At 32.9% G+C, this 288358-nt stretch overlaps 14 protein-coding genes and 2 long non-coding RNA genes across 17 annotated transcripts; 5 read left to right on the top strand and 11 right to left on the bottom strand.

Moving 5' to 3' along the window:
• Window positions 1–13647: 13647 nt before the first annotated feature.
• Window positions 13648–14533, bottom strand: LOC144852949 (uncharacterized). The gene is made up of 2 exons (XM_078711004.1): window positions 14508–14533; window positions 13648–14152 (listed from the first exon to the last, which is right to left on the bottom strand). The coding sequence occupies exons 1-2, from the start codon at window positions 14531–14533 to the stop codon at window positions 13648–13650; spliced, it is 531 nt and encodes a 176-aa protein (XP_078567130.1).
• Window positions 14534–21471: 6938 nt separating this feature from the next.
• Window positions 21472–22386, top strand: LOC144852948 (uncharacterized). Its single transcript, XM_078711003.1, has one exon. The coding sequence runs from the start codon at window positions 21472–21474 to the stop codon at window positions 22384–22386; it is 915 nt and encodes a 304-aa protein (XP_078567129.1).
• Window positions 22387–22588: 202 nt separating this feature from the next.
• LOC144852947 (uncharacterized) lies at window positions 22589–25558 on the top strand. The gene has a single exon (XM_078711002.1). It carries the CDS (start codon window positions 22589–22591, stop codon window positions 25556–25558), a length of 2970 nt encoding a protein of 989 aa, XP_078567128.1.
• Window positions 25559–71885: 46327 nt separating this feature from the next.
• LOC144852726 (D-aspartate oxidase-like) lies at window positions 71886–82155 on the top strand. Its single transcript, XM_078710685.1, has 10 exons — window positions 71886–72084; window positions 75742–75853; window positions 76312–76391; window positions 77580–77645; window positions 78712–78766; window positions 78936–79037; window positions 79524–79588; window positions 80294–80411; window positions 81204–81302; window positions 81976–82155. Exons 1-10 carry the CDS (start codon window positions 71891–71893, stop codon window positions 82093–82095), a joined length of 1011 nt encoding a protein of 336 aa, XP_078566811.1. The 5' UTR covers window positions 71886–71890; the 3' UTR covers window positions 82096–82155.
• Window positions 82156–101230: 19075 nt separating this feature from the next.
• LOC144851884 (uncharacterized) lies at window positions 101231–101888 on the bottom strand. The gene is made up of 2 exons (XR_013614240.1): window positions 101689–101888; window positions 101231–101355 (listed from the first exon to the last, which is right to left on the bottom strand). It is a non-coding gene; the product is annotated as an uncharacterized LOC144851884 (long non-coding RNA).
• Window positions 101889–122425: 20537 nt separating this feature from the next.
• Window positions 122426–141504, bottom strand: LOC144851890 (globin-like). Its single transcript, XM_078709542.1, has 3 exons — window positions 141303–141504; window positions 123607–123832; window positions 122426–123185 (listed from the first exon to the last, which is right to left on the bottom strand). Exons 1-3 carry the CDS (start codon window positions 141485–141487, stop codon window positions 123048–123050), a joined length of 549 nt encoding a protein of 182 aa, XP_078565668.1. The 5' UTR covers window positions 141488–141504; the 3' UTR covers window positions 122426–123047.
• Window positions 129522–132035, top strand: LOC144851891 (uncharacterized). The gene is made up of 2 exons (XM_078709543.1): window positions 129522–129866; window positions 131429–132035. The coding sequence occupies exons 1-2, from the start codon at window positions 129769–129771 to the stop codon at window positions 131775–131777; spliced, it is 447 nt and encodes a 148-aa protein (XP_078565669.1). The 5' UTR covers window positions 129522–129768; the 3' UTR covers window positions 131778–132035.
• Window positions 141505–141648: 144 nt separating the features above from the next.
• LOC144851695 (uncharacterized) lies at window positions 141649–150483 on the bottom strand. The gene is made up of 3 exons (XR_013614215.1): window positions 150434–150483; window positions 142430–142467; window positions 141649–141810 (listed from the first exon to the last, which is right to left on the bottom strand). It is a non-coding gene; the product is annotated as an uncharacterized LOC144851695 (long non-coding RNA).
• A 25630-nt stretch (window positions 150484–176113) lies between these two features.
• On the bottom strand, window positions 176114–179838 carry LOC144852946 (carbohydrate sulfotransferase 11-like). The gene is made up of 3 exons (XM_078711001.1): window positions 179714–179838; window positions 179538–179599; window positions 176114–176980 (listed from the first exon to the last, which is right to left on the bottom strand). Exons 1-3 carry the CDS (start codon window positions 179805–179807, stop codon window positions 176114–176116), a joined length of 1023 nt encoding a protein of 340 aa, XP_078567127.1. The 5' UTR covers window positions 179808–179838.
• A 7065-nt stretch (window positions 179839–186903) lies between these two features.
• LOC144852719 (uncharacterized) lies at window positions 186904–287551 on the top strand. Its single transcript, XM_078710674.1, has 15 exons — window positions 186904–187016; window positions 187419–187471; window positions 192174–192338; window positions 192527–192672; window positions 192995–193098; window positions 199692–199885; window positions 200411–200492; window positions 201430–201559; window positions 201975–202113; window positions 202819–202926; window positions 203891–203986; window positions 204776–204927; window positions 205356–205487; window positions 205964–207103; window positions 285647–287551. The coding sequence occupies exons 1-15, from the start codon at window positions 186998–187000 to the stop codon at window positions 285804–285806; spliced, it is 2820 nt and encodes a 939-aa protein (XP_078566800.1). The 5' UTR covers window positions 186904–186997; the 3' UTR covers window positions 285807–287551.
• LOC144852728 (ficolin-2-like) lies at window positions 210410–264154 on the bottom strand. 2 transcript variants are annotated; one of them, XM_078710687.1, is made up of 4 exons: window positions 263898–264154; window positions 214262–214398; window positions 213844–214105; window positions 210410–211731 (listed from the first exon to the last, which is right to left on the bottom strand). In XM_078710687.1, exons 1-4 carry the CDS (start codon window positions 264094–264096, stop codon window positions 211484–211486), a joined length of 846 nt encoding a protein of 281 aa, XP_078566813.1. In that variant the 5' UTR covers window positions 264097–264154; the 3' UTR covers window positions 210410–211483. The 2 variants fall into 2 exon arrangements, with proteins under 2 accessions (XP_078566813.1, XP_078566814.1); XM_078710688.1 differs by lacking the exon at window positions 263898–264154 and adding an exon at window positions 221506–221699.
• On the bottom strand, window positions 225598–227718 carry LOC144852735 (ficolin-2-like). The gene is made up of 3 exons (XM_078710698.1): window positions 227573–227718; window positions 227098–227359; window positions 225598–225879 (listed from the first exon to the last, which is right to left on the bottom strand). Exons 1-3 carry the CDS (start codon window positions 227645–227647, stop codon window positions 225632–225634), a joined length of 585 nt encoding a protein of 194 aa, XP_078566824.1. The 5' UTR covers window positions 227648–227718; the 3' UTR covers window positions 225598–225631.
• Window positions 236871–240713, bottom strand: LOC144852276 (ficolin-2-like). The gene is made up of 4 exons (XM_078710052.1): window positions 240578–240713; window positions 238812–238978; window positions 238249–238579; window positions 236871–237190 (listed from the first exon to the last, which is right to left on the bottom strand). The coding sequence occupies exons 1-4, from the start codon at window positions 240711–240713 to the stop codon at window positions 236943–236945; spliced, it is 882 nt and encodes a 293-aa protein (XP_078566178.1). The 3' UTR covers window positions 236871–236942.
• LOC144852275 (ficolin-2-like) lies at window positions 241648–247949 on the bottom strand. Its single transcript, XM_078710051.1, has 5 exons — window positions 247785–247949; window positions 247289–247570; window positions 245995–246253; window positions 242165–242334; window positions 241648–241935 (listed from the first exon to the last, which is right to left on the bottom strand). The coding sequence occupies exons 1-5, from the start codon at window positions 247857–247859 to the stop codon at window positions 241663–241665; spliced, it is 1059 nt and encodes a 352-aa protein (XP_078566177.1). The 5' UTR covers window positions 247860–247949; the 3' UTR covers window positions 241648–241662.
• Window positions 267451–275850, bottom strand: LOC144852732 (ficolin-2-like). Its single transcript, XM_078710694.1, has 4 exons — window positions 275742–275850; window positions 269953–270089; window positions 268725–268986; window positions 267451–268421 (listed from the first exon to the last, which is right to left on the bottom strand). Exons 1-4 carry the CDS (start codon window positions 275833–275835, stop codon window positions 268174–268176), a joined length of 741 nt encoding a protein of 246 aa, XP_078566820.1. The 5' UTR covers window positions 275836–275850; the 3' UTR covers window positions 267451–268173.
• Window positions 278874–282723, bottom strand: LOC144852731 (ficolin-2-like). The gene is made up of 4 exons (XM_078710693.1): window positions 282463–282723; window positions 281339–281475; window positions 280571–280832; window positions 278874–279872 (listed from the first exon to the last, which is right to left on the bottom strand). Exons 1-4 carry the CDS (start codon window positions 282626–282628, stop codon window positions 279619–279621), a joined length of 819 nt encoding a protein of 272 aa, XP_078566819.1. The 5' UTR covers window positions 282629–282723; the 3' UTR covers window positions 278874–279618.
• Window positions 287552–288358: the final 807 nt, after the last annotated feature.

The raw sequence follows: 288358 nt of genomic DNA, 5'->3' as shown, positions 1-288358 counted from the left end.
TCATACTGTAATATATATATAATATATATATATATATAAACAATTCAGGCAAAGAAACCATTAGACCACTGGGGCTTTCATGGTATTGTTCAAACTCGATTGGATACCGACTCTTTAACATTCTCGGCGTGGTACGGCGGAACAGCACTAGTCCTCAGTTGTACGCACGCGCACCACAGATCAAATTGATACGCCCTCATCTTTCAGTATTTTTATTCACGAGGCGGGATCTCCGAAGAGATACTTTTATATATATAAACAATTCAGGCAAAGAACATTAATTCTAAACCGCCCGGTGTTATAATGAAATTTAATTAAAGATGTATTGTCCCTTTGACTAATTCCAAAAAAATTAAAAATAACAGATTTCGAAAAAAGGTGGGTCATTTTGAAGTATCATAATAGTTATTAACTATCACCAAAAATTTGTCGAAAAAAAAATCATTTAACTGAAATACAGACGTTTTTTTGTTAAAAAAATAACTCTGACTTCCAGTCAAAGTTTTCGATCAAAACATACCCCATAATGAAACGCGCTTGTTTGGGTACTCTGTATGCATAATCATAAAACTTCCTCACGATCTATGTGAAAACACTTTCTCAACCGTGAGGAGAACGAATCCTAATTAGCATCATGCATAATGCATACTCGTGGTTTAAAATCTTTGTTTACTTTCGCTCGCGACGATTTTTCAGACGAAATGTAATGAAATTAATTTACTTGTTAATTACGTAAACTTATTGTTTTTGGCTCGAATTTTCGACTTAAAGTGAATAACTTTAATATTACTTTGACTTTAAATTTAGAATATTTTGACCTTCATTTTTTGTGTTTCAAGGGACAATACATCTCTAAGAAAGGGTTATTTAATATACTCACAGTATTTTCAATGCTGTCAAATCAGAAAATGCATTGGCTGGCAATGTAACTATTTCGTTTTCGCCCAAATGCCTTTAAAGAAAGAATACAAACGTAGAATACAATTATACATTATATTAATGTGATAAATATTTGCTACAAAATACAAATTACTACAAAAAATTACTTATTTCATTATATTATTTTCACTGAAAGACACAAAATCACAGAAAAACAGTTATTTTATGGAGATTTTAAAACGTATCTCACAAACTTTCTAATGCTGTCAAATTAGAAAATGCATTGGCTGGCAATGTACCTACTTGGTTATATCTCAAATCCCTTTAAAAAAGAATACAAAAGTAGAAATTACAAATTAGCGGTGGTACCAGGATCGTCCCGACAAGGGGGTATATACATGAGAAAGCAAGCATCATTTGGCTGGTGCATGTCAAGGGGCCAAGGTGGGACCAAAGGGCCGTTTTAATAATTTAAAAAAGGTTATTTAATATACTCACAGTATTTTCAATGCTGTCAAATCAGCAAATACATTGGCTGACAATGTAACTATTTGGTTACCGTACAAATACCTTAAAATAAAAAAAGAATGCAAAAGTAAAAATTACAAATTAGCGGTGGTACCAGGATCGTTCCAACAAGGGGTTGTAGGGTGGGATATGCAACAAGCGAAGCGAACATCATCACTTGGTTTGTGCTAGGGCCCCAGTTAGGGGTTCAGGGGAGAATGAAGTTTAGCGTATTTAATTTGAGGCCATTTTAATGAATACAATTTATAAGTTAATTTGATATACTTACAGTTCTTCCAATACTGTCAAATCAGCAAATGCATTGACTGGCAATGTACCTATTTGGTTATGGCTCAAATCCCTTTAAAGAAAGAATACAAACGTAGAATACAATTATACATTATAATAATGTGATAAATATTTGCTACAAAATACAAATTACTACAAAAAATTACTTATTTCATTATATTATTTTCACTGAAAGACACGAAATCACAGAAAAACAGTTAATTTATGGAGATTTTAAGACGTATCTCACAAACTTTCTAATGCTGTCAAATCAGAAAATGCATAGCTTTAAGAAATACTATTATGCTAATATAATTTCTAATTTGATACGATTTATCTTAAAAAGGAATGACTTTAATACGAGTTACAGGTACTGATCTATTATGATTTTTATTCGTTTTATCTTATATATATATAATATATATATATATATATATATAATGTATATAAATAAATTGTATAATCCGGGTTCTAAAATGAATACAAAAATGAAAATGAAAGTGTATAGAAAAATAAAAGAAAATTAATGAAAAAAGGAGGTAATACGGAATTCAAAAATGTAAGAATGTTACTGATGAATGGTAACATTTGGAATTAACAAAAAAATGTGTGATGATGATTGTATGTAATGACATGAGATAATATGAATGTGAATAAAAGTAGTGTTTGTGCCACAAAATAATAATAATAATAATAGTTCATTCTTAATATAGCGCATATAAGCAAGCTCTCAATGCGCTGAACATTATTACCCCAGTCATTTCCTGATCAAACACCTATGGAAACATACTCCCATATATGCAGCTAGTAATCAGCGAAAGTTGTGTCTTGATCTAACCGGGTTCCCAATTATTACACCTAGGTGGAGAGAGGCAAACGTAAGTAAAGTATCTTGCCTAAGGATACAAGGCAATGCGGCGAGAGTTGGATTCGAACCTCGGCGGTCTAACGATCAGTAGTCGAACGTCCAACACACAGCGCCACACGCCCTTACTACAAAAGAGAAAAAAAAATAGCGGTGGTACCAGGATCGTCCCGACAAGGCTGGGGATATGCATGAGAAAGCGAGCATCGCTTGGCTGGTGCATGTCAAGGGGCTCAGGTGGGACAAAGGGGCCGTTTTAATAATTAAAGATGTATTTTCCCTTTGGCTAATTTCAAAAATTTTTAAAAAAATACTATTTTGAAAAAAAGTAGGTAATTTTGAAGTATCATAATAGTTATTAACTTTCACCAAAAATTAGTCGAAAAAAAATCTTTTAACTGAAATACAGACGTTTTTTTTGTTCAAAAAATAACTTTGACTTCCAGTGAAAGTTTTCGATCAAAACATATCTCATACTGTAACGCGCTTGTTTGGCTACTCTGTATGCATAAGCATAACACTTCCTCGCGATCTGTGTGAAAACACCTTCTCAACCGTGAGGAGTACGAATCCTAATTAGCATCATGCATAATGCATACTCGTGGTTTAAAATCTTTGTTTACTTTCGCTCGCGACGATTTTCCAGACGAAATGTAATGACATTAATTTACTTGTTAATTACGTAAACTTATTGTTTTTGGCTCGAATTTTCGACTTAAAGTGAATATAACTTTATTATTATTATTATTTTGACCTTCATTTTTTGTGTTTCAAGCGACTAAACATCTCTAAGAAAGGGTTATTTAATATACTCACAGTATTTTCAATGCTGTCAAATCAGAAAATGCATTGGATGGCAATTTTTTGTTATCGTACAAATACCTTTAAAAAAAGAATGCAAATGCAAAAATTACAAATTAGCGGTGGTACCAGGATCGTCCCGACAATTTCAAAAAAAAAAAAAACTATTTCGAAAAAAAGTGTGTAATTTTGAAGTATCATAATAGTTATTAACTTTCACCAAAAATTAGTCGAATCATTTAACTGAAATACAGACGTTTTTTTCGATCGAAGCATATCTCATAATGTAACGCGCTTGTTTGGCTACTCTGTATGCATAATCATAAAACTTCCTCGCGATCTGTGTGAAAACACCTTCTCAACCGTGAGGAGTACGAATCCTAATTAGCATCATGCATAATGCATACTCGTGGTTTAAAATCTTTGTTTACTTTCGCTCGTGACGATTTTCCAGACGAAATGTAATGAAATTAATTTACTTGTTAATTACGTAAACTTATTGTTTTTGGCTCGAATTTTCGACTTAAAGTGAATAACTTTAATATTACTTTGACTTTAAATTTAGAATATTTTGATCTTTATTTTTTGTGTTTCAATGGACAATACATCTCTAAGAAAGGGTTATTTAATATACTCACAGTTTTTTCAATGCTGTCAAATCAGAAAATGCATTGGCTGGCAATGTAACTATTTCGTTTTCGCCCAAATTCCTTTAAAGAAAGAATACAAACGTAGAATACAATTATACATTATATTAATGTGATAAACATTTGCTACAAAATACAAATTACTACAAAAAATTACTTATTTCATTATATTATTTTCACTGAAAGACACGAAATCACAGAAAAACAGTTATTTTATGGAGATTTTAAAACGTATCTCACAAACTTTCTAATGCTGTCAAATCAGAGAATGCATTGGCTGGCAATGTACGTATTTGGTTATATCTCAAATCCCTTTAAAAAAGAATACAAAAGTAGAAATTACAAATTAGCGGTGGTACCAGGATCGTCCCGACAAGGGGGTGTGGGGTCGGATATGCAACAAGCGAAGCGAGCATCATCACTTGGTTGGTCCTAGGGGAAGAATGTCGTTCAGCGTATTTAATTTGAGGCCATTTTAATGAATAAAATAAGTTAACTTAATATACTAACAGTTCTTCCAATGTTGTCAAATCAGCAAATGCATTGGCTGGCAATGTAACAATTTGGTTAACGTCCAAATTCCTTTAAAGAAAGAATACAAACGTAGAATACAATTATACATTATATTAATGTGATAAATATTTGCTACAAAATACAAATTACTACAAAAAATTATTTATTTCATTATATTATTTTCACTGAAAGACACGAAATCACAGAACACAGTTATTTTATGGAGATTTTAAAACGTATCTCACAAACTTTCTAATGCTGTCAAATCAGAAAATGCATAACTTTAAGAAATACTATTATGCTAAAAATCTTAAAAAGGAATGACTTTAATACGAGTTACAGGTACTGATCTATTATGATTTTTATTCGTTTTATCTTATATATATATATATATTAATACTGTAAGATGAGGGCGTATCAATTTGATCTCTGTTGCGCGTGTGTACAACTGAGGACTAGTGCTGTTCCGCCGTACCACGCCGAGAATGTTAAAGAGTCGATGCAATCGAGTTTGAAAAATACCATGAAAGCCCCAGTGGTCTAATGGTTAGGGCAACTGCATATCAAGCAGACGGTCCGAGTTCGAGTCTCGGTTGGGGCGACTTTTTCTCATTCTCACAGATTTCCTCATCTTTATCGTTTCAAATTAATTAATTAAATTTCAGTATATCACCGGGCGGCTTAGAATTAATGTTCTTTGCCTACTGTGTTTATATATATAAAAGTATCTCTTCGGAGATCCCGCCACGTGAATAAAAATACTGTAGGATGAGGGCGTATCAATTTGATCTCTGTTGCGCGTGTGTACAACTGAGGACTAGTGCTGTTCCGCCGTACCACGCCGAGAATGTTAAAGAGTCGATGCAATCGAGTTTGAACAATACCATGAAAGCCCCAGTGGTCTAATGGTTAGGGCAACTGCATATCAAGCAGACGGTCCGAGTTCGAGTCTCGGTTGTGGCGACTTTTTCTCATTCTCACATATTTTTTCCTCATCTTTATCGTTTCAAATTAATTAATTAAATTTCAGTATATCACCGGGCGGTTTAGATTGAATGTTCTTTGCCTACTGTGTTTATATATATATATGAATATATATATATATAATGTATATAAATAAATTGTATAATCCAGGTTCTAAAATGAATACAAAAATGAAAATGAAAGTGTATAGAAATATAAAAGAAAATTAATGAAAAAAGGAGGTAATACGGAATTCAAAAATGTAAGAATGTTACTGATGAATAGTAACATTTGGAATTAACAATAAATGTGTTCGATAACATGATTTTATGTAATGACATGAGATAATATATATGTGAATAAAAGTAGTGTTTGTGCCACTAAATAATAATAATAATAATAGTTCATTCTTATATAGCGCATATACGCAAGCTCTCAATGCGCTGAACATTATTACCCCAGTCATTTCCTGATCAAACACCTATGGAAACATACTCCTATATATGCAGCTAGTAATCAGCGGAAAGTTGTGTCTTGATCCAACCGGGTTCCCAATTATACACCTGGGTGGAGAGAGGCAAACGTAAGTAAAGTATCTTGCCTAAGGATACAAGCAATGCGGAGAGAGTTGGATTCGAACCTCGGTCTAACGATCTGTAGTCGAACGTCCTAACACAGCGCCACACGCCCTTACTACAAAAGAGAAAAAAATAGCGGTGGTACCAGCATCATCCTGGGGATATGCATGAGAAAGCAAGCATCACTTGGCTGGTGCATGTCAAGGGGCTCAGGTGGGACCAAGGGGCCGTTTTAATAATTAAAGATGTATTGTCTCTTTGGCTAATTTCAAAAAAAAAAAAAAAAAAATACTATTTCGAAAAAAAGAGTGTAATTTTGAAGTATCATAATAGTTATTAACTTTCACCAAAAATTAGTCGAATCATTTAACTGAAATACAGACGATTTTTGTTAAAAAAATAACTTTGACTTCCAGTCAAAGTTTTCGATCGAAGCATATCTCATAATGTAACGCGCTTGTTTGGCTACTCTGTATGCATAATATGGGACTAAATGTGTTCTATGAAGGTAGTAACATTCCCAAATCTGTTGGTCAGTTAGTTTTAACTGACTTTAGTAAAGCATTCGATTGTGTTGACCACACAATAGCAGTTTCTAAATTAGTAACACTTGGCTGTAGACCTGAAATTGTACCGTGGTTAATTAGCTTTTTGTCAAACAGAACCCAACAAGTACGCTATAAATCTACATTATCAATGAGTGTTAATCTAACATGTGGCGTCCCTCAAGGCACACTCCTTGGGCCTATGATCTTTCTTGCTCTAATTAATGATGCCATGCAAGACTCGCCATGTAAAACTTGGAAATATGTAGATGATTTGTGCATAGGACAGATAGTAAAAAAGGATGAAATTTCCTCAATTCAGAATGATGTTGCTTTACTGAATGTATGGTCTAATGAAAACAAACTAAAACTTAACCCAACTAAATGTAAAACTATGTATTTTAACTTTCAAAGAAATCAATATGAACATGAACCCCTTTTGATTGGTAATGCTACAATTGAAATCGTTAATGAAACTAAGTTACTAGGTTTATGGATACAAGCCAACCTCAAATGGGACCGTAATGTTAAAGAAATTGTATCCAAAGCCAGCAGACGTCTGCATATATTGTGTAGATTAAGAAAGTTCAATCTTCCGAAATTTGATCTTGTAGATGTATTTAAGAGTTACATAAGACCAAGTGTTGAATATGCTGTCCCAGTATGGCATTCTAGTCTCACTAAGAAACAAAGTGATATGATAGAATCTGTCCAAAAAAGGGCTTGCAGAATAATATTGTGTAATGACTACATATGTTATGACCAAGCACTCAATGATCTTTCTTTAGACACTTTATCTGATAGAAGGCGTAATCTATGCTATAAGTTTGCTCTGAATTGTTCAAAAAGTATTCATTTTGGAAAATGGTTTCCAGTGAAGAATGTAAGTAACATGAAACTAAGACGTGTAAAGTATCAACAACCCAAATGCAGAGTTGAAAGATATAGAAAAAGTGCAATACCATACCTTATCTCGCTTCTAAATGAATAATCATTATATATCACCCAGTACAGCTATGCAATTCTTATTGGTCCTTTTTGGTGTTTTTTTTTTCTATTTTAATATTTTAATGCTAAACTTGTTGAATGTTCCTGTATTGTATTTCTTGTGTAAATTGCCTCCTTTTTTATATATAATTATCATTGGTTTTATACTTTTATACAAATTTTAATATTGAGAAAATGTAAATATCTTTGTAATTCAGCTAAGGCTGCGATGATGATAGTGAAATAAATGAAATGAAAATGAAAAATAATCATAAAACTTCCTCGCGATCTGTGTGAAAACACCTTCTCAACCGTGAGGAGTACGAATCCTAATTAGCATCATGCATAATGCATACTCGTGGTTTAAAATCTTTGTTTACTTTCGCTCGTGACGATTTTCCAGACGAAATGTAATGAAATTAGTTTACTTGTTACGTAAACTTATTGTTTTTGGCTCGAATTTTCGACTTAAAGTGAATAACTTTAATATTACTTTGACTTTAAATTTAGAATATTTTGACCTTCATTTTTTGTGTTTCAATGGACAATACATCTCTAAGAAAGGGTTATTTAATATACTCACAGTTTTTTCAATGCTGTCAAATCAGAAAATGCATTGGCTGGCAATGTAACTATTTCGTTTTCGCCCAAATTCCTTTAAAGAAAGAATACAAACGTAGAATACAATTATACATGATATCAATGTGATAAATATTTGCTACAAAATACAAATTACTACAAAAAATTACTTATTTCATTATATTATTTTCACTGAAAGACACGAAATCACAGAAAAACAGTTATTTTATGGAGATTTTAAAACGTATCTCACAAACTTTCTAATGCTGTCAAATCAGAGAATGCATTGGCTGGCAATGTACGTATTTGGTTATATCTCAAATCCCTTTAAAAAAGAATACAAAAGTAGAAATTACAAATTAGCGGTGGTACCAGGATCGTCCCGACAAGGGGGTATGCTTGAGACAGCTTTCATCATTTGGCTGGTGCATGTCAAGGGGCCAAGGTGGGACCAAGGAGCCGTTTTAATAATTTAAAAAAGGTTATTTAATATACTCACAGTATTTTCAATGCTGTCAAATCAGCAAATACATTGGCTGACAATGTAACTATTTGGTTATTGTACTAATACCGTTAAAAAAAGAATTCAAAAGTAACAATTAGGGTTGGTACCAGGATTGTCCCGACAAGGGGGATATGCAACAAGCGAAGCGAGCATCATCATTTGGTTGGTGCTAGGGCCACACTTGAGGGTCCAGGGATAGAATGACCTTCAGCATATATTTAACTTGAGGCCATTTTAATGAATAAAATAAGTTAACTTAATATACTCACAGTTCTTCCAATGCTGCCAAATTAGCAAATGCTTTGGCTGGCAATGTACCTATTTGGTTATAGCTCAAATACCTTTAAAGAAAGAATACAAACGTAGAATACAATTATACATTATATCAATGTGATAAATATTTACTACAAAATACAAAATTACTACAACAAATTACTTATTTCATTAGATTATTTCCGCTGAACGACACGAAATCACAGAACAACAGTTTATTTTATGGTGTTTTTTTTTTAATGTATCTCTGTGTTATTATTTGACCAATTTTTATTACTGTTTCGGTATTGTTATGCTTAATTAATTACCTACAAAATGGCATGTTATGTTAGTTTTTTTTTTCGTTTTTGAAACAGTAAAGTAAAGTGGTACGGCCCTGCATGGTTAATTAAGCACCACTCTCTTAAGCCTGTTTTCCAGCCGACGTTATTCGACGCTTTCATCGTTGATCGTTGAACTTAACTTAAGTGTAATAAACTCACAAACTTTCCAATGCCGTCAAATCTGTAAATGCATTGGCTGGCAATGTAACTATTTCGTTAGAAAAAGAATGCAAAAGTAAAAATTACAAATTAGCGGTGGTACAAGGATCGTCCCTTCAAGAGGGATATGCATGAGAAAGCGAACATCATTTGGCTGGTGCATGTCAAGGGGCCAAGGTGGGACCAAGGAGCCGTTTTAATAATTTAAAAAAGGTTATTTAATATACTCACAGTATTTTCAATGCTGTCAAATCAGCAAATACATTGGCTGACAATGTAACTATTTGGTTATCGTACAAATACCTTAAAATAAAAAAAGAATGCAAAAGTAAAAATTACAAATTAGCGGTGGTACCAGGATCGTTCCAACAAGGGGTTGTAGGATGGGATATGCAACAAGCGAAGCGAGCATCATCACTTGGTTTGTGCTAGGGCCCCAGTTAGGGGTTCAGGGGAAGAATGAAGTTTAGCGTATTTAATTTGAGGCCATTTTAATGAATACAATTTATAAGTTAATTTGATATACTCACAGTTCTTCCAATGCTGTAAAATCTGCAAATGCATTGGCTGGCAATGTACCTATTTGGTTATAGATCAAATTCCTTTAAAGAAAGAATACAAACGTAGAATACTAATAAAGAAGGAGAAAACATTGTTGTATACGTCCACATTTGAAAATTGCGACATTAAAACCATGTATCGGACTTTATATGGACTTTTAGGCAAACCATCTCACACTTTACCACGTTGAATATTTCTAACCATACTCTTTGTAACGAATTTGCCAAGTTTTTTAGTAGTAAGATTTCTAAGAACAGGACACGCATTGATGATCTATCCATGGATAATTTAGATGTTGTTCCTATCCTTAATATTAATAGATTTAATGATGACAATAATTGTTCCCCACTCGAAAGTCTTCCTCCAATTAATGAGGAGGATATCCGCTGTATTATTAGTACAATACCTTCCAAGTCCAGTCCTCTTGACACCCTCCCTACGTAGCTGATGAAAGAATGCGTTGATCCACTGGTTCCTTTAATTACCCATATTGCTAACTGCTCTTATGTGTCGAGAGTTTCCCTCTGATCTAAGAATGGCAGCAATCAATCCTATAATTAAGAAACCATCCCTCGACAGTAACCAACTTAGTAACTATAGACCCGTATCGAATTTGCCAACGTTGAGTAAGATCATTGAACGTCCAACTGCAGAAGAATAATTTAAATGAACCTCTCCAATCGGCGTACAAATTAGCACATAGTACCGAAACGTCTCTATTAAAAGTTAAGACTGATATTCTCAATGAATTTGATAAATCTCGCGTGGTTATTTTAGTTTTATTAGACATGTTTTCAGCGTTCGACACTATAGATCACGATACCCTTGTTGATAGATTGAAAAATGATTTTAATATTAAAGACAAAGCTTTAAACTGGTTCAAATCATATGTAGTGAAACGGTATTGCAAAGTTACCATACTGGGATCAGAATCAGAATGTACTCCTCTGGATCATGAAGTGCCGCAGGGATCGACCTTAAGTCCATCATTGTTCACTGCATATACTAAACCAATCTCTGACATAATGCAATCACATCGTGTATCATACCATCTATACGCGGATGATACCCAGATGTATGTCAGTTTTGATCTCAGAAAACCATGTGATTTGAACGCAGCAGTAAGCAGGCTGATTAAATGTATTGACGATGTAAGGAAATGGATGTGTGTTAACAAGTTAAAATTAAATGACTCTAAAACTGAATTAGTAATCTTATGCTCACCGAGGTGTAAGTTTGATAGGACAAATATTGAAATTAGGGTGGGTGAACTCATTATAAATTCCAACAAATCTGCTCGCAATCTCTGGGTTGTATTTGATGAAGGACTTAATATGACTGCCCATGTTAGTTCAATCTGCCGTAGTGTTAACAACTGTCTTCGAGGACTAGGGAAAATTCGCAAATACATTGATGTGAATACATGTGCCCATGCTGTCCGTTCTCTTGTATTGACCAGGCTTGACTATTGCAATTCTCTCCTTGGTGGCGTCACTAAAGATAACATTAATCGTTTACAGAAACTTCAGAATCGTTCGGCAAGATTGGTTTACAGTGTACCACGGCGTACTCATACTAGCCCGCTTCTGAAAGAATTGCATTGGTTGCCAGTTGAACAAAGGGTTAAGTTTAAAATTTTAGTTCAAGTTTATAATTGCGTAAATGGTCAAGCACCGGTTAACATGTGTGACTTAATTAGTAGGTATAATTGTCAAAGAGCAGGTCTTAGGTCAGAACACGATCCGACTAAACTCAATGTTCCTCTTGTTCACCGATCATCTGGTGAACATTCATTTTCAAAGCTAGGCCCAGACCTTTGGAATAACCTTTCAAGCACAATTCGTGACTCATCTTCAATTATAATTTTCAAAAAACTTTTGAAAACTCATCTTTTCCCGAAATAATTATGTTCACCAGATGATCGGTCATTGTAAAGCGCTTTGATCCTTGTAAAGGCGCTATATAAATTGAAATGTAATGTAATACAATTATACATTATATTAATGTTATAAATATAAAGGGTTATTTAATATAGGCCTACTCACAGTATTTTCAATGCTGTCAAATCAGAAAGTGCATTGGCTGGCAATGTAACTATTTGGTTATGGCTCAAATACCTTTAAAGAAAGGTTATTATTGCCATTTTGACATTTGTTTTCTCATGTTTTACTATTTTTTAACATTTATATATACCATTCATCATTATTACATTATTATAACCATTTGTAATTAGCGCGCCTACATAGGTGTCTAATGTTGGACAAATTGCTCTGCATACCAATATTCACAGCAAAATTTAAAATAATTATTTCGATAGTCAACACATCGCTGTCTGTCAATTAAATTACAAACTGTAATTGTGGTTTGTCTAACAGAATCTGTTACATATATTTCAAGGTAAGCCTTATAATATCAACAGTTTGATGGTTTGCATGGCGAAATCAACTGTTGATATAAATTTTGCGGTACACCACGTGTATTAGTTCTGAAAATAACTGATGAGTTTCTCGACGTTTCGATCAATATGCTTGATCGTCCTCAGGAGTGAGAATGCATGAAAGTCCAGGAAACTTGGAATATAAGTGGAAAGAGTGGGACTGGTGTGAAAGCCAGAAACAATGGCAAGTTCACACAATGGAAGGGATTGAAACTAGCTATAGAAGAGCATTGTTTCTCATGAACAATAGTGAATGGAAACTTGCTGTAGAAGAGCATTGTTTCAGCTAGGTGTGAAAAGCAAGGTGGGAAAATCTAAAAACAATAGCATTGTCTCAAAGTTGGGTGTGGACTGGCCAAACATAACCATGTGTCCAGACTGGGTTGTGAAATGTTAACTGGCCAGAAACTATGGCATGGTTTACTGTCGATGAAGATTCTTGTTGAATAAAGATAGCCAAATGTCACTAATAACCAATCCAATATCTTGATGAACAGTGTTGTGTTTGTAGATTTCAATAGCTTCCCTGGTTCGTCTGGAATGCCAAGAAGGAACGGTAGCAATTAGTTCAGCATCTTTCCAATTAACTCGGTGTTGTTTGTGAGAATGCCTAACGATTGATGATTTGTCTTGCTCTTCTCTTCTTGCATGGCCTTGATGTTCTTTGAGCCTGGTTTGAAGGTTGCGTCCAGTTTACCCAATGTATACCTTTCCACATTCACATGGTATACAGTATACACCGGGTTGGCTGTGTTTAGATGGTTTGTCCTTGTCCCTGTATGTTTGAAGACACTGTGACAACATGTTGACTGCACTATGAAATACTTATAATATGTCGGCGTTTTGTAGTACTCGCTGGATACGATGAGAAAGCTGTCCCAAATATGGTAAACATACAGACTTTCTGAACTCTACAGGATCGCTGTTGTTGGTTGACGATGACTTGAAGTCCTTTCTGTTGTAACCATTGCGTTCCAATGCTTTGCATGATGTATTTCTTGTCGGAGACAATTCTTGTCGCTGATGGTGTGCGATCTTTTGATAAGAAAACTGATTTCTTCGTTGACGAATGGAGGAAAGATCGCTTATGTAAATATCTGTCCGTGTGGGTGGGTTTGCGATATACTTTGTGGGTTCCTTTGTGACAAAAACGTCAAGAAATGCTAAACTGTGGTCGTTTTCCTCTTCCATTGTGAATGCAATGTTACGATGTTGAGAGTTGAGGTGTATTAGAAAACTATCTAAGTCCACCTTTGTTGTGCTGCCAAATGATAAAAGTGTCGTCTCCATATCGAAGCCAAAGTTGTGGTCGCTTGTTGGCGGAGTAGAGTGCTAGATGTTCGAGCTCCTCCAGAAAGATGTTGGCAATGATCGGGGATAAAGGAGATCTCATAGCCGTGCCTTCAGTTTGTTCAAAGAATTGATCACGCCACTTGAAGTTGGTAGATGTTAGACATAGTAGAAGTAACTCATGGATTTCTTCTGCAGAAAGTGCGGTCCTCTGTTGGAGTTCAGGATCAGCTTGCAGTCGATGTTTGACTATAGGGCAAGTTTCCCTAACTGGAATATTGGTAAATAAAGACTTGATGTCAAAGCTGATCAGCTTGTCTGTTGGTTCCAGGTAAACGTCCTCAATGATTTCCACGAAATGCTGGGAATTCTTCACATGATGACCTGTTAGTTCTACCAGTGGATACAGTTTCTTGGCTAGATGTTTTGCCAGGTTGTATGTTGGTGAGCCTCTTATAGAGCATATTGATCGAAACGTCGAGAAACTCAACAGTTCTTTTCAGAACCAATACACGTGATGTACCGCAAACTTTATATCAATATCAACAGTCATACTTACAAGTCTGTCACTGTATTATTTCTATTAAACTCAACGAGCTGTGCGTGTACGGTTGTATTCCATGTAGAACAAGCTATACACCAATCACGACAATAGGAGGTAGCATTATGGCAATAGCAATTTGTTGGGCATACACCTACGTTTAAAGAAAAATAGAAATAATACATTAGCAATTATGTTGCTGCAGATTGTCTGCCATGCGGTATGTCTACCAGGCGGAGTTTGTGTCCACCAACCGGTAGGCCTACCTTGTAAAATAGCACGGCGATTCCATTTTACAGTGGGTAATTATTGTAACTTGACGTCAATTACTCGTATAGTTATTACTTATACTGGTATGTGTGTAGTTTTTTTCTATTTTAAATTAATAGAAGACTTGTTACAATTGTTTATTACGTGATTTGTTACAATTTGAAAATATTTATGTATTTATAACATAAATTTAAAAAAAAGTTCTGAAGTGTCCACCGGGGAGAGAGAGAGAGAGAGATTAAGGGCCTCTTTACATAAATTTGTATTTAAATTTATATGGATCGATTATAAATTATATCAACAGGTACGTCAGATAACATCAGATAAGTCGTTGATTTCATCGCTCAAAACAGTTCGAAGGCCTATCAATTAATATTGTGTTTAACTGTGAAATGTCCTCCTGAGAGAGGCGGAGGGCCTCTTCACATCAATTTGTATTTAAATTTATATTGATCGATTATAGCATGGAGGTATAAAAATACTTCCATGATTATAGCAATAGTTACATTCTACATAAACATCAAATAGGCCGTTGAGCCAATATTTGTTATAACGCTGAAGGTAGGCCAATTGTCGGCTAGAGAGAATTTATGGGATTACGATATTCTGTCACTGAAAATAATATGATATACATTTAATTTTTAATATGTGATACTGCCAGACTGACGGATTATGTCTTGCCAATACCCCAGTTATACCAAACTATACCAAATTTGAATGTCCGTTTAAAAATAGAGGAATTCAGTTTTTTACAATGAAAATAGGCCTAATATGCAGTTTGTCCGCCAGAGAGAGTTTTTGGGCTTATGTTTTTTTGTTAACTAAACGATTTGTCAGGGTGGGGGTGTGTATATGAGGTGGGATGGGGAGGGGAGGGAGTTCAGGTTGGGTTGATGTGTTGAAGAAAGAGGGTATAGATGTTAATATACCCAGGGAAGATATATGAGGTGGGATGGGGAGGAGAGAGAGTTCAGGTTGGGGAGATGTGTTGATGGGAGAGGGTATAGAAGTTGATATACCCAGGGAAGATTGAAATTAATTGTAATTTCACTTTTCTCTGATATACCCAAATTAAATTCGTATTTATAAGCTCCGCCACAGAGAGATTAAGAGCTTCTTTACATACATTTGTATTTACATTTATTACATAATTACATTTACATAAACAATTATTATAATTTACAGAGCTTTGTATAATTTACAGGGCTTTCTATTTGAATACAGAAAACAAAGGAAAACAAAGGACATCGTTGCCATAGCAACTGTTATTAGAACAGACCGAAAACCATGATTGTTTCGACAAATTTAAAGGTAAATATTTTTATAATTCTGTACTGAATACGAAATAAACTGGAATAACTGTTTAAAGCAGATCTATCCTTTAACGTTAGAATATTTAATTTTTAATACCAAGTCAGTATAAAATTAATAAATATATACCCATAGTCTATACGGCGTCGATTTTAATTATCGATTCATGGAATACGGTTATAATTGCATACAGTAGAGAATTTAATTAATTTTTATAGTTTTTTTAGTTTTATTTTTATTTTGAAATTAATTATGAAGTGTTATTGTGAGATGATATCCGCACTGACAATTTGTATTTCAACTACGGGCAGATTTTTTGAACGTGTGTATTTATTATTATTTATATGGTTTAAGTTTAAATTAAAAATATAACTTAAATACAGATAAAAATACAGAAATACAATTCCAATAAAATCTAACTTCACATTTAAAACAAATTGGTGTCTACAGTGCTAGAGTTTCCATTAGTCGTTGAGATGCCTTGTTGCAGACGGACGAAAAGAGTTCCTTATCCTATGAAATGAAACTATTGTTTATTATCGATATAACTTAAACTGCACGTGTTGCTGTAGTTCAAGCCGAGTAGGTATGAGATCACTCCAATTTGCTTTCATGAGTTTCTGTGTTTGTTTTTTGTCTATGTGTTAGCAAGATTAAGTCAAAACTACTAGACGGTTTTCGACCAAATATTCACCATAGATACGTGATCTACGCGCGATATTCTAAAATAACGATTTTTGTTATAGGCCTATTGTAGATTAAATTAATCTTAAATCACACACAATGACATTTATCAAAACATTTTGAGTTAAGTCTACCAATACGCTTTGATTTTGTATGGGAAATGAAATTAAAACTACAGTATTCAAAGATCGATCGATCGGGTAACTTGTTTTAATAGATAAATTAATCTAAATCAGTTCTTGACTATCAATCAATGGATCGGAACTTGTTTTAATAGATAATCTAAATAAGCTTTTTGACTATCAATCAATCGATCGGGTAACTTGTTTTAATAGATAGTAAAAAATCAGTTCTTGACTATAAATCGATCGATTGGGTTGGTTTGTTTTAATAGATAACCTAAATCAGCTTTTTGACTATCAAACAATCGATCGATTGGGTTGGTTTGTTTTAATAGATAATCTCAATCAGTTCTTGACTATACTATCAATCAATCGATCGGATAACTTGTTTTAATAGGTTCTTGACTATAAACTTATATTATTATGATAAATTTAAGTCAGTCATACCTGAACAGCTAGAAACCGGCAAAATGGCCAATATCACAAGGATTTGAAAGATGAACATCTTTTTACACAATTCTGTATAAGCGCTAAACTCCGACAGTTCGTACTGTGTCTGGTTAATGTTAATATAGCATGTTTTGTTGGCTTTATAACATACCTGATTGTATTCTTGTAGTGTGATTGGTCAATTACTCATCACGTGTCATTTGAATTCAGCCCTGCCTCATATCTAACGAAAAAGTGATATCTAGTGGTGATAATTTACGCGCTCTAATGCATTTTGGGACGTTTTTGAGACGTTTTTGACTGATCGCGTTCGAACATCAACTTGTTGTGCATGCCGTCAATACGGCTCTACTCGCCTTCAACAACTATTGATATACATCACAATGCAACAGATTGAGGCTCCTCCTCTTTTTTCTATTTTTACTTAAAGATGTATTGTCCCCCAAAATCATGAAAAATAAAGATTTTTAAAATCGGACTTTGAATAGGCCATTTTGCAGTTTTAATGAAGTTGTTCACTTCCATAAGAAAAAAAACGAGGGAGAAAAATTATTTATTATAATAAACAGTTAAATTACCCAAAAACTCATTGTCTTCCAGACAATTTGACCATTTTTTGCTTTAAATTACATTTTTCTCAGGTAAATAAATTTTTTTCAGACCCAATTTTTTGTGAGAGTGAATAACTATTATGTGACATTAAAATAACATATTCAACAAAAAAATTTAAAAAAATATTTTTTTAGGGGGACAATACATCTTTAATAGAAGACTTTTTACAATTGTTTATTACGTGATTTGTTACAATTTGAAAATATTTATGTAATTATAACATAAATTAAAAAAAAGTTCTGAAGTGTCCGCCGGGAAAAGAGAGAGAGACAGAGATTAAGGGCCTCTTTACATAAATTTGTATTTAAATTTATATGGATCGATTATAAATTATATCAACAGGTACGTCAGATAACATCATATAAGTCGTTGATTTCATCGCTCAAAACAGTTCGAAGGCCTATCAATTAATATTATGTTTAACTGTGAAATGTCCTCCTGAGAGAGGCGGAGGGCCTCTTCACATCAATTTGTATTTACATTTATATTGATCGATTATAGCATAGAGGTATAAAAATACTTCCATGATTATAGCAACAGTTACATTCTACATAAACATCAAATAGGCCGTTGAGCCAATATTTGTTATAACGCTGAAGGTAGGCCAATTGTCGGCTAGAGAGAATTTATGGGATTACGATATTCTGTCACTGAAAATAATATGATATACATTTAATTTTTAATATGTGATACTGCCAGACTGACGGATTATGTTTTGCCAATACCCCAGTTATACCAAACTATACCAAATTTGAATGTCCGTTTAAAAATAGAGGAATTCAGTTTTTTACATAGAAAATAGGCCTAATATGCAGTTTGTCCGCCAGAGAGAGTTTTTGGGCTTATGTGTTTTTGTTAACTAAACGATTTGTCAGGGTGGGGGTGTGTATATGAGGTGGGATGGGGAGGGGAGGGAGTTCAGGTTAGGTCGATGTGTTGAAGAAAGAGGGTATAGATGTTAATATACCCAGGGAAGATATATGAGGTGGGATGGAATGGGGAGAGAGTTCAGGTTGGGGAGATGTGTTGATGGGAGAGGGTATAGAAGTTGATATACCCAGGGAAGATTGAAATTAATTGTAATTTCACTTTTCCCTGATATACCCAAATTATTATAATTTACAGGGCTTTGTATAATTTACAGAGCTTTCTATTTGAATACAGAACACAAAGGATGAACACGAAAATCGTTGCCATAGCAACTGTTATTAGAACAGACCGAAACCATGATTGTTTCGACAAATTTAAAGGTAAATATTTTTATAATTCTGTACTGAATACGAAATAAACTGGAATAACTGTTTAAAGCAGATCTATCCTTTAACTTTGGAATATTTAATTTTTAATACCAAGTCAGTAAAAATTAATGAACATATACCTATAGTCTATACGGCGTCGATTTTAATTATCGATTCATGGAATACGGTTATAATTGCATACAGTAGAGAATTTAATTAATTTTTATAGTTTTTTTAGTTTTATTTTTATTTTGAAATTAATTATGAAGTGTTATTGTGAGATGATATCCGCACTGACAATTTGTATTTCAACTACGGGCAGATTTTTTGAACGTGTGTATTTATTATTATTTATATGGTTTAAGTTTAAATTAAAAATATAACTTATATACAGATAAAAAATACAGAAATACAATTCCAATAAAATCTAACTTCACACTTAAAACAAATTGGTGTCTAAGTGCTAGAGTTTCCATTAGTCGTTGAGATGCCTTGTTTCAGACGGACGAAAAGAGTTCCTTATCCTATGAAATGAAACTATTGTTTATTATCGATATAACTTAAACTGCACGTGTTGCTGTAGTTCAAGCCGAGTAGGTATGAGATCACCCCAATTTGCATTCATGAGTTTCTGTGTTTGTTTTTTGTCTATGTGTTAGCAAGATACTAGACGGTTTTCGACCAAATATTCACTGTTACTGCAGAGTGCATGTATTTATTTTATATTACTTTAGTTCCTATTATAATAGAAGTTTCTGCCCTATGAATATTCATTTATTCTGTTACTTTCTTATTTGCATTCTCATTTACATATTATTTGCCAAGTGTGCACAGTGTGCTGTTTCTCCTTTGTTTTCCTTTGTCCTAATTTCTGTATGTTGTGAGAGCTGCGTACATTAAAACAAGGAATCAACAGCAGCTGACCTAATTAGTAGATCCAATTAAAGTAAAAGAAAAATAATTATATAGTAATAATTATGGAGAAAAGAGAGAGAACATTAACCGAGAAGGGTCTCGAATATAATCGTGATGTGAAGATTAGGGCCTTTACTAGTGAAAGGAAGCGGTTGCACAGACTTATAGACGCTGTGAGTGATGCCGTAGAACCAAATGAGGGTATCATAAGTGACATGGTAGACCAGGAGATAATACTGCGTGAAGTATACTCAGAGCTCTGTCCACTTTTGAATGTTGTTGAAAGAGAAGAATACACTAATATGTTGCAGTTGTCGCATAATGAAGTGACAAAAGACTGCCGAAGCTGAGAATCTAGGTGTAAATACATCTGGTAATGTACAAGCTAGTGTGAAACCATGTCGTTCAGTGAAAAGTAATTCCTCTAGGCACTCAACACAACATTCTTCACATCACTCTCATTCATCAAGACATTCGTTTCGGAAGTCAAAACATTCATCTAATGCTTCTTCTACTTCCCGGAGATCTTCGTCAAGTGCAAAAAGGAAAACACTTAAGAGTTCTCGAAGAAGCCAAAAGGGCAGAATTGAAAGCTGAATTAGAATTTAGTGGAATGGAACACAAACTTAAAGAACATAAACTTAAGGTTGAACGTGAAGCGGCAGAACATAAATTGAAGATGTTAGAAATTGAGTTTGAGACTACTTTGATTGAGCAACAGAAGGAGTTAGCAAAGATGGAAGCTAGAATAGATGTCTTGCGTGAGGAGGGTGTAGTGAGTGATGACTCACAGGCATTGCTAAGTGGCGATGACGATGATTACATTCCTCTTGGGTTGCAGAAATTCCTTGATGATCTACCGAAAGCGGTTGGTAAACCAACGGCAGTTGGGGCAAGATCTAAATCTATTTCAGAATCAGCTCAATTTACTATTCCTTCCTCAAATGTGTCTACAACCACGAGTGTGACTGTACGTACCTCTGCCACTTCTACTTATATTGCAAAGTCGGCAATAGACACTTCCACCCATATTATTTCCACTAACATTAACCTACCATTATCATTTGCAGATGTACGCAACACTACTGTTACCAAGGTCCCAAATATTAATGCTTCTAGTACAATGCCTGCAACTACTTTAATATTAATTCAACAGCTTCTCAGACGTACACAGTTCCTGCAAGTTCAATTTATGCTAATGTACCATCACTGTACGTTCCAATTTACACCTCTACCTACGTGCCTGTGTGTGCGACGTCAACTTACGTTACTAGTTCTACCTACGTGCCTGTGTGTGCGACGTCAACTTACGTTACTAGTGCGTCGTCAGTTGGTGTACCTGTGAATTACTTACCAGTTTGTACAGCATCAGTGAGTATACATCCCACGTCAAATTACGTTCCAATTTGTGCGTCGTCAGAAGTACCTAGTACTTACGTGCCATTTAGTGCAGCACCAGTGAATGTACCAATGACTTACCTTCCTGTTTCGATGTGTGACGCATCTATATACTTCATCAATTAACACAACTTCTATATCATCATCTAAGAGTGTACCTGTAGTATCTATTCAGTCGTCTACTGTAGGTGTGCCTGCAGTTGATGTGCGACCAGATCAAGTATCCATTTATGACACTAACTAACACTTTACGTCAACTTACCGATTCATTTAAGCTACCACCTGTTGTAGTGGAGAAATTTGATGGAAACCCACTGAAGTTTCCTACGTGGGAAGCAGCATTCTCTTCCTTGATAGAATGTAAGGCGGTCTCAGTTAATGAAAAATTGTATCTGCTGAGACAACATCTGGATGGTAAACCAAAGAGTTTGGTGGAGAACTACTTGCTGCTTGGAACGGAAAATGCCTACTTGAAGGCTAGGCAAGAGTTGCGCAATAGGTATGGTCACAGCTCCGTTTTAGCACATGCGTTCCTGAAGAAGTTGAATTCCTGGCCCAAGATTAATGGAAGAGATCACGTAGGGTTACGCGACTTTTCTGACTACATCAATGAAATTGTAACTGCTCAGGCCACAATCCCAGATTTAGGCATACTTAACTATTCTGCGGAGAATTGTAAGATTCTTAATAAGTTGCCAGTTTACATTGAGACCAAATGGAGAGGGATAGTGGCTTCATGTCAAAAAAATCAAATAAGTCCATCCTTTGCACAATTTGCTGTCTTTTTGACAAATAAGGCAGAAGAAGCTAATCTTCCTATGCTGGAAGCTACGAGGCAGATGAAGGATTCTTCTCGTTATGCGAAGGACCACAAACCAAGAAAATCCAGCCATTTGACTTTGAAGACAGATGTATCGACGGAAACTGAGAACATCAAAACAGACCAAAAGAAGAGTGAGGCACCTACTACATGTCCCTTTTGTAAGTCCTCGCATTCATTAGACAAATGTGATTCCTTTAAGGTTCAGCCAGTGCGTACAAAGAAGAAATTTATCTTTGCATCCAAATTATGCTTTAGGTGTGGTGCTGGTGGTCATTTTGCAGCGCACTGCAAGACTGAGGTGAAATGCCATCACTGTATATAGTAAAGGACATATATCCTGTCTTCACTTCGACAAGCTAGCGAGTGTGGATGGCAAATGCACTGTGGTATGCGGAGATGAAACCGTATGCAATGATAACTCTATGATTTTACCGGTATGGGTTAGAGGTAGAGGTAGTATATCCGAAAGACTGGTTTACTGTATCTTAGACTCTCAAAGCAATACCTGCTTTATTAAAGAAGATATGGTTGGTAAACTGGGTGTGAAATCTCATCCCGCACAACTTAAACTTTCTACCATGCATGCTTCATGTTCCTTAATAGATTGTATGAGGGTAACTGATCTCGAAATAGTAAGCTTTGACAGGAAAGAAGTAATACCTCTACCAGCCGTCTACACGAGAGACAGCATACCAGCTAAAAGGTCGCAGATACCGACACCAGAGGTAGCGAGCAAGTGGGATCACCTAAAACAAATTGCTGATAAAATTGTGCCTCATATGCAAGATTTTCCAGTTGCCTTGTTGATAGGAAATAATGCGCCCTGTGTACTACGACCTCGGAACATTATTGCTGGTGAAGAAAACCATCCATATGCTCAACAATCTATACTTGGCTGGGGAATAATTGGCACCATTTGTAAACCGGAGGATGTTACGTCTCATCGTTTGGTCTCCTACATTACTAACACGGTTAAACACAAAGAAATAATATCACCAATTCACATTAAAGAAATGATGGAAGTTGATTTTTCAGATAGAGGTGTTGGCGTTTCCATGTCAGTTGACGAAAGACGGTTTCTGAACATCGTAAGTGATAATATTCGTCAGAGAAGTGATGGACATTACGAGATGCCATTACCACTCCGTTCACCAAATGAAAATCTTCCTGATAATAAACCATTGGCTGTTAAACGATTCAACGGTCTGAGGAAACGATTTACAAAGCAACCAGAGTTCATGAGAGATTGTTTTGGTTTCATGAAGGATGTACTGACGGATGTAGCGGAAGAAGTTCCTAAAGACACAAAGCCTGTTATCGGAAGAATAAACTATGTACCACACACGGGAATATATCACCCAAAAAAACCTGGTCAAATAAGAGTGGTATTTGATTGTTCTGCCATATATCAAGGTACATCATTGAATGAACGTTTGTTGCCCGGTCCGAACCAAATTAACAGTCTACTTGGAATTTTGCTGAGGTTTAGACAGGAGAACGTCGCAATAATGGCTGACATCAAGAAGATGTTTCATCAATTCTTTGTTGCTAATGCGGATAGAGATCTGCTGCGGTTCCTGTGGTTTAAAGACAATAATTCAAACAATGAAATAATTGAATATAGAATGATGGTTCATCTGTTCGGAGCAACTAGCTCACCAGGTTGCTCTAATTTTGGTTTGAAGAGAGCAGCTGAAGATGGCGAAAAATTCTATGGAAAAGAAGCAGCAAACTTCATAAAGAATGACTTCTACGTCGATGATGGTTTAAAGTCCCTGTCTACAGCTGATGAAGCAATAAGCTTAATACAAAATAGTACAGGTATATGTGCTAAAGCCGGTTTGAGACTGCATAAATGGATCTCAAATGATAGGAAAGTTCTCAGCTGTATTCCAGAAGGACAACGAGGCAAGTCATTATATAACATCAATGTGAAGTCTGACACTCTACCTATTAAAAGAGTGTTAGGCGTATCGTGGTGCATCGAAAGTGATGAGTTCAAATTTAGGGTGCAACTAAATGATTATCTCCCTACCAGACGAAATGTTCTCAAGACCGTATGCTCCATTTACGATCCGTTAGGATTTATTGCTCCTGTCCTCATTGTTGCAAAGATGGTTCTGCAAAGTGTCTGTGCACAGAATCTTGATTGGGACGATCCTTTGGGTCCCGAAGAGCAGAGCAAATGGGAGAGATGGTGCGAAGACATTAGGAACTTAAATACACTAAGCATACCACGTTGTTATAAACCAATCAATTTTAAAGCAGTGACCGCAGAATGCCATCATTTTTCAGATGCAAGTGAAGCTCCGTACGGTCAATGCTCGTACTTGCGATTAATTGATGGAGATGGGAAGGCAGTTGTCTCCTTTTTGCTTGGCAAGGCCAGGGTAACTCCTGCTAATAAGAAGATTACGATACCTCGCCTTGAGTTGAACGCAGCAGTGGTATCAGCTCGAGTCAGTCATATCCTGAAGAATGAGATGGATATTAAAGTACCAATAAAGGATTACTTTTGGACCGATAGTAAAGTTGTACTAGGGTACATACAGAATGTAGCTACACGGTATCAAATGTTTGTTGGTAATCGAGTGCAACAAATTCATGACCAAACTAATGTTGATGATTGGCACTACATCAATTCTTTAGATAACCCAAGTGATGAGGCAAGCCGAGGGCTGACAACTCTCAAATTACTCACAACTTCAAAGTGGATCGGTGGACCGGATTTTCTGAAGCAGGATGGTGAATTAAAATGTTTGAGACAAAATGCCGTCGACGAGGAAACAACAAAACTTGTTTCCACAGAATTTAAACGCTCTTTTGCTGTCACAGCTGTAATTACAAGTCAGAATGATATGATTGGTAGAATAATTAAGAAGTTCTCCAAATGGAAAATGGTAAAGATAGTGATTGCTCGACTTTTAAACCTTAAGACAAGATTAATGACTGCAGCAAAAATCAAACTTAAAACCAATGGCATCATGAACAAGTTATCTGGAGACTTCATATCGACTGTTGACGATTTGCAGGTAGCTGAGACAATAATCATTCGTTCTGTACAATGTGAACATTACTTACCTGAATTTAATGTTTTGCAAAATTTTAAAGATGACTTACCGGACCGAGATGTGGCTAAAAGCAAGAAATTTGCACTCAAGAATTCCCGTTTGTGTAAATTACATCCAATTCTAGATGAATCTGGAATTCTGAGAGTTGGTGGTCGAATACATTATTCATCTATGCCTATGGAAGTAAAACATCCTATAATCATACCAAAATACTCACCTTTAATGACTCTTCTTGTTGATCACCACCACAAGAAAGTAAACCATATGGGCAGAAGTGCCACGTTAAACAGTCTAAGACAAGGTGGTTTCTGGTTGATCGGCGCAGTATCCGCTGTCTCACAATACTTACGAAAATGTGTGACATGTAGACGATCCAGAGGTCAACTAGCTAGGTGCCCAAAAAATGGCCGACTTACCTATTGATAGACTGTCGGAATCGCCTCCATTTACATATTGTGGAGTTGATTTATTTGGCCCATTTATTATCAAAGAGAGAAGGAGTCGAGTAAAGAGATATGGTGTATTATTTACTTGTATGGCGTCTAGGGCTATACATCTTGAATCAGTCAACTCACTAGAAACAAATTCATTCATAAACGCCTTACGACGTTTCTTAAGCATAAGAGGTCCAGTGTACCAGATGCGATCGGACCGGGGAACAAATTTTGTTGGGGCGATCAACGAGTTCTCTAAAGTGCAAAACTTTCTACGTGACCGGCAATGCAGATGGATACTTAATGTTCCCTCAGCAAGTCACATGGGAGGCGGATGGGAGCGTCAAATAAGGACTGTGCGCACCATTATTGAATAGCTGTGGAGATCATCTGTGTGACGAAACTTTTCGCACATTTTTGTGTGAGGTACAGAGTATTGTAAATTCACGTCCGTTAACTATAAACAATCTTTCAGATCCTACAGCTCCAGAAGCACTCACACCGAATCACTTATTGACAATGAAGTCAAATATTCTGTTACCACCACCAGGCGAATTCCAGGCAAGTGATATATATTGCCGAAGGAGATGGCGGCGGGTCCAGTTTATGGCCAATCAGTTTTGGCATCGGTGGCGTAACGAGTATCTCGCCACTCTTCAAACCAGACAAACATGAAACGTCACTAGAACAAATTTTTGTGTAGGTGACATAGTTATCATCAAGGATGAAAATGCACCACGCAATGATTGGAAGCTTGGTCGAATTGTGGAAGTGATGAAGAGCAAGGATGATCTCGTAAGGAAGGTCAAACTTCGTCATCAGAGTGGTCATTACGAACGACCTATTCACAAGTTGATATTGTTAGTGGCTAGTGATTCTTGAAGTGGTCCAATCCCAGTCAGGGAGCCAACCGTTTGATGCGTATTGAGAAAATGGAATCAAGAAATTTGTTTATTTTCATATGAACGTTTTACTTGGATATGCATTAGAACTTTTGAGTATTTTGTAAACAATGAACTTTGTTTGTTGAGAAGAACTTATGTTATGTTTCAACAAGAACTTTTATATTTACTTTACAAGGACTTCAATGTTAATGTAATTACTTTACGTCCTTGAGGGAGCCATGTTACTGCAGAGTGCATGTATTTATTTTATATTACTTTAGTTCCTATTATAATAGAAGTTTCTGCCCTATGAATATTCATTTATTCTGTTACTTTCTTATTTGCATTCTCATTTACATATTATTTGCCAAGTGTGCACAGTGTGCTGTTTCTCCTTTGTTTTCCTTTGTCCTAATTTTCTTTTGTTCTGTTCAGTTGTTGTTTGCCTGTGCAAGGGTACAGGTCTGTGCAAGTGCACAGCAGCCATTATAATTCTTTTACCAGCTCTAGCTCTACAGTTTATTATTTACACTTTATTACTATTGGATATCTCTGGGATTTTACTTTGTTTTGGAATTACTTTGCAAATGTTGACATTATTGTGGATGGTGCATACTAAAGGAAGTACTTTAAACAATAATTTTACTCTTTTAATTTCTGTATGTTGTGAGAGCTGCGTACATTAAAACAAGGAATCAACAGCAGCTGACCTAATTGGTAGATCCAATTAAATTCACCATAGATATCAATAGTTACGTGATCTACGCGCGATATTCTAAAATAACGATTTTTGTTATAGGCCTACTGTAAATTAAATTAATTTTAAATCACACACAATGACATTTATCAAAACATTTTGAGTTAAGTCTACCAATACGTTTTGATTTTGTATGGGAAATGAAATTAAAACTACAGTATTCAAAGATCGATCGATCGGGTAACTTGTTTTAATAGATAAATTAATCTAAATCAGTTCTTGACTATAAATCGATCGATTGGGTTGGTTTGTTTTAATAGATAACCTAAATCAGCTTTTTGACTATCAAACAATCGATCGATTGGGTTGGTTTGTTTTAATAGATAATCTAAATCAGTTCTTGACTATACGTACTATCAATCAATCGATCGGATAACTTGTTTTAATAGGTTCTTGACTATAAACTTATATTATTATGATAAATTTAAGTCAGTCATACCTGAACAGCTAGAAACCGGCAAAATGGCCAATATCACAAGGATTTGAAAGATGAACATCTTTTTACACAATTCTGTATAAGCGCTAAACTCCGACAGTTCGTACTGTGTCTGGTTAATGTTAATATAGGATGTTTTGTTGGCTTTATAACATACCTGATTGTATTCTTGTAGTGTGATTGGTCAATTACTCATCACGTGTCATTTGAATTCAGCCCTGCGTCATATCTAACGAAAAAGTGATATCTAGTGGTGATAATTTACGCGCTCAGATAATGCATGTTGAGCATTTTGGGACGTTTTTTAGACGTTTTTGACTGATCGCGTTCGAACATCAACTTGTTGTGCACGCCGTCTATACGGCTCTACTCGCCTTCTAAATGCCTTTTCAATGGCATAGCTTCCCAGCCTAGCATTCGTCAATGATTTACGATAATTAAATTGAATAAAACTAGGTGTGTTTATCAAATAATGAATGTTTTGTATTTGTTTTTATTCAATGAAAAATGTACTACTCTATTTTCAACTCGGCAACAACTTAGAACAAGTCTTCTCGCATAATGACTATGTATAAACTGTAGGTCCAGTGTACTCAGTTTGTGCACATTAACAAACCCAGTTCATTATTCGAGACGGGGGGGGGGGGGGCGTAATACGTTAAACTGATTCAAATAATACATTATAGTTACAGTAGACCTAGTCCATTATTATCATTAATTATAGTCATAACATTACAATTTGATTTCAACAACTACTGATATACATCACAATGCAACAGATTGAGGCTCCTCCTCTTTATTTCACCTCATCACTCACCTTCGCGAAAAATAGCAGAAATCGATGCCTTCAGTGCTTCGCGGTCTTCATAAATTTAGACCATTCTCTTATTACTCCGAACTCTTCTTTAACTGGAGAGATCCTCCACGATTGAGATCATTAGACGGCGTCCAACAAACATGCAGCGTTTCAACTCATAACCGTAACGCTTTCGTGTAGATGACTATAACTTTTGAGTTTGAACTAACTTGTTTTTGTAAAAGAGTAAGTATGAGATTAAAAGTAGAATAACTTCCTTTTAACAATGAAATGTACCTCACATACAGCTGATGCGGGGGGCGATTTTATAAGAATAATAACACTTTTTCACATTTCACTTCCAAATACAACTTGCCTCTCTGGCAGCTATATTGGATCAAAGATGGGGATAAATAATGTTATAATTTCATATAGTACAGTCACATATGTAAGAAAAACTAGCTCCAGCTCGATATTTGTGCCAAAATAGATTTTATTGGCTAACTTTGTTATTCTTGAGTTGCTGAATTCAAAAAAGTTAGGTGCCATTTTTTTCGACCACTCCTTCAGCCGCCATTTTGTATTTCAAAATGGCCAATATTCTACACTGAACTTTGTCATCCATGGTATCATCGGAAAGGGAATGTAATACTGATCATTTTATCCCATTACATCCATATCAAAAAATGCATAGTTACATAGTTATTTAACAATAAAACAAGTCACGTGACCAAAAAGGTCAAAAGGTCAACATTTTAATTTTCTCAAATACTTTACTGTTTGGTATCGTAGAATAGCTTTTTTTATTCTGAATACAGTTTTACTAATATCTATTCGATTTTCCTTTGTTTATTGTCATAATTTTCCAATTATTAAATTGTTTTTAAATGTACAATAAAAAAGGTCTCCTTCGTATTAAGATAAATACGGTTTTTCTTATTGGTTAAATTACCGTAATTCATTCAAATGTTGGTAACATTTATCTGGTTATAATAACAATTTCAGTGTGAAAATATTTTAGTATAAGTTAAGTTTAACTATCAATATCCTCGATATGCCCGGTTTTCGCATTGCAAGTACAGTAAACAAGGCCACCAGCCATTAGTCGCGTGCTAAAACGCATAGTGATACCGGACCGACCGACAGACCGACCGACCGACCGACATAGTGAACTATAGAGTCGCGTCCACGCGACTAAGAACAAGATCAAACAACAATTGCTTTGCCGGTTGCGACGCAAACATAATCTTGGAGGTAAAGTAATTGATTTTGGTACCTTTTATTTAAGCAAGTTCATATAATACTACAGCAGAAACGTAACTTTGAAAAGGAATTTAGATTTGTCTTAATTCTGCTAGTTAATGTAGTTTTATTTATAACTATATCCAGTGCAGTGGCGTCTATGTTGTTTTTTTCAAACATGGTTTTCTGCCAATAGCATGGTTGCATGTTGTAAGCCTAGGCCTATATATATAAAGTAAATCGATAAAAAAGTTGTTGCTTATTTAAATTAATTTATGTACACATTCTTATTATATATATTGGATATTAATGTGTGACCATAAAGACAGGATAGAAAACAGCTCATCTATACTGTGTATAAGTAGTCAAATAATCTTCCACCGTTCCAGATGATAACATAATTTATTGAATATACAATTAAATCGGTGGCATATGCTCATACACGTAAGAATACAAATACTAACAACAAACGGATACAATGGGATCATGCCCAAGAACAATAAAATAATAATAATAATAATTCAAAACGCACCGATGACTGAAAAGCCGATTCCATCCCCTACCGGTGTGTGGTCGCACTTCACTCTTTAAAAAAACCCCACTGCATTTTTGATAAATATAACTGAGAAATGCAGTAAAAGTAACAAAATTAAAATACAAATTTATAAAAGGGAATTCAATAACTGAAATCGTTACATACGGTACATATTTATAAAGTGTCTCTGTAGTTAAAAGATTTCGTTTTTCTCAAACTAATTTGAATATTATTGCTGGAAAGCGGATTTTGTTTCCCTTCTTTCTGATAAGTTCTTAAAGTTAAGTTACCACAAACAAGTATAGTTTGATTAATTATTCTATGTGACTTTTAATAACAACGTATAGTTAGGATTTATATTGCGATAATCACAAACCATACGTAAAAATCAAAGGGATCTTTTAGACGTTAAAAACACCGTAATTCGTTTCTTTACAATATCGATTGGTATTTTGTAAAGGTAGTAAAGGCAGCAGTATGACACTGAATTTTCTTTATTTCGTGTAAACTTTATTTAAGGAAAACTAATTGATCTCTTTTTTTTCTTAATTCTGAAGATTTTTTCACTGTATAATAATATCAAATGCAAACACTCTGTTTGCTGCACTTAATCTGACGTTCAAAGAGAAAGAGAAAGGCAGGCAAATTAACATTGGGATTGTGCACAGATGGCTTTAAATTGTTTGGTACCCGCTTTGACAAAAATACAACTGATTTTGAACGCTACGCAAATGATACCATTCCCCGTAGCATTTTTTTCTTTTTACGAAAAACAGAAATGTAAACTACTAAAAATAAAATAGATTCAGAATTTAAAAAGCTATCCAACGAAAAAAACAAAGATGTGATTTGACAACAGTTTATTTCACCTTTGTTCACGGACTATAGTTATTTTGATTTTAAATTAAATAACTCGGAAACTTGACATTGAAGTTAAGTGTAATCCTGTACTGTACGGTACTTATTCAGTATTAAGATAATATATAATATAATATAAAACATATAAATGGACAATGACAAAGTAGAAAGAAAATCAAACAAACATATTTTGAATGAATTGTAAAACCAATAAGAAAAACCGTATTTATCTTAATACGAAGGAGACTATTTTTTCATTGTTAAAATGAGTATAGCGAGGCATTTAATGAATAGGCAAACTGCCTTAAAATGTGACATGTTTCGAGAAACTATTCTCGTCATCAGAAGAACAGAAAACAACGCCTAAAGTATACTTATATTCCAATAGTACAGGTTGTATGTAAATAAGAAAGTAATTAGCATGATAAAACAACAAGAAGGAACATTTAAAAACAATTTATATACATAATTGGAAATTATGACAATAAACAAAGTAAAATAGAATAGATATTAGTAAAACTGTATTCAGAATAAAAAAATCTATCTAACAATACCAAAAAGTACAGTATTTTGGTAAAATTGCATTTTGACCTTTTGACCTTTATTGGTCATTTGTTTTATTTGGCAATTACTATGTAACTATGCGTTTATTGATATGGGTGTAATGGAATAAAATAATCAGTATTAAATTCCCTTTCCAATGGTACCATGGATCACCAACTTTAGTGTGGAAAGTCGGCCATTTTGAAATACAAAATGGCGGCTGAAGGAGTGGTCGAAAAAATAGCACCTAACTTTTTTGGATTCAGCATCTCAATAATAACAAAGTTAGCTAAAAAAATCTATTTTGGCACAAATATCGAGCGGGAATACATACGGTAATAACCCGTACTAATATGAATACTAGTACAATCGCCGTCAGTTTGGTACCCTGAGAGAAATGTGTGTTGTAGGACAACCATACACTCACTATATATAGATATACGTGTTGATGTCGATGTGCAATAATTGATTGTCCTGGTTTATTATTTCAATTGAACTCACAATATCATTAATGTTTTTAAAATATATAAATATTATTGGGTCTGTTTTTAAGAATTAAATGAAATGATTTCTTTGCTGCATGTATATTCTAAATAAATAACAAAAATGGCATCTAATGGTGATCACTTTATGATTGAGATTGAAATTGAAAAAGCAACTTAGTACTATGCTTTAATAACATTGTTACTTTCTGCTAAAAACCATGTTACCAGGCAGAATGCTAATTTATAGATAAATCAATAACACATTACAATAATAATAGACCTGCTGATTTCATTATCCTGTAGTCAGATATTTTAGAATTAGGCTCCTCCACTTTATATACGTTATTAGTAAAGTGAAAAAAATGAAATGAAATGCATCTATAATTTGAATAAAAACTAAATGACATCACTTGCAACTGATCATGATTTACAGCAAGTTAGTACTATTTGTTGCTTGAACATACGCTAATTTATACTAAACAAAGGATTCACCGTGTGAACTGAATTTACGCACAATTTATACTAAACAAATAACTCCTCACCGTGTGAACTGAATTTACGCACAATTTATACTAAACAAAGAACTCACCGTGTGAACTGAATATACGCACAATTTATACTAAACAAAGAACTCACCGTGTGAACTGAATTTACGCAACATTTTAGCGTAGATTGTAAACGAATTGTTAGGTTTGAGGAAAATAAAAAATTAATTAAAACTCTTTTTTTTCATAATTTTAATTAGATTTCGAGAATTTAAATCATCATCATTCGTAAATAGTGAAATATTTAAAAATACAAACACATGTAATCTGTCAGAGTAGTCGATTTGGCTGACGTAGTTTGACTGATTACGTAAATTTCGAAATGCCGAAAAAGAGAGGGTTTTGCCAAATCGGGTCACATTTAAACATAATTCTGACCAAACCCAGTAGTATTAAATAAATAACCTAATCAAAGTTTTCTTTTTATTTAAATATTTCTTTGTTATATTATATTATATATAATGTAACTGTAAAACTGTAGGCCTAGTTGTAGCCAAATTAGAAGAGTATATTAATATATTTTCAACAAGTACTGTAGCCCAATGCTTATTATAAAAGATTAAACTAATTTTTTTATCAGTTTTATCAGTTTAATAGATCAGTACTACATAACTAGCCCAATGCTTATTAGAAGAGTATATTAATCATTATTTTGAACAAAGTTTGTGTATTAAATAAATAACTTTTACAATAAACTGGTTTCCAGAATCGGCATTACCCAAAAACCTTTTTGAAGATGTACATGTGAGCGTTAGCGAAACCAACGAGAATGATATAAGTTCTGGGCCGGAATGGAGCGATGACACTGACAGTGAACTTGAGATGTTCTGTTTTTAGAAATTAGAAATTTACATACATACATAATTCATAGTTCTCCCGTTATACCGTTTTTATGGTTTTTATTTAATATAAATGTTTATATGTCCATGTCAATACAATTATCCAACTCTCACTAATGCAGCAAGGGCTACAATATAATATTTACTATAACATATACGTTTACATAGTAATATCCAGTATTTTGAGAGAGAAAAAAAATATATTAAACACAATAATTATATTTTAAATACTTTTAATACTTTTACCCGAGTTTGGTCAGTAATATGTACATCTAAACATATTTTATTGTTAATAGTAGATTCCATTATAAAAATATTAAATATACTATTTTAATCAGCATTGGGTTACAGTACTTTTATTGTAAAAGTTATTTATTTAATACACAAACTTTGTTCAAAATAATGATTAATATACTCTTCTAATAAGCATTGGGCTAGTTATGTAGTACTGATCTATTAAAAAGGTACACAAAATTAGTATAATCTTTTATAATAAGCATTGTGCTACAGTACTTGTTGAAAATATATTAATATACTCTTCTAATTAAGAATTTGGCTACAACTACTGTTTTTTACTTACAAATTGTATAATGTTGCCCGAGAGTAGCTCTGCTAACTTCTCTGGCTGTTTTACTTTCATAGTTTTGATTTAGCTTTTCGCGCTTTTTTTGTATCCATTGAGATCCAGCCACTGATACCCACAGTATTGTCACTTTTCAGTAATTTGCCTTTGGATTTATATATATATAAAACAAAGAAATATTTAAATAAAAAGAAAACTTTCATTGTAAAGGTTATTTATTTAATACTACTGGGTTTGGTCAGAATTATGTTTAAATGTTAATAGTACATAATAACCACATTATGTTACAAATTATTATTATACTCTTCTAAAAGCATTGGGCAAAACTTTCATTGTAAAGGTTATTTATTTAATACTACTGGGTTTGGTCAGAATTATGTTTAAATGTTAATTATATAGTACATAATAACCACATTATGTTACAAATTATTATTATACTCTTCTAAAAAGCATTGGGCAACAGATCGCTTTTTTACTTAAAATTGTACAGTACTACAGTAGGCCTATAAATAGTTCAGTATGTTGTACTGTCCCTTGAAAAAAGGTATTTAAAGTTATTTCTGTAAAACTACAGCGTTTAGTCAGTAAAATATGTTTTAGGTAGATTCCAACAATCTCATGCATTGAAAAGTATTTATTATTTGGCTTATAAGTGAAACTCTTAAACTATTTTCCCTTTAGAATGGTAATGGTCATTTTATCGTCATTGATGGGATATATTTTCAATTGTTTGGTGTTAGTTCGTTGTTTTGTGGGTTTTTTTTGCTGCTGGTGGTATCTACACTATCTAAGGTAGGCTATACTTGGGGTAAATGGGGTCTCTAGTCGAACTTTAGAGGGGTCTGCCAGGGCCAAGGCCAGGGCACATAACATTCATGATAAATGGCACCTCTAATTGGCCTGAAAAACACTCTCATGCAGCATGCTACCATTGAACAAAACGATCGTACTTTTTATCATTGTTGAATGTTTTGATATTAGCCTAATTGTTAAAACGACCTTCACAACCAAAATATTTCTTTGTTTTTTAAATGGAACGCTATAAAAATAATCCTCTGCTTCATCAGAGCATGAATACCTAATAACCAGACAAGAACGTAACTTTATTACGTTTTACTATCAATCCATTTTCATATCACGCAATCCATTTTTCAACAATATAGTAGTATAACAATAACATTTTGATTGAATAGTGAGGGATTAGTTACAGTTTGACTTTGAATAAACCATTGGTAATTTACTGAAAATCCAAAATGAATTTGTGTTATAATACAAACAATATTATTCAATCAAAGAAACGCTCTACTACACATGAGAAATAGATGTCGGTCGATAAACTTCTGACGACGACTAAAACAACGACAATCAGCTAAATGTTAGTGATTTTATTTCATCTCTGGCTTGTTACATATTTCATGACACATTACCGGACTTCCCCCTCCTCTCGCAATGAACTACAGTACAGATCTTCCCTATCTAGGCTTGTGTATGTAGCCTACTACGCTATTCACAAATTACCCACGCATAGCAGTGTTACTAGAGCCATCACAGATTACCTCTAATGGATCAATCATTCACACATGAATTCAAAAATTCATCGACAAACGAAATATAGCCTATATTCATTCCTTTTAAATATTAGGCATATTGCCAAGGCTAATAATCGATTTGTCCATAATTATTGCGTTTTGCCGGGGGTTTTTCATAATCTAAGGCCAATTTAGGCCAAATCATAATTGTGCGTATAGTTTTGTATTTCCGATGCGTGTAGTACCCTATTTATCTTCATTTCCGTACGTTCGTAAATATTAGGCCGAATTTCCGTAGTAATTCCGAAATTTGAACCGTGTTATACCGGTAGCAGAGCAAAGTTTGCTTCTTTCTGCAAATGTCCTATCATTATTTTCTTTGTTTTATTTGGAGTGTGGTTTAAAACAACACTTTTGTAAAGTTTATAGTGGATAAATAAAAATGAATTTTTGGAAATTGTGGTTTTAACATCTGAATTCCAAATTATACAATTTAACCTTTTGCTCAATATATTTATAGCAACAGCTTCATATTTTTTGTATAACTTTTTAAAATTATTAATTGATAATTAATTTACATTAATTGAGTACAGTTATTAGAATGTATTACCGTACCAAAAGTACCTTCATCGGGGACTTCCATGTGACGTTCGCATTGAACGAAAACAAATTTATCATGAATTTTACGTGAGAGAGTACCATTTGCGGCCATCTAGGGGTGTCATTTAACAATTTGCTTGCTCAAATACTCAGTGTCTACAGCCCTGGAGTCTTTGAGCAACCCTCTTAAAATAGTCCTGCGACTGCCCCTGATAGCTCTATCTATATTTATGTACAGCAATTTGTTGAGGAAACTAAATATATCAATGTAAATAGGTGGTATTGATACAGTTGAGTAGGCCTACGTATCGGCTGGTGGTCTAGAAAAAAATAATCGAATGCTATAGGCCTAATGTAAACTACAGTACATGATACCATAGATATTATAAGTGTAATATATTAAATTCACTATAATCCTCTATGATGATGATACACTATACTTCATAGTCACACATAAATATTGTAGGTAACCGCAGCGTTCCATTTTTTGATGTACGTCGGAAGGCTATATACTTTATGCATACTGACTGCCAGTGATAAACAATAGGTACGCGTTTGTCTAGACGGTATGAGTTATTCACAACGAGTTTACGAATTTTTCAATTTACAAATAACCTTTTGTATTGTGGGGCACGTATTTGGAAGATTTTCAGAGATGAGGGTGGTGAGGTATTGGGGATGTCGGGGATGGGGGTTCGCAGTCGGTTAAGGGCGGGGGGGGGGGGGGCGGGGGTTTCGCTGTAAAGGGGGGTTCGCCCGAACCTTAACCCCCCCCCCCCCCCCCCCTGACTACGGGCCTGAAGGCAGTGTACAGATAGTCTGTAATAGGTCATTTGGTATTGCTTACAATGTGCTAAATCATATAACATTGGTTGCTGGTGGTATCTACAATATCTAAGCTGGGCTAGTTGGGGGAAGGGGGTCTCCAGTCTAACTTTAGGGTGTCTGGTACTTGCGGTGCAGCAGACAATTAGTCTGTTGTTATCCATTTAGTATTGTATGAACACAACTTGTTCATTTGGCATTAATTTATAATTTTGAGTGGTACCTCACTCATCTATGCTAGCCCCATTTTAGGCCCTCCCTCGGGGGGTCTGGCGGGCCTATTGCAGCAGACAAAAAGTCTGTCGTTTGTGATACTGGTATAAGGATGCCAATGGGCATCCCATGGTGGTAAAATTAGGTGGTATCTCTCTCATCTAACCGGTGCCGATTTTTTTAGCACCTTTCGGAGTCCCCTCGGTCTAGACGCAGCAGGGGGTACCCGGCAGACTCCCATTTTCATTGACTTCAAGTGACCCCCAACACACTTAAATAGTCAGATATTGGTACCTAGCTCATCTAACCAAATGTCTCTGGGCTGCCTGTCTATATATCTTTAGGTGTTCTATTGTACTGATAGAGATCCTGGGATGATCTGATACCGGTGGTTTTTTTTTGTGGTTAGCCTTTATATGTATACTTGATTTTGTAACTATGGAAGGTAATCGGAAATAAAATGTAAACTAACATTAAACGTGATTATAAAAATGTTAATAATAATATGATTCAATGATGATTAAAAAAACAATGTAAAGGGGTACAAAATCGGTATACACACTAGGGAAGAGAGGCATTTTTCCTGTGTAAACAATGATTTTAAATACAATTGTAAGGAAATGATTTGACAAAAAAAGTTTTAAATAAATGAATTTCCGTTGCACCAAAGTTTGTTTAACAGCCGAAGTGATACTGAAGTGAAATGGCGAATAGCTCAAGAAAAGAATAAATTCATCGAAATGAAAAATAAAGTACACTTTAAAACAGAAATATTAATAATAATATGGCAAACAAAGCACGACTCAAAAACATACATATGGTCGATTTTACTGTATGTATTTGACGGTATTCCCCACGACATTATCTTCGTAAAAATTGGTGGCGTTGCCTTTAATTTTGGTACTCAAATGCTGTTTGTTAAAGTTAAATGGTACTCCAATGCATATGGTAAGAGGAATAAAATTTGCAACGGAACAATACAAGGTGGATTGTCTTCCTCATTAATTTCAATTTATTCTATGAAAAAACTAATCAGTGATTTGAATAATCTTAACTGTCGCATTGTTTTTGCACGCCATACTTACCATCCTCCTTACCGTAACCTCATCTTCACTTCAAGCATGAATTGATCACGCTAATAAGTATGTTACTGAACACGGAATACGTTTCAATCCTCAGTAAAAGTTATTTAAAAACAAGAACCATCCTGGTGGTAGGCCTACTTGAATAATTATTCCTAATTTTACACCCTGTCATGTGTTGACAACCTACACTTGTTTCCTGTGTTTTCAATTTTGCTCATTTTGAATATGTTTCTTTTTAGATCTATTTTTTGATTTTATTATTGTTAAATCATATCGTAGGAATAACCTTGTGTTGGTCATGATGTTGATGTGTGAAGATTTTTTTTTATAATAACGATATTGATAGTATAGAGATGAGGGGAAGTCATGCTTCGACGTTTCGATCTGACAATATTATCGTAAATCAAAAACACTTTTTCTTGAATAAAAACGCAAAGCAAATCACTAGCTGTTTGTGTGCTACACTGACAATGAATTTCAGACCTCCCCACTCCCCAAATTAAAATATAAGTCATATTTGAGTTATTCACGAATATTCTAGAGTCAAATATTTTCTGCAGGCCTACATTTCCAGTGGTACAAAAGAAAAAAGTGAAACTTAAACTAACAAATAAATAAATTCCATTATTTTGTGTAGGCTAAAGTTTATGAGTACTTTATTCGGAAGTGCCTTGAGTTAAAAGTTCGTTCATAGAAACAATTATAAAAATGTTCTTTTTTTTTTTTATTGTTTGAACTTTGGAAATGTGACAATATTCTATTTCAGACATCCGGGTTTATTTCAGTTCAGTTTTGAGTACTAGCAAATACACATTTTCCCAGGAGTTTTCTGACATTGTTTTACAATTAAGAATTACCATACGGCTTATGCATTTCCTACTATTTTTTTTCATAAAATTGCAAGTTGCTAACCTCAGTTTTGTTTATATAATCTATTTATCGGTGTTTTATCAAACAAGGCCAACAGCCATTAAGTCGCGTGCTACAATGCATAGTGATACCGGACCGACAGACAGACCGACAGACCGACCGACAGACCGACAGACCGACCGACCGACCGACCGACATAGTGAACTATAGAGTCGCGTCCACGCGACTAAAAAGAAGATAAATGCTGAAATTGTATTTAGTTATGATTGACTAACGTCTATATGATTACTATTAGAATTGGCTTCTATTTGTAGGCCTATCACTTGTAAAATATAAGATTTTCAAACATATAATTAGGTACCAAAACATCGTATCATATTAGGAAAATTTAGAATTATTAGATAGGATATAGAATCATAATCACGGATCTGTGATTAAGAAACTGTTTCCGGCACATTCCACATTCGTTGTTATTTTTGTATATCTGTATAATCCATTAATTATTAAATTCGAACATATTTAAATAATTTTATTTATAGTATTGCTTAAGGAAAAATGTAAAAGAATAATAATAGATAGATTTTGTTCCCTGAAATAAAACATGGAATTAACTTCAATAACAATGATAATCGAATTTGAGTAAAATTATTATAATATTTTACTAACGTTTTATTATATTTCTATTTTGTTTTATCGAAATCCTAAAGCTCTGTCTACACTATCAAACTTTTTGTGCCAAAAAAGTGTGATGTGTGAAGTGTGGTGTAGGCTAATTAATTCATTCTGAGCATGCGTGCTAATAGTAATCAATCTTCCATCATATTTAACACTATATCATATTTTCTATATTATTACTACTGTATATTATACTATGTATATTTTTAAGACAGGAAACTGAAAAACTAGAAGATAAACAAAAGGATTTACAAGCTGAAATAACTATACTTCATCAAGAAGCCAGTCAACTCGAATATATACTGACTTGCCATCGCTGGCAATACGGTACCAACTGTCCGATATTTGAGAATGAACTTTACTATGCCTTTACTAAGTGACATAACAACAATTCACTATTAATCAATCATTTCATAGAGGGAAAATCCTAATTATTATTAGAGATAAGCGCTAAAACGTTAGCATACTATAATGCCACGCAGAGATCTCTGGCTTCTCGAATAAAGACTACAGACCGTAGGCCCAGTGTACACAGTTTGCTCGTGTGTACTTTAAAGAACCCAGTTCATCATTAGAGACGAGTACGGATTACCCCGCATTTGCCTAAAGACACAGAATAAAATATAATTAAAACTACAAAATGGCCTATTCAAAATCTGGTTTTATTAATCCTAATTGTGCATGTTTTTGGCGCACAATACATCTTAAACAAAAAGGAGAATAATTATAACATACGATATGTGGACACAATCTGGATTTTTTTTTCATTTAAAATACTGGCATTCTAAAGATGAAACAATTATAAACAATTTTGTATAATTTTCAGGACAACAAATTTGGCGATGGATAACAGATGTGTGTTTAGGCGTTATGAACATCTAATATTATTCCGAGCATCATTATTACTTAATAGAATTTTTTTACATATAAAATGTTGTTATTATACAACATATAAATGTAAATTTTTCTAAAAATTTCACAAAAAAAACCCTTTTACGGCCAATAGTTTTTGAGATTATAGGAATGTGTACTACCAGTACAGGTCAAAGGTCAATAATAAATAATAAGTAATTTTCTTGAAAAAGTTCTCATTAGACTGAATAGAAACTTATACCTTCAGATTAATTTGAGCCATATTTAAAGTTTGTCCAACTGTTAGTTACGGAGTTATATCATATGTAGGTCAAAGGTCAAAAATGCCAAAAATCATACTTCCGGCCATTTTTGGACAAACTTTTCCATTAGAACGAATATTAATATGCATCTTTTAAATAATTTGACACTAAAATTATTTCATTTAATCTAAGCGTTGCAAAGATATGACCAATTTGTTTTCAATGGGTCAAAGTATTCAAATTGAGGTCAGAGGTCAAAGACGAATTTTAGAAATTTGACAACATGAGTTTTTATAACCAGCATGCTTCAAATATTCATAAAACGCAATGTTTACCTTTTCCCCATGATTTTCACACGAAAATACATAGGGAACTGGACTAAATCGGTTTTTCAATCGCATCGAATAAAATCTGTTGGGAGCGGTGGGTTCAAGATGATCATAGCTTGAATACATCTCTACTCTTTCGAATATAAGTTGTCTATCCATTGTTATACACGAGCACTGTGATAACAAACTGCCACTGGAGTTGGCGGAATTGATGCACATGTACCATAAAAGCCCATTTCCCGAAATCGTTGAAGCACAGTGCATCCAGGTCAGACCTTCATTAGCAAAACATTCATAGGGGCACTCCACAGTATTTGGTTCGTGAGTTTAAAATGTTCATTTACTGATTACCAAATATTTTTCTGATCTTTAAATTATTGAATATTAAATATGAAAAAACACATATTTGACGTTACAGACGGGACCTTTTAAAATCCTATTTATTTAAAAAACCATGCATCATACTGTATCAAGGTCAGACCTTTATTAGCAAAACATTCATAGGGGCATTCCTTTTTTGGAATGAATATAGTTAACTATTAATTAAAATGCTGTTTATGAATTTCATACGTGCATATAAAATTTATAAATGTCCCGTCCGACGTTTTAGGCTGTTTTTAGTCGCGTGGACGCGACTCTATAGTTAACTATGTCGGTTGGTCGGTCTGTCGGTCTGTCTGTCGGTCCGGTATCACTATGCGTTTTAGCACGCGACTTATGGCTGTTGGCCTTGTTTTTACATTATTTGAGAAGTAATGATACAAAAATCGTATTATTTCATTTTCTCATTAGACTATGCTTTTCTTCTTTATATCTTTACTCTTTTTAAAAGTTTTACTAACGATTTTTATTTTATTTTATTATATTTATTATTTTTTTTGCTTTATGTACACGACAACTAACGATCAAATAACAGTTTTTCACATCGCAACTTATACAACGTAATTTTGAAAACTACAACCAATTTTCTATATACATACAACGTACATTTCTAGTCTAACAAAAACATTTTTCTAAACTTTCTTTTATTTAAAAGTCGAAGATAGCCAGGTCTCGGGTCCATTCTATTGTCGCCACAGATTGATATCTTCATCAGTACTTCTATGAATGGATGATTAGGTGGGAACACGAACGCTAGTTGATCATACCCAGTACCGTTTTGATCGTACGATTAATCGGGAAACCACCTCACGACACTACAAAGCTTATGATTCAAATAATCCAAATATATAAAAAAATACAAAATGAATATTTCCGACAAAAGTAGGGTTTTGCCAGATCGGGTCACAAATGTTAATAGTAATTACCACATTATGTTACAAATTATTACTATACTCTTCTAAAAAGCATTGGGCGTTTTTTTTTTACTTAAAATTGTATGTGCAGTAGGCCTATTTCTGTAAAACTACAGCGTTTAGTCAGTAAAATATGTTTTAGGTAGATTCCAACCATATCATACGTTGAAAAGTTTTTATTATTTGGCTTATATAAGTTTTAAGTGAAACTCTTAAACTCACTGTAAAAACTATAAACACAATGCTAAACACAATTCTTGTAGTCACTTTGGAGACACATAGAATGCTAAACATGTTTAGCATTCTATGTGCTTAGGCTTATTTAGTGTTTAGCACTAATGTGTTTAGTTTCGTTTTGTGTTTTTTACTTTGGTGTTTAGAAGAAAAATACGCTTATCTTTCAAGTGTTTAGCCTTTTCTGTGTTTAGCTCGTTCTGTGTTTAGAAAATTATAGTGTTTTTGATGTAGTGTTTAGAAGAAAAATATGCTTATCTTTCAAGTGTTTAGACCGTTTTGTGTTTAGCACAGAAGTGCTTAGAAAAAGGATAGTGTTTTAACTCTATAGTGTTTAGAATATCATTTGTGCTTAAATGCAAGTGTTTAGGCCGTTTTGCGTTTAGCATAGAAGAGCTTAGCAATGTATTTCCTGTGGTATACAATTAAGAATCCATGCTTACTTGAAATATTTAGCAAACATGGAAAAATGTAACTGTTTTCATGCTCTTCATTAACATTTTTCATAGCCAATAATCACTTATTTTGTTGTTATCTTTTTAAACTCCTATTGGTCTTTATGCGTATCAGATTGACATCATTAATTAAGAACACAACGGACGAAAGTGATATTTTAATCAAAACATTTAAATTATTTATTCATTTCTACCAATATAAACTGAAATAATAACATGAAAGATACATTGTATGATAATACAACTGTATAATAATATCAACTATAACATTTTCAATTAATAAGGCAGTTGAGTTTAATATACAGCTTCCAACAATGTGTTGACATTATGGAAAGCTGTGGATTGAAAAAATGCATTTTCTTTATCCTTTAAAATCCAGTATTGAAAAATACCTACTATTTGAGATACTGAGTCGGATAATGTAAATCGAAAACAAAAATTGCCATTAACTTATAGCGTTGACTTTAAAAACATTTTCATTGCAGAGAATGCAGGATTCTACCCGTTTCCCTGTGGTATTCAAGACAAGCCTTGGTGGTTCTATGTCTTGATCCATGTCCTCCTGCAAGAAAAAAATTAATGAATATTAAAAATAATCTGGTTTATTAATTTATTGACAACCGTATAAAAAACAGCATTGTTCAAATTCTGCAATTACCTGCAATAAATAATAGGATAAAATTTAAAAAAATGTTAGTTCTGATGTCTCCTCTATAATTTTGTCCAGATGCTTAAAAGCATCTATACGGTTACCAAGTCATACCCTAGATGAATATATTGGAAGGGGACATTCAGTTTCAGTGCTAAAAGTGGACAAATTATGTTCATCTTCTCATTCTTCACTAGAGAAAGAAAGATGGTTGCTCAATATCCATATCAGATGTCTAAGAAAAATATAAGAAATATTATTTTGAAACAATAAAATTGCATATTGAATTGTTGATGCCATTATCAGTCACGATAGCTTAATGACCAATGTAGTCTTATTTCCATTGAGGTAGGCCTTGTTCCAAGGTTTATTGACATGAAACAGTTACTGTATACGAATTAGATGATGAATTTAGACCCCTGACATGATTTTTTTTTTTACTAATTTTTATTTTAAAAAGACATATTTATTGAAACAACTACACTCCACTAGAAGCCTTCAGTTGCCCTAAGACCTCATGAGGCTGTTTAGTTAGAACTTCATTGAGACAATAGTCTTTTTATTTGGAGTGTATTGTTGTTACTGGTATTTTAATAATTGTATAATTTTGTTGTTTTTAAATAAACATACATTATTTATTTTTTATTTAAAAAAGACATATTGAAACAACTACACTCCACTAGAAGCCTGCAGTTGCCCGAAGACCTCATGAGGCTGACTAGTTAGAACTTCATTGAGACAATAGTCTATTTATTTGGAGTGTACTGCTATTATTGATATTTTAATAATTTTTTAAATAAACATTCATTATTTATTTTTTATTTTAAAAAGACATAATATTGAAACAACTACACTCCACTAGAAGCCTGCAGTTGCCCTAAGACCTCATGAGGCTGGCTAGTTTGAACTTCATTGAGACAATAGTCTATTTATTTGGAGTGTACTGTTATTATTGATATTTTAATAATTGTATAATTTTGTTGTTTTTAAATAAACATACATTATTGATTTTTTAATTTAAAGACATATTGAAACAACTACACTCCACTAGAAGCCTGCAGTTGCCCTAAGACCTCATGAGGCTGACTAGTTAGAGCTTCATTGAGACAATAGTCTATTTATTTGGAGTGTACTGTTATTATTGATATTTTAATAATTGTATAATTTTGTTGATTTTAAATAAACATACATTATTTATTTTTTAATTTAAAGACATATTGAAACAACTATACTCCACTAGAAGCCTGCAGTTGCCCGAAGACCTCATGAGGCTGACTAGTTAGAACTTCATTGAGACAATAGTCTATTTATTTGGAGTGTACTGTTATTATTGATATTTTAAAATTGTATAATTTGTTTTGTTTTTAAATAAACATACATTATTTATTTTTTAATTTAAAGACATATTGAAACAACTACACTCCACTAGAAGCCTGCAGTTGCCCTAAGACCTCATGAGGCTGACTAGTTAGAACTTCATTGAGACAATAGTCTATTTATTTGGAGTGTACTGTTATTATTGATATTTTAATAGTTTTTTAAATAAACATACATATTTATTTTTTAATTTAAAGACATATTGAAACAACTACACTCCACTAGAAGCCTTCAGTTGCCCGAAGACCTCATGAGGCTGACTAGTTAGAGCTTCATTGAGACAATAGTCTATTTATTTGGAGTGTACTGTTATTATTGATATTTTAATAATTGTATAATTTGTTTTTAAATAAACATACATTATTTATTTTTTAATTTAAAGACATATTGAAACAACTACACTCCACTAGAAGCCTTCAGTTGCCCGAAGACCTCATGAGGCTGACTAGTTAGAGCTTCATTGAGACAATAGTCTATTTATTTTAAGTATTAGTTTTACTGTAGGCCTATAATAATATAACGACATTATTTAATTTTTTTAAATACAGGTTAGGCCTATTACCATTATAATATGTGGTCAGATTCTGAAAATATACAAGAAATTTACCAGACTATGTTAAAACAATAATACATTCAAATTTTTTTTTTAAATAAAGAATAAAAGAGCAAAATATAATAGCTTAGTGATATCATTTTATTTTAGATTCTCACTTTCATTTATTTTTGGCATTATCTTCTGGGATCCCACACTCAATCAAACAAGTTTTGATTTCTTCAGCAGAACTGTTATCATCTATTAAATCCATGCTGAAATAAAAAAGAACCAATAGGCCTAATACTGTATAAACATATACCTTAAAAATACAGTATATTTGTAATCTCCAGTATTTTTATATAATACAGTACTAAGCTATACTGATACACTAGATATTTGTGGCAACAACCCATCACCTTTCAGTGATCAATCATTCAGCCTACTCTAACAAATTGAGGATAGTAATGCTTGAGTGATTTCTCTCTCCTAATTCTTGTCCTCATTCTCAATGAAAATATTTATTTTCCTTTCTTTTTTCCTATAAAATTAAATAATATAATACTAATAGTAAATGACATTAACATTATCATGGCCTATGAAGGAGCTAAGGCCTAGTCTAGAAAAATAAGTAAATACTTTTTGAGTCCAGTTCCTAATATTCACCCAGGGAAGAAATGGAAAGGTTTCCTACTTAGTATTTTCTAGGATTGTTATCAAATAATCTACAGGGTTAGGATATATTGACAACTCTTGTAACATGCTGTTTTACCATTTTTCCTCTAGGCTATTATTAACTGTATTCAAAGTAAAAAAAGATAGGATAGCTAATTTTATTGTTATAATATCGATAGTGAATGGGGCGATTTCTAGGTTTGCCGATTTCTTTGCTTTTCACCTACTTTCGAAGCTGCTGTTGTCGACCGTTGGCCAAAATTAGGCCGGCTATACAAGACATCGGCAAGCAACTATTATTCCAAAAAGCAAATTTAATATAATCACTATATACATATTACCAATACAAACAATGTGAAATAACTTACCTGCAATATATTATGATTACTTTAATCAACGTAAAGCTAAGAATTAGAAAGATTTTTGTTTCACCTTCCCGACACCACTCCCATCCAACTCAACGGCTTCTGCTGAAAAGGCGCGCACTGATTCGCGGTTTTTTCTCCTCATCCATCATAATCAGTCTTTCCTTGGGGTGTTGCTATTGTATGTATATATGGATATTTCATCATTTCATAAACATTTATAGCTTAAATTATAATCTTAACGCCATAAAGTGTTTTATATTAGTTATGAAATATGTGTTTATGTAAATAATTAATATTTTTAATTTGAAATTGTTCATGCCAAAATCATCATCTACCATGGGAATTAATGGTATCAACTGTATTTTGATGCATCATGGTCAATCATTTTTAGGGGGGAGATGCACGGCGTGTGGTAAAAGGATGGGAAATGTGGTGTATTTTGGTCGAAAGCGATGCAAAACTTTTTACTCTATTAATCAAATTATAATATAATAAAACGTATCTAAATGAATCTATTTACTGTACTTTCCAAACAACATGTTGGTACCGTAAATCGAAATAACAGAACATCAATCCAACAAACAATTTACCAAACTAAATGGATCTATTCAATCCAATACACATTTCCAAATGCATGCCAGCATAATAAAAATATAACACTTCTAAACACCAATTTTAGTAAGCACAAACAAATATTAAACACAATAAGTGTGTTATTAAACACAGTGGTGTTTAGATTTGAAACGTTACTTCTCTAAGCATAATTTAAACAAACACTTTCACTTCTAAACACCAATTTTAGTAAGCACAAACAAATATTAAACACAATAAGTGTGTTATTAAGCACAGTGGTGTTTAGATTTGAAACGTAAATTCTCTAAGCATAATTTAAACAAACGCTTTCACTTCTAAACACCAATTTTAATAAGCACAAACAAATATTAAACATGTAAGTTTGTTGTATTAAACACAATCATGTTTAAGATTCAAACGTTAATTTTACTAAACATAATATATACTAAGCACGAACAAATATTAAACACAAGAGGCGTATACAACTTAAACACTGGTGTTTAGGACGTGTTTAGAAATGTGTTTAGCGATAATGTTAACGCTGCAATACCCTATTCTAAAAAAGCTAAACACATTGAAATATTGTTGTATAAACGGTTGTGTTTAGAATCTAAACATATGAAATGTTTAGAAATGTGTTTATGTGTTTTAAGATTAAACACAATGCTAAACATGTTTAGGTGTGATACGTGTATTTTATGTTTAACAGCTAAACACTGTTTTTACAGTGCTATTTTTCCCTTTAGAATGGTAATGGTCATTTTATCGTCATTGATGGGATATATTTTCAATTGTTTTGTGTTAGTTCGATTAAAGTTAAACTTTATTCAATTAAACATGTTGTTTTGGGGTTTTTTTGCTCCTGGTGGTATCTACAATATCTAAGGTAGGCTATACTTGGGGTAAATGGGGTCTCTAGTCGAACTTTAGAGGAGTCTGCCAGGGCCAAGGCAGTGTACAGATAGTCTGTAATAGGTCATTTGGTATTGCTTACAATGTGCTAAAGCATATAACATTGGTTGCTGGTGGTATCTACAATATCTAAGCTGGGCTAGTTGGGGAAAGGGGGTCTCTAGTCTAACTTTAGAGGGGTCTGCCAGGGCCAAGACAGTGTACAGATAGTCTGTAATAGGTCATTTGGTATTGCTTACATTGTGCTAAATCATATAAAATTGGTTGCTGGTGGTATCTACAATATCTAGGCTGGGCTAGTTGGGGGAAGGGGGGTCTCTAGTCTAACTTTAGGGAGTCTGGCACTTGCGGTGCAGCAGACAATTAGTCTGTTGTTATCCATTTCGTATTTTATGAACACAACTTGTTCATTTGGCATTAATTTTGAGTGGTACCTCACTCATCTATGCTAGCCCCATTTTAGGCCCTCCCTCGGAGGGTCTGGCGGGCCTATTGCAGCAGACAAAAAGTCTGTCGTTTGTGATACTGGTATAAGGATGCCAATGGGCATCCCGTGGTGGTAAAATTGGGTGGTATCTCTCTCATCTAACCGGTGCCGATTTTTTAGCACATTTCGGGGTCCCCCCGGTCTAGACGCAGCAGGGGGTACCCGGCAGACTCCCATTTTCATTGACTTCAAGTGACCCCCAACACACTTAAATAGTCAGATATTGGTACCTAGCTCATCTAACGAAATGTCTCTGGGCTGCCGGTCTAATACTCATACTACATTATATTTATTTTTGTGAATATGCGATTTTAATATCACATAATAATTAGTTTTTTATCGGTAATGAATCAACATAATTACTTTTCATTGTTTTTTGTACTGCACTGCATCTAGTGTCATGTTTTCTACTTAACGTGATTATTTTGTTTATGATCAAACTATTTTGCTATTACATTATTTTGGAGATTATATTATACTATTACTAAATCGCTTTGAAAATGTCATAGCACTCTAAGTTTCGTTCAGTATTATAGACAGAATAGATAATTAACACCGATTTCCACATGTGATGTTACACGGTTTTTCTTATACACGTTAACCAAGAGTTTGTTATCGTGAAAAATACCTTATTGTACACAATTCTAAAGATAAAGAAGAGAATCCGTTTGAGAATTTTCCATGATTTTACATTCAAGTAAATGCGAATGTCGACTTGAATTGGTAAAAGATGAATATTTTGGCACATATGGCGTTTCATACGTAACATGTACTTGAGCGTCATGCATGGTTGGAGCAAGTCAAAAAGCTATAATAAATAGGCCTAACGCGAAGATGGCAAATTGTGACTGTTGGCTGCTGCAATCATCTCATCAGCTGGATGCTTTTCTAAGCAATAAGCTAAAGATTATTCTTCCTTAATGGTTCAGAGGGATCCAGAAGGAGGTATGTAAAATCAACAAAGTGGTCTTCATCGATCGTAGCTGATTATATTATTATTAATTTAATTAGTGGTGTAGCAGCCTAGGCCTACTAGGCCTTCATCTAGGTTGTCGGTACTGCTGTTTCGCATGGTGACAACAACGACAGATAAAAGCGGTCGCGCTTGAAATCTCGTCTAATTTTGTTCACAATAGAGAGGTTTCGCAACGCTACGAATACGATAACGAAAACGAATACGTCACGCACATGTATTCGTTTTCGTAAGCCTGCAAAAATCGAGGGCGCCGTCGATCCAAAAAAAAAAAATGTGACTGCGGTAAATTCGAAGCGCAGCAGGTACGTGTTGCTTGGCTGCCTAGGCCTAGCGTAACATCAAAGCGAGTGAGCACTTTAAAAACTGCTATTTATCAAAATCGACTTGTTATTTTAGTAAATTACTTTTAGTAAATTACTTTCAATAAATCTATAATTATATTATAATCATGAATCATTTCTGATTCAAATGCAAAATGTGGAAAATAATCAAAAACTATACTCGTTTTGTAGTTACGAATATGACTGGTGATATTCGTCAACACAAATACGCTTTACGAATATGAAATGGGGATCAGCTCAAAAGTTTCATAAATGTATGACGTATCCGTTTTCGTTATCGTATTCGTAGCGTTGCGAAACCTCCCTATTATCAACATCCGGTATTTTTGTATGGCGCGCCGCTTAAATACTCTTTTTAATATAAGTAGAGAGGTTTCGTAATCTTACGAATACGATAACGAAAACGGATACGTCACGCACACGTATTCGTTTTCGTAAGCCATAACAAAATCTGTTTCGCATGGCAACGAAATATTGAGGCGCGTCCAAAATATGACTGCGGTAAATTTGAGCGAAGCGCAGGTACGTGTTGCTTGGTGCTTGGCTGCCTAGGCCTAGCGTAACATCAAAGCAAGTGAGGACTTTAAAAACTGCTATTTATCTAAATTGACCTGGCATTTTAGTAAATTACTTTAGTAAATTACTTTCAATAAATCTATAATTATATTATAATCATGAATGTATACCGTAATTATATAATTCTTTATTCACCAAAGGCAAAACGGTATAAACAAATAGCTTTCGCTAGTCAATGGTTTACACCTAATTAACAAATATAATACTGTTCAGTGTAAACGATTTTGATAATATAATATTAATATTATACAATAATGTAAAAAAAAAAACACAATAATGACAAAAAGAAAGAGGTGGGCCAGCATTAATCAGTATCTTGATAATAGTAGTTCAGTTATATTTTTTACGTTTCTATTATATAAATCAAAAACAAAAGTACACATAATTCGTATAGTTTATGAACATCTAGAATATTAAGTTGCTTAAATATCGGAGATGACGAAGCATTAAAATCAGAAAAAGTTATACACCGCATACACATTTTTTGAATGACATAAATAGGTTGTAAATATGTTTTATACGTGCTACCCCAAACTTCTATGCCATAAGTGATACTTGGTTGAATAAACATTTTATATAATAAGATTAATATTGTGGGTACAACATATCTTAGTTTAAATAAAATGCCTGCCTTCTTTCTAATATTGTTTTTAACATCATTAATATGACTATTCCAAATTAAATGTTTATCAATCTTAACACCAACAAACATTACTTCTTCTGCTTCATTAAGTTGTTTATGTTTTACGTATATGTTACCGTTAGTAGAAACATTTTTATTTCTGTTACAGAATACAATATAATTTGTTTTACCAATGTTAATAGTTAATTTATTTGCATTGCACCATTCAATGACATGTTGAAAATTATAATTAATTATAGAGAGATCAATATTATTGTCAGAGAAATCATGAAATAAATTAGTATCATCTGCAAACAGCCTAAATTCAAAAAAATTAGTAGAATGAGAAATATCATTTATGTAGATCAGAAACAGGGTTGGACCCAATACTGATCCTTGTGGGACTCCACATGAGATTGGGAGTTTATCAGAACTAATTTGGTCAGCAGCCACGTATTGAAATCTTCCTTTTAAATAGTCGGTTAACCAATATAATGGTTGACCTCTTATTCCATAGTGTTGTAGTTTAGATATTAATATTTCATGATTAATCGTGTCGAATGCTTTCATAAAGTCTATAAATATGCCAATAGAATTATTTCCATCATCAAATTGTTGTAGAAGATGGTTAACTAAATTTATAAGTGACAATTTTGTGCTGTATTTTTCTCTAAACCTGTATTGATGCTGATGAAATATATTAAACTTTTCAAAGAAATATATAAGTCTATTATTTACAATTTTTTCGAGAATTTTGCTAAGAATTGGTAAAATTGATATGGGACAATAATGTCCAGGATTATCCTTGGAACCTTTTTTAAATAAGGGAATGACTCTGGCTGTTTTAAATGAATCTGGGAATTTACCTTGAAAAAACGATAAATTAAAAATGTAAGTTAATGGTATGGCAATGTGCTCAGCAGCAATAATAATAAGTTTGGCAGGTAAATTATCATGTCCAGTCGATTTCCTCTTATCAAGGGCGTTTATCAAATTATAAATCTCTTCATGAGATGTTGGTGTTAAAAAGAAAGATTTATTTAAAGGCCAGGTGCGGGCAAAAAATGTCTATTGATCATACATTCCAATAATTATCAATCTATAGTTTCCCCTATGTTTCATCATTTTTGGGATTTTATTTGTGTTACACAAGCTTGTTGAAAATAAGCACTTTCTTATCAGTGGGGGGATAGTTCAAATTACACAGTAAAATCTCTATTCTTGTGTACACAAATTTTGTAAATAGAGAGGCATTTTAAAAAGCTATGAAAAATAAACGGTGTGGTAAAAAATGTTATCAGATGACTAAATATAGGTAATATAACTTTGAATATTACATTTCTGGTATTTTTATTCAACTTCAGAGTTTTATTTTCATGCTATAGCAAAAATTATCCACCGTATATCCACCATCTTTTTTCACCTTCTAGGGAGTCACCAGACATGCTATTAAATTAGATTAACTACCTAACTACTGAAAAAAAGTCTTCCTGGTTTTTATGGAAGAATTTTGCCAAATTTTGTATTTGACCATATTAAGGGAAAGTCATGTTTTTTCGTCTTGATTTCGGTTACAAATATTTGATTTATGTACAATTAACCAGATATTATATTTAAAATTCATGCCTGTACCTGAGCTTTAAAGGCTCTGCTAATAATCACTAAATGTTTTTATCGTTGGACTTACTTCTTTGGAGAGATTTGGACCGATATTTGTGAAAAAATGATTAAAGCTATCTACAATCTGCTTGGGGTGAGATACCTCAGCTCCATTTTTATTTATCACTTTTTCTGGTAAGGTGGGGCTGCTGTTTGAATTATTTTTTCCGAGCAAACCATTTATTTATAGTTTCCCACGTTTTAGTGGAATTACTACGATTTTGCGTAAATAAATTAGTATATAATAAGTTCTTTTTGCGTCCCTTAATAATTTTGTCAACATATTTCGATGTCTTTTATATTCAGCTACTTTAATATTGTCATAACCCGATTTTATTACTTTTGAATATAGTTTATGTTTTTTGTTAATCATTTTTTTAATGGATCGAGAAATCCAAGGTTTTGATTTTCGAATATTATTTAATGACCGTTCAACTATTGGAGCGTGATTATTACAGCACTCATAAAAAATTAAATGAAAAGTATCATACGCCCCATCAACATCATTAGGGAGCGTGCCCAAATGTTTTTACTCCGTTTAACTTGTTGTAACGCAACTAGTTTAACGATTTACCGTTATATGCAAGCTAATTTAAATGGGGTTGGGCGTGTTCAGTGAGGCATATCAAGCCCTCCGTTTACTAGCTACTATGCTGTTATGATCACTCCATTGTTTAACGCGTAATTAACGGGAGACCGGACATGCCGTTCAGTGTTGCGTAACGATGATTCCAACGCGTTATTAACAGTCCTTGTTATGGTGTGTTGCGTGAAATCCTATGATGACTCAAAATAACGGGTTATTAGCAGTCCGGTCATTGTTGTTACAACGCGTTGTTAACACGATTGTTAATTCGTTTAATAGCTTTTTGGGCTCGTATGTTATGTTATAATTATATTTATTAAAATAATCATGTATTATACTGTATCCTAGGCCTACCGTAAAATAAAAATATATATAGGCCTAGGCCTACACGGTAAAATAAAAATATATAGGTCTAAGCATACTATTTACGATCCGATTCATGGTATTTTTTAGCCTGGTACGTCGGGCGACACGTGTCTAAATTTCTAATAGCCGACTTTCACCTGAAAAAAAATACGCATTTTTTATCCCTGGATGTAACATGATATCGACGCGAATACCGCACTACAGAGAGCTAGGCCATGAACGATTCGTTAAAAGTACACCGCCAGACAATCGCGTAGCTATTGTTTAGATTACACTATAAACAATTAATAACAAAGAAAGCCTAGAAAGATAAGCTCCTCCTCTCGTTAAAATTGTTAAATAATTTTGCTTTGACTGAGCCATTTTGTGACGGTTTCAACTCTTATCCATAACATTTCATTAATTAAACAATCAAATATAGATTTGCACTTTAGACAATATTTTTTTAAATAATTTATTGTATCAGTTCAGGCAAGGCGTTTAACTGACACAAAAACTCAGTAAATTGTGGAATGATTCTACTCTATTGTAATTCAATACTATCGTCCGTTAGATCAGCGTTTAACGGACACAAAAACTCAGTAGATTGTGGAATGATGCTACTCTACTGTAATTCAATACTATCGTCCGTTAGATCGGCGTTTAACGGACACAAAAACTCAGTAGATTGTGGAATGATGCTACTCTATTGTAATTCAATACTATTGTCCGTTAGCTCGGCGTTCAACGGACACAACAACTCAGTAGATTGTGGAATGATGCTACTCTACTGTAATTCAATACTATCGTCCGTTAGATCGGCGTTTAACGGACACAAAAACTCAGTAACCTGTGGAATGATGCTATAATATGCTGTCATTCAATACTATCGTCCGTTAGCTCGGCGTTTAACTGACACAAAAACTCAGTAAATTGTGGAATGATTCTACTCTATTGTAATTCAATACTATCGTCCGTTAGCTCGGCGTTTAACGGACACAAACATTCAGTAACCTGTGGAATGATGCTATACTCTATCTGTCATTTAATACTATCGTCCGTTAGATCGACGTTTAACGGACACAAAAACTCAGTAGATTGTGGAATGATGCTACTCTACTGTAATTCAATACTATCGTCCGTTAGATCGGCGTTTAACGGACACAAAAACTCAGTAGATTGTGGAATGATGCTACTCTACTGTAATTCAATACTATCGTCCGTTAGCTCGGCGTTTAACGGACACAAAAACTCAGTAGATTGTGGAATGATGCTACTCTATTGTAATTCAATACTATTGTCCGTTAGCTCGGCGTTCAACGGACACAACAACTCAGTAGATTGTGGAATGATGCTACTCTACTGTAATTCAATACTATCGTCCGTTAGATCGGCGTTTAACGGACACAAAAACTCAGTAACCTGTGGAATGATGCTATAATATGCTGTCATTCAATACTATCGTCCGTTAGCTCGGCGTTTAACTGACACAAAAACTCAGTAAATTGTGGAATGATTCTACTCTATTGTAATTCAATACTATCGTCCGTTAGCTCGGCGTTTAACGGACACAAACATTCAGTAACCTGTGGAATGATGCTATACTCTATCTGTCATTTAATACTATCGTCCGTTAGATCGACGTTTAACGGACACAAAAACTCAGTAGATTGTGGAATGATGCTACTCTACTGTAATTCAATACTATCGTCCGTTAGATCGGCGTTTAACGGACACAAAAACTCAGTAGATTGTGGAATGATGCTACTCTACTGTAATTCAATACTATCGTCCGTTAGCTCGGCGTTTAACGGACACAAAAACTCAGTAGATTGTGGAATGATGCTACTCTACTGTAATTCAATACTATCGTCCGTTAGATCGGCGTTTAACGGACACAAAAACTCAGTAAACTGTAGAATGATACTACACTCTATATATTAGGCCTACTGTCATTTAATAATATCGTCCGTAAAGTCGGCATTTAACGGACTCAAAAACTCAGTAAAACTGTGGAATATGATGCTATATAATACTGTCATTCAATACTATCGTCCGTTAGCTCGGCGTTTAACGGACTCAAAAACCCAGTATACTGTGGAATGATGGTATACTCTATAGGCTTATGCTGTCATTCAATACTATCGTCCGTAAACTCGGCGTTTAACGGACACAGAAACTCAGTAAATTGTGGAATGATGCTACACTCTGTCATTTAATACTATCGTCCGTTAGCTCGGCGTTTAACGGACACAAAAACTCAGTAACCTGTGGAATGATGCTATACTCTATATTATGCTGTCATTCAATACTATCGTCCGTTAGCTCGGCGTTTAACGGACACAAAAACTCAGTAAACTCCGGGAATGATGGGTATTCGAATGATGCATACTCTATATACTGTCATCTATCGCCCGTTAACTCGGCGTTTAACGGAACAACGCACTGAATAGTAAATTCGCCCTTGGTTGAGAGCAAGTAGGGGAATTCCCTTTTTTGCGACGCCTCCCTACTGCAAGAAGGCAATTGCACATTGTTTTTATATATTTATTTTATATATACTGTATAAGTGTTTTGCCTATTACACCATTTAGGCCTAAATAGAAACAATAATTGTTAATGTACACAGTTTTTTTTTGTATTTTGTAATAAACATGACACCCTAGCAGCAGCATCACGGAGGCTGCCAAAAACACCGTGGTACGGTGCGTGTGTACATCGCATCGCGGTGATAAAAAACCATGTGCTTGCTAATAACGTGACGTCATATCGCCCAAAGTTTCATCCTCTGTTTTTGGACACATTCGAGGTCAGCGATAGTTAAAGTAATGATTTATTTACGTAATACAATAATTGTTCATGTACACAGTTTTTTTATTATTTTGTAATAAACATGACACCCTTGCAGCAGCATCACGGAGGCTGGCCAAAAACACTGTGGTGCGTGTTGTACATCGCTTCGCGGTGATAAAAAAAACCATGTGCTTGATAATAACGTGACGTCATATCGCCCAAAGTTTCCTCCTCTGTTTTTCGTGTTTTGGACACTGCTACTCCTCGCGCGGCAACTACAGTCAGTAAATGTTTTAGCTCTAGATAGACGGCGACCGGTTTCTATATTGTTTGGTCCATACCGTCTCCATAAAGGCTATACATGCTGATACTATCGATACGACAGTCGGGGTTTTATCTGTGTTTACAATTTCGCCATTTTTTTTTTCGGTCAAGTGTACAGGGTAAAAAATAAAAAAGGAATTAACGTCAAGCATGCTAAACAAAAAATTAGTATATTATAGGAATGTTCTATAAGTTGAAAATGTTCAACAAAAATTGTGGAATTGTAGATGCTGATAATTTAATGTTGGGTAAGGTTGTTTTAACAGCATTTTTTTGCCGTCGAAATGACGGTTTACCCATCACATCATCTGCAGTTTCAAGGCCCTTTCTACAGCAATTGCCGTCGATCTTCATATTATTATTAGATATTATTGTATTGAACTCTGTAATGTGTGGTGTGATATTGTCAGTACAAGGGTCCGTTAAATGAGCGTTTAACGAATATAAAAACGATCTGTTAGGTCGGCGTTTAACGGACGAAAACAACGGACGTTGTTCTTCCGTTGTACGCGTTAGATAGTATTAATTCAATTTCATTGTACAGTATTAACCACTATGATACGCTCTGCTGAGTACAGACCGCCCAACTCATTAACGTTTTGCATATTATTAACGCATTTAAAAGTCTATTAACGGAGTAAAAACATTTGGGCACGCTCCCTTACAGGAATAGACTTGGTTCCAATCTAATTGTGAAACATCATTTATAAAACATTCAGATAAAAAATGACTATAATCTCTACATACAACACTCTCCTTAACAAAACTTGACAAATTCAATTCAGAGAATATAGCAAATATCGGTAAGTGATCCGAAATATCGCATGCAATTGTTCCAGAGTCAATTGCATTATTATCTATGTTTGTATAAGTGTGATCAATAATTGTTTTCGACGTTGGTGTTACCCTTGTTGGAACAGTTATTAACTGATGTAGATAAAGGCAATGCAACGCTGTACAAAATGAATCATTGATTCCATCATTCCCCAATAAATCAACATTAAAGTCGCCAAGTAATATACAACGTTTCTTATCTACTCCAATGCAATATATAACATTTAACAATTCATCTTGAAAATATTTCAAATTTGTGTTTGGTTTTCTATAAAGAACACCGACAACAATCACTTGCTTCCCATCTGTTATCTCTAACCATATTGATTCGGAGTTAGCAACGCTGTATGTTAATTTTTTATAACAGAGTTATGGACATATGCGCCAACGCCACCACCCCTTCCTTCTTCACGACAGCAATATTCAAATGAATATGAATCTAATTTATAGCTTTCTGGATTATCGATGTTCCATGTTTCTGAAATTCCAATTATTTAAAATTTTTCTTTTAAAGTATCTTCATACAACAGTCTCATTGCATCGAAATTATGTTTAATTGAACGAATATTTATATGAGAGGCAGTAAATATGCGATGAAAGTTTGATCCATATGTGTCGTTGAAAGCTGAAGGAGTCATGGCATTAATTGAATTGTTATTCAAATCAGAATACCTATTCTCGTCAGAATTTAAATATTCAAATTCCGGCATAGTAACGTATTACATACTTTACTGTAGATACATGTAATGATTTACACAAGCCCACAAGAAAAAATAGTAGATAATAAAAAAAATAAACAAAAAACAAAATAATGATAACAATCTCTTCTAATTGTAGTAATAAGTTCCTCATAATACCGTACATAACAGTGGTTGGCGCCAGCTACAACAAATATAATCATATAAAATACATAGTATACGACAAATACGACAAATAATACGAAGAAATAAAATAAAGTTGTTTTTTTTTTTTTTTCTCCGCCCAATGAGTGTCATTGAGATATTCGAAAGCCATATAGGCCTAGTAGACCAGTCGGATCTGGAGGCAGGTGTCACTTTTCTGCAGAATTTTCTAAACCAACTTTTTCTAATGCATTTTTTGACGTAGATTACGAATCTGGTTGTTGATCGGACTGATGTGGGGGCTTTTTAAAGATATAAACGTTTAAAATCTTGATTTTTGAAAGCCGAAATTAATCAAAATAATACAAATTTAGACAATAGAGGGCGCAATTTCTACATAATTATGAGTAAAGTTGGATTAAAAAAGACTCGTTGCTGTTAATTTTATTCACGTAAATGTAAAAATAATTTATAAATCGGATCGGTTTTATATGCTGAAATTGTTTTAGTAATACACTGTGTAGTATAAAGTTAGTTAGAACTTTTCATTTTCGCGTTTTCAGCGATCAAAAATGATATTGTCTAGGCCCGAATATGAATGCTTGCAGCGTACGACGTATGTAAACAAGAAACGTTTAAACCGCGATGACCGCATACAAAGTCTGCTCAAGTGAATAGTGGGTAGGCTTTTACTAGCCTAGCGTATTATGACCGTAGTATGCATGAAACATCTTTCTCTTAGCTTATTTTGCATGCAACGCTAGCAATGCATACTTTACTTTAATAACATGGGTACTATTGTTTTTAAAGTTTTTTTTCCCGATTTTTAGGTGATGTAGAACTTATTATACTGACAGGCCTCTATTCTAGAGTAGGCTACTGTAACTAAACTAGCTTAGCTAGCTATCGTCATAGTAGATTTGAGCAGCATGCATAATAATAGTTGTATTGTGGTGTCGTGGGTGTAGTCTTACAGCTAAAATAAAACATTTATTTTAGTGTAGGCCTAGGCAATGCCTAACTATATAGATAGTAAATACTGTATAAATAAATCTAGGAAATGCTGTGTACTACTACCCGTATATTCAGCTGATTATAACATACATTCAGCAGTCCTATCAAGTATCAACCAACAATTTCTTACAGGTGACATAACAATTGTTTAGGCGGAAACATGGTGAAAATACTACAACGATATTGAATGTATTATTCATTACGAAAGCTGCATCTAGCATAAACATATTTCCTCTCTGACTGAGATCACGTTTAAAACAATAATAGAAAACAAGGTTGCCCTAAAGAACTAGCTGGAGAAAATCACATAAAAAAATGTTTCTCTGTCCCTGAACCAACATAATTCCAATAAACATGGCTATATCATACCAAAAATAAACAGCCAGCATCATGTAATAATTATGGTTTAAAATGTCAAAGACCAACTGATGAATGTGGAATTTGCGTGTATGGTGGTTTGATTCCGTAATACTGTATTTTGATGATGGCAACTATTGCATTTTCTATGTATATGTACAGGCGCGTAGCAAGGGAGGGGGGGGGGGTTATGGTTAGGGCGAACCCCCATCCCCGACATGCCCAATACCTCACCCTCATCTCTGAAAATCCTCCAAATACGTGCCCCACACAGTACAAAAGGTTAAATTGAAAAATTCGTAAACTCGTTCGTGAATAACTCGATACTTTCTTCGCTGTATGAGCGTATGTCGAGCGATACGTGTCTGTAAATTGCTAAAGAGTTGCAAATGAATTGCCGATTTTCACTTGAAATCCCTGGATGTAACATGATATTGATGCGTGTATCGTACTCATAAGCTGGGGCACAAACGATTCGTACAAAGGACACCGCCAGACAACCGTGTACCTATATTGTTTAGATCACGGCAGTCAGCATGCATAAAGTACAGTATACCGTAAATCTTCTAATTGTAACCCTGGGTTATTATATTATTCTTTGATTGTTTTTTAGGGTGGGTTACTATTAGAAGGGGGATTACTATTAGAGCTCACAGCTCATAGTAAAATAATAACTAACTAACTTATAAACTCAAAAACACTCAATCCTCCCCCACACCCGAGATCAACATGCATTATCTCCTTATTACTATTAGAGTAGTGGGTTATTATTATAGATTGACTATTGACTGGGTTACGCTATTATTATTAAAAGGAGGGTTACTATTATTAGAGTGTGGGTTACTATTAGAAGATTGATTAATATTTAATTTCCTCAAATTGCTATAAATAAATATAGGTAGAGCTATAATAAGCATTGAATTTGCCTTCTCACACAAAGTGCTTTTTCGAGGATTCCCCTGGACGTACGTTCACATTGAACTTGAACGCAAAACTAAATACCGAGTGAATGATAAAAAAAAGTACGAATACGATCGTTTTGCTCATTGGTAGCATGCTGCATGAGAGTGTCTTTTGCGACCAATTAGAGGTGCCATTTATTATGAATGTTATGTGCGAGAGTACCGGCCATCTAGGGGTGTCATTTAACCAAATTCGCTTCGCCCCTCCAGATTTAGGATGGCTTTTAAGTAAGGGTAGAATTAAACGACATTACAAACTTATCAGATTAACATAATTCGTTTTTGCTGTAGCATACGTCGATACACAGTGCACGACGTAACCGTCGGTAAAATTCGCCTGGAAAGTAATACTACGACACATTTTGGTCCCTGGATGGAATATGATATTACGCGTCTGGACCCAACATTGAACAATTCGTACAAAGGGACACCGCCAGACAAGTGCGTACCTATTGTTTAGTAGTTGGATCGATGGCAATAATGAAGGCATATAAAGTGCATTAATAGCCCTCTGACGTACTCGCGGTCAATGGAACGTCACGGTTTTCTAGGCGCTAAAGCTATGAGGTCAACGCGAACGATTTTTACTGTATTCCCCGACTCGACAAAAAGTACCTGTGTTCCCAGACAGAGGATGAGGGATAGGCTCCCCGACGAGGGGATAGAGCCCACGCAGCCCATCCCATCCCCCACTCACCTATTCGGATACACAGTTGATGATTTTAACCTGGATGTTTTACTATTTTTATGAGATTTAAAACTTTTTTCTTAGAATATGCCAATTGCGCATTCTTTTGACATCATACTTTACTATCTTATGACGTCATAGGTACGTTATATGGTAATTTAAATATTAATTGGAAAGTTTAATACCACATTTATATAGCAACTATTCTGAATTTATGCTAATTAACCTTTTTTATGTCTGACCTTATCATGTTCATTTCAACAGAAAAAATTTTAGAAAATTGTTTTCCTGTGGTTTCTACATTTTTTTGAACATAGGATAATGTCATTTAAGCAGTTATAACATAATATATGACATCACAACTACCTTATGACGTCATAGTTACGTCATATGGTAATTTAAATATGCTAATTTGAAAGTTTAATGTCACATTTATATTTAGTCGTAATGCACTTAGGTGGTCTAAAACCAACCGTTGAGGAGATACGGGAACTTCAAATGGTAAATGGCGGCCATTTTGAATTTATGCTAATTAACCCACTTCCCGATGTCCGATTTCGGTAAACTTTAGATATGATGTTTATTTGGACCATATCAACTAGACAACAAAATTCTGTTGCATTTAACATATCTAAACGATTTCCTCTTCATAAAATGACTTATTTGACCTAATTTGACCTTTGACCCTTCATATCTCGAAAACGCCCCCTCCCCGTTGCGATCAACATTCATATTCGTATTCTACAGCCAAAACTACCCCAGAAAAAATAGATGAAGTAAATTCTGCAAAAAGTGACACCTATACCTCAAATACGACTGGTCTATAGGCCTACATTAGTTTGGGTATACTCGTTTCAGCTTACCCTCACCATCTTTCACCAACATATATGCCGGCACTGACCACGGAATAAGCGCGAATTTCCCATTTTTCTAAGCTTACTTTGCTCAACTTTTAGTTTAGCACGGTCCGCTCTCACGGTGGATGTAACGTCATCAGAAATAAAGATAAAGTTACCGTGGTATTGTTTGCCTTTCAGTAATTTAGGAGCCGCTCGCAGAATTCGATCCCTGTCTGTGTACCTCAACAGCTTAACATGGATTGGGCGTGGCGTAGATTTCCTAATGGTCTGAGCATAGCCTAATTTCCCCATCGGGCTTCTGTGAGCTCTTTCAATTTCGATATTCGTTTTAATATTAAAATATTGTTTAATGATGTCAGTAATTACTTACTGCAGTCCGATGATGTTTCCATGCTTTCGGGTACACCCCAAACAACTATGTTATTTCTTCTAGATCGGTTTTCTAGCTCATCCAGGCGTTTTTCCAGCCTGCCAATGGTGTCGGTCTTGGTTGCGTTAATAAATATCTTCTTTTAATTTTGAGGTTTCCGATGATAGGTAATCTACACTAGCCTCAAGTTGATTTGTTGCACCTCGTAGTTCTTCTTCTAGCTTTTTGTGCTTGGTTTCCACCGCATCAAGTCTAGCAACTACGGTATGCAACATGTCTGCGATTTCGTCTAGTTTGTTCAGCTTTTCTAATTTACATAGTATTTGTTCTCCCTTTTCTTTATCAATACCAGTGTATTGGTCGCTATCCTTGTTGCGTTGTGATTTCACTTTCCCTATTATCGGTTACGTTTGATATCGTTTGCGTTTTTTTTTTTGTGGCTGCGGTAATTCGTATGATGTGCACTACCTGTACTAGTAGGCCTGTTTCTAGTACTACTAGATCATAGATGTTTTAAATTAATCATTATATGATTTCATTTTTAGTTAATTTTACTTCATCTGAATATAGAAATTTTAATATATAATATTAAAAATGTATTGTCCCCCTGAAAAAATAAATTTATTTTAATTTTTTTTGTTGAATATGCCATTTTAATGTCATATAATAGAATAGTCAGAGGTTTCTAGAAAACTCAGATCTAGAAAAGATATCTGAGTTTTCTAGAAAACTCGGATCATCATATGATTGGTTCGTAGGTCATTTGAATCATTCCATTAATCAGAAGGTAGGTCATTTGAAATACTAGAGTATTATTAAAACTGATTGTACGTTTTCTTACTATTATTGTAACATGTAGAAACTCAGATCTTGATATCTGAGTTTTCTAGATCTAGAAAAGTCAGCTATCTGAGTTTTCTAGATATAAGATAAGAATAACTAAATAGAATAATAATACACAACTAAATACAGTAGAGCTAGCAAAACAGAGTTGGAGGAGCAGAGTCTTCACATATGAAGTTGGCTCCAAATACGAAGAAGAAGAGATATCTGAGTTTTCTAGATCTAGAAAACTCAGATATATCTGGGATTTGAGTTTTGTAGACACCCAATAGTCAGTGGTGGCGCCAGGATTTTTTACAAACAGTCATTGGTCGGGGCCAACAAAGATTATGAGGGCGAAGCCCCTGAAAAATGTTGATAGTTATGACGATATTAGACATTTAAGGATAATTTTATTTTACTTTTAAAATCAGTATAGGGGCATTCCACAGTATTTGGTCCGTGGGTTTAAAAATTTCATTTACTGATTTTGATGTAACTCTTGGCCATTTCTCAAAATAGACATGTTGAAGTTTATTAAATAACATTTTTTTTATTTTTCTGATATTGATTTTTTAAGTTATTGAATATTAAATATGAAAAAGTCATATTTGGCGTTACGGACGGGACATTTTTAATCCTATTTATTTCATAAACTATGCATCTTATTACTGTTTTTTCAACAGATATAGTTACTTTATGTCTCAATAATACATAATCAAGTATTTAATTAAAATTTTGTTGTTTATTAATTTCATACATCCATTTCAAATTCATAAATGTCCCGTCCGCGACGTTTTAGGCGGTTTTTTTACATTTATTTTAAAAGTAATGATGCAAAAATCTTGATATTTCATTTTCTCCTCCTGAGGACTATATCTCATTATATTATGAACAAATTTTTGGAAAATTTTAGATTTTGATGAAAATATCATATTTCAAAAATATATTGTTACGGACGGGACATTTTTGTTACGGACGGGACGTATCATTTAAATCCTAATTATTTCACAAACCATGCATCTTTTGAACATTTTTTTGCCAGATATAGTTACTCTATGTCCCTATTGTACATATTCAAGCATTTTATAACACATATTTTGTTTATTAAATTTCATATATACATTTCAAAATTCATAATTGTCCCATCCGCGACATTTTAATAGCAGTTTTATGGTGTTTTTTACATTTCAGTTAAAAGTATTGATAACACAATTTAATATTTTGTTTTCTCCTTTTAAAACTATATGCAATACATTATAAACAAATATTTTGAAACTTTTGGTGAAAATATCATATTCAAAAATATATTGATGACATTTTTCGTAGGCACGGGACAGACATTTTTGTTAAGGACGGGATATATCATTTAAATCCTTTTTATTTCATAATAAAACCATGCATCTTGTTAACATTTTTGCCCATAAATATACTGCAGTTCCAATTATTCATAATAAAGTATTTTATTAAAATTGTTTATTAATTTCATACTTGCATTTCAAAATTCATAATTGTTACTTCTGAGACATTTCAATTTGGTTTTTTTCCTCACTTGTGTTTATTGAAGTAATGGTTTTAAAATTGTTATTTAATTCCTAATTTTCAACTCCTAAGGATATTAAATTGCAATAGATTTAAACAAGTTTTTTAAAACTTGTATTTTTTTATTAAAAAAACATTACTCTCGAAATTTATTGAATGTTACGGATGGGACATTTTTTTTATGGATGTGATGACAATATTGTAAGAATTAAAAAGTGTTTTTGTACTGTAGGCTGAGAAGTACTGTACAAAGGTGTTAACTGTTGTTTATTAATCACAAAACATTGTGGTCTGTATTTAAAATAACAATCCACAAAAGAACAATACCTAAATCCAAAACAACATGACCAGTATGAATGGGAGTATTGGGTGCGGTCATTGCTTTGTAGATTTTATTCTTTGGTGAATTTGCAACCAAGAACATTTTATAAATCAGATACTAAATAATTAAGATTGAATTTTAATAGAAGTAGGCCTACAGTTATTAAATCCAAGCAAGGATAGAAGAAAATTTCAGATGCAACTTGGATCCACTAACAAATTCAGACATCAAACGCCAACGCCAATTTTTAAAGATTCGCCTTAAATGTGTTAATATCTTGAAGTCTTGTTTAATATGCCAAGCATAACTTTTATATTAGTGTAAATAAATATTTTGATAACATTTTACAATATTTCTTCTCGTTATAACTCTTCGAATAATTAATTTTATAAATAATATTTCATATTTATGAATTTTAATATTTTCACTTGACATAAACTTTTAAACAGTGTTTCAAAGGTTGAATTATATTTTGATTTGTAAATAAAAGATTTCATTGATGTAAAAAACTTATTTTTAAATTTTTTTAATAGCAAAATTATACAATTTGTTAACGTGGACAAAGTTGTCCTGTCCGCGACGTTAGAAATGTCCCGTCCGTAACGACATATAAATCATATTTATTAATGAATTTGCAGTTTAATTTTTATAATTAACATTCAGTTATCTAAAACAACTATCTGGCAACATAATAATACAAAACAAATTTTAAAATCTCTTTTAAATGAGGAGAAATATTACAATACGTAAACCTTCTCAAAAGTCATGTCCATTTGCCGTCCTGTCCGCGACGCATACAATTTTCATAATAATTTTTTTTTTGTACAGTCTTTTTTCTTTTTTTGACTTTCATAATAAACATTGGCCATATATGTATACATTTATTCTACTTTGAATCTTGTATTCTTTTTTATTTCTAAGATATGTCTAGTTATATTCTCAAAAATGTCCCGTCCGTAACAAAAAAATACTGTGGAATGCCCCATTAATGTACATGTAGTCGCATGTAAATATTTTTTATTTCGTTTTTAAAGCAGTTTAATTTTTTTGATAAAAATATTACAATAACACACACAACACAACTAGGTGAACAAGCCCACAGTGTACACATGTTATGGCTGGCCGTTATTCTTCTTCCCGTAGCGATGATTTTCACGAAGCTAAGCTGGTGATGAATTTCTGAAGGGTGCTTAAAAATAATTAATGATTAAAAATACTGTAGTTATAAATAAAACAACATATCAACTTTTTTTACAATTGTATGCTACACTTACAGGATGTTTTAGACAACCTGTGAGTAGGTTGGACGAAGTATTGAAACAATTTTTATTAATTTTAAGGAGGTGTACAAAACTACATTAGCGGCAAAAGAATTGTACGTACTGTTATTGGCAGTAGCCGTAAGTACACTGGTGGCGCCAGGATTATTTAGGCCTAGGCCTATATTTAGTTTTCAAATGCTCGTGCAGGTTTATTTATGCATTAGGCTTACAGTTTTGTTTTACTACATTAAACTGTTGTATGTGTTTTCATATTTGTACAATAAACTACAACAAAGGTTCTTGTTTTCATATTTCTTTTTCACCACCAATCCATTGAATACAACGCTACAGATATTATATCCGGAGTATCCATCCCGACGACACAAACGTAACCCGACAGCGGCTTTTCGCGATTATAAATAATTTGTGTTTTCATATATCTTACAGGTTTTAAATGAATTGTAGTGTGTGCTTTTTGAAAATCGTTTTAAAAATTGTCTATATATTGTGCAATTTTTTGAAAACGTTAAATAATTATGTATAGTTAAACCAGTAGACGCGCCTACTGTATTACATATTTTTAGTCGCGTGGACGCGACTCTATAGTTCACTATGTCGGTCGGTTGGTCTGTCTGTTTGTCGGTCTGTCTGTTTGTCGGTCTGTCTGTCTGTCTGTCGGTCCGGTATCACTATGCATTGTAGCACGCGACTTAATGGCTGTTGGCCTTGTTTAACCACAATTACTGTAATTACAAAACTCTAATTGCTACTGTATGCCTGCAAGTGGATACCAGCTCAAAAGAGGTTTGAAATAAAGGAAGATGATGCATGATGATGATGTTTGCGTTCCGCCACTAGGACGTGAGCATGGTTTTAGGATAATAATAAACAAGTAGATACTAACCTAAATATGCTGTTATAAATCAATCTATCGGGCCTAGGCCTATGGTACTGTATGAATGTAATGGATGGAATATAGGTGGACACGATACTCATAGAGATACTGTGACTGTAACCTGCAATATCATTGAAACGTTTAGAATTATGAACGGCGGATACTCAAATTATATCGTTTCACAAAAACATGTACAGGATAGGCCTATAGTACATTTCAGACATAGCTGTGGAGAACAGCTGCTTTCATAGAAGGCGCAGCTCCAATATGGTTTCAGTAACTCGCATTTTAATCAACCGCATATGATCATTTTAAACTAAAAACTATTTTTAAAAACTTTATAAATAAAAGTCTACGCCATGATTTGCCTCAACAATACTTATACACCTAAAAATATCTTGTGACGGACATAAAAATCATCAATTGATCAAATAATATGTAAATGTTTTTGGACTTTTAGAGGGTATACATTATTTGATATTAAAATAAATGTGTTTATAAATACCTGTATGAGGATACATTTATTGGGTTTTAATAGGGTATTTTGTTATTTATAAATATATAAAACATACGGGCTACTGTTTACAAATAAAACAAATTGTTTTAATAAGGTGGTATGATGGTAGCAAAATAGTTAATAATTAATTATTATTAATTGTATGATGATTATTGAAATTCATAACTATTGTTGTTGTAAAATGAATTGACTAATCAAAATTAGTTCATTAACACAATAAAACTTTTTTTCTATGGGTAGTGTGCCATTTAAAAAGAAACCTTTGAGCTGTGAACAATTGTCAAATGGATATTAAAGGAAGGAGACCTATTGACCTATGAATTATCAATTGCGTTTTATGGTCTGTAGCTATAATGCATTATGCACTCAATTTTATGACTATTATTATTCATTGTTATCTAAAATCTATATTCATGGGAGGCCTGTGGCTCAAATACTCAGTCTCAGAAGTGCCCTTTTCTTCTGAAACACTCGAAAACGTCTAGATCTGCCCCAGTAGTTGCTAAACACCAAATTTCTGTTTACTCTATTAAATTTCAGAAATGGATTTACTTTACTTATAGAAATATAGAAACACAGCTGAGTTTATTAACCCATACATGCCATTTTAGCCAAGAGACTCACTGTATTTTAGACTTGTCTCCCAGCCTAACATCGTGCTCCCGTTTTTCTCCCGGATTACAAAGATTGCTAAAGTCCTGTAAGTGTTTTTTCTGTATTAAAAATAACAAAAAAGCTAAAATTTACGATATTTAAACAACCATATTATTAGTCAACTCAAGACGATATTGATGACTTGGCTATTTGATTAAGTGATAATAAACTTAATACTAATAAAACCATACTCAAATTATCTTAAACGACCGATTACTCATTTGATCAACATATCACTCGCTACTGGTTGTTTTCCGGACGAACTTAAAATTGCAAAAACAATACCTATCTTCAAGAACGGAGATAAATCAGAAATTAACAATTACCGTCCCATATCTATACTGCCATGTCTTTCGAAGGTTTATGAACGGGTTGTTAGCAATCAAACTATTTCATTCCTAAACAAGAACAATGTACTTAATAAATCACAATATGGTTTCCGACAATAACATTCTAATATTCACGCATTATTAGATACAAAATGAACAAAATTGCTTTATGATATATATATGAATATTTTTAGATTTATCAAAAGCGTTCGATTCAATGGATCATCACATATTATTACAGAAGATGAGACATTACGGTATTAGAGGTGTCGTTTTAGATTGGTTTAAGAGTTACTTATCAACTAGAAAACAATGGAAGGTAAAAAATTAGAAACCAAATACATTAAGTACGGTGTTCCACAGGGGTCCATTCTTGGACCCTTACTACAGGTATTCTTGATTTTTATAAATGATATGCCATTTGCCTGTAGAAACACAAACGTTATTATGTATGCAGATGACACTAATTTAGTGTCATCTGCATACATAATAACGTTTGGTCTAATGTGTTCCTGCAACACAATGATATACAAGAGCATTCGATATTTTAAACTATGAAATGGCATGTCTTTCTAACTGGTTTATTGCAAATAGATTAACGGTGAACACCAAAATAACGAATTATATTGTATTTACTAGTAGAAATGTAAAAATTGACACGTCAAATCTAAATTTGCTAATTAATACTGATATTATAGAACGAGTTAATCAAACAAAGTTTCTTGGTGTTGATCTAGATGAGAAATTATCATTTGCATATCATGTAATTCAATCGCAAAGAAAGTTTCAACAGCTATAGGCATCATGAATAAAATAAAACGCGTACTCCCATACGAAATCCTATTAAAAATATACAACTCTCTCATATTACCTATACTAACCTAACATATGCCATAACACTATGGGGATCTACTAATCAAAATATTTTAAATCGTCTTTATATTTTACAAAAGAAAGCACTAAGAATTGTTTGCAACATTCCTTTTCATCATCCTTCTCTACCACTCTTTGCCTGCACACAAACATTAAAATTATCTGAGCTGTACCAAAAAAGTGTTGCGATATTCATGTTTAAGTTTCATCATAAGAAGTTGCCTATTACTTTTGATTCTTTCTTTGCTACAAACAATTCCAAACATAATTATGAGACAAGGGCTAAAGACAATTTAAGCACTGCTTTCAAAAGGACCCTATTGGGCCAACAAAGCGTCACATACAGAGGCACTAACGTGTGGAACTCACTACCCAATGACATTAAAATGTCAACCAGTATTGGTATGTTCAAACATAAAATTCATGATATGTTTGTCACCAGTTATCTTTAATTTTAAGGTACTGGTTAATTCATTTTCTCTCGGCATTTGATTTGTTATTATCGCTGCATTATTTCTATTGTTAGTATTTTTATCTTTACAATTAATGTGGTACATTATACTGTTTTTATTTATTTATTTAATTATTTATTTATTTCAATTTTTTTTCGTTTTAAGGGGCTTGCGTCTAAAGCATTAGCTTACAGCTTAACCCCATTCACAACTTCAATTAATTTTGTATGTACTGAGATTGTGAATCAAGTTATATATAAGTTAAACTTCAGCTTAACCTTTTAAATTGCAATATCTGTTTTCTATTAAATAAACCTGCAAAATATGCAACCCGGCCCTGGCATTCTGGGCTAACCATTAAACAAAGTCATGTACAGTAATTCATTGGATCAATTCAGAAATGTGCTTGCTAAATTATTTAAAGAAAGAATTTTTAAAGAATGTGCGCACTTTAATGGTTAGGCTTAATTGTTTAAATGATAGAATGGACGATATGACATGGATAACATTTCCATTATATATAAATAATGAATGTTTAATGAGGTACAAATAATTTCATGAGTTGAAAGATGAAATTCTATTTTCACAAGGCAAAGTCAAGATTCTCTTACTGTCATTGCAATTCATGATTCAGCGATTTTAATAAAGAATACAAAAATACAAAAAAATAATAAAATATTAAGGCACCACCAGTAAAAATCTGGACAAATTGACCTTGACCTAATGATCTCATTTTCTTTTTAAAAAGCCCTCTATAGCAATAAGGTCCGGTTTCTGATGCAAAAAAAAAAAGGTTAATAATAATATAACAGTCTGAATTACATAATTCCACAATTTCATGGGATCAGATTCAATGAATTGTTAAACTTTGTTAAAACCTTGAAATGAAGCCCTTGTTATGATTATATCTGCTTTATTCTTTTTTTATTTAAACTTTAAACCCTTCCAGCTGGATAAAATAATGTAAGTTGATTCCAATACATTACACATTAAAAATGGAACAATACATTGGAGTCCGCCATACTAGCCAACCAATCCAAAAAATACCTGGTTATTTATATGACCTAGCCAACCAAAACAACAATGGACTTAGTGAATATCGGAACATAGAATTGTCAACAAAAAGATTCAATGGTGTATGCAATACAAATTTTATGTTGAATATGTTTTTTTTCTATTTTGCTTCAAACATTCAGCAACAAAATGAGCAAGATTGACAAACGAGTTTGTGTAGTTGGTGCAGGCGTTATCGGGCTGTCAACAGCTGTACGTCTGCTGGATGTTGCACCTAGCCTTCAAGTAACTGTTGTTGCAGACCTGTTTACTCCGTTCACAACAAGTGATGGTGCTGCAGGAGTAAACGTATTTTGGAATTATCAACCTGATTCACTTTTATAGTATGTATTTTGTTATTATTTAGATGTTTCTGAGCTCTTTTGGGATCGTATTGTGTTGGTTGTACAAACGAATACAGGTCAACCCGTACCCATGCCAACTCGTACCCACCAACTCGTACCCAAATTTTGGCTTACTCGTACCCAAAATTTTGGCTGACCCGTACCCATCATTGGCTGACCCGGACCCATCATTGGCTGGCCCGTACCCAAGTTTAATGCTATTTAAAGTATATTTATATTACATTTAAACCCAGTTTTATTACATTTTTAGATACCAATCATATGTTCGATATTATAATGGCAAAAACTATTGACCTAAACAGTATAATAATATGTACAGACTCGTACGAAAAAAGCACAGCTTTCATCGTATTTGGTACCTCGTATTAGGTCAAGTTAATACTTGAGGGCGCTGTTTTACATTGAAGATCAGAGACATATATAATGCTCTGTTAAAGATGTCAGTGGTCGGCTGTGCTGCATTCTATTTTTTTTCATTTATGAATAGTTATTAATCTATTATTTACTACGAATAGTAGTACACGGAAATTAAAATACCCACTAGTCTGTGATGATGAAAACTTGAATTATTAAAAGTAAACATGAATATCTTTTATACATTTTTATTTTCATTTTATTTTACAGATAATGAAGTAGTCCTAATGTGCTTTTTGAAAATCGTTTTAAAAATGGTTTTTGTTGTTTTGTTTTGCAAGTTTTGGAAAATATTAAACTGTTTTAACATTTCAAAAATATTTAATACATTTTCAAGTAGTCACTCGATCGTATTTTAAAATCACAAAACTATTTAAGTGGATACCAGCCTCATTTTTGCTGCTAAGTGAGCATCTATATATAAATTATTGTTAATTCTGACATAGGCGAGCACAATGCAAAAACTTCGGTACAAATCTCTTTTAGGAACGGACCGCGCGTGTGAAAGGTACAGTAGTTAAAAAATAAAAATTATACTGCAAATTAATAAAGATCAAATTAAATATACGCCATAAAGAATCGGAATATATTGTGGGGAATAGTATTATAAAATTACATAGGGAGATTTGATGATAAGACATTAATCGAGTGAAATCCCGATAGCTGAGTTTTATTAAGTAAGCTGGCAGGAATAACTGTAGGCTATCTGTGTCCTGTTAGGACCGAGATGTCTGCCCATGTTGCAAGCCGTAATGTCTTCTTTCTTGGGCCGAAATGGCCCACTCTGTCACGGCAGTTAGTTTCAAAAGATGTTTAAATTAAATAATGTATTAATACTTATTAGGATGATATTTATTTGAATAAACGCCTCTCCAATAAAACATCACTTTTATAATAACACAATTATACTATTTGTAGTAGAATTCATCGCACTGTTATCTACAATTTACCAAGCATTTGTTATTCTTTTTTACCACTTCTCATATCTATTAGATAGAGGATTTCATTTGATTATAAATGTTACCATATTATTAAAACTAAAAAATTTAACATATATCCCTCGAATAAGCCCCTCCCTCGAGTCAAATGAACTCCGCCTCCCCACCTCCGCCCTAGTATAAGGGCCCTACCAAATAATAAAGACTATACTTTAAAATGTTATTAATCATCTAAGACACTGTGAAACAGAATAGTTTAGTTTTACGAATGTCAAGCATTTTCAATAATGGTAACCGACAGAAAACGTAAAAGAAGAACATTATCATTCCGAGAACCATCGTCTACACTTCCTAGCTCCCCCTCTAGTTAGAATAATGAAAGTAGATTATGCCTATTGCCGTTTATAAAACAAATCCCCTAGTATACAATGACGGATGTGAGAATAATAATAAAAGGTAACCTCCAATAATTCAACATTTAATTACAAACAACGTACGACATTTGTTGTTATTACGTTTTTATTTTATAATGATTATTACTGTATTATAATAACTAAAAAACCGAAATACATACTACTAAAACTAAAAAATTATCGCTGACAGATACGTAGGCCAAGTATACTCAGACATGTGTAGGTAGGCCTTCAGAACGTTTATATTATTTTAGTAAATGATACGACATCTGTTGCCATGGAAAAACGGTCGTAGGTCATTAATTTGTCTTATTTGACACATTATAGAATGCATATTTTTTTTAAAAAAAGGGAATCCCTTGTCAGCAAAAACACTTAGCTGTTATTGAGGAAACATCTACCAAAAATGTTTAATTGCCGTAAACAAACAGATCATTTTACTGAATCATTTAAGAAAAAAAATAAATAGAAAACGATCATACGCCACATTGCGTTGTCTATTTTTTGACACACTACAAATGCGTTTTTTTAATATAAAAGAGGAATCATCAGTCAGCAAAAACACGTAGCTGCATGTTATAGAAGAAAATCTGCCAAAATGTTTAATTGCCTTACAGTACGTGTATATGATCATTTCACTGAATTATTAATTAAATATTAAAATATATGGAAAACAATCATACGTCATTGCTGAGTCGTCTCTTTGACGCCCTATAAATGCGTGTTTTTTTTTATAATAAAAGGTTAATCCCGGTCAGCAAAAACACGTAACACGAAATCTACGAGTAATTCGACCCCATAGCCCTGCATGCCTTACAGTACGTGATCCCCGATATGATTCACTGAATTATTAATAAATACAATATATGGAAAACGATCATACGTCATTACTGAGTCGTCTCTTTGACGCCCTATAAATGCGTGTTTTTTTATAATAAAAGGTTAATCCTGGTCAGCAAAAACACGTAATACGAAATCTACGAGTAATTCGACCCCATAGCCCTGTGGGCTTTTTGCTTAAAACAGGGCGTTGTTAATTCAACCAATTTTAAATTACCAATACAATAGAAATAATAACTACTTGATCTAATCTAATCAGGGAAGATAATTAGGTGATAAAAATTGATATGTATAAAAATGATACGTTGTTGGTAGGCCTACTTTACCTGGGCTTAATTGAGAATTGTAATACTATACAAGATTTAAAGTATTTTTTTATTAATTAATGTTCTCTTACGTAAATAAAAAAGACACATCAAACATACGTTTATAAAACTATAATACTATTAAATAAATTTTAACAAATACATGCCTAATTAAACGAAGTTTACAATCAAATCAATGGTCATTTTTATTAGCACACATTTCACCGAGACCTGTAAAATAAAAAAACAATTTAAATATAAAAATATTCATACGGCAAAAGCATACCACTAGTTTTGCGCCGATCAAATCATTACAAGTAATTATTCAAATTGGGTACGAGTAGGCCAAATAATGGGTACGGGTAAGCCAAATAATGGGTACGAGTAAGCCAAATACTTGGGTACGAGTAAGCCAATTATTTAGGTATGAGTTGGCATGGGTACGAGTTGGTTTGGGTACGGGTTAGCCAAACTGGGTACGAGTTGACCAATTATTTGGGTACGGGTTAGCCAAGTTGGGTACGAGTTGGCATGGGTCCGGGTTGGCTCGGGTACGGGTTGACCAGCACCCGTATGAACATCCTGGAGCCACAACCCCCAACTTCTTCAGTACAACACGCAAGTGCAGGCGGACTTGCAGCTCTGCCTTTTATAATAATAATTAAGTGAGATTGAATTGAAGTCCCAGTTTTTGTTTTCATAAAAAATGGATTGATTTTGTTTCAGTAAATGGGGATTTTCAACCTACAAGTATGGGCAGAAATTGTACAAAGAGAATGGTTATCTAACTGGTGTTCAACAACTTTTCATGGTTGATATTTATGATAAAGAGACTAATGTAAGTTACAAGTAGAAACTATTTAATATGTACGAATTATCAAACAATTGTTTGTAAATGATATTTAAATGCACTTTAGTTAATAATTAATGTTTTTGTCTTGAATGGAGATAACATTATACAGTATATCTACAAATACAAAATATAAACACTTTCCCTGCAATTTGATTTGATTTTTGAATATATTTATTATTAATTTAAAAACATTAAACCCTGTCTTAAACGTTCTATGGTTAATTATGATAAAAAGAAAGAAAAACAATGCACTAAGTAGCTTGCGTAAAATTTCTTCTTTGGATGGTCTTTAATTTGAGACTAGCTAGACCTACAGTAGATGTTCGTAGATTACTATTAGGGAAAAGTGTCTTTAAGGCCCATTTTTTTACAAGACACCTTCCTACTGTATTATTATAGTAAACTTTTCATTATCCAATTACTATTCTCCTGCATTGTTCTAGTGTATTAATGCATCTGATGTCGACCGTAGAAAACTTTCTTATAAAGAACTTGAAGCATTATATCCTGGGAGTGGATATAGGTACAGTATGGTTCTTGCATGCATCAGTATTTATGTATGTGTTTCATATAGAATAGAATCATGTAATTCGTCAGGAGGAATAACGGCTACCAACAAATATTTTCTATGGTTGATTCACTGACTCATCTCGTGCAAGCGTACGACCAAAACTCTGTTTTGTTATTAAGCATGATCTTGTTGCTTTTAATATTCCCACCATCTCTCTCTCTCTCTCTCCCCCCAACAACCGAATCTCTTAGCATTCTATTGGTAACTGCCAATGCATATGTTGATGAATGTGAAAGGCTGTAGTATTCGTCACCAGCAGAGGAGTTTATAAACTTAATAGCAGATGATAATAAATAATAATATAAACAAATTTTAACAAATAAACAAACCCAACAAAAGTAAGCAACATAGATCAGTTTATAAACTTTTTAGTGAAATAATACTTTGATGCGAATTCATCGTCATGACGGGATTAAGCCAAATTCAAATAAAATCTAGAGTATTTGTGGCCGTGAGATTATCATAATTGTATTTATCAAAGGCTTTTCTCTAAAAATTTGCTTAAAATTAGGAGGTAGTATTGTATTAGAATATGGGATTATGTTTGAGCATGGGATGTTAGTCATATATTGCTTAACTATGCTAAAAAAAAATGTAGACTTGAAATGATGAAGGGCTAGTGTTGCTCGAAAGCACTGCAAATGTGTCTACCTTTTTTTTTTTGCCTTATTTTATTTGTATCTCCATTGAGATCCGGCCACCACAGCTTTCTCAATTTATCACTATTGCCTTTGGATTTGCTTAACTAATGCTTTCACATGTTGCATATAATACCAGTACAAATATTTTTATTACTTAATTTTGGCAAGCTAGGTTAAATTAGTTTTGGCAAGCTGAGTCAACAAAGAGGATTTTGCAAACTGGGTTTTTGAAAACTGGTTATTGGCAAGCATGGGTTATATTAACGAGTCCATGCAACCATTTTTTCTTTTTGTTTCTCCAACTATTCAATTTTATTTACTCTTGAATTCAATCCCAACCTATGACACTTGTGTCAAGTCTTATAACACTTGTTATAATGTGACCTGTTCTTACAAAAGCATTTTAATGAATCTGAACATACTATGTAACTGTACCCTATGTAGCTATTTGTGTAAATGTTTCCTGTATATACATTCAATTGATAATTTTCCTGTATAGGTATGGTACGAGTTCTTTGACCTATCTCACTGAATGTAAAATATACTTGCCGTGGCTTATGCAAAGGTATGTACATGTTGACAGTATATGTGAATTTTATTCAATCAATCGTACATTTTTTTAGTATTATAATGGTAACCATAATAACCTGTACTTACAGTGATTTTTACAAAAAAAAAACCGATTATTTACAGTAATATAATAATAAAAATTAATTGTTTATATTGACTTTTATTGGAAAAAGAAGTTGAATAATAAAATACTGAATAAATGCAAAGTTTCATTAGAGGTTTACAATCAATGGAAAAGATGAATACATATATATATATGATTGAATCGGGCATCACTATAAGCAAAGCATTAAAATGTGATGTCCGTAAAGGCATTCCTCTGATTGATCCACAATGAATTGGGTTTAAATAAAGAAATAATCTTTGTAATTTCAAGGATTATGAGAAATTTGTTATATAGTTTCAATAAAAGAATTAAGTTAAGTGTAAGTCCATTATAGTACATTCAGCAAACAACAGTATTTTGTTGTTGAATCTACTATAAGCTTCATAAAATATGGTATGAGCTTGTGAATTAAATTACAAACAGAAATTGTAATGTAATGTTTTCTATGCAAAGAAGTTTGGAATAAAGTGAAACGAAAAAAAATGAAAAACAAAGTTATTGATTGTACCTTAGCTATATTGGCTCCCACCTAGGAATTATTCTACTCCCTTGTACTGTAGTTCAGTGGACTTTCTGTAAAACAGAATAATTCCCTTGAAAGGGTGCGAAATCGTATCTGTATTTCAAGTCTTTCTAAAACTGTATACTTGCCAACATGACACCTAAAGACTCTTTCCTATAATAATAGAACATAGCTGTACATATGTTCTGCCATAAAAGTAAAGTGCCACCACTCTGCTGCTTCTGCTTTATTTTGTATCATTGTGTTTTTGTATGAATAAAGATACAGATATATGATTACTTTATAAAGTATATGTTTAATTATGTTGAAAAATTCATTTGTACTGCTTTGCAGTACGTGTAGCTGTTGTGTTAGATTAGAGATGACCTCGTAAAACAAAGTTAAATAAATAAGTGTGAGAAAAGCATGAACACATTAAAATCTTTTTTTTAGATTCAAATCAAAAGGAGGTAACGTTTTGCACAGGCATGTCAACTCATTTGATGAGGTAAAAAAGCTCCTTTAAAAAAAAAGCAATTTTATTTTTTTTAATTTGCAGTATGCACCCTTAATTCTGTAGGCATGTCAACTCATTTAAAACTATTTTTATTTTTTAAACTTTATGTAATTGTATTTCCTTAATTCTATTTATAATTAATTCCTTGTATGCCTGATAGATTGCTGCTGACTATGATGTGATAGTAAATTGTAGTGGTTTAGGTGCCAGGCAGTTGGCTCATGATGATAGCATTAAACCGGTCCGTGGTCAGATATTTAGGGTAAGTTATTAAACTATGAATTCAGCTATAAATTTACATTTTTATCCACTAGCAAACCTTTGGTTTTTGTAAAATAAAACCATACTAGCAATTTGGGGAACATAACTATCAAGTACTAGAAAACTTAATTAAACAATTGGTCTTCAAGAAGAAGAAGTTTGCAGATCATGCCTATAATTTTACTAATCTAAAAACTATTTTTCTTTAATTAATAATAACAGCCAGCAATGAAAAATGTTGCTGTATACATTTTGAGTCATATTGTAATAAATACTGAATGTTGGCGCATTACTGTAGGAGGTTAGTTGTATAATACTAAGGCCCTTTTCACACTGTAACTCCTTCAGTGTCATTCAGTGTGAACATAGCCTAAAATAGAGTCAAACTTTCTTAACATTTAAAAGTAAAATAGTTACTTTGTTTTAGGATTTTAGTGATAAAAATAACATAAATTTTAGATTTTAATACATTCACCATTTTTAACAGGTCAAAGCACCTTGGATTAAAATAGCAACTTATGACCACGATAAAATGACATACATTTTTCCACGGTAAATCTATTTTTTTTTTATTGTTGATTACTTCAAAGAAGTTTATAGGGAAAAATAGATTCATAAGAATTAAATAGCCCTGGCTATAAATGTAATTATGCAGGATAGAGTCATCAAAAGCTGTTTTAAGCCATTTTAACCCATCCCCCTCGCCTGCATCTCTAATTTTATAAAAGTTGGATTTCGAGTTGCTGGAGAAGCCATGCTTACTCTATAAACAAAACTCTCATAGTGGAGTTATTTATTCTAGAGTTGAATTTGAATCCATTCTTGATTTAATTGAATTATTTGAATTTAATAAACCTAACTTTAATACCTCCGCCGTTTGTCAAGAATTTGTCCAAGCTACTGAACATATTTTGACCAAATTGTTACAAAACTGTAGTTCATGGAAGGCTTCATTTAATTTATGAGTTACACAATCAAGATGCATTTTCTATGTACTTTTATAGTTAAATTGTCACCACGAACCATCATATCTACACCATATTTAGTACTCAGAAAGTGTTGATTGAACAAAATGTTTAGCAGGCTTTAATAAATGTAAATCATTGCAAACCGAACTCCCAAATAGACCGAAACAAGCCCATGGGTCAAGTCATCCTGGGTTTTAAATTTTGAAATTATTGTTTTAACTGTTATTTTATAGTACATACATAAATATATACTGTGCCAAACAAAACTACTGGTTATTTTTTAATTTAGTTCTAATGATGTTATTGTTGGTGGAGTGTACCAACATGATAACTGGGATTTATCAATAAATTACCAGGACAGAGAAAATATATGGAAAAGGGCTTGTAAGATGGATGCATCACTTAAAGTAAGTGTGTATTTTTCTCTGCATATTGTAGAAATTCTCATTTTGGACACAACTACATAAACATGTAATGTAGTGCTCATTTTGCAGAATATAGTTAAGTAATGGGGGAGCTTTAACGCCTAAGCACCTTTTATGCAGGTGCTGTGACACACCATCATGTAGGCCTTGTTGGGTGCCAGAAATAAACTTACTGCTAAGGCTACAGTACAGGCCTAGCTTTGGTGTAACAGACCTACAGTACAGTAGGTCCTACTTTCTTGAATGCATGCCAGTTCTTTCAGCTCTTGTTAAATTTGATGTTTTCTTTAGTAATAAACTCTTATAACCCAGTATTATACTGGTGGTTATTAAAACATGATCACCAGGTGAAGAGCATATTAAAATATGTTCTTCATCTGTCAAAAATAATCACGAGAGAGCGGATCGCCAATGATGAGCATAAAGATGTCACATGATCACCCTAATTACACCCTATTGGGGAAAAGTTCCATAAAATTGCAAAAATACCAGAAATATACATGGCTGAAGTCTCATGCTCAAATTTGAGTTAGTGTTTAGCGACCAACCGAACGACATAGTGAGCTGTAGAGTCGTGTTTGCACACAACTAAAAACAGCTGATATGTATGAACAATTTTCTTGTTGGAGTTCCAATGCTACTGTAGTATTTTGTATTTTGCGGTTACTCTTCACCTTATGGTAATCCTTGGCCTGGAATAAACAATATAAGCTTTTCAATGTTATTTATATATATAGTTTAAAATTCAAAGTATACTAATTTACTTACCTTTAGCATGCACATATTATAAACGAGTGGGTAGGTTTGCGTCCAGGGAGACCAGAGGTACGCCTGGAACGAGAAGTGATAGTTGTCAATGGGAAAAAAGTAAATGTAAGTCGTTTGGTTGTATATATTGTACACCTATATAAATGTTAGTAAATTATTATGGATTGGTGGTTATGATGCTCGGCTACCAATCCAACAAGGGTCCTGGTCCTGTCATATGTCTAGATTTTTTCTATGGTAAAATTACAACAACACTCCAGACTTTGTTTATGTAGAGCATCTGTGTATATGTTCGTGGTTGCCACATTTAAGGATAGTGAAAGAATTCACTTATGATTATCTTTTGCAATTTGTCCAAATATTATTAGAAAGAATGAATATCTTATCTATTTTTCCTTACACGTTACAGGCTGTCCGCTTGTTTTCATTCCTTACTTTCGTTATTTACTCTTTTTTTGTAGTCAACAACCTTGCACAAATATTCTTTATTTGGAGAGTATTTTCCTCTTTGTGAATCTTAATCCTAACATGAACCCCATCGATAAATTGATTTTGGATGTTTCTTTGCTTATTTAAGTTTGTTTGTTGTCACACACACACACAACATTGGTCGCCAAAATTCTTTTGATAAAAAGACATTTTGAAGTCACACAGTCACTGTCACTTATGGGATCATCTCCCACTGTTGCCCTTTGGGAGAACATTCTCCGACTGTAGAGGTCATCCAGTATATAAGAAAGTTGTTTTTTGATAATCTTTTATGTTTTTCCATTTTCAGGTTGTACACAACTATGGACATTCTTCTCGTGGCATTACCCTTCACTGGGGATGTGCAGTTGATGCTTCACAATTAGTTCTTCAATGCCTGCAGCTGAATACAATGCAATCAAGACTATAGATAACATACTATTCTTCAATATACAATAAAATGTATGTAATATGTAACCAGCAGGATAAAGACAGAGGGTTCTAATTTGATCAGCGTTCAGCAACCTTTTTTGACCACGATCCCATGATCCTATTTTGAGAATTCTCGGGACCCATCATTGCGTATTTGAGTTTAAACCCCCCCCCCCCCCCCCCGTGGTGGCCTGGGTCAAAGCGAATTTGTTAAATGACACCCCTAGATGGCTGGAAATGGTACTCGTGCACATAAAAATTAGGATAAATGGCACCTCTAGTTGGCCAGAAATGACACTCTAATAATAGCACACTCGCAATTGGCAAAACGATCGTAGCCTACTTTTTCCGTCGCTAAACACATTTGCATTCAATGCTAACGCCAAGAGGTTCTCCTGACCTGTATAGAAAGATCAGATGACAACACACTGGTCAGCAAATGAGTAGATATACCACGGTTTAAAAGTTTGAGATGAAATAGTTTATTCAATAAACGTCTCTCAAAGTCTCATTCAATTCTATAATTAGAATAAATACAGAAAAGAATCATTAATAACCCTGATCTTATACCATAGCATATAACATACAGTTATAAATCTTCACGGTAAACATTCAGTCATTAATTAAACCATTCAAAGCATTAACAATAAACGTCTCTCAAAGTCTCATTCAATTCTATAATTAGAATAAATACAGAAAAGAATCATTAATAACCCTGATCTTATACCATAGCATATAACATACAGTTATAAATCTTCACGGTAAACATTCAGTCATTAATTAAACCATTTAAAGCATTAACAAAATATCAACAATCATATTAATTGTACAGCATGTAACCACTAAACATTGCTGAAATACATATACAAATGTCTCTTATCAACTTACAATTAAATATCTCAGTAACTCTTCGTCACAAATAGGCCTATAACATGTTACATTTACTGTGATAACTTACAACTATGCCGGGTATAAATACTGCCAAATTAGTCAGTACATACAGTAAACGGTTAAATTCTCAGGTCAGCAACAGTACATGAGTAACTTCATATCATTTATTGTTACAATTGATACGAATAATCATACAGCAAAATTACGGAAATGATTTTTTGAACAGATGATTTTTCCGGACAGAAAAATAACCACATACTTCAATACAGTATAGCCTAATGCTTCCATTCCTCCAGTTTTATCAACTTTACAACTAGGTGTTTGTATGCCTTTTCTTTTATTTTTACATCCGCTACCCTTACTCGTCCATCTGCACTGGGATGAACTTTCAGTACTTCTCCTGTTAACCAATCTCCTCTCTGTGCTTGGTTGTCAACAACTAACACCTGGTCACCTCCTTCAAGTTTTCTGTCTTTTTCTTCCATTTCTGTCTGATTTGTTGACTTGGTAAATATTCTTATACAAACTTTTTCCAAAATAAGTCAATGATGAGCTGACTATGGCGCCATTGCTTTTGATTTCTTGAGGACTGACCGATGAAAATGGTAATGATGGGTCACGCCTACCCATTAACAGAATATTCGGAGTAACCGGATCAGCATTGGATGATACATAAGCCACTTCAACTATCACCGTCTGCAACACGACTTCCGTTACTACTCGATCTTTCAAGGAACACTTAATGGCATTCTTCACAGACTTAACATCTCTTTCCCAGATGCCTCCGAAGTGTGGTGCGTTGGGAGGGTTAAATTTAAACTCCACTTGTTGTTGTGCTAGTTTCTCTTGCAAAGCTGAGCTCATAGCCTTGAAGCACTCATGCAATTCTCTTTCCGCTCCCCTGAAGTTCGTTCCACAATCGGAGTGCAATTCCTTCGGGACTCCTTTGCTCGACACGCGTCTAAACGCCATGATAAAAGCATCTGTATTCATGTTATGAAGAATCTCCAAATGAACTGCCTTAGTCGTCATACACTTAAAAGCTAGTCCTCATCGTTTTTCTTGAGATCTTCTAACCTTCACCATCATAGGACCCCAACAGTCCATACCAGTAAAAAAAAATGGCGGTTTACCATTTCTTAGTCTAGCTTCTGGAAGTTCTGCCATCTTAGGGGGATTTTGGTCCCTTCCTCCATTTCTGACATTTAATGCATTTACTTAATTCAGACTTGATTTGGCTTCTTCCCTTTAGGATCCAGTACTTTTCTAAGTACGCGAAAACTTGATTGGGTCCTGCACTGTTATTAAAAACATTAGCATCCACTCTTCTGATCAGCAATTTGGTGACGTGATGCTTCTGGTAAGCCGCACCATGTTCCTTATTTTTCTTTAACCTTTTCTCTAAACCATTTAGCATTTTAATCGCTTGGCCTCTGTTGTTGGGAAGTTGAACTGGATATTTCGCCCATGGATATGGAATCAACCACTGATTGCCAATTTTAGAACGCGAGTCTTCAACTAGTTTCCCTTCCATGTCTTCTATTGTGCTAAGCCTTTCCTTACACTCACAATTTCCCACATTGACACCCATCACTTCAACGGACCAAAAGTTGTCTAGAATGACTGATTTTACTACTTTCATATTCATAACCTGGTTAAACCTTGCATCCTTCTGGTTACCACCAAATACAGCCCATCCCAATGGTGTCTTCAATGCCACTAGGCCATTAGTCTTCTTAGTTTCTCCGGTCATCAAATAGGCATGATCCACTCCAATTAATATGTCTATCGGCCCACCTCGTCTCAGAGTATTCTTCATATCAAAACATTTCTCTAATTTGTTTATGTTGACACTATTCACATCATTGATGGTCGGCATTTCTAAGGCTTTGATGTTGTGAACAGACGAATCCATTCCCTGCAACTTTATTTCACACAACCGTGACTCGAAGATTTCTTCCACGCCTCCTACTTTGGTTATCGCTGCAGCCAAACGCTTTCCACCAATCCCCAATTTGTTGGCAAAATCCGTTCTCACAAAAGTTCCCTGTGACCCAAGATCCAACATAACGTTTGCCAAATGACTCCCATTTTTCCCAATCACTTCTACGTCGAAAACGCACACCAATAACACTCACATGACCGACACCAGCTTTCTTGGTTAAATGAAGAAGTTTGTGGTGATACCTGTTATAGTTGTTCTCGCCCATCTTTTCTCCACAAACCTTTTTTCTTGAGCAATTACTCAGCCGATGGTTGCGTCCTTCTATCTTGAGGCAGGAAAAGCATGCATGATTAGATTTTGTCAGCTCGAACCGATCTTCTACTTTCAGTGAGAATCAAGGTTTCTCTTGGAACGACGAGCCACGACTGGTTTCATTAGTTTTGTAAATACACGAGGGGCTGTCGATAAACCGAATGATAGGACAAAAAGACGGATACACTTTATTTGCCTGTGCGTCTTTTAAAACGATGGTTACGTGTACTTATTAACTGAACTTGATTAACTGACTGATTCCATCTTGAAGCGGTCTGATTTTACATAACGATAGACTTCGATCCTGTAAACTGTTTGTCGTATCCATAGAATTTTGACCCAATCGTTTATGTAGAATTGTATTTCCCCGATTTGATAAGAACGAGAGCAATCTGGTACCAAATCGAACTATTGTTTTTGGTTGTGCAGTTTTTGGAAATGGTTTTCTAAGTTTTTAGATTTGCCAAGTTTAATCTGTCATAGACGCTCAAGTTTGTTTTCTTGTTCATATCGGATATTATGTTTGTCCTGGTAAGATCGGCCTTGGTGGCTGTACCCACTAGATCCTTTTCTTCCGAGTGTATACTTTGAGCTGTTTAGTATTTTACCTTGTTCAATTTGTTCTCTTTGATCTTGTCGGATCAAAGACGCACTCCATTGATAGCATCTCGAAGATCTTAAAGATCAATAAAAGGTTCAGAATGTCTCTGTCGCCACACGGAGATACGCTGAATAGTCGCGCCTAGCAACCAGCCTCCTGTAGACTCTAATAGCGGTTTTACCCATTGGGTATTAGTCTCAATCGCCTTTGAATTCATTTATTACCGGCGTTGGAAGTCGTGCTTGCTTGGAAACTGTTTCGGCGCCCGGATTGGGCGCTGACTCCCGGACTTTTCTTAAGGCATTGTTCGGGGATGTGGGTATCGGCAGATGAAAACGAGAGTTACCTTTGGAGTTAACATTTCTTTGATAAGAAAATGTGAATGGGAATAAACCAACTGTTCCTTCTAACATTGGCGTCAGGCGTAGTTTTAATTCTTCTTACGACGCTGTCAAATTTAGCCTTTTCAAAACAATAAGACTCTGGATTAATATTCAACTTGGCACCTTTGAATGGAGCTTGGACTCATAGTTGCTGTTGGTAAAAAGTTATTTATACTTCGTTGAAAAACAAGGTCATTTTTTAAGTCTACCTTAAGGGCATTGCTATTATATGAGGTTTTGACCATAACATTGCCATTAATAAATTGCTGATATACATCTGGATTTGTCTTATCAAGCAGATGAGCATATGCAGTGCCCCATTGTACATAGTTTACATGATCATAAACTGCAAACCATGGAAGCATTCTATCAAATGCAGAGAGATTCATCTTCCAGTTCCCTGTTCTTTCTGCACGGATAAATTGCAACAGGACAGATACCATGTCCATGTATTGAAACAAATATGTGCTCGTTGGAGGGAGGAACTTTTTGTTCATGGTCGTGTAACTTTGCAAGAATTTTTGGGTTCAAACTAATGAAGTTCCACCTTTTTGTCTAACAGTGGACTTGCACCGCCACGATGAAAAGAGGCAGGGTCAATTTTGGTAAGTTCATCAGGTGTGTTAAAAGAAGTGTCATCGTGATGACCTCTTTGAAATACTACTATTTGTGTAGCATGAAATGTATTGGAACCAATATGTGCTTGTTGGAGGCAGGGTTTTGTTGAACTTGATATGCAGATTATGGATATTGCCCTCATCGAATTCTTTCTCGAGGTCTTGCACTATCTGGATAGTTTCTTGTGTGTTTGAATTGGTAATGTATGTTTTAAGATGGATAGCCAACTCATGTTAAACCTTGTGATTTTCCTCATTTATAGGATTGTGCCCAAAGAAGTTTCCATAAGGCCTCGTAGGTCAATTTGTGTGTCTTATTGCTCTGTTCTTCGCCATCATGTTGTTGAGCAGTGTTCTCCCCAAATATTGAACTTTCAGCCAGAGTCAACAAAGTGCTTTCCAATAACGCTAATAAAATTCTTAGCAATATGGAAGCTTCCAAGACGTAGAAATAGTCCTTTACAAGTCTCTCGGTTTTCCCATTGTAGTTCTTTAGCCTACATCTGGTAATCTAAGGTCAGGTGTTGACTGTCCATGATTCACTACATGAGAGAGTTGCAAACACCGTAAAATGACTGTCCAAAGTGTATCTCATTGATGATAGGTAGATAGCCAGTTGTAATTATTTCATGCTCGTCTTTAATTGTTAACTGATTAAATCTTGTCCATGAAGGAACTTTTTGTTCATGGTCGTGTAACTTTGCAAGAATCCAAACTATGTCTTTCATGTTTGGATTAAAACTAATCAAGTTCCACTTTTTTGTCTGACCGCCACGATGAAAAAGGGGCAGGGTCAATTTCGGTAAGTTCATCAAGTGCGTTAAAGGAAGTGTCTTTGGCAATAGCTATATCATCGTGATGCTTGCTTAAAACACCTCTTTGAAATACTACCATTTGTGTAGCATGAAATGTTCCTTTACCTTCAAGGGTCTTTTTCAATGTTGTCAATGCTATCGGCGGAATTTCAATTGCATGCTGTGCTAATGCAGTGTCGTAGCTTGTACAGTGCCCATCACTGTGAATAAGGTTGGCTAGTCGTCTAGATCTTGTTGCTTGATGGATAGCTAATCCGATCCCTAAATGCTTTGGTGTAAGATCTTGGGTAATACAGGCAGATAATGTAACCATCATCTTCTGTTTCATGTGCTTCACCAGAAAGTACTTCTGATATAATTTTGTTTCACCTATTTTAAATTGTACTTCTTTAACACATCATAAAATTTTGGTGTCACTAACGAATTACTCGATCCCTTTTCACTTTTGTATGTGAAGAATTCGGTATAAGTCATCCTAACTGCTTTTCCTGCATTATTAACAATCTTAAAGAAATATTGGACTTTTTCATTCCCAACTTAATTTGATGATGGAATGCGTCAGCAGACATGAACGTGTTTACATCCTGGAATTCTTGGCAACATAATTATTTTCTGCATGTCCAGACATATTACATCATTGTCATCATCTTTTGGCCTGTCTCTGTCTTGTTGGTAGAGATTTATAGAAATGTCTGCGTTTTTTATAATGGGTGTCATGTTCCTGGCAGATATTGCAATGTTGTTGGTAATCATCGTCAGAATTGTGTTCATTGATTTTTGTGTGCTCTATAAATTGACGACACTCTTCGGATCCTAATTTTAACAAAGCTGATATATAGTTCCTTGATGAATCTTCTATATCTTTTATATTTACACATGCCATGATTCTTAAAATCCTTAAATGTTTCCATTGCCAAAAGCTGTGAAGGTAGATACTTCCTTAATAGTGCATGCTTCTTTCTGTAATGGTTAATGCTTGGATTGTAGCTTTTAATGTGGTAAAATATTTTCCACCAAGAAACATTATGTGAACAACAGCATTAGAGCCATATACCTCTTCCATAGCTTCTTCTAAGCTCGAGCCCTTCACCATTGCTCCAATTGATCCCAACAAGCTCATCATGAGGTTGAAAACCTCCCAACCACAAACTATTTTCATAGATTTAGACTGAATGATGTCGACAGCTTTAAGCCACAGTGGTTGGTCGAACGTTATACATGGGGTCTATGGGTTAATGCCCGTGCTTGCTTTTCAATGTATAGCATATATGCACGTTTCATCTGTGGGATTTAAATCAATAATTGGCAACATCTCGGATTTTGCCGTTGAATTTGTAGAAAACATTGCATAAAACCTCGGCTTTGTTGCGTTGGTGAACATCCATCCAGAATGCCAGAGTAAGTTAGAATAAAGTTCTGGCGGTAATGTATACGGAGTTTGTAAATAAGAAGAGGTTTCAATGTGATTGAAGCCAGTCCTTGTTTCGGTACACCGTTGAACTGGTATATTGGCACACCCTTGTTATTGGTCAAGTCATTTACCTTCATCTGATATATAATTATAATCTCATTTATTAATCCACTACTCTTTTTATGGCATTGAGGTCTGGGGTAGCACATATTCTTCTTACTTCAATCAATTATTTCTTATTCAAATGTATGTATGTTGTGTTACTTTCTCTGACAATAGAGCTCATTCACTTCGTATTTTGGATATCTTTAAGTTATATGACCTTCATGTTTTAAAATTTGTATCTGATTTATTATATTTTAGGTTGCCTCACCCAATCAATTTGTACTTTAATTATGTAGCGCATATGAAAAATACAAGGCTTGAAAATAATTAAATTTAATTATACCACGATTTCGTACTTCATTTGGTCAATTTGATGTTACATTTAGAGGCGCAAAACCGTGGAACAATCTACCTTTACTTTACAGAAAAATGTCCTCAAAGAAACTTTGTAATCCCGATTTCGTTTTGAAGTACTCATATGTTGCTCACTTGTCCTGTGCTTCAATTTGGTCATTGTTGTTATCGCATCATGCACTCCAGCACATTTGTGCATGCTATATATCCATTGAAAGTGAACAGTTTCAGTCATGCTTCTGCCTCTTGTCAGTCCTCCTCTGCTCTTTATGGATCTCATCATTACTTGTTCTATAGTCAGATCAGTCCATATACTTGCCCAAAATCAGATCTGCGAACAGTATGAATGAATTCACTAATACATTAATTATGCACTCTGTTGGGTTAGTTGTTATTTCAACCGACGGTAAATCATCCCGGTCGCCATCAGATGATTCACCACTTCTCTTTCGTTTACGAACAACATCTTTTTTTGCCAAGTAGAGTCGTTTGAAGGTAGAACCGAAGAACCGCTATTTACATTCAGAATATAGTTGCCCAACATTCATATCTTTCTTCAACGGATGTTGTCTGAAGTCACACATCTTGCAGTTTAAATCTCTTAGTTTTCCTTTGGATGATAATCCGTCTTTAAAGAATAGGTTATTGGTGATCTTCAGTAACTCATTATAGCCAGTAGACTTTGGCATTGTCAGCTGCCTTGTGCCTCCTCCTTTCTGTTTAGTCTGACCACCCTATGTCTATCTTCCGATTTGTTTTTTGGGGAATTTTTGTTTCCCATCAGAGTGCTTGGGCGTGTGTCGAGGAAGTTGCCTAACTCCTCCTCCTCATCATCATCGTCCTTTTCGCTTCTCTTGTTCAATTTTTTTAAGCTTCTGCAAAACTTTTTTTTTTTTTTTTGCTTTTTTACTTTTACTATTGCGTTTTTTGTCTGCAAAATTCACGCACAGCAATTCTATCCCCAAGGAGAAGAATGAATTTAGAGAGGTCTTCGTCTGTCATAGCTACTATAACAACGGAATCAATCTGCAATAACAACATTTGTTTAACATTATGAATTACATCGTAATAGTGGATGATTAAGCTAAACGTTGATTCACGATGACTTTTTTTCTCGTTATTTGTAGTTAATTATTTTCAGAATAATACGCAATATTCATTTTGAGGCAATAAACTATCCGATTTGATCTGCTTCTTTATGTTGGCTATATATACTTTTGGTTTTTATTTGTCTAGATAATACTCGGATAACTGAGAATACCTAGTTATGTACTAGCCAGTCTGTGCACCTTAACTGGTAAACAAAATGCAATTATGTGGTTTTTGTCTAGATTTGGTAGTTTTTTAAAGTTTACGGATTGTTTCGATTGGTCTTTAACGTCTAACAAATCTTACTATATTATTGGTTATCACTTTTTTCATCCCTATTGCAATCAGAACATAGTAGTATTCAGAATATGTACATACCAACCTATAGTGAATAGATAAATCTGGAACCCATGTCCATGACTATCCGAACACTAACCTGTGCACCAACAGGGCATATGCATTGCTATCATTAAAATGATTCTAAATGAGATGATTTCTCTTCCAGACACTATTCTGTGAAGAGTTTGGTCATTGCCTAGTTCTGCAAAAAAGTTTTGATTATCTCTATATGTGACCACCAGGATTTGATCAGCAGGATTGATTCCTGACTCCTCTTTCGAAAAAAGGAATAGACATAATCATTTACAGTGAACACAATCAATCCAAGCATTGCTTTTTTATATTAGTTGACATTGACTTGGTTCTATTAGTCTCCGACCCTTGCCACTGCCAATTGAAAAAACAAACTTATTCTTAGAAACAATTATACAAGCTTCGATATTGCTTGTGTCCTCTCTATGGTTTATAAACAATACAGTGACGAATCCAAGATCATTTAATAGAAGAGATGGGGATCAGTGAATGGCCAGAGTTCTAGAAATTGTGAATTGAATTGGTGAAGTTAACCTACTTTTGCATTGTCGAAATTAAAGGTGACTGATCACTACATGATGAAGCTAGTAAAATTATACACTTGCTACCAAATAATAGGCCTATTCTTAACAAATAAATTAACATAAAAATACATTTCTTTTGCATACATTTTCAATTAAAAGTTAATGAAATTCAAACAAACGCTCTAGAAAATATCATGATGCTTATTTTTCCTAATAAAACATGTAAAAATGAATAGATTATTACGAGCAGTTGGTCCCAAAGATACAAACACTTCATGTTGGTTAGTGACAAGGGAAACCGTTCAATGGTGTCCTTGCTGAAATCAGACCAATACAGTGTTAATCTGCTAATGTCATAATCGATAGTGCCAGGTTGAGTTAATCCGACATTCTGAATATCTTATTCTAAAATTAAATGTGTGTTGTCACTGGAACTAATGTTTGTCATATATATTGTTGACTACAAACATAACCTGTATTATTCAAATATATAAAAATACGTACACTTGACTATAACACCTAAATAAACAGTAAGAATAACAAAATTATACATTAACACACTAATTATTATTCTATTAAACATTAATTATTGGGATAACATTCTTTGCTGATTCATAAATAAACGCATGAACAAATCCAATACTTTAAAAGTTTTAAAAATACTGTATATTCTATCGTATTTTATTTAATTGAATGTTATATTATTGTAAAGAGTTTAACTTAGTTAAGTATAATAATTATATTTTAGAGGGCCTTGATACCAGCTTGCCTGTGGGTTCAGCTAGAAGGGTTACCCTCTCTAACTAAAGTGGAAATAAAAAAATAAAAAGACAAAATCAATACCGATCTCTAGGAAATTAGTAAAAGCATTCACTCCTCAGTATATTAACATGTTTATTATAAGCATTGTTCAGTTCCACTATCGCAATATTAAAATAACTGTAGTTACGCCTCAGTGTCTTTCACACCTGAAAATCACCCTTCAATATTTCGTCTTCACGACTCGCCTTATGCGGCTCGCGACGTGCCAATATTTTTTACTCGATATACGTACATTGTGTAAATGATTTAGGAAAAAATAATTTAATATCATATCTAGTTACCGATATATTTGATTGATTTACCGTCACCAGTGTGTGAACGAATAGCAATAACCACAAGGATAATTTCAATTTTGTATATAAATTGTGATTCTTAAAACTGTTTAATAATGTTAATAATACTCAATTCTGGAAAACATTGTTTAAAATAGTAACAGTAACGAAGTAATTCATAATAAATTCGTACAATACACAGTAGCCTACTTTGAAGAGCATAAACATCAAGGTTATTTAGACCAAACGTCTTTGTATTAACTTTTTTAAATTCCTAAAAAGTGTGGGTCCTATTACAGCAAAATATAAGGGAATTAATGGAATACAAAGATTTAAAAATGTTATTGATGAAGTTTATCAAATTGTGATGACATTAAGAAAAAATGTGATAAATAATTGTGATTTTATGTGATGACATGAAAGATAATATGAATGTGAATAAAAGTGGTGTTTACGCCACAAAAGAGAATAAAAAAAAGTTTCTTCCTAAATGTAGAAGCAGTTAGTTGGTTACACCCTTTACATTTACAGCATTACTAATAAATACTAAAATATATTAATAACATACTTTTATTTAAATGTTTAAGTACAGAAAGAAAAAACCAGACAAATTTCCAACAGGCCATTTTTTCACAGTATGTTAATAAACATAAAATGTTCAATTACGTCAAAAAAACTTCATTTTTGTACAAGAGGAAAGCGTTATAATTTGTTATTTGTGAATTTTAAACCATAATTAGATTTATTATACAAGGTTTTTGGTGCGAGTAGTAAAAAACCTATTTCTTTTCAAATTCTCCCGTTTGTTTTTCGCGTTGCTGTTCTATTGTTCGGTTTGTGTGTGTGTTTGCTTGTCATCACTCTAGCGCTCAGAAATTTGATTCGAATGACTCCAAATTACTACAATACAATAAGGTCAAAACACATAATTCGCAAAAACTTCGGTTTTATTTGACATTACAGACTGGTGATCAAGTTTTTGAACATCGGGTCATACCTAGAGCATGTAAAGGACATGCAGGTAGATGCAGCATTCAATGTTGGTGGAAACACATTTGCGTGATGGCCAGAAGCTTGGTGAACTTGACAAAGATACTTATTTTGTTATCCTCCTTCCTCTTTTGGAATTAATGGTGAATCTAACGCCAACAGCAAATCCTCATCACTCTCACTTGGTTTTAAAAAGGTGGCTCCGGAGAGACCCACACTAATTTCACATTTATGTTCTACAGTTGTTTTACTGCTCGAGTCGAAGCTTGGTTTTCTTGAGCAAATTTTCGTTTTTTTGATTCGGCTGTTTGAATTCAAAGATGCCTCTTTAGGCCCTCAATTTCGACAGCTTGAGATTTTATTCTCGAAGCACAGTCGGACAAAGTCTGCTCAATCACTTTCCCTGTTCTTTCTGCTGTATTTCTTTACATCCTGTCCGTAATTTTGACTTGAAAACAATCGAAATAGAGCGATGCCGTTATAGACGCAGCTTCTATTTGTTTTAGAAGATCCTCGTTCATTTTGATCAATCTATTGAAAGCAACAGTGAGTCAATGAAATTGTCACAGCCCACGCTAACGTCAAAGGAAACTGCCTCCGGACAATTTGTGTACCTTTTTTTCCACCTTTGTCAAATTTACCTTCATGACGCCTAATTGGAACTGCAAGTGGGTATATGTCTTTCAATTGACTTGCAGATCTCGCCTTTAGTCCAACTTGCTCATTATCAAAGCAAACAAGAACAGTAAGTACCTTCGCTTTGTCGGTTTTTACAACTGAAGTAACCGTTCCATTGACGCCATTTACCAAGCCATCTGCTTTATATGTCAGCATGACTCGTGCTCCTTCAGATAGAACCAACACGGTGCAATCCCGCTGTCTCGGAACATTCTTTAGAAGATGCAATATTCTGTAAATTCACCAGACCTGTGCTGTCACATTTGTCATCCGACGCGACGATACGAATTCGTTGTTCTTCAAGCGGTGCAAGACATTCCAGTTTTCTCTCATTTCTTTCATCAACATCACGATTTAGAGCATAAACATGCAGGGCATCTTCCGGATAGTTGTCTTCTGCAGATATCACTCGGGATTTCAGCACTTCAATATCATCGTCAGTTTGTTTGCCAACTCTGATTCGACAGAGCATTTGGGCAAATTGTTTCTTTCTGTCGCATAACTTCATCCAACTCATGTAGTTGAAAGTGGTCTTTCCACAGTGAACCATTGAGTCTCTCCATTCTATCATGTACTGGAGCATAAATGTGTGACTGTTTCACAGGCGGTAACTGGTAAAGGTCTCCTACAGCAAGAATACAAACGTTGCCAAACAAAATATCGTCACCAGACTGACCTTTAATTTCCTCTAATCGCTTGTGAATGTTGAGCAGCAAATCGGAACCAATTATTGAAACTTTATCAATGATAACCAGTTGTAGGTTCTCAAGTCTAGATCGCAGGGTGTTTAACTTCTCAAACGTTAGTGGTTCACCTCCTTGTCCATATTTCTTGACTCTTAATAGCAAAGCAGAATGGACTGTCATACCTGCCACGTTAAAAGCTGCCACACCTGTTGGTGCTGTCAGAAGAACTGTCAGATCATTTGGCTTTATGATCCGTGAAAGCAGCTTTCTGGTGTATGAATGAATCAGTCTGATCACGTGAGTTTTTCCTACCCCACCAGGTCCACTGAGAAAGATTCTGTACGGAGTTACTTTCTGTTTGTTTTTTATGGCTATAACTGTATGTTTGCACCAATTTCGATGATAAAACACAATTTGTCTTTGCTTCTCATTCAAACCGCGCACCATTTTTCTGTAATCACTGGGTGAAAGCAGTTCTCTATCAGTTTCAATTTGATAACATGCAACCAAATCTGACGTTGGACCACATCCTGGTGCCTCAAGCATTGCAGCATTTGCATCTAAGTCTTTTTGGTCAATGTCACGTTCAACTTCAACACCCTCATTTACATCTTGCCCATACACTGCATTCTCATGAAATGCTTGACCTTTGAGCTCAAGATTTTATTGAATTTTGCTCCATTGTCACTAACTCGATGATAAACTGCATGATAATAAGATGCAAAATCCGGATAGTTGCCGATCAAGTCAGTCTCTTCATCTCGCCATGGCAAATACAACATAAGTTTTGCTCGATAAAAATTCATGGAATCTTTTTCAAAGTTGAATTTGCGAAATCGTATCACAGCTTCGAACTTTCGCCTAAACATCATACTATTGCCATCTTTCAATTTAATAGAAGTTACATTATATGTTACACATATTTTGTTTTTTTAATTTCTTCATTATTTAAATGCCTAATCTGTAAACTGTAAAACATCCATGAATATCAACGTTGTTGACGCGCGCTATGCCTATTGCATGTCTATGCTATTCTAATATTAACATATCCATAGCGCGTATGGTACTTAATTTGCATATTCCAAACTCTTCTGAGTTATTAAACTATATATTATTTGCTGATGATACAAATATTTTTTTATCCCATAAAAATATTAATACACTTTTTGAAACACTTAACAGGAAATTATTGTGTGTCTCAGATTGGTTTAAGACTAATAAATTATCGCTGAATATTAATAAAACTAATACTAAGACACGTCCGAGGGAATAATAATAATTTAAAAATAAAAATTGATAATCTCTTAATTAAAGAAAAACAACATACACATTTTCTTGTAATCACAATTGACACCCAATTTAACTGGAAACAGCAATTAAATAAAATTACTAGTAGGAGTAATGAGAAAACTTCAATATATTTTACCAACTAATATTCTTTTTTCATTATATAATACCATGGTTCTTCCATATTTGTCATATTGTAATTTGTTATGGGGAACTACAAATAAACATTTTCAATGCCCATGGACTACCACGGTAACTACAAAGTTGGACCATCTCTTTAAATTACAAAAAAAAGCGCTTCGTATTTGTTCTAAATCAACTTATCTAGCCCATACCAAGCCACTCTTTTTAAAATTTAAAACATTAAATATATTTGATATCAATAGTTTGCAATCTTTTTTTTTTATGTACAAATACGAAAGTAATAAATTCCCAAAATCATTTAATAACTACTTTATGAAACATAGTCAACTACATAGTCATAATACACGTAATGCAAATGATTATCTTTTACCTAAATGTACAATTGATCAAAAACTTTATTAAATACCAAGGAGCTAAATTATGGAATTCAATCCATGTAGATATTAAAAATGCATCTACAACTTCTAAATTTAAATTAGTATACAAGAACTATTTACTTTCTAGATATGATGAACGTTAAATATATATATTTTATAAGACCAGTTAAGATAGGATAATATGGTTTAAATAGAATTGTAGCTTTGTTTTCTTTCTTTTTTTATTAGTTTATGTTTTTTTTTCTTTTTCGTATATAATGTTATATCTTAGAGTGGGTCAAATTTAAAGTCTTTATGACTTATATGACCCTCCCCCACATAATCACTTCATTGCATTTATGTATGTATTTTATTATATTGTGGAAATAAATTGAAATTGAATTGAATTGAAAATTGTGTCATTTTCTTTCAGACACTGCACGTTTTTCTCTCTCAAGCCTTTCCTTAGTCTGTTTCCCAGTCTCTTGTTTACGTCTTTCGGCCACTGCACGTTTTTAGTCGCGTGGACGCGACTCTATAGTTCACTATGTCGGTCGGTCGGTCGGTCTGGTATCACTATGCTTAGCACGCGACTTATGGCTGTTGGCCTTGTTCTCTATTAAGTCTTTCCTTAGTCTGTTTCCCAGTCTCATGTTTACGTCTTTCAGACACTGCACGTTTTTCTCTCTGAACCCTTTCCTTAGTCTGGTTTCCATTCTCATGTTTACGTCTTTCAGACACTGCACGTTTTTCTCTCTGAAGCCTTTCCTTAGTTTGTTTCCCAGTCTCATGTTTACGTCTTTCAGACACTGCACGTTTGTCTCTCTGAACCCTTTCCTTAGTCTGGTTTCCATTCTCTTGTTTACGTCTTTCAGACACTGCACGTTTTTCTCTCTCAAGCCTTTTCCCAGTCTCTTGTCTCACATTCTTCTTTAAAATATTCATATATTAAAGTTAAAAGTATATACTTTGACAGTGCTTCATTTTTAAAGATGTCATCATAGCCAAAAATTCTGATTAATTGCGGTATGTAATAATATAATTGCACCAAAGTGGTTACTGCATAGTAAATACTCGGAATATCTTTTCGTCAAATTTCAATCAATCAAGTGGTATATGATCGCGTCTATACCACTCGTGGATCGAGTCTCACCTTGGGAAACAAAACGAAATAAGATTTTTTTTTTTATATCCGTATTGTTTGTTCAATTTTATATTTTATCTAGTGTATAAATTATACGCCTGATTTATAATGAAATATAGAAAAATCATGTCCATATTTTTATGTAACAAGGGAGGTTTATGACATATACGGATCTTTGATGGGGTTGTTTTTATGGCTCGATGTGCAGTGATGATACCGGCTATTGTATTTGCGCTACCAAAATCCTACCGTATATTATAAATAGGCCTAATTTAAAAAAAAATCAATATATGATTCATTGCGGTATATAATAATCTATCTGCACCAAAGTGGTTACTGCATAGTAAATACACGGGGAAATCTTTAAAACTTAGTCAGTTGTGTATCGTATGGCAATATTATAATTACGTGCGTAGCGCATATAACGTACGCGTACGTGCGCTTAACATTTTTAAAATTTTTAAAATTCATTTTTGAGGAAATTAGAGTATGTTATTGTAAAAATTGCTACGAGCGCGCATATTTTTGCGTGCGAACTGCGCATAAAACGTTGATGCGCAACCTTTCTGCATGATTTCTGTTTTACAACCTTTCTACAACAATTTCATTACATTTTATTCATTTTTCAACTCAAAATTGCGTTATACGAGAACGTCAAAAGTGACAGGCTACGCACGTGTAGGCTAAACAATTATGAAAATATGCGTATTTTTCAAATTATTATATATCGTCAAAATCCTCGGTGAACCCTATTTTTTATTTCGCTGTGTCATATTTATGATTTATTATAAAAATAAGAGACAAAAAGTTGATTAAGTCATCATTAATTGCATACTAAATTTAAAACAATTAATTTCGACATGACATTTTCTTGGGCCGAAATATCAAACTAAACATCAACATTCTTCTCTAAAATGTTCATATATTAAAGTTACAAGTATAGACTTTTTAAAATGTTTAAAGATGTCGTCATATTAAAAAATTATAATTTATTACGTTATGTAATAATCTATCTGCACCAAAGTGGTTACTGCATAGTAAATACAGAGGAATCTTTCTTCAAATGTTAGTTAGTTGTGTATGGCTCGGTGGTCTGTGCTGGTGTCTACAGCATTCAAGGTACCAAGATCGAGTCTCACCTTGGGAAACGAAATCAGATTTTTTTTTATTATCCGTATTGTTTGTTCAGGTTTATTTCTTAGTATATAAATTATACTCCTGATTTATAATGAAATGTAGAGAAATATGTTTAATAATAGGTTTATGACATATACGGATCTTTGATCGGGTTAAAATCGGTCAAGGGTGTTTAGGAGGCCAATTGCGAAAGCTAGTTTGTGTGTTTGTTTGTTTGTCATCACTCTAGCGCTCACAATTTTGATTCGAATGACTCCAAATTACTACCATACATGTCGGCCTCTTGCACACTGCCCAATTTTGGTGAAAATCCGGACCACGGTCCCAATTCTGGACCACTTTTAGAATTATTTTCAGACCTGCTAGTGTTAAAATAAGGACAGAATTTTCACAAGCCGGTGAGCAGTCTTAAAGTAACAAGTAAACTGAAATTGCATTTTCTCGAGAACTACTTGTCCAAAAAACTTCATTTTTGTACAAGAGGAAAGAGTTACAATTTTTTGATTTGTAATTTAAAACATAATTTGATTCAATTTACAGGTTTTTTTATACGAGTAGTTTAAAAAAAACTGTTTCTTTTGAAATTCACCCTTTTGGCTTTGCTTCCCTATTGTTAGTCAACTGATACTATTGTTAGTTGAAACGCTGGTTACTTAACCATTACACCAAATTCGCATACACATGCTTGTAATGAAATTAGCATAAATCACACACATCATTAAGACACACACAAATATATATTTTTTCCCGGAGAAATCTTATGTAGGAGAATTTTACAGTAGGCGGAGGTATATGCACTCTCGTAGTGGCCTTCTAGTTATCTTAAGCTCTGTCAACACTATCAAACTAGTTTGACAACAAATTGTGATGTGCCCAAATTATTATAGTAGTGATATGCTCAATCTTTATAGTGATATGAGATCATCATGTCCATATTTGGGCACATCACTTTATTTTGTCACATGAAGTTTGATAGTTTAGGGCGGAAATATTAAATAACACGCCCTCTGTCGCTCTCTCTGCATTTTGTCAAGCAATACTTTTATAACGTTAGCTTACATAAACATCTACATCTTCATGTTTTATAGCCATGTCAGCTGTTTTGTTAACGAAATATGTACGCACATGTATGTATTATATATGTATATTATATGAAAATACGCCTACAATGACTGTTTTTTCGACAACTTTATTTGAGCGTTAAATTACGTTTACATTGTAACTAAGATACAGTTGAAATAAACAATTTAACTTACCTAGATACAGTGCCTAATCAATAATCATCTTCAATTCACTAAACCATTTAACAATTAGCAATAATAATAATAAAATATTTATTTAAACCTAATAGTAGTAGCCTAATTTATTATGTTTTATTGAACTCAAATTCGATGATTTAGAAGATGACATAGGCCGTAGCACGTTAGGTCACGGAACAAGCGACCGCCCTCAATATGTTTCTAATATGGGAACTTATCCCGGAACTTATACTGTAGTGACGTTACTCAAATATAGGCTGCACTTTAATAGGCTGTATAGTTTAATCCGCATAATTCACATAGCCCATATGTGTTGTTGACGTTACTCAATAACAGGCAAGTTGCACTATTACAGGCTTAGTTTAGCCTTTGGCCAACTCAGAAAACACCGAGTTTGACCTGTACTCGATCAAAGATATGCTTTCTATACGTAAGGCTAAAATATTCACTCAATTCAACCATACGCTGGATTGTGAAAATTCTTTCCGAACATCATAAGACATAACGTGAAATAAAATTTAAGCCATATTCATATTATTATTATATATTGTTTAAGCAATTATATCAGCGCCAGACTGAACGCATATCGGACGATGTATGCCTATCATGATTAAGAAGAATAAATTAAACATAACGCCCATCGCTAATAATTGATCTAGAATAGTCTGATAAAAATACATATTACAGTTTGATACGCGCATGCGCAATAAGTGACTGTAACTATGTAGGAATGTGTAGATTATCAGGGTTTTTACAATAAAGGTGCTTTGGTCTGCTACACTGAATTTTGAATAATTTATAGCAAAACTTTCTGATACGCAATGCAAATACCAAACATATTACAATTAAAACAATTAAGTATGAATTGAAAAATATTTTCTATGTACATTTCAAAGTTACATTTTCGATTGAATTTAAAAACCACAATTGGAAGGAAATCTGTAATTGCATAATATTTGCGAAAGTTGAATATGACTTAGAATCGTGCCGCTGAAATGTCATGATTTAGCAGCAGTCTTTTTTCATTTTCAAAACTCCATTATACTTCAGGCCACTGTCATCATCTGTTGAAATAATAGAAATGTGTTAAATAAGCACAGTAGCATAAAACCTAATCATCATTATCACAAAAGTATATTCTTGCCAGTTGATCAGTTGATTTCGTATGACGTATAACTGGTTATTTCGTTCTATTCAATTGTCAGCCCATTTTTAACATTTAAGATTGTGGCAATGCAATGTAGTGTAATTATTTCTGTTTTCAAACACTGAAGCAAAGACAGTTAGCTCAAGTTTGACCAATCACAAGCGACAGTTCAGATGAGGCGTCGCTAGTGATTGGTCAAATTACTTGCATGACCGTGAGACCTGAGAACTAAATAATTATATCAACTCACACAGCCAGTTGTCTTCACTAGTTCCAGCCGTCTTGAAGTCCGGAAAACTTTTTGTCAAAGAGTCCCAGGCGTCTTTACTGATAAACTCCCACGTTGCACCATGATCTTTACTGCGCATGTAACTGCGCATGTCCATGTGAATGCCATAGATAAGTCCTGTGAGCTGGTCAGATCCAATGACATTGTGTAGGTTCATTGGTAGAGCTATTGAAGAATATTTATAATGAAATAGTATAGGGATATGTTTTTCATTTTGACATAAGAAAAATATTAATATATGCAATGTTATGTGCCTTTTAAATCATTGTTGTGTGGGCGCTAAGCATTCAAGAAAGGATGTATTGAAAAAAGAAATGTAGGCCCTACGCCTAACCATTCATTGATAGTTGTCTGCAAATCCAAAAATCTTTAGGAGAAAGTTTCAGTGTTAGACCTAATACTTATCGATTTATCAAGTTAGAGATTCCTCTTGCTGTCCGTATCGATGTGTATGATGACCCGTGTCAGTTGGGCTCTAAGTATGGAAGTTCTAAGTGTTTTGAAATATCAGCCAGCCTCAGTGCTATTCTTTGAGGGACATTATAAAACAATCATCATTGTTTACCTTTCCAGCGTCCATCTGGTGGATTATCTTGTACATAGCAGGACGGAACAACCTTGTCTGATAGACGTCCAACTGAAGGGTTACAAGCAAAAATGACGTCATTATCCGGATCATCCAACTTCTTAGTTATGACAAAACCCTGGTCATAATAATCTGTCGAAATAATTTTTAAAAATATCGATAAATTAAAAGCAAACGCAATCCACAAGGCCTTATTCATCGATTAATTACATTGTGTGGAAAATATCTTGTTGATGTCGTGTTAATGCTTCGAAAAATTGCTAAAAGTCACATGGATAGAAATACTAGGAACGAGGAGTGCTCGGAGAGTGTATAATAACATTATACTACTCTGTTTTGTTTAGTCTTATATAGGTTACGCGTCAGTGTTGACAAAGTAATTTGAGTTCATAAGCAACGGAACTTCTTGTGATATATTAGCTATACCGTCAGGACTTTTTATTCAAAACTTACCTGGAACTGGGCATTTACTAGGATCACGGACACACACAGTATGTTTTCCGTTTTCACATTTATGAGCGCCAGCCACGCAAGCATCGCACTGGCTAGATCCCCCATCATAATGACAGACGCCCGTCTGAGATTCGGTCCATTTGCTGTACCTCATCACAGCTTCTTTTGCTGGTCCTAGTACTGGTTCTGGTGTACCCTCATCTGAAGAAAATACTGGTTCTGGTGTTCCCTCATCTGAAGAAAATACTGATTCTGGTATTCCCTCATCTGAAGAAAAAAGTATATAATAAGGGAAATCCTTACTTATTTTGCTGAAACCCGTTTTCTAATAGACAATATGTGTGTGCTACTTTATTACGAAATTGCAGTTGTAACTGCTTTAAAGGTTTATTGTGGCGATCAAGTCTATGATAGTATGTAGTCATTATCGAAAAACCAAGTGCCCAATCACAACGCAACAATTTGTATTTAGATCAAAGTTTAAAACATTATTGCATTTATCCGATATTTATCCGATTTCAATGAGATAATTATCGGTTAATTTGTCTGGAGCGGAATCAGTTAAACCCCATTTCCACATGAACTTTATCGGTTAATTATCGGTTAAATTTATCGGTTAAGGTTTATCGGTTAATGTTTGGCTGCTGAAAAACGGTCTAGTGCAGTACGTAAGAACCATGGATTTAGCGTACCGTATTCAAAATCTAACATATGATACTCGCAGATAGCTGGCAAGATAGCGGTGCAGTCCATTATGTCCCAGTCACCAAGATCAGTACTGACATCCCTGGTATCGTAGACATCTACAAAAGCCGCAGCTCCGCAGTCTTCAGTCACACTTGTTCCGGGTCTGTTTGGTAGCCATTTTGTAAAAGACGCCGATGACCCGTTTGTCCACTTGAAAGTATCAGTACCCTAGAACATATACATTGTTATAATTTAAAAGTCATAAAGAGTATAATAAACGGCATGTTATGTGATTAATAATAGATTTGCCCTGTCGAAGTTACGTCCCTTTTATCGTGTAGTTAGCGGTGGATTTACGAGTTACGTGGAGTCTCTGGGCCATACTCACCCCAACGTCTTTCAGCCCAATCCAGTATTTGTATGGCGAGAGTGCTGGAACGAGGCCTCGAAGAAATTGCTGTTCAAACGTATCTTCAATCATAACTAATTGCGCATTGTCTGCTTCACAGGCCGCCTTTGCTGCATCCCAAGTTTCTAGCGTGCCGTTGAACACTTTGTAACACGTTTCGTTGTAAGGCGTGTAACCAGATCGACATAAATCTAGAAGTACAGTGTAATTACAATCAGCCGATTCATGTTTGTAAGAATCATAGACACACTCTTTATTACAATGTAATAATATCTATCACATTTGAACTTTTATCAACGAAAGTTACTTTGGTCGAGGAAGTCATCGTTATGATACACATGTGATCCTGTATCTACAACTTCTCTATGTTACAGGACAAATTGTCGATACTTTACCGATATTACAATCATAATAAACATAATTCAGATTTGATAGGAATGGCTTGATGTTGTAAAAGAAACATTGTCAATTTTGTAGGCGCCTTATGTTTAGAAACAGTTAAAAGAAGTTAAAATACGGCACATGTAATCCTCCAAACCTGGTGAGATGCGCCTAATATTCATTTCAACATGGTTAAAATATATGCAGACAATGTATATCTCTTTCAGATTAAACTGACACATTATCGTACACTTACCACCACCAACATCTGGTCTGTCCGAATACTTAAATTGAAAATATTTTGTGGAATCAAGAACTTTAGCGCTATTAGCCGTCGAGAACCACAACAAATCAGCCACACCAACAAAATGACGAGTGCCTGGAGCAGTTTTTCCTTTTTTGTCGATCCCTAGGCGTACACGGAAAGTTGGTTTGGCAGCAATCTGAATGGTTCCAAGCTGTGAAATACATGAGAAATGTTACTAAATATTGTCCTTTACGCCTGTCTTTGATTTCATTTATAAAACCCCAGTCCACTTATATCATAAGTCATTAAAACAGAGAAAGAGAAACACACCACCCAGCGAAATAAAGGCTGTAATAATTGTAAACCTTTTAAAAAATAACAAATCTGCTGAGAGTGAAGAGTGAAAAATCGCACCCAGCAAAGATCGAATTTGTATTCTGAACTTGTTACTGAAGGTACTACACTGGCCATCCACCCATTTCCTAATATTTCAAAATGCATCAGCCCTGTAGGTAAACACCTAAAGTACTATAAAGTAAAAAGTACTCCAAACCTTAACCAAGCTGAACATGGACCCTACACATAATTGAATCTGGTTGATTGTAGAATAACTTACATTAAATCGAACAGGAGATGGTCCAGACATGCTTGGGTTTACCGTTGGTGGCTGGAACAGCTCTGTGTATTCTGATTCAAGGTTAATATATCGCACATTTTTCGACGTCATTATTGTGAAAGTTACATCTACTGCTTTTCCCGTTGAATCGTCATCGTGCCAAATAGTAATCAGTAGTATTACATCATCACTGAAAATAACAACCAACACATACTATTATCGAAATCAAATGAGAGTGGTACCACGATCACTATATCCCAATACTTTTAGGACGTCAAGAGTGATTATGTGACCATAATATCGCGACCAAAACATGAACAATGATTGCCAACGATCAAATACAATGAATGCAATTGTTTTCCAATTAGATAATGCACATCACAATTGGTAGACACCATCGGCGTGCTGAACGCATGCGCAAAAGCTATTACAACCGTTACTGTACTGTGGTATCAATTAGAGGTGTATAATTTCTGATTGTGTTCGCTAGTGTCAACCTGAAATTTAATCTTATCTTATTTCATTTATACAATTCTACAATAATAAGAACAATTAATTTTACTAAACGTACCCTTTATAAAAGGAATTAGTTTCGTATGTTATCTTGAACGACATCTTAGGCTTAGGGACTTCATTAATCAACGTATATACTGGTACTTCTCCAATCCAGATGTGAGCTCCATCACCAATCTGCATTTCAAGTCCTAACCAGTGCTCTGATCCATTGACCACCGCGTCTGTATCGTCTAGGACAATTTCAACTTCTAACGCCAAGATGTTATTCGAAGCATCTGGGTCGTTCACTTCAATAAATCCGTCGAACTGTGTCACCGACCATTCTTTAAGGATGCCGAAATCATCATCGTTAACAATGTACTGCGTCTGAGGAGCGTAGTAGCAAAACTCTGTCGAATATGTACAGGATAAGGAGTTACTGACATACGAAACGGACACTTTGTTGATACTCCACTGCTCGCTTGTCTTGTTAGTCGTGAAGTTGTATGGTAGTGTGACTTCAATTGTAGGATCAGCGGTACCTTTTGGAAACTCAACAATAAGGTTCATATGCACCTTTTGACCAACGTTAACATAAATATTGTCATTTGCCGATTGCTCAGTGATGTTCATTATAAAATGCGGTAGTTTACTGAAAACTGCGTTTGACACTCCTTCTGCGGTGACTAAGCCATTGAATATGTCAGTTATTTCAACAGTTATAGTTACACTTAAAATAGCTCCAGGTTTTATATCGGCTACATAGAAATTGATGTAAAGACAAAAATAAAGATTATTATTGTATATCTAAAATAATGCAAATTAGGAAGACATTGAAACTATAATGTTCACTTCAAAGAAGTATTGATGTTATATTTCTTGTCAAATGCATGCCTTAAACTACGAAAGCATAGTGTTTGTTAGCACTTGCTGACAATTATGATTTTGCACAATAAAGCAATGTATACGGTTACTAGGATCTATAGGAACTGTTATAATGTGATATTATTAGTTGGGTCTGCACATTAATTCATAAAAAAATAATTTTACGAAAAAGTATCAATTTGATAATAAATCTGATCTGATACGCTAACGACATCAGTTTGATAGGAACAAGCATGTGGTAACACTCATTTGGGTTCAACAGCTTACAGTGTAAATTATTATTTTGGCTAAAAAAACAAACAAACGATTCGGTTAAAATACCATTAACAGTGGAATTGATGGTCCCTTCAAATTGAATGTCAGACGAAAATAAACTGTTATTACTTAAAGACAAAGTAATTTCTGATGCGGAGACCAGGGTGACCGTAAAGTTGCTCTGAAAAATACAATGAATCCGTAACAATCTGACTTAAAAACAAAAACACAGTAGATCGGTCAAATGAAGAAGAAACCCAGCAATAGGTAAATATCTTACGCGGTAATGTATATAGATTCTTATAGAGAAAAGACCTATATCTATGGTTTGACATACCATTACATTAAGTTATTTATTTCACTGCTAAAATCACACGTCACACTATTTATTATTACCATCAACATTACCCCGCTAATCAATATTTTGAAAAAATACTAATCAAAATCATACCGTCATTGTTGAGTCGGTATTTCCGTTTCCTGTTAAAGTCCATATAAAAGGATCTGCAGACAGGTCGAACTGAAAAAGATGTAATAATAATTACCAGCCGATTATCGGTGATGTGTCTATATTCGCCCAGTATCATAGGAATAGTTGGTAATACAATATCACATGTGTTTCACATGTTTCTCCTGGTATATCATAACCAAATATTCCTCTGATACTCTGAACTATATCTCGAAGATACAGAACTGAGAATCGGGTAATAAATACACCTAACCGGTATTTAGTACAATATACATTATGTTCTGCGTGTGTTATTTCTTGGATATACTAACGTATACGTATATTTATCCATGTCGACACACGTATAACGTATAACGGATATAATAATGTTTACATTCGTAGCTTGTTTTATTTGGCCAAATTCATTTTACGTCCGTCAGTAGAATAGACATGTGATCCATTGTTCGCAGTATGCTTACGGTGGATTTTATCTGGCCAACATTTATTTTAGTTCTTTCATTTTGTTTAAACTTTTTTTAAGACCTCAAAACTTCACTGATGAAATATGATATTATAGAAATATATTTTTAAAAATTAGAATTGTTAATTTTAATTTTAAAATCTCATAGGTATAGTTAACGTGTAAAATACAATCAATACAAAACGCATAGAAAATCCTGATCACGCGCGGAATTACCGTCTCGCTACTACACGTGCACATGTGACGTATAGGCCTACGCGAATTTCAGCCATTATGCGACTACGGAGTTTTCCCATTCTACTTATTCTATAATAAACTCATTATACCCTTCATATGCATTCTCTTTCTCAACTGAGAATCATCGATGCACACGTCAACAACTGTGCAAATTTTGAAACACCAATAATCGTTATTTCCGATGCTGTATGTATTGCATAAATACAGTACCACCTAAAAACAACGAAGTGGACAACATTACGGCCAAATAATCACCCTATAGCCGTCGACTTAAATTGAGAATAACCAAAAATAGAGAAAAAAAGATTATATATAGACATTTGATATATAAATTCATGGCATGGTCAGTAACACTGTATATACAATATATGTGTTCCTTTTTAGTTAATTACCTCCATATTCTCAGCTGTAAGGGTGGCTTTAAAGACTGTTCCTAATGTCAACCCAGTAGTATTCACCAAAAGGTCTGTCTTTACTTCATCTCTAATTCCGTAGTAGGTTGTCGAATCTTTTACGGTTGCGGCCGCATCCATAATGATGACGGGAGCTGAAAGTATACGTTGCCGGTATCAATAAGCAATTAGATAACAATAAAAATAAGAACAATTATTATACAAAAAATAATGTTTATTCGTTGAAAAACTGACTGCACTGTTTAACGAGGCATAATTGAACAATAAAATTGCAAGAATACAATCAGGTGTATTATAAATATATTTATACGATGGTCTACTATCAGATTATTATTTTTGTACCATTGTCTATGTACTATTTTTTCTCTTAAAAAATTGATGTATGTATTGCTATTGTGCCGAATTTCTAATAAATAATAAAATTAAATAAATAATTTAAATTATTTGTTATCAATTACATTTTGTAGCGTTTTTTAATAGTTAAATGCCTCCTCTAAAGGATAATAATTATTTTGTTTGCGTAGGCCTAATTACTTCGTTGTGTCCATCTTAATAGTTTGTTGGCAATACTGTGTAAATACAGTTTGAATCTGAATCATATTGTTTTAAACAGTTGCTCATTATTAATCTAAAGCCTGGTTCCCATTAGAAAAATACATCCTCGTGTTTTCTTTCATTTTTTGGCAGAATCTATTAATACAGAACGGGAAAGATCTGGTAAATTATTCACAATCGCCTCTATTTTGGGTTTATCATTGAAAACCAAAACGAAACAATCTGCCCGCAATGGATGCCGGTATTTAAAGCCAGCCGCTTAAATTATTATAATTGACTTCTTTTTCAGATTTATACCCATTTAAAGACAACAAAATGATCGCAATAGGCCCATTAAAATCCTAAAATAGACCATACACAAAATATAGGGAATGCGTCTTTTATCAAAATGTACTCGATGGAACTCTTATACGCCAAAACAACTTTCACCCATTATATTACAAGGTTAATACATCTTATTTCTATCAGCTCATAGTTTAATATGTTACTCTCCAATCCTCCACTATGCTTTTGAATCACAACACGAAACTATTTCGTTGATTTAAATTTTTTCAGGAACTGAGGGAACATCGCGTCCAATTTGGTCTTACATTTTAAAGAGTGTTTTTACTAGCACATTTAATTGTGAGTGTAAGAACTTAAAAAATGTAAATAAAAATGGGCTTGTGTACCTCAAATATACTTTACTATTATACTAGGTCTATACTGAAATAGAAATATATAAGCAACCCTAATGGAGCGTGTGCCATTTGCATCTTTAACTACAATTTGAGTTAGCAATTAATTTGAATGTGAAAAAAAGGATATTTACTTTTTAAAATATATAATCCTCTTGGTTGATTAAGTTGACTATCGCTACTTTGTCGTGATGATACTCCAGTTGTTATATCAATTCGATGTATACCAACCGATTTATCTGTCCAGTACAGATAGTTTCCATAAATATCAATCCTCAACGGCTCATTCAATCCAGTTATAATAGTTTTTCTGTTGGTTCCGTCAAGGTTAGCTTCCTCAATTGAGTTCTTGTGAAAGTCACTCCAATACATCTTTTCATCTTGAGTAAAAAATGAGAGAGAGAGACGTATACGATTGAATACTGTACTTTAATTAGTCTGGGTTCCAGACGGAGTTTTGTCTTAATATTAGTAAAAATATAAATATTTTGGCACATATGGCGTTTCATACGTATACTACTTGATTTTGGATACTCCGTCTGGGGAAACACGCACAAGACACGTGGTTTGACACCAAGAATCCTTGGTGCATACGATTATCCGGTTGACTAGATTCACCTGCATGCGATTGGCTACTCACTCGTACACCGTTTTAATATTCATATTTCAAAATTTCAAAGACTCAACAACTGAGATGATGCGCATGCGCTATGTTACGTTTGGACAATGTACATTGATGAAAGTTTCTGACGGCTAGAAATGATTTTATATGCCTAGTAGTAGTCTGGTAAACATTTGATTTTTCCCAAGAACATGAAAACTCGTCTTGATATGATAGGCTAGCTTCTCCGCAAATCAAACATTGAATGGATCATTTATTACGCGGAGATAATTTGATTTAATTCCCACCCAGACCCTGTCCTGTTCTGTGTGTGTGGTGGTGTAGCCCTGTTTTGTGCCGGTGGTGGTATGTAGGCCTAGGCCTACCTTATGGGCGTTTTATTTGGCAGGTCATACGTGCGAGTTGAGTAGGACCCCCTACGAAGGAGGCCTGGGCCAAGGACTAAACAATTAATAAACAAACAACTTGGCAACACGATTTTATATTTTAACAGTCATCGTACATTCAGCACTCTACATACTCGATCTTTTTCAAACAAAAATCACGGTCGAATTAAAAACAAATAAATTTTAAAAAACAATACAGACTTGGGGCAAGTCTATACTTTAATATGCGTATTAAGGTTTAACAAAATGAAAATTTCAAGAACGTTACCTTTTAGTAGGCGCGCTAAAATAGATTACCATGCACTTAGTTCAAATAAAGAAAAGTTCTCAAGAAAATAAAATCACAAATTAAAACGTACTGTATACAAAATTCATTGAGAAAAAGGAAAGTGTACTCAACTGTAAAGCATAGCTTTGAGCAACATACTTTGTTCCTAACGAGTAAAAATATCATTATGTGCATGATCATGTGTTTCTGATTGTCTTTTTACTCGAAAAACGCGTGGCGCGTCGTTTGAACGTAATGTCGCTAATGTCAGGAAGTTAAGTAACAGGAAGTAACGCCGATGATTACTACATGCAGTACATTGAATGTCAAAGTGATAACCCCACGTACATTTAACATGATTTTGTAGTATCTTGCACGAGCATTACAATGTTGAGCCAGTACATGTCACGGATGCGCACACATTGACTACATTATGGAGCGTGCACAAGGTTAGCTTCCTCAATTCCGTCAGTACATGCATCACACTAAATCTTTCCTTTCTTGAAAATAGTATATCAACACAGTAAGGAAATGAGTGTGAATTCAATTGAAAGATTTTGATAATATAATTTGATCATATGCCTTCTTATCCTTATTATATTATAAGTTTTAACAAGTCAAATTATGTTAAAATGTACTTAAAACGGATTAGTTGGTACCAATAGCTTCACGTATAAAGAATACATTTTGTAACACCACCACTGCCTTGCCTAATCGTTATGTGGATGACAATAGACATAGTCCACGATATGTAATCGCTCGTTGTTTTTTTTATCAAGCTCTGCTGCAGGATCAAAAGTTGGTAACCTTTTTAATTCTAGCCTACACACTTACTCAACTTACTGTTGCAGGTATAAATAAGCAACGTAGCTCGAAATGATCATGTTGTTTATAGTAAGCGACTTTTTGTACAGGCATCAATAATCAGAATTAGAATTAGTTACTATTATACAAATAATGAATGTTTATGAGTGTAATGGTGCAAATAATGGCATGAGGTGAATGATGAAAGGTTATAAATCAACGAGGCGACAGCCGAGTTGATATTAACCTTTCATCATTCACCAAATGCCATTATTTGTACCATTACACGAATATAAAACATTTATTATTTGTTTTATATAACATCTAAATAGATTCCTGTCATTTGAATCAAATAAGGTAAGGTAGCCCTAGCCAAAGGCCTACATTTCATTCACATTGATTAACAACAGTATCATTTGGTTTTTAATATTATATTAAATGTTATATTTATATGGATTTTATAAACACACCTACTTTAGTGTTAATTATGTCAACAAACGACCAAACAATCTTAGGCCTAGCAAGGTTAAAACGCCTAGACTAGGCCTAGCCTAATACTAGCATGGCCTAGGCTAGACCTAGTAGCCTAGTACTAGAAACAAAAATGTTTCAAAAAGTACTATTAAACGATCGTTTAATAGTGCGTATTATATAACACCTAAATAAATTCCTGTCATTTGATTGGAAGATTGTGGGTCACATGGCGTGCAATAGTACCTAATAGTCTACATATATATTATTATTTTTATAAGTGATGTTATATTGAATGTTTTCTGTATGTACGTATATTGTTATTATCTCTGCAGTGTATATAAGAGGAATTTCTGATGTATTTTTATATTGGACCAAATAAAGAAGATTAATTGAATAATATATTACATATGGTAGTACTATACCTTACATGCATTCATTGTCATACAGTAACTTACCGGGAACTGCTAAAACAAGTCCTTTAGCGTCTGGTACACTTGTTACTAACACGGTCCTTGCCAGGCCATTTAACTTCGCTCGCTCTATCACTTTGTTTCCTCTATCAGTCCAGTACAGGTATCTAAGTATAAGTATAATCTATGTTACTACATTAACGTTCTGTTACAAGTAGTTCACATCCCTTCCACGGATAAAAAATATATTGAAAATTACGAAATTACTGAAGCAGATTAGTTATTAATGATTTACGAATATGAAAAGAAATGTTAATAACTCTTTATTACTTCCTTTATTGAGTAGTATTAATGTAATATTATTACATTTTTGCTTACTAATCAAAAGGAAGAATCAAAAGAATGGAACTGTGAAGTTCATAGTTGATCTCCCTCCAACGTGAAAAGAGGTTTACTGTGTATAGAAGGTGATATTGGCCGTTAGATATATCAAACGTAACTAAAAAGAATTGTTCTGTACGTTCCATCCAGATTTATTACGATTATGATACAGTACAAGTAGTTCAATACAGTTTTATATCTGTATGACATGTGACACCGCCTAACCTATCTGTAACCATAACATAGTAAAGGCGTCATGTGAAACATGTGACAATGTATTTACAGAATTGGCATATGGACAGAGTGTACGATACGGTGCAGAGAATCGGGTGTGAATGAAAAGTATAGAGACTTACAAAACTGCTTAAGTTGAGATGTTATTAATGAAATTCAATTCATTGAATGTTTTTAACGTAAAAGCAATCATTCTTTTTTTAAACATTATTATTATTAAATTTGAATGTATGGTTTAGATGCATTAATAATATACAGTTCACCCGAGATGTGATCACACAGTTCACCTCCTTTGGATGAGTGAAAACATAGTAGTCTAGGACCTGGGTCAGATTTGTATGCATTTAATTTAGGAGAGAATATCTCAACTGTTATAGGATAATTTGACCCCAACGAACAACATGGAATGTGTGCCAAATTCGCTATCCGGGACGAACATGCCCAAAATCGGGGTCAAAGGTTAAAAATATGTGGTTCTTATATCTCGACAACCACTTGTCGTACAGATTTGCTTTTGGTGTCAAATTGTTCAGAATATACATATTTATATTCGGTACGACAAGTGGTTGTCGAGATATAAGAACCACACATTTTTAATCTTTGACCCCGATTTTGGGCATGTTCGTCCCGGATAGCGAATTTGGCACACATTCCATGTTGTTCGTTGGGGTCAAATTATCCTATAACAGTTGAGATATTCTCTCCTAAATTAAATGCATACAAATCTGACCCAGGTCCTAGACTATAGATAGATGTACGTTAAGAGAGAGTGACATACCCGTTAGCTGTATCTATCTCAATTGCATGTGGATTTAGTATTTCAAACAGAATTGTTCTACTTGTTCCATTCAGATTGATTACTTCAATTCTGTCTCTTTTATGATCTGTCCAATAAAGCTTTTTTCCAGCTCCATCAACGGCTAAACCACGCACAACTTAAATAATGATGACAATTAAAGAATTAGGCCTACTGCAATCTCAACCTATGAAATTTACCTTATATGCTAAAAACTAAAACTGTGTAAACACATTTCAAATGATGCTCAACCATATAACTTTCTCGACGCAACTAATTATATTTTTTCGTAATGCTTGTTCACGTAGAAAGAAAAAATGTTACATATATATAATTTAAGTCGTATCTTAAAAAAGCAAGGAAGTATAATAATTGAACGGTACGATATTTTTTTTAATGAAAAGTTGGACATTTTAATGATGGGAACATTATATAAGTTATGTGTTCCGTAGGCCTAAAAAAGATTCAATTTCATAATTGTTGTAGTTCAACATCGTCAAGGCCAGCACTATTTTCGATTATAAATTTCAAGAATATCTTTTGCAGATTTAGGTACAAACAATTTTTAGTGGGATTCCTTATTAGTGAGTGACATTGCCAGAGATAGCTTGAGTTTTACATTGATCCTATTGCAGTAAGGTACGGTAGTACTTAGATTTTGTGGCAAATTAATTAGATGATGTCTTTATTTTTACAGGGCATGATACTTGTTTTACATGTTGTTTTAATAGTTACTTTTACTGTTTAGTTGAATTTGTTTGTAAAATTCTGTTTATTATATATTCATAATAGGCCTAATCGTGTAATTTATTTATGTAGGTTTCAGGCCTATTATTAATTATGTTTTGATTTCTAGTGTTTATTGATTCTATTATGCCCTTTATTATCCCAGGTTTTTTAGTTCTTGTATGCAGAGGAAATGACAAAAGAAATGTTTTTGTTTGCGAAAGCGAGAAATAAAAGATTGGCCTCTATAGGCCCCCTACAAATTATAAATATGGTTTAACTTCCGCTACGCCTTTGGACTAGGCGCTATCTTTCCTAACTACCTCACATCTGTTATTAAGAAATCCTAAATCCGACCACGTTATCTACAATTTCTGGAAAAACCAGACGAATTGATAAATGGTGCTTATACGTATATCATCACCTATGCAAAAAGAGGTAAAGCGTAAATTTCTTTCCTCAAACGTTTAATTATGATTATTAAACAACGTTTAGTTCAACAACCTTTGGTTCAACCTTGAAATAACTCTGAATAGTTGGTCTATTTGAGCTATGTAAATCAAACGAAATTATAAACTTGCTACCAAATAATTAGGCCTATTCTTAAAAAATAAATAAACATTAACAAAAAGATAAATTTCTTTTGCATACAATTTGATTTAAAAGTTAGAGAAACAAATTTTACAAAATATCATGATGCTTATTTTTCCTAATAAAACATGTAAAAATGAATAGAATATTACGAGAATCTGATCCCAAAGACAAAAACACTTCATGTTGGTTAGTGACAAGTGAAAACCGTTCAATGGTGTCCTTGCTGGTATCAGACCAATACAGTGTTAATCTGCTAATGTCATAATCGATAGCGAAAGGTTTAGTTAATCGGACATTCTGAATAACTGATGCTAAAATTAAATGTGCGTTGTCACTGGAACTAATGTTTGTCATATATATTCCAGGAGAATCCGCGTTGACTACAAACATAACATCACCTGTATTATTAAAATATAAAAAAAAAACGTTTACTTGAATATTAACAATAAATATAACAAAATAAATCATTAACGCCATAATTATTATTCTATTAGCCATTAATTATTGGGATAAAATTCTTTGCTGATTCATAAATAAACGCATTAACAAATCAAATACAATACCTATGCACAAAAACAAAGCGATTTTTCAATGTTCCAGAGGACTCAAGCTGCTTCAAGAGGCGGCGACTTACAGGTACCTAAAGTAACATTGGAATGTTTCCGTCGTTCTTGTAGTTATTTGAGACACATTTATATTATGTATTAACATCTGTTTTAAAAGAGTCTTTTAATATTACTTCCTTTAAATTTAAGTTTTAAAAATATATTTTATCGTATACTTTTTAAATTGAATGTTATTGTAAAGAGTTTAACAAAGTTAAGTATAATAGATGTTTATATTTTAATGGCCTATGGATACTAGTTGGCATGAGGATTCAGCTAGAAAGGTTACCCTCTCTAAATAAAGTGGAAATAAGTCAATAAAAAGACATAACCTCTAGGATTTAGGCCGATCTCTAGGAAATTAAAAGCATTTACTCCCCATTTACATTAACAGGTTTCTTACAAGCATTGTTCAGTCCCACTATCGCAATATTAAAATAACTGTAGTTACACCTTTCACACCTGGAAATCATGAAGTTTTCGTCTTCACGCCGCGGCAGCGTGGTTTCCATTAAATCGCTGCACTGTCACTGCGACAATCGGCTTAACAGCACCATCTTCGACATTGGATTATAAATATTAATTGATGTCTGCTTAAAATGATAAAATCATCGGATTCTGCTAATGTCTGCCTATATCCATGATATGACTCGCACCTCACAAAAATGTTACTCTGCAAACAATTGTTATTTACCACATAACACTGTATATCAAAGGCAACACTTCATTGACTTTGAGTGATTTAATTGGTATCCACTACCTTTTTTAACAATTATTGACTCGATATTGATTATATGATTTATATTTGCCTGATATAAATTAACATTTTTAATCATAATGGTTTGCCAATTTTTGAAAACAATAATTATTTCTGTACTACTATACTACAGAGATTTTGTCAAACGTGGCACTACAGTATACAGTCAGTTATCTTGATAACAAGCATACTGAAGTTGTAATACATAAAAACTATTTTATATATGACACAGTATACAGCCATTTATCTTGATAACATAATATCAATTATCATGCATAAACTATTTTACATGAAACATTATACTGTTAATGTAATAACTCATGATTACATAAAATAGTTATGATCATTTTGTTTACATCATATTCATATATCCGCGTAATAATAGGCCGGCTGTACTACAATATGCTCTGCTGGGCCAAGCCACTACTAATATAGTTACATAGACTTGTATGCTCTGATCATATCAGGCCCAGCAGGCTAGACCAAGTGCATAGCCCCTAACATGGCATAGTACTTTGTAGTATATACTCTTCTAGTAGTATAGTTAGGCTAGCTAGGCTTTATTTAATTAATATTTTAATAATAATTACTAGGCCTAGGCCCTAGTTAGCCTAGCTAGGCATATTTTTAGGGCCTACTAGCTACTGTAGGACATAGGCTATATGACTGATGTCCTAATATATGATAAGCCTCCATCATAGAATAGTTTAGCTCTAGCACAACCTACATTTTATGTACAGATAAATCCGATATATGGGCATATGGCGTTAATTATGTTTGTCTTTAAACAGTTAAAAATGTGATACGTCTAGGCATGTCGGGTACAGAATGCTCTTTTAAAACAAGGAATCACCAGGTTTCATGTTCAAAATGCATAAATAAAAAAAATGCAAGTAAAAGGGTTCGGAGTATAATTAATATATGCCGTGTACATATGTTGCCAATTAGGCATTTCGAAGAGATATGGATATGACCTGAAAATTTAATTCTCACAGTATCATAGTCGATACCTTTCCTGCATTACATACAAGTTATACTTCTATGAAAAATAATAATAATTTTTTCTTAAAATATGAAGAAAATAACGACATTATTTTAACAAAAGCACTAATTTACTTAAGTTTTTCTCTTAATGATTTTTTTATGTTTGGGGTTAAAATGAAAGACTTATAGTTTTCTAAAGTACAGTAGGCCTACTACATTTTTAGTTGATGTTTAAGAAAGAATAATTAATCTTGTGAACAAATTGTCTCTATAATTTGACTTTATTATATCCTGGACATAATGTAATGGAAGTTATCAACATTATACCTTTTAAAATGTAATGATAGATATTTATAAAATTATTTTAAAGTATTCTTATCAGTTATTATGGGTGCTATTTTGCAGCAATAACTCTTCAGCCATAACTATTTTGAGAATTTCAATTGGCATGTTATTTCCATTTTTTGTAGCATAGAGTTACTGATATTCTTTGTTCTATCGAAGTTGAACAAATGATTATTTTTATTATTTTTTTCTGTCTAGTATAACTTTTGAAAATAACAACACAAACACTAATTCAACTACCAAATGACGAGTTACTGTGGAATAGCCTAGGCTAATTGTCTTTTGTTTAATTAACCAATTTTGATTAGACCACTGACAGTTATTCTTTGTAATGTGTTGACTTGATCTTTTGTTTTTTGTAACAATTCACTTTACCTTGATGAAAACATGTTTTTATCTACAGTATTCATATTCTCTGGCTATGCAGCTCTTTGGTATAATATATCAATAAATTAAATTACTTCCGAGCATTTTAGGGCAAACTGTTGTATTAGACTAACTAGAAATATATATTTCCAAACAATTTGACACCAAAATTAACGCTCTACGATAAATATTTCTTGAGATACGGTAAAAGATATATGGATAGGTCAAGTCGGGGACAACTAGTGTCGGCGATACAGTGTAGCGATTTAATGGAAACCAGGCTTCATGACGTGCCAATATTTTTACTCGATATGCGTACATGTGGTAGATTGTATAATGCTTTAGGAAAAATATTTAATATCATATCTAGTTACCGATATATTTGATTAATTTAACCTCACCAGTGTGTGAAAAAATAACAAAGAACCACAAGGAAAATAGAAATTTTAATGTGTAAATACATTTTAATTATTAAAAATGTTTAGTAATGTTAAAAACCTTAATTCCGGAAAACATTTTTTTTTAAATAATAACGAATTAATTCATATTGAATTCGTAAAACTTTGATGAGCATAAACATCCAAGTTTCTTTCTAAATGTAGAAGCACGGAGATATTTACAGAATTGGCAAATACTAAAATAATATTAATAACATACCTTTACTTAAATGTAGAAAGGTAGAAAGAAAAAAACAGACGAATTTCCAACAGGCCATTTTTAGAAACAATCTAACTTCACAGTCTGCTAATAAACAATGTTCAATTACGTCTTCAAAAATGAAAATGCTGTATATCACACGGTCGCAATATTATAACTAACGCTATTGTCATGACGTGATTTGTTTTTCATTTTGCGCGTTGCGCGTACGATAGGCAGGCTGATCTATATTTAATGGTATCGTGTAAGATATTTATGCAGTTTTATCATCTATATTGTTATTTGGAACCCTTAGGGTGAGTTTGAATTAAAGTCAACAATTAATATGTTGTGCCGGGAGTTTGCGTGTGCAGTCTTTTTGTTGTTGCAATTTTTTAATTATATTATATAGGCCTATATATATTGTTTGCAGTTTCATATCTCTAGGCATCGCTCGTTATCATTTTAATGTGTAAATACATTTTAATTATTAAAAATGTTTAGTAATGTTAAAAACCTTAATTCCGGTCCTGATCATGGAGGTATAAAAATACCTCCATGGGCTGATCTATATTTAATGGTATCGTGTAAGATATTTATTTGTTGTTGCACTTTTGGAATTATATTATATATATATATTGTTTGCAGTTTCATATCTCTAGGCATCGCTCGTTATCATTTTAATGTGTAAATACATTTTAATTATTAAAAATGTTTAGTAATGTTAAAAACCTTAATTCCAGTCCTGATCATGGAGGTATAAAAATACCTCCATGGGCTGATCTATATTTAATGGTATCGTGTAAGATATTTATGCAGTTTTTATCATCTATTGTTATTTGGAACCCTTAGGGTGAGTTTGAATTAAAGTCAACAATTAATATGTTGTGCCGGGAGTTTGCGTGTGCAGTCTTTTTGTTGTTGCACTTTTTGAATTATATATATATATATATATTGTTTGCAGTTTCATATCTCTAGGCATCGCTCGTTATCATGCCGTTTCATTCGAGTAGACGTATTTGGTCTACTTCTTTCTACTATTATAGAGGGGGTATTTCCAATTTCTTTTTTATATGGAGTGCCATGACTACCCGTACATTATCTGATACATAATCCCGACTATAGAGGGGGTAGTCTTATTATTATTTTTTTATCATCAGAGATTATGTATAATTATTTGGAAGTATTTGTTGAAATACTATGTCTATTTTGTTTGTTCTTCTTTTAGAGATCCACACATAAGACCGGCAGCCCAGAGACATTTAGTTAGATGAACTAGGTACCAATATCTGACTATTTAAGTGTGTTGGGGGTCACTTTGAAGTCAATGTAAATGGGAGTCTGCCGGGTACCCCCTACTGCGTCTAGACCGGGGGACCCCGAAAGGTACTAAAAAATCGGCACCAATTAGATGAGAGAGATACCACCTAATTTCACCACCATGGGATTCCCAGTGGCATCCTTATACCAATATCACCAACGACAGACATTTTGTCTGCTGCAATAGGCCCGCCAGACCCCCCAAGGGAGGGCCTAAAAATGGGGATAGCATAGATGAGTGTGGTACCACTCAAAATTAATGCCAAATGGACAAGTTGTGTTCATACAATACTAAATGGGTAACGACAGACTAATTGTCTGCTGCACCGCAAGTGCAGACACCCTAAAGTTTGACTAAAGACCTCCCTACCCCTAACTGGCCTAGATTAGATATTGTAGATATCACTAGCAACCAATGTTATATGATTAAGCACATTGTTAAGAAATACCAAATGACCTATTACAGACTATTTGTACACTGCCTTGGCCCTGGCAGACCCCCTCTAAAGTTCGACTAGAGACCCCCTTCCCCCAACTAGCCTAGCTACTTTTTGTAGAAGACACAAAGGGAAGCCAATAGAGCAGAAGATGGCTGACCTACCCGACTTCCGAGTAAATCCATGCTCATCGTCATTTAGTTCCACACTCGTGGACTACCTGGGACCAGTTAACGTAGAACATAGTAATAGTAGTTCTACTTTTATATGTATACAAAAAATGAATATGCCACTAAGTAAGCAAAAGGCTAATAATAATTTGAAACAACCAGTTTTAGATGAATGTAATGAACGTAACGAAATAAAACACAACAAACCACAGTTTTATAAAATAAATAGATAAAGTTCAGAATTTTTATTCGTAAGCACCTAAACCTAAACTTTAAAAACGTGATCAATTGATTAAACGGTTGCATTCCAATTACAACTTCAATGAATTGCAGTAGAATTAATTTCACAAACCTCGTTGTCAGTTGCAGCCATTTTACTAAAGTCAGGCGTATCCATTGAACACCAGCGTATGAAATCATTATCTCTGTTAATAGCTTACGGTATGTTTTCATACTGTATGTTTGTTTTCTATTATCTGTTTGTCTGGGATCAGCCTACATTTTGTTTTATCCGAATCTCGACAAATTTGACGACAATCTGCGATCGATCTAGGGCTAGTTAATTTTTAAAGGGACAAAAAATAATATTAATTTGTATATTATAGCCTACATGCCTCACTTTCTATCCGAATCTCGACCAAACTTGCCCCCAATGGCACAAAAACTCGCATTCATTTGCAATATAGGCCTAGTGCTTAGTATAATTTACCGTACTAAGGCACACAACATTTTTTCAGTGCCATTATTATGTAAGAAACTATATAGTCGGATGATGCACTTTCGGGGTACCCTCTAGTTTTAGTTATTTGATTATCTTACCCTTCTTTTACAAGGTGTTATACTGTATACAACATACATACGTTTAAGGCACTTACTATGCTGAGTATTTATGAAAATATCATTTGTTTTGAAGTGTGAAATCTAAGAAATCACTACCAACATTATTATATTAAAATATTACTTATGTACATTTTACCCTAGAATAGCCACGACGTGCCCATATTTATACAAACATATGACGTCATACTTGTTGTCGATAATATAATCTGAACATTATAGTATTAAACATATTAGCCTAAATAATTCTAATAAACGGTATAAACAAAGGCATGTATTAATTTACAGTATTTGAAAAGAATAGAAAACATATATATATATACATGTTTTAGCAGGCGGTCCGAGTTCGAGTCTCGGTACTTTTTCTCATTCTCACAGATTTCCTCATCTTTATCGTTTCAAATTAATTAATTAAATTTCAGTATATCACCGGGCGGTTTAGAATTAATGTTCTTTGCCTGATTTGTTTATATACATGTTTTAGTATAGGTCTCCTATTTATTATAACATATCTAAAAAACGTTGTGTTGCACAAGCACGGCATCAATTGAAAAGAATATTAATTAAATATACTTTACTAGGACTAAATCTCAAATTAAAGATAGAGGGTGCTGTAGAATAATCACATTCATCCGAGAATGGTAGTTTATTATGTAATTAGTATTTGTTTTATTATTAATTAATTATTTATTAATGCTAAAATAAAACTCTACATTTTCTTAAATTTTGAGTTGGTCGGGCTCGGGTGAATTTTTTTTAGGTTTGCTAAATATTTATTTTACTATATTTTGACAAAATGCATTTTATACTTGGTGCTATCGCAGTACGGTACCTTATGAACCTGTGATATATTTAAGATGCAGAAGGCCTTCCAAGCTGCCTAATAATGCACATTCGAATTACAAAATAACTATAGTGTTTTTAGATGTATCATAAAGATTGAAAACATTATTTTATTGCAGTGCTCAGAGATTATGGGTCTTCAACAAACCAGTTGTGTTATGTTCATTGTACACCTATGCTTACCGCCATCAATTTCCGCGTATATTCATTCTTTTCTGGCATTAATCGAGATAAATAGGCCTACTATACTGGTAATTAAAGTACAAACAAAATGTAGTTTAGTAAATTCACTCTGGGAATTGATTGTACTTCCCAAGCTAAAACATATTTTATCAGCCGTTTATTTCGTTTACATCTGGTTCTTAAATAGATTATCGTCATAACCCTCAAATTGAAGCAATAGTTCAGCTCACTCTAAAATGTAGCAATTAATTGAAACATTGAGGAAATAATTTCTTCCATGACTGAAACAACGACTACATCATCAAAGACTTCTTAGACTAGCTTGCCTCTTTCAGTCCTATACAAAATTCCTCAAATGCAAATGTCAAAAATTTATTATACAAATTCTCGATGTTTTCTGTGTAACGGTCCCCGAGAATCTCTCTGATTGATTTGACGAGTGGTTCTTCAAATTTCTAATAGTAAAAAAAAACAACAAACAGTAAGTTTCAACTTTTGTATGCTTAGGCCTAAGTAGGAAAAATTAATCATAAAATCAAATAAAATCCCTTTTATACAATCATATGCTTTATGTAAACACGTGTTAACTTTAAATTTGAACGTATACGCCTATTTATACAATTTCTTGTCATTAGTGAAACTTAGTAGGCCCTATATGCAAAAGTTTGAAAATGATTCCTTAGGTTTTGCATTGTTTACAATAAGGTATTAATTAAAGAAGATAGAAGATAAATAAATTTGAAATGTTCAAATTTTACTTTTAAATATATTCATGGTTCCAATTGAAATAGCTAAACTATAAATCAAGGAGAGTTCTTTTCCGCCTAAACTTCATGAGGAAAATAGTAATTAACTTAGACTGAAAAGCGCTCTCACCGTGATCATATCGACTGTTACGCCATACTTAGCGTGGTTCCCGCCTGTTTCTCTTAACATTTTACTCATGCTGTCTACATCGTCTAATTTTTCCAACAACTCATCAAAAATATTCATCATAATTGCAGCTTGGTTTTCAAATGCTAGACTAGCCATTAGTTGATCACGTGACTGGCCTTTTAAGTCTTTGAAGAGATCTTGATATTCTGGTTCAATTTTAAATAACCTAGAAAAAGCAATTATTTTATATTAATATAATTTTTTACATTAAAAAAAGAAGCCAATCACATTGAATAGAATTAAAATGAGAAGCACAGACGATACGATATATGTACATATACTGTACCATGTTACAATTAATAAAATCGAATGGAACTATAAATACAATATCTTTTTTTTTTTTTTTAAACTACTGTAAGCTGAAAATAAAAAATCAATTTTCACATCTCTGTATATAAAAATAATGAAATTAATACCGGTAAGTAGGCCAAATAGGATAATAATAAACCTACAAATTTACATTAACTTCAAAATATGTAACAAAAATAGAGTGCAATAGGAAATAAAATCATGCATGTAATTTCAACAAAAAAATAATTTCTCCAAAAAATACCCTAGATTTTAGTCAGTCGGGATTAGGTTAAACAATGTTACTATAATATATATATGCCTGTTTATAATTGCAGTTGGTTCTCTAAACTTGTTTATAATGAATGTATATTAAGAAAACACTATCCTACTGGCGAGGACATTACCTTAATCTAGTTATACTACGTGGATTACAAACCGATGTAGTATGACCGGATTAATTCCTATACATTTATAACGTTAAGTATTAGTTGTAGGCCAAGTAAATACTTCAATTTCTTCAAGGATGATCCAAATATTAAATCATGGATGATCATCTTAACGTGATAGTGTCAGTATAATTGAAAATGTCATTTCTGAAATATAGTTAGTGCTTTACCTAACCAATAAGATCTTCTTATCTAATTGTAATACTTTTTCGAAGATACATATTCTTCGTCTTTCAAATGAGAAATCGAGACGTAAATATCATAATCGTTAGTAAATCGCTATGGAAACTTGTTCAGTAGCATGAAATATGCGTTTTATAAAACTATGCCTACAACCATTTTACATAAGATTCGTTGTTTTTGGTTGAATCAATCAATCAATCAAAGTGGGAAATGCAAAGTATATCAACTGAAATGGAAGTTCAAACAGCTTATCTAAACGAAGTTTCTATCTGGCCTGAAGATATTTACATAATAGTAGTGTAGCGCAGTGATTTACTAATTGCATGGTAACAGTATAACATTGATACTTTACACACCCTATACGCTGTTATATGAACAAACGTAAGAATCTTCATGATTTCACACGTCAGTAAGAAATATAATACTGTGACAGATACGGCATATTGATTTCCTTTTTTATTAATTGTTAACAATATTGTTAAATTTGTAAGAACGCACCATACGGTAGAAGCATTACAAAGCAACGTGAATGTAAGAAGAGCAACAGTTTTATCTTTGATCTTAACAGTCAATCAAACTGCATATACTCGTTTTTTAACTCGTAAAACCTGATACTGTACTTATTCATTTTCTCCAGCACAACAGTTGTTTATTAATATTCTAATTTATGACTCGTCTTGTGAAAGAAATTAAATTGAATATTTGTAAATATATATTTGTACCTTTCTTGTTTGTAGTTATGATTTCCTTTTAATGTACATACTGTCTAAGAAGTCATTTACCTGATTTTTATGAGTCCAAATAAATAGTTTGAACTGTTTTTCTTGATGAAACCGATAGGCCTACCGAAAGGAAATACATGCATACTTTTATTATGTTCTCGAAAGGTTACTTATTTGACTGGAATGTTATGTAATTGATTTATATATATATATTTAATATCACACTTGTTTTTAAGCATACTTTTAATCTTTTGTATCACCTTATTTGTGTGGTCTGTTTATGCTTTAACATATTGTATATGTATACCTGCAAAAGGAAAGTCAAGTTTCCAGTTTATGGACGAATAGAAAAATATTGAATCTATAAAGGATTTTTTGTCCCTAAATGCTGAGATTTTATTTAGTGGATATCCATATTGAAGTTTGTGAAATGTGGCGGTTTGGTAGTCTATCTCTCAAACCTTGTGGAAATTGTCCTGCCAAATTTGTTTTAAGATATTTTTGTCTGATGCATTAAGTCTTTCATAAATTAATAATAAGTGTTTCCCTTTTTCCTATTGAATCAACGATATGGCGATTTTTTTTAATTTTTTTATTACACCTTATTTATAGAGTGACAGTGGCTGTGTATACTAGTACACCGGGGTAACCCCCTACTCGTCTCTAAAGATGTACTAGGTTCTTTAAAGTGCACATGAGCCAGATGTGTACACTGGACCTACGGTTTATAGTCCCTATCCGAGAAGACTCGTTCTACCACCAGAACAATGGAGCGAGTGAGACTCGAACCCTTGCCGATGTTAATATGGCTCGTGCATTTCGTCATATATACATAGATCGTCCAATAAGCTTTGCTTCATATATCATCGTAAGTGCTGTTTAACCTTAATTCTAAAGAAGTATTTTTCATGGATAGTGGTAAAGACCTTACTACAAAGACTGTACCGTACTTTCGTTATTATGTGCATATTATCCTTAACAATAAGAGAATACAAACACGAAACCTGATATGTTACTATAGAGTGACATTCTTGGTGACCACCATTCAATGTGTAATTGACAAATATAATTCTTTATCAATCTGAAACTGGGTGCCGCCAGTTGCTTCCAAATTAAATGTCATATTAATTTATAATTCAGTATAAATGTATGTCCTGCACGTATTTCTCGTTTGGTGTTTTATGTCTAGATTATTATGAATAATCTTAATGTCATGGGACACTGAATTTAATAAATTTCAAAATGATCTTCAATTGGCTGAGTAATGTTATATAAAGGTTTGTTTAAAACAGATTTTTAAAGATAAACAGCTAATTTTAGGCTCCCTCTGTTTAAATCAATGAGTAGTGAATGGACTAAAACGTTATAATTACGCACCATTCAAAATAAATAATTTGCTGTTATACATCGGATAGTGTTGTCAAACATAATGTAAAAATATTAAATATTATCAATATATATGGTATAAGACGAAACAATTATATTGAATTAAGTAATAATAGATCGCAATAAATCGAAACTTAATCATTAATACAGTACGCGTACAGACTAATAACCAAGTCCCTTATTTGTACTATAAGTTTGTCTTATTTTGAGGGGAGATTGTGGTTAAGATCCTTTGGCCATTTGCTCTAACCTTTTCTGATGTCATAAAAGCAACTCCACTCCTAACGATTGTGTTTATATATAGAGCAATCTATATGCATGTTTATCATGTGAACGGATTGTCACATATGGGGACGTTGATAAAATTTGCTATTGGCAACCCTTGGCAATTCGCCTAAATCAATAACAAACATAATAATGGGATAACATTTGAGAAAACCCGACTATAAAGATGTATCGTCACGCCTATAATGTAAACTCAATTTGCTTTCAACAACAACAAAAGGTGTATCGTCACGCCTATAATTTAAACTCAATTAGCTTTCAACAACAACAAAAGGTTACAAAATCACCATTTCTAAAATAAATTAAATCAAAACCAGTTTAAGATGGTATTCTTATATTGGTAACATCAACATGGTCTTTATTAATATAATTAATATTAAAAGTATATTACATACAATGTTAAAAGATATGATACAGAATAATGTATCTTTAATGTTACGCAATTCTTGAAGTTCATCTCATGAAATATTATGTCTCCAGTGAATATTCAGCGGCTATTTCAATGATTTTTTTTATACAATCATTTATATGCGATACATATAAATATACTATTATAAACACGTTATGTATAAGTTATATTCAGAGAGAAGACACGTACTGTTTACATAGAAGTTGTTACAGTTATTGATTACCGAGTTAGAGGTTTGTCGGTAAGATGTACGTTTTATGTGTATGGTCATTGAAGATGAATTTTTAGTCGTGCAAACGCGACTCTACAGCCCACTATGTCGGTCGGTCGGCTGGTTGGTTGGTCGGTCGGTTGGTCGATCGGTAAACACTAACTCAAATTTGAGCACGCGACTGCAGCCATGTATATGGCCTTGTTTAAAATCGTGTTTCTTATCCGTGTCCGATTTTCTTTTAATATGTTCGTGCTCAACCAATTATCTTTTGCAATTTTTACTTTAACATTGCGCTTGATGACAAGTTCACATCTAGTATAATAAATGGCCGAATTGTAAAAAGAAATAATTATCTTAATTTATCAAATCAAATGGTTAATAGTTAAGAAAAGTTTATTTAATCTATTTAATGGTATTATATTGTATTGAACATTTTAATTTTTTTTTATTATGTAGGTAATACAATTTAAAATCAATTTATTTGCAAATGCATGGAGATATAAATGTCAAAATTATTATTCAATTTGAAAACGTAAAACGACAAAATAATGAGATCCGTTCGAATTGTTATTGTTATTACCATGGTAATGGTTAGTTATTGATTTTGATTCTCAATTCTTCTCCTGCGTTATAGCGATCTTCATTTGATGTTATATAAAAAGATATAATATGCATAGTATTCCGTATCTTAAGATTATTGTTATCGTGACATCTAAGGGGGAGACGGCTTTATTAGCCACTCGCCTCAATGTCTTCTCCCCGGTTGTAGATAAAATAAAATCTAACTGAACCATTGAAAGGCAACGTTAAACACCAAACTACAGTTTCAAACATGGCTGCAGTCGCGTGCTTAATTTGAGTTAGTGTTTACCGACCGACTGACCAACCGACCGACATAGTGAGCTGTAGAGTCGCGTTTGCACGCGATTAAAAACAAACAATTATAATATATTGTTACTTTTAATAACGGTGTTAACGCCCCCATTATTTTTATTATTGATTGAATATGTTATTTTAATGTCACGAAATAGTTATTCATTTCGACCAAATAATTATTTACCTTAACAAAGTAACTGTAACAAATAGTCAAATTGGCTGCCAGCCAATGAGTTTGTGACTGAATTTAACCGTTTATTTTGCCTGTTTTCCTATAGAAGTACCGTAATTAACTTTATTAAAACTATAAAATGGCCTATTCAAAGTGTTAATTATTATTAATCATAATTATTCATGTTTTTGGAGGATAATACATCTTTAAGTAATCATCATGAAATGAAGATTACTCACTCAAGCAATCAAACATGATTAGTACGTAAACTATCATAACCCATCGTTATTGTGAAACATGTAGTAATGAATTTTCCAATTACAATTATGATACTTAAGCATTCATGGAAATTGGAGTGGACATTTTGATCAAGATAGGAGATAGCCCTATATAACAAGATAATAGATTTAACCGGGGTTTACCAAATTACAGAAGTCTTTCGAGATTTTAATGAGTTTGTGCTTAGGCCTACCCACTCTGTCATATAGAATATAGAAAGAAACCGAGTGGGGGTCTGAAACCATCTATTTAGGCCTATGGCAATATAGGTAAATTAAAGGGGATGATATTGTCATGGCATCTACGACAAATCCAAATTGATGGCAGGCAGTCGGCCCAAGTCGCGCGCAACCGAACAATTGTAATTTATAAACATCAATTAATTTATGTATAGGCTTTTTTTAAATAATTGCACTACTGCTCAATGATAATCCTAAGTATTATTCAAAATAGTTCGACTGTAACAATTCTATTCTTACAATGCTATTATTGCATAGATACCACACGATACTTACTGTTAGACATTTACATTTGTACGTTCACACTACTTAAACTCATAGACGATCGTTGCATGTATTCCCCGCCCCTCGCAAACAAACTGAAAACGTACACTCAACTTATACGATGTTTACCGAGAGAAGACGTAAAAAGTTGGCACCAGGTGTGTTTATATTAGTATGAAGTTTCTTGTAGATATACTTTACTCAGTACTTATCTGGTCCACGACCCCTTTCTAAGCGGAGTAGCCCCTTGAGAGATGAACGCTAAAACATAATACATTGAACTCGCGTGAATGAATACTGTTTCAGTAACTGCAGCTAGTCAACCGAAGAAGAACCATGCCAATATACAACCTCGCATCTGCAGTCGCTGTTTTACTTATTATCTGTTTGAAATTTGCTGCTTCAAGCGAGGTAACACTCGCTGCTAAACTAAGGTAATATATACATCAATTGTATTCATTGTTTTTTTTCTATTGCCTTATATCCAGTTTTCTTGAATGATTAGTTATTTAAACGTATTAGTCTATTCATAAGTTGCGTAAAGAAATAGGTGAAAACGAATTCAACGGAAAAATGAACCCGAACGTTTAATTGATTTCAAGAAGGACTGAACCATTCATTCTAAGCACGATTACAATTTATTAGCTTCATCTTTCCATAACGAAACTTCAATTTCTCTTTACAACGTTTAAAATTATATTCCCATTTCACGTTATATTATAAACAATAATACGCGGAATGTACGCTGTACGACTGTGTATAAAATAATTTGTATTGAATGTTGTATTAATAATAATACGTATGCTTAAATATAAGTATACCTATGTAAGATATAGTATATACGCATTATGTATTACCTTTTCTATGTTTTATATTGCCTGATTAACCTATAGGCATGATACTGAATTGATTGATAACTGATCTGTTAGTCTCTTTACGTAATCTACCGTATCCATTTCATTCATTTCATGTCTACACTGGATATGTCCGTGTAATATTTAACAAACATTTAATTAGCATAATCAATAAAAATGTCTGAATACTTAATTAGCATTAATTATAATTTTCTATGTACAGACACCCTGCACTGTATTTCAACATATTGCATTATCTGATGGGTGTCATGCAAATTATGTAATACATTGTGTACCATATCACATGTGGCGCTAGTTAATGTCATATATATAATATAAAAATTGAATCTGTAACTCTGACAGAGTGTTCTAGATGGCATATGATAAATAAATGCCGATTAAAAATAAGCGGGCCTTCGAGTTATTAATGAAGGCTTGTCTGACCATTCCAACATTATCGAGAACTTGTTTGAATAACGTCAGACTTATGACATATGATACAGGCGTCCCATGTGATACTGTAATACAGAATATATGTATGATACTCGACAAGATATAGAATGCTTCGAAGTATTATTATTATGCTTTGTGAGAGACCCAGTTGTTGAATTAGTTTTAGAATAACTGCTCATAACAGATTACCGGCCGATATGATTATAACAATATTGTTAATTTTCAATTATAACTAATTGCATAATATTATTTGAAATAGGAGTTATAGCCGTAAGCGTTGAATCGGAGTCAGGATGGGTGTTTAGGTAAACGGTACGTTTACAGCCATGAGGGAAATAAGGCAGGATTACATTATGGCATTGAAATATAATTTATGTCATTATATAATATGCATGTTCCAGCAAATAAGACAATTTTGCATAATGTCATGAATTCTCTTGATATCGTTTTGGGTGGATGTTCGATGTGCATTTGTACGCATTTAATATTCACAATTTAACGTTTCTCTAAAAGAGGAAAGATCTTGAATGTCGAAGTGATGAAGGCCGTGGTAATGACCATGCAAATATAAACGCCGCAATGCGTCACCCGGCCGTTCACATTTATTAGCTGTTATTTCCCCCAAAAGTGTTAATATCAATAATCATTTGCGACATTATCAAATGATATGTACATAATTTTGTTTTTAGTTGTCATTGTCTTGTTCTGGCGCAGTCACGTGATGGATCTTTTACTACACTGCGGAAGATGAAGACGGTCAAGGTACGAACACCGTCCTGTTATGTTCCTACTTGGCTCACTTCGAAAACGTTACAAGATTACAAATGTCATATCGCCGAAACAAAATGTGAACGAAAATGCCGACAAAAAGCAAATGAGGTGTTTTATCGTCGAGGTGCACTGGAGATGAATAAAAAGATTTTGAAGAAATCGTATATCTGCAAAAAATTACCAAGCAAAGGCGACTATACACTACAAGTTCAGTACAACACGTGTAAACAGAAATTAACATTTAACTTGAACAGAATCTCCTGTTGATATTCCGGGATGTTGTTTATGATTCAAATGTCAGTATTTCAATTTGGTTTTACACGGTGATATGTTCGACCCAACGATTTAAACTTACATATGACATGTTTACTCATGACATCGAACCTACATATGACACAGCTATTCTTTTTATACAAAGTTTCTAATTTGTAAATAATCTGTTCAGTGTTAGTAGATTAGGAATGCCTAAAATTGTTAAAATAAATACTAATAATAACTTTTTAAAATAGTTAATTACCAAAGCATCTTGGCAATATTTTTCTTTTTAAACGAGTGAAAAATCAATGGTTGTTTAATTAATTTGCACTCTAAAAGAGTGGCCCTTAAGTACACTCCTGAAAAGAATGACAATGTACTCTAAGGGTGTATTTTCACTTTTTAAACATTAAAGGGGTAAGTGCTTTACAGTCATTATCAATTCATGTTGAAGAGATTTTAACGATATAGTGCAGTAATATTTATGTACATCGTTGTCAAGAGCTCCATTTATGGAGCCAATGAGTCAACCCCAAATATATTTGATACACAATCAGTTTATAACTTTATAGAGACTTGATCTATCGAGACTTACACGGTATTACTGTGAAGGGAAGGTCATTAGCGATATTGTATTTTATTATACTAAGATGATCAGGTTCTTTTTTACATTATCTTATGTTTAAACGTAGTGTGTATAATTGCTAATCGAATTCATAAGATTACATCATTTACTGCCGCAAATGAAATCAGCCGTAAGTTTATACCCATAAATAACCGAACCTAACCTTTTAAATAATTGGAATAGTATATTATAGAAAATAGTACGTTGTGTGGAGGTGAAAGGTGAAAGGGTGGGTGGGGTTTTGGAGGTATTGGGTGGATGGGGCGGAGTGGCAAGTTTTAAAAACACCGCTGTATATGGTATCATCAATTTAGTTTGCTCGTGCACAGGTTATTTTATTTAATATGTGGGAAAATTTGAATTTAAATAATGTAAATAAGTAATTGTAACCCACGTTGCCTCATTAACTGTATGGTATAACTTCGTCGCGTTGGTATTTAATTTAAATGTGTGCGGTACTAATTTTAGTTTGTTGTTAATTAGAGCACGGAATAAGGCCGTAAAATACTTGAGTCTATTACTAGAATTCATGTAATGAATAATTTTAACTTTAAAACCAAACTTCTATTTACATTGAAGAGATTCAAGCAATCAAAATTGGGACTTGAAGTAGAATGTATAATAAACAGGTAAATAACAAGATAAATATTTGAAACATTAATAGAAATGTTGACTAATAAATAATGTTAAATCCGCCAAAACAATTGGAACAAAGACTATTTTTTTAATCTTTACATTACTTCGACGAATATTAAGATTGGATTGAAATGTGATAAAGAAATACGATAAATATTTGAGTCAATTGGAGAAAACAATATTACATCTTTAAATTTGAAAGTTATCAAACAATCAAGTTCCATCGACGATTATTTAGATTGAATTAGAATGTATATAAATAAATAAGATGAACAATTAATATTTACAATAAACAATGTATCAATCAATTACGTCGAAGATTATCATGTAGACGATTGAGATTGATATGGATTCAAACCATACTTAGCAAATCTAGATACAAGTACCGAGAATCGGATTTGTAAACGTAGACTGCATGTTTATGTTCAGCCAAGAAATTCGCCTTAATTGTTAAGATATCATTAATTCTTCAGTCTTAAGCTTTATTAAGTGAAACTAAAAATACTTCGTTTCAGAATGTAATGTCTAAATACGGTATGTAATAATTACATGTAGGTTTGTTAAGTCATTAATTTATATCACTTGTATTAGCATCATTGCTGTGTATATAAATCGTGTGAAATCATATATTTTATCAAACGACCCCATCCGTATGTGCATATATCTTCATTATCCATCCAACCTTGATCATCTATGTCATGTTATTATAATACTAAACTATTACTTTAGAACGATTTAGTTTGTTTTTAGAAAATGATACGTGAGTTACTCATTAGTCTTGCAGGTTGTTACGTTTCATACAGCTATTTTAATTTGGTTATCACTCATCTATTCACACATAAACAATTCGGCACTAATATGAGAGTGCCTGACAGAGCACAAACCTAATTTGAAGCGTAAATTATAGAAAAAAATAACGTTTTTTGTTTTTGCCAATGTGAGAGTTTCTGCAATTTTATATGAAGGCGTATTGGATAGTCTATTGTACACAATACAAATAAGGACGATTTATTTAAATGTCAAAGGCACATTTGGCCGCTCATATGCTATTTAAGTTATGATGTTTTACGATTTTGAATGAAATGATCAAGTTTATTAAGAGCATAGCGATTATTATTTATTAATAATTCTTTTGTTGACAAAAACCGTATTATAAGTATAATAAACTGCACAGCTTTCAAAATGTGTTTTGATATGAGAACGGAAATAAAACCCTCAGCTCCACCAGGTAGCACCAACAATCATTTGCAAACTTCTACATTCAGCTCATTTAATGACCTCTATGTTTTTATAAGGCAAGCGATTACATACTATTTTTGTTTAATTCTTTAAAATCTAATGATGTAAATACACTATCTTGTTTGTGTCCTGTATGCAATGTATTACACGGGAACAGTAAAATTCCACTTAAGGAAGAGTACAATTTTACTCTTTCCTGACATTACTAATGTTGCATAAAAAGTTTATAGTTAAATCACGTTATATAATTCTTTGAAAGTTGTCAAACACACCATGGGATTCGGATGAACAATTTTTTATTTCTAACTGCGTAAGCATGGCTTCATTGGCTATAATAAACCACGTCCGCCAGGCTATAAACACGGCTGGTATATTTTTATGTTCAATTATTTCCATGTATTATTTGTACCGTACGTTTACTATGATTAAATTTCAATTTTGGTATTTGTTGAGGAATTCTACATTATAATTAGTATCGATTTGTTAGAGTAATAATAATATAATAATGCATATAGTCAAACATGTCCACATCCTAATTCCACAACTGCTGACAATTGTTACACTTTTACATGCCAGTTTATCGATAATATTTAGATGTAAATCCTAAAGTGTCGAAAAATAAGTCTGAAACGGAAATACAATTATAGAGTAAAATATTTCCAGTGTGTTTTGTGACTAGATGCATAGAGCATAGTAAGATAAATTCAAGAATGTGAGAGATTTAACTTCAAGGGTATTTAGCTGTGTACATACTGTATAAATAAATCAATTAATAAATGGCAATAGAAGAGATATAGCGTTAATCAATCTTTATAGAATATGGTAAAACGCCTAGTGTATCTTTCAGTCATTTTATGAGTTGATTTTGTATCACGTGTTTTTGTTATTTTCTCTTAAGCTCTATCTACACTATCAAACTTTATGTGCCATATTTGGGCACACCACACTTTTTTTGTCAAACAAGTTTGATAGTGTAGACAGAGCTGAAGTTAACGTTTATATTATACGATATTTCTTTAGAAAAAAAATTAAAGATTGAAAAAAAATAGATTGATGCGCAACGCAATGATCAGGAATCGCGAATGTGGCGTCTATAACTGCTCTGTTTCTCTCAATAGCCATAGCCATTGTCTCTCCAAAAATTCACGACCAAACTTTAGGCCAAAGCCTCTTGGAGGAACAATGTTGGCCTAGATGTATCGACCATAATGTAGGCTTAGCTGTCCTCTGTGTACACCATTAGAAAAATGCTTGTTACGTTAGTTATAACATGTCCAACGCATTCTACATTTCAGAGTGATCTATTACAATTTTTAATCGATTCAGATATTTTGAAGGTGTAAAAATAATGCATATGCTTATAATATTAATTTGTATTCGTTCGCATATCGCCAAGTTATATAATCATAACTGCAGCACCTATTCTGTAAGATTGTACGCAATTAGCCAAGGAATGTATTGCGATAAATTGTAATTGTAAAATAGCGGTATATGTTGGAGTCATTCTATCTTGATTTATGTCGACAATGTCAAACCAGTTCAACAGACAGACGAGTGCATATTTTACTTAATAAACATTAAACGTGTTTGTTTCAAAATATATAAACAAGCTTGTTGTGGCTAATCTTAGGGATAGTCAATACTTTGGATGGATTTATCGAACTCAGCAATGTTGCAGCAATAAAGCCTTTATAGAGCACAGTATGCTTACCATTCCTCAGACAATGATTGACCTTTAACCTAAATAAATATTTCGAAATTAATTCATAACATATGTAAGATCAACAAATAAAAAACATTGCTAATAAAACAAGTGGTTAAATTTGCATGAGTATATATGCAAATTAAGGTTAGAGATAAAAGATTAATTTAAGCAATTTGACACTGCATCGGTTTTTTGCAACCAGTAAACTTTATATTCGTAAAACGCAATGTTTTCCTTTCCCCAATCATCCGACGCTTTTGATTGGTCAAATTAAGTGCGTTGTGTGGCGATTGTAAAAACATATCGCATCTCGCTGTGTTTGTATGCGGTAGAGTATGTACAAACTTGTACAAAACAAGGGTATAAAATGATAGAAATCCTATTTTTATAACGCCTCTCAATGTATAGATAAATCCATTTTATTTAAATTTGTATTCCTTACAATTCTAATAAAGACCGTCGTTTTATCTACCATAACCTAGAGAGTACAATTAACACTGTGGGGTGGGCAGAATGCCAAAATATAGCCTAGTATCTCGCGCACAGTAGGCCTAGACTCTACAGCCATTCCCGTTGTTGTCTTTACTCCTCTCAAAATATACTCTATCATACAGTCATTATAAAGTTATTTTGAAATATTTAACTCGTGTTTGAAATTATAAATATTCCAGGGATTATTAGTTTTGCAACATAGACATTGAAGAGGGCACTGTGTAAAGGCATAGGAAAATTAGCGCCCCCAGGCGGTATGTTATGATGTTTTGCCACCATTCCTTTCTAAATTGTATTAACTGTCTTTTCTGGAATTGAGACATACAAATACATTAGTGATGCGAAAGCTCACTAATAAAGATTCAAGAGGAAAGCACCTGATTAATTGGAACAGTGGGTGTGATATTAATTACTTCCATCCATTATTATTTCCATTTCTATTAATATGACTATGAACCAGGACCGGATATAGCCTGACCTCTATCGACCAGTATTGAAACAAAACCTAGGTAATATGAATATTCATGAGGTACACAACTGGCACTCATATCATGTTTACGTGGAATAGACAGCCCCTCAACAAGCTCAGCTTTCGAATGAACTTTATTCTCAAGGTGGAATGTGAGAAAGGATATTAACATTTTTCAAATCATTAAACTTTTATGACCAATTTACATTATTGATAGACTAATTTACCAAATTTGTTGACATGGCGTTAATAATTAAGGATAAGTTTTAAAAAATACGTGTTTAATTTTGAAATATCTATTCTCGTGTAAAAAAAACAAGGTGCCGAAATTAGAAATGCATTTTTTTTCTGGAAAGCTTAATTCATATCATTCATATCATATCTAATTTTATGTGGTTTTTCTGGTGGCATAACCATTTTTTATAGTTATCTCACCTTACTATCTTCGCTTGTTTTTTTTTATATTTCGTAAGCTCTTTTAATATGTGACTACATTCTGGCAATGTCATGTAGTTTAGCAAAACGTGTATAAATCTACCTAATACAATTTTACAAGGAAAACATAATGTAATGTAACATAATCTTCTTTTTATTGTTACTTTCATAGAAACATGTTGTTGTATGGTAGTGTAACTAGATATCACTAATGATGATGCGCTAATGTCGCCTTTTAACTATTGCCAGTAGAAATTAACGCGAGTAGATAAAATTCCCTCGGGTTACACATTCTCATATATCCACCATTTAAGTGCTCAGGAATTAGGCAGATAAAGTGCTCTTGATCTAAATTCAAATGGTTTACCCCAAATAGGTTAATGTTTTGTAAATATTTGTTTTATCGCTGATTTCCCTTTTACATCAGGTACATCTTCTTAAAGTAGAACCCTCAACAATTTATTACACCTCTGTGTTTTACGCAGATAACTTGTTCAAACCTAGAGCAAGACAGCATAAAACATGTTATCGGACAATCAATTATTCCTGTTCTATAAATAGTTGTGGGGTAATTCCCACAGGTTTGATCGACTTTATTCTTTCAGTACCATAACAAGGTAATCGATGGCCTAGCGTCGAAAGAGGACGTTACAAAAGCGCATCACCATCATAGAACATGTAATAACATGCATAGAATAAATAAAAGCACCATCCGGTATTCACTCAATTTGTGTTACAATCTTTCTTTCTTTCTTTTAATTCAATATACAATGGCCTCTATATTTATTTTTTAACATGTAGACATTTAAATCAGACATATATGTTTAGTAGTCGCGTGCAACGCGACTTTACAGCTCACTATGTCGGTCGGTTGGTCGGTCGGTCGGTTGGTCGGTAAACACTAACTTGAGCACGCGACTGCAGCCATGTATATGGCCTTGTTTCCTAATGTTTTTATAAAAAGGACAGTAAAAAAGAAAATGTTTTTCATCTTCTAAACTTAATTGATCATATACATACACATACATATTCTAGACTCTCGGTTAATTTTTTAATTTCGCCCCTTTTCAATTTACAGGTTATTTCAGTCAATATGTATTTCCATCATAACCACAACATCAAAAAAAACAATTATAATATTAATAAGACGAAGGACGTACAACAAAGGCGAAGCCTGAAAACTGTTGTACACCTTTACAAAAATGACAAATAAATAATGTGTTAGAGTTATATACCCGGATAATTTTTTTTTAGTTTTTTTGGGCACAGTTATCGCTAAAGTAGGACCCAACTTACTCGTGTAGTTAACTACGCAATGAACGGGCGTATAGAGAACGCCTGGTGGTGCAGATTCATAGATAATTCATAGACATAGATAACTCGACAACCGGGGGTGGTTGTACAAAAGCATTTCAATATGTATACTATTAAAAACAAAATTCTATGAAATTTGTATATATGTAATATAATCTTAACCATAGTGTGAAATGTAAAAATACTTTAATACAACTAATATACATACAAACAAGGGGCTAGAGATCAGGATTTCCTGTGTACAGTATGTGCGTCGTCACAGTTCACTAAACAAAACAGCTACCATAGAGGGAGATGATAGATTGACGTTTCCGATGTTATAATACACCCATACACGTAAAATATAGAGGGCTTACATTTTTTAGTCCACGGCCTACGGTAAGTATAGCTTAATGAAATATATAATTTAGCCTGCTGAACTAAATGACTTCAGTCGAGACAATGTTCAATGATGTGTTGATAAGCAAATTATCATTAAGCATATTGTTTTGCCAAATAAAAAAAACTTAGTCTTTTATAAACAATAATATGGCTATATTAATACCGTATTACATTAACCGTCAATTTTGGATGATCAACAGTGCTAACAAGCAAATCGATATGTAGACTCCTATGTCGTTGGTGGCGCAAAACGAATCAGTAATATATGTAGGGGGCGACAAATTACAAATAATACTGGCTGAAGTAACTTACTGTTGTATGCTTAGAACATGGTAAATTAGTAAGAAGAAAGTAATAGCCTATATACCAGTTGTTATTTATTAGTGATGTTTTTCCTGATGATAAAAACACAGACAAAGGTTATTCAAATAATTTGTTTTTAAAAATAGGAACAAAATCCGTGTTTTAACACACCTCTGTGTCTTTTGAAATGACTAAATGTTTTGTGATACTGTATGTGCACGCAATAAAAGACCTGTGTAAAACAAAGTTAAAATGTGACATCAGAACAAACACTGATGGCGATCGTCCGTGCGTATTCCAACTATTATACCTACTATTTTACTATTCAGTATAAGCGCGATACATTATAAACACGTGTTTTTAGAGAAACACAAACTGAATGATATAGCTTGCCTATATGATATTTGCATACTTTATATAGAAGTACACAATGGATGTGAACAATCAAACTGTCAAGCTAAACAATACCGTTCCTCCTTCGTTGAGAGGGCTAATGATGGATATTGATTATTTATATGACAACAGCTTATTCTGCAACATTAAATTAGTGAATTCATGATGATCTCTCTGCGACCTGGTTGTAATGCAGAAAATATGGCCGACATGGCCAAAGATTAGGTGTTAAAAAATGGTGCTCTCAGCTCAATGGAGTACGTCATGCGGATATGAATATTTTGATTAGTGCTATTATATTATAAGACCAGGTTATTAGATAGATTATATTATACAATTTTCATTTTTAGAGTAGACTTACTCTAATTTAATCATGGTTTTATACCTATAATTATTTAGAAACGGGGAAATTCATATCATTTTAAGAGATATAAACGTCACATGACATGGAAATATTATTACTAATATTGTTGTCATGGAAACAGTGTTATTTGAATTATCTGCGCGATGTTACTTGAGCTAGATATTGAGCATTGTAAATGTCGAAGCAGCTCGTCACTTTAAATTAGTTTGTATTGTAAGGTAAATTGAGGTAGATATTTGATTACTATTATTATGGCTGTCACTATTGTCCATTCTCAGCATCATCATTACTTATGTTTGAATAGAAAGCGTTACGACTACAACACGCACACGACTAGTCGACCGTGAGTAACATTGAATACAAGAAGAAGATTTACTCTAGAGTATTTAAAAATAAGTTATGTTACATTCTTTATCTCATTATCGCAGCTTTTTGGAAATAAAGTAAGGCTATCTGTTTCTATGAACTCGATATGACGCCCTCTATGATATAGATTGTGGTGGAATTCCTCTGCTCCAGATTCAGCCGAAACATCAAAATTAAGACGGAACAGACACCACTTGTTAACCGCAATTACATCACTAAACATTTCTTCTGTCCACAATAATTCTGTCTGTCTACGGCAGTGGCTGTGTGAGCTAGTTAGTACACCGGGGTAGTATCCCACTACTCGTCTCGAAAGATGTACATTTTAAAGTGCACACGAGAATGTTGTGTACACTGGTTTATAGTCCTTAACCGAGAAAATCGTTCTACCACCAGCACCATCGGAGTGAGTGAGCCTCTCGAACCTTTTCCATAAAACCTATAAGGATTACGGGTACTTTATCTTAAACCGCTCACTCGTATTATATTATATATTGTAGGGCCCGCGGCAGCCAGAGTACCTACAGCTCCTATGAATAATGACATAGGCTGATGGACCATTTACACTTATTAAAGTAACCGACATGTACATTATTGTACGTTTCAATTCTAACTGAAAAACCCTGTTCTGGCGAATCTTGAATCCGGTACCGTTTGAATGCTACGGTATGGCCCTGCCTTAACTGCTCGGCCACTGGACAGTACTAAATGTGACGTCATAAATAATTGGTATGGCCAAATTTGTGAACAAAAGAGGGAGATTTCTTTCACAGAACAGACCGAATAATTAAAATCAAATAAATATATTGAATTACCTTAGAAAAGCATCCGATCCTACTTCGTTTAAATTTCTTTGCACTGCTTTCCATGATTTTTGAAGACTAAACTTGTCACGCGCAGTAAATGGTAGTCTCTTGTCAACAGGCGCTTGTTTAATTGGTGTATCGTTGAACGGCGTGTTGGAGTTTCTACCCTTCTCAACTGAAGAGGTACACCCCATAATATATTGTCTTATTTACAATCGTGTCGCCAAAATGTAAAATTATCTTCACTCAATGTTGATTTTATTATAAAGACATCCTTTTACTTCATGTTTTATGTCATGGACAAAACGTAATTTCCTTTCAAATATAGTGGGTTATCTCCGAGTAATAGTATTATACCATATTTTCCTGTTGATGAAAAGCTATAAAACTGTCTCAAACTGTGTATTATTATGATGAAAAGAATGGCGACTATCCATAATGTCAGCAAATTTCAGCTATAGGCTATTCACTTAGCTTACTGCACTATGCCCGCCGTTTTTTATTTGATTCGATACATCTAAACAAGAAAGATAAATAACAAGGTTTAAAATTTTAAAACACATACAAAAATATACAGTCAAATCTAATTTCATTTGACTGTGCGTTTTTGGAATCGTGGATTGTTTTTATTTAGTTCTTTAAAAAAACGAGGTAAAAGTACGGCAGTAGGGACACAGGGCATAAATGTTTAAATGGTAAAAGTCTACAAACACTAATTTATTAAAAAAAATTTTTAGTAAGAGGTAATTACTTTAGATAATATGTTTTCTAGGCTGCAAGAACTTTAAAATAATTTGTAATCCGAATCCTAATTATGATAAATAATGAAATAGTATATTCATTTTTTGTCAATGAGTTTTTAGTAAAGCTATTATAGTAACAGTTTCCAAACCATTGGTTTGAACACAAAAGTCTATGTATTCAAATAATGATTGATTGATTTTTACTTCACCTACAGTTCATGATGCCGTAAGTGTGTTCATGTACATTACGTACATCTACTTCAAATAAAAAACACTCTTGTACGCAAAGTATCATTAGCAAAAACCAGTTATACATTTTAAACAGTTCTTCATTTAAATTAATACTTTTACAGAATATTGATTTAGCTATAAAAACGTGAAGAAATAACTTACCATTAAGGTTTCCAAGCAGTCGATATTTCTTATTGTTGCTGCAACAGAGATAACAAACAGTGTGTGTTACACATTCTTTTACAATAGTGTAGGCCTATATATAACTGTTTGCAAAATACTAAGAAATCAAAAGGCATTCACTAAGCGTGACTATCATTATGTAATCAATAGAGTTGGATTCATTCATTTGGTGTAGCTCGGCATGAACCATAGTTAATGGTGAGAAATTAAAGAGGTAATTGGAATATTACAGGGGACGTACATGTAATGACAAATGGTTAGAACACTTATATAATATTTAAAAGTTAATGATGCATTGTGTCTATTTGGTGACGTTTATAAAATATTCAATGGCTACTAAATATGAAATTTAAGATGCAGAATAGAACCGTTGATGGAAAATCATCAAATCTACTATTTAATTTTTACTGGCCATATTATTATAGAGGTAATTATGAATTGGAATATTCGAGAGAAATTCGGCCTAAATTTAATGTTTATAGAAGAGATCATTTAAAAGGTAAGCAAGTTTGGTCCATTTGGCGGTCAACGTTTATATTATTCAATGGCTGAGTAAGGGTTACTGATCAGATATTAAAGAAAGAATAGGACCATGCATTTCTTGGAAAATTTAAAATAAAAAATATCTAAATATGGTTAATGTTAAATTAGAGGCAATCATGTGACCATTTGTTGGACAATATTAGAAAATATAGTTACTGGTCAGATTAAAGTATGACAGTTTGGAGACAAGTCTCCTGGAGAGGCCAGGTGGCCACATAGTCGTTAAGGTTCATGGGTAATACGGCGGTCTCCTTCATAATCAAAAACAAAAAAAATAATAATAATAATAATAGTTCATTCTTATATAGCGCATACAAGCAAGCTCTCTAAGCGCTGAACATTATTACATCATTTTTTGGATCAAACACGTATGGAAACATACTCCTATAATGCAGCTAGTAATCAGCGCAAAGTTGTGTCTTGATGTAACCGGGTACCCATTTATACACCTGGGTGGAGAGAGGCAAACGTAAGTAAAGTATCTTGCCTAAGGATACAAGCAATGCGGCGAGAGTTGGATAATACCCAATATGCTCTACACAAAACACTGGTATCTGACAGGATTTGAACACAGAAACCTGAGATCGGTAGTCGATCATCTAAACCACCAAGCTACAGCTCCACTGACTTCTACTTATCAGACATTAAAGAGGCAATCAAGTGTTGGACCATTTGTTGCACAATGTTACCAAATATTGTTACTGGTCAGAGAATAAAAAGGAATAGGACAATTTTGTATTTGATCAGAACGTTTAATTGGCAAAGTGTATAAATGTGCGTGGGTATGTTTACCACATACAATTATATTATTCTACAAACTTGTATTCGCATATTCAAATCCAATCATTCCTTATATACAATGTCTACTTACTCTTGTTATTTTTTTACGTTTTTAGTCGCGTGGACGCGACTCTATAGTTCACTATGTCGGTCTGTCGGTCCGGTATCACTATGCGTTTTAGCACGCGACTTATGGCTGTTGGCCTTGTTGTTATGACATTTTCACCAATTTTATTAGCTTAATTCTCATTAGTTCGGTTCCAACAATCAAATCATATCGCTTAAAAATATACATTTCTGTTAGTTTTATAGAATCCAATGATACCAAACGTAGAGTTATAAATTCGATACTACTACTAGTACTTGAATTTAGTAACCACAGCTTGTTTATGGTATTGGTATGATATGGTAAATATATCGGAATAACCATATTTTACAGGGAACTCTGAACTAACAAGGCCATATACATGGCTGCAGTCGCGTGCTGAAGTTAGTGTTTACCGACCAACCGACCGACCGACATAGTGAGCTGTAGAGTCGTGTTGCACGCGACTAAAAAGGACAATACTGTCTGATATCCTGTCTCTGAAGTCCAATCTCAGCAATGATTGTACCGTTATCACATAGGTTTAATAATAATATTTTACTTAAAGGTCCATTTTATGCAATTGATATAATAACTAGTACATACTAACAATTTAACCTGATAATCATTGGAACACTAGTACTTGAATTTGTTTGAGGTGCATTCTATTTTAGTAGTAATAATTGATTATACTGGATTAGCTGCTGATTAAGTACTGGAATAAGCACTGAGTCATGTGGCCGACTTTAATTTGTTTACTGTAGGCCTAGATGACTTACTAACTTTATACAAGTGTAGGTATTTCACAAAAACCTGTCGCTTATATAACTACTTTATGGAATAGAACGTTTCCATGCAAAGGAATCAATTTAGGTGCTACTGTTGAGTGTGTTCTACTTTGGGTGCTTCGTACTCCGATGGTTACAGAAGCCAACGATAATAATTATTAATATAAAAATAAGTAATAATAAGAAAATTCGGTAGATCAGTTCAGATTCAGTTTGAAGCTTTTACCTTGCACAAAGGTAATTGATATGGAATGCACATTAAAGTTTGAAAATTCTACAAAACATCAAGCTTAAATTTTCAAGAATTTGTCAATGAGATGAACCTTTAATTAGACAATCATGCATGTATTTTTACTATGCTTAGGCATCGAGCAATGGCTACTAATTAAATATTACCACACGCCTAATTATAATAAATGTTTTTGAGTAATCAGTAATTGATATTGACATTTATAATTAATACTAATTATTTTTTAACTATTTTGAGATTCAGTAAGAACAATTATTAAAATTGTTGGAATAAACTTTATTTCTTAATGGATATCAAATCTTGATTTAACATAAACTTTAACTGCAGAAGAAGAGTAGTAGACCTACATTTTTAGCAAACAAAACAATAAAGCTTTTATTGAAAATCGCCTCTCGGGAAAAATCACGTTCCTTTATTTACACTATTCGTAGAATGCGCATAGTTAGCAGTGATGAATCGATTCAAATATATGATGACTTTTATAGGAAAAGGAAAATGGCGAACTTACGTATAGAATCGAGTAGGGTATCAAATCATATTAAACCGTTTGGAGTGCTATTTTTTCGCCATTAATTATTTTGTTCAAAATCATTTTATGGTATTTGAAGCAAAACCTTCATTTCAAAAGAAATACTATATAAGCTAATTGTTAATCTACTTGACTTATATCGTGTGTATTGTCAAGTTATTTATGTATGTATAAAGGACAATTTACACAAACGAGCTGTAACGGTAAGCGGAAACCGCGTGCTTGTCCCAGAGTATAATCTATATCTATCCTGAGCAGCTTTCGGCACAACCACCCGTCCGTTGTGTATTAATGGTTATAAGAAATAACATAGATTCTATATATTAAAGGATATAATAAAATGACCTTTTCAAATGATTTTAAGTGCTTTTATGCCTAAAATATTTCTTCTTTCTTAAATGTCCCAAGAAACCGTACTTCTTTTATAATTTTTTGTTAGGCTGTTTACATGATATTCGTGCCTGAGCAACTAATTTGATGAAAGTAATTTAGTCGAAAAGTAAAACTACTTCTCCATTATTATATCTAATGACAGTTGACAAATTTGATTCAAAATAAGATGGACAGCAATTATTAAGCTCGTAATTATATAACATTTGCATCGTCGTAGTAATTCAAGCTAGACGGTAGAATTAAGACTGACCAGTCTTGCTTTTCGACAATTAGAATTCTGTGAGTTTTATTTTGAGTATGAATTCCAAGTATATTTGTAATAGTTTAAATACCACGACGATAATGAAATATAGGTTACATTTTGTACATCTACCTATACAGATGAATTACTACAATAGAGCCCCTCACTTGGTCCAACCCTATACAGTGGATACCCATTAAGGGAACATTTTTATATATGAAATGAGGGGAAATATGTTTTAACACTACGATAGACTCAAAACGCCTCTATTAAGGGACCATTTGTTGGGTTAGGTGTCCTGTTAATGGTGGTCTACTGTATTAGCTTCCTTATTTTCAACAGACATGTCAGTATTAGCATAATAACTTAGAAAAGGTTTCGAATCCCCGTGAAATAAATACCCGGGTCCAGAAACGTCTGCTTTTTTGCGGTAGTCTATTTTTAAAGGACCTCTTTAGCATTTTGGGAAATTGTTTTTATTTACTGTACACGCACGGGGATGGGAACATCTTTAATTGGAATAACATTAGGCTATCCTAAGTGTGAATATGACCACATGAGAGTAACTGTCGAGGACGGGCTGTATTTTCTCCTTTAACTGTTCAAACATAAGTAGAGCGTTTTTATTCCGAGTATTCTCTTGTTTTCTGTTGTTAAAATAACTGTCTGCTCAAAAATTAAGTAGAGCGTTTTTATTCCAAGTTCTAGGCCTATATCTGTTTTATTTAATGCATGTAATGTGTGTGTTAAATACTGCCATTTTGAATATAGTAAATGTATGCTTCCAGAATCACTTACTCGTACTCAAAAACATCAAACCAGTAATTCAACTTGCACTGGCTACCCTTTTAATTCCGAATTAAATTCAAAATGCTTGTCATAACGTACAAAGCTTCAAATGGACTTTTACATTACACTTTATCTCGTACATTGCGTTCATCTAATCAACTTCCCTTTCATGTACGTTCCTAAATGGAAACTTAAGTCGTATGGGCATCGTGAATTTAGGCCTACAGAACCTATGTTATGGAACACATTACCAATAGATACAAAGACATCAGCAAACGTCAATATCGTCTCAACACACATTTGTACACAGAAGCATTAATTTCCTGTTTAACTTTGTTAAGCGCCTCTGAACAATACTTTATGGATATCGGCGCTATATAAGTTTTATTGATTGATTGATTGATTTCCACTGTCCATTCAGATGTCTGGTAAACATTTATGACTTAATTCTGTTTCAAGTTTTGCTTTATCATTTTTCTGGATTTTTTAAAATATCAAAATGACTAAATCAATTAATTAACATAGGCGAATTACAGAAGAACATAGAACTATTTAGCATGATTATATTCTGATCATAATTCCTGTTTCTACAAATCTCTCTCTACTGTATGATCCCTTCTAACAGTATTCATGAATAAAAAAGACACAGTCAATAACCTGCATTCTAAACAAAACGACAGCGAGTTATTTAAATCCTTTACAAGTAACAATACAATCATAGAAATTTGACGGCGAAAGTTGCAATCCGTTATGCTTGAATTGAATAATATTTATGAATGACGTAAAGTATAACGGGCATAAATAGAGACAAAGATATTTAGGCCTATCCGTCGTCCACTGTGAATACGGGATCGAGTCCGATATCCGTTGTGCTATTGTTACAAGATATGTGTAAATAAAGTACGAATGCATTTAGCTTTTCGTTGTTTTGTACCTGTCAACGAGTTGGCCTACTTCATAGAACTTATTAATTGTATACCAAAATACTAAAATTATAATTTGAATTGCTTACGGAAGAAATATCAATTCAAGTGGTTTATGTTAATTAGGCTACTCCGTAATGTATTAATTAAATTGTCTGTTAGACAAGGTGAGATTAGGTGCTGTCGTCATAACTAGATAAATATACTTTGTTCCTAAATCAATGATATCCAACAAGCCTCAAGTTCTTTTTCTTATGTTCTTTTTGCCGACGATTCCAATATTTTCCTCTCCAATCCCGACCTTAACCAATTAATTTCAACTTTTAATTCCGAAATTCACCACGTCTCAAACTGGTTCAAAACTAACAAACTCTCATTAAACATTGATAAAACTAACTTTATTCACTTCTCAAATAGTAAAAAATCTAATAAAAACCCCATCGAAATATTCATAGACGATGTTTTAATCTTAAAGCCTTAAAGCCCTCTGGGCTTATTTATGTTTCTCCAGCATAAGTGCATTCTAATTATAAAAAAAAAACACACTGTAATATTATTTCACAATGATGTACCTTATGAAAATAAATTGAATTGAATTGAATTGAAATAAAAGAAGAAATCAAAAGCGTTTTCATCCAAGAACTATAGGATAATTATTTATGCTGTCTTTAATGAAATTGATATTTTCTAAAATGAAATTATGTCATGATCGAACAATACAATCGTTGTATCGCCACGATAGTTCTAGGATAAAAATAGTTTTGTTTCCTGTAAGTCCGAAATATAAGTCTATGTATCATCGTTTTTTATCGTCCGTAGTATAAACGGGACGGGCCTTTAGTTGTTTTTGTTTGTCTTTGGGTTTGTTATCATTACTGATACGCAAAAAAAGAAAATTTAAGCAGATTATCTGTGAAGTATGGTAAGGTGTTCCTATATTCAATATGCACCTTTAAACAATCCCTTAAAGCGCTTTGTAATCATCTTACTTAGAAGGCAATGTTAATGACATTGATAGAACTATTTACATGATTCATTACCGTTACTATTTTTCTTAGCAAATCTAATAATGTTATTCTTGTTGAAGTTCATCGATCATGTTGTAAAAACTATGCTTTGTACATAAGGATAAACTTAACGATCGATTGTTATTTTCTAATAATGTTAGAAATGAATGCAATAATTTACTGGTTACGATTCAAGAACATGTTAATTTCCTTTATCTCAAATTGATTCCATAACAACTAACGTCAATGAAATGATAATATTAGGAATGCCCACTAAAGTGTTCATTAAACACAGACGACGTGTGAGTTTCCATATTATTATTATCTGCTTGTGATGTTATCATAACACATGAAAATGAAATTATGCTTCTACAAGTCATTCATTTGCTGTTTTAAGAGATGTGTCAACAACCACTTCAAACGTAGATGCTACTGCATTTTAGGCCTAGGCCTACCGCATTTTAGGCCAGCCACCTTATGATTTTCTCAATAGAATCGATACTATCATTAGTCAGCGTTTAGTGTATACTCTCTAAATAATTATCTAAATTTGTTTCATAAAGTAAAGTTAATCTTTTTGATTAATCTGCCGATTTCATCTAGGCCTTTCCAAAAGATACGGTAGCGTTCCGATTTTGACCGCGGAGTAAAACGGTTAGGTTTCCTCCTACAGACAGCGCACACTAGGCCTAAAGGTTGGCTTTCGAACGATCAACCTCGCGTTGCACACAAATTAATCATAGAATCGTATTGTAGAATTGTTACCGTAATAACGGCACGTGATACGAAATTAATCAAATGGCAAATATGCACTTAGTTGTGAATTATAATTTGTTCGTTCTCGAACTATTATTGTGTGCGATATGAAACATATATATAATATTACAATTTATTTTCATTTTATTTTCAATTTATAGCCATTACTATGAGCAGTCATTGTTTTGTGTGAACTTATGATATTATAATATGTACATTTTTTTCCTGAGATCAAAGTGAACAAAACTACAAACTTACTTTAGGCCTAGACCTACTCTACGAGGCCTCTATTCATTTTTAATATTAGGTAAGCCGCTAGGAAGGAAAACGTTTAGAGGTTCACCGATTTGTCTGTCAATTGTTATAGACCTAAACATGTTTTCCTTATCTACAACATTAGTGTGTTTAACATTAATAATTAATTAATTCATTTGGTTAAAATTAATATCAATAAAAATGTAGGCCTTTATGTTTAATTGTTTGAGCTTGTCAACAAAATGAATTTTTTTTAACCAATAAAGATTCTATTGTATATATTTTTTACAGGATCTTGTGAATGTATAATTGCAAGCATAAAAAATGCGAGTTAAAATGGCATAAACCTTCAATAAATCTAAAATCGACCCTTTTCCATACCATTCTTATCAAAATAATTTTATGTTTTATGATTTATGTATACCATGTATATGAGGACCGATATGAGGTCTATGCTTAAACTCAATCTTTCAATGCCGTCGTAAATCATGTAAATACCATTTTACTGTATGTTTGTATTTCAAGATACAGGCACCAGGCCTACTACCATCTACCATCTTTTGTTTTTTTGTTCAAATTGATATAAACATTCTTACTATTATCACTGAAACTATTTCATTAAATACATTGAATTATGCGCCTACCTGAATATTCCTGTGTACTGGTTCATCGAACATGTGTTGTTGAGTTTACCACAAAGTCGTTTACCGTTTTATAAAGCATGAATTTATTGTGTGGGGACGTTAATCAGACCTGAGCACTGTTGCCATAGCGATACTAAACATGACGTTTTAGTCGATACAAATGATAATAACGCGAGTAACTATACCAGTAACTAATACTGCTTTATTCTAATTTCACTCCGCAAATTGACTTGAAAGAATAACTGAATCTAATGATGAAAATCTTAGTGTTCGTACATTCACACGAGCAATAACATAACACAACATACAAGCCGTTGAATTTCTTGATATCATTTAAATTACTGTAGGCCTAACTAACAGTGGCGATCAAACAACAGCCATGTTGGCTTGATTAGTAGGAAATAACAAGATCCCTAGACACTTCATTTGAAGGCCAAAATGACTTAATTACTAATAATGAATGGCATTGGCAATCACTAATTGTCAAACATTATTTGTATAGTAGTACGACGCCGCTATAAATTCAATAAAGACCACTCGCCAAATTTATTTACATTTAGGATAATGTCAAAAGAAATGTCAACGCAATATTTGTTTTATTTCATGTAACTCAGAACAATATTTAAAAGATGGTATTTTAACTGTCGTATTCAAGATATCTCTAAAAACATGTCGTGTAGGCCTTTGTTTATTTTTAAATAACAAAATGTTTATTTATGAGCATGATGCATGACAACACAATTGTAATTGCCCATATAAAAAGGATGTACTTTATAATTATCTTCAGCTTCTTTTCTAATGTAGGCCCTATTAAAATTGTGGTGTTTTAATCATCTTTAGAAAAACCATTACCGTTTCAATTATGTTGTAAAAATGTTTTTCATGTATTTGATTATCATAAGCACCTCTTTCGTAAATAAAAAGAAAGGAATTTAACGTCATGATGTTACATAATAATAATATGGTGATGTCATGGGATTTACACGACCGCACACATCACCGGGTGATTGACATTAGTGCTCATTAACAATTTCATTTCTCTATTAAATCATATTTAATGAGTACCGTATTAATTGCTATGGACCTAACATGTAAAATAGTAATCATAATTGTGTGTAATAATAAGTATATAAATCATATTTCAATAACAATATACAATAAAAAGTACAAGAACAAGATTACAAGCAATAGATTACTAGAAATGTGTTTTTAAAAGGTATAAAACTTAAGAAACATCAGAGATCATATCATCAAATAAATACAGCTAAGCCTATTTAACTCTCTTTGAATCACTGTCAGTCGACGAATTGTGTTTTGGCAAGATCTCCTTCAAAATACTAAAATAGGATAGGTTCATTTTGGTGCTCCTACAACTCCCGGTAGTGAAACAATCAAGATGTTATGTAAAAACAAATAGAAAGGAACTGAGAAATAAACAATTTGGTATAATTCACACAACTTAGACCATATTGAATTTCTGCAGGTCTAAGTACGTAGGCGAGGCTTATACATTAAATAGACGATTTTTCTTTTCAAATCAATTAATGTTAATGTTATCCTGTTTGTATCGCTTTTAACAATCTTCAAGTTGTCTCATGAAATAAATAATAATTGATTAACAGATTACAAAGAATAAATTGTGTGTTTTGGTGTGTTATAGTTTGATTGAAGGTGACTCTCGAATAATAATTGTGCCACAGTCAAAATTACAAATGTGATATAACATTTATTAACAATCTATAATCCGGTACAAATGAATATTAGTATAGTGATGATGTGTAGTACGAAATTTAGTAGAGATTTATTTAAAAATAAAAGCTTATATATAAGGTGTCATGAGTCTTTTTGTACAAAAAAAAAACAAATTTCCATGCACTTTTTCTTAACTATCTGAAAATAGTTCGTCAACACCTCACATATAAGAATATTTTGAAGCTGAATTAAAGCAAGTAAAACTTCTAACCAAAGCAAGTGCCGTTGTCCACAAAATAATTCATAAGCGGCAATGCGATCATTTGCAATATCTATACAATGATAGCTCATTAATGTCTTGAATATGAACATCAATTAGATGCACCGGATTATTAAATTGACGTCACCTGATTAAGACCATCAATTCAGAAACACTATTAATGATCTAAATTTTAAAACGAATGCACCTGTACATTTGAACATTACAAAGCCAAATGAGTATTTCCCAATGACACCTTTTCATTTCGATAGTGGATTTCAGTCTTCAATTTCAATAATCACATTGTTATCTCCATGATGTAATAATACTCTTAATGTAGTTTGTAAAACCTGGTTAAACCATGACGGAATTAGTTTAGATGGTTACTAGACACAACCGTAAAAGACTCATCACAACGCGATTGTGATTAGTCAAATTACTTACGTTTGCGCTTATGTCATTGTGTTGCGTTCCAGCTTTTAGGATTACACTTTGACTAGAAAAGAGTACATTTTCCCTCTAAGTTATATACTTATTCATGATATATAATAGTTAGGTTCAAATTCATAAATTAATAACGTAATCTTCGCTAACGTGAACGTCTATGTGAGAGAAATAAAAAAGGGATGTGTTTCATATCATTTTAATGAAGACAGTACTTTCTTCTTACATAAAATGGTTACAACAATACATGCACATACAGCACAATACATAATGCTTTTATCAATTTGTTATTTGCTTGTTCATTGTTACGCCCATATAGCCCATAATAGACTCCTTTGTTTTCTAGTGTACCCTTTTTCTATATGTATTCGTCTTTTACCAATATTCTATCAGTACCTGATGATGACCTATGGTCGAAAGTACTCGTACAATAAATATTTTATTTTAGGGCAGAAACAAGAAATTTGTCACAATACATACATACATAATATAGAATACTAGGTATTATGTTTGTATTTGTGACGAGTAGCTGTAATTTATTTTCTAGACTGAGTTTTTACTTAATATTAGTAAAAAGATCAAATTGGCAAATACGATATGGCGTTTCATACGTATAACTACTTGAGCTCGTTTCAGACAAAATTCGAAATAAGAGCGCCCACCGGTGGACTTAACATATAACAAGAGACAATAACTATACTGAAAGAATTGGGACAAGTCAGGGTAGATGGTATGTTGTATTACATGGTCTTATATTATACCTCCAGCGAAGATATAGGCCTAAGGCCTAGATTTTTTTTTTATTATTTCCAAACCCAACCAACAGCAAAAGAAATTCGCCAATAACAGGAGGGTAAGATGATATGATGATAATTGTGAGAAGCTAAGCTACATTCAAAGACATATTATTTCGCTGCAAAAATAATTCATCTGTAAAATCTAAGCAATATAAATATTAATGCAGCTGTCATACGGAAACAGTGACCAATCATTTTGCTCGTAAATGTATATGTGCAGAAATAAAATGCGTGATTCGTCAAACGAAATGCGACTACAAAAACAAACAGTTGAAAAGTGAAATCCTAAAGGTGTTTTAACAGTAAACTGAACTACATAAAACCACGTACTGTACTAGCGCAAGATCTGGAAAACTATGACATACCAAAGTAATTCTGTTCGGTGTCTCTTTAAATATTGTACGATGTCTCTGTATTGTGCATTATGAGCATGGCATGCCATGTTATCCGTGTGCTATTAAAGGGACGTACGTTGATAGGGTAAATGTAAATGTGCATGGATAACCTGCTACTCACAGCCTGAAGGTTCAATGCACACAGGTGTGACCGACACCAACTTTTTCTTTCCCCTAAAGTCCAATTCATTCGTCTGTCCATATAACGACAGGGGTTGTGTTTTTAAAAGTGCACACAAACCTACACTTGACCTTCAGTTTCAAATCCTTATCCGAGAAGACTTGCCACCACCGATTGTATAGCTATGGTTTGCAGTGTCCTGCCTGAACCGCTCGGCCACTCGACTCATAGATTTTTCTTCAACCGTTTTAATTGTTTTCAAGGTACCGATGTTGCTACACATTATGCCTTCTGAATACTGCGTACCAATATATTATTATTATTTTTATATGCAAAGCAACAAAATAAACTAAATACAATTACTGCATGCAGGGCCTTCAATTGCTATTGCAGATAACATTAAACTGTTATTTCATGCATAAAACAAACATTGAACATAAATCAAATACAGTTCTTAATGGTACCAACTTCACATGTTTGGTGTAAGGCACAGAAGTATGTAAATGAAATTATTCACGTAGTGGACACTGTATGTTGTATGTAAATCCTTTAAATACGGGTTGAACAAAGGCGCATGTAAATTACATTGTTTATATACGGCAAGGCACAGTTTTATGTAAATGACGTTGTTTGCATACGGTGAGGACACAGTTATATGTAAAGTAATTTTTCTTAATACAGGTTGAACCATGGACCTATAAATTAATTGATAGGTCCATATTTGAACACAGGTGCATGTAAATGACTTTTTTTGCATACGGTAAGGCACAGTTTTACGAAATGACGCTGTTTGCATACTACGGTTAGGACACAGTTGTAAGTAAATGACACTGTTTGCATAGGTAAGGCACATTTTTATGTAAATGACGCTGTTTGCATACTACGGTTAGGACACAGTTGTATGCAAATGACGTTCTATAAATAGGGTTTGGACACATGTGCATGTAAATTACTTTGTTTACATATAGGCTAGGCAATCTATCATTTTGAGTGAAACAAATTGCAAACAGAGATTTTTCTTTTTTAAATGGTCACATATAATGCAACTAAAATGTATGTACAGACTTTGTTTTGGCCTCAAATGACTCGGATACAGGTTTTATATAGCCAGTATAGGACCGTTCAGTAATTCCAAAAGTCAAGCACCTCGAAAGTATGCAAATTAGTAGTACAAGTTATATGAAATATGCAAATTACAGTGAATTGCCTTCTCGAAAAACGCTAATGACCGATAGAGATATGGCAACTTTCACCTCTTGTACTACTAATTTGCTTACTTTCGAGGGAAGTAACAAAGGTGTGATTTTGAGAATTACTAACTTCCCTCGAAAAATTGATAAATTGGGTCGAGGGTCAATTGTTGTATTTCCGGTCATTTTTTCGTAAAAAGTTTCATTAGAGCAATTTTATTTTGTACATTCTGAACAAGTTTTCGAAAAAAATCAACTCTCTAGCCTTAGCGGTTTTCGATATATAGGAACCTGTAATTTCACCCTGTAATTTGCATATATCATGTACCTTTTACTAATAATTTGCATACTGTGAAGGTGAGTAATACAGGTGTGATTTTGAGATTTACAAAGTGGTCCTATGCTGGCTATTAGGAACCTAATTCAAAAATTTGGAACCACTTTTTTGGAATTGCAGCCCAACTCATTGACTAACTAGTTCACCATTTTGAAGAATATCTTTAATCTTTACCAAGCAAAATTATTATTACTCTAGTAGTTATAGATAAATTTTCGTATGCATTTTTGAGGTCCAGGGAATTTGACTTCACAGCAAAGCAAGGTAATTTTGGTCTCAAAATCATCAAAAGGTATACTTTCATATTCATGGGACATTCATTCATTTTCCCCACAATTCATTGCATGTATGTATCTACGTAACTACTGGTCATAGACACTTGAATTTGGTATCAAATTGTTTGAAACATACATAGATGCATACATAGATACATACATACATTTTTAGTCGCGTGGACGCGACTCTATAGTTCACGATGTCGGTCGGTCGGTCTGTCGGTCTGTCTGTCTGTCGGTCTGTCTGTCTGTCTGTCGGTCCGGTATCACTATGTGTTTTATCGCTTTCTGACCTTATCTTGATATCAGTTTAATCTAGCTAAGTCAATTTTTCACAGTATATTCCTTATGGCCAGGAATCGATGTGGTTATGTTTCCACGGTGCGCAATAAAAAATTACGCGGTCTACGCACGATTTAACGAAATCACGTTTGTAATCATATCTTCACAACCATGAATCAAATAAAATAATATTTGGTATTCATAAATTTCAGGGCATAAATCATCATATGGCAATACAATTACGTGCGTAGCGCATGTAACGCGTGCGTACGCGCGCTTAAAATTTTCAAAATTTATTTTCGATGAAATAAGAGTACGTTTCAGGCAATTTTAAGCGTTTACAAAATTGCCATGAGTGCGCAGATTTTTGCGCGTTAAATGTTATTGCGCACTCTTTTTGCCCGATTTCTGTTTTCTTGACTTACTTTTCAACTCGAAATTACGTTATACGAGCACGTCAAAAGTGACAGGCTACGCACGTGTAAAATATAAATGTTTTTAAACATTTTAACATTTTTAAACATGTTCAGTAATTTCGGTCAGTTGGTAGGTTGGTCGGTCGGTCAGTAAACACTAATGAGCACGCGACTGCAGCCATCTATATGGCCTTGTTAAACATGTTCAGTAATTTCGGTCAGTTGGTAGGTTGGTCGGTCGGTAAACACTAATGAGCACGCGACTGCAGCCATCTATATGGCCTTGTTTACTAAAATGTCCCATTAGACTGAATATGAATGTATACCTTTTGATCAATTGAGACCAAAATGGTTGTCGATAATTAAGGACCTCTTGTTGTTTGGTCTTATAACCGTTGACCTTTCGCCATATTTCAAAAATGTGTAACCAAGACAAAAATTATTGTTAGACTACCAAAACCAATTTCTGAAGTCAAGTTCTCTGGACCTCAAATTGCATACGAAAGTTGATCTAGCTACTGCACTTTTAGGATGACAATACTTTATCATTCAACTTGATTCGTGGATTTCCTCGAATATATTTAGACAGACTTACAAATTTCTCCGGGGTTTCAGGTTCTTACGAAATGCCTCCACCTGCGGCTTTTTTATACACCTGTAAAACAATGTCAATTGTTCAAAGGAACTATTGTGCGCAACAACGTAGAATAATAAAACATTATGTCATGTAATATCGTCTAGTTTCAATTCAATTTCTTTTTATTTCGGAATTATTATACATCCATAATAATAAAAAATCTACAAAAAAAAGAAAAAATATGATAGAAAAACTCTAAGAAGAGCTTACGTGGCCCATATAGAATTCCCCAATAAAGTTTTTTTAAAAAGAGATGAAACACCATAAAGTAAAATCCATGAATCTATAAAAGTTCTATTGTTCCCCTAAATATGGCAATTCAAAATTGCGATAAAGACTCTTCAATTTATTCAGCTAAGTTCAGAACGGGCCATTTACTCAATTCCCCTCCTTCACCAATGTCTCAAGGTAACCATTCAATTTATCTTATAACCATTCCCGAGCTTGATAAACCATTAGGCCTAGAGGGCACTAGTAACAATTTATAAAAAACAAACCACCATTGTCCCCAAAAGTATTACATTTGGATAGAGGACGCTAGTATTTGAAATAATCTTACTCATATCAGTCGTGAAATAATGCCTGTGCATCAGTCTATTCATAATAATCTATTCGTGGGCATAGCTGCTATTTTCCATACACACGTGTTTTGTTAACTAAAGGCGGACAATAGTTATTGTGGAAAATATTAACGATCAGGTAAATTCGGGATGGTAATACGGAAGATTCGTTTTCTATCTTTCTATTTTGTGGCGTGAACAACAGTTTTATTCACACATTTAAAAAAAAAGATCTTTTTTTTAAATATCTAAAGATAAAAAAGATTTAATATTATTTAAAGGTTACCACCTTCTGTTCCAAAAGGAAATAAAATATGGATCAGAATTTAATTCTGGACGTTTGTTTGTTATTCTTCACCATACAATTACAATACATTTTATTTTTGAATTACTAATCACTTCTCTGTTGAATCACTGTTGAATTAATAGTTTATTCAGAAATATTTTTCAAGGTTTATTAGCTGGGAAAACACAATAGAATGTTTAAAATGCCATTATTATTGTTGTTTTTTTTCTTTTCTTTACCCAGGGTAGCCTAAACAGTTTAAACTGGTTTTCATTGGGGCCCTGCATACAACAACATTATACATTGTTACAAACTCAGCAGAGACTTAGTTCTTAATAAACACATCAAACAATTTTGATTTGAACACCCTCTACAGAAGTCTCGGTTCTCAAATCAACGGGCAAATTGTTCCATATATTTGTTCCACTGACACTAAAACTTGTGAGGTAACTCTGCTAAAGGGACCTTAAGTTTCATAGAGTCTGTCTTGTTTCACGAGTTTTTGAAAGTGGCGTGAATAGGTTTGTCATGCCTATTGGGTGGCAAAAGAAAACGAGAGTGGCTCTTTGTAATACTACTCTTTCTAAAAAAGGAAGAAATTTCCGTTTTGAAAACATTTCTGATAATGGGGTAAGAAAATCGCAGTTAAGAATTAGTTTAGCTGCTCTTTTCAAACACTTAAGTAATATTATGTGATATATATCGCCCTCCCCATACTGTACAGCAGTATTCCAGCGATGGTCTAACTAAGCTTTCATAGAGTATGTTTAGACTACTTTGAGGGACACAATACCGTACTCTGCTTAACATACCAAGTTGATATGAAATTTTTTTCATGACATGTTCCAAATGTGGCGTCCAACTTGGAGTCTCATCAATTATTACCCCTAGGCATTTACAACGTATTTCTCTAACAATTAGGCCTACAGTATTATCAATATAATATTAAAATCTACGTTGTAAATTTTCTTTTTGGATCCGATAAGCATAAATTTAGTCTTTTTATCATTTTTGTTTGTTTGTTTCTGGTGGTCCAGTCGTTGACAGCTTCTAGTGCAATATTCAAGTTTCTTTCAATTTCTTTAATATTTCATATAAAGCTTTCAATTTACAGGGATACACTGTGGTAGATCACTAGTAAAAATAATGAACAATAGTGGTCCCAGAATGGATCCCTGTGGTACACCCATGCTTAAGGGCAACAGTTTTGATGTTTTACCACTGATATTGACAGATTGACTTCCAATACGGTCTAGCGCCATGGGTTTGAACATAGCCTAAGTTTATATAACAAAATGTTATGATTTACCAAATCAAAAGCTTTTCTGAGATCTATAAAAACAGTACCAGTCATTTCTCCTCGCTCAATAGCATGAAAACATTCGTTTGTAAGATCGGGTAACATCGTTTCCGTTGAGTGTAGCTGTCTGAATCCTGATTGACAGGATGGAATAAGATTATTTTCATTTAAAAACGAATAAATAGCGGAGTGCACCCATCTCTCTAATATCTTTAAGATGATTGATAAGATTGAGATAGGCCGGTTATTATCACATTTGTCACCTCCCTACCCTACGAGGATGTGATTTTAAGTATGTTCACGTGACACTCACGCCGTCCGGACCAGTTGATTTACCAACCGGTCCGCTTTCGTACAAAATCTTCCGGGATAGTAGGCAGTTTGAGTGTACACTGCTGGGGCTGTTCGGAAAGCAACATACTGGAGTTATATAAACTTTATTTAGACACCAGACTGATGCACAGTACAACTCGTTCAATCAACAGTGATAGTTTTTATACAAGTTCGTGATAATAACAAATAACCAAACACCATATAAATACGAAAAAAAGAAAGAATTGAAAAGAAAATTACAGCAGAATCCCTTCCATCTGACACCCTTATTTAGGGGACACCATACCGTTACTTTCCGTGTAAACGGGAACCCCTATCCATTTATAGAGATTCTACTGTAGTACTTAATAAATGTGGTTTTTTTTTCAACACATTTTATATAGTATCAAGCAATTTTAAGATCTTGATTTACACCATCATAGATACCATACCATTATTTCTGCAATTCATTTTTCAGATACGTTTTCAACAACTTCAAATGACGTTGGAAGTGTATCGACATTGAGACTATTTCATATGATTGCTCCACGATAAGACACTTCGTTTTTTAAAGTCGGTTTTTGGCTTAGGGATGAATAGATGTGTATCACTGTGCCTTAAATTATAATAATTTATATCATTGTATGTAAACATATTATTTGAGGCATGGCATGGCATCACAAAATCGGTGTCGTGTTTAGATTTTTATATATTCGAAATCTATATTTAATAAACTTTAAAATGATGCATTGTTTATTAAAATGTGTTTTTTATATGAAGAGTTATTAATGAAAACATACGAGTCACTTTCTAGCTCAGGAAATCTTCATTTGGAGAAAATCAACAATGAAGTATGCTTAGATAAAAGTGTGACCTTTGGTTACAACCGCTAATGTAGAACACACCAGTGTCGACACAACCGTTAAGGCCCATTTACACTAGGACGATTAATGTAGTAAAACCTCCAGCTTATAATAGTAAGTTTGAAAATGGGTTGCTTATTTTTAAAATCTTACTTAAAATTGTAGGCTACTTGTAATTGTACTTTGTACTAGCCCTTCTCACACTAGTTTGATTATGTCTCGTGGCAACAATTTGGTACTACGCGCGTATCTGTCGCTACTTGGTTTTACATCCTCGTTCACCAGATCATTCCACCCACCAGTAGAGTTTAACATTCAATTGATAGCACGCCTCAATAATAATTGATTACAATAGTAATATTTACTAGAATTTAAAGAATGAGTTATACTAATATCAATACTAAAACTAGAGAATCTTTTGAATTAATTAATTAATAAGAATCAATATAGTTTTTTTAAAGTGTAGCAAACAATGGCTTTATGACGTCGCCTCTGTAGCGCGTATTTGGAACATAAATCCGGACACGCGATATTGTTTTTATGACGTACACGTGTGCCACGCACACAAACATGTATAAAAGGCACAGAAACGGAGCTCCTCATCATCGTCGTCAGAATTGGTTTTTTTTCTGGTTCAAATACGTCGAATAATTTACCTTCACGCAGCCTAAATATTGGTATTTAGCATAATGAATTATAACATCAATCTACTTCCTTTTTTGCGCCGTTCACGACAGTAAGTTTTTTTAACCTTTCCGGTCCCCTCTAGGCCTAGGCCTATCTCTACTAGCTAGGCTAGCCTAGAAGCCTAGCTAGGCCTAGCTAGCCTAACTAGGCCCTAGCTGTCCTAGGTCTATGCCTACTAGGCCTAGCCTAGCCAAAGGCCTAGACAGTACTGTCTAGGCTAGGCCTAGACTATGACTAGCCTAGCCAAAAAAGACCTACTACTACTACTAGGCCTAGGCCTAGACTAGCTAGGCCTAGCCCATATAGTACTGATACTAATAGGCCCTAGTAGGCCTACTCTAGCTAGCTAGGCCCCTAACTAGCTGCTAGGCCTAGGCTAAGGCCCTAGCTAGTTAGGCCTAAATAAAAAGTTTAAAAGTATATAGGCCTAGGTAGGCAAAAAGCCTTCTATATGTCACATATGGGTGTGCTCAGAGTTTTGTAGGCCTGGCCCAGGCCTAAATAAATCTGTGTTGTGACTCTGTGAGATGAGTTATTTATAAATAAATAGGCTCAGCCTCAGAGGCCTAATAAGGAAGCATTCCTATTCTATTTTAGTAGTAATACTAGCGTACTAGTAGGCCTACTATGCTACTTACCTAGGCCTTTATGCCCTAGTATAGAAGCCCGTGTAATTTATTTTCAAATTAAATTTTTTAAATAAAAATAAAACAATACAATGTCTGGATTCATTCTATTTGTACTGTAGCTTTGATCCGCAACTGCATACTGCAACAGGAATGAATCTGTTGAAGAAGAAGCCAGTAACAGGATCATTCCAACCAGATATAGAAAATACTGTTAATCCAGGTGATTTGGTATTTATGCGGACAATGGAAGGCAACAAGGTAGGAAAAGACTCCTAACATGTCTTGCAAGTTTCACATTATTGTCATCAATGTATTATATATCCTACAGCCTATTAACTTTGCAAATATATCTTCCAAATGTTAATTCAATTTCTATCAAATTATTCTTGTCAGATCATGGGTACATTCGTTTGTCAAATTGAAAATATTTTGGATCGTGAGAGAAATAATAAGGAAGCTATTGAAATGGAAGCAGAGAAGTTGAAAGAAAAGTATGAACAACTAAAAGAACAAACAATTGTATACAAATGCAATATTGTGTTCTTCTTTCATGTACAGTATCAAATTGTAATGTGTTAATTGTTAAAATACATGTAATGTTTTATATTATTTTTATTACTTTTACAGGAAAAAATCAAGTGAAAGGTTATTAAAAGAATTTAAGAAAAGAAATGGAGAGCTGAAGAAAGTATTAAATGAAAGAAAAGCATCACTCTATGCTAGAAACACACAGTAAGTATTGACTTTTACTTCTAATTTTTAATTACAAAGGTAATTTTTTTTATATATTATAAAATATTTTACCCACAGCATTGTCATTTTTTCAGTAATTTGCCTTTGGATTTATAAAATATTTTGATAACATTTTTTAAACATTTTTATCTAAATTTGTTAATTTCAGAATGATGGAAGAGTTTAAAAACAAAGATGAGGAAATAAAGAAAGTGTCTAATGAAAAGAATGATTTACAGAAAGAGTTGAAATGTTTAGAAGCTGTAAATTTTAAGTAAATATTTATTAAAAAGTTTATTTTTGTAATTACATTTAATAATAATGGAGCTACAGTAACCATTTATTAAGCTAACCCTATATCATTTTTCAACACTTTAAACATTGTTATTTTTAATTCAGAATGATTGAAGAGTTTAAAAACAAAGATGAGGAAATAAACAAAATGTCAAATGAAAATAAAGAACTACAGAAAGAGTTGGAAGCTGTAAATATCAAGTAAGTATTATTGAAAAGCTCATCTTTATAACAGTTTTGAATATTAATGGAGTTACAATAACCTTGTATTATGCTTACTCTATATAATTATGTCAACACTTCCAACATTTTATTATACTTTCAGAATGATAGAAGAGTTTAAAAACAAAGATTGTGAAGTAAAGAAAGTGTGTAATGAAAAGAAAGATTTACAGAAAGAGTTGAAATGTCTAGAAGCTGTAAATGCCAAGTAAATATTATTGAAAAGTTTATTTTTGTAACTACGTTTAATAGTAATTGGTGTACAGTAACCAGTTATTAAGCTAATAACCCTGTTTGTTATTTGATAATATTGCAACACATCCAAAATTGTTATCTTAATTTCAGAATGATAGAAGATTCTAGAAACAATAGTGAGGAAATAAAGACATTGTCTATTGAAAAGAAAGAAGTACGAAAAGAGTTAGAAACTGTAAATGCCAAGTAAGTATGGAAAAGTTTATATCTGCTACAATTTTTACAGTTATTTATTAAGCTACCTCTATTTGTTATTTTCATTTTTCAACACATTAAAATATTTTTTTCATATAATTTCATCATCCGATCACCCTATATAATTATTTCAACACATTCAAACATTTTTTAATTTTTTAGAATGATGGAAGAGTTTAAAAACAAAGATAACGAAATTAAAAAAGTGTCAAATGAAAAGAAAGAACTACAGAAAGAGTTGGAAGCTGTAAATGCCAAGTAATTATTGAAAAATTCATCTTTGTAACAAATTTGAATATTTATAGAGTTACACTAACAATTTATTAGGCTCACCCTATATCATTTTTCAATACTTCGAACATTTTTATTTCAGAATGATGAAAGAGTTTAAAAACAAAGATGATGAAGTAAAGAAAGTGTCTAATGAAAAGAATGATTTACTGAAAGAGTTGAAAGCTGTAAATTCCAAGTAAGTATTATTGAAAAGTATATTTTTGTAATTACGTTTAATAGTAATGGAGCTACAGTAACCATTTATTATTCTAATGCTTTTTTCAACACATCTAACATTATGTTAAATTTCCAATTCAGACTGAATGATCAATATCATTTTTAAAAACTTTTTTTTTTAGAATGATGGAAGAGTTGCAAAACAAAGAAGATGAAGTAAAGAAAGTGTCATTTGCAAAGAAAAATTTACAGAAAGAGTTGGAATGTCTAGAAGCTGTAAATGCCAAGTAAGTATTCAAAGGTTCTAATATGTTAGGAGCTACAGTAACCATCTAGTATTCTAATGCTATTTTCAACACATCTAACATTATGTTAAATTGGCAATTCAGACTGAATGAAAAATATTGCCAACAGAGCAAAGAGAAAAATGAAATTGAAGAGCTAGTAGAAGAGTTAAAGAAAAAAAATGAGCAGTTGAAGAAAGTTTTGAAGAAGAGAACAGACTTACTTAATGCTACAAACACTAAGTAAGTACAATGTTTATTGCGATGTATTTGTTGGCTAAATCAATTGGTAACCTTGAATGAAAAGCTAACAGGTATTTATTAATCATATCATTATTATCACAACTTAATTAATTTTCGCTCATTTTCCCTATTATTATTGTCATGATTCTCCTCAACACCAACAATTTCATCATCGTTTTCTCATCAACAACATTCAATAATAACCATCATAATAATGTACAACAGTGTTCTTGACACCTTTTTCTCAAAAAGGATTTGAAATGATGTTAATTGCACATCTTTATATAACTTATTAAAATGTAATTTCAACAGATATGAAAGTAAATATAAGGAAGCAAAGGAACAACTAAATGAAGCTAAAAAGATGTTGAAAAGTAGCCAACGCACAAATGATACAAGAAAACAAGTGTAGGTCCATACAATAATATTAGTCCACTGATGAATTTAAAATATTATATTTATGAACTATGCAAAGGAAACTATAATAATTAAAATAATTGTCATTAATCTTAAATTTCTAGCTAATTTAGAGAAAATCATTCAGATATTGTTTTTTATTTTCTAGATGTTTTGATTGCGATCAAAAAGAAAGAGAATTAGAAAATCTCAAGAAACTTTTAAAGAATGAAGAGCATAAGGTTATGGAATTGTTTGAGGAAGTTCAAAGGTAGAATTATCTTATATCGCTACAAATAAGCCCATGGGATTCCGACTTTTTTTTTTAGACTGAGAATGCTATTGCATGGCTCAAATGTTATAATAGAGTCTCCTAATTAACAGATATTTTTATATTTTAATAACTTAGATAAGCAGGCAATATATTATCTGATATTTCTGTAAACAAAATTGTAAATTATTTAACTCTTATTTAAACAAAAAAATAGAATTCAGCTACCCAATTCAAACCAAGGAAAAGACAAGACAGATGTATTAATGAGTCTCCTACCAACCATGAACCTGATAAACCAAAAAGATCTAAAACCAGTCAATGAAAACAAAACACCAGTGGTCATCGGTCAAGGCGCTTTCGGGGAAGTGTCTCTAATGAGATACAATCCCACCAACTCATTGGTTGCTGTCAAAACCATCTTGAATGGCAGTGCAGATAACATCAAGCTAGAGGCTCGCACAATGCAGCTATGTTCGTCTCACCCATCATTTCCGTTCATGTTTGGCGTAGTAAGAGATGATAATAACATCATATCAAAAATTGTCTCTTCATTTATTGGAGTTGACAGTTTTTCTCTTACGCTTAGAACAGCAATAAGTAAGAAATTCGCAAACATGGACAAGAGGTCAATTCTTAACATCTTATTGACTGTCTCAGATGGTGTGAAGTTCCTCCACCAGAACAACATAGTACATAACGATATAAAAGCAGAAAACATTCTACTTTCATTTGAAAGTGAAGAATGGATGGGCAAGATTATTGACATGGGTGGAATAACATCACCACTCGTGGAACCACCTGCTGCTGAAGTAACATCAAGCGACATCTTCGCCCTCTGCTTTGTTATGTGTGAAGTAGCCCAGGCATGCCATTGGCAGCAACTAAATGAGTTGGCCATGAGATGCAAGAAAACTCGACCACCGATTGGTGATCTCATCTCTCTTCTATCCAACCTTACTTCTGATAGAATTTAATGACCAGTAGGCCTATAATATATTCAAACACAATAATCAATATTATTAATATCAATATTTTACACTGACTAAATATCTTTTAATTAATGTTTGCAACTTTCAAAATGTGCAATATTTGGATTATAATAATTATTTATAGATGTTTATATAAAGAAAATGAATTAAAACATTACAGTTTATTATTACATATTTTTATGGCAAATAAATATTTTGGTGAAACTTTACTAACAAAATAATATATAAAAAGTGTTTGTTGTTTGTTTAGACAATTGATATACAATAAATCGTTTAGTTTTTGTTGTAAAAACTGAAATGTTTGCTTTCCGTGCCAGATCCGCGCCAAGTATTGTACTACTGGATACAGACAGCGGTGACTGAATTGGTAATCTATATATAAATTATGGTTAATTCTGACATAGGCGAGCACAATGCAAAAACTTCGGTATAAATCTCCGCCTTGGTTACCTACCTTATCTATCTTAGATGTACCGCGAAACGTAGATTTGATAACATTAGTTTTCAGTACTACGCTATTGTTCCATTTTTGTCTTTTACAACGACAAAATTCAGCGAAATTTGTGGATATCACAGGGTTATTTTCACACACTCGCGCTGTTGTTCAACTGGCTTCCGGGTCCGTCACTTCCGGCAAAATGGCCGTTGGTGGCGACATTCAATATTAAATATAAATATTTTAGTGGTTCAGCATATCGTGAACTAGGCCTACTGCAATTAATTTGTTTTAGATATTCAACTAATCAATTATTATTATTTATACTATTTAATAATCATTTAATCAAATTTAGGTGCGATTCAATGATACTATAGGAGGCCTTTACTGTTTAAATTTATATTATCGATTATTTCTGTTGCTTGCTCTATTTATAATTGTAAATGGTGTCTACTACGACCGATATATAAGTAGGCTACGACAGTTGTTATTTGATCATTTTGTTCCAAAATTTAACAAGATGCTGTTGTCATGATATATTGTGACACAAATGATAAAGCCCCGCTCACTGTCAACCACTTTGATAAACTATGTCTTTGGTCTCTTGGTACGGTCACGTTAGAGACTGTTTCAGTGATGTATGACCCCTGCTAACGGTTTCCTCCTGTGTGTAACGTTCAGATAATATATATAATATCATATGTATATTATACCGTACGTATACTGTTCTTTACAATTATATTATTTGCATCTTACGTTCTTATGATTAGTACCAATTACTCATTAGTCATATGCTTAGGTGTCAACCGGGCCTCAGTTTCCAGAGGCGTTGGTCATGTTTTCGAGGACCATTCGGGTACACCCACTAGAGGGTGCGCGAGCGAACCCTCTAGTAACATAAACTATGTTTATATGCTTTTTAGTGGCGTGCAACGCGACTCTACAGCTCACTATGTCGGTGGGATGGTCGGTCGGTAAACACTAACTCAAATTTGAGCACGCGCTTGCAGCCATGTATATGACCTTGTTTTTTATATCGTGTGCTTCAATCTCGGATATACCTGAAAGCTATAGGAGGTTTGAAAGCTCACACAGTACAGTGATTCAATAGTATACAAATAATGAATGTTTATGAGTGTAATGGTACAAATAATGGCATGATGTGAATGATGAAAGGTTATATATGAACGAGGCAAAGCCGAGTTGATATATAAACTTTCATCATTCACCAAATGCCATTATTTGTACCATTACACGAATATAAAACATTCATTATTTGTTTTATATCTAAATATCTAAATAGATTCCTGTCATTTGCATCAAATAAAAGGTAGCCCTAGCCTGGTTGACAATGACAATGACAACTTCTTTTATTTTCTTTGTAAATAAAGTAGATAAATAAACGACAAAATTAACATTTATAATTACAAAATTGATTTAAACAAAGAAAAGGAGAAAATTCTTGAATCAGATCCTTATAAAAGAAAAAACCCCATTTAAATATCAAATTCATTAGTAAATGTAAATCAGCTCAAAATTATAATTTCAAAGAAGTTATTCACAGTGATTAAAACAGTAACATTTGGTTTTTAAGAATATTATATTAAATGTTATATTTATATGGATTTTATAAACACACCTAATTTAGTGTTAATTATGTCAACAAACGACCAAACAATCCTAGTCCTAGCAAGGCTAAATAATACTAACAGGCCTAGGCTAGACCTATAGTAATAGATAGCCTAGGGCCGGTTCTAGGACACCTACCCCCTAGACAGTTACCCCCGGATGTTTACCACCCGGACAACTACCCCCTTAGGACAACTAACCCCCGGACAACTACTCCCCGGACAACTACCCCCTTAGGACAACTACCCCCTTAGGATAACAACCCCCCGGACAACTACCCCCCGGACAACTACCCCCTTAGGACAACTACCCCCTTAGGATAACTACCCCCCGGGTAACTACCCCCCGGTCAACTACCCCTCGGTCAACTACCCCCCGGACAATTACCCCCTCCCTTAGGACTATATTTATGTTCAATCTTTTACTTTTGTTTACAATAATGAATAGTAATTCGTCAAAGTAACGAATTAAAATATAGTTATTAATTCCTATTATACACTGTTGCAGAGTCAGGTTGTTGAATGGTCTGGGTGGTAGTTGTTCGTCCGGGGGGTAGTTGTTCTAAAGGGATAGTTGTCTGGGTGGTAGTTGTCCAGGGGTTAGTTGTCCTACGGAGGTAGTTGTCCTAAAAGATTATTTTCCCTCAGAGTATTGTCCAGGTCCAAGAGGTAGTTGTCCTACGGGGAGTATTGTGTCAGAGGTAGCTGTCCGCGGGGTAATTACCCGGGGGGGGGGGGTAATTGTCCGGGGGGTAGTTGTCCAGGGGTTAGTTGTACTACGGAGGTAGTTGTCCTAAAAGATTATTTGCCCTCGGAGTATTGTCCAGGTTCAGGAGGTAGTTGTCCTACGGGGAGTATTGTGTCAGAGGTAGTTGTCCGCGGGGTAATTACCCGGGGGGTAATTGTCAGGGGGGTAATTGGTCCTAGGGGTAATTGTCCGGGGGGTAGTTGTCTAGGGGGTAGTTGTCCTAAGGGGGTTGTTGTCCTAAGGGGGTAGTTGTCCGGGGGATATTTGTCCAGGGGTAGTTGTCCTAAAGGGGTAGTTGTCCTAAGGGGGTAGTTGTCCAGGTGGTGGTTGTCCGGGGGGGGGGTAGTTTTCCGGGGGATAAATGTCCAGGGGGTGAATATCCGGATACGACATTCAAATCGCGGCGAAAATACAAAATAGGTGGCGCTGTTGTATTTCAAAAGCAATAGTATAAAACAAAATAATTTCCAAACGCGAAAAGATTTTCTTTTTTCGTACACGAAAAAAGTACTATTAAACCATGGACCTATAATTAGATAGGTCCATGATTAAACGATCGTTTAATAGTGCGTACTATTGCATGCCATGTGACCCACATTCGTCCAATCAAATGACAGGAATTTATTTAGGTGTTATATAATATGTGATATATAACTTTACATCGGATATACCTCTGAAAGCTTAGTTAACGACACGGAGGTTTGAGAGATCACGCAAGCATGTGCACACCGGTTTTAAGTCTGTAAAGTACAGTGATTCAATAGTAGGTCTGACAACTTTAAATCGGATATACATCTGAAAGCTATCGGATTAACGATACGGAGGTTTGAGAAATCATACGAGCACGTGCAGGCGGTTAACCAAGTAAAGAAGTACAGTTATTCTGAATGTGATATAATATATACCTCTGAAATCTATCGGAGTTAAAAGAGATTGTCGTTACGAAAGGTGGTCGATTATGAGAAGTCTCAGAGAGGTGGTCGCTTAACAAGGGAAGTGGTCGCTTACTAAATGGCCGCTTTTAGATACTGATACTGATTAGAGACAGATGAATTTGCATAAATTTAGACATTATGTTTGTTAAATATATAATAATTCTGCATTAGCTGGTGTTGATTTTATTTACTGTCTATATAAGATGTTGATGTTTCTACATACGCTGGAGGTTTACTACATTAGCGGTGGATTGTTCTACATTAATGGATGATGGATATTGATTGAGGAGCAGTGTCAGTTCATGGCTCCCTCATATAGCAGTAAATCACAATTGTTAGATAATTACTGCACCAATACACTTACATTTGTTCTTGCTTTTGAATTTATGTTAGTTGGCATCACATTATTCTCTAGGAGTTTTTATTTCTGTTGGACAAAGTACAAATAAATAAAATATTTACGTACAAAAGAATAGGGTTCAAAATAAAACACAGTCCTATCATTGCAAGAAAACATACAGAATAACAAAATTTGTAAAATGTCAAAAATGTTTACCTTTACAATCCGAAAAAAAACCCAGTATGTATCCAAACCAAATATAAGAAATCATCACAAAAAAAGAAATGTCAGTAGGCCGAATTTCAACCTGAATTCTTTCATATGCAGTATATCATCTAGACTCAAAGCAAATGGATAAACCACCTACTAATCAACCACCACCGGATGATTGTGTGTGCCTTGAAACCAGCACAAGGGTTACTGGTACTGTTGTTGGATGTGCTTTCTGTTCCAGAGATTATCATATTGCTTGCCTGAAATTAAAAAAGAAGCCAGCTAAAAAATCAAAATGGACGTGTGATAGCTGTACACAGGAACTCCCCTACACCATAAAGAACCTTATTGAGAGTATTGACATCATAAACGTAATGAATAAGGAACAAGGAAAAATGAAAAACCGACAAAACATACTAGAAGAGGAAAACAAGAAACTGAAGACAAAACTGAGCGAAATGAGTATTAAGGCAATTGAAATTTCAAAACCAAATACAGTAGAAACCGAATCAAATGATGGATGTAAATCTCTGATTATTGGTGACTCCATTCTTCGTGATTTTGAAAATTGTTCATCATCACACATAACACCGATGTAATTGTGAAACGAGGCGCTACCATAAATGGTATAACGGATGAACTAAAACAAAATACCGATCTAAAAAAAATATCATCATAAACGACGGAGGAACGAATGACATATCAAATGGAAAAGATATTGAATCAATCGTATTAGAAGTGGAACACGCCATTACCTTCATTATGATTAGAGAACCAAAGATATCAATTTACATATCAGCGGTATGTCCAAGGAAGACAAATATGGAGGAGGTAGAGATGTTAAACAAACGCTTAGAGGAATTATCAAAGAGACTGGACTGTGCTTTTATTGATATATCGCCAACTTGACAGATGGTCTTCACCTATCATCGGCTGGATCGGCGAAACTAGCAAATTGTTTCAAAAATGCCATCCCTTTCATAGATCTTGACTTGGAAAAGAAGCTGGCATGGCGACAGATGAAAAACAAACACAGCAATGCACATAGAAATCAACAAAGACAAAGACAACGACAAAATAGAAACAACACGCACATGTCAGTAAGGAATGCACATCAACTAAGAAACAATGGACGACATCAAAACAAAAACTCGACAAATAAAACTTGCTGGAAGTGTGGACTGTCAAATCACCGCGCTAATGAATGTTACTACAATGAAGGCCTGGTATGTAGATCATGTGGAGAAATGGGATATAAGGCAATATACTGTGTAAATAATGTAAATTTTTTTTATGATGATAAATGTTTTAATCCAAATTGATTTACTTATAACGATGCAAATCATCATCTTGACGGTGAGATCACGAATACGTTTTTAAATAACTTTGAAATAAATTTTATAGAAAACGAAAATGATATTGATATAGGAAACATAAACGTAAATAATATTGATAATGATGTTTTTAAAGCATTGAAGTGAAATGGTTTTATTATAGCCCATACAAATATTCATGTTCTACCAATGTATTTTGATGAGATGCAACATATTTTAAATGAAAGTAATGTCGATGTTTTTGGCTTAAGTGAAACGTTTTAAATAACACCTTCAATGATCAAGAATTCCAGGTTGATGATTATGTAATATACAGGCGTGATCGTCAAAACAAAACACGGGGTGGTGTTGCGATTTACGTAAATCAAAATACCGTACATAGAATAAGGAATGACCTAATGTGTGCTGAAACTGAACTTATATCTGTTGAAATTATGCGCAATAAATGTAAACCCCTTGTAATAATATTATGGTATCGACCACCAAATTCAACTACTTTTCTTTTTGACCACCTACAAAATATTTTACGTAAAATTGAATTAGAAAAGAAAGAGTCCATGTTGATGGGGGATCTAAATTGCGACCTCCTATCTATCGAACCACATTGTTACACCAAAAGATTAAATGAAATTACTACGAACTTTCAACTTGAGCCCGTCATACATGAAACTACTCGTATAACTAAAGATAGTTCAACGCTTATTGATGTAATTCTTTACCAACGTTTCAAAGGTTTCACAATCTGGCGTTATACATGCTGGTCTCAGTGACCACTCCATGATATACGCTATATTGGGAAAACGAATAAATCATGACACGGTAAATAAACAGAAACACAAGTACAAATTTGTTCAAAATTTTAAAAGATTTAATGAAAATGACTTTATCTCTGATCTCCAAAATATAAATTGGAATGAAATTATAAATAGTGGATATGTGGACGAAAGTGCCTAACTACTTGAAAATCACCTTATCTTTATAAATGTAATTGATAAACATGCTCCTATGAAAAAACATAGAATAAGAAAGAAAACGGCTCCTTGGCTTGGTAAAGATATTATTAAAAAGATGCGAGAACGAGATAAATTTAAAAAAATATGTAATATTTCTAATGATCAAACACTTTGGAAAAATACCGTAAATGTCGAAATGCATGCAACAAATTAATTTTAAAAAGTCAGATTTTATTAAAGACAAAATAAACGAAAATAAAAACGGTAATAAGACATACCATACCATCAAATAAGAAAAGTCAACATATTCAAAGTATTTGTAATGATAATATAAAATCAACGGATGATAAAGAAATCGCAAATGTCATGAACAATTTTTTTTCAAACGTAGGTTTCAGTCTTTCAGCAGGTATAAAGTAAAATTGATTATGATGGAAGAGAACCCTTCACAGACAATGTATTCAATTTTGAACCCGTGTCATGTGAATGAGTCTTTAGCTCTCTGAACAATCTTCCAACAAATAAAGCTACTGGGTTTGACAACTTACCCCCATATATTTATAAAATAGCTGCTCAAACGATTTCCCCAATTATTACGCATATTATAAATCATTCGTTTACTACATGCTGTTTTCCTACAAATTGCGAAACTGCGAAGGTAAAAGTCATATTTAAAAAAGGTGATAACTTGAACCCAAGTAACTATCGTCCTATTTCTATACTACCAGTAATTTAAAAAATTATAGAGCGTGCTGTCTTTGATCAACTATATACATATTTAAATATTAATAACCTAATATGTAAATCAATCTGGTTTTCGTCCATCGTACTCTACATCTACAGCACTTTCTTATATATATATAAATGATATGCCACATGTTGTTAACAAGTGTAAACTTAGTATGTATGCAGACGAAACTATTGTATATTATGCATCAGAAAATGAAAATGAAATTTATCAAACAATAAACTATGAGCTTGAACACATTTATGATTGGCTGAAGAATAACAAACATCTTAAAATCAGAATTTATGCTAATAGGATCAAGTCAGAAACTCTCCAAAATTGAAAACAGAGAACGTTCTGTCCACATAAATAATGTGTTCCTAGAGTATGCTACAGTAAACATATTGGTGTAAACATTGATGAAACGCTAAGCTGGAAATACCATATTGAATATACTCGTGCGAAGGCTCTAACGGGTTTAGGTATGCTTAAACGATGTAGACACATTTTTCAAAATAATATATTAAGAAATATTGCAAATTCTATAATTATTCCACATTTAACTTATTGTAGTGTAATTGTGGTTCGAGCTTTCTAAAAAGAGTACAAACTGTACAAAATAGAACAGCCCGAATCATATTTGGCCTATCTTTTTTTTTTTTCTTTTTTTTTTTTTTCACTTAACATAAATCTCTTTATTCATCTCATAAACAAAAACAAGTGAGGAGTAAAACATGTTTTAAACGATGAAAGGGACCTCCAAGAAACCCCAAGGGGCTTGTGATAGGAGGCCCACTAAAACTAGTTACATTAATAAATAAATAAATAAATAAATAAAAAAGACGAGTAGACCATAAATTATAACAGGGGACGCGCGAGAGAGAAAGTTAGGGAATACCATTGTCAGGACAACCAAATACCAGATGAGGTTCGAAACAGAAGCAGAAAGGTTAAATGAACCCACATAGGCCAACAACTGTACATACATATGCATGGCATAATATAGACATTAGCTTAGTATAAATTAATATAAGTTAATAAGAGAAAGTTTATATCTTGGAACACAAAAGATGCACTTCAGCGAGTAAATTGGCTTACCCTCTCAACTAAAGATGAGTATGAATGTTGCATGTTAATTTATAAAGTTATGACGGGGCGTGCACCCACATATCTATCAAATCTGGTTAAACAAAATAATTTCAAATATAACTTTAGACATAATGATACAAACCTCTATGTTCCGAAACCTCGCACTGAGTATAACAAACGTAGTATTTCTTATAGGGGGTTATAACCTAGAATAAACATAATATTGATATCAACAAGATTCCACAATCTCTGAACGTATTCAAAAACTTTAAACAGGAAGCCTAATGCTGTATTATTTTATAAATTCTTTCTTTTAATGTTTTTCTATAAATGTGTATACACTGTATTATTTGTATATATTATATATTGCATTACCTATTACGAACTTGTGGAAGAACACCTTTATTTTATGTTGAACGAGTTTTATATTTTGTACTTTTGTATTTTATAATTTCGTGAATAAATTTTTGATTGATTTTTTATTGTTCATACAACATTGTTTCGGTAGATATCATTAAACTGCCATTTTCCTAAAAAATCTAATTACTAGTCATACAATTTGCATGCTTTGATAGTTTATTTGGTCAGAAGATTAAACACTCACATTTTTTAACATATTTTTGTCTAATATATCAGGTAAATGAACTAGTCACCGTTAATGTTGACAAATTAGGTATATAATGTATAAATGACTAATCCATTAATTTTAAGCCCAAAAAATCAATAATTTCATTTACATTTTTTTTTCTGTCATGGCTCCAATCCAGCAGAGGGTGCTAGCCGTTTTTTGACATAACTAATGACCCTAAAGGACTGTTGTCGTGGCAATTGTGGTTTTAGAGTGTTGTGCAAAATGACGGTACCAGGCAGATTCCTTGAAGCCCAGTATTACATAATATTTTCGCCGCCACTGAATACATTGTATTCATTCATTTGGTCAATTTCAATAACAATAGGGGGCGATTCAAATACCCTCCATAACCCCAAAGCCTTCCCCGAGTGCGGTTCAACGTCATCCCTTGAGGCCCTATATAAAACAACCATTACTATTAATACCTACTCCAACCCCCATCTCCTACGATCCAACTGTAGTTTAAAACATGTAGGCCTATGTAAATGACGTTGTTTGCATACAGTTAAGACACATGTAGGCCTATGTAAAATAACGTTGTTGACATAAGTTAGTGTTATTTGCATACACAAAGACACTGTTGTATTTGATGACATTGCATACGGTTAGTGTTGTATACAACGGTTTGGAAAAAGGTTTATGGTTTACACATTTGATCTTGAAACGAAACAGGTAATAAAGATCCACAATAATTGCGTAAATAAAGAATAATATATCAACAATAATGATGTCATATGCGAGATTCAGAAAAGCCGAGAATAAATATATTGGTGGCGTCCCATAATAGTTTGGCAGCAACAACATAATATTCATATTATTGTATTGTATTATTAGGGTATAGCTATAGGCATATCATAGCCAAACAGTGTAAAGTCGTATTTAAATTTATTGTATAGTTCCCCCAATATAGGAATTGGAATGGAAGAAAATTCATTTCTTAATATTTCTTTAGAAGAACTGTTGGTAAGATGAGCTCCAGTAGATCGAGGAAATTTTAAATTATGAATATTCGTAAGGTTAAATATGTATTTTGAATCATTTTCAATATCTTCAAAGTAACCTATGATGTCATAAGGAACATCACATGGATAGCAGACAGTATACATTTCCCGCCAATGATCAGAAGAATGGCGAGCACTTCCATTTATGACCAAATTTAGGAAGTCTTTGAATTTCACTGTTTGGCTTTTGTCGTTGTGATCCCATTTGAAATTTTTAAGAATTTGTTTAAATATGTCTTGGAAACGACCATAACTCTGTAAATGTGGCCCTAGTTTTTGGTTAAAGGCTGATAATAAACGTGAAAATGGATGCCTTACAAACATAAACTTTGTGTATGTATCCATTATCTCCCTTTGCTTTTTATATGAAAATCTTTGAAAAATTGTAACATTTGTTTTCCATGCTGAGCTAACTTCCGGCGCGGTCATATTCATTACTTCCGTGTAGTTCTTATACCCTGCAAGAATCAACAAAATTCTGCACCAGCTCACAGTCCCTGCTTTTGGTGTTTGACAATAAACTATTTTGTGTTCCTCGTTAACTAAAAGAAGAGGAGTGTATTCTGGTTTAGGAATTTTGTCTCGATAAAACCGACACATCTCCCTGGTGTGGTTAATCCTTTTTGCATGGATAAGTGAATATCTTTGCATAAAGTTATCACTTGTTTCCTTTTCACTGTTGACTGTCTTGTACACCTGTAAAACAATGTATTATTAAATTTGTAAAGGAGCTTTTATTCACAAAAAGATTGAGAATATATTAATACAATAATCAATACCTTGAAGTGACTTGTATTTATAAAGTGAAATACGGTATGAAAAGAAGATGAATAAATGTGAAATAGTAGTAGACCTAATACCGGTAAATACAACAAATTTAATAGAGTAGAACTACTAGAATATTTCTTCACATTCCTGTGAAAAGCATGAAGTGAATGGGAACTTGTTATGGAACCTAAATCAATGAAGTTGAACCAGAAGAGAAAAATAAATATCCTAAAAATATCAAACCTTTTTAAATATGTTATATATTCTACAATCTATAACTTTGAAAAGTAGGGACTTTGTAACGAGCCGACTTTGAATGGGCGACTTAGAAGAGAAAATAAATTATGATAAAGATTTAGGCCTACAGTAACTAGACCCTTACGTTTAAAAAAATGATAGACCTAAGTAGAAGAAAAATGCATTAATTAGAAAACGTAAATATTCAATTTGTGTAGCTTACTCAAGAAAGTAACATTACTGTAGTTTCTGCGTCAATGAGGACATTGTTAAAAGGAGGGTTTTGATCGCTTATTATTAGACATATTAGCCTAAAAGTTTCGCATCGTAACTAAGTTTGAATTATAGACAGGAACAGAATTGGTGAGAAAATGTAGTGACATCGACAGTTCATGAAGTCATGAGGAGTTGAAATGGAGGAGTTAAAGCTTGACCAAGCAATAGAGGGCACAACCAATTTTAAAATACCAAAGATGCGTTTTTATATTATATGTTATATTAAAAAAAATCGCCCACCTACAGGAGATCATTCGATACAGTATCAATTCGTATACATGCACTATGTTTTACAGGCACATATTATTACAATGGTTGTTAAGTGGAAAATATTAACGACATCGGGGAATTTTGGGTCTCCAAACTCGACAATACGGTCACATAATAACCTATGTATATATATATATATATCATATCACGTATCATCCTATGATGATACGTGAGGACTAGAGGTATGCGGTCACCACCCCAGTGGTCTAATGGTTAGGACATCTGCATATCAAGCAGGCGGTCCGAGTTCGAGTCTCGGTTGGGGCGACTTTTTCTCATTCTCACAGATTTCCTCATCTTTATCGTTTCAAATTAATTAATTAAATTTCAGTATATCACCGGGCGGTTTAGAATTAATGTTCTTTGCCTCTTGTGTTTATATATATATATATATATATATATATATAAATCAAAGAGCTGCATAGGCAGGATATAGAAAAAAATCAAGATCAAATAAGTTAAAACTGCCTCAATATAGATTTATTTTTACGACATGTTTCGGGCATAGCCCATCATCAGGTGAAGAGAATTGTAACAAAGGATAACATATATAAGTCACAAAATTACATAATAAAACAAATCAGCCAATCAAAGATGTTAACAAACAAAAGGCATAGTTATAAAGGCACACCTCCAAAAGCTATGGGGTACAAAGCAGAAATGGTTGCTTATAAAGCAGGAAATTTAAAACAAAGAAAAAAGCTTCAAGTGTAAATAATTGTTAATATGTGAATGTCTCTGGCAAAATTAATGTTAAAAAGATCTAAATTGTACATTTATGCCGGTAGGGGCAAGAGTGCCAAGCTTTACAATTATTCTTTCTTCTATAATTCTACGAGATGTCTCAGAACCATTACATACCTTAACACCAGAAATTGTAATATCCGAAAGGGAATGCTCATTATTACAAAAATGGGTGGCTACAGGTAATCCGGGAGTCTTAAGTTTAATAGACCTTAAATGTTCTACAAACCTATCACCTAACCTGCGTTTAGTTTCACCAATATAAAGCATATTACATTTAGTACACGAAATACAATAAACTAGATTTCTAGTGGTGCACGTAATATGATCTGTGATAACATAATTACCAGAAGGTCCTACTATTTGGTTTGAACATGAAACGTAATTACATGTCGAACATCTATTTCTATTACATTTGAATGTTCCAGTTAATTCATTACCTTTGTTTTGTAATTTAGATTTAACTAAAGTGTCTTTAATGCTTTGATCACGTCTGTAAGCTATCATGGGTGGTTCTTGAAAAATATCTTTTGTAGCGGATTTATCTTCAGTCAAAATTGAAAAGTTATCGCGGACAATGTTAATAACCTTCTTATTCATAGGATGATACGTGAGGACTAGAGGTATGCGGTCACAAGCATTTGTATTATGTGTAGGTTGCAATGTGTCCTCGTGCGTTAACTGGCAAACTTTTCTTAGAGATTTCACAGTAATGTCAGATGGATATTCGCGTGCATTATAATAATATAATACCGCATGTTGTACTGATAAAAAACACTAGGGCCTGACCAAATTAAGCTACGTAGATACAATTGTTCTCTGTTACAAATTGTTGGACGATTTTTAAATTAACAAAGCATGAATTAATGAAAAAATGAAATTGAATAATAGGCTGTAATGACCGCGCCATTTTCTGGCTACCATCCTTTCCATACTGTAACATTTACATAAAACTCACATGTGTTCTTGCTTTTGAATTCATGTTAGTTGACATCACATTCTCTTTAAGTTTTTTGCTCTCTGTTGGACAAAGTACAAACACTTAATGATACAATAGTTCACAAACGCTACGGTATAGGCCTATTCGTTTGTAAGGTAACCAATTACATTGTAAATTTTAAACGATATTTTTACCTTTAACTGAAAACATCCGTATGTGTCCAACCCAAAAGCAAGACGCCACAAGGAAACCAAATAGAAGTAGGCCTAACTTGAAGTTTTTCTTCATTGTTTTTGCGCAACGATACACACCAGTAAGTCTTGCAAATGGAGAATCAAAACACCTTTACCTCTACGTACGAGGGCAATGTTCTACTACTGCATGTAGAAATAGTATTTAACTGTGATTTAAGAATAACGGTAAGGTAATCCAACTACATAGATGGATTACAATTCAAACATATATGGTAATTCAATATCTCTAGAAACCATTTCTTTTGTGTTATACATTATTGGATAAATATAATATAATAAACCCCGTGTGACCAGGGTTGTAATACAAATAGTACATAAATTAATTTTTGAAAGAGCAGCGAAACAGCCAGATAATCAGAATCGACTTATTAATTTGAGCTCATTCATTTCAAAATCGGTAAATGACGGTAGTTTACACAATAATTGATTTACATATGCACAATATGTTGGAATTTATTGTGACTAGTTAAGCTTCCAATGATTGTGATGGCGTTTGTTGTATGAGAGAATGTATCTGGTGGGTGAAAATCTGTGATAATACCATATATTGCTCTGTGGTCTAGTGATAAGATACTCGCCCTGTAAGCGAGAGGTCACAGGTTCGATTTCCGCCAGAGGAATTTTTTTATATAACTAAAAAATATGGAACTTTCGCCAATGAGCTATGCTCGACGCGATTATGAGATCATGTTCCGAATATGAGCACTGTTTCAAATGTTGTTCACTTTTACATCAACCTTGCATTCATCCCCAAATTCTCTCATCTTTGTCTTTCTACATCATTGTCGATATCATTGCGATATTTTCTCAACGCCAGACTTTTAATTTTAGAGTTGTGAAATTTATGCTTTTTTACAGGATCGTTAAGTTAAAACTGTACTTGAAACATTACGAATACAGAACAGAATGCTGTGCAAACAAAATTGCAAACGCGGAAACAAACATAGGCCACCGGAGGCCTAATTAGATACAGTAAATATAGAAAACGACAGTGTAAGTGTTTACCTGTAATAAATCAGTTACTAGGCCTACCAGTAACCAAATTCCAGTTAAAACCAACAAATTCAACTGGTTCTAGAATGTTTAACCAAATTCAACTGGTTTTAACTAGAATGTTTTAACTCGTTTCACCACTGAATTTCCTAACTTATTTTTCTCCTGGTTACAACGAAAAAAGAGACATTCTTGTATTTTTAGTCGCGTGGACGCGACTCTATAGTTCACTATGTCGGTCGGTCGGTCGGTCGGTCTGTCGGTCTGTCGGTCGGTCGGTCGGTCGGTCCGGTATCACTATGCGTTTTAGCACGCGACTTATGGCTGTTGGCCTTGTTTGTATTACATTCAAACATTGCGAGACTGTCTAAAACACAACTAGCAAAAAGTGAAGAAGAACTTGGCACAAACGTAGATGTCGCCGCCTGTAGTTTTTCATCATCGGCATCATTTTGATGAGGATTTTGTCATCTATTCATCAAAGCTAAGCTGAAGATTATGCTGTTAGATTTGATTGCTTTGGTCTTCACAGATGAGCAAGTCTATATCGATTTGATGCTGAAAGCTGTACCTTACAATCAATAATATACTTTCGCTCAAAACTGTGATTTTATTTGAATAGAACGTTTATTTTGTTCTTGAAAGGTAAGTTCTCGAAGGGGTAGAGTGCACTACTAGTAATTAACGTACATGGTAGAGATTTTTAGTTGATGCGGAGACAGGTGTGTGGAACTGGAAGCGGAATGAGGAGGATGTGTGATGTGAATGTGATGATTCGAGGAATATGCGGTACTACTGGAAATATTTACTATCTTTGTTGCTTTCGGAAAGGTTCACAATCCACTGTTTTATTCACAACGCTTATGTTTTAATTAATAGGCGCGTGATCCGAATTGATCAGAATTGTTTTTGTCAATGATGTGTTTTCTCGTCACCATTAATTTCACTGAAACCCTTGCCATCCAAATTTTTAAGTAAATTCTTGAGGAGGTAGCATACTAGCCTACTGCTTAGTTTTAAATTTGGCGACATGACGGTTCATAAAGGGTACTTCATCAATTTCATTTTGTTAATAACAGTAGGCCTACAAATTCAATGGTACTGTTGTATACAGGGGCCAATGTTCCCCAGATTTTGTTTGTTTGAGAGAACTCTAAAACTACCTTTAGGTCAGATAGATTAGCTTATCATAAAATAAGCTTGCTTTCTCAATAATTCATCCTAGAAATATGTAGCTCCACATTGCAAATATTTTGTTCATTCATCATTGATCATCATAAAAATGTTAAGGAGTCAAAAAATCGACTTTCCATTTTTTTAGAAACCTCTGTGTATACCTTTTTCACAAACGGTTTGTCTACTTCTCTATCCCCAAAAAACATGTATGCATTGTAAGTAAAAATACAACATAATAATACTTAGGCCTACCTGCAATAGGATAATTAGCCTCCTTCTTCTTCAAATATCCATCCAGTGTTATCTTTTTATTCAATATACTGTATTGATTTTATTAAGCCTCAAGTCTTAACAAACTTAAACACAGTTAAAAGGGTGGCCTGTCCGTTCACAATGTCAACAATGTTGTCAGCACAGAATGAAGGTTTATCCCTCACTATGTCTGTAATAGAAGTGAACTGTATCTTATTAGATAATTTCATGTGTAATTATTTCATGCATACTTTAGAAATCACACTTGTGTCATGATGATTATTTTATTTTCATATCAAGCACACACACACAAAATTGAAATTATTGGAGTTTGTTCAAATTAAACTTAACAGATAAAAATAGAATACCAACATTCTAACAACCAAATAAAATCATCTAAATAAAAATTTATTTCAACAATTTTTTTAAAATTACAATTAGAACACAATTTTCATGTTACATTGCAACTTCCTAAAAGAAAGAAATGTCAACATCAATATTTGATTATGATTGTTATGGTGTTATTGGAAAAGTTCATGAAAAAACATAATTATTACAACCTTAGACTAAAGAAAGTGAAGTCACTCATCAATGGGAATTGTTACAATAACCAAAGCAGCCGATCCAGGGACAGGGAAAGCTATATGGGAGATTTCCCCATTTTGACCGCAACAATTAAATTAGGAATTACTTTTGACATGGATATTATTTATTTCTAAAAAACTATAAAATATTAATTAGTAAATTTAAAAGTTTCTTTTAATTTTCAGGAAGTTTACCTTCTCAGATTGTAAAAAGTCTTGACATAGGCTACTGTATTCTGCTACGCTACTGTAGACCTAAGTACCATTGACAATGATTTTTGCTATGGGTACCTGTTAAATATTTACTTTATAAAGAAAATTTTCTTGCTGTAGGCATTTTATTCACAACAGTGGCACAATATTTACAAATTCTGGATATTGACAATGCTTTGTATGAATTGTTACAGCTACTGTGTTTGTACCACAAGCAATAGTGTCAACCTTCGGTTAGTTTAATGGTCTGGGCTTCTTGAGAATGTTAATTTTGTTAAAAGCATGATAAAGCATCATGATTAAGTTTGTTGATCATGACCAACTAATATGAACCTGCATCAAGAGTTGCATTTTTTTAATGTTAATTTGCACAAAGTAGGATGAAGAATCATGATTAACTTAAATTTTCATTCATCCAGGTAAATACTAGTTTTGTTGTCATGACTGAAGAAAAATTTAACCTAAATCGGATTTTTAACTATCTATTATTAATGAAAGTGTTTTTTTTATCATTTCTATTTTTATTAAATTATTTGTGTCATTTTTACTGGTGGGTAAACACTAAATGTGTTTTTTAATGAACTTGTTAACATTTACAAATCACTTTTAAAAAACATAAAATAACTATGAGCAAGTTTTTACATTTTGTTTTTGTATAGGTACCTACTACAGTATATGGTTCTTATATAAAAATCTTTATTACAAATTATTTTTTTATGCTGACTAAACAGAGTTTCATTTAAAAAAAGATATATTGTATATATTTTACTACAAATATCACACCTACCCAATAGGATTACCTATTAATTAGTTTGCTACATGACAAATTTCACACTTCATCTAAGAATCTTCAATTAGGAATCCATATTCTCCATAGAATAATTATGTTGCACATCGCTTAACAAATTGAATTAAAAATCTCCAGGGAGAACCTACCGTGTTATTTTCATGTGTGTAATGGTCCGATTGTAGGTGTAAGTGTGAATTTTTACAAGGTATAGATTAACTTAGATATTTAATTTGTAATGTTTGCAGATAACAAAGATAAACTACATCTCACAACAAAAAAACTGGCCTCTCGTTTGTGTGTTTTTCTTTCAGGTGTTTCACAGGGGTTCGATGTGAAATTTCAAACTTGGTTACAACTAAATTATTTTCGATAAAATATATAACCTGATTAGGATCGAAAAACTTTAGAATACAGACAGGGCAATTTCTGCCAGGATACGGCTAACCGTTACAGGGGCGCAGCCAGCAAAGAAATAAAGTGGGGGTCAACCAAAATGTGAGTATTTTGCAAGCGAAGTGAGCAACCATGGGCTGGGGGCCAGGGAGCCGCCAAGGGCCCCTGGTTGGGGTACAAGGGGCGAAGCCCCCTGGAAGCTTTGGCGGTCTAGGGCAATCAAGATCATTTGAATCGGTTTACGCACACACAAATATGACAATGTTAATACTAATAAACTGCAACAAAGAAAACAAAAATCAACTCTCATTTTCATTACAGAACATTTTTATATTTCAGGCTGCCACAGACCCTACAAACACTTTTTTTCTTGCTTGTTTGTTGATTTGGGTAGAGAGGCTGTAAACTCAGAGAAGGAATTATTTGAATTCCTCCCTTTTCACCAATACAAAAGTTGCATGGAATGAACATAGAGATGCAAAAGTTTGAAAAAAGAAATTAGAATGATAGCATGGAGTGATATTATTAAATGAGAACTGTAAGGTAGAGTTCATACACTGTGCAAGTCCAAGAAGCTATCTTGGCTCTGTGTGTATGCGAGACGCTTATCATATCCATCCGTATTATACGCATTACACCATGGAGGTATACCTCCATGATTACACTAACATATTTATCGCCTGTACATACAATATTTTGTTTAAAAATATACCTATTTTGTTCGAATGTATAGTATAGGTGATAGCTTATACATAATCTAATAACTAACTTCTAAATTATTATCATACATTTTAAGTTAGTTACTATAACGACGCTCTAGACATCGCGTGATGCATCTTTAAACAATAAGTTTGGAACATTCTTCTTGGCTTTTGGAGACAGAATTCGCGAATGACATTCTCTGTATTAATTTTCATGTTAAAGTGTATGTTCATGAGGCACAATCCCGAAAGCTGCTCATAGGACATGTGATTTCGCAAACATGTTTTCGTTCTCCATAAAGTCGAAAAACTCCGCTCAGCTTCAGCAGACGTTACGGGCAGTAGGCCTACACATGCGATTAGAAGAAGTGCACGAACATTCGGGAACATATCAGGATCCGCTAATTTTACACAGTCGCTTCCATCACTGAAGCTCGGAATGAAGATGTCTTGGCAGATCATCGTACCAAATTCAAGTTCCTCAAGTTCTTAAACATTACACTTCACGATAGACTCGGGTGCTACGCCAAATATTTTAAAGCATGGCCTGTTATCGGCAGAAAAACGGGTTTTTAACTCGGTTTGTAAATGATCAAGAAGTTGATTTGGTAATACTGCTCGGTAGTAATCTTCCACAGTGTCTCCAGGATGATTTGATCTGTATTGTTGTCTCATGTTTTTATTTATTTTTCCTAAAAAAAAGAAGGGGTCAGGACCCCTGTGACAACCCCCCCCCCCCCCCCCAACACTGGCTGCGTCCCTGCGTTAGCTGATGGGATGTTTTTCTTTTACCAAATTACAATCTATTGATCAGTATACAACTATTGTTTTCTTTTGATAAAGTCATTCTATTTATACTTTAACCTTGAATTGGGAATATGTAATACCTGTAAATAATTAAGCACCTATATTATACACCTTGGAAGTTAAATCTACCTTTGTTAATTTTAAATTAATTATCATGTGAGATTATTAGATTTTATTAGGTTTACAAGGGCATCTTCTACCTGAAATCAAATGCATTCTTTATCAGATATTTGGTAAATTAAAGATGGTCTATACTGTATATGCACATTTAACTTGCTTACACATTTGACTGTCATTAAGAAAAATCAAAATTGATATATTATATATTAGGATGTCTCTCATAAATATGTGCTATCCATCAAGTAAATGCATCATCTCTTGGCTGTAGTGTATTTGTTGTCGTTTCCAAAAGGAAATAAAAAGTGGAATGTCTCAAATATTTTGTGCTTATATGCTATAACCATGTAGGAAGTTTGTAAGAATACTCCTACATGTAATGTAATAAGTTCAACATTGTTAATTGTTATAGCAGTGCAGCATTAGGAATATCTCATAGACATAATCTTAAAGTTGTTATGAACTTTAGCTTCAATCTATATTCACATACATCAGACACTCTAAGGCATTTGTGCAGTATTATTTCAGTCATTCAAAACTGCTTTACATCTTTCCTTCAGGCGCAGAATATTAGTATAGTGCAAATAGTAGATTAGAGAAAAGAGCAGTAATAAAGCAAGAATTATAATAAGGCAAAAAAACCCTTAGGCCTAAGTTGGCGTAACTCAACCGACCCTAAAAATATATTTACTCTAGACATTTGTATTTATTTGAAAGAAAAAAAAATTCAAGAATAAAAAAGATGAAAAAAAAAACTTTGGTTTTCCAAAAATTAAACCATTTAACATTATTTAAAATACTGAATAAAAGCAAATTAGTGGTAGAGCTTTTTCTTTTTTAATTGGAAAAAACAAAATTGCCTACACCTAACTACCCTATATTTATCTATATAAGTCAATTTTACAATGCACAATATCTTTTAAACAGAAAGAAATAAGAATTATCATATTTATATATATATATATTTTCATACCATTGTAAATATAGAAAACAAAATAATAAATTATTCTATTATTAAATTAGACCTATATAGTTTCCTTTTCCTAATCTGATTTATCATTTTATTTCACCTCAATTTATTTTGATAGACGGAAGCAAACACTATTAAAAATTGAATGATCGAATGTTTCAAGATGTAACTGGAGCATAGACTTTTTCATTTGACTATTGTATGTCCTTTAGATGATCATCCTGACAAATGGATTCGCCAACTAGAGGTCAGTAAAACTTTTGCTTTCATTTTCAACAGAAAGTGTGTCTTTCTGCTGAATAATAATACCAAATACAATGGATATAAGATATATATGAATATGTATATAAATCCAAAGGCAAATTACTGAAAAAATGACAATGCTGTGGGTATCAGTGGCTGGATCTCAATGGAGATACAAAAAAAAAGTAAAAAGCTAAATCAAAACGATAAAGTAAAACAGCCAGAAAAGCTCTTCATCAGTACAAGTGAAAGTACTGGGACAAATAAATATATATATATATATTAAAGCGGATATTTGTTTTAATATTATTGTATTATTGACAGTATAATTGGATTTATATACGCAGGATTTTGCAACCTATGATAAAAATGATTATATATAATTGTAAATTATTTTATTTTCCAGGAAAATCTGAAGATGGACCGACTAGAGAAGAATTTGCTGAACAAATTGTACAGGTAATTTATGCATGTTCATCAAAATAGCAACAAAATTACAATTTATACAATACAAGCTTGTAAACAACGTTGCACGCCATTACAAAAGACAGAAACAAAACATTTACAACAAACGATGAATAAAAAATAATAAATAGCACTATCCATGCTTGTTAATGTTTGCTGCTTGCAATTTTAATAAAAAGTTAAGCAAGGGTACACAAGGCTTGATCTGCCAATTCAATTTGTTTTATCAACACATTTATTTGAGTTTTTTATTTTGCTAGGTACCGTAAGATTTTTACAACTAGCAAAGGTTTGCTAGTGGATTAAAAAAAAGTAAATTTCAAGCCCTGAAATTAAATTAGTGGTTTAATATTTTAAAACATCAAACATGTAAATAACATCAAAACATTTTAGATTATCAGTGAAAAAAAATTTTTATTAGGAATAAAAATTTAAAAATCTAGTAATATTCGACTCTGTCTTTTTTAACTTGTACTAAATTTTGGAATTAACTGATGTTAAAAAAACTATGTTGGTACTCTCTCTCTGTATTTTCTAATTATAAAAATGACATTCCAAAAATTGAAATTTGCTGAAATGAAGCAGAAAAACAAATAAATTTTAAATGAGAATTTGTATTGCACATTTGTAATTGCAACTGACATTTAAAATGTAGTTCATCTATATTTATGTCTGTGTTTGAAATTCTTCATTAAGTATGAGCAAATATTTTTTTTTCCTTTTGAAAACAAATTTCTAAGCAGCTGGAGATAGTGTAATCCAGAGAAAAGTGATCACTCCTTCCTGATGATATAAAAATAATCATAATTTTATCAATCAAACTGTTCTATGGTATTATAATAATATTGTGTGATAGTTATTTGAACTTAGGTCTAATGGTTAAGATGTACACATTGTCAATGGGCGGTTGCAGGTTCATTTCTTTTAAGAGGCAAACATATTTTTTTTTGCTACTCGGAGACTGTGGCAATTAACAAACTCATAGAATAATAAATAAAGACGCATACAACATAAGTTCTGGCTTAAATAGTTTTAATTAGTAAATGAACATTCACCCATGTAAAACTGCACATAAAAGTCATAAGCAAATATAAGTTATATAGCAATAATTTTCCAATTCTAAGTAAGCACAACAGGGATGCTCAGAGAAAAATAGCCCTATTGCCATAAGTGTCATAATATTGGGCGGGAGGGAGGGAAAATTGTCTTCAACTTAATGTTATCGCATTTGCGAGTCGTTATCGCACGACATATAAAATTCATGTGCGAGTCGTTATCGCACGACATATAAAATTCATGTGCGAGTCTTTATCGCACGACATATAAAATTCATGTGCGAGTCGTTATCGCACGACATATAAAAATTCATGTGCGAGTCGTTATCGCACGACATATAAAATTCATGTGCGAGTCGTTTATCGCACGACATATAAAATTCATGTGCGAGTTGTTATCGCACGACATATAAAATTCATAATTGAAATTTGTAATGGGAGGATAAATTTTTTTCTAAATCAGTTTGGGGTGTGATTGCAGAGGGGCGAAGGTTGGTGAGTATAAAGATATATTGCTAGTCTATATATAAAACACAGTTAAACATATTGTTAAAATGTAAAATGAAATTGAAACCCATTTTTATTTGACGCGTTTCAACACTCTTTTGACAATAACATAAAAACCATTTTAAATATCAAGATTGTCCCCCAAAACAAGAAAAAATCAAACTTTGAATATGTTATTTTTCAATGTTATTCATTGTTGCAGACAAAAATTGGAAAAAATAATTTCACTATTAAAAAACAAAATAAATGGTGAAATTTAACTAAAAACCATTTTCCAATTGAACTTTTTTTTCTTTAAAAATTGGTTTTTAAGTGTAATATTTTTTTAATTCAATTTTTTTTCAAAATGAATAACTATTAGGTGACATTAACAAAGCATACTCAACAAAAAATTGTAAACAAATTGGGACAATATATAAATTATCCTGTGTTTAGTATGCAAGTTGGCCATTAAACTGCAGTAGCATGTGTTATAATTAAATACAATGACACATTTTTGTAAAACAGAAAAGGTAAATGCTTTGAACTTTAATGAAAAGATTACTTTTGTTTTGATGTTATTTCTATTGTACACATTTACAATAGCTGATTTTTATATACAACGTTAATGTTTAGTAATCAATAACGTTTTCGTAAGAAGTGTGTAATTGAATCGGTCTTAGAAATTGACTGATTGGCTCATTAGCGCTCGTTCATGACTGAAATCATGTCATTTCCCGACATCTGCGTGATCACGTTGAACATCAAGCGTTAGATACAATAACGGAAATAGTTGTTTTGTACTCTTCATCAATATTTAAAGCATATTTATAGATGTATTCAATCTTATATAATACTCAATTAGATAAATTCTACCATTGAAGTTATTTCTTACTTTTAATCTCATCTCATATTTTTGTACATCTTTCTACTATTTCAATATGTTTGTCTATAAACTGAAAATTTGACATTCCTTTGGCAAAAACAATTTTATGATTATTTTTCATTATAAAATTACAATATAGGCCGATATTAAAAATGTTGTAAAAGAAAGTGAAATAGTAGTGGACAAAATAAGAAATAGTTTAACCAAGCTAACACATATATTAAACAGTAAGAAAGGCATATTTGTATTCACCCATGTTCGATTCATTTCCTCTCCATCAATCAATTCATACCAATCACATCTACCAAGTTCAGTTCAAACACAATTTTAAGTACTGTAAGGCCACATAAAAAAAATACTTACTATACTAGTTAAATAAGTTCCCCGATCAAATAAGGCATCATAGTCATTTAAGCCCTGTGCTTTTACGGTGGATAACTGATAAATGATGTAATTTCAGAATTGGTGAGATGTATCGATAAATAATAAACAAACTAGTCATATATTTCAGGAATATTAATAACTAATTCATAACAGCTGCAACACAACTGCTATATATAATAATATTCATATTTATGGCAACAATCATCATTTTTATGAAATACATGGTGCATGCCATTACTGCCGTTTTTTTTGTATATATTTATAACAAAAATTGCAATTTTAGGCTATATAATAATTGTTTTAATAATAATTTAATAGTATAATTGGATGTTGGCAAAATTTATATATGCAAAATTGGGAACCACGGACCATGAATGTGAGCTACAATGAAGGGTGACACCGGAAACACTTTGCAAATTGAGTCTCTTGCAGACCGTTAATGGAGACAGCAGAATGGAATGTGGCATGAAGCTGGCATGAAGCTGGCAAGGAAGCCTGAGCCAGTCGATTACCGCCAGGGCCAAACTCGAGAGCCAGAGCTGCCTGCGCAGAGACTATTCATGTTTTGGTCAGGCACACCACACACACATGGTCAAGGCGATCTGGGTACTGAGTCGACAATCGTCCCAATTTATTATAAAGCCTACTATGAATTTAAAGTATGATGGCCATATCATGGTATCCACATTACTGTATCTCATCCCACATAAAGTTGTTATGTACATTAATATATTGTAAGAATAATGCAAAGCTGAGTTTGTACTATGAAGAATTTTGGCTTAAATTACAGGGTAATCATGCGAAGCTCCTAATAGCCTGAAACAACAATAATGCTCTATAAAAAATGACATCCAATATTTTGATTAAATTCGTTTCTGGATTACATACAGTACATTTTGCAATCGCAGATACAAAACAACCTTAAAAGAGCACACTCTTGCACATGCTTTGTGTACATTACAACACACTTCTTTGGCCAAATTTGCATTGAACATTTTTACTGAAAATACATTAGAAGTGATATTATAACTTTTTTCAGGGAGCTACTGTGTTAAGTCAGATGTTTTTTGCATTGTGACGTAATGTTGTAGTAAATTTTCAGCACATTGACAACACTTTGTGAACTATAGCCACCTTCAGGTCACTAGCCTGTCAGCCATGGAGGTATAATACCTCCATGCTGTCAGCCATACCTCACAAACACCCTGAATTACTTTCAAATTACAAATGTGTTCATGTACTGAGCTTATCGTACAAATCATAGTAAGAAAAAAGATTTGACTTTGAAAGGTGGCCAGCTCAGGTCACATGGACAGAGTCGCCTTCATTTTTATACTAGGCCTGTAGATAAAAAATGCTGATTGATAAAAAAAATGGCAGACATCTGCAGAAAAATTGATATTCTAATGCATCATGACATAGAACGTAAAACTATTGTATTTTTTATCGAGTGCATGGCATCTTGGCTCCAAAAGGACATTCAATCACCTCCCCCTCGTCTGATCTAAGCAACAATGCCTTTTATATAATGGGGATGACAGTAGTTTTAAAGGTTAGGCTTATCGATATTGGCATTAATATGATTTGTTAATTGCTTAAACAATGAATATAATATATTATATGATAACATTTAAGATATTATTGAAAATGCGATAAATCGCTATTTTCTTATGATTTCACAATGTATAAAACAGTTTCTTTAAATGATCAATAATGACATTTAAAACTTACAACTTTCAGTATTAAATAGCCAAACAGCCAGAAAGAAAGTGCAGAGCACTTAACCCTTCCTCAATTTATGAATATTTTGAAAAATGCCTGTGCCATAATTATGTAATTGAAGGTCGATTGATATAAGTTGACGATTTTTTTTGGTTTTTTTTAGCTGACATATTTAGTTCAGGAAATGAAAGATGGATTTGTGAGTGCAATGCAAGAGTTATCAGTGATTCAAAGTGAAGATATAGCCCTCCATGATCAAGTAAAGGAGCATAAAGAAGATGTTAACAGTCAATTAGCAGAGCTCACTAGTGCTATAAAAGAAATCAAGGTAGGCCTATAACAGAAATTTATTTTTTAATATTTTAAAAAGATTTGCTCAATCCATGTTGTATTTTGTTATTATAAGTAAATAACTAGTCGTCATAGTAATTTTTATTTAACTTTTTTTATATTTATCTTCTGTTTATTTATGTAAATTGTCACAGATGATTTAAAAGTGGTTTTGATTTTTTTTAGAGTGAAATGAAAGAAGTAATATCGAAAGTTCAAGAAAACAGTGCCACCACACAACAACTATGCGAGCAGGTAGAGCATCTTCAGTATGAACGAACAGTACTGATAGATGAGCTAACACAAGATGGCTGTATCTCTGATGTATTAAGGTATTTCATCACACAAACCAATCAACCTCTGTTGGTAGCCATTTTTAAACCTTATTTTTAGAACATGGAGTGTTATTAAATGCAATTTTCATATTTTTCGTGAAATATCTGTGTCAACCACCCTCCACCTTAGATTACTCAAAGGCATAAACTGTGCCTTTCTTGCTCCACTCATGTTACTCTACAATCGAAAAACCGATACAGCAAAAAACATAAACATTCAAAAATAGGAATAATTAACTTTGGTTTCCTAAAAAATGAAATAAATTCTTGAAATTGTAAGTGTCATCATTCTTGTTATGAGTCTTTTATCCACATTCAGAAAGAAGCAATTAAAGAAAAATTATGAAGCAGACGACAGAAAAGAAAAAGTGTGTGACTTGGATTTAGATATTCCAGAAGACAAACTTGATATATCAACACTCAGTAAGATTTCTAATTTTTATTCAATTATGAAAAAAATGTAATAATGTACTCCTCAAATCTTTGAAAATAAATAAATTTAGTGATCAGATTAGCACATGTAAAAGATAGCTGTTTGCATGATTACTTTTGAATGAAGGCAGATATTCCAGATACCATTTTTAAGTATTAAACATTTTTGTATTTCCTTTAAAATGATTTTGACACTTTTTAAAATGTTGCTATATAACCTCTTCTTTTGTTGTTTTTGAAAATATACTTATTCCTTAGTTATTAAATATAAACCTAAAATAAACTTAAAGTAAATATACACCCAAGGCAGGTACCCATCTCTAACCTCCACCCCTTTAAATGTAGTTTAAAACCTTCCCACAATACCCCATCTGTGGATGCATGCAATAACAACAACTTGCATAAAAACTACTGTACAAAAATTCTCTCAAAGCATTATTATATTTTTTTTTCAGTATTTTAGGTTTTAGTAATTTTTTTCATCTTTAACCATATCAATAAAGATTTATTTATCCTGCACCAAGATTTTAATATCTAACCAAAGAATTGATTTTGATTTTTAAATTTGTCCTACTTTCGTTATTTTGTAATTATGCTCAAGGTATGTTTCTACGATTGCTCCAAGCAATGAATCTACTATATTTGGCTCTAGGCATTTTCTCCATTCATATTTTCTAGTAGTTTTACACTTTACAAACGCTTGACTGTGAAACAAGGATATCTCCATGTTTCAGAGTGTTTTACGGAATCCCATAGGCATATTGTGTGGAAATCAATAAAAACAAACAATATATATGTTAAATATTGGTATGTACTGCAAATTTGGAAATTATATTCGGTGTGGGCTGTAAATTCTTTATTATTTGAAAGTAACTAATCTGGTTACGTTGGGCTGTTGAAACGGTATCTGTCAATACATATAATGGACTCCAGCATCACAAAGCATGCTGGCTCTTTGTGTATTTTTATTTAAAATCATATTTATACAGGATAAAAACAAATCAGGTATAGATATTGGACCTGTTTTACATAATTATGGTCCTGTTTTTTAGAGCCATAAATTTATTTTACTTTTATGTAATATTTATGGAGACAGTAAGAAAATACAAACTTCGAACAGTATTATGTATAAGAAATCATATTTAAATTTTATCCTAAGGCAGAAATTAAGTATACGCAATCTAATTAAAAATTTAGTTGATTATGTGTATATTCTATAATTAAATGTGTGTGCGTGTTTATCAACAAACCTTTTTGCACTTTAAATGTAACAATATCAATGAATAATTCATATCTTAAGGATGCCAAACACCTACGTTCAAAAACTGACTTTATGGCGTGTCAAACTGCTCTTTCTGCATGAATAAACTATAAACAAACATGTTTAATCGGTGCATTCTTTCATAGTTTCTACAGCTTGCTGCAATTTACGTACAATTTCTTGTCATGAATCCTTCATTAAAGATTCTACATAGTTAATGACATAAGTGTACTATATGTACTACTTTTTTAAGGCCATGGAAAATATATTATATGGTTCTTGTCAACCGTTGTTCAAAATTCGGCCTAATAATAAATAAATAAATAAAGTATTTGTTTTCAAGAAATAAAAACATGTTTAACCATGTGATTAAATGCTGTGTTGTGAAATCCTGCCCCAAAATTATATTTTCTTAATTTATTTCAAAAAAATGAATTTAGGGTTGATAATCTTTCATACAGTAAATATTAAAATATGTCTTTCAATCTTGTGACTTTCAATCTATGTTATTCAATCTTATGTCTTTCATTCTTATTACTTTCAATCTTATGACTTTCAGTTTTTCTCATTGATATTGTGTATATCCACAATTAGCATTACATTTGTTTTCAGATTCCACCTGAATATTAAAGACACTACAAATTCTCCTGCTGCAGTAGAGGGAATGAGGACCTAGGGAATGTATTATTGCATTTAGTTGTAAATATTTTATAGCATAAAAGCAAATCTATAAATACATAAATCCGTAACATTTCTTTATTTCAATCCAAGTTACTTATAATAATATATTACTGTCTTTCACTAATAAATAAATGTCCCTAGATATAAGGATATTAGGCCTACTGTATCGTGAAGGAAGCCGGTTAACAATTTGTGCAATTATCTCTGTTTAAAAGAGTGAATAATGAGTTTTTACTTGAATAACTATTTTATGGATAATCTTTATGTTTTGTTGATGGATGATTATCGATAGTAATAGAAAAAAAATGATGTTGATAACCTTTTTGACTTGTAATTTTCATAATTTTATTTATTGTTAAGCGCTTTGAGGCTATCATAATGCACTATACAGTACTTCTATATTGTTGTAATAAAGACGCTTTCCCTACAATTGTTGACATTTTGTAAACATAATGCAATATAATTTACTTTAAAAACATTAAACCAGGTCATTCCTTATCTTAAATGTACGTTTCATGGTAATTATGATAAAGAGAGAAAAATAATGAACTACCTAAATAGCTCACATTGTATGTCGTCTCATGGACGGTCTTAGGCCTAGCTAGGCTTAGTTAAGTCATAGTTTGTAGATTGTAACATAAGACCCTATAGCCTAGTGCCATTGTCTAGTTGTCTTTTTTTCTTTAGCAAAATACATTAACACAAATTGGGAAAAACCTGGTATTTTTTTTTTTAAAGTTACGTCGGTTCTTCCATTTGTTCTGCTTTTGCGATCGATCGAAAGTGGGTGCATCACAGAAGCAAAGCAAAAATATCAATCTGCTCGCAATACAATGCGGACCTCTTAAATTATAAAAATCGACTCACATTTTACCATTTAAAGACAAAAAACATTATCGCAATAAGCCCATATAGTATTTAAATTTGCATAAAATGCAGTTTGTAAAATTATATGGAAAAAACGTAGGAATGTGGCTTTAATAATAATAATAATACATTTATGGATAGGCTACAAACAATGAAATTGTTGGTAATGATTTATTGAACAACAAACATTCAATGAATGTACAGATGATGATTATTATATTTTATAATACAACTTTAATAGTAGATTCTTGTCATTTCATTAAAATATTGTGGGTCACATGATATTAAATATTAGATGCTCCCAGAGAGTGCAGTGTTATACAATCAACATACAGCTACAATTTCGTTTGTGCGTTTCTTTTTGTACAGTAAGAGAGCAACCACATGTGACAAGAGGCTAGGCTAGAAAAATTGTTATATTTTAACCTCATGAAATTATTTGTACCATTGCACTCACAACATTATTTGTATAATATATATTTTTCGTATTTTGTTTTGCTTATTTCTGTAGACTATACTTTAAATTGAACTGTTACTAATTCTGATGTAAATGTGATTGCAAGCCAAAGTGGGATTTTGTCATAACTTCAAATGTATTATGGACAATCCAATCAATTAACGAATACTATAAAAAATAGATAAGTGAACGTATCCTGACCAGTTGTGACAAACGTTTATTTCATTTTGATATATGTATCCACTTAAAGAGCAATAATGTAAGCTGTCTTTGAATATTCAATTCTTTTGCTCTTTTGAAACATTACAAATCATACACTTCTATAATAACACATGTACTCATATCTAATGCATTTTTTGGCTAGCTGCCAAATTTATGTATTATTGAATTTGAAGCAAAAATATATATACATAAGTATATAAGTTAATATGTGAACGTAATTTAAAAACACAATGGGTCGCAGAACATATAAAGTGATGTACAACAGAAATGTACTGTACAATGTATATGTATTTATGGAAATAAAAGTGGGATGAACCCACGTAAGACAAAAAAATATATATATATATATATATATATATGGTCCGAGTACGAGTCTGGGTTGGGGCGACTTTTTATCATTATCACAGATTTTCTCATCTTTATCGTTTCACATTAATTAATTAAATTTAAGTATATCACCGGGTGGTTTAGAATTAATGTTCTTTGCCTGCTGTGTTTATATATATATACAAATATATTTCTATCAGTTTGATCTCTGTTGTGCATGCGTACAATTGAGGGACTAGTGCTGTTCTGCCGTACCACGCTGAGAATGTTAAAGAGTCGCTATCCAATCTTGTTTGAACAATACCATAGCCAGTGGTCTAATGGTTAGGACATCTGCATATCAAGCAGAAGGTTCCGTGTTTGAATCTTGGTTGGGGCGGCTTTTTCTCATTCTCACAGATTTCCTCATCTTAACATTTCAAATTAATTAATTACATTTCAATTCAATTATCACCGGGCGGTTTAGAATTTATTCTGTGCCTGTGATGTAAATATATTTCTACTTATATATCTACTATATTGTGTTTTATATAATACCTAAATTCCTCTAATTTGGTTGGACGATTGTGCTATGGTACAAATAATGATCTTTCATCTTTCACCTCTTGAAATTATTTGTACCATCACACTGTACTCATAAATATTCATTTAGTTTCTTTTTCAATTAAAAGTATTATGCTTTGTAATTCTAAACTCCAATAACTCTAAATCTTACTTTATTCTATACAAATTATAAAACATACAAAATAATTAAACTATAATTAGGTATAAACATGTCTTGAAATCGTCAAATTTACCAGATAATGGACTTCTGTCTGGTTCCGGTTTTTTCCCTTAGGAAAAATAAAATTTATCAAGTAAACAATTGTTTTTATATCATTTTGTCACAGCCATTTCGACTGCCATATTGGATCCAAAATGTCAGATCGTTTTTAAATGTAGTTTAAAACCTTCCCAGTACAATTCCAGTTATTTGATAACCCATGTTATGTATATGGATGTGTGGCGTTTAAAAAAAGACACATTCAAACACTCTCTTATATATATATATATATTTCCTTATTTGCATGTATGTAAATAGATCTGTTCATCATTGCTATTGAATGTCATGTCATTTTACAGCTCGTGTTTTATTACAGTTTGCTAGTGGATTTTTCTAGCTTATGATGAACAGTTTTATTTGCTCTGACAGTTATCACATAGAAAGCATGTGTTATATTTTTAACATTAAATTTAACAAGCAATACCTCATTTACTTTATGAGTCAGAAATTCAAAGCATAGTTAATCAACTGGTCTCGTTTATTCTCTTTAAATTATATTAATTGGTTTTCATGGAAAATCTTTATTATTATTTTGTCATTAGAATTTTTATTTTTAACTGTAAAGATTTTATAAGTGAAATACACTGCTGTTATATACATACCTCACCATTCACAAGATGCTTGTCTAATGGGAGGACTGTTTATCCAGGTAAGCAGCACTTATAGACAGTAGAAAGACGGTTGACTCGTGTCCCGAGACGGCACACCACTTGTCGACAATTTTCGAAGAAGGGAAATGAGGCTGACATAAGGTCTGTCAGGACAGTACGTCCTAATGATTCGCTTGTTTAGACTCTTGCAGTTCAGTAGGAGTCGCTTCCTTCTAAGAAAAAGTCCTTGGCTCCGAACAATTCAGATGTAGTGAACCTAAGATGAAAGCTGGAGAAATGTCGGCCAACGTCAGAGATAGAAAAGCCTGCTGATCAGCAATAAGACCTGTGATCTGCTGTAAAAGTGTAATGACCTCAGAATTGTTCTCTCTTGGGTTATCAGGGTCGGCCAAGAATGACAGAAAGTAGCCTGATATAGATGTTACACAGAGCATCTCGCAGGCCACTCTATCCACTGCGAGAAGTGTCTCCTTTGTCTTTGAGGTGGTGGATCTGAGACTCCATGGAAGCCGTCTCAGGTGAGATATCGGATATTGTACATCCCACAGGATGTGGTAGTGGCGCAGATTTCGCCGGATCCAACGTATGCATATATCGCACGGGTCTATCTGACTACACGTACTGCACTTTACAGGTGATCGGTACACACTCCTGTTTAGGCAGCAAACACACAGTCATTGCCTAGCAGTAATTCCGCTAACGTATCTAGAATCCTTTGAATGCTTTGTATATCGTCTATCGGTATGTATAGTTATGCGGACGAGACAACATATCAAAGTTAAAATCCTATAACTTGTAAGGTAAAGAAAACAAGGGCAACATCAAATAATTAAGAATAAATTAGCCTCTACTAGTTTCTTTAGCTTGTCACTGGAATTCAGATAAATTCTTATCAGTTCTTGTCTTTGCACTGTGTCTAACGACGGTACAAAAAGAAAGGATCACAATAATTTGTTGGAGAGAAAGGCTGTTTTTAGAGCATAAAGGCATAATATAGGTCTGCAGATCTTTGGCTCTATTAATGTATATTAATGTTCTTCATTTTGTAATATAATATTACTCTCTCTCGAGGGGGACTCTATACTTAAACTAGTACTATCCTGATATATATGCTGTCCTGAGATGTTACTGTCTTTTCTGATGTATGTTTACATTTGTTCTGCTATAAATAAACTTTTTACCAAATTGTTTAAAATTTGTTTGATCTACACAGCTCTGAAAGACTTCACACTAACTACTACTACTTGTTGCAGTGATTTGCAAATAATTATAATTCCTAGTAAAATATCACCGATCAGCATTTACTTATCATTTAAGCCTACTTGTAATTTTTAGGTATATTAGACTATGATTCTGATGACTCGGATGATGGACTTGACCTTGAAAATGATGAGAAAGATTACTATAAAGATTTGGAGAAGGAGTCTGTAACAACGGATTTAGAAGCAAACTTAACGGAGGAAGAAAGTGTCAAGTCTTCTTTCAAGCGCACTGTGCAATTGCGAAGAGGAAATGAGGTGAATTGTCAGGTGAACTACTCAATATCCCATCATTTTTCCTACTTCAAATAAATTGAACTGATAATGAAAAATTGTATTATTTATATAATATATATAATGATTTGTATGCATTTAGAAATAAGATCATTTTAATATGCGCTTATTACTTGTGTCTATAAGTTAATATAACGTTGAGAAACTCACAGTTCTTTTCAATATATATATATATATATATACGTGGTATGCCGCAAACTTTATATCAAAATATTGATTTCGCCTTGCAAACCACTAATAATTCCCATCGTTAATTTAGGGTTAATGAATCAAATGTACAGTACTTTTACTTTCACTTGTGCAATAAAATAAAGAGGATCTGGATAACTTTGTAACAATGAACAAAATTCAAATATTTTCCTCATACAAAAAAAATTAATTATAGATTGCACTGATTTATGACATAAATAATCTGATTTTATGATGGATCACAACTTTTTTACACAAAAATTTTATATAAACTCATTATTTGACGAAGTAATCATATGACTGTTTTTACAGGAATCAAGTGGCTCGTGCAATAGTTCATTTGGACCAATGGATTTTCCTCCAAAACAAACTGAATTCATCTCATCCGAAGAAGGTAAAATAAAGCACATTAATGAAACACTCATGAAGAAACACAACATCAGGGATCTCTTGCATTCTTAAAAAATATACACAAGAACACTGGGTTTGTAAAGAAAATCACATTGCAGCTTCAAATAGCTTTATTTTAAAACCGTTTAAAAATCATACTTTTTATAAGGACCTGTTATAACTGCTGGCAAGAAAATACTGTTTTTCAAAATATAGTATTTTAAATCAGTATTCTCTTGCTCAGCAGAAACAGGCCCTATAATTCTTAGTTTATCAGGGTAAGCTACTGTAAGCACAAAATAGATCAAATTTCTAAAACCACAAATTGGTTAGACATACATTGTTTTTAATTCACATTGATTATACAATTTTCACTTAAAGATGTATTGTCCCTTTGACTAATTCCAAAAAAATAAAAAATAACAGATTTCGAAAAAAGGTGGGTCATTTTGAAGTATCACAATAGTTATTAACTATCACCAAAAATTTGTCGAAAAAAAAATCATTTAACTGAAATACAGACGTTTTTTTGTTAAAAAAATAACTTTGACTTCCAGTCAAAGTTTTCGAAAACATATCCCATAATGAAACGCGCTTGTTTGGCTACTCTGTATGCATAATCATAAAACTTCCTCACGATCTGTGTGAAAATACCTTCTCAACCGTGACGAGTTGATCGTAATTAGCATATGCATAATGCGTACTCGTGGTTTGAAATCTTTGTTTACTTTCGCTCGCGATGATTTTCCAGACGAAATGTAATCAAACTAATTTACCTGTTAATTACGTAAACTTGTTGCTTTTGGCTTGAATTTTCGACTTAAAGTGAATAACTTTAATATTACTTTGATATGGCCAATTTAAATTTATAATATTTTGACCTTCATTTTTTTGTGTTTCAAGGGACAATACATCTTTAAATATTTCTCTCTCATGTATAGCTTTGAGACAAACTTTGGCAAGGCAATTCTTAGAATCTGAAAGACGTTATGTAAATCAGTTACAAACTACACAACAGCATTTTAACAACCCTCTTCTTGGTGAAGGATTTATCCCCCAGCCTGATATAAGGTATTTAGTATTTTGTCACCTTTTTGTGTTGTATGGAATACATGATAATGGGATTGAAATACAGTTTACAAACTTGATTTTCCAAATTTTGTAAGCTGTAGAAAAAACATTTACTATCCAGATGAAAATATATTAGTTCATGTATAATACAAATTGCGATGCAATTTTTTATCCTAATTTACTATTTATATTGATTTTATTTACAACAAATATTTCAAAAACATATTGTAAGGTCCAATCATCTTGGGATAAAGCACATTAAGTGATTCTATAGTTAAACAATCTTGACTAGTGATTGCAAAAAGATAACAATAGCCTACTTTAATTTTCCTTCATTCACAATTCTTGTGCATACTGGTACTAGACAATTTATTTTTATATTTTTATTTCATTTTCAATTTAAATGTTTTTCTAGTGTAATATTCCCAACTGAGCTAGCCTCTTTACTTCAGAAGCACAAATCGTTGCTGATGTCATTGCAAAGTCGTTTGAACACCTGGAAATGGCAAGGCATGATGGGTGATATTTTGGCAAGAATTACAGATACATACAATGTAGGCAATTTGTTTAATTAAGTTATAATAATATTCAGTATATCTTTATTTTTTTGTTTAATGACACAAGCAGCCACTGGCTGAAACCATAGTCGTACATTATTTGCCTTAAAGTTACATCTTGTTTATATATATTTTCTTTATTTTTCCCTCCAAAATGTCTTGTAATTTTATTATAAACTTATTTGTACAATGAGAAATTATTAAATACGTTATGGGCCCACAAATATTTCGGATTGCAATATTTGTACACAAATTGTTTCTGCTAATTCCTAAATTTTGGAATTTTTTAAAGCTGATTTTTGGTTAATAAATATATTATATATAAAAAGGGCGCCTTAGAAAATTACCGTAAAACCTCGAAAAGAAGTTAATTTCGAAATCAAGCCCATCTCGAAAAGCAGCAACCCATGAGTAAACAAGGCCATACATGGCTGCAGTCGCGTGCTCAAGTTAGTGTTTACCGACCTATATAGTGAGCTGTGGAGTCGCGTTGCAGGCGACTAAAAAAGGACAAAAACCTCATGTGCTTCTTTTTGAGGTTTTATAGTATACTCACAATGTTAATCCTCAATTGCAGAAAAATGGATGACCACAAATGTTTTGGTTCGTCAGGCTTTGGGCAACATGTACAGTAGTCCTTTATAAAACCCAATTATACTGTCTATAATATATTATTTATCACCCTATTTCACTAATTTGCAGGCTGACACGCTAGATGTGTATACAAGCTATATTGCAAATTTTCCAAGCTCTTTATCAAAGATGAGTTATTACTGCCAAAAGTCTCACACTTTCCGCAAGTTTTTAAGGGTAAGTTTTAATAATTGATTGGAATTCATATATGATATAGATACTTCAATAGACAACCCTGTATCACATTAATGGTGAGAATAGGAGTGTTTTTCTGGATAGATGTGTTCCTCTGAATAGAGGTTGACCGCATTGTTAAAATCTTGTCATGCGTTCAGAAAATAAAACAGTGCTGTTTTGTTAACAAACAAAGCCATACATACTGTAATACTGTACGTACTGTCCTCCAAAGATTACTTATGAGAAAATAAAAGCAGACCAATTGGAATGCAACCCATCTATTTTGACCCTACCCTATTATATACAAGCTCGCAGGATATATCACAGAACCGATATAAATGTATTTTCACAGAAAGCCTGACAGTCGATGTTCATCTCATGGTAAAGATGACACAAGTTGTTTTATTTGCTGTTCTATGAAACAAAACTGTTGAAAGTGTTCAAATAAAACAGATTTATTTATGCTAATAATGTAACATTTTTTATAATGTTGTCTTTATAATGATGTATAATGACAAAATAAAAAAAAAATGCCGCATGACACAAAAATTTAAACTGTTTTACAAGCATTTAATATTTACTAGATAATTCAAATTTTAAACTCCAATCTATTGTTGATAATAAACTCATGACAACTTCAAGATGTGATAAATTATAAATAGTTAATATGAAATAGACAAAAACAGCTCTTAAGTGAAAATTGCTCCATTGAGGTTTGAAATATTACTAATAAATATTTATGAAACTGAATTGTCAATTTTCTTTCATTAGTCACATACAGAAGTACATTTCTGTAGAAATGTAAATATTTGCATTTAGGTTAGCTTTGTTGGCCTTCAACATATATATAAGTGTACACGTATACATACTTAATATATGTATATAAAATCAATTATATATTTAAAGTTAAACTACATACTATAAATACTTATAATCAATGAATTCAATGTATTTTCTTTTACAGAAACAGTTGTCTAGTTTAGGTTTTATTGAGTCGGATCTAGTTGGCAGCCTACTTAGTCCTGTTCAACGTATACCTCAATATGTTATCTTCCTTAAGGTAATCAACTATGTCGCTTCATTTTTGTAAATGTCAAGAAATCAGGGAATTCAGACTCTTGAGACGGGCTTATAATTATATTAAGTCCAGTGGCGTAACTGCGTCCAAGAGCGTTTAAGCTCCTAAAAGGGGCCCCAAAGCATGAGCAGTCCTAATGCAACTACCCAGCATTGAACTGCCACTTGAGAGTGCTAAACCAATGGTCCTTTCTCCCCACGTTACCCCACTGAGTAAGTCTCTATTATTCTCAATTGTTCTATAACTTTCTCAATTGCATTAAATTGGTCAAAACATTAGGCCCATACAATCATGACAAAATACTGCCAATGCACACTTTCCATCTGTCCAACTCTCCACACAATAATAACTTCAATCTTTTCTCAACATTCAAATATTTACTCAGATATTTGTTTCTCCAAGTGGACCCTAATTTAGGGTTTATTATGATTCTATTATTTTTAAATGATGATGCAATACATTTTTGAAATGTTTTTTTATTAGTAAAGTTATAAAGTTTAAATATAATTATAAACTTTTAGTATAATTGAGCCTGATTTTTCTCACAGATGTACTCATCTTTCCTCTATATAAATGAGCTGTTTAGAGTTTGCTGGTCAAATATATATTAAATTTTTATAATTCAAACACATGGATAAAAAAAAAAACAATGTTTATAAAATTAATATTAAAATTGAGATTGGCAATTAAGATTTTAAATTTTTTTGTATTTACTTTTTAAAAGTTGTAATATTAAAGAAGTTTCCATTTCAATTTTTTTATATTTTTTAGCAATTATCAAGATGTACATCTGTGGACCATCCGGATTATATTTATGTACAGAGCTCTACGCAACGCTTGACTGACTTTGTGACGGAACAAAAACCAGCGATCGAATCGGCCATTCAGACTACTAAGCAATTCCCTGTAGTACTTTATAAACGGTAATTATGTATCAATCTATGACCTTGATTACATTACATAGCTGAAAACAAATTTATTGTGTGTTCATGTTTGATAAATATTTAATATATTTAAAAGAAAAAAATATTAGCTTATCAAATATGAAGTGGGACTACACATTACTTAATAAAATTTGAAATGTCTCTAACCAATTAGATTTCTATTCAAAACGAATTAGAACCAGTATATCGATGTGACACTTATGCATTTTGATCCATGTGTCACTTTACTAGATTTTACGCCATTTTAACTGGACGCAACAACTAGTTTTGGCCGTAGTGTTAAGGCTTAATTATATTGCCTTGAGTTATTCGATAGGTGTGTTTCAAAGAAGGTGAGCTACTGTAACTGAAGAAAGAAAACAAAAATAATGCAATTATTATAATTAATATTTCTTTTCATTTGATAGAAAAGAAAACAAATTACCTACTTATTATGATAGCACAAGCATGGATGCTAAAACACCAAGTCAGGGGTCTTCAACAAAAGACAGTGGAATACATTCAAATGATGAACAAATACCAGAAAACAGAACTAGCAGGTAATTTTTTTTTGGTATTAAAGTCAACCAGAACCAAACACACTTTGTCAAAAACCTCCAAAGTCTCCTGATAATCGTGGAAGTTTTCCGTTGAAGATGCAATTTCTCGCAATTGTTTTGGTTATACCAAAAAAATAGCATTTAGGTTATACATGCAATGGATTTTCCATCTTAACAAAACACCCAAACACATCAGTATTATAGATGATTTTTTTTAAATAGTACTCTTCTAGCGATTTAAAAAAATGATAGTGCCATGCTTTAACTCTCCAGATACTTAATATTTGTTTGGGACATAATAAACTAAACTTTTCTTGAAGTGTGGTTTTCAAAATGAATTTTTTGAAAAGAAGAATAGACTATTTGCATTTTTAAAAGTCTAATTAAATTTCAATGATTTTTGGAAGTTGAGTTTTTCAACAAAAGTAAAAAGAGCATTAATTTAGTAGTATTGTTGTTTTGTTATCTGGTCATAGGTTAATTCAGGAGCTTAACCACACCCATCAGTTACTGAGTGAACTTGCTGCCAGTCCTGTTTTTCAACTTAAAAGTACAGAAGCTATCCAACATTCGCATTTCAGTGACTTCAAATCAAAAGCCATCAACAAATATCGACCAAAATCACGCAACAAAGCAAGAATGCGGCATAAAATGCTGCAGTTCAGATCAGCGCCATCTCTGAGTAGTATGAATGCCAGCCACATTGAAGACATGAAAAAGTCTGAGAGTATGTGGATGAAAACATCTAAAACAGATGTTACGTACCCTGAACAAAGTCTTGCTAAATCTCAACCAGCTTTGGCAAGATATGGTCTTGTACAGAGTAACCATAGTACTTTTGGTCAGCTGTCAACAGGTTTGATTAATGGTAACCATAGCATAGGTCAAGTTTCAAGCGGATACAGTTTGCGATCGGATGTGGTGATTCCCCATGCTGAAATAAGTGACATGCGCAATTCCCCATATATAAATGACAAATTTGACTTTTCAACAAATTCAAGAATCTTGGGAGGAAGGCAACAACATCGAACCCTACCAACATCATCAAATTATGGAATTTATGGTGCAGATGATACTGATTTAGATAGTGTCTGTTATGTACCATCCACGCTAACAAATGCGCCCTCAAGAACAATGCAATTGAAAACTATGATTACAACGAAAGTCGAAGAAGCGAATAGAAAGACTGGTTGCGATAATGAAAACAGTTTTCCAATTTTACGAGAAAGTCCGATACGAGATGCAGATGATATGATGTACAAAAGCTTGCCAATTATTGCTCCATGCGACAGTCCAATCTGTCAAAAATCCTCTGATACATATGGTACGCCAACTTATGATTCTGCATCAATTGAAGGTGGTAGCATCACAGAGAATTCCAAGCATTATTCACAACCAGATTTACGTAAAATAAGTAAAGCTAAAAATCGCAAAAAGAAGAATGCAGCAGATGCTGACGTGCCAACACCATTAACGGTATGGAATGATGCTGGAGATGAACATTATGTTACAGGCAAGACGAGACGCAACAAGAAGCATGTTGCTATTGACGATTCTAAACTCTCATCAAAGAAATCGTTCAAACATTCGTTAAAGAGTATATTCTTCAGAAAAAAGTAAGTACAATAATTGATTTTAGCACACAATTATTTGTTTTTCTTTTTTTGATGATTATCACTCATTTTAATTACCGTACAATAGTAGATGCCTCATATCACATGGTATTAATTTTGTTCCACTTACCAATAAAAGTGATTTTCAACTGCTTGAGATTTTGATCATGAAATAGATAAATAATAATGAAAAAAACGTTTATTTTCTCTGTTCTGTGGCCATCCAATTCAAGAAGTGGTATGTTTTGTGTTGACCCAAACTGAAATTAATTACTTTTACTAATTAAATATGAAAAAAGCAATAAAGAAATAACAAATTTAACAGCTACTGAAAAACTTTATTTTCAGTACATGTTAAATTCCCACCCTTTATTGATGTAGTAAAAAGAAAAGCACTAACAACAATATTAGGTGATTTTTATACCACTTTACTAGGATGAGTGGTTTTCTGTCAACTCGGAAATTCCTTCCTTTCATGATACATTGTACGTCATTTTTAGTCGCGTGGACGCGATTCTATAGTTCACTATGCCGGTCGGTCGGTCTGTCGGTTTGGTATCACTATGCGTTTTAGCACGCGGCTTATTATGGCTGTTGGCCTTGTTAAATTAGCCGTATAATGATTATTTTTTGTGGTTGATGGCTGCATTAAACTTTTTTTTAGTTTTATGTACAATATTTCTTTTCCAACGTTTATTTAGACATTGGAACTTGAGATGTTTAACAATACACTGATGACTCAACACGTAATAGAATTAATCTACAATAAAACATATAACCCGGCCAGTTCTGTTTTACAAAACAAAACGAACAGTATTCAAACAATTTTATTCATATATTCAAAGGCAAATTACAGAAAAAATGACAATGCTGTCGGTATCAGTGGATCTCAATGAGGATACAAAATAAAATAAGCAAAATAAGCTAAATCTAAATTAAAATGATAAAGTAAAACAGTCAGAAAAAAGAGCAGAGCTTTTGGGCAACACTAGCCCTTTGTTATGTTCTGTTAATAAGCAATGTGTGTAAATGATCGACAATAGAACATACGAGTGAGGCCATGAATAACATCAAAACTAGACTACTTTATTCTTATACCCCTTTCACTATTATGTTAACCTGGGATGGTTGAACATTATACACCCTTCATCATTAAAGGAAAGGAACACCCTGGGCTAAATGTGCCACTGTGCTTATAGATAAATGTAATAAAAACATGATTACAATGGTTCAAGGTACAATAGTAAGCAATTTAGTTACAAAATAGACTTTTAAACGACAACATATCGGAAATTGAACAGCGCCATTTTGACAGGTTAAGAACAATTATGTGACATCAGATTAGGTGGACGCATTCAAGCAAATCCAAGCCTCCATCGTCTTAGTACAGTATTTCAATATGGAAGTGCGGGATATAACCATAAATAAAATCAATTAAATAGCCTAACATACCTAATATTTTCGGAATATGGCTTGGAGTTTTTATAATTCAGAAAATTTGGAACCAGAATATACAGAAAGTTAATTTTGCGTCGTGCTGATGAGGAAAAAAGAAGAGAAGAACAACATTCTCGAGCATAACAAGCCGTCGAAGAATGGTGTACTTGCGGCCAGTGTATCTGTACTGTATGCCTTACTAGGCCTAGAACTCGTGTTGAACGAAAATAAAGTAGACACTGCATCGTCAACCAACAGCCTCCGTTTGGAAGGTTTGCCAGTTAATTCCCCTACCAAATCCCGTTTGAAACAGCTAGGCAATAAAAGTAACAATAGATTAACAATAGCTGAAAGATTTACGCAGGAGAAAAGATCGATCGATGGTTTGTTTACCAAGCCAGCGCATGCTCATACCGTGTCATCGCCATCCTGCATAACCGCATGTCGCGTTATTAGCCAATCATATTAGCGGATTCGCTTAGCCAATAGAAGCACCGAATGTAACCGCGAATCTTAAAATTGGCCGTATCTGACGTCACAAACAGGCTGTCATGAGCACAAGATGGCGATTTTCAAATGTCTTGAAAACAGCTTTAAAATCCTGTTTACTAGAAAACTACAAATCCGATTTAAACATAAATTGTTCTGAATATTAAGTTGGTAGGGTTACTTTTATAATAGTTAGGTAAGATATTAGGGTGTTCCTTTCCTTTAACAATGTTCATTAAGACATTTTAAAAACAAAATATGTTTATATTGAAGACACTTTCTCTGTAATTCTTATACATAAATAAATACATGGTAGAAAAATAAAATAAAACTAGAGGGTACTCCGAGAGTACAAACCTCCGCCTACTGTAAAATGCCCCCTGAATATTTTTTTTTACATTTTTTTTATTAGTTATAAGTGTAAATATGTTAACTGCACACTACGAAGTTGTGGATGGCAGTGTGGTGTAATGGTTATGTATCCAGCCTCTCACAGTTGAGATCGGTGGTTCGAGTCTCACTGATGTTTTTTTTTTATTATTTTTTTATTTGTTTTTTGTGGACCTTGATCTTTGACCCTGACCCTTCAAAATTTAACCACAATTATATGATGTGTCATTGATCATTGTGGCTAAGTTTGGTGAGAATAAACCAAAAAAAAAACTGTGGTCTCTAGGCAGTAAAATAGTTTTTTGTTAGTTGTGACCTTGACCTATGACCTTTTCCCCTCAAATTCGAACTCGTCCGAGCTTTTGGGGCATAGATCATTGTTGCCAAATTTGGTGAGAATCGGATAAAAACTGGCCTCCAGGCTGTTCACAGACAGACACACACACACGTCACACACACACACACACATGTCTAATTTCTTGTTTTGTATTTGTATTTAAGTGTGTATGTATTATTTTTCACTGTAAACTTGTTGCACATCTCATTGAGACTGTGCCTCTGATTTAAAAGAGATACAATAAAAGTTCAGTTCAGTTCAGTTCACACAAACATACAGGGGTGAAAACATAACCTCCTTGGCGGAGGTAATAATGCATACATTAAACCAGGATATTCCTTGTCTTAAATATACATTATATTATGGTTAATTACGATAAAAAGTGAAAAACAATGTGTTACCTAAGTAGCTCGCATTGAATGACCTCGTAGACGGGCCTTATGTCTATCTGGCAAACAGCGGTAACATACAGTATGAACATTGTACGTTAGCTGTAGCTGAATTGTCTTTTTTTTACAGGATCTGTTAATACAAATCGTGGAAATACTGTTCTTCTACATTTTCCCTTCACGATATATTGCATATAGCAAACGAAAATATCAATCTGTGCAAGATGCATGTGTGGCGACTGAATAAACCACATAGACAAAAATATCTGGGAGAGCTATTATTCCACTTTAATTCGAGAAAATCCAAACAATACAAAATTTAAATGACAGTGACAACAGCCCACCTAATATGCCCAACTCGCTGGTTCACTCCTAGAATGAAACATAGTAAGTTATAGTTATACACAGTATATTAAATGATTTACTCAAAACACTATGTTGGCACATATAAAGGTAGCTGCTAAATGATTCATATAAAAGGTAATCATACTCTATCCACTAAATCATAACAGTCCGAATTATTACTATCCTTTCAATCAATATCAAACTTTAACACTATAAAAATAACACCGTAAAACTAACGCTTTCAACGGAGACAAGTCTCAACAAGTAAAACCGTTCAAGCGTGACGGCAGAGAACAGAGGGAGTGTGTCCATCTCTTGCACAACGATACATCTTAACTTATTAACACTACAGTCCAACCTAAATATCATCTTATGTCTAAATGCACAAGTATAGTAACTACACATAATGCCTTGCGTATATCAACAGTTATTACTCTTACGTGATGATCGCAAATCGACATGGTGTTCACAATTAACATAGATAATCTCTATTCTGTTACCATCGAGTAATAATTATCTATTCATAATATGGCACGCCATTATAATTCAACGGCTAAACAACGTGGATCATCCACGGCCTAATTTCGATAGTTAGTTAGAGATCTGTACAAATATTAACAATATGCCGTTTACTTACAGAAGGTTACAATATAATATTTATGACTATCAGTATTTAATAAACAACTATGCAAGCCCGACTCAGCTCAATACTGGTTTACATGTTTTTCTCCGGTCACCCATGTGCGTTCTCCTCTCCTCCACCTCTAGAGGGCGCTACTCTTAATCTAATATATCACACATGCCAGTATTATAGCGGCCTGCTTAAATTATTAGAATCAACTTATTTTTCACATTAATAGTTCAATTTTACATAAATTAAAAAAAAAACGTAGGGAAAGTGTCTTTGAATTTTATTAATTTTCAAATTAATTATTATACTCTGTGTTTAATTCATAAAAACAAAAGATACTGAAAGTTCACTGTATCATGCTACCATTAAATTCTACGTATTTTCATCTCGCTAGTTTTCAAGGAATAGTAGTAATCTTTCCAATGTCTCCACACCACACCTTTTGCATACTGATCGGTCTGACCACCCAGGTACAATCCATTCAGATTTGAACTGTGACAGGCACCATACCACCAACCTCCCTTGTATGACACAGAACATGATGAGGCTGATACGTCATTATCTTGGTCAAACGTCGAAAACTGGAAATTGGTATGTTGTGTCAGTGAATCACCTAAAATAAAGATAATTATATTTGAATATATCACTCGAGTAGAATCTAGCCAATTTCAGTAAATTGGACATAATGTGCACTTTGGTATATAGTACTTCCTAATTTACTACCTACTGAAATCCTGCTTATTTATACGTTTTTAATTGCTGAAATTTGGTACACATATTAACTACAACATGTAATGTTGACCAATAAACAAAAGTTGTAAAATATTTATTCAAATGTATTGATTGATAAAGGAATATTCCAATATATCTTCCAGTTTCGATTCTCTTAGTGCAGTAATAGAGGTGCAATATTTTGATAAGTGATTAATAATATTAATATGTAGATTTGTTTTTTTTGTCCCATTTGTTTCTGTGACTTATTAGGCATATAAAAATTAAATTTTGCAAATCCCTTTCCCCCTAAAATTGATGTCTGAAATTGTTCTCATGTTAACAATTTTATAGTGTTTGCTTGTAGTCCCATGATTTTTATATTGAGCTCCATAATTCTTAATTTCCTTTCTTTCTCAGTGTTTCCCTCTTCTGAGTGTTTTTTTTATTATCACTTTAAAAATCATGCGCAATTTGGCCGTGAGGCCATGAAATATCATATTTGTGACACGCAACTGTTTATATGAAATATAAAAAATATAAAATTATTATTATTACTAGAGGGTTTGCTCGCTTCGCTCGCGCACCCTCTAGTGGGTGTACCCGAATGGTTCTCGAAAACATGACATGACGCCACTGGAAATTAAAGCCTGGGTGACACCTATGCATATGACTGATGAGTAATGCATGTTTTTTTTGTGATGCATCTTGTTAATTTTGGAACAAAATGATCAAATAACAACTTTCGTAGCCTACTTATATATCGGTCGTAGTAGACACCATTTATAATTATAAATAGAGCAAGCAACAGAAATAATCGATAATATAAACAGTAAATGTGTTTCCCTGGTACGCCTACCAGGCCTTCTATAGTAACATTGAATCGCAGCTAAATTTGATCAAATGATTAATAAATAGCATAAATAATTAGTTCACGTCAAATTGTAGTTGTATGCCTTTAATCAATATAATTGATTAGTTGAATATCTAAAACAAATTAATTGCAGTAGTTCATGATACATTGAACCACTAAAATATTTGTATTTAATATTGACTGTCGCCACCAACGGCCATTTTGCCGGAAGTGACGGACCCGGAAGCCAGTTGAACAACAGCGTGAGTGTGTAAAAATAACCCTGTGATATCCACAAATTTCGATAGGTAACGCTAAATTTTGTCATTGTAAAAGACAAAAATGGAACAATAGCGTAGTACTGAAAACTAATGTTATAAAATCTACGTTTCGCGGTACATCTAAGATAGATAAGGTTTCCAAGGCGGAGATTTATACCGAAGTTTTTTCATTGTGCTCGCCTATGTCAGAATTAACCATAATTTGTATATAGATTATGTCTTTTTTTTTTCAGTGGGTGTGTCCCACATTTATTATTTCATTCTTTATTTCACTCTAGAGTACACAGTACTTTAACCAAATTCTTATAATTTTCATAATTTTACTATTTTTTTTACTCTATACATTTAAACTTTCACCCACTTTTGACTCATTTAAAATTAATCTAAAAACTCATTTATTTAGAAAATTTTAGAATGTGCATCTTTGATCATCGTTTTGAAATTACTGGTACTGGTACTGGTTCAAATAACCGTCTCACAGAGACATCTGGTAGCCATTGACTTAAAGTTGGCATTTGGATGTGTTACTTTTAAATGTACAGTATGAGAGTGACTACTACCAAAATGCACAGTCACAAAACAACTTATAAAACAGTTCATATATACAGTTAAAACATTGCTGAGAATTATAAATTTCTGTTGAAGCAGGCTCCAATGAAGTTGCATCTAGTAAGTTGACTTTGTTGTATAACTCTATCAAGTACTGATGGTATCTTCCGACCTCTTCGTTTACTTTGTGTTGTGTGAAAAGTAAGAATTTTTGTAGGATTTTGTATTGATGCTATATAATGTTTGTATATTATTACTATATTCCCCTGTACATACAGTATTTAAAGTGTTGAACCAGAATGTACTGTAGATGAGCCAAACTTGTCGTTACCTGCATTTCCACTATAGCCACCACATATCAGTTTGTAGTTACTTCCCTCATCACCTATTCGGAAGTTGCCGTAGTGAGCATACGCCGATTCACCCTCAAAGGTGGACATGTCCACTCTTAATTCAAAGTGACCATCAGCTGTAATGCGATGAATGTTATCATTACCAAGCCAATGCTCACTATTAAGATTCCCAAACCCTGCCTTGTATGCTGCCCAATTTCTATAGAAATTCATGGATCCATCTTCTCGTCTTTGAAAGACCTAAACAAAAGCATTTAAATATGCTTTTTACATTGTTCTACTGTTGAGATAAGGACAATTTTAGTTAAATTATATGAAATAAAATTTACATGCCCATCATAAAACTTTTTATTAAAACTATTAGCGGTAATTGGGCCCAATAACAGTGAAGCCTACCATCCATCCGCCTCCATCAGTGTCCATATCGCAGTAAACTCGGAATGGTTCACCTCCATCACGAATATTGATCATGTAAGCCCCACTTGTTGCTTCACTGTTGCGTTCAAGTATGTCAGTGCAGTCTCGTGGATAACCTTGAAAAAATGTATATATTAATTAGGCATGGAGGTATAAAATTAGATAATTTTATAATTTTTCTAATGTATACCTCCATGATTAAGGATTGCTTTTTGAAGGGCAAGCACATGTGTTATGGCAGACATGTTGAAGGAAAGTTTTTATTGTTTCTATAATATACATAAATTCAGCATAGATATTCAACTCACATATATGGTATATAGATGACTAATGAATATTATAAAACAATATCCTTGCTATTTAATTAGATCACATTGAATTGATCCAGTGAGTTATATTCAATGATACTAATTATTGGTTAGCTATTTGTACAAAAGTTTTTATTTTTATGGCAGATGGCAGGCATATAAATAATGTAAACCAAAATATCAACCAAAATGCAGCTAAAATCTGACCACTGCCTTTTTCCTGTGCAGGGCTCAAAATTAACTTTTGTATCCACAAACAACCCTTGCGCTCATAAAGCAGTAGAAGATCTAATTTAAATTTGAAACCCAGGCAGAAATTAGCATATTTTGACAAATCAATTAATTCTACAAAGAGAAGTACAGAAATTGACAGGTCAAGTCACCATACCATGTTGTAGTAATACTATTTTTCAAAAATTACAACCAGCAAACATTAGCTGATGGTTTGATAGGAGGTATCGAGCCCTGATGACTTGGACATTCGTTTCAAGATAAAAAGTGTTAATTCTTATTTATGCAGAAAATAAAACCAGATAGATGAGATAATGGGCAAAATAGGCTACTCAATATAGCTAAAAAATATGGTGAACTGGGACAAAATTGCAAGCAAATGTTTTTAGGTTTTAAATGAATATTATGTATATGTTGTCCTGACCATACAACAAATCAACCCTCCATCATCCACCGCCTTCATATGCAAATGAGCATAAATATGCAAATTAGCTATAAAACCCATATTCTCACGGTATGTCCTATAAACTAATAATCCATTCATTACAATTTTTGTGGCAAACCATGTGTTTCCATACCTAATGAACACATTTGAATCATTTTAAGTGATCAAATACCATGTATTGGTGAAACTAATTATTAACCGATCAGATGACCTTGTGTATGTGATTTTATTTCTAAATTTCATTAGAAATGTATGTGTAATGTTAGAGATACAGACGTACTAGAGTACTATTGTACTATACTTCATTCTAGTCGCCTTCAGTACTGCGTGTAACTGTGTCCTCTACATGATTCCCACACGTAATGTTACATTCTAATGGTACTTGTAACATTCATTACATTAGTAGACTTATACCCTTGTTCACAATTACACCTATACCCATGTGTGGTCATTATTTTTTTTTAGAGGAAATAGTTTTTCATTGTAATTAATTGTGACTAAAAAGAAAGGAGATATGGCTTATGCCTGTGTATCATATCATGATGAGTAGTATAGGTAATGTACTGCTTTAGTATATATATCGATGTATATTCGTTATTTGCGGATATTACCAAAGGAGCTAAAGGCAAGGTGTAGTACAAACTATAAATGACATGACACATGGCAGCACACCATAATTAATTTTTCAAAAGATTTACGTCGTTAATTCTACAAAATAAAGATTCATAATTGGTATATTAAGGGATTACTATCAATCAGTTATTATACAAATAATGAATGATTATGAGTGTATAGTACAAATAATGGCATAATAAGCCGAATCGATATATAACCTTTCATCATTCACCAAATGACATTACACGAATTAACAGTGATCTGTTGATATTGTGCCTGGTTCATAATAACAATAGAAAACCTGGGTAGTCGGTTATCTGAACCAAAATTTACAGAAAAAATGTTAATTTTAGACAAAAATTACTCAAGCATGATTTAAATTGCGTTTTCACCTGGTATACATGGTATTTGATCATTGAATCTGTTGGGTATGAAAACATAGGGTTTGCCACAAAAAGTGTAATAGATGGATTATTAGTTTAAGAGATATCATAAAAATATGGGTTTTATAGCTAATTTGCATATTTATGCTCATTTGCATATGAAGGCGGTGGATGACGGAGTGTTGATTTGTTGTGTCATGGATTAAGTAATATAAGGATATGCATCGACAGTGACATCAAACAATTTCCAACGCGCATGCCTATACTAAAGCACTGCTGCCAATCAAACAAACACACTCATTGAACTCCATGTCTCTAACCGTGGCCCTCTATAGAACGCTGCCAATTAACTGTTACATTTTTTTAGAACAAAACGTAGCCGTGTAGAAATCGTAAGCGCAGTCTGATTGTTCTATACTGTGTCGATGATTGACAACAACAATATGTTGCTGAACAATTCTGTTTTAATTTCATCACAATCGGACTACGAAAAGTTCACTTTCTTATGACCGATAATTTTAAGTAGTTGGTAATATTAATAAAATATGCAATTTTTAGTTATCCGCTTGGTATACCAAGCGGATAACTCCTTGTAATTGTATGAGATCAATATTTTTTTTCTGTATTATTCTTCTTTCCTTCCTTCCTTTTTGTGAGTCGTGTTCCTCTAAAATGTGTAAACATAACATTTCATAACTTTGACAACATATGGGCATTTACGTGAAGTTGTGCACCTCCTATTTTTGAATGACGTCATAGTTGCGCAACGTGACTTATGCGCAATTTTATGAATTTCAATGATTGATCATAGATTAAAAACCAAAAGTCATTTAGTATTGACACTTTGACAAAATTTAAGTCATATCAGGGGCAAACTTTCTACGGATTAAAAATGGCATGTTTGACAAGAAGTTACGCGCGCACGCGCATTTAAAATTTCAAAATGCGCAAAATTAATTTCTAATCAACTTTTTACGCGTTTCTTGTCATTTTGAGCATGTCAAAAATTCCCACGTGCGCGCAATTTTTTATGCGCGCGGTGCGCACATAGCGTTAAAAACATATTTTTTTCTCTTGAATTATATTTTTCAAGCCTTTCCCAGTGATTTTGAAAACAATTTAGACCTTTTCCAGTTTAAATAACGCCATACGAACACGTTGAATTAGACAATTCGTGCGCGTTTTTTATGAAAAAGCTTAAAAAATCGTCAAAATTATGTCTTTTTTTAAACAGTCATAGTTTCTAAAGTAAACCGTTAACCGTTTATTTTTATTACAAAATCTAGAAGTTGATGAGTTGTAGATATCGGATCATGCATCAATAAGGCTAAAAAAACATTGTGACGTCATCGTATGGCCACACGAATGTAAAATATAGGATTTTTGTCTCTTTCGTTATTGCTCATCACATTCAATGGAGCGCATCGCGCTTATCTGTATTCCTTTTTCTCCTACATTTATATATTGTGTAGGTCAATCAACTTTCTTTAGCATGAGATAAAAATATTTTAATTTTTATGACGTCATCATGCCTAAAAATTTTAATTACGTGGGTCATTAATTTCATCTTTACAGTAAATTTTAATCTGTAATAGCTCGTAAGAATAAAATGTGATAATCACGATTAAAACGTTTTCTGGAAGCTATTGGATTGTAGATACGAATTCATGTAAACATTTTGCCAATCGGATGTTGTGACGTCATCATATGGCCAGTTGAATAAAAAAAGTCGTATTTTCATATTTTGCGTAATAGTTCATCACATTTAAAAGGGTGCGCATCTATATTTTACGTATTCAAATTTCTTCTACACGTTAATATGTTGTTCCTGAGATAATTTCCTTCTGAAATTGCTATCTAAGTGTTTCATTTTGATACCGTCGCCATGTTAAAAATTTGAATAAATGGCGGGTCCCGTAATTTCACCTATTCTACACTGTATGTAATATGTATACAGCTTATACTGTTTGCATGTATATACTATATGACACAAAATTCAGCACTAACAGCATATCATATTCTTCAGTTCTTGTCATAATGCCATAATCTTTATCTGTGTGCAATATTCCAACGTATGACGTGCACGTGGCGTTTGTCGTGGTGCGGATAACTAACTCGTCAAAGTGACGAGTTTCATGTCTAGTTATATTTGAATTATCATATTGGCCTGCCACCTCCTGCCATTAAAAATTGCGTTAATCTAAAGAATATTAAATTATGCATTTGTACCATATATGTTGTTACCGTGTCTTGTGGTCTCAGTACAACAAACATGTTTTTAATATATGGCTAAGCAGTGGTTTCTTCATAAATCTCCTTAAATATTGATGTGATTATATTTAAATTGTAGTGCCTGGTGATTGGCTAGTGGTTATGTCATCGACATCACATCCAATCACTAATTGAATGAAAACTGTGATCCGGGATTGGCTGGCTATGTATAGTTGCAATACGTCACCACTGACTCTACGGCTGTGTTTATACAACACACTAAATTTGAACACGTCTTTAGTTTTTAGCGTGTTGCGCGGGCCGAGGTCAACCCCACAAAAACCTAGCAGTTATACATTAAATCGTAATACCCTGAGGACACTTCCAACACACCAACAGCAACCGGGAATCCACACAATTTTAGGATTCAGCCAAGGAGCCTTTTTTTGCAATTAAGATCTCATTACACGGAATCTCTTCGATGTTATACGATATAGATGATTACACGTTGTAGCTACTACACTTAAGATTCTGATTAACCTACCAATAGGCCTACCTAGGCCTATATAAATGTCGGCAAATCATAGGATTTACTATAGCCTAGAAGGTCTGGGCCTAGTATCCTTGCTGATTTTGTAAGTTTACATTAGGCTGAGACAACAACTAGTTGTTGTCTCAGATGTAGGGCTACTACAGGTCATGAAATGCTACTTTAAGGTCATAAAAACATTAGCATATATCAATCGCGGCAGGTTTCGAACATGGCAAAATTAATGTTTTTTAAACCCAAAGGGTACTACAATTTACAATCAATTTGTATTTAATCTTTTAATTACATTTATTAATAATCTTGTAATATTTCTGGGAGATCGTTTAATTTGAATTCAGAAAAGTTATATTAAATTCGTCGCATAAAGTTTTGTTTGTCGCCATAGCAGCTAGCGCTAAAAATATTAAATATTAATCACGCCCCCAAGATAAGACATAGCCAACAAGGTTAAAGGTTGTTGAGCATGTGTAGTAAACAATATATTAGGCACGCAACCGTTTCGTTGTTAACAACAGTTAATTAATTAAACTGTGTTTATTTTGTAACATTGTGGCTCAGCATTGTCGGCTAGAGTCATGGAAGCTTTGATCTCAAACTGATGCATATCCTTCTATTCCTAAAGGGGGATTCTGGGTTTAAAATTGCTTTTAAATATCGTTTATTTATTAAATAAAAAATATTATAACAATATAGACATGTCAGAATGAAGAAGTAATAACGAGAAATTAAAAAAATTAAATTTCATATACATTTTAGGGTAAATTCATGGAAAGTCTGTTTTTCAGCAGCTTAGGGAAGCTCATTAATATTCATGAGATATTCACAAAGTCACGTCATCAGTGGATTCCAAACTCGTGTACGTTGTGTTTGTCAACTAATTTACATCTCTCTCCCCCTGTCAAACGACCACCCGATCATTGTGAAATACATTTTTTGTAGATGTTCTAAGCTAGGCCTAACTAAAGTGTAATAATAACAGTAGTAGCATGTATTTATTTGACATTTAATGAAATACAAAATTTATTACAGATTACGGAGTCATAAATTATATACTATTTTTATACCTCGAATATTACAGATCGGCTTCACGTACTAGGCTAGGCCTAGCCTAAATCATTTTTTTTTCATGGGTGAGAGCCATTCTGACTAGGGATTCCATGCCACGATGGCTACGTTAAAACATTGGGGCCCATCATGGGCCTAGCTAGCCTACTACTAAACGATTGGCCCATAAATAACAAAACTCAGTGGATTCCAAGCCCATCCTATCAACCAAACTCCTAAACAATCTAAACCTAAAACATATCGGCTGTAAATATTGAGGCAAAACAAGGTCCGATCGCCGTCCGCACGTATGGTGTCCCGATCGTCTAAGTAGGCCTAAAATAAGCCTAGTTTACTTTCCAAAAAAGCGGATACTGCATCAAGCAAGTAGACCAGGTAGTAGGAAGGAGACCTAGCCGATCCGGCCCAGTTAAAAATTGAGCTAGCTAGTGTAGTAGACCCTATGCCTTGGTACTACCAGGCCTTTTACTATAGGCTACACTTGTTAAAATTAGCAATACTTATGTATTCCAACTCTCTCATTCGAGCTATATTATCTATACCATTCCGGTAGGTCGAGTCGACCTTCAATCAAATACTGTACATCGTTCTTGTTGTGATTATAGACGGGGTATACTCGACCCCGACCAGTTTGGTATTGTATACTGTATCTGCTTATCACGTGACAATGCCAGGCATGGGGGGGAGAGAGCATGTGTATCGTCGTCTCGCTCTCCTCGCTCAGCAGGAATGTATACGTTACGCTTCATTGATTTTGAAGGCTTTCCCTAAGTCAGTGCGAAAATCGGCAAACGTAAAGTGCAAACATATCTAATTTTTCACTGTTTTGATGAATTTTCATAGAAAATTGACTTTATAAATGGGAAGACCGACTAAAATTACATCAGATAAGTATAATTTTACAAAAGTAATTGATATGGTTAATGATAACGAGTCGTCGGAAGATTGACCATTTCACGAATTTCCTATTCTGTAACACAGTGTCATATCGCCGTAGCTGCACTTGTAATCTGGCCTCATTTCACAGCCTTCGTTCTGCTTCACTGGGCACTTATATAAATTGAAACTTTTACCGTTCAAGAGACAAACAAATATATTTTACATTTTTTACTATTCATTTTAATCCCGGAACCCCCCTTTAATCCATGGTTGTGCATGGTTAGGACAACATATACATTCATTTAAAACTGAAAAACATTTGCCTACAAATTTTGTCCCGCTCATATGCTAGATTCAGTAGCCTAAAAGGGCTAAAAAGTGAAAATTACTCCTTATCAAATTTACTTTTTTATTACAAATATGTATGCAAATATTAGCCTTCTAACCCAAAATTTCAATTGAAAGAAAACCAAATTTATAAAAGAATACTAAAGCTTTTACTCAGTTAACAGGAAACATTTTATTATTAATTTTACCTTTATTTTCTGTCTCATCACCACATCCATTTTTAATAACAACCAGTATTTGAGGAACACCATCCTGTTCTACAGTATCTACAACATAGCTGTCTGAGAATGCCAGAGCTACCATCAGTGACAGTAGGAAGTATCTTATCAGCATCTTTTCTCTTCTCAGTCTTGTTCAAATGATACAGTAGTAGTAGTAATAAAGCCTGGAACCCAATCAGATTATGGATGATAGTTCCAAGTCATGTCTATTTATAGTCATTTTGGAATGAGCTATTGTGTCCTAGGACATCGCAATTTTTTATTTTATTATTTTAAAATGCACCGCTACCATATAATAAAGTTTTCTAATGATAGAACCTTAAAATAAAATATGAAATATGTTTTCATTTGTTCCACAGATTTTTAAAATGTTAAACTTTGGTAAAAATATAGCTTAGTTGAGCAAAATTACCGTACATAAATAAAAAATTCCATAAATCTCTGAGCCTTTTTGCCCATTTGACCATATTTGGTACTCATAGAAAGCAACTGAAATAAAATTCTAACAAATATACTATAAACATTGTTACCCATTTTTAAAATAGAATTTTAATATCTGGAAATCCCCCAAAAAGTTCATTTTTGTAAAGCACCAAACAATTGTGAAAAGGCAATAATACTAAATGGATTTATTACAAAAGTACACAAACTCTCTCAATATCTCAAATCAACGAAAAATTTGAAACAACAATTCACTCATAGCATATTGTTATTGGTCAATAAACTCCAAACCAAAAATATTGGGGAATTTAAAAAAAATAAATAAATAAATAAAGATAAGTGAACAGTTAACTGTTCTTGCTCCGACAAAAAGACATGCTATAAATGGGCATCGAGCCAGAGCTCAAGCCTGAAGCCTTTATTCCTCGTGACAAACATTTTGGTTAAAAAAGGGCCAACAGTAAAAATACCATAGTATTTCATGAGTAAAAATACCATAGTATTTCATGAGCAAAAATTGATTATTCTTGAAACTTTATAGGAATCCTGTCACTTTCTGGCCGGATCTACGAATACCACGGCAAGCCGCAAAATTAAAACAGTGTTTAGTCTCGGCAGCCGGCCAACCATACCAACTGATCGCGCCGTGTACGTTTTAATTAGCTACACCTATCCTTTAAACAGAATGAATTTTGTAAATCATGACTAGCTCAGTGAGTAAAACACTGTGGCCATTTTGATATGCTTAGAAAGTTCAAAATGTGTAAACAATAAATATTACCGCTTAAATCAAAACTAGACCACAATTTGATTCCGAACGAAATTGCAAATATCAAAGCCATTGAAATATAAATAATTTAAATGAATAAAACGAATCCAAATGGTTTGATATACTGTATTGTTGAACATGAAAACAACTTACCACAGTTATGGGAAAAAATCAACAATGTGTTTATATCATGTTTATGTAGCATGTATTTTTTATTCGATTTAATTTGGTTATTAGTTATCCGCTTGGTAGAGCCAAGCGGATAACTCCTTGTTATTGTATGGGATCAATATTTTTTTTCTGTATTATTCTTGGATCCTTCCTTCCTTTTTGTGAGTCGCGTTTCTCTAAAATGTGTAAACATAACATTTCATAACTTTGACAACATATGGGCATTTACGTGAAGTTGTGCACCTCCTATTTTTGAATGACGTCATAGTTGCGCAATGTGACTTACGCGCAATTTTATGAATTTCAATGATTGATTATAGATTAAAAACCAAAAGTCATTTAGTATTGACACTTTGACAAAATTTAAGTCATATCAGGGGCAAACTTTCTACGGATTAAAAATGGCATGTTTCACAAGAAGTTACGCGCGCACGCGCATTTAAAATTTCAAAATGCGCAAAATTAATTTCTAATCAACTTTTTATGCGTTTCTTGTCATTTTGAGCATGTCAAAAATTCCCACGGGCGCGCAATTTTTTACGCACGCGGTGCGCACATAGCGTTAAAAACATATTTTTTTCTCTTGAATTATATTTTTCAAGTCTTTCCTAGTAATTTTGAAAACAATTTAGACCTTTTCCAGTTTAAATAACGCCATACGAACATGTTGAATTAGACAATTCGTGCGCGTTTTTTATGAAAAAGCTTAAAAAATCGTCAAAATTATGTCTTTTTTTAAACAGTCATAGTTTCTAAAGTAAACCGTGAACCGTTTATTTTTATTACAAAATCTAGAAGTTGATGAGTTGTAGATATCGGATCATGCATCGATAAGGCTAAAAAAACATTGTGACGTCATCGTGTGGCCACACGAATGTAAAATATAGGATTTTTGTCTCTTTCGTTATTGCTCATCACATTCAATGGAGCGCATCACGCTTATCTGTATTCCTTTTTCTCCTAAATTTATATATTGTGTAGGTCAATCAACTTTCTTTAGCATGAGATAAAAATATTTTAATTTTTATGACGTCATCATGCCTAAAAATTTTAATTACGTGGGTCATTAATTTCATCTTTACAGTAAATTTTAATCTGTAATAGCTCGTAAGAATAAAATGTGATAATCACGATTAAAACGTTTTCTGGAAGCTATTGGATTGTAGATACGAATTCATGTAAACATTTTGCCAATCGGATGTTGTGACGTCATCATATGGCCAGTTGAATAAAAAAAGTCGTATTTTCATATTTTGCGTAATAGTTCATCACATTTAAAAGGGTGCGCATCTATATTTTACGTATTCAAATTTCTTCTACACGTTAATATGTTGTTCCTGAGATAATTTCCTCCAGAAATTGCTATTTAAGTGTTTCATTTTGATACCGTCGCCATGTTAAAAATTGGAATAAATGGCTGGTCCCGTAATTTCACCTATTCTACACTGTATGTAATATGTATACAGATTATACTCTTTGCATGTATATACTATATGACACAAATTGACAGAATTCAGCACTAACAGCATATCATATTCTTCAGTTCTTGTCATAATGCCATAATCTTTATCTGTGTGCAATATTCCAACGTATGACGTGCACGTGGCGTTTGTCGTTGTGCGGATAACTAACTCGTCAAAGTGACGAGTTTCATGTCTAGTTTACTTTTTATTTTATCTATAGCTATCCAATAATACACCATGAAAAACACCCAAAATAAGTTTGGTATTTTACTTTCGCTAATGTCTGCTGCTGCGCGCATCTAATGTCGACTACTACCACCATGTGCATTTTTTTGTGTTAATTTTAAGTCCGTAAGCAGCTGTATCATTCAATACATCTCACTATAAATTACCATCATTGAAATATTTTAAACTGCCGACTGATTGGCAGAGTTCAACATGCATGTCCCTCTTATGTACACGCACATTGTCACTTTGTGATGCGCACAATAGAATAATATTCACACAACACAATATTTCTTTAGCGTCTTCTATTTTTGTCTGAACAGTCAAAGTAAAGTTTAAAGTTCCATATCCAGTATTGTTTTCATTTTTTAGCTTACAGATATTTCAAAGTGAAGGAATACTGTAAAAAAAAATAAAAATCAAAAACAGTTCCAAATTTTATTCTTGATACAATTTTTTTTATTTCAACAAATTGTCAGAGTACTTTTATCAGGGTGCGCTATTATTATACTTACTCCTCCCATGTGAAGTTTATAACCACATAGTAAGGCAGATAAAGACACAGGTTCCTGCTAGTATTACCTAATAGCTTGTGTTGAATGACCTAGTAGACAGGGCAAGCTGGTAAACAGCAGTAATGTATGAATATTTTATGCTACCTGTAGACCTATAAGCCTTGCGTTTTCTTGTACCTGAATTGTGCTTTTTTTTTACAGGATCTGTTAAAAATCGGGGAAATACTGTTATTCTATTTTTTCCCTTCACGATATATTGCATCACAGAAGCAAAACGAAAATATCAATTTGTGCATGATGCATGCTAGTATTTATAGCGGCCTGCTTGATTTTTTAGAATCAACTTATTTTTCACATTAAGAGTATTTAATTTTACATACATTTTAAATTAAATTTTGAATTTTATTAATTTTCAAAATTAATTATTATACTCTGAGTTTAACCAGGGAAGAGAATTTAACTCTCCCTGGTTTAACTCAAGTTATCAACTTCACTATATCATGCTGCCATTAAATTCTACGTATTTTCATCTCGCTTGTTTTCAAAGAATAGTAGTAATCTTTCCAATTTTTCCACACCACACCTGTTGCATACTGATCAGTTGTACCACCCAAGTACAATCCATTCAGATTTGAACTGTGACAGGCACCATACCACCAAGCTCCCTTGTTTGACACAGAACATGATGAGGCTGATGTATCATGATCTTGGTCAAAGGTTGAAAACTGGTGATTGTTATGATATGCCAGTGAATCACCTAAAATAAAGATAATAATATAATATTTGAATATCATTTGAGTACAATCTAGCCAATTTCAGTAAATTGGACATAATGTGCACTTTGGTATATAGTACTTCCTAATTTACTACATTAAATCCTGCTTACTATAGTTAAGTTGAGTTAGATACAGTAATTAGTAAGTAGTACCAATTACAAATTTATGTTAAACAGTTGCCCCAAGTAAGGATGTTTTCCAAAAGTATGTACTGTTTATGGTACCATTCTGAAACATACCCCACATAATCTCAATATATAATAATTATTTATTTATAAATTATTCATTTATATGTTTTTAATTGCTGAAATTCGGTACACAAATTGACTACAACCTGTAATGTTGACCAATAAACAAAAGTTGTAAAATTCAAATGTATTGATTGATAAAGGAATATTCCAATATATCTTCCAGCTTTGATTCTCTCAGTGCAGTAATAGAGGGTTCAATGTTTTGATAAGTGATTAATATTATGTAGATTTGTTTTTTTGTCCCATTTGTTTCTGTGACTTAATAGGCATATAAAAATTGAATTTTGCAAATCCCTTTATTAGTCCCCCTAAAATCGATGTCTGAAATTGTTCCCATGTTAACAATTTTAGATTTTTTGCTTGTAGTCCAATGATTTTTATATTGAGCTCTGTAATTCTTAATTTCCTTTCTTTCTCAGTGTTTCCCTCTCCTGAGTGTTTTTTTTCTCTGTGTTTTTGATGTTTTTATTATCACTTTAAATGCACAATTCATGCACACTTCAATTTGGCATATCATATTTGTGACACGCAACTGTTTTTATGAAATAAAGAAAAATTTAAATAATTATTATAATGTCTTGTTTTTCAGTGGGTGTGTCCCACATATATTCTTTAATTCTTTATTTCATAGTAAATTGTATATTTCACACTAGAGTACACAGTGCATTAGTTCTGGTTTCTTTAACCAAACCCTTATAATTTTCATTATTTTACTAATTTATTTTACTCTATACATTTAAACTTTCACCCATTTTTGACTCATTTAAAATTAATTTAAAAACTCTTTATTTAGAAAATTACAGAATTTTCGTCTTTGATTCATCGTTTTGAAATTGGAGCTATTTAATATTTGATTATTAATACTATATTCCACTGTACATACAGTATTTAAAGTGTTGAACCAGAATGTACTGTAGATGAGCCAAACGTGTGAAAGCAAGTCCTTACCTGCATTACCACTGTAGTTACCACATATCAGTTTGTAGTTACTTCCCTCATCACCTATTCTGAAGTTGCCGTAGTGTGCGTAGGCCGATTCTCCTTCAAAGGTGGACATGTCCACTCTTAATTCAAAGTGGCCATCAGACGTAAGGCGATGAATGTTATCATTACCAAGCCAATGCTCACTATTAACATTCCCAAACCCTGCCTTGTATGTTGCCCAATTTCTATAGAAATTCATGGATCCATCTTCTCGTCTTTGAAAGACCTTTACAAACAAAGGTTTAAAACAAAAGAAACTGTTAAAATATAATAAAATGCTGATATGTTAATAGCAGGAATTTGGAAGATTGAAATTATGTTTAATAGTATTCGTATCAATTGCACTGTAGGCTAGGTGTCACTGAAATGTTTATTTCAATATACTTGATACTCTTACAGTAAATTAAACCTAAATATAGCCCCAGTCTATTAGCCTTACTGTCCATCCACCTCCTTCAGTGTCCATATCGCAGTAAACACGGAATGGTTCACCTCCATCATGAATATTGATCATGTAAGCACCACTTTTGGCTTTGCTGTTGCGCTCAAGTATGGTGGTGCAATCCTGTGGATAACCTTTGAAAAGATTTACAAATAAATAATAGTCTACACAATAGTTAAAAAATAATTGGTTGATTGACAAAGTAAAGGAGTATATAAATAAAGTGCTAACAAAGATATGTTAAGTTTTAACATGTTCCTTAAAAAAGAAAGAAAATCTTGTCGCCTATGATTACAAAATTAATAGTGATTCTCTGGAAAGGGTTGAAGTGCACCGCGATCTTGGCATTCACATGGATGAAAAATTAACTTTTTCTACTCATGTGGATTCTATGGTTAAAAAAGCGAACCGGCTGCTCGGGCTGATGTGGCGACATTGCAAATATCTTTCACCTCCTGCTAAATTTGACCTTTATACCTCATTAATTACTCCGTCCTTCTGTTATCTACAACTCAATATCCCAAATACATGCCACAAGAATCGGATTCATACTAAATTCATAAAATTCCTTGGCCCAGCAGCTGTTTGGCTTAACACCAGTAAATTCTTGCAAAGTACTAGATGCACACAAACCAACATGATCTTTCTTTTTAAATGCCTAAATTCAAAGTTTGATTGTAAATTTGTCTCTCAACTTCATATTCGTGTCCCTGTGCGTAAACTTTGTATATAATTTGTTAAAAGTACAGTTTTCTCGTGTTACAGACCCCTTCCCTGCAATTTTGGACGTTTTTTGGAAAATAATACATATATATCACTTTAAAAACATTAAACCATGTCATTCCTTGTCTTAAATGTACGTTTTATGGTAAATTATGATAAAAAGTGAGAAACAATGCACTACCTAAGTAGCTCGCGGCGATCGACCTCTTGTGGACGGTCTTAGGCCTAGCCTAGCTAGGCTTAGTTTTGTAGGCCTCTGGTAAACATCGGTAACGTACGAACATCATACGCTAGCTATATACCTAGCCTGACGTTGTATAGTTGCTGCATTAATTGTCTTTCTATTTTTGCCTCCGTTGATACAAATTGGGGAAAACCCGGTATTTTCGCTGAAAAGTTAGGAGTCTTCCATTTGTTTTGGCCGGCACGATCGATCGAAAAGTGGGCAAATTACAGGTGAAAAACAAAAATATCAATCCGCGCGCAATGCATTTTGGGATTTATAGCGGGCCGCTATAATTATTAGAATCGACTTATTTTTCACATTTTTAACCGTTTAAAGACGAAAAAAGTTAACGCAATAGGACCATATAGTATTATTTTTACATTAAATATAGTTTGTGATCTTAAATTAGATCTAAAAAATGTAGGGAAGGGGGCTTTAATATATGTAAAAACAGTATTTTTCGTCGGGTTGCCCATTCATATAATAATTTAGTTCAAATGTTTCCTTACATCGATATTTTTAGTTGTATCTGTCTTTAATGTCATTTTTAATAATATATAAATCTGTTTGTTTTCCTTATTTATGTAAATCAAATGTATATTTTATGGCGATCCTGTATTGGTGTTTTTCTTGATATGTTGGATCTTGAATAAATAAATAAATAAAATAAATAAATATGCCAGTGTCTTACTAGGTAGGCCTACGACTAAACTAAAACTCCAGACCTCATTAAAACTTTAGGCTGTGCTAAAGTATAGCCTCTAAAACTATATAATACGTCATTCTATAAAGATAGTTTAGCATTTCAGTCTAACTTTAGGCTTCTAAAGTGAAGGCATTATAAACTAGGCCTCACTCTAACTTTAGTAAGTCTCTTAACCTCAGTCTAACTTTAGGCTAAGTTGTTCTTGTGTTTTACCCAACAAGCTACATATCACAAGTGAACTAATCACTGCACAAGCATACAGCATAGTAAGTTCTAATTTGCATAAACTACCACCTGGTTAAAGATACAGATCAGTAATTATATTGTTATATTTTAAACACACAGATCAACTTAATATTTGGAATAGCACTTACAAAAACATAAAGGTTCGTGTTCGACAATATTATGTAATCGTTTTATTTGCTAATATATTTGTATATTTGGACACATGTTTCATTACTTAATGTGTAATATTAAGTTCAAACATTAACATTTTTAGAACTATCATGTAATGCATTTGAACAAACCTATGACTATCTTTTATAAGTTTGAAAACAAACATTTTATGATTTATCTTGTAATAAGTTAGAATTAACCATTTAGGACTGAACTTGTAATAAGTTCAAACATGGACTTAACATTAACCTTTATGACTTTCTTTAAAGTATATGACTTTAATATTTTTCTCTTTGAAATAGTGTTGATTAAAAACTATTGTGGAACATGTAAATTATATACAAAATGAGAGATGACGACACAAATATGAACTAAATATAACTATAAGTCTATATCCCTCAACAACTCTAGGATATATATATATTATAAAGAATGCCATACCCTTTCCTTTTGTCTCATCGCCACATTCATTTTTTATAACAATTAATTGAGAAACACCATCCAGTTCTTCATTCTCTACAACATAGCTAAGTGCCAGAGTCACCAGCAGTGACAGTAGGAAACATCTTCCTAGCATTCTGTTTTACCGTCACAGTCACCAAACTACCTGTCTGATATATAAGCCGGGAGTCGTGTCTTAGGGTCTGTTTCTGCTGCATAACGCAATTTAACCGGTTATTTTAAAATAGATTAAAAATAGATAACAATAACAAGACCGCGTTTCTGCTCAATTTGTGCTTCGAAATAACCGGTTAAATCTATGGGTGGTCGTCGAGCAAAACGTCATCATTACCCAAAACGCAATACACTCAGACGGAAGTAGTAATGTAAGTTGGCTGTTTGTTTAATCGACGTCAGTACACACGTGTGTGATATCGCCGAACATCTCAAACATGTTAACATTATAAAATGTTGTCTCCAATTGTTTTTTTGCCTACTTAACATCGCTAATAAAATTAATTCTCATGGCGCCTTCAATAACATGGGGAGGGTCGTGCAGCGCCCGATCGCCTAGGATAATTATTATCTAGCCTAATTCCTCAAAATTCCCACGTGAACGACTGTTGTCTTTCGCGAGCGCGGTCCTACTAAACACCAAACGGAAACAAAAACGAGACTCAGAATGTTGCAATACCTACCAAACGAGAGTAGATAATTGTTAATTAATTATGAAAACCCAACTTATATAGAAAAAATCGTCCGAATTTATGTTAAAAACGATGAGTTTAGCCACAAAAACTTAAATCAAACGAGAGTATCCAAGTCATAGAATATCGCACGCACATAGTGTGCCTTTAATAGAATAATGAGTATTGAACATTATTTCGTAAATTTATGTACTAACATAAATAATAACACATTTCTATGCTTAATAAAATCATATTTAATACATTATCAAAGGCTCTGATAACCTTTGTTTTCGGTCGATGTGATGTTTTTCTAAAAAATGATATTATGTAAAACGATCAAAGTAAGATTGTTCATTGTTCTCCTATTAAAGGCACTAAGGGCGTGCCATAAATACGCTCGTTTGGTTTCAGTTTTTGTTGCTAAATTCATCGTTTTTAATATAAATTCGGACGATTTTTGCTATAAAATTTGGGTTTTCATAATTAATTAACCATTATCTATTCTCGTTTGGTAGGTATTTTCAACATTCTGAGTCCCTTTTGTTTCCGTTTTGGTGTTTATAGGACCATACCCTTCGCGAGCGTCTATAATAACGCCTCAAATTGTTTAGCTTGGGTAGTTCGGAACTCCACCCCGAATTCCTCTTTTACTTTCGCAAAAATGCTCTTATATATCTGTGAATCTTTTCTATTGCCTGCCATCCTTCCCCGTACTTTCTCTCTCCCCCCCCCCCCCCCCCCACAACTGAATAACATATCTTGTGATTTCATTCATCCACATGCATGTTCACTTCTTCGTTCGACTGTCAAAACCACATGGAAAACACACATGGTTCGCGACGGTATCTGACCCGGGGTCACAACTGTCAATCAAATAACCGTTATTTCGTGTTGCAGCTAAGAATTGCTCAGCGATAACCGGTTAAACGGCGTTCTAACACCGATTTAAATGGGTGTTTTTAACCGGTTATTTTGCGCTGCCTTTTAACCGGTTACCACAAATTTGTCCTGTTTCTGCTGCCAAGAAAATGGAGTTAATTTATTCACACCGATTTTAACCGGTTATTTTGTATGCAGCAGAAACAGGCCCTTAGTATCAGAAAACCGTAATCAATTAATGGAAGGTAGCACCAGTCAGCTCTATTTATTTTTTCATTTTCAGCTGGGAGTTTCCTAGCAGTCAAGTGGGCTACATAAATGGTTGATTCTAAATTAGCGTTTGTAAGCACTTTGTGTAATACAAATCTATTATACAAACAATATAATCCATGAAACATGGAAATAACTAATAAATTAAACAAATAATATCTAATGGAATATATCATTCAGTATATCAGTATGTATGCCTATCCCATAAGTCTTAAGTTGATATATACAAAATGGCAGAATGAATTTCGTACTTAAACATGCATTTTAAGAGTACATGGCACTCATCAGCATATAACGTAATATCCTCAATAATAAAATTAAAGTAACTCTACCTTATGAAAAATAAAAACATGTTATATATAGTATATAAATCTTGTGGAAGATAAAGTGCCGTTATATGAAATATTAAAGAAATCAAGTCAATTTGTTAGTAAACTGAATATAGATGTTAAATAGTAATAAATAGTAAGTTGGTGGTATTATTATTTTTGTTTTTATTTTTATAATTATTATTATAACTTTCTTTAAACACAATAGTTTGTTTCACTATTATTTGGTGTTACTATACAAGGCTGTGTTGACAGTACAAATGGGTATACAAATATCAATAAAATAAATATTAGTTTACATTGAATTACAACAAATAAATATCAAAGTGAAGCAAAAACCATTACTTTACAAAAGTTTTTTATATATAAAAATTATATATAAATTGTGGCTTTTTAAGTAAACTCAATCCCTAGTTTCGAAATGACAGATATAGCCAAGCTCTTGGCAATGGCAAAAGCACGGTAGGATAAAAGATCATTAGATAATTGAATAGTGTAGATTAAAGAAGTATGAGAGTTAGGTGGGAACATTAACATTAGACAATAATTAGCTAAAAACCCTACCTGCATTGCCACTGTAAGTGCTAAATGTCAGTTTGTAGTTACTTCTCTCATCACCTATTCGAAAGTTGTCATAGTGAGTGTATGCTGATCCTCCTTCAAATGTTGACATGTTCAATTCAAAGTGACCATCCGACGTAAAACGATAAATGTTATCATTACCAAGCCAATGCTCACCATTAACATTCCCAAACCCTGTCTTGTATGCTGCCCAATTTTTATAGAAATCCATAGATCCATCTTCTTGTCTCTGAAAAACCTTCATAAAATATAATAACAATTGTAATAGAAAGCTAACAAAATACATTTATTCCAAGGATATTGAAAATGTACTATTCCTATACTGCAATGTTTCGAGGTACAGAAAATGTGTTGCTTATTTTTCATTTTCTGATCTACTTTTACTACATTTCTTTTCTCCACCCAACTAATTGCTCCAGTTTTATGTATATGCATCCATGAATATTATGTGTCTTATTGATTAAGCCTACCGTCCATCCACCTCCATCAGTGTCCATATCGCAGTAAACTTGGAATGGATCACCTCCATCACGAATATTGATCATGTAAGCACCACTTTTGGCTTTACTGTTGCGTTCAAGTATGTTGGTGCAGTCTCGTGGATAATCTTTAAAAAGTTGTTTTAACATTAAACAGGTTTATTTGCTATATATAAAAACTTGTTTTCTGGCATTTTAAAATGACAACGTAGGAATTTTGTTTTATCGAGTCCTTAAAAAAATTGAAAAGTGAATAAACATTGTAATAATACAAAATAACATAAACTGTCACCTTTGATGGTAATTTAATTCATTTAGTGCATAAAGTGCATTTATAGTTACATATGCGATTCTGCCTCTGTGTGAGTAGTGTCTATTTTTAGTTTGTATTTTTAAAATATCCTACCCCTATTAGTCTGGAGCAGCAGATCCAGATTTTTATACAAATAATACAAAATGCATAGATATTTTTGACTGTTGAGGCACCTTTGAAATGTTTTGTTGATCTGATTTGAGTAGGTTTTTGTAGATTTTGTCAATCTGTAGTATGTTTTTTAAATGCATAACAAAATCACAAACAAACATAAAGATTACAAAATAATATTATTCCTGTCATACTTGAACATTACAAGTCATTTTTCAGCACCTATTACATAACAGTTTGTTTTTTAATGTAATGCAAGATAATTTGTGAAAGGGTCATACTCTAAAATAGTGCAATGTAGTACAATATTTAACATAAATTTTGTGCAAAGTTATTTCTAGATAATTTATAGAATGTTCATGTTTGAACTTATAAGTTAAGTTATGAAAGGTTCGTGTTTGAACTTATTTCATGGCAAGTTATAAAATGTTTGTGTTTGAACTTATAAGTTAAGTCATGAAAGGTTCGTGTTTGAACTTAATAGTAATCATAAAAAGGTAGTGTACGAACATATTACAAGATAAGTCATGTAAGGTATTGTACTAGTGTATTACAAGATAAAGTCATAAAAGGTTCGTGTTCAAACATAGTATTACAAGGTAAGTCATAAATTGAAAATTTCATAATCCATAAACAAATAAAAATATTACAAATATTGTTATCCTAAGGGAAATTGGAACAATATGTTCAAACACAAATTTGTTACCATACCGTCTTCCATACCTTGAAACTTTTTTTTTGAGAATTTAATATTATACAAGGGCAAGATATAAAATATTAATTAAATAATTACACCTATTGTTTGTTTTATGCAATATATTTAGTAAACCCTGTCGGATAGTGACAGGTTTACTCCGAAATTTAATCTTCACAATTGAAGAGCGAACAAAGTGTGTTAAACTGTTGCAATAATCGAATACATTTTCGCCTGCAACAACAAAAAGAACTGAACTGAACACACGCTACGCCGTGCATACACGTTCGTAACTAATTTACAGAAAGGTGTTCAACCATCTAAGAAAGAATTCATGCAACAATTACAATACAACTATTCTTCTGAACATTGTCCCCCTCCTTGTCTATTACCATACATTGTTTATTTTGTTTCAATTTCTTCTCATTTATATATTTCTTTAATGAACTTAAATAAATATTTCGATTTTTCATTTTTTAATTAATTTTTTTTTATTTGTTTATATTTTATTTTTATGTATGTACAATTCATTGAATAAATCTTGTTTCTTTTAATTAATTTTATCTATGTACAATTCATTGATTAATTAATTCTTGTTTCTTTTATTTATTTTAACATTTTATTCTTTCAATTAATATTCACTTTATATCACATATATTATTTTTCCATTTAACACATATAACTACAATTCAAACAGCTTAATCTAACTCGGCAGCATTTCTAAATGACAAATCTTCGTAATATTTCTTAGGAATTCACCACTTAACAACTCTAACATGGTTATCTAATCCAGGATAACAAGTATTCTACATGGCAATTGCAGTGGTGGCGCCAAGATCTTTCCGACGTGGGGTATCTATGACCAGCTCGATAGTGGGGCTGAGCTAAGACAAGTTAGAAAACTAGCTAGCTAGCCTAGAGGCCTAAAAAGGTGGCTCTTTTTGCCTTTGGCTCCCCAACGAGGGGGCTAGAGCCCCTGCAGCCTCCCACCGCTGGGCAATTGTCCTCTCACATTATATCTATCTTTTACAATAACAATATCATTAACTTTAACTAATTAACTGGATGATTTAATTAGACTTTCTTTAGACATGTGCAATGTGGATTTAAAGGTGGATTAAAACTCCATCCAATTCCTTCATGAGTCATATGGTTTTTAATTTTACTAAAATCCAACATTTCCATTACTTTACTTAATTCCCTTTTACCCCAACAAAATTTGTACCATTGTCTGACAGTACAACCCCTGACCCCTTCTACTACAACCCTTCTACTACAAAATCTATAAAACTTGAGAAATGTCCAAATGTGGGGCACGTGTAGTTAAACAAGTGAACGGACATTAAAGTATCGTTCAGTCTGATCACAGTCTGGTGAACATTTAATATCCATTGCCACAGCTTTCGCTAACCTAAGTCCAAATATAGCACTAGAATTTAGTCTTTGAGGCTACAAACCCAACGATTTTATTATCGCCGTCTAAATACCATATGCCTGAAGAGAAGCGTCACAGAATGAAGGTGTAATTTTTTCACAAGCACCTATCAATGTTTATCTGATGAACTTTTTGTTTTTATACACGGCCTTGCAGAAAAACAACTGCTAGTTGAGCCAAGTTTTCGCGTTTAAATAAAGCATATTGTTGTTTTTTGTGTTTATTTTAAGTCCGTAAGCAGCTGTATCATTTAATACATCTCACTATAAATTACCATTTTTTTTTTATTTTATCATTGAAATATTTTAAACTGCATGTCCCTCTTATGTACATGCACATTGTCAATTTCTGATGCGCACCATAGTATAATATTCACACAGCACAATATTTCTTTAGCGTCTTCTATTTTTATAAAGTCTGAACAGTCAAAGTAAAGTCTAAAGTTCCATATCCAGTATTGCTCTCAATTTTTAGCTTACAGATATTTCAAAGTCAAGGAATAGTGTAAAAAAAAAAATCAATGTTTGCAAATTTTATTCTTGATACAATTTTTTTTTATTTTAACAAATTGTCAGAGTACTTTTATCATATATTATTATTTATTATACTTACTCCTCCCATGTGAAGTTTATAACCACATAGTAAGGCAGATAAAGACCGTGCGGAGCACAGGTTCCTGCTAGTATTACCTAATAGCTTGTGTTGAATGACCTAGTAGACAGGGCTTATGTCAGTAACGTATGAACATTGTGTGCTAGCTGTAGACCTAGCCTGGTGTTTTCTTGTAGCTGAATTGTGCTTTTTTTTACAGGATCTGTTAAAAATCGGGGAAATACTGTTCTTCTATATTTTCCCTTCACGATATATTGCATCACAGAAACAAAACGAAAATATCAATCTGTGCATGATGCATGCTAGTATTTATAGCGGCCTGATTAAATTATTAGAATCAACTTATTTTTCACATTAATAGTATTTAATTTTACATACATTTTTAAAAACATAGGGAAAGTGTCTGAAGTTTATTAATTTTCAATTAATTATTATACTCTGAGTTTAACTCAAGTTATCAACTTCACTATATCATGCTACCATTAAATTCTACGTATTTTCATCTCAGTCGTTTTCAAGGAATAGTAGTGCCCTTTCCAATTTCCCCACACCACACCTTTTGCATACTGATCAGTTGTACCACCCAGGTACAATCCATTCAGATTTGAACTATGACAGCCACCATACCACCAAGCTGCTTTTAATGACACAGAACATGATGAGGCTGATGTGTCATGATCTTGGTCAAACGTCGAAAACTGGAGATTGTTATGTCCTGTCAGTGAATCACCTAAAATAAAGATAATAATTATATTTAAATATCACTTGAGTACAATCTAGCCTAATTTCAGTAAATTGGACATAATGTGCACTTTGGTATATAGTACGTCCTAATTTACTACCTATTGAAATTCGGCTTACTATAGTTAAGTTGATTTATAGATACTGTACAGTAATTAGTTATTAACAATTACAAATTTATGTTGAACCATGAGTTGCCCCAAGTAGGGATGTTTTCCAAAAGTATGCACTGTTTATGGTTCAATAAGAATACGACCCCACATAATCTCAATATAATAATTATATATTTATATAATAATTATTCATTTATACATTTTTAATTGCTGAAATTAATTGACTACAACATTTAATGTTGACCAATAAACAAAAGTTGTACAATGTTTATTCAAATGTATTGAATGATAAAGGAATATTCCAATATATCTTCCAGCTTTGATTCTCTCAGTGCAGTAATAGAGGATGTAATATTTCGATAAGTGATTAATATATTATGTATAATTTTGTCCCATTTGTTTCTGTGACTTAATAGGCATATAAAATTGAATTTTGCAATCCCTGATGTCTGAAATTGTTCTCATGTTAACAATTTTAGAGTGTTTGACTGACCATGTTTCCCTCTCCTGTGTTTTTGATGTTTATTATCACTTTAAAAATCATGCGCAATTTGGCCGTGAGGCCATGAGATATCATATTTGTGACATGCAACTGTTTTTATGAAAAAAATAAATTATTTATTATTAGATGTCTTTTTTTTCAGTGGGTGTGTCCCACATTTATTCTTTTATTCTTTATTTCATAGTAATTTGTATATTTCACACTAGAGTACACAGTGCATTAGTTCTGGTTTCTTTAACCAAACTCTTATAATTTTCATTATTTTACTAATTTTTTTTAGTCTATACATTTAAACTTTCACCCACTTTTTACTTATTTAAAATTAATTTAAAAACTCATTTATTTAGAAAATTTCAGAGTATGCGTCTTTGATCATTGTTTTGAAATTGGTGCTATTTAATATTTGATTATTAATACTATATTCCACTGTACATACAGTATTTAAAGTGTTGAACCAGAATGTACTGTAGATGAGCCAAACGTGTGAAAGCAAGTCCTTACCTGCATTACCACTGTAGTTACCACATATCAGTTTGTAGTTACTTCCCTCATCACCTATTCTGAAGTTGCCGTAGTGTGCGTAGGCCAATTCTCCTTCAAAGGTGGACATGTCCACTCTTAATTCAAAGTGACCATCAGACGTAAGGCGATGAATGTTATCATTACCAAGCCAATGCTCACTATTAACATTCCCAAACCCTGCCTTGTATGTTGCCCAATTTCTATAGAAATTCATGGATCCATCTTCTCGTCTTTGAAAGACCTTTACAAACAAAGGTTTAAAACAAAAGAAACTGTTAAAATATAATAAAATGCTGATATGTTAATGGCAGGAATTTGGAAGATTGAAATTATGTTTAATAGTATTCGTATCAATTGCACTGTAGGCCTAGGTGTCACTGAAATGTTTATTTCAATATACTTGATACTCTTACAGTAAATTAAACCTAAATATAGCCCCAGTCTATTAGTGTACTATACTGGTTTAGCCTTACTGTCCATCCACCTCCTTCAGTGTCCATATCGCAGTAAACACGGAATGGTTCACCTCCATCATGAATATTGATCATGTAAGCACCACTTTTGGCTTTGCTGTTGCGCTCAAGTATGGTGGTGCAATCCTGTGGATAACCTTTGAAAAGATTTACAAATAAATAATAGTCTACATAATAGTTAAAAAATAACTGGTTGGTTGACAAAGTAAAGGAGTATATAAATAAAGTGCTAACAAAGATATGTTAAGTTTTAACATGTTCCTTAAAAAAGAAAGAAAATCTTGTCACCTATGATTACAAAATTAATAGTGATTCTCTGGAAAGGGTTGAAGTGCACCGCGATCTTGGCATTCACATGGATGAAAAATTAACTTTTTCTACTCATGTGGATTCTATGGTTAAAAAAGCGAACCGGCTGCTCGGGCTGATGTGGCGACATTGCAAATATCTTTCACCTCCTGCTAAATTTGACCTTTATACCTCATTAATTACTCCGTCCTTCTGTTATCTACAACTCAATATCCCAAATACATGCCACAAGAATCGGATTCATACTAAATTCATAAAATTCCTTGGCCCAGCAGCTGGTTGGCTTAACACCAGTAAATTCTTGCAAAGTACTAGACGCACACAAACCAACATGATATTTCTTTTTAAATGCCTAAATTCAAAGTTTGATTGTAAATTTGTCTCTCAACTTCATATTCGTGTCCCTGTGCGTAAACTTTGTATATAATTTGTTAAAAGTACAGTTTTCTCGTGTTAATATATGTAAAAACAGTATTTTTCGTCGGGTTTCCCATTCATATAATAATTTAGTTCAAATGTTTCCTTACATCGATATTTTTAGTTGTATCTGTCTTTAATGTCATTTTTAATAATATATAAATCTGTTTGTTTTCCTTTTTTATGTAAATCAAATGTATATTTTATGGCGATCCTGTATTGGTGTTTTTCTTGATATGTTGGATCTTGAATAAATAAATAAAATAAATAAATATGCCAGTGTCTTACTAGGTAGGCCTACGACTAAACTAAAACTCCAGACCTCATTAAAACTTTAGGCTGTGCTAAAGTATAGCCTCTAAAACTATATAATACGTCATTCTATAAAGATAGTTTAGCATTTCAGTCTAACTTTAGGCTTCTAAAGTGAAGGCATTTATAAACTAGGCCTCACTCTAACTTTAGTAAGTCTCTTAACCTCAGTCTAACTTTAGGCTAAGTTGTTCTTGTGTTTTACCCAACAAGCTACATATCACAAGTGAACTAATCACTGCACAAGCATATAGCATAGTAAGTTCTAATTTGCATAAACTACCACCTGGTTAAAAATACAGATCAGTAATTATATTGTTATATTTTAAACACACAGATCAACTTAATATAGCACTTACAAAAACATAAAGGTTCGTGTTCGACAATATTATGTAATCGTTTTATTTGCTAATATATTTGTATATTTGGACACATGTTTCATTACTTAATGTGTAATATTAAGTTCAAACATTAACATTTTTAGAACTATCATGTAATGCATTTGAACAAACCTATGACTATCTTTTATAAGTTTGAACACAAACATTTTATGATTTATCTTGTAATAAGTTAGAATTAACCATTTAGGACTGAACTTGTAATAAGTTCAAACATGGACTTAACATTAACCTTTATGACTTGCTTTACAGTATATGACTTTAATATCCCTCAACAACTATATCCCTCAACAACTCTAGGATATATATATATTATAAAGAATGCCATACCCTTTCCTTTTGTCTCATCGCCACATCCATTTTTTATAACAATTAATTGAGAAACACCATCCAGTTCTTCATTCTCTACAACATAGCTAAGTGCCAGAGTCACCAGCAGTGACAGTAGGAAACATCTTCCTAGCATTCTGTTTTACCGTCACAGTCACCAAACTACCTGTCTGATATATAAGCCGGGAGTCGTGTCTTAGTATCAGAAAACCGTAATCAATTAATGGAAGGTAGCAGTCAAGTGGGCTACATAAATGGTTGATTCTAAATTAGCGTTTGTAAGCACTTTGTGTAATACAAATCTATTATACAAACAATATAATCCATGAAACATGGAAATAACTAATAAATTAAACAAATAATATCTAATGGAATATATCATTCAGTATATCAGTATGTATGCCTATCCCATAAGTCTTAAGTTGATATATACAAAATGGCAGAATGAATTTCGTACTTAAACATGCATTTTAAGAGTACATGGCACTCATCAGCATATAACGTAATATCCTCAATAATAAAATTAAAGTAACTCTACCTTATGAAGAATAAAAACATGTTATATATAGTATATAAATCTTGTGGAAGATAAAGTGCCGTTATATGAAATATTAAAGAAATCAAGTCAATTTGTTAGTAAACTGAATATAGATGTTAAATAGTAATAAATAGTAAGTTGGTGGTATTATTATTTTTGTTTTTATTTTTATTATTATTATTATTATAACTTTCTTTAAACACAATAGTTTGTTTCACTATTATTTGGTGTTACTATACAAGGCTGTGTTGACAGTACAAATGGGTATACAAATATCAATAAAATAAATATTAGTTTACATTGAATTACAACAAATAAATATCAAAGTGAAGCAAAAATCATTACTTTACAAAAGTTTTTTATATATAAAAATTATATATAAATTGTGGCTTTTTAAGTAAACTCAATCCCTAGTTTCGAAATGACAGATATAGCCAAGCTCTTGGCAATGGCAAAAGCACGGTAGGATAAAAGATCATTAGATAATTGAATAGTGTAGATTAAAGAAGTATGAGAGTTAGGTGGGAACATTAACATTAGACAATAATTAGCTAAAAACCCTACCTGCATTGCCACTGTAAGTGCCAAATGTCAGTTTGTAGTTACTTCTCTCATCACCTATTCGAAAGTTGTCATAGTGAGTGTATGCTGATCTTCCTTCAAATGTTGACATGTTCAATTCAAAGTGACCATCCGACGTAAGACGATAAATGTTATCATTACCAAGCCAATGCTCACCATTAACATTCCCAAACCCTGCCTTGTATGCTGCCCAATTTCTATAGAAGCCCATAGATCCATCTTCTCGTGTCTGAAAAACCTTCATAAAATATAATAACAATTGTAATAGAAAGCTAACAAAATACATTTATTCCAAGGATATTGAAAATGTACTATTCCTATACTGCAATGTTTTGAGGTACAGAAAATGTGTTGCTTATTTTTCATTTTCTGATCTACTTTTACTACATTTCTTTTCTCCACCCAACTTGCTCCAGTTTTATGTATATGCATCCATGACTATTATGTGTCTTATTGATTAAACCTACCGTCCATCCACCTCCATCAGTGTCCATATCGCAGTAAACTCTGAATGGTTTACCTCCATCACGAATATTGATCATGTAAGCACCACTTGTTGCTTCACTGTTGCGTTCAAGTAAGTCTGTGCAGTCTTGTGGATAATCTTTAAAAAGTTGTTTTAACATTGAACAGGTTTATTTGCTAAATAAAATCTTGTTTTCTGGCATTTTAAAATGACAACGTAGGAATTTTGTTTTATCGAGTCCTTAAAAAAAATTGAAAAGTGAATAAACATTTTAATAATACAAAATAACATAAACTGTCACCTTTGATGGTAATTTAATTCATTTAGTGCATAAAGTGCATTTATAGTTACATATGCGATTCTGCCTCTGTGTGAGTAGTGTCTATTTTTAGTTAGTATTTTTAAAATATCCTACCCCTATTAGTCTGGAGCAGCAGATCCAGATTTTTATACAAATAATACAAAATGCATAGATATTTTTGACTGTTGAGGCACCTTTGAAATGTTTTGTTGATCTGATTTGAGTAGGTTTTTGTAGATTTTGTCAATCTGTAGTATGTTTTTTAAATGCATAACAAAATCACAAGCATATCTATCTATTACAAACATAAAGATTACAAAATAATATTATTCCTGTCATACTTGAACATTACAAGTCATTTTTCAGCACCTATTACATAACAGTTTGTTTTTTAATGTAATGCAAGATAATTTGTGAAAGGGTCATACTCTAAAATAGTGCAATGTAGTACAATATTTAACATAAATTTTGTGCAAAGTTATTTCTAGATAATTTATAGAATGTTCATGTTTGAACTTATAAGTTAAGTTATGAAAGGTTCGTGTTTGAACTTATTTCATGGCAAGTTATAAAATGTTTGTGTTTGAACTTATAAGTTAAGTCATGAAAGGTTCGTGTTTGAACTTAATAGTAATCATAAAAAGGTAGTGTACGAACATATTACAAGATAAGTCATGTAAGGTATTGTACTAGTGTATTACAAGATAAAGTCATAAAAGGTTCGTGTTCAAACATAGTATTACAAGGTAAGTCATAAATTGAAAATTTCATAATCCATAAACAAATAAAAATATTACAAATATTGTTATCCTAAGGGAAATTGGAACAATATGTTCAAACACAAATTTGTTACCATACCGTCTTCCATACCTTGAAACTTTTTTTTTGAGAATTTAATATTATACAAGGGCAAGATATAAAATATTAATTAAATAATTACACCTATTGTTTGTTTTATGCAATATATTTAGTAAACCCTGTCGGATAGTGACAGGTTTACTCCGAAATTTAATCTTCACAATTGAAGAGCGAACAAAGTGTGTTAAACTGTTGCAATAATCGAATAAATTTTCGCCTGCAACAACAAAAAGAACTGAACTGAACACACGCTACGCCGTGCATACACGTTCGTAACTAATTTACAGAAAGGTGTTCAACCATCTAAGAAAGAATTCATGCAACAATTACAATGCAACTATTCTTCTGAACATTGTCCCCCTCCTAGTCTATTCCCATACATTGTTTATTTTGTTTCAATTTCTTCTCATTTATATATTTCTTTAATGAACTTAAATAAATATTTCGATTTTTCATTTTTTAATTAATTTTTTTTTATTTGTTTATATTTTATTTTTATGTATGTACAATTCATTGAATAAATCTTGTTTCTTTTAATTAATTTTATCTATGTACAATTCATTGATTAATTAATTCTTGTTTCTTTTATTTATTTTAACATTTTATTCTTTCAATTAATATTCACTTTATATCGCATATATTATTTTTCCATTTAACACATATAACTACAATTCAAACAGCTTAATCTAACTCGGCAGCATTTCTAAATGACAAATCTTCGTAATATTTCTTAGGAATTCACCACTTAACAACTCTAACATGGTTATCTAATCCAGGATAACAAGTATTCTACATGGCAATTGCAGTGGTGGGGCCAAGATCTTTCCGACGTGGGGTATCTATGACCAGCTCGATAGTGGGGCTGAGCTAAGACAAGTTAGAAAACTAGCTAGCTAGCCTAGAGGCCTAAAAAGGTGGCTCTTTTTGCCTTTGGCTCCCCAACTAGAGCCCCTGCAGCCTCCCACCGCTGGGCAAAATTTAAAAAAAAAAAATTTTTTTTTTAAAAATGGTAATTGTCCTCTCACATTACAATAACAATATCATTAACTTTAAAGTCATGAGTGTGATCTTTCCATTTTTTTTTATTCATTGTAGGTAGCCATTCTTTAACCCATCTATTCCAAAAATGTTTCATAAGTTCTTTCTAAGGTTAATTTTGCTATTATCCTTGCCTAATATTGCAATCATTGATTTTTTTTGGATGATTTAATTAGACTTTCTTTAGTGTCTTTAATGTGCAATGTGGATTTAAAGGTGGATTAAAACTCCATCCAATTCCTTCATGAGTCATATGGTTTTTAATTTTACTAAAATCCAACATTTCCATTACTTTACTTAATTCCCTTTTACCCCCAACAAAATTTGTACCATTGTCTGACAGTACAAGTTTTGGCTGACCCCTTCTACTACAACCCTTCTACTACAAAATCTATAAAATGAAATGTCCAAATGTGGGGCACGTGTAGTTAAACAAGTGAATGGACATTAAAGTATCGTTCAGTCTGATCACAGTCTGGTGAACATTTAATATCCATTGCCACAGCTTTCGCTAACCTAAGTCCAAATATAGCACTAGAATTTAGTCTTTGAGGCTACAAACCCAACGATTTTATTATCGCCGTCTAAATACCATATGCCTGAAGAGAAGCGTCACAGAATGAAGGTGTAATTTTTTCACAAGCACCTATCAATGTTTATCTGATGAACTTTTTGTTTTTATACACGGCCTTGCAGAAAAACAACTGCTAGTTGAGCCAAGTTTTCGCGTTTAAATAAAGCATATTGTTGTTTTTTGTGTTTATTTTAAGTCCGTAAGCAGCTGTATCATTTAATACATCTCACTATAAATTACCATTTTTTTTTATTTTATCATTGAAATATTTTAAACTGCATGTCCCTCTTATGTACATGCACATTGTCAATTTCTGATGCGCACCATAGTATAATATTCACACAGCACAATATTTCTTTAGCGTCTTCTATTTTTATAAAGTCTGAACAGTCAAAGTAAAGTCTAAAGTTCCATATCCAGTATTGCTTTCAATTTTTAGCTTACAGATATTTCAAAGTCAAGGAATAGTGTAAAAAAAAAATCAATGTTTGCAAATTTTATTCTTGATACAATTTTTTTTTATTTTAACAAATTGTCAGAGTACTTTTATCATATATTATTATTATCCCATGTGAAGTTTATAACCACATAGTAAGGCAGATAAAGACTGTGCGGAGCACAGGTTCCTGCTACAGTAGTATTACCTAATAGCTTGTGTTGAATGACCTAGTAGACAGGGCTTATGTCAGTAACGTATGAACATTGTGTGCTAGCTGTAGACCTAGCCTGGTGTTTTCTTGTAGCTGAATTGTGCTTTTTTTTACAGGATCTGTTAAAAATCGGGGAAATACTGTTCTTCTATATTTTCCCTTCACGATATATTGCATCACAGAAACAAAACGAAAATATCAATCTGTGCATGATGCATGCTAGTATTTATAGCGGCCTGATTAAATTATTAGAATCAACTTATTTTTCACATTAATAGTATTTAATTTTACATACATTTTTAAAAACATAGGGAAAGTGTCTGAATTTTATTAATTTTCAATTAATTATTATACTCTGAGTTTAACTCAAGTTATCAACTTCACTATATCATGCTACCATTAAATTCTACGTATTTTCATCTCAGTCGTTTTCAAGGAATAGTAGTGCCCTTTCCAATTTCCCCACACCACACCTTTTGCATTCTGATCAGTTGTACCACCCAGGTACAATCCATTCAGATTTGAACTATGACAGCCACCATACCACCAAGCTGCTTTTAATGACACAGAACATGATGAGGCTGATGTGTCATGATCTTGGTCAAACGTCGAAAACTGGAGATTGTTATGTCCTGTCAGTGAATCACCTAAAATAAAGATAATAATTATATTTAAATATCACTTGAGTACAATCTAGCCTAATTTCAGTAAATTGGACATAATGTGCACTTTGGTATATAGTACGTCCTAATGTAATTAGTTATTAACAATTACAAATTTATGTTGAACCATGAGTTGCCCCAAGTAGGGATGTTTTCCAAAAGTATGCACTGTTTATGGTTCAATAAGAATACGACCCCACATAATCTCAATATAATAATTATATATTTATATAATAATTATTCATTTATACATTTTAATTGCTGAAATTAATTGACTACAACATTTAATGTTGACCAATAAACAAAAGTTGTAAAATGTTTATTCAAATGTATTGAATGATAAAGGAATATTCCAATATATCTTCCAGCTTTGATTCTCTCAGTGCAGTAATAGAGGATGTAATATTTCGATAAGTGATTAATATATTATGTATAATTTTGTCCCATTTGTTTCTGTGACTTAATAGGCATATAAAATTGAATTTTGCAATCCCTGATGTCTGAAATTGTTCTCATGTTAACAATTTTAGAGTGTTTGACTGACCATGTTTCCCTCTCCTGTGTTTTTGATGTTTATTATCACTTTAAAAATCATGAGCGAATTTGGCCGTGAGGCCATGAGATATCATATTTGTGACATGCAACTGTTTTTATGAAAAAAATAAAAAATAAATTATTTATTATTAGATGTCTTTTTTTTCAGTGGGTGTGTCCCACATTTATTCTTTTATTCTTTATTTCATAGTAATTTGTATATTTCACACTAGAGTACACAGTGCATTAGTTCTGGTTTCTTTAACCAAACTCTTATAATTTTCATTATTTTACTAATTTTTTTTAGTCTATACATTTAAACTTTCACCCACTTTTTACTTATTTAAAATTAATTTAAAAACTCATTTATTTAGAAAATTTCAGAGTATGCGTCTTTGATCATTGTTTTGAAATTGGTGCTATTTAATATTTGATTATTAATACTATATTCCACTGTACATACAGTATTTAAAGTGTTGAACCAGAATGTACTGTAGATGAGCCAAACGTGTGAAAGCAAGTCCTTACCTGCATTACCACTGTAGTTACCACATATCAGTTTGTAGTTACTTCCCTCATCACCTATTCTGAAGTTGCCGTAGTGTGCGTAGGCCGATTCTCCTTCAAAGGTGGACATGTCCACTCTTAATTCAAAGTGGCCATCAGACGTAAGGCGATGAATGTTATCATTACCAAGCCAATGCTCACTATTAACATTCCCAAACCCTGCCTTGTATGTTGCCCAATTTCTATAGAAATTCATGGATCCATCTTCTCGTCTTTGAAAGACCTTTACAAACAAAGGTTTAAAACAAAAGAAACTGTTAAAATATAATAAAATGCTGATATGTTAATAGCAGGAATTTGGAAGATTGAAATTATGTTTAATAGTATTCGTATCAATTGCACTGTAGGCCTAGGTGTCACTGAAATGTTTATTTCAATATACTTGATACTCTTACAGTAAATTAAACCTAAATATAGCCCCAGTCTATTAGCCTTACTGTCCATCCACCTCCTTCAGTGTCCATATCGCAGTAAACACGGAATGGTTCACCTCCATCATGAATATTGATCATGTAAGCACCACTTTTGGCTTTGCTGTTGCGCTCAAGTATGGTGGTGCAATCCTGTGGATAACCTTTGAAAAGATTTACAAATAAATAATAGTCTACACAATAGTTAAAAAATAATTGGTTGATTGACAAAGTAAAGGAGTATATAAATAAAGTGCTAACAAAGATATGTTAAGTTTTAACATGTTCCTTAAAAAAGAAAGAAAATCTTGTCGCCTATGATTACAAAATTAATAGTGATTATCTGGAAAGGGTTGAAGTGCACCGCGATCTTGGCATTCACATGGATGAAAAATTAACTTTTTCTACTCATGTGGATTCTATGGTTAAAATAGCGAACCGGCTGCTCGGGCTGATGTGGCGACATTGCAAATATCTTTCACCTCCTGCTAAATTTGACCTTTATACCTCATTAATTACTCCGTCCTTCTGTTATCTACAACTCAATATCCCAAATACATGCCACAAGAATCGGATTCATACTAAATTCATAAAATTCCTTGGCCCAGCAGCTGGTTGGCTTAACACCAGTAAATTCTTGCAAAGTACTAGACGCACACAAACCAACATGATCTTTCTTTTTAAATGCCTAAATTCAAAGTTTGATTGTAAATTTGTCTCTCAACTTCATATTCGTGTCCCTGTGCGTAAACTTTGTATATAATTTGTTAAAAGTACAGTTTTCTCGTGTTAATATATGTAAAAACAGTATTTTTCGTCGGGTTGCCCATTCATATAATAATTTAGTTCAAATGTTTCCTTACATCGATATTTTTAGTTGTATCTGTCTTTAATGTCATTTTTAATAATATATAAATCTGTTTGTTTTCCTTTTTTATGTACAGTAAATCAAATGTATATTTTATGGCGATCCTGTATTGGTGTTTTTCTTGATATGTTGGATCTTGAATAAATAAATAAATAAAATAAATAAATATGCCAGTGTCTTACTAGGTAGGCCTACGACTAAACTAAAACTCCAGACCTCATTAAAACTTTAGGCTGTGCTAAAGTATAGCCTCTAAAACTATATAATACGTCATTCTATAAAGATAGTTTAGCATTTCAGTCTAACTTTAGGCTTCTAAAGTGAAGGCATTTATAAACTAGGCCTCACTCTAACTTTAGTAAGTCTCTTAACCTCAGTCTAACTTTAGGCTAAGTTGTTCTTGTGTTTTACCCAACAAGCTACATATCACAAGTGAACTAATCACTGCACAAGCATACAGCATAGTAAGTTCTAATTTGCATAAACTACCACCTGGTTAAAGATACAGATCAGTAATTATATTGTTATATTTTAAACACACAGATCAACTTAATATTTGGAATAGCACTTACAAAAACATAAAGGTTCGTGTTCGACAATATTATGTAATCGTTTTATTTGCTAATATATTTGTATATTTGGACACATGTTTCATTACTTAATGTGTAATATTAAGTTCAAACATTAACATTTTTAGAACTATCATGTAATGCATTTGAACAAACCTATGACTATCTTTTATAAGTTTGAAAACAAACATTTTATGATTTATCTTGTAATAAGTTAGAATTAACCATTTAGGACTGAACTTGTAATAAGTTCAAACATGGACTTAACATTAACCTTTATGACTTTCTTTAAAGTATATGACTTTAATATTTTTCTCTTTGAAATAGTGTTGATTAAAAACTATTGTGGAACATGTAAATTATATACAAAATGAGAGATGACGACACAAATATGAACTAAATATAACTATAAGTCTATATCCCTCAACAACTCTAGGATATATATATATTATAAAGAATGCCATACCCTTTCCTTTTGTCTCATCGCCACATTCATTTTTTATAACAATTAATTGAGAAACACCATCCAGTTCTTCATTCTCTACAACATAGCTAAGTGCCAGAGTCACCAGCAGTGACAGTAGGAAACATCTTCCTAGCATTCTGTTTTACCGTCACAGTCACCAAACTACCTGTCTGATATATAAGCCGGGAGTCGTGTCTTAGTATCAGAAAACCGTAATCAATTAATGGAAGGTAGCACCAGTCAGCTCTATTTATTTTTTCATTTTCAGCTGGGAGTTTCCTAGCAGTCAAGTGGGCTACATAAATGGTTGATTCTAAATTAGCGTTTGTAAGCACTTTGTGTAATACAAATCTATTATACAAACAATATAATCCATGAAACATGGAAATAACTAATAAATTAAACAAATAATATCTAATGGAATATATCATTCAGTATATCAGTATGTATGCCTATCCCATAAGTCTTAAGTTGATATATACAAAATGGCAGAATGAATTTCGTACTTAAACATGCATTTTAAGAGTACATGGCACTCATCAGCATATAACGTAATATCCTCAATAATAAAATTAAAGTAACTCTACCTTATGAAAAATAAAAACATGTTATATATAGTATATAAATCTTGTGGAAGATAAAGTGCCGTTATATGAAATATTAAAGAAATCAAGTCAATTTGTTAGTAAACTGAATATAGATGTTAAATAGTAATAAATAGTAAGTTGGTGGTATTATTATTTTTGTTTTTATTTTTATAATTATTATTATAACTTTCTTTAAACACAATAGTTTGTTTCACTATTATTTGGTGTTACTATACAAGGCTGTGTTGACAGTACAAATGGGTATACAAATATCAATAAAATAAATATTAGTTTACATTGAATTACAACAAATAAATATCAAAGTGAAGCAAAAACCATTACTTTACAAAAGTTTTTTATATATAAAAATTATATATAAATTGTGGATTTTTAAGTAAACTCAATCCCTAGTTTCGAAATGACAGATATAGCCAAGCTCTTGGCAATGGCAAAAGCATGGTAGGATAAAAGATCATTAGATAATTGAATAGTGTAGATTAAAGAAGTATGAGAGTTAGGTGGGAACATTAACATTAGACAATAATTAGCTAAAAACCCTACCTGCATTGTCACTGTAAGTGCCAAATGTCAGTTTGTAGTTACTTCTCTCATCACCTATTCGAAAGTTGTCATAGTGAGTGTATGCTGATCCTCCTTCAAATGTTGACATGTTCAATTCAAAGTGACCATCCGACGACGTAAGACGATAAATGTTATCATTACCAAGCCAATGCTCACCATTAACATTCCCAAACCCTGTCTTGTATGCTGCCCAATTTTTTTAGAAATCCATAGATCCATCTTCTTGTCTCTGAAAAACCTTCATAAAATAGAATAACAATTGTAATAGAAAGCTAACAAAATACATTTATTCCAAGGATATTGAAAATGTACTATTCCTATACTGCAATGTTTCGAGGTACAGAAAATGTGTTGCTTATTTTTCATTTTCTGATCTACTTTTACTACATTTCTTTTCTCCACCCAACTAATTGCTCCAGTTTTATGTATATGCATCCATGAATATTATGTGTCTTATTGATTAAACCTACCGTCCATCCACCTCCATCAGTGTCCATATCGCAGTAAACTTGGAATGGATCACCTCCATCACGAATATTGATCATGTAAGCACCACTTGTTGCTTTACTGTTGCGTTCAAGTATGTTGGTGCAGTCTCGTGGATAATCTTTAAAAAGTTGTTTTAACATTAAACAGGTTTATTTGCTATATATAAAATCTTGTTTTCTGGCATTTTAAAATGACAACGTAGGAATTTTGTTTTATCGAGTCCTTAAAAAAAATTGAAAAGTGAATAAACATTTTAATAATACAAAATAACATAAACTGTCACCTTTGATGGTAATTTAATTCATTTAGTGCATAAAGTGCATTTATAGTTACATATGCGATTCTGCCTCTGTGTGAGTAGTGTCTATTTTTAATTAGTATTTTTAAAATATCCTACCCCTACCCTACCCTATTAGTCTGGAGCAGCAGATCCAGATTTTTATACAAATAATACAAAATGCATAGATATTTTTGACTGTTGAGGCACCTTTGAAATGTTTTGTTGATCTGATTTGAGTAGGTTTTTGTAGATTTTGTCAATCTGTAGTATGTTTTTTAAATGCATAACAAAATCACAAGCATATCTATCTATTACAAACATAAAGATTACAAAATAATATTATTCCTGTCATACTTGAACATTACAAGTCATTTTTCAGCACCTATTACATAACAGTTTGTTTTTTAATGTAATGCAAGATAATTTGTGAAAGGGTCATACTCTAAAATAGTGCAATGTAGTACAATATTTAACATAAATTTTGTGCAAAGTTATTTCTAGATAATTTATAGAATGTTCATGTTTGAACTTATAAGTTAAGTTATGAAAGGTTCGTGTTTGAACTTATTTCATGGCAAGTTATAAAATGTTTGTGTTTGAACTTATAAGTTAAGTCATGAAAGGTTCGTGTTTGAACTTAATAGTAATCATAAAAAGGTAGTGTACGAACATATTACAAGATAAGTCATGTAAGGTATTGTACTAGTGTATTACAAGATAAAGTCATAAAAGGTTCGTGTTCAAACATAGTATTACAAGGTAAGTCATAAATTGAAAATTTCATAATCCATAAACAAATAAAAATATTACAAATATTGTTATCCTAAGGGAAATTGGAACAATATGTTCAAACACAAATTTGTTACCATACCGTCTTCCATACCTTGAAACTTTTTTTTTTGAGAATTTAATATTATTCAAGGGCAAGATATAAAATATTAATTAAATAATTACACCTATTGTTTGTTTTATGCAATATATTTAGTAAACCCTGTCGGATAGTGACAGGTTTACTCCGAAATTTAATCTTCACAATTGAAGAGCGAACAAAGTGTGTTAAACTGTTGCAATAATCGAATACATTTTCGCCTGCAACAACAAAAAGAACTGAACTGAACACACGCTACGCCGTGCATACACGTTCGTAACTAATTTACAGAAAGGTGTTCAACCATCTAAGAAAGAATTCATGCAACAATTACAATACAACTATTCTTCTGAACATTGTCCCCCTCCTTGTCTATTACCATACATTGTTTATTTTGTTTCAATTTCTTCTCATTTATATATTTCTTTAATGAACTTAAATAAATATTTCGATTTTTCATTTTTTAATTAATTTTTTTTTATTTGTTTATATTTTATTTTTATGTATGTACAATTCATTGAATAAATCTTGTTTCTTTTAATTAATTTTATCTATGTACAATTCATTGATTAATTAATTCTTGTTTCTTTTATTTATTTTAACATTTTATTCTTTCAATTAATATTCACTTTATATCACATATATTATTTTTCCATTTAACACATATAACTACAATTCAAACAGCTTAATCTAACTCGGCAGCATTTCTAAATGACAAATCTTCGTAATATTTCTTAGGAATTCACCACTTAACAACTCTAACATGGTTATCTAATCCAGGATAACAAGTATTCTACATGGCAATTGCAGTGGTGGCGCCAAGATCTTTCCGACGTGGGGTATCTATGACCAGCTCGATAGTGGGGTTGAGCTAAGACAAGTTAGAAAACTAGCTAGCTAGCCTAGAGGCCTAAAAAGGTGGCTCTTTTTGCCTTTGGCTCCCCAACGAGGGGGCTAGAGCCCCTGCAGCCTCCCACCGCTGGGCAATTGTCCTCTCACATTATATCTATCTTTTACAATAACAATATCATTAACTTTAACTAATTAACTGGATGATTTAATTAGACTTTCTTTAGACATGTGCAATGTGGATTTAAAGGTGGATTAAAACTCCATCCAATTCCTTCATGAGTCATATGGTTTTTAATTTTACTAAAATCCAAAATTTCCATTACTTTACTTAATTCCCTTTTACCCCAACAAAATTTGTACCATTGTCTGACAGTACAAGTTTTGGCTGACCCCTTCTACTACAACCCTTCTACTACAAAATCTATAAAACTTGAGAAATGTCCAAATGTGGGGCACGTGTAGTTAAACAAGTGAACGGACATTAAAGTATCGTTCAGTCTGATCACAGTCTGGTGAACATTTAATATCCATTGCCACAGCTTTCGCTAACCTAAGTCCAAATATAGCACTAGAATTTAGTCTTTGAGGCTACAAACCCAACGATTTTATTATCGCCGTCTAAATACCATATGCCTGAAGAGAAGCGTCACAGAATGAAGGTGTAATTTTTTCACAAGCACCTATCAATGTTTATCTGATGAACTTTTTGTTTTTATACACGGCCTTGCAGAAAAACAACTGCTAGTTGAGCCAAGTTTTCGCGTTTAAATAAAGCATATTGTTGTTTTTTGTGTTTATTTTAAGTCCGTAAGCAGCTGTATCATTTAATACATCTCACTATAAATTACCATTTTTTTTTTATTTTATCATTGAAATATTTTAAACTGCATGTCCCTCTTATGTACATGCACATTGTCAATTTCTGATGCGCACCATAGTATAATATTCACACAGCACAATATTTCTTTAGCGTCTTCTATTTTTATAAAGTCTGAACAGTCAAAGTAAAGTCTAAAGTTCCATATCCAGTATTGCTTTCAATTTTTAGCTTACAGATATTTCAAAGTCAAGGAATAGTGTAAAAAAAAAAATCAATGTTTGCAAATTTTATTCTTGATACAATTTTTTTTTATTTTAACAAATTGTCAGAGTACTTTTATCATATATTATTATTTATTATACTTACTCCTCCCATGTGAAGTTTATAACCACATAGTAAGGCAGATAAAGACCGTGCGGAGCACAGGTTCCTGCTAGTATTACCTAATAGCTTGTGTTGAATGACCTAGTAGACAGGGCTTATGTCAGTAACGTATGAACATTGTGTGCTAACTGTAGACCTAGCCTGGTGTTTTCTTGTAGCTGAATTGTGCTTTTTTTTACAGGATCTGTTAAAAATCGGGGAAATACTGTTCTTCTATATTTTCCCTTCACGATATATTGCATCACAGAAACAAAACGAAAATATCAATCTGTGCATGATGCATGCTAGTATTTATAGCGGCCTGATTAAATTATTAGAATCAACTTATTTTTCACATTAATAGTATTTAATTTTACATACATTTTTAAAAACATAGGGAAAGTGTCTGAAGTTTATTAATTTTCAATTAATTATTATACTCTGAGTTTAACTCAAGTTATCAACTTCACTATATCATGCTACCATTAAATTCTACGTATTTTCATCTCAGTCGTTTTCAAGGAATAGTAGTGCCCTTTCCAATTTCCCCACACCACACCTTTTGCATACTGATCAGTTGTACCACCCAGGTACAATCCATTCAGATTTGAACTATGACAGCCACCATACCACCAAGCTGCTTTTAATGACACAGAACATGATGAGGCTGATGTGTCATGATCTTGGTCAAACGTCGAAAACTGGAGATTGTTATGTGCTGTCAGTGAATCACCTAAAATAAAGATAATAATTATATTTAAATATCACTTGAGTACAATCTAGCCTAATTTCAGTAAATTGGACATAATGTGCACTTTGGTATATAGTACGTCCTAATTTACTACCTATTGAAATTCGGCTTACTATAGTTAAGTTGATTTATAGATACTGTACAGTAATTAGTTATTAACAATTACAAATTTATGTTGAACCATGAGTTGCCCCAAGTAGGGATGTTTTCCAAAAGTATGCACTGTTTATGGTTCAATAAGAATACGACCCCACATAATCTCAATATAATAATTATATATTTATATAATAATTATTCATTTATACATTTTTAATTGCTGAAATTAATTGACTACAACATTTAATGTTGACCAATAAACAAAAGTTGTACAATGTTTATTCAAATGTATTGAATGATAAAGGAATATTCCAATATATCTTCCAGCTTTGATTCTCTCAGTGCAGTAATAGAGGATGTAATATTTCGATAAGTGATTAATATATTATGTATAATTTTGTCCCATTTGTTTCTGTGACTTAATAGGCATATAAAATTGAATTTTGCAATCCCTGATGTCTGAAATTGTTCTCATGTTAACAATTTTAGAGTGTTTGACTGACCATGTTTCCCTCTCCTGTGTTTTTGATGTTTATTATCACTTTAAAAATCATGCGCAATTTGGCCGTGAGGCCATGAGATATCATATTTGTGACATGCAACTGTTTTTATGAAAAAAATAAAAAATAAATTATTTATTATTAGATGTCTTTTTTTTCAGTGGGTGTGTCCCACATTTATTCTTTATTTCATAGTAATTTGTATATTTCACACTAGAGTACACAGTGCATTAGTTCTGGTTTCTTTAACCAAACTCTTATAATTTTCATTATTTTGCTAATTTTTTTTAGTCTATACATTTAAACTTTCACCCACTTTTTACCTATTTAAAATTAATTTTAAAACTCATTTATTTAGAAAATTTCAGAGTATGCGTCTTTGATCATTGTTTTGAAATTGGTGCTATATAATGTTTGATTATTAATACTATATTCCACTGTACATACAGTATTTAAAGTGTTGAACCAGAATGTACTGTAGATGAGCCAAACGTGTGAAAACAAGACCTTACCTGCATTACCACTGTAGTTACTACATATCAGTTTGTAGTTGCTTCCCTCATCACCTATACGAAAGTTGCCATAGTGAGCGTAGGCCAATTTCATTTCAAAGTGACCATCAGATGTAAGGCGATGAATGTTATCATTACCAAGCCAATGCTCACTATTAACATTCCCAAACCCTGCCTTGTATGCTGCCCAATTTCTATAAAAATTCATGGATCCATCTTCTCGTCTTTGAAAGACCTAAACAAAAGCATTTAAATATGCTAAATAGTTGGGGAGCCAGAAAGGGTTTACCTGCACCCTCTAGCAAACTAAGTTAACAACGTTTTTTTGATTTGTTATATCAATACAAATTAGTTTTTTGCTGTTGGCCGAAAAAAATTTGGGATGATTGGTCAGTACATGGGCCAAAAGGTCAATAAGGTCAAAGTTAAGACTTGGCGTAACTACTGGGTGTATTGGAATATTTTTTGTGACAAACTACTCAGAAGACCCATATTTCTATTAATTGTAGTGGGCAACATTTGCTAAAAGTGAACTCCTTTTCTGATCACTGGTCAAGAAATTGGCCATATGAATATCTCAGCAACCACTGGTCAGAAAATGATAATTGTGGTATAAAATTACTCGCAAAGTATATTTTTATATTTGTTCTAATGTAATAAAAATCATAAAACATTCAATAAACCCCTAATTTCGACCTTTGACATATAGCCGGCACAAACATTTTTGGCTTAGAGCACACTGTTTATACCTCAGATATGGTCGTAATTTGTCTCAAAATACTCAGAAGATACATATTTCTATTCACTCTAATGGAAACCTTTGCCAAAAATGACCGTGAAACTTTACTTTTGACCATTGGTCAAGAAAATGTCCATATCAATATCTCAGTCAGGAAGTAATAATTTTAGTCTCAAATTATTCTCAAAAAAGCAAAGTATATATTTATATTTGCTCTAATACAATAGAAATACACAATTAAAAAAACACCTTATTTTTACATTTAACCTATAGCTGGTACAAACATTTTTGTGGACATTTACATTTTTAATAACTAGCGAATTACTTACTTAATATCAAAATACACTCGTATTGATATCACCTTAATGAACAAGTGCCAAAAGACATATCATGACCACTGGTCAAGAAAATGGCCATACGAATATTTAGCAACCAGGTCACAAAGTGATAGTTTTGGTCTGAAATTAAATTAAGACGAAGTAACAAGTTTTGAAACTCCATACAAATATTTAGCTAAATTAACAAAAGAAAACCCTTTATTTTTAATTTTCTATTATATCTCAGTGACTGTCGTGTGAGTATGGTATATACTATGAATACAGTACTTTGTCCTCAGTAGATAATTCTATTCATTCTAATGAATAACATCACAGTTAAATCTTTCATCACCAAGATCAATATTAATATTTAGTATTATAATTACAATCTAAATTAATCACTGTTTAACAATTTAAAGAACTCCGGTAAATGAATGGCAATTGCTATACAGTATACTGTTACATATTTTTTCACCATAGTTGAACAATAAAAACAAATCAAAGTCAACCGTAGTATGACTTATGTTATAAAAAGAGTGTTTATTATTAACACTAATTAAGAAGCTTACCATGTTTATTATGAAAATTGCACAGTGAACCTAATTAAACATCATACTACATCAGTATATGTGATTTTAATTAAAACTAAAACTATAAATATTAATAATACAAACATTCTAAAGAACTTAGGTTTGTTTTGGTCAGATGTTCCAATGTTTCCCTCTATTACAATAAGCTGTTTGATACAACATACTTAGTTATATTGAATCTTTTTAGTACAAATAAACAAAAATATGTAAATTAGTTGCTTAGTAATCTTTATTCACACACCTATATTTAGGATTTAGGATAGTTTTTATTAAAATAACATGTGCACTGATGTAGCATGATGGTTTACTATGCAATTTTTATTCATGTATTTCTTAAATTAATAGTAATTCCAATAAAAAGGAAAAAGGAGTAAATAAAATACTGTAGTCATACTAGTAATGGTTTACTTTGATCTGTCTTTAGATTTTCATAATTTTAAACACAAGCAAGAAAAAACTGGGTGTTTTAAAGTGAAATATTGCAAGAGTTAAATTTGGTATTACAGGATGATGATTTGAGCAGTCTGGAGAGTGTGTGGGATGACGTAACTTTCCCTCTCCATAAATTAAAAGGACAAAATTACAACTCCACTCCTAAAGACTTGTAATAAGACTTTGTTTATATAGAGCATCTAGTGTATATGTTTGTCTTGTGAACCTCTGAGGGTCCCTAATGATCAGCAATTGCTGGATGGATCACCCTCATTAAAAAAAAACTCGACCTATGTCTATATTTCAGATTCAAATATCTTTTTAAGGTTTTATGCTATTGACTCCAAGCTGGAACTTTCATATAATTCTTACTAAATTTCTGGCCAACTAGTCTATATTTTCAAAATGTCATTACTCAATCTTAACACAGTGGAGCTGAGGTGTGATACGAGTGTGTTTTGATATTAAGGAGGACAATATTCGCTAGTCATTAAAAATGTAAATTATGTGCTGCACGCAAAAATGTTTGTGCCAGCTATAGGTTAAATGTCAAAATAAGGTGTTTTTTTAACATTTTGTGTATTTCTATTCTATGTATTTCCTATATTTCTGAGATATGAAAAGTGTTTGTCTAAGCCAAAAATGTTTTTGCCTGCTATGTCAAAGATCAAAATTACTTAGGGGTTTATTGACAGTTTTATGATTTTTATTACATTAGAACAAATATAAACATATACTTTGCGAGTAATTTGAGACCACAATTGTCACTTTCTGAGATATTCATACAGTATGGTCAATTTCTTGACCAGTGGTCAGAAAAGGGGTTCCCATCCACTTTTGGCAAAAGTTGCCCACTACAATTAATAGAAATATGGGTCTTCTGAGTAGTTTGTCACAAAAAATATTCTAATACACCCAGTAGTTACCAATTTATGTCTTTATTTAAAGGGGGATTCTGGGTTTAAAATTGCTTTTAAATATCGTTTATTTATTAAATAAAAAATATTATAACAATATAGACATGTCAGAATGAAGAAGTAATAACGAGAAATTAAAAAAATTAAATTTCATATACATTTTAGGGTAAATTCATGGAAAGTCTGTTTTTCAGCAGCTTAGGGAAGCTCATTAATATTCATGAGATATTCACAAAATCACGTCATCAGTGGATTCCAAACTCGCGACGTCAAGCTTGTACGTTGTGTTTGTCAACTTGCATCTCTAGCTCTCTCCCCTGTCAAACGACGACCACCCGATCATTGTGAAATACATTTTTTGTAGATTTTCTAAGCTAGGCCTAAAGTGTAATAATAACAGTAGTAGCATATATTTATTTGACATTTAATGAAATACAAAATTTACTAGTACAGATTACGGAGTCATAAATTATACTATTTTTATACCTCGAATAGTACAGATCGTATATCGGCTTCACGTACTAGGCTAGGCCTAGCCTAAATCATTTTATTCATGGGTGAGAGCCATTTCTGACTAGGGATTCCATGCCACGATGGCTACGTTAAAACATTGGGGCCATCATGGGCCTAGCTAGCCTACTACTAAACGATTGGCCCATGAATAACAAAACTCAGTGGATTCCAAACCCATCCTATCAACCAAACTCCTAAACAATCTAAACCTAAAATGTTCTACAAAATCGGCTGTAAATATTGAGGCAAAATGAGGTCCGATCGCCTTCCGTACGTATGGTGTCCCGATCGTCTAATAAGTAGGCCTAAAATAGGCCTAGTTTACTCTCCAAAAAAGCGGATACTGCATCAAGCAAGTAGACCAGGTAGTAGGAAGGAGACCTAGCCGATCCGGCCCAGTTAAAAATTTAGCTAGCTAGTGTAGTAGACCCTATGCTACCAGGCCTTTTACTATAGGCTACACTTTTTAAAATTAGCAATACTTATGTTTACAAATATTCCAACTCTCTCATTCGAGCTATATTATCTATACCATTCCGGTAGGTCGAGTCGACCTTCAATCAAATACTGTACATCGTTCATGTTGTGATTATAGACGGGGTATACTCGACCCGACCAGTTTGGTATTGTATATTGTATCTGCTTATCACGTGACGATGCCAGGCATGGGCAGAGAGAGAGCACGTGTATCGTCGTCTCGCTCTCCTCGCTCAGGAATGTATACGTTACGCTTCATTGATTTTGAAGGCTTTCCCTATTGTCAGTGCGAAAATCGGCAAACGTAAAGTGCAAACATATCTAATTTTTCACTGTTTTGATGGATTTTCATAAAAAATTGACTTTATAAATGGGAAGACCGACTAAAATTACATCAGATAAGTATAATTTTACAAAAGTAATTGATATGGTTAATGATAACGAGTCGTCGGAAGATTGACCATTTCACGAATTTCCTATTCTGTAACCACAGTGTGATTTTGCCGTAGCTGCACTTGTAATCTGGCCTCATTTCACAGCCTTCGTTCTGCTTCACTGGGCGCTTATATAAATTGAAACTTTTACCGTTCAAGAGACAAACAAATATATTTTACATTTTTTACTATTCATTTTAAACCCGGAACCCCCCTTTAAGTCTTAACTTTGACCATATTGACCTTTTGGCCCCTGTAGTGACCAAGTATACACATTTTTTTTTTTCGGCCAACAGCAAAAAATTGATTGGTATTGATATAAGGAAGCAAAAAAAACCTTGTTAACATAGTCTTTGTACAATTCATGTCTTTTAAAAAATAATTCTTTAGATATCTTTAACTGTAATTTCTCTCAATTTAAATGTATTATTAATGAAATTATTTAAATAATCTTTACATTTTTGTATATATTTGTATTGGCTTATATTTTATAGTTTAGTTATTTTATTTTCAACCTGTTATTGGTGTTTTACACTGTTGGCTTGAAATAAAGAATAATAAAGTTTGCTAGAGGGTGCAGGACAACCCTTTCTGGCTCCTCAACTAAAACATTAAACTTTTTTTACATTGTTGTACTGTTGAGATAGGGACAACTTTTGTTAAATTATATGTAATATCATCATCATAAAACTTTTTATTAAAACTATTAGTGGTAATTGGGCCCAAAACAGTAATTAAGCCTACCATCCATCCGCCTACATCAGTGTCCATATCGCAGTAAACTCGGAATGGTTCAACTCCATCACGAATATTGATCATGTAAGCACCACTTGTTGCTTCACTGTTGCGTAAGTATGTCAGTGCAGTCTCGTGGATAACCTTGAAAAAAATGTATATTAAAGATCGCCTTTTGAGGTACATGTGTTGAAGAAAAAGTTGCTTTGTAATTTCTATAAGGCCAAAAAATGGGTAGGTCGGTAGGAAAAGTTTTTTTTTTTTTTTTTTTTTTTTTCAGACCAAAAATGTGTTGCCGGCAAAATAATAAACACTTTACACAATTGATACAAAAAGACTTTTGAACACTTTTCATAGCACCCTGGGCTCACGCTAGTTATAATTGTTTCAACAAAAGTTTTAAAAAGGTTTATTAAATAAACGTAGGCCTAGCTTTTTGAGGCAAAAAGGCCTAGGCTAGCCCTACTAGCTAGTAGCTACCATTTTTAATAATTAAAGACAATTTTAACACAATCAAGATCGAAATAAACTATTTCCGTGTTAATGCTACATTACGCAAGTTAACATATTATTCTAGATATTATATTATATTATCCATACGTAATTACACTGGCATTAAAGATATAACATTAAAATGTAGGCCGTTTTATGAGCCATATTTCGCCGATTTCTTATCACGGGGAAATTCCCCACCAGCGACATCGATCGATCTAGGCTAGAGGTCCGACTAGAAGCCTAGCATGCATGCCGGAACGGATGGATTATCGATATATAAATAACAAGTTTGAACAAAAGAGCTTACGACAATCTTGGGTACATTTTTATTAAACGTGTAATAGGCCTAGGCTTACTTGCTTGGCGAACCCATGCCTTTTAAATCATTTAACAAGTCCGTAAATCGGATCGTATACTGTACAGTAAAACCAAAAAACACCGCATCAACAACCTCGTGCGATGTACGATCTGTTGTTCTTTTGCTGCAGATGATCAACATTGGTAGAGTCCATTAATTATGAGGGTGTTTAAAAATGTGATAACTATTAAAAACCTGTCTCAACCACTGTGTAATCAAAGTGTTTATTTAATTTAAACTTGGATCCCCAAAAAATTAATAATCGCGTATTCCGGTTATCACGTGATTGATTCACGGTTGGTTGCACACTTCTTTTTTACACGTCCGGCGGAGGTGAAATATGTTCTCCAATTTGGTGAATAAGACAATATTTTTTCACCATTTGATTTCAAAATTGCAGTTTGGCTCACAAAAAAAAGCCGACTTTCATTTTCGGCAGTTTAGGGTCGGTCGGGCGTGGCCAACACAATAATTTTTTTTTTTTGGCCTAATACATAATTTCACCATAGATATGCAACTATATAAAACTCACGAATGTATATTGGCTCACATGGCATTGCATAATTTATAACAGTGAGTTTTATTCAATACCAATCATTGGTCAGCTTTTTGTACAAAATGTTTGATTTTTGACATATGGCAGGCCTATAAATAATATGTGCAGTGTGTACAATTTTTCTTCACAGCTTAACTCTGAGCACTGATTTTTTTTCTATGGCTTAAAGATGTATTGTCCCTTGAAACACAAAAAATGAAAAAAAAAATATCTAAATTTAAATTCGCCATATCAAAGTAATATTAAAGTTATTCACTTTAGGTCGAAAATTCGAGCCAAAAACAACAAGTTTACGTAATTAACAGGTAAATTAATTTGATTACATTTCGTCTGGAAAATCGTCACGAGCGAAAGTAAACAAAGATTTCAAACCACGAGTATGCATTATGCATGATGCAAATTAGGATTGTTTACAACTCGTCACAGTTGAGAAGGTTTTTCACACAGATTGCGAGGAAGTTTTATGATTATGCATACAGAGTAGCCAAATAAGCGCGTTGCATTATGAGATAATGTTTTGATCGAAAACTTTGACTGGAAGTCAAAGTTATTTTTTGAACAAAAAAACGTCTGTATTTCAGTTAAATTATTTTTTTTTTGACTAATTTTTGGTGAAAGTTAATAACTATTATGATACTTCAAATTGACCAACTTTTTTTCAAAATATAAAAAAAAAAAAATGTTTTTTTTATTAGTCAAAAGGACAATACATCTTTAAACAATTTCAAATTGAAAGTGTTAGTTCTCATTATGGAGAAACTGAAAAGGACAGTTAGGATCTAATTGAGTAACTATAGTAAGTTAACTATAATCACTGAATGTCTGTATTCCTTAAACAATTATAAAAATGTATGCAAATATTAGGTTTCTAATTATAAATATCAATTGAAAAAACAACCAAATTAAAAAACAACTAAAGCTTTTACCACATTATTTTAGCCAGTTTAACAGAAGAAATATATTATTATTTTTACCTTTTCTTTCTTTCTCGTCACCACATCCATTTTTAATAACTACCAGTAATTGAGGAACACCATCCTGTTCTTCAGTATCTACAACATAGCTGTCTGAGAATGCCAGAGCTACCATCAGTGACAGTAGGAAATATCTTAGCAGCATCTTTTCTCTTCTCAGTTCAAATGATGTAGTAGTAGTAATAAAGCCAGGAGTCATGTCTCACCAGAACACACTCAGATTATGGATGGTAGTTCCAAGTCATGTCTATTTATAGCCATTTTGGAATGTGCAATTGTGGTGTAGCACATTGACATTTTAATTTAAGTATTTTAAAATGTACAGCTTCTCAAATAAAAATTTCTTCTAAGTTGACTCTTAAAATAAATGTTAATATTTTCATTTGTTCCACAGAAAAAACCACAAAATATTAAATGTGGGTAAAAATGTGCTTATAAAAAGTATACCTATTATAAGAAATGGGAAATCTAAATGACCTCAATTTGTGTCTACATGGTAAGGAGGAAACAAAATATGCTTGGACAATGCTTTATTTGAGCAAATATTGAAAGGAAAGGAAAAAAGTACCAATGTCAATTTGTGATGGCAGTTACTAATATGTAAAAGAAATTTAGGGTATTTTTGGAAAAAGTAAATGATATATTTAAGACATCAACTGAATCATGGCTTTCCTTTTATTATTTCCCTCAATTGGTTATGGTAAGAGAATCTTATTTGGATTTCTAACAATAAAAAAACAGATTTTTCTGGTTTTTACTGTTCTTTTGTTCAACATTTTCTAGGAATGGTAGAGAAAGAATATTGTTTTTTTTACTCAAATTTCATATGACACTGTTTTCTAATCATTTTATGATATTTTTACTACTTGCCATGTTTTACTTTTTATGAAATGTTTGTAGGCCTATTTGTTGCATTTCTATTTTATCCTTTTGGTGTCGTACTGTCTGTATTTTACCCGTTTTATCATATTTTACTATGCTTTTTTATATGTGACAAGTAAGAAAATTTTTTGAGCCAGAATGCTTGAAATAAAATAATTGAATTGTCTACATAATTACAAGCATTCCATTTATCCTTTAAACTATAAAGACAAGAGTGATGGAATATTTCCAATTTAAACTGTATTTCCTAATTTTTTAACACTAGAGTGTCTTGAGAACTGTTTTTTTCATTCATTTTTTATAACAATTAAATTATTCTTCAGTCTATACAACACAGTTGTCAGAGAGTGCCAGAGATGATAATAGTAAATACACCAGTGTCTTGCCAGAACAAAAAAATGAAGGATGGATTTATGTCTATTTTATCATTCTGGAATGAGAAAGTTTGGCTTATAGTAAAATCCCAATTTTTATTTTTGCAAAGCTTAAAATAAATGCTAAATATATTCATTGATGTTCCACTTTTTTGTAAAGTCAGCTTAAGTCAACAAAAGTACTTTTGTGCAGGGATCCGTGCAGGGGTGTGGCCCTAGTTGCCCATAGTTTTTTGTACCAGTAAATTAAAATTTAGATCCCATTTCATCGTATATAATATCCATATAACATTAGAGAATTTTGTAAATTGACAGTGTAAATTTTAACCAGCAATCATACCACACACAATGTACTGGCAGTCAGTTTTTAGTCGCGTGGACGCGACTCTATAGTTCACTATGGCTGTCGGTCTGTCTGTCGGTCCGGTATCACTATGCGTTTTATCGCTTTCTGACCTTATCTTGATATCAGTTTAATCTAGCTAAGTCAATTTTTCACAGTATATTCCTTATGGCCAGGAATCGATGTGGTTATGTTTTCACGGTGCGCAATAAAAAATTACGCGGTGTACGCACGATTTAACGAAATCACGTATGTAATCATATCTTCACAACCATGAATCACAATTAAATATAATTTGGTACTCATAAATTTCAGGGCATAAATCAACATATGGCAATACAATTACGTGCGTAGCGCATGTAACGCATGCGTACGCGCGCTTAAAATTTTCAAAATTTATTTTCGATGAAATAAGTGTATGTTTCAGGCAATTTTAAGCGTTTACAAAATTGCCATGAGTGCGCAGATTTTTGCGCGGGCACTGCGCGTTAAATGTTATTCCGCACTCTTTTTGCCCGATTTCTGTTTTCTTGACTTACTTTTCAACTCGAAATTACGTTATACGAGCACGTCAAAAGTGACAGGCTACGCACGTGTAAATTAAAAAAATATAAATGTTTTTAAACATTTCAACATTTTTAAACATGTTCAGTAATTTCGGTCAGTTGGTAGGTTGGTCGGTCGGTCGGTAAACACTAATGAGCACGCGACTGCAGCCATCTATATGGCCTTGTTTTTTTTTAGATATGTTTCTGAGCAAGAATGAATTTGTGAAAGTACTGTAAATAACATTAACATTTTGCTCAATATCTTTATAAGCTTCATATTTTTTTGTTTAACTTTTTATTCAATTTGTATTAATTGATTATAATAATAATATCGAAAAAAATGTCTTCATCGGGCCTTCCCCTGATATTCGCATTGAATGCAAAAAAATATTGGTAGTCGTGTGTGTTTTACAGGCAGAAAATGTAGGCTACAATAGTATTGTTGTTTGCTAGCGCCCTATGGTGTGTCATTTCCGGCAAATTAAAGGTGCCAATTATCATAAATGTGTGAGAGTACCATTTCCAGTCATCCAGGACTCTTGTTCAACCCCCTTGAAATATTCCTGCAACTGCCCTTCTTTGTGTTTATGTGACTATATTTGGTGTCCAAGCAACATGGCAAATATGCTTAAATTGTAATATGATATACTTCAAATCAGGAAATCCCCTCAAAGTTTATTTTGTATGAAACAACTCTGAAGATGCAGTACAAAAGAAGGTAGTTTTATCAAACGACTCGCATTTGAATCAATATAATCATTCAATAGCATATTGTCAAAATCGTGTTGAAATACATACAAATCTATCCAATAAATACTGAAGGAATTCATCCTTTCCTGAATTCACTCTTTTCTGCTTTCAACAGTATTAAAATATATTATTTATAATTACACAATTTGTTGAAGAAAACTTTAGAATTAAAAGAAATAATAATATTTATTTGGCATGTCTTCAAGTACAATCTTGCCAGGAGCAAGCAATAGGCCTGAACAGTTAACTGCTCTTGCTCTAACAAAAAGACATGCTATTAATAGGCATCAAGCCCAGGGCTCCAATGTCTAAGCCTGAAGCCTCTATTCCTCATGACAAACATTTCGGCTAAAAAAGAAATAACAGTAAAAATATAGTAGTATTGTATTTCATAAGCAAAAATTGTTTATTCTTGAAACTTTTTAGGATTCACGTCTCTGTCTGGTTGTGTGTGTTGTTTTTTCTTGTTCCTTGTCCATGTTTTGTATTATATTTAGGTACTGTCTGGAGACAAAATAATTGAATAAAAAGTATTTGTAATTGAAATTATTAAAATATATACTTAATTCTCACCAGAGTTAAATCTCAAACTATAACAAATGGAAAATACAAACAAATAAACAGAAGAAACAACTTGCACATTACACTTTATTTATTTTGTTTACACATTATTACATTTCCACTTATTTTCCATTTTTATTCATATTGAAAGATTAAACATTGATTGTCAATAGAATCTGAAAAGTTTACAGAGTCAGAATGTCTTAGTTTTATATTTTAGACATTTTAATTAATCATGCTTTTGTTTTTATGAGAGGGCTTATTTGTTATCTGCGTTTGCTGGTTTGTGTCATCCATTAACAAAGTTCAATAAGAAATTTTAAAAACAAAATGTGTTCATATTGAATACACTTTTCCTCTAATGCTTGATGTTTTGTAAAAACAATGCATACATTAAACCAGATATTCCTTGTCTTAAATATATGTTACATTACGTTAGGTTAATTGTGATAAAAAGAGAAAAACAATGTGTTACCTAAGTAGCTCGCGTTGAATGACCTCGTAGACGGGGCTTAAAAACAGCAGTCGTATGAACATTGTGTATCTGTAGACCTAGCCTATTAATACAATTCGGAGAAATATGGTTCTTCTATTGTTTTCCCTTCATGGTAAATTATTATAATAATTTTTCAAAATTTTAACCGTTTAAAGATGAACAAATTATAGCAGTAGGTCCATAGTATTTAATTTTACATAAATTTCTGTTTGGGAAAGTGTCTTAACAATTTCAAATTAATTAATATAACTTTAAGTTTAAACAAAAGGTATCGACAGTTATCAACTTCACTGTATCATGCTACCATTAAGCTTTCATCATTCTAAATTCTACGTATTTTCATCTCACTAGTTTTCAAAGAATAGTAGTAACCTTTCCAATGTCTCCACACCACACCTTTTGCATACTGATCGGTCTGACCACCCAAGTACAATCCATTCAGATTTGAATCATGACAATCCTTATACCACCAAGCTCCTTTGAATGACACAGCACATGATGTAGAATACGTGTCATGATCTTGGTCAAGTGTTGAAAACTCTTGATTGTTTTGACGTGTCAATGAATCACCTAAAATAGAATTACAAATAGTTATTAGAATTCTTGTGCATTATATATATAAGCATAGAGATATTGTTCACTATAATATTTCTATGATCTAAGTTATTTTATTTAGTGTGGAAGTGTACACGCATCTGTATTCTCTTGTACAATATTTTGTGCATGTCAGTCAAAAATAAATATTTTAAATGATATATATATAGATCATCTTTTTAGATATTGGACAATACTACAAAGTATTATCTGCTATCATGATAATATGTGGATCATCATGGAAGTAAGACTAGTCTAGTCTAGTGGGCCTGTACCTACCTGCATTACCACTATAGCCACCACATATTAGTTTGTAGTTACTTCCGTCATCACCTATTCGGAAGTTACCGTAGTGTGCGTAGGCCGATTGTCCTTCAAAGGTGGTCATGTCCACTCTCAATTCAAAGTGACCATCAGCTGTAATGCGATGAATGTTATCATTACCAAGCCAATGTTCACTATTAACATTCCCAAACCCTGCCTTGTATGTTGCCCAATTTCTATAGAAATTCATGGATCCATCTTCTCGTCTTTGAAAAACCTTACAAACAAACGTTTAAAACAAAAGAAACGGTGTTAAATCGATGTAATAAAATGGTGACATGTGTTGACAGGATTTTGGAAGATTAAGATTATGCTAAAGTCACATTCCCTACGTCTTTTCAATCTAGTTCAAGGTCACAAACTGCATTTTATGTAAATTCAAATACTATGTATATTCAATATACTCAATCTAAAAGATAAGGGAAAACTACATAGAATCGTACGAAGAGCTAGTAAAATGCTAAATATCCCTGAAATCGATCTTAATATAAGATTTGATGAGTCAGTGTTATCACTTGTAAAACGAATAATGGCAAATACAAACCATCCATTATATGCCGAGTATAACTTTTTAAGGTCAGGGTGCCGTTTACGGAGTATTCTCTCACGAACTACGAGATATAGTAAATCGTTTGTACCAAGTTCAATTAAAACTTTTAATAAGCAGTGCAATAGATAAATATACAATTATGAATGGACTGATTTTGCGATATTTTACATTTTTAAATAGAGTATTTTTTTTAATGATATTTTAATATAGTACATACTTACTTCAATAATTTGCAATAATCTGCAATACGCCTAGTCTTTCCTCAACACAATGCATTAAGTTTTAGTTTAAGTTACGTGTGCTTTTTTATATTCAAATTTTTTATTTCTTCTGTTGTAACAAGTTTTGTGAATGATGTTCAGTATAACTCTATATAATTTTTAATTGTTATGTATGTAGTGTATCAAACAACACATTTCCAATGGCATGTATGTATTTTGTATGTAATTGGACAATAAAAGATTTTTGAATTTTTGAATATAGGCTTATTGCGATAATAATCTTTAACCGGTAAAAATGTGAAATGTAACATATTCTGCTAAAAAAAGAAAGACAATTAATGCAGCAACTAGACAACACCAAGCTAGGTCTATAGCTACAGTCTATTAATGTACTATACTGGTTTAGCCTTACTGTCCATCCGCCTCCATCAGTGTCCATATCGCAGTAAACTTGGAATGGATCACCTCTATCACGAATATTGATCATGTAAGCACCACTTTTGGCTTTGCTGTTGCGTTCAAGTATGTTGGTGCAATCCTGTGGATAACCTTTGAAAAGATTTACAAAAAAATAATAGTCTACATAATAGTTCAAATCAATGATTGGTTGGTTTAGTATGGATGACAAAGTAAAGGAGTATATGTAAATACATTAGTGCTTAACAAAGATATGCCAGTTTGTTACTAGGTAGGCCTACGACTAAACTAAACTCCAGACCTCAGTGAAACTTTAGGTTGCTAAGTATTAAGCCTCTATAAATACTTCAGTCCATAGAGATAGTTCACTATTTCAATCTACTTTAGGCTTCTAAAGTGAAGCCTTTAAACTAGGCCTCACTCTATCTTTAGTAATTAAGTCTCTTTTCAGGTTAAGTTGTTCTTGTGTTTTACCCAACAAGCTACATATCACAAGTGAACTAATCACTGTACAAGCATCATACAGTAGTAAAAACGATCATACTTTTTTCCTCCGGTAAACACACGCGAATAGTTAAAGGACGATAACATTTTGTTGTAGATATAATTCACTCAGTATTTTGTTTTGATTACGTTCAAGTTCAATGCGAACGTACGTCTAGGGGAAGCCCAGAAAAAAACGCAAAATTCAATGCTTACTATAGGTCAATATTTATTTACATCAATTTGATGAGGAAATTAAATATATCAATATAAATAGGTATTGATACAGTTGAGTACGTATTGGCGGGTGGCCTAGAAAAACAAAATCGGTTGCTATAATGTAAACTACAACAGTTATTATAGTGTACTATATTAATATTAACATATCCTTTATGATGATGATACACTATACTTCATAGCCACACATACTGGTAATCATGGCGTTCCATTGTTGATGGACCCCCCCACTAAAACGTCTCATTATATTGGGGGTCTCTTTTTTCGAGATTTCCCGAGACCTAATATAATCCCTGTTTATTAAGAGTGTTGCAAATACCCACCAACGAGCTTGGTCATAAATTATTAAAACCCAACTTTTATCGCAAAAACCGTGTTAAATGTTTATTTATTTATCAGTTTATTTATTTTTTTTAAATTCATTTCTTTTTTAAGGCTCGCCCAACACAATATATTTGTCTTCATCCTCCAGTCTGCCTCAAAGTCTGACCTCATATCATTTTGTTATTGCATTGTACGTTATTATCTTTTATGCTTGTAAATAAATGTTACAAAACTAGTGTCAGCTTTTGAAATAATCTCCCGCTTTTTAGTTTCTAAAAGGCACAGCATGCATTTATACATCTTACTTTTAGGACGTCGACCTTTTATTCCAAAATGACAGTCTTTTCACACGCGTTCAAGAATTCATCAATCTCTTCTTATCGTTGCGGCATGTTCTTTGATCGGCATATCAACAACAAAAAACAGAGACCTCTCTGGTCTCTGTTTTCGAGACACCCCACACAGCGGTAAAGAGTACTTGTCCAGGGCCGTCGACAGGAACTGTGGCGAAGCGAATTTTGTTAAATGACGCCCCAAGATGGCCAGAAATGGTACTCTCGCAAATAAAATTCATGATAAATGGCACTGCCCTCTAATTTGCAGGAAAAGGCTATCTCTCATATGTAGCATGCTACCAATAAGCAAAACGATCATACTTTTTTCCTCCGGTAAACACACGCGAATAGTTAAAGGACGATAACATTTTGTTGTAGATATAATTCACTCAGTATTTTGTTTTGATTACGTTCAAGTTCAATGCGAACGTACGTCTAGGGGAAGCCCAGAAAAAAACGCAAAATTCAATGCTTACTATAGGTCAATATTTATTTACATCAATTTGATGAGGAAATTAAATATATCAATATAATTTAATAAATAGGTATTGATACAGTTGAGTACGTATTGGCGGGTGGCCTAGAAAAACAAAATCGGTTGCTATAATGTAAACTACAACAGTTATTATAGTGTACTATATTAATATTAACATATCCTTTATGATGATGATACACTATACTTCATAGCCACACATACTGGTAATCATGGCGTTCCATTGTTGATGTATCTACACTTTATGTTTTACGCTGCCATTACAAGTTTTTTTTTTTGCTGATATAACATGGGGGGTGGAGCCGCGTGCGCACCCCTGGATCCGCCTCTGTCATACCGCTTAGGAAAACACTCATAACAATAATGTCATGACGACAGCAACTACAATGCTGACCTCTAATAAAGATTAAATTAGCATGGCGCTGAACCAATGTGTTTTAATGAAAAGTGAAAGTACATTACTCTTACGCTTCTTTCCCAAATTGTTTTGTGTCCAGATTTATAGATTTATATACCCTCCGCACGACACCTTGTAATAAGTTTGAACATCAATATTTCATGACTTATCTTGTATAAATTTGAACACGAACCTCTTATGACTATCTTGTAATAAGCTTGAACACGAACCTTTTATGACTATCTTGTAATAAGCTTGAACACGAACCTTTTATGACATATCTTGAATAAGTTAGAATAAAGCTGACAGGACTTTACTATAAGTTTGAACACAAACTCAACATGTAACTAGATTTAATTCGTCACTATGACGAATTATAGGTTATATGCATTGATTTAAATAAAAATAATTGATTTTTAAAAGATATATTGACTGATTGATTTTCTCAGAATCTTTAATTATTTATAATATATGGTAGCATCTTGCTGATGCAAATACAATAGCCGGTATCACAATCCGATCTAAGATCCCTCTGCGTATAATGTCATAAACCACATTTGTTACATAATAAAGACATAAGTTACTTTTTATCTAGATTTCATTATAAATCATGTGTATAATCTATACACAAACAATACGGATAATTAAAAAAATCGTATTTCGTTTCGTTTCCCAAACTTAGCATATTTTCACCATTTTGTTAACTTATACGTGCATAGTCTGTCACTTTTGATGTGCTCGTATAACGCAAATTCGAGTTCAAAAGTGAATAAAATATGATGATATTATTAAAGAAAGGTTTGAAAACAGAAATCGGACAAAAAGAGTGCGCAATAACGTTCAACGCGCAGTGCGCGTGCAAAAATCTGCGCACTCATGGCAATTTTTTAGACGCTTAAAATTGCCTGAAACGTACTCTAATTTCATCGAAAATAAATTTTGACAATTTTGAAAATGTTAAGCGCGCATACGCATGCGTTATATGCGCTACGCACGTAATTGTATTGCCATGTGATGAAATATGACCTGAAATTTATGAGTACCAAATTTTGTTTAATTGTGATTCATGCTTGTGAAGCAAACGTGATTTCGTTAAATCGCACGTAGACCGCATCATTTTTGATTGCGCACCGTGAAGGCATAACCACATCGATTCCTGGCCATAAGGAATAAACTCTGAAAAATTGACTTAGCTAGATGAAACTGATATCAAGAATAAAAAAAAGCATACATCATTTATTATTTTACTTTGCATTTTGGCGATTTAATGAAATATTGCATTTTACATACTAAAAAAAAAATGTTTTAATACAGTATATGGGAAATGCTTAACCAAACAATTTAGTGTATGGCTTTAATATTTTTCTCTTCGTAAATCCAATATCATATATTGATTGTTTTGCACACAAGTCTTCAGTCATTTTTAGGATAATATCTATTTTGTTTTACTTTCTTTATAGAATACAGTGAATATAATAATTTAATTATATTTTCCAATCTTATTGTTTATTTGTACTATTGACAAAACTTTTAAATTTCATTCTTTATCATTTATTACATCATTTGCATATACATATACCATATGACAGTTGTGTTGTCACTTTACTTAGATTTTAGTTTTACAGAATGAAATAAATAATTACACATATGTTGGTATTTAAAAAAATGTTGCAAATAGTACTACAGAATAAAATTAATTATATCAACTAACAATATTTTCAGTTGACTAACAATAGATCAATTATTAACTTTGAAAATTGTAAGAAAAAAGTCAAAGAGCCTGTCAAAATGCCAGAAACAAGCAAGTTTTAAGAAATGGGTTTTTAAAAACTATTTGTATAAAAAATCCTGTACATCTATTTATAAATTATGGTTAATTCTGACATAGGCGAGCACAATGGAAAAACTTTGGTACAAATCTTATCTATCTCAGATGTACCGTGAAATGTAAATTTGATAACATTAGTTTTCACTATTACGATATTGTTCCATATTTCTATCTTAGGAAGATATTATAAAGGGTTTTATAATAAAGTTTGTGATTTTAATCGGTAAATTTTAAGTCTATGCGCGGTAGAAGTAATTTCCGGGTTCACGGTAAGGTGTGTCAATCACCTTGCAACTTCCCTGCATGGTTGGTTTCAACTAAGTTGGCCGTTGGTGCTTGGTGGCGATAGCCATTTTGGTTTTTTGTTTATTTTCGGACCGCGCGTGTGAAGGTATAGTAGTACATAAAGATCAAATTAAAATATATTCATAAAACATAGTATGTTGTGGGAAATAAGTATATAAAATTACATCAAGAGAACTGATGATAAGAGCTTTTGTTTGAAATCGAATGAAACCCTGATAGCCGAGTTGTTGAGTAAGCTGCCAGGACTTTATGTATACTGTGCGCTATCTGTGTCCCGTTAGGACCCTGGGATACTTCTGCCCATGTTGCAAGCCGTCTAAAACGTCTTCCTTCTTATGCCAAAACGACTCACTGTGTCGCGGAATAATGTATTAATTATACCAATTAGGATGGTATTTATTTGAATAAACGGCCGGAACACCTCCCCAATAAAACATCAATTAAAATAATTATCGCCACCATCCAACCCCCCCCCCCCCCATCCAAATACCATCTAATAAACGCTCATCCACATTTATACACACAATATTGTAATTGTATTATATTTATAACACAATTATACTATTTTTAGTAGATTTCATCGGACTGTTATCTACAATTTATCAAGCATTTGTTATTCTTTTTTACCACTTTTCATATCTACAATAAACACTATACGTAAAACGCTATTAATCATCTAAGAAACTGTGAAACAGGTTAGTGAGTAGGTTTAGTTTTACGAATATCTAAAAAAGCATTTCAATAATGGTAACCGACCGAAAACATCCAGGCCAGAATTTCCTTCTAAAACTTTTTACCCGAGTCATTATCATTCCGAGGAACCATCGTCTACACTTCCTAGAGGGGGAGCGAGCTCACCCTCTAGTTAAATCAAATTATGTTTAAAAATTACAAATTATAACTCGATCTTGCCTGTTGTACAAAAATGAAGTAATTCTTGAGAAAATGCAATTTCAGTTTACTTCTTGCACTAAGATCATTACCTGTAGCTAGATTTTTAAAATTGTTCCACTAGTATCTTTTAACATTAGCAGGTCTGAAAATAATACTAAAAAGTGGTCCAGAATTGGGATCCTGGTCCAGATTGCCTCAACAATTTAATGGAGTGGTCCTTGACCACATATCTATCTGTGTTTTCAATTTGGTAAAGATCTGGCAATAACTTTTTAGTAAAAAAAAACAGACAAACACGATCGACTAACCTCCTTGGTGGAGGTAATAAGGTCACATCTTTCAGGATGAAAACTATTGTGGAACATGTACATTTTACAAACAATAAGAGATGATCTTATATTGACACAAATATGAACTAAGTAACTTTAAGTCTTATCCCTTAACAACTCAATAGGATATGTATAAATATGCCATAAGAATGCCATACCCGTTCCTTTTGTCTCACCAACACCATCCTGTTCTTCAGCATAGCTGAGTGCCAGAGTCACCAGCAGAGACAGTTGGAAACTTCTTCCTAGCATTCTTTTCTACCTTCACAGTCACCAAACTACCTGTCTGATATATAAGCCGGGAGTCGTGTCTTAGTATCAGAAAGCCGTAATCAATTTTTGGAAGGTAGCCCCAGTCAGCTCTATTTATGTATCATTTTCAGCTGGGAGTTTCCTAGCAGTCAAGTGGGCTACATAAATGGTTGATTCTAAATTAGCATTTGTAAGCACTTTGTGTAATACAAATCTATTATACAAACAATACAATCTGTAAAACATGGAAATCATTATTAGATTAAACAAATAACATTTAATGGAATATACAGTATGTGTCATTCAATATAATTTTAATAAAGAATGTACTGTTGTATTTGAAGTACAAATTTGGTAAAATTAAATTTTAAACAACAAATTGAAATATGAAGCCATTTTAATTATCATACATACATAGTTATTTCAACATGTATGTAATAGACAAACTTATGATGGTTATCTATATGCTAAGTAAACGTACTAAAACCAAACATCTATCGATCAATCAATATTGATAAGATTTTTTTGGGGGGCGTTTAGGAAACTGATTCATGAAACCTAAAAGCTACCAATACACCAATACAATAACAAAACACACATAACTGCATTCCATTTATTCGACCGTAACTCAATAGTACATAACTCACAGGTGTTCTCAGTTATGTGAGCATCTAAGGCCCTGTTCAGACCTACAGAGTTATGCTTTTGTAGGGTACGCGGCGTACATGGTCTGAACCAAGAAAAAATTACTTATGACATATACTTATCTTTCGTTCGTTACGACAGTTCAAGGTACAAGATTAGTGAACGACGCTTACGATATGAAAGTCATGCATTAACAATTTTTACCTATATAGTATAACCAATCAAATTTTCTCCTGCGTTGTTTGCCCAAACCGGTGACAATTAATGTCATGGTGCAGTGACAATTACCTTAAGATAAATTTTAGAAAAACTAAAGAAATTATATGGATTTAAAAAAAAAGAAAATGAAAAAAGTTATCTGATAGTTAATGATCAGACAATTGAACGTGTTCATATGAAACAAAATATCTTGGTACACATACAGGTATTGATGATCAACTCAGCTTTGAAAAAAATACGGCCGAGATAATTAAAAAAGGTCACCAAAGGTTATATTTCCTCAGAAAGCTAAATAAATTTAATGTTAGCTGTTGTACTTTGAAATTATTCTATGAAACAGTTATTCAATTAGTATTAGTTATCTCTTTCATTGCCTGATTGATTAATTTGAATGAAACACACAAGAAATTTAGGTCTCATTAAATTACTATAACATCAATTTATAGTTGGTTATTAATGATTTAAAATATTTTTATGAAAACAGGTCCTAAGTAAATTAAGTAAAATTTTTGAAGATAAGAAACATCCATTACATACAAGATTTTATAAGAACAAGTTAGGCCGGCTACATGGCTCCTAGGGCGCGTTTATACAACACGCTATTACACGCATATTCAACACGCTTATGAGAAGTGTGTTGTATAACACCGAAGAGATTCCGTGTAATGAGATTTTAATTGCAAAAAAGGCTACTTGGCTGAATCCTAACATTTTGTGGATTCCCGGTTGCTGTTGGCGTGTTGGAAGTGTCCTCAGGGTATTGTTTTGACCTCTCGTTAAATATAAGTATGTGCTGTGAAAATGTTGACCAAATCTAGTAGATAATTTTTTTTGCATATTTTAACTGATTTAGCACTTAACATTAACGCTAATTAATGTTGGCATAATTTGGCAAAATGTAGCATAGTTTTATCCTAATTCTAAAACATTTTTTTTTCAATTTCAAAAGCAGATTTAAAAAATCAATAACTGAATAAACTAAATTTTAAACGAAATCATCCGTTTTATTAAAATCCTCAATAAACTATAATATTAATTCATTGCATGCGAGTATATATACAACTTAGGATTATAAAATATGGTATAACACGGTATTACGATTTAATGTATAACTGCAAGGTTTTTGTGGGGTTGACCTCGGCCCGTGCAACACGCTAAAAATTAAAGACGTGTTCAAATTTAGGGTGTTGTATAAACACAGCCCTAGAGCTGATACGTCAGGAAACCGTCATTTGTACCAAGCCATGCATATTTCTAACTCAAAGATTGTTAGATCATATTATATAACACCTAAAGAAATTCCTGTCATTTGATTGGACGATTGTGGGTCACATGGCATGCAATAGTACGCACTATTAAACGATTGTTTAATAGTAGTTTTTTTTGTGTACGAAAAAAAAAATCTGTTCGCTTTTGGAAAATATTTTTGTTATACTATTGCTTTTGAAATATAACAGCGCCACCTATTTTGTACTTTCGTTGCAAATGTTATTATGACATGGTGATGGAGGTACCATTTTTGGAAAGGGTATATGTACTAATTTAGATCAAAAAGGCATTTAAAGTAACTTTAGATTATTTTTAGGATTTTGATCGATTAATGGAAACATCTCTACAAGACATAGAGTCGTTGGAAAACACATAATTTAGCCTAGATGAGTTCCAGTTGCCTGTCGAAGTTTCGTATTGCTGTCCTAGGTCTAGCTAGGCCTAGTAGGTGGGTCACAAAACCTAAGATCACAAAAGCTAAGACCCCCTAAGACCTAATATCACGATAGATCAGCTATCTTGAAATTCTTTATAATAGAAAATAATTAAAAATAATGCCATCTGGCTATACAAATGCAAATGAGCTTACTAAGATAGGTGGCAGCAAGTAACTTTTTGAATACAGAATATGAACAAACTCTAGATTCGAACACATGTTTTATTATATTACAAGAGAACAATCAATTGGTTTATAGTTCAGAAATTTATTATAAAACAGGGTAATTATGGGTATTACCCTCGAGTATACACCACAACCCCCTCCCACACCCATTGACTACCTTTTTAATAATATTTAATATCAAACGTATATCAAAACATTAACACCAATGCTGTTTGTCGCCCACCACACCCACACCCACCACAAATCTCAAACTATAATAGAAATTACAAACAAACATAGGAAACAACTTGCACATTAAACTTTATTTATTTTGTTTTTTTGCAGTATTACATTTCCACACTTATTTTCCATTTTATTCTGCGTTTGCTGTTTTGTGTCATCTATTCATTAGGTTCTATAACAAATTAAAAAATAAAATGTGTTCATAGTGAAGACACTTTCCCTGCAATTCTTGATGTTTCAAATCAACAGAAATATCAATCTGTACACGATGGATGCTAGTATTTATCATGGGATGCTTAAATTATTAGAAACGACTTATTTTTCACATTTTTGTAACCGTTTAAAGATGAAAACATATATTTCAATAGGCCAATATAGTATTTAATTTTACATAAATTTCAGTTTGTGACCTTAAATTTTTTTTAAACCATTCTATACAAATTTTAACCATTTTAAATCATAGTTGTTTTTTTTTACGTCTTGAATTTTTATTTTCTTCTTTTATAATTTGTGTATGGAATCTGTGCAATTTGTTTTTCCGTATTTTACTTTTTTGGGTTATCCTTTTAACTCGATCGAGTCTAACTGTTGTACTGATTTTATAATTGTTTTATATGTTTATATTGTATGTATCTGTGTGACTCTGGTTAATAAAGTAAATCAATCAATCAATTATATTACATCGAAAAAACGTAGGGAAAGTGTCTTTGAATTTTATTGGTTTTCAAATTAACTATTATACAATGAGTTTAACTCACAAAACAAAAGAAAGCGAAAGTTATCAACTTCACTATATCATGCTACCATTAAGCTTTTACTGTTCTATTAATTCCACGTATTTTCATCTCAGTCGTTTTCAAGGAATAGTAGTAACCTTTCAAAGCTTTCCACACCACACCTGTGGCAAACTCATCAGTTGTACCACCCAGGTACAATCCATTCAGATTTGATACATGACAGGCATCATACCACCAAGCTCCCTTGTATGACACAGAACATGATGAGGCTGCTGTATCAAAGGTTGAAAACCGGTGATTGTTATGATATGCCAGTGAATCACCTAAAATAAAGATAATAATATAATATTTGAATATCATTTGAGTACAATCTAGCCAATTTCAGTAAATTGGACATAATGTGCACTTTGGTATATAGTACTTCCTAATTTACTACATTAAATCCTGCTTTAATTTGACATGCTCTTATGATTTTAAGTCAATATGGTTTCAAATTTGGTAAAATTACTAGAAACACTGGAAAAATGTTATTCATGATTGATTTTTATAACACTGCACACCACGCGCGTAAGCATTTGTACGCACGTGCGAATTTATACATGCTTAAAATGACATGAAACGCGTAGAAATTGATTTTTTTGCATTTTTAATTTTTAACATTCTGTGGAACATGCCATTTTTTCAACAGAAAGTTAGTGCATGATATAAATTATACTTTTTGTTGGTGTGCTCTCTATTTTGTGTCTAAAGTATCTATACAGGTATACACTATATACTGCATACATACTACTGTACATACAGTGTAGCATAGGTGAAATAACTTTTAACATGATGACGTCATCTCAAAATGAAACGTGACTTTGTGAGACAGTTTTATTTCAACATAGGTCGTGCTATATTATTATTTAGAAGTATCAGAGAAACACTATTACCAGACAGACATAATACTGACATTACAATATTTAATTTGTTATAGTAATGTATTGTAGATGAGCCAAACGGTGTGAAAACAAGTCCTTACCTGCATTACCACTGTAGTTACCACATATCAGTTTGTAGTTGCTTTCCTCATCACCTATTCGAAAGTTGCCATAGTTAGCATAGGCAGATTCTCCTTCAAAAGGGGACATGTCCACTCTTAATTCAAACTGACCATCAGATGTAAGGCGATGAATGTTGTCATTACCAAGCCAATGCTCACTATTAACATTCCCAAATCCTGCCTTGTATGTTGCCCAATTTCTATAGAAATTCATGGATCCATCTTCTCGTCTTTGAAAAACCTTTACAAATATAATTAATTAGTGAGTTTTAGATCTGTGACAAAGTCATATTCATAATGGTTGAATTTCGTCGAGTAAATTTGTAGAGTATACCTACAAGTTGACGTTTTGTAAGAATTTTGGAAGATCAAGATATACATTTACTATTACTACAGGTAAAAGAAATGTGTTGCTAAAATGTTTCTTCTGTTCAAACTAGACTTTCTTATATCATTGTTCAGTTCCTCCAGTCCAGCGGAGTTTTTAACTTCCTAAATTTCATAGTCTTGTTATGTGTTCATATAGTAAATAACAAATTAATCTGTAAACTACAGAAAATCATTCTGCACATGCAAAGAAACATGCGCATGTGCACAATGATTTTCTCTTTCTTAGTGAATTTTGAAAATTAAAGGCACTGTGTTTTAATGCTCATATAATTATGGAAAACTATTACGGGTATTATAATATTTTGGTTTTAATATTTTTGTAGAATTACTAACATTGAATGAAATATTAGGCCTTACCGTCCATCCACCTCCATCAGTGTCCATATCGCAGTAAACTCTGAATGGTTTACCTCCATCACGAATATTGATCATGTAAGCACCACTTGTTGCTTCACTGTTGCGTTCAAGTAAGTCAGTGCAGTCTCGTGGATAATCTTAAAAGAGATGTACATAAGTAAATAAATTGTAATTAAGAATTTACAGTAAACTCAATCCAAAGTCTCATTTCCACTTGCTCCCATGTCAACTTGTTCCCAAAACTAATTCCTAACGTGTGAGACTACAATATACCATATTTTCTGGAGTACAGGTCGTAAAAAAAACATAACATTTGACAATCATAAATATATTAATCAATTAGTTTAATCATGCACTTTCAAAAAATGATTGCCAGATGTGAACAGCTCTGTGAAATGGCCTATAAGCCTATATGCAAGAATGATCAGTTGGTGATCAGTGGCTGTGATGTACTAATACACCGGGGTAACCCCCTACTCGTCTCGAAAGATGTACTAGGTTCTTTAAAGTGCACACGAGCTAGATGTGTACACTGGACCTACGGTTTATAGTCCTTATCCGAGAAGACTCGTTCTACCACCAGAACCATGGAGTGAGTGGCCAAGCGGTTAAGACAGTGGAACCGTAATTACGTAGCCATAACATCGGCAGGGGTTCGAGGCTCACTCACTCCATGGTTCTGGTGGTAGAACGAGTCTTCTCGGATAAGGACTATAAACCGTAGGTCCAGTGTACACATCTAGCTCGTGTGCACTTTAAAGAATCCTAGTACATCTTTCGAGACGAGTAGGGGGATTACCCCGGTGTATTAGTACATCACAGCCACTGATCACCAACTGGGCCCTCTGGGAGACCAGTCTTTGACTGAAGAGGTCGCCCAGTATAAATATATATTTCAATTCAATTCAATACCCCCATTGCCCATTCTAATGTGGCAAAGCTTTTAAAAAAGTAAGCTACATCATGTGAACTTAGACGTTGCAAAAATAGGCATAGTGTATGATGCTTAATTCACTCTTCTACCTTGCCTACAATTCAATATGCATGCAATATGGCAATCTAAAATGCCATCATAAATACAAAGCATTTTGTTCACATAACATCACAACAATTAAAATAACTACCTTTTAATACTTGAGTGTCTTGAAAACCGCTTCCTTCATCACCACATTCTTTTTTAATAACAACAAGTATGTTAGAAACACCATCCTGTTCTTCAGTTTCTACAACACAGCTGTCTGAGAGGGTTAATGCCACCATCAGTGACACAAAGAACCATCTTGCCAGCATCTTTCTGCCTTTACAAACTATGTCAGGTTGATATAATATTAGTAGTAAGCTAGTGGTTGTGTCTCGTCAGAACACTAACTAAATTATGGACTGTAGCTCCAAAGTCATGTGTATTTATATAGAGTTAACTCTTCCCTGATATAATCGAATATTCCAATCAACCCATGTCCATGTGACCATATTCGGTGGCCATTTAAAGCAACATATAAATTTCCATGATTGACAGATGATATTGTTACTCTTTCTTAGAATTTCAAATTTGGAGGTTTATACAGGAAACAATAAATGTCACAATGGAAGAGGGGAAGTAATAAGTAACTGGAATCTAGTTTATTTTTTTTTTTTAATATTTTGTGGGAATACCACAAATTTCTTGGCAACAGAAAAATATTCTTAAAATTAAGGAAATTACCCACATTGGACATCAATAACCAGTTATTTCATTGACCTTGAGTTAATTGTGTAATTGCCTTATGGTATTTTCAGACTCGCAACGTTAAATTAGCGTTATGTAAGTGGCATACATATTTCTGTGTCTGAACCGCGGAATAACGTTAGGTGACTGATCTCGCCGATGGCATTACTAAACCTAGCAAGGGGGAGGGTGGGGAGTAGATTTAATAATGCTAATCCTAATCCACATTTCTCAGTGATTTTAGCTGTAACCAATGAAAAGGCTACGATTATCAGGCCAAAATTATACCTGTACCCTAGGTTATAATTATGACAGCAAAATAGCTATTAACGTCAAATATATATTTTCATGTTTTCAGTTTTAAAGAAAAGTACACTTGGCGTTGCTAATATTTTCATAAATTAATCACAGAATTGTCTGTGTAATAATTATGTTTGAAATTATTTTAAAGTAGTAAAAACACAAATCAGTATATTTGAAAGTAACATTATATAAATAAAAATAACAAAAAACGATGTAAACTGTCATGCGTTTGTCATGAATGTATACATTCTTAGACCTGATCAGAGTGTTTTAAACGCAAGGTATTGGAATGTATTGACTTTTAATGCCATGGATAACCTACAATTATAACAAACCTCTGTTGAGTATGAAAATACCCCTTGGGATGGTTAGTGCCAATCTATAGTTGTCTGTCTCTTTTATTATTAAACAACAAAAATGAAGCTTTTTTGATGAACAATGCATGTTCACTTTGATTTTGTCTATGCTTTTTCCTCTTTGCCTAATTGTATACAAATAATGCACAAGTCGGAGTGCTTTAGTGGAGATGTAGCGCACTTGAGGGTAATTACAATGTTGCATAACATTGTGAATACCCGAAATAGCACACATCTAGCTAGCCTACTGTAGGCCTAGCAAAACAGTCGAGTAGTACAGAAGATATATACATACGTACGTACGCGTAAATCGTGCAGCAAGTCTATAGCGTGATCGGTTTATATGATTACATGCAGAGTGCTGTATGCTTTTTTGCTGTGCACTTTTTGCACTCCAGTGCAAATAAAGAGTGCATACATGACTCATTTCAGCGGGTCTAATTGGCTACATAAAAAGAAAGACTATAACCAGTGCATGCTGTTCTTTTTTTATGGCTGTTTGTACTTTTTTCATAATAATTTCTAAATGTTATTACTTAAAATAAAGGTTAAATACATTTTTAATTGTTCTACTGACTTTTCAGAGTATGTTAGTAACATTTTTTGGGGGATTAGAATGTCCAAAGAAAAACACCTTTGATATTAAATCGATTCCATATGAACCCATGTCCATGTAACCATATTTGGTGTCCATTTAAAGCAACATGGGAAAATATGTTGTGATCAACAGTTAATCTTTTTTAAAATTTCAAATTGGGAAATACTTCCTTAAAGCTCAGGTACAGGCATGAATTTTAAATATAATAACTGGTTAATTGTACATAAATCAAAAATTGTAACAGAAATCAAGACAAAAAAACATAAATTTCCCTTAAAATGGTCAAATACAAAATTTGGCAAAATTTTTCTATAAAAACCAGGAACACTTTTTTCAGTAGTTATGTAGAAAACCTATTGTAATAACATGTCTGGTGACTCCCTAGAAGGTGAAAAAAGATGATGTATTTACAGTGGATAATTTTTGCTATAGCATAAAAATAAAGTTCTGAAGTTGAATAAAAATACTAGAAATGTAAAATTCAAGTTATATTTAGTCATCTGATAACATTTTTTACCACACTGTTTATTTTTTATAGTTTCTCTATTTACAACATTTGTGTACAATACAAGAGATTTTACTGTGTAATTTGAACTATCCTCCCACTGATAAGAAAGTGCTTATTTTCAACAAGCTCCTGTAACACAAATAAAATACCCAAAATTATGAAACATAGAGGAACTATAGATTGATAATTATTGGAATAGAAATTTTTTGCCTGCACCTGGCCTTTAAAAATAAGGTGAAGACACAATGGAAGAGGTCATGGGAATCAATAATGAAAGTACTGAATCAATTTATGTGCTCTAAGTATGGTGTCAAAGCTTCAGTTTCTGGCTGCTGCAAGCAGAACAACCAGTTTTGATAAGCATGTGAATACATTAACCCTAATTTTCTATTCTATTGACAGTTGCTGACCATCTGAGATACTTTTCAGAATAATAAACTGAAATCTAGGGACAGGGTCCTTGTAGAGGTTTTGGTAGTTTGTTTCTACTATCGTCTCTGTTTTCATAGTATGATCAATGCAAAATGACTAAACTAAAGAAAACATGTTTTTTGATTGAATATTCACAAGTTAAAACAAAAGATAATTTCTTTTTACATAAATTTAAACAAACATTAGTTTTTAATTTGAGTTGTTTAAAATTACTTTTGTCATAAAAATGTGATCTTTTGCACATGGTAGCATACACTTTCTCAACACTCAATATTATTTAACTAATCACAATATGAATATATACAAATTACTTGTTAAGTTTATATACCGTTTGACATTTAATTGATAACATTTTTGTTCCTTAATATCTACGGTATAATGTCATTTTTTATTTTTTTATTTTAAGGGGCCAGACAAACAAAGTTGTGCACATTGCCGAGGCCAAAGGTGATGAGCCACAGATGAAAGAGAGTGCAGATGAAGTATTTAGCACACAGACAATTCAACCTAGTATGCTAGGCTCTACTTACCAGGATGAGAATGGAGATCCATGCAGCACAGTGTAAGAAGGAGGTAATAAGAATTGTTTAACCAAACAGTACAGAGTTAAAAACAGATAATTATGAAGATGAAAACATCATTTCGTTAATTGGGTTTCTTTCTTTCTTCTTTCACAATGAGTGGTAATAAAGGCAGTTAAGGGTGATTTTGAAGAAAAATATAGATACTGATAAAGATACACAGACAAAATAGTCAATAATCCATAATCATAATCAATTAATAGAGCCAACCTTGTGTATTTTCATGTATTAGTTTATATTTTTAGTTTCTATTACATATTTTAAGGCCATTCTTGTAAAATTCCTGGATAAGAAATTTAATGTTGTTCCTACTTGACTCATCAGTAAGAGAACACTAAAACTGTGTTAGGACTTGAATACTGTGGTATTGAAATCGGCCGCATGGTTTTTAAAGTTTGAATCCAACTGGTATGTATGGCCAACACAAAAAAATGTGTAGCTTTTGATGATCAATGTTTTTATGTACATAACTTTGTACACCTTTTTAAAGTAGTATTCATTGGTGCTATACTTGTTTTACTTGTATTTTAGCTGCGTCTGCAGATTTTATGTAAACAATAATATAGATTTTTATATGAATTATTACAGTATTGATCTTCATGTCTTTCCAATAATTAAGTGTCAAAGTTGCATTTTTGTAGATTAAGGGATGAGATTGGAACACTGTTCTGATATAACCATGGAGGTAAATTTTACTTCCATGATATAACGTTGTATCCATTTTAAAATGTTAATTAGCATTTTCAATCATTTGCATTTTAAGAATATGTAACAATAATGAGTAATTATTTAGTTGTGACAGGATCACCCGATTCTTTTTAAACTTGTATTATTGGGGCCTGATTGTTAGTATTTTTCATTCAAAATAAACAATGTACACAAACCTGGTATACAGTATCCACTGTTTACTGAACTATAAAGAAAAGAAATAAAATTTAATTGTCGGCTGAAGCTCAAACTTTCGTGGAATGTTCTTTTTAAAATTTCAAACTGATCTGAAATAACAGTACTGCAAGGACATGGGTCTGTATTTTTAAAAATCTTACAAATTCCCTATATTGTTTGTAACTGGATTTGCTATAAAAAGGACATCTTTTCAATGTACTTTATCAAAACAAGACATTTTGGTTGTCTGGTAAAATATTGAAAAAGTTATATTTACTGTATATAAATTGGATTAAATCAGTTGACCGGGTGTAGGGAAAGTTGACCATGGGTGTTATTAAGAACCTTTCTATTTAAATATGTCAAGCGATACCCAACGACGTCATTTTTATGATGTGCGCATGTGCAAGTTATTCATTTCAGTTGATTATACATGTACAAACTGTGAATTAACAATTTTTTAGTGGTTATTTTAAAGAAAGATTTTAATAATACAAGTTATTGATTGTCCTGTCACTATGACACCTTATTTTGTACTAAAAATAAAACGGTTTTATTTCATTAGTGATCATTTGTGGTTGGTTTTGTGTAATGATGTCATTATTATCCACATAGTCAAATGTTTGCGCCATTCAGTGACCTTTTAATATGAGGTCAAATTGAGATCATGATTGCGTGAATATGCTTTTAAAACTGTTTTTTGTATAGCAGCAGAAACTGGGCTTTAGAGTCTCCTTAATAATGTACCCCTTCTTGGATGGCAATATACTTCTTAATGCAAAGTTTTCTTCGTTTACAATTAATGTCCTGTATAATATTACACTAAGTTATGTTAGAATTGTAAATTTCTGTAGAATACTTTTTACACATACAATATTAAATGTGTTTGGGTAAATCTGTCTTAATTCTACGTAAAACTAGTACACTAAGAAAAAGTACTGAAATAAAGTGCAATAAATGTTTTGATTTGAGATTGTTTTCTTGTTCCATGAATGTGAATTTTTGTACCGACAACACTCTACATTGTACGGACTATGAATCAATAAAAACCTGTAAAATATGTTTGACTGCGATGTATACGACTATAGAGAAAACTTTTTTTTTTTTTTTTTTATATAAATTAGTTATATAATATTATAGTTATATAATATAAGTAATATATTTGTATTTCTGTTAAAGGAAATTTTCATACATAAAAAAAAAGACAGTTTCCTTTATTTTACGTTTGTTAGATTTTTTTTTATTGAATACAAAAATCAATGAAATACATGTTTCATGAAATACTAATAATTGTGTTAAAAGTATAGCACCTGAAATCAATAAAATCACAAACACAGCTCAGGCAACAAATTGTATGTACAAGAACAGGTGAAACGACAATGTAATAAAAGGCATTAACAAGGGACTCACAAACATTGTAAACATATTGCACTAGGGCCTATAGGCAATTTGGCTAGAACAAGTGTCAAAAGCAGCATATAACCCCAAGATATAATTGTCTTTTTAAAATACCAGCTGGTGATAGAATATTTTAAAGAAGACCTACAACATTAAACACAGGTGTATTCAAGGTTTTATATATTGGAATGTTTCTCAAATTAAGCATTTAAATAAACACTATTACATTATAAACTTATAAGTTAAAAATAAAT

The sequence above is a fragment of the Antedon bifida genome, chromosome 9, assembly GCF_963402885.1.
Source record: "Antedon bifida chromosome 9, ecAntBifi1.1, whole genome shotgun sequence".
NCBI lineage: Eukaryota > Metazoa > Echinodermata > Crinoidea > Comatulida > Antedonidae > Antedon > Antedon bifida.
Note: the sequence above shows the minus strand (reverse complement) of the source record. Positions and strands in the feature narration are given on the sequence as shown.

Excerpts from the sequence above, each read along its gene's own strand:
- LOC144852719 (XM_078710674.1), top strand. Across the intron at positions 187,472-192,173 it reads TTGCTGAACAAATTGTACAG|CTGACATATTTAGTTCAGGA; the intron begins GTAATTTATGCA and ends GGTTTTTTTTAG. Across the intron at positions 199,886-200,410 it reads GAAATGAGGTGAATTGTCAG|GAATCAAGTGGCTCGTGCAA; the intron begins GTGAACTACTCA and ends CTGTTTTTACAG.
- LOC144852731 (XM_078710693.1), bottom strand. The coding sequence starts at position 282,628 with ATGCTGGCAAGATGGTTCTTTGTGTCACTGATGGTGGCATTAACCCTC. Across the intron at positions 280,833-281,338 it reads CTGATGGAGGTGGATGGACG|GTTTTTCAAAGACGAGAAGA; the intron begins GTAAGGCCTAAT and ends ATATTTGTAAAG. Across the intron at positions 279,873-280,570 it reads TAACTACAGTGGTAATGCAG|GTGATTCACTGGCATATCAT; the intron begins GTAAGGACTTGT and ends TCTTTATTTTAG.
- LOC144852948 (XM_078711003.1), top strand. The coding sequence starts at position 21,472 with ATGACACTAACTAACACTTTACGTCAACTTACCGATTCATTTAAGCTA.
- LOC144852946 (XM_078711001.1), bottom strand. The coding sequence starts at position 179,807 with ATGAAGAAAAACTTCAAGTTAGGCCTACTTCTATTTGGTTTCCTTGTG. Across the intron at positions 179,600-179,713 it reads ACGGATGTTTTCAGTTAAAG|AGAGCAAAAAACTTAAAGAG; the intron begins GTAAAAATATCG and ends TTTGTCCAACAG. Across the intron at positions 176,981-179,537 it reads ATTCAAAAGCAAGAACACAT|GTGTACAAGACAGTCAACAG; the intron begins GTGAGTTTTATG and ends ATTGTTTTACAG.
- LOC144852947 (XM_078711002.1), top strand. The coding sequence starts at position 22,589 with ATGGTTGGTAAACTGGGTGTGAAATCTCATCCCGCACAACTTAAACTT.
- LOC144852735 (XM_078710698.1), bottom strand. The coding sequence starts at position 227,647 with ATGATCAATATTCATGATGGAGGTGAACCATTCCGTGTTTACTGCGAT. Across the intron at positions 227,360-227,572 it reads CTGAAGGAGGTGGATGGACA|GTCTTTCAAAGACGAGAAGA; the intron begins GTAAGGCTAATA and ends TTGTTTGTAAAG. Across the intron at positions 225,880-227,097 it reads TAACTACAGTGGTAATGCAG|GTGATTCACTGGCATATCAT; the intron begins GTAAGGACTTGC and ends TCTTTATTTTAG.
- LOC144852949 (XM_078711004.1), bottom strand. The coding sequence starts at position 14,533 with ATGGAATCGCCGTGCTATTTTACAAG. Across the intron at positions 14,153-14,507 it reads TCGCCGTGCTATTTTACAAG|AGGCTCACCAACATACAACC; the intron begins GTAGGCCTACCG and ends ATGCTCTATAAG.
- LOC144852728 (XM_078710687.1), bottom strand. The coding sequence starts at position 264,096 with ATGACTCCTGGCTTTATTACTACTACTACATCATTTGAACTGAGAAGA. Across the intron at positions 214,399-263,897 it reads TGACGAGAAAGAAAGAAAAG|GTTATCCACGAGACTGCACT; the intron begins GTAAAAATAATA and ends CATTTTTTCAAG. Across the intron at positions 214,106-214,261 it reads CTGATGGAGGCGGATGGATG|GTCTTTCAAAGACGAGAAGA; the intron begins GTAGGCTTCACT and ends GCTTTTGTTTAG.
- LOC144852276 (XM_078710052.1), bottom strand. The coding sequence starts at position 240,713 with ATGCTAGGAAGATGTTTCCTACTGTCACTGCTGGTGACTCTGGCACTT. Across the intron at positions 238,979-240,577 it reads CGATGAGACAAAAGGAAAGG|ACTATTATTTATTTGTAAAT; the intron begins GTATGGCATTCT and ends ACTATTATGTAG. Across the intron at positions 238,580-238,811 it reads CTGAAGGAGGTGGATGGACA|GTCTTTCAAAGACGAGAAGA; the intron begins GTAAGGCTAAAC and ends TTGTTTGTAAAG.
- LOC144852275 (XM_078710051.1), bottom strand. The coding sequence starts at position 247,859 with ATGATCAATATTCATGATGGAGGTGAACCATTCCGTGTTTACTGCGAT. Across the intron at positions 247,571-247,784 it reads CTGAAGGAGGTGGATGGACA|GTCTTTCAAAGACGAGAAGA; the intron begins GTAAGGCTAATA and ends TTGTTTGTAAAG. Across the intron at positions 246,254-247,288 it reads GTAAGGACTTGCTTTCACAC|ATAATTATTATCTTTATTTT; the intron begins GTTTGGCTCATC and ends TGATATTTAAAT.
- LOC144851891 (XM_078709543.1), top strand. The coding sequence starts at position 129,769 with ATGCCAATATACAACCTCGCATCTGCAGTCGCTGTTTTACTTATTATC. Across the intron at positions 129,867-131,428 it reads ACACTCGCTGCTAAACTAAG|TTGTCATTGTCTTGTTCTGG; the intron begins GTAATATATACA and ends TTTTGTTTTTAG.
- LOC144852732 (XM_078710694.1), bottom strand. The coding sequence starts at position 275,835 with ATGCTAGGAAGAAGTTTCCAACTGTCTCTGCTGGTGACTCTGGCACTC. Across the intron at positions 270,090-275,741 it reads TGGTGAGACAAAAGGAACGG|GTTATCCACAGGATTGCACC; the intron begins GTATGGCATTCT and ends ATCTTTTCAAAG. Across the intron at positions 268,987-269,952 it reads CTGATGGAGGCGGATGGACA|GTTTTTCAAAGACGAGAAGA; the intron begins GTAAGGCTAAAC and ends TTTGTTTGTAAG.
- LOC144851890 (XM_078709542.1), bottom strand. The coding sequence starts at position 141,487 with ATGGGGTGTACCTCTTCAGTTGAGAAGGGTAGAAACTCCAACACGCCG. Across the intron at positions 123,833-141,302 it reads GGATCGGATGCTTTTCTAAG|GTTATTTAAAATTGAACCAG; the intron begins GTAATTCAATAT and ends TGCTTTTTCTAG. Across the intron at positions 123,186-123,606 it reads TAACAGTCGATATGATCACG|AAATTTGAAGAACCACTCGT; the intron begins GTGAGAGCGCTT and ends TTTTACTATTAG.
- LOC144852726 (XM_078710685.1), top strand. The coding sequence starts at position 71,891 with ATGAGCAAGATTGACAAACGAGTTTGTGTAGTTGGTGCAGGCGTTATC. Across the intron at positions 72,085-75,741 it reads CAACCTGATTCACTTTTATA|TAAATGGGGATTTTCAACCT; the intron begins GTATGTATTTTG and ends ATTTTGTTTCAG. Across the intron at positions 75,854-76,311 it reads TTTATGATAAAGAGACTAAT|TGTATTAATGCATCTGATGT; the intron begins GTAAGTTACAAG and ends GCATTGTTCTAG.